At 44.4% G+C, this 288,358-nt stretch overlaps 1 protein-coding gene across 1 annotated transcript; it reads left to right on the plus strand.

Annotated features, from left to right (window-relative positions):
• Positions 1 to 118,193: 118,193 nt before the first annotated feature.
• On the plus strand, positions 118,194 to 222,961 carry GUCA1A (guanylate cyclase activator 1A). Its single transcript, XM_078641276.1, has 4 exons — positions 118,194 to 118,536; positions 157,108 to 157,257; positions 193,631 to 193,721; positions 219,785 to 222,961. Exons 1-4 carry the CDS (start codon positions 118,339 to 118,341, stop codon positions 219,958 to 219,960), a joined length of 615 nt encoding a protein of 204 aa, XP_078497402.1. The 5' UTR covers positions 118,194 to 118,338; the 3' UTR covers positions 219,961 to 222,961.
• Positions 222,962 to 288,358: the final 65,397 nt, after the last annotated feature.

The following is a 288,358-nucleotide window of genomic DNA, read 5'->3' on the forward strand; positions in this document are numbered from 1 at the left end:
CCCTGTTTCCAGGCAGGTCGCATCCCACCCCGCGCAGCTCCACCTGTCTGCGCCCGTGTCTCTGACCAGCTGCTGCTGAGTTCGAGTCAGGTCCGTTTCTCTCTGCCCGCGTCTCATTGAACTGTGCTTTGTAAATTATGCCTTGTAATTTGTGCCTCGTAATTGTGCCCTGTATTTTCTTTTTTTTCTTTTCTTGTTGCCTGTTTATTTTGCTGCCTGTTACTTGTCGCCTTTTGCCCCTTGCCTTTGCCCGTGCTTGTTTTCGCCTCCCTTTCCCGTCCCGCTTCCCGCCGCTGCATCCCCTGCAGCTCAGCCCCCTGCTCCCATTCGTCAGTTCCCCCTCCCAGCTGCTCTTCCCACCCACCTCCCCTTCTTATGGCGGCCCCGCGCGGCACTGGCGCGCCAAAGGCGCACCAAAGGCAAGCCTGTCTGCGCCCGTCCGTGCCTGGACTGCGCCCAGAGCCAGAACCCCTGGACCCCGGAGACGCCACGACATCCAACTGCACTACGACGCCAGCACCCTCCAGGCACTCAACCCCAGTCGAGAACACACCTGCTACCGGGCTACCCCGAAGCGCACCCAAAGACCCTTCACCTGCCGGAACTGCAACTTCACCAGCATCCGGCCAACCAGACCGCCCACCAAGGAACCCAACTACCTCAGATGCATCCTCCTCAACACCCGCTCTGCCTGCAAACACGCAGTCGAGCTCTGGGACCTCCTCGACTCTACCTCCCCTGACATCGCCTTCCTGACAGAGACCTAGCTGAACCCTGCCTCCACACCCGACATCGCCATTGTCATTCTGGATACAAGATCAAGCTCAGGGACCGCACCAATGGAACTGGAGGAGGAATCGCCATCGTCCACAGGAACACCCTCAGAGTATCGACCAACACCGACAACACCCTTAGCACCGCCGAACACATGCACTTCCAGATCCACACCAATCCTAACACCACCCTCAGAGGAACCCTCATCTACAGACCCCTGGGCCCCGACCACAGTTCAGCAACTCCATCACCGACTTCATCAGCACGCACGCCTTCGCCTCCACGGACTACATCCTCCTAGGAGACCTGAAATTTCCTCTCGAGAACAACAAGGACACCAACTCCACCACCCTGCTCGACAACCTCGCCAACCTCGGACTCAGGCAGCTCGTGACAACACCTACCCACACCGCCGGCCACACGCTCGACCCCATCTTCTCCGCAAGCCCCCACATCTCCTTCAGCCACACCACCGAACCCCACTGGACCACCCACCACGACATCCACTTCACCTTCAGGAAGCCCACCAAGCACCACTGCAGCCAACTGCTGCCCCGATGATGCTGGAGCAAAGTCACCGAGGACCAACACACCACCGCCCTCTCCCAGAACCCACCCGCTGACTCCACCGACCCCGACACCACCGCCTGCAACCTCAGATAATGGATCAACGACTGTGCCAACACCCTCGCCCCGCTCAAGACCCCCTCTAACAGCCACATCGGCAAGAAAGCCACCTGGTTCACCGAAGACCTCCAGGCCTCCAAAAGAACATGCCGAAAACTGCAGAAGAACTGGTTCCGCAAACAATCACCGGACAGCTACACCGCCCACAAGAATGCCACCCGCAGACATCCCCAACTCATCAGAGCCGCCAAGAGGGCCTCATTCAAGGACCGCCTAGACAACAATGCACATAATGAGAAGAGTGGAGGCAGCACCAAGTATGAAGTAAAACAGGACCACGTAGTATCAAAAAATGTATTTTCTATTTATTTTTTCATATTTAGGACAGCCATGCACATAATAACAAGGAGCTCTTCAACATCGTGAAGGAACTCTCCAACCCCAGCTCCAACGCCAACGACATCCTGCCTTCGCAAGACCAATGCGACTCACTAACTTCTTCCACCGCAAGATCACTGACATCCATGACAGCTTCAATGCCATGACCGCCCCGACGACCACAGCCCCCCCCACCACCACCACACGCACCAACCATCTCCTCTCCTGGACAAGCCTCAATGACAAGGACACCAGCGAGATCATGAAGACCATCCACTCCGGCTCACCACTAGACCGATGCCCCCACCATATCTTCAACAAAGATGTGGCACCCCATCTCAGCAAGGCCATCAACATCTCCTTCGAGACAGCAACCTTCCCGGAAAGCTGGAAACACACCGAGATCAACGCCTTACTCAAGAAACCAAAGGTAGACCCCAAGGACCTCAAGAACTTCCGGCCCATCTCCCTTCTCCCATTTGCGGCCAAGGTCACTGAGAAAATCGTCAACAAAAAGCTGACCCGCTACCTCAAAGACAACAACATCCTGGAACCTTCCCAGTCTGGTTTCCGCAGCAACCGCAGCACCGAAACCGCCCTCATTGCCGCCACAGATGACATCAGGACCCTGCTAGACAGCGGAGAAACAGCAGCCCTCAACCTCCTGGACCTATCAGCCGCCTTCGACACGGTCTTCCAGCCCTGGACTGGACCACATCCTTCCTCTATGGCAGAACTCAGAGCGTCTGCCTCCCCCCACCTCTCCAATGCCACCAAGATCATCTGTGGCGTACCCAGGGCTTGTCCCTCAGCTCGACACTGTTCAATATCTACATGGCACCCCTCAACACGACCTCAACATCATCTCCTACGCGGACGACATCCAGCTGATCATCTGCCTCACCAAAGACCCTCACACAGCAAAAACCAACCTCCACGAAGGAATGAGGGCTGTCACCGACTGAATGAGGAACAGCCGACTGAAACTGAACTCGGACAAAACGGAGGTCCTCATCCTTAGGTCCACCCCCTCTGCCTGGGACGACTCCTGGTGGCCGACCACACTGGGAACTGCTCCGACTCCCACAGACCACAAGCGCAACCTAGGGGTCATCCTCGACTCCACCCTCACCATGACTAAGCAGGTCAACACCATCTCCTCCTCCTGCTTCAACACCCTCCGAATGCTATGTAGGATCTTCAAGTGGATCCCCACTGAAACAAGAAGAACAGTCACCCAGACCCTCGTCACCAGCAGGCTGGACTTCGGTAACGCCCTCTACGCTGGAGCATCGACCAAGCTCCTAAGATGGCTGCAACGCATCCAGAATGCCTCGGCACGTCTGATCCTCGACATCCCCTGCTGCAGCCACATCACCACCCATCTGAGAGACCTACACTGGCACCCCGTCAACAAAAGTATAACCTTCAAGCTCCTCATCCACGTACACAAAGCCCTCCACGACGCCGGCCCAGCATACCTCAACATACGACTCAGCTTCTACACCGCCCTCGCCGCAATCTCCCGCATCCGAAGAACGACAGCCAGAGGCAGATCCTTCTCCCACCTCGCCACCAAGACCTGGAACACCCTCCCCAACAACCTCCGGCAGACCCAAGACCTAGTAGCCTTCAGAAGACTACTCAAGACCTGGCTCTTCGATCAGTAGCAGCTCCCTCGCCCCCGCCTCCCCAGCGCCTTGAGACCATCACGGGTATGTAGTGCGCTTTACAAGTGTCCTGATTGATTGATTGCTCTAATGCTAAGTAAAGGGTGTCTTCTTTAACCGTTGTTATTAACAACTTAGTCTATCTCAACATACAGTGTACAGTATATCCTTGCAGCGAGTATGTAACTATTGTCAACAAGCAAAGAATATAAGTATAACTTACCACCGTCCGCCACTGCAGCTGGCTCACCAACCCCTGTGGCAGCTGCCGCATCCACTGCTCCCTCCTGGCTGGCGTCGCCTGCCCCGCCGCTGGCCCTGGCACTGGTGGTCGGTACGCCTAGTAAAAACATTACACATTGTTTAGATGCAATGTACACCTCCCCCTATTTATTCTATTTCACTAGCAAGATTGAACATAAAGTTAAAATACATATATTTTTATATACCACATATATCACTAGTACAAATCGGGTAATAGAGTAGGGTAGACACTAGTAAGAGTATGTCCTGTCCTATCAAAAATAGTAAAATGTCTGGTTGGGCATTATTGGTGGGAATTGTCACAGCCTCTAAATATTAAGAAGACTAGAAGCGGATAACCCAAAGAACTGGACTCCATGGCTAGAGATATTGGTGAATCTGCGTTTTAAAAGCTTTTAAATTAAAAATAAAGAGAGGCCAACTGGGCAAGCTTAGCTACAGACAGACTAATATAGTAGTAGTACAGAGAGTCAGAGCAGAGGCAGTTACAGGCAGGGATAACACGAATTTAAAAACAGATAGTGTAGATCGAAGAAGATTTGGTAAAAAATAGAATTAGGAAGCAGAAATAATAGTTCGGAAAAAATAAGGTGCAGTAAAAGTTAGGGAAATATAATTAATAATAAAAACTGGAGGACTAACTGGGGCCAGCAGCAGAGCCCGCGATAGAGGATCGGTCCTGGCCCTAGGATTGGGAGGCATCCTGTTGTTGTTGTCCAGCTGCTCCCGCCGACTCTGACACCGTCTTCTTGCCCCTGGGTGCTGATCATGTAAGATATAATAAAGAAAGAGACAAACATTGATGATTTGTGTGAAACAAAATATTTTTTTAAACGCTCCCAAAAACATTTTGGGAAACAACAATTGCAATAAAATTGACCTATCTAATCTGATCGACTAGTAATATCGCGGGATTCGCGGACCGTCTATTTATTACTAATGAACACTAATACAGTGTTCCATTCTGATTCCAGAATCCTAAGCCTAGGTACCACCTGACCTAGCCCACTTATTCCAGACGGGCCAATTCAATTGTTCACTAAGTCTTGCATTTCCATTTATTTTAGCCCTCAAAATGCATAGATGGAGGATGGTTGCATAAAGTTTTGCATACACCAAATTGTTGGTTGGTTGCTGCTGAAGTTCTGCTAAGCCAATTACAATGCTCACTCCCTCACTAACAAATTACAAAAGGTTCTACTAAGGACTGGAGTAAGCAAGCAGCACTCAGCAGCACATGACATGACAGAGGATGTGTCACGCAGACCGCTAAAATATTACGAACACTAATGAACTAAGTAACTAAACTACCTATCAATCCACCACTATCTTAGTGACATGAGGACAAAGGAAGGACTAGAGTCTCTCTAGCATTACCTAACATATTTCTCTAAAGTAAACTCTCCTACATAAAAAGCCCAAGCGAGCGCAGCTGCAAAGTTGCAAACACGTAAGAGTAGTAGCGCCGGGCACCTGTGTCTAGAAGAATAACTATCACAGAATATATTTAAACGTAATTTACCTGCAATGTACACAGCAGCAGTCTTGCTATTCGGAAAACATTTATATTTGCAATAACAGTAACACAACCTAAAGAACACACAATACGTATTAGCTACTCACCAAGCCCCATGACCTAAAAACCTAGCAGGTCCAGTAGATCCTGCTCCCGGTCCAAGATGTCTGATCACCGATGGGTCAGCTGGTTAAGGGTGCGCCGGACCGCAGAGCAGCGAAGCACTGCCCACAAGCGGTGACGCTCCTGGGTAGCGTACCCGAAGCTAGGCCTGCCCCCTGCTGCCAAGGTCAGGGGAGGTGGCGCTGCACACAGTCTGCCACGGGGAAGGCGGCTCTTCTTGGGTGTAGGTACCTTACCCTTGGAGCCGGTACCCTTAGCCATGGTTCTGGGGTGGGAGGGGGCGGAAAAGATAATGTAGCAGTAAAAAATAATGTCAGGGGAAGAAGTAGGAGAGCAAAAAAGGAAGTAATATAAAGCAGTAGAAAAAAGTTTAAAAAACGCACAAAAAGTAGAAATAAAATGCATAATATACACTTAGGGACAGAGAGGGATAGAAAACAAATAAAAAAGATCAGAAAAATAGTGTAAAAAACACAGGATTGAAAAGATTGGAGAGGGATTGAAAAGCAGGCCCCAGAACCATGCAAAGAATAGGGAAACAAGATGGCTGCGCCTATTGGCAACCGTGTTGTGAAGTTTGAGCAATATTTCCCCCGAACACGTCATCCTCGTTGCCAAACTACAAAAACATCGTGCAAGCATACGCGGAGTTTTTTTGCCACTTCGCGTAGCCTCACGTAGCGCAGGTACACGAACTTCGCCCAGGATTACTTAAACGCTGAAGTGCAAATGCTTTATTGATTGCATTCAAGGTAATAACAGTATAAGTATTGGAGGGTTGAAAAGGAGAAAGTAACTCACTTTATACTGAGTTATCCCAATACAGAAGGCTTCATTACCATGCTAGTATACACTTATATATGTAGTATGAAAAGTACACATTGCTGTGCAATTTCCATATTGCATAGTTATGTAAAGCCACACTGTGGTGCAGCTTTTGCAATGTCCCTTGCATGTAATGTAATATTGCAAAGGTGCCTGCTGACCTGTACTAACCACACAAACACTGGGAGATGATGGACGGAGTGCTGAAACTTTTCAGACACTCACCCCCAGTCACAGATCTGGGTTGAATCCATCATAGTTTTTTAGCTCACTTTGCCACCTCACTTCAGACGCAGCCATATGCAAATCAGTCTTGACCCTGTGCCTCATGGGAACAGTCCAGCCCAAACTGCAAAGCCAGGTATATCCTGAACCGGAAACAAGCATCCTGGGACCGGTTTCGGGCTAACAGCCCTCACCAACCAGGCTAGTTTGAATCCAGTGGCAAAGTGAGCAAGGGACCCACATATGGGTAAACCCTGACCACTTAGGGTGAACGAAGCAAACACAAGGAGATGATGGACGGAGTGCTGAAACTTTTCAGACACTCACCCCCAGTCACAGATCTGGGTTGAATCCATCAACGTTCTTTAGCTCACTTTGCCTCCTCAGTTCCGACCTAAAGAATTCTTATCTGATCCTGGTGAACCTAAAGTACAATGGCTGGAATGGAAAGAATATTATTTTATTTATTTTATTTATTTATTTATTTAGTGTCATTTATAGAGCGCATAGCTGCCCCAACGGGGCGTCCCCGCGCTAGTGGATCTGGTAACAGGGATGCTAAAGGGAGGGAAGGTGGATTATAGGCAGAAAAGATGGGTCTTGAGGGATTTTCGAAATGCGGATTCTGTCTGACAAGCACAAAGGGCAATCGGGAGTTTGTTCCAGTGCTGAGTGGCACATACTTCAAAAGTCTTCCCTCCTGCACGTGTCCTTTTAAATCTAGGAGTTGCAAGGAGAATTTGGGAATTGGAGCGCAGAGTTCTGGCATTTTGGTATGGCCGTAAGCAGCTTTTCAAATGAGCTGGTCCTTTACTCTTAGAAACTGTATAAGCTAGAGTCATGGCCTTGTATACACATCTTTTAGCAATGGGTAGCAAGTGTAATCTACGGAGAAGATGAGAGATATGTTGTCTAGGAGGAATTCTCTCCACCAGACGTGCTGCAGCATTTTGAGCAGTCTGGAGTTTTTTACATAAGCTTGCCGTAATGCCTAGGTACAGCGCATTGGCGTAGTCGAGGTGGGAAGTAATCAATGCGTGAACCACAGTCTTACGGCAGTCAGAAGGAAGATAGTTGATGAGCCTGTTTACTGTTTTAATCTTAGCAAAGCAAGATGCTGCTACTAATTGGACCTGGGCGTTGAAAGTAAGATGGTTATCCCAACGGACCCCCAGGTTCTTTACAGAGTCTTTGGGTATGGGGGCTTGACTCAAATCTCCAGGCCACCAGAGGCTGGAATCAAGAGGAGACGGTGTATTAAAAAACAGGATCTCTGTTTTTTCTGCATTCAGTCTTAAAGAATTAGAGTCCATCCACTTAGAAATATCTCTGAGGCAGGATTTCAAAGGGTCAAATGCGGAAGCAGAAGGCTCATCAAAGGTAAAAAGTAGCTGAATGTCATCAGCGTAGGAAGTGGTTTTAATCCCAGTTCGTGCAATCATTTCAGCCAGGAGAGTGAAGTAGACATTAAACAGGAGCGGGCTCAAAGAGGAGCCCTGAGGAACTCCCAATTTAAGTGGTCTGGCGGGGGAAGTGAAGGGAGGGGTGTATACCTGCTATGTGCGGTCCGATAGATAGGAAGTGATCCATTTCAGCTCAGTGCCACCTATACCCAGATCCCCCAGCCTCGTCAGCAGAGTTTTATGAGAGACGGTGTCAAATGCTGCTGAAAGATCCAGCAGCACTAACACCGCCCTCGACCCACGGTCTAGCGTCCATCTCACCGAGTCAGCCAGTTCAATTAGGGCTGACTCCGTGCTGTGGCCAGACCGGAAGCCATGCTGAGAGTCATGCAAAAGCCCATGGGATTCAATATAATTGGCAAGCTGGGAATGAGCCAATTTTTCCAGGATTTTAGCTGGCGCAGGCAAAAGAGATATTGGCCTGTAGTTACTTGGATTGTCCGGATCCGAGTTGGGCTTTTTCAGGATGGGGGCCAAGGAAGCATGTTTCCATTTGGCAGGAAACCTCCCCGTTCTCAGGGGATCATTCCAAATATAGTTGAGAAAGGGGTTGAGAAACTCTGCCAATCTCTTGTATTGCTTCGCCGGCCAGGGATCATTCGGTGATCCGGATTTACAGTTAAGTAGTTCTGCAATGGGGTCAGCTTCAGAGATAACTGCAAATTTTAAGATAGGGGACCGAGTATTCTGAGGAATATGCTCTCTCTCCTGTTCTGTATCATTAGTAATGGGAAAGGAAGCATATATGTTCTCGATTTTTCCTAAAAAAATTCCGTTAATTTGTCACAGAAAGACTGGGTAGCAGGCTGGCTCCGGGTCAGCGCGTGAGGAGGGAGCTATGACTGGCTTTGTTAATTCTAGAGGCCAGATAGTCCATTTTATGCTCCACAATCAGTCTACGGTATTCCTTGAGGGCCATCTTATAGGTAACTGTGCTTTCAAAAGAATACTTCTGCCTCCAAGTTCGTTCGAGGATTTTGCACGAGGCTTTTTTCTGACGAAGCTCATCGGAAAACCAAGGAGCAGATGGTGCAGCCCTGAAAGTTTTAATAGGCTTCAGAGGAGCCAATTCCTCCATAGCCTGGCCTATCCAAACATCCAGGTTGTCAATGCGTCTGTTAAGATCTGAGGCAGGGATAGGCTGCGAGTTTTTTAGGTGTTTCTGGAGTGATTCTAGGGTGATGCGACTCCAGTTTCTTCCTGATGCTTTAGGAATCAGTGAGGGCCTAACTGGATAAGGTATGTCAATCTTGAAGGGAATGAGAAAATGATCTGACCAAATGACTGGTACGGGATTAGCTATCTGAATGTTTGTCAAGTTGGAACAGATCAAATCCAGTATGTGTCCAGCTTTATGCGTGGGTAGATCAACTTTTTGGGCTAAACTGCAAGCCGCCAGCATTGAGACAAAACTATTGCTATGGGGGCAAGACTCATCATTCACATGGAGATTAAAGTCCCCCAGAGCAGTGAAATTAGCGTAACGTGAACTAGTCTGGACGATATAGTCCGCCAGAACTGGTAGATATGTCGTACTGGAGTGAGGGGGGCGGTAAATCAATACTCCGGAGCAAGAGATAGAAGGGGATAATTTGATACTGAAAGGCAATCCCTCAATGCAATCTATTTGGTTGTTTAGAGGGATATTGACCGTCCATTTGGACTTGTGAATAAGAGCGACACCACCCCCCTGTTTGCCATTAGGTCTGTTGGAACAGATAATATTATAGCCTACTGGGAGGGTGAGGGAGACAGTAGGGTTAGTGGTATCATTCAACCACGTTTCAGTGAGAAAAAGAAGATCCCAATTATTGTCCAGAAGGGACTGCCAGATGTCAATGGTATGTTTAACCAACGATCTACAGTTCACCAGGGCCACTTTTAGGCTCATGGAGAAGCCTAAACTCCGAGAGACATTGGGGCTACAGGCATGGACCTGAGTATTGTTTGAATCACACTGAGAAAGATAAAAATCACAGTCCCTAGACGCATAGTCCCAGCTCCCAGCATGCGGGGTAAGCAAGGGGCTGTGCGGACACCGGGGGGTCTCAGCGCTAACAACTCTGAACGCTTATAAATCGCCCCAGTATGGCTTGATAAACAGGCAGAGGGACCGGCCCCGGCCGCGTCATGGTCGCTGACGGGCGCAGACGGGCTTGCCTTTGGCGCGCCTTCGGCGCGCCCGCAGCGCTCGTCCGCTGCGCGGCCGAGGAAGAGCGGTCATATCTAGGAGGGGAGGGTGGGAGGGGCCAGGCAACTGTACCGCCAACCCTTCAGTTCCCCCAAAATGGCGGCTCGGTGCAAGGAGACCTCCGCGGCAGCGCCTAATCGGCTGCGCGGTGTCTTGGAAAGGGGTGCAGCCTTATCGCAAGTAAGTGCAGAGTAAAATCAATGTGCGAGATGTCGCAGCACAGTAAAATCCGAAATAACAATTTTTAAAATAAGTACAAGGTAAAATCAATGTGCGAGATGCCACAGCACAGAAAGATCCAATATAACAATTTTTAAAGTAAAGCGCCGCAGCCTTCCCGGCTTCCGCCTCAGGAAGGTCTGCTACCAATAATTTCTTAAATTATATTGCTAATTTAGAAGATTGCTTCAGCGTATTTTCTCCTGAAAGAAGAGGATTTTAAGGTACTGCCTGGGTTCAGAAGGTTTAAGAGTTTACAATCAACTCCAAAAACGTGACAGACCTGGTGATTTTTATGTTTTTAAAAGTGCTCTATTAGATTTGGACAAACATTTTTCACCCACAGTGTGTGAGGCAGTTATGAGACATGCTATCTTCCAAGGTAAGCAAGAGAAACATGAATCCATCGATGATTATGTTTCCGCACTTAAGAAGTTAGCGATCACCTTCAATTTTGGCACTTTACATGATAACCTCATCCGAGAACAGGTCATAATATATACTAAAAACAAGTCGATCCAAGACAGACTATGGGTTGATGGAGATTCTAGTCTTAAAGATATTTTAAATATTGTTAAAAAAGCAGAACTTTTTGAACGTTGTGCAAAAGTGTCTCTAGAAAGTACTAAGGTTTATAGTAATGAATCTGTGAATAAGATTTCTGATTGTAAAAAGAATTTTTCTCCCAATACTTCCCACATTAGTAAAAAAAACTTTAATAAACCTGAACGCAGCACAAATTACAAAAATCCTAATTATGCATGTCACAGGTGCAGAAGCGCATCTCATTCTGCAAACTTTGATAAGTGCCCATCTAGATTTGTTAAGTGCCCATAATGTGATCTGGTTGGACACTTTGCTAAAGCCTGCATGCACAAAGGTAAAAAATGGGTAAAGTTAAGGTCTCATGTATAAATGAGAGTGATGAGGAACAATCTTCCTCTGTTGACAGTGATGATGATCGTTCCACTATGGTCAGAACAAAAACCAAGATGCTTAACGGTTCCAGTCAATCTAACAGTAAACCCATTTGCTGTGTTTCTTTTGGTGGGGTTTCCTTGCAAGTCGTTGCTGATTCAGGTTCTCCGTACACAATTGTTGCTGAAAATATTTGGATTACACATTTTGTTAAAGTAATTGGTGATTATTTAGCATTTCCTGACATATCCCTGGAAAGTTACACTGGTGAAAAAAATGTATATCATTGGTTTCAGAGAACTCATTTTTAGATTTAAAGGTAGACACGCCCTCTTTATATTGTACATAACTATGGATGGACCATCTGTTTTAGGGTGGAAGGATAAAAAAAAACCTTAAAATTATACTAGATCCGAATAGCCCTGAACAAGTACTTGTTGCATGTGAGGCTGAGGATACTAAAAAATGGGTTCTCTGTGAATTTCCAGAAGTGTTTAATGGTATTATAGGCAAGTTAAAAGGTTTTTTCCATATGATTAGATTGCACACAATGCTTCGCACAAAATCCACAAGACTTTCTTCATTGTCAGGGATGAAGTCAAGGCTGAATTACAAAATTTACTGAATGTGCGAATAATTAAACCTATGGAAGCATCTGAGTGGGTTTCGCCTTTAGTCGTAGCCAGACGTGCCAATGGCAAGGTTCGTTTAGGTGTAGATTTGAGAGGGTTAAAAAACAATATTGTGGTGGACCAATTCCCTTTGCCGTGCATAGATGAAATGTTAATGCTAACCAGAGATGCTAAGTGGTTTTCCACTTTAGACCTTTCTAGCGCATACCACCAGGTTGTTCTTAACAAATAATCCAAACACTTAAAAACCTTTTGTACACCTTTCGGTTGTTACCAATTTAGAGACATGCCTTTTTGACTTGCGGCAGCAGCAGCCGTTTTCCAAAGGCTAATGTTTGAACTTTTTGGCAACATAAAAGAAGTCACCTTCTTTCAAGATGGCATGTTAATCATGGGTAAATCACAACAACATCATGATGAGATGCTAAGAAAGGTTTTATCTATTTTATCCTTGAAGGGCCTTACTGCTGAAATGAGCAAATGCGAGTTTGCTGAAAAAAAGGTTACCTATCATGGACACAAAATTACTGATCAAGACAGTAAACCAAAACAAAAACTAGTTGAAGCAATCAGTCAAGCTCATTCACCTTCTAATAAAGATGAATTACGCTCATTTTTAAGCTAAGCATAATTTTATTCGAAGTTCGCTGTGAATTTTTCTGAACGCACTTATGAAATGCGTTCATCGTTCAAAAACAAAAACAAATTTGATTGGACATTAGATTGTCAATCTGCCTTTGATGATATCAAGCGTGCCATCAGTAAAGCTCCAAACTACAAGCCTTTAATACAACTGCTTCTACATTTGTCACCACAGATGCTAGTGGCAGGGGTTTAGGCAGTGTTCTTTCCCAAAAGAATGATAGAGGCTCAGACATTGTTTTTGCTTTTTCTTCCAGGGGACTGTCTCCCACTGAACAGAAATGTTCTGTTATAGAGAAGGAAACATTGCCTGTTTTTGGGCTTTGGAGCACTTCCGCAAATTTTTGTGGGGAAGGAGATTTACGGTACGCACCGATCATAAATATTTGACAAAACTACTTACCTCAGATGGATTATCCAGAGCATCAGCCAGAATAGCCAGGCTTTCCATGCGTCTTCAAGACTTTGTTTATGATATGCAATATGTCCCAGGAAAGAAAAATGTAACTGCAGATTTTCTTAGCAGGTTATCTTTACCAATCAGAGAAATTGATTCCAATCCGTGGAATGACTTCTATGTTGCTATCATTCTTTCCACTAATGAAAATAAAGGGTTACAAGAATGAGAATGGGAACAAGCTGAGGAGATTGATGATACACTTAAATCTGTCAGAATCAAAATACAACAGGGGTGGGATTCGGTCAAACCCAAGCTTCTTGGTGAAATGAAAGCCTTTTGGGAGGTTAGAAACAAATTGATGGTATTGGTATTGATGGAATGTTTATTGTTAGATGAGACAAAATTGTCCCACCTCTCTCTCTTAAAGAAACAAGATCACTTCCCTTTGCCATGAAAGCTGGTAAATCTTTATATTGGTGGCCTAAAATTTACTTAGAAACTGAAAGATTTGTAAGATCCTGTAGTGATTGGGAGTGTGCTGGTAAATCACAAAAAACTCTGAATCCCCTTTAAGCTCTTTGGGTTGTCCTTCTCTTCCGTGGGATGAATTGGCGTTAGATATTATGGGTCCCATTGTTTGGAGTGATGGTGCAACCAAATATATTCTTGTACTTGTTGATCTTTTTTCTAAATGGTTTGAACTCAAAGTAGTTGACAAAGCAAATACCACATGTGTCATTGACTTCTAAGGCAGTGTTTTTATATGTGAGGGTTTCCTGAAAATCATTCTCACTGACAATGGTGTGCAATTTAAGTCAGTTGAGCTGAAACAATTTCTGGATATTGCTGGCATTTTATACAACCTTTCAGCACTTTACCACCCTAGGGGCAATGGTGCTGTTGAGAGGTTCAACCAAGTCATCAAGGGTGTTCTGCAGTTGGCTATCCACGGTAAGAAAAATTTAGAGCATGAACCTATGAAAATGTTTTTGACTTACAGAGTCACTAGTCATGATTCTTTTGGCGAGACTCCCTTTGGAGTTATGAGAGGTCGCATTCCACATTCAAAAGTAAATCCTGGATGGATGGACAGAAGCAAACAAGTAATGTGGGATGTTGAGAAAATTACAAATTGTATTCTAGCTTCTCAACGCAAAAACAAGGAGTCTTTTTACAAAGTACTCCTTGTTTTGCATTGAGAAGCTATACATCGTTTATTAGAATTGTCTGACTCTTGAGAATTAAGAATCTGCACTATACAATTGGTTCTGTGTATTTATATCCATGTATTATAATGTTAGATATGTATTAAGAGAACGAAGTACACACCTTTTTTTAACCTAACTGAATAATCTGAAGTTGACTTCTTACACTTAACTAATGATGCTACGGAGCTGCACTTGCTGTCATGCCAAGTGCCTGTTCAAACGCAATAAAATATTAGCAAGAAAACTTACTAGCACCGTGCACTGTTCACTGGGTGTCAAACGAACCCTATTGGTTATCCAATACTCTTAATAAATCAACAAATACTCCGAATACATTCATTCATGAAATCCATTATTTTCTAACATCTATTTTGCATTCAAATCATAAAAGAAACCATAGATACCTATCCATCAAAATAGTCATGAATATCAACAATGTTCACATAGTTTACAACATGTATATCATAAACAACACATAGCAAAACATGATTCATTGTTCCATGTAATTCTTGTGAAAGCCCAATGCATTTCTGAGGAAGGGAGGATACAGTCCCGAATGCAAAACTGATGTTTGAAAATAATAGATTTCATGAATGAATTTATTCTGAGTACTTGTTGATTTATTTAGAGAATTGAATAACCAATAGGGTTCGTTTGAAACCCAGTGAACAGTGCACGATGCTAGTAAGTTTTCTTGCTAGTATTTTATTGCGTTAGAATGTTAGAGGCACTTCTACTTGTCACTCGGCTTACTTGGTTCATGCTGAGGGGATGTCAAAATAAAGAAGAAATCCACAGTTTCTTTGTTTACAGCACTCTAATATATCTTTCCCAGCCTACATGTGCACATTCGGGACCCATGAACCTCGTACGTTCAACGTCAAATGATTGACAAGCAACACAAGGCACTCTTCCGCTGTAAGATAAAAGGGATGACCTCGGATGTGACTCAGGTTAGGCAGTTCTCCTACAAAGCCTCAGTGTGCCAGTGGCAGGCCACTCCCTAGCCCAGCCTTCGACTCAGGTGAGCTGCCCGTGCAGGCAATTATTAACTCCATCAGTGCTGGGATTTCCGAGAGCTCCTCTGTGTCTCCTATCTCATTTTCCAGGCCGGAGTCTTTCCTCCTCCCTTTCTGAGGATGCAGATTGCTTTACAGATTGATTTAGAGAAGCAAAGCTATGCCTGATTTACAAAATTCACTAATAGTTACATTTGCGTTTTCTACAAAAGAAACTGAAACGCGTATATGTATTGTCCTTTACCAAGCACGCCTGCACCCTAAGGTGATACAGAGGCAAGTGTCCCCTGCGTGCATACCCTGTTTATATCGAAGGAGAATGCATACATTGAAGAACATAAATAACTTAGGATTTCAGAGTCCGCAGAAAAAATACCACAGACAAATACCTCAAATAAATTTATAACAACAACAAAAAACAGAAAACTATAACTTAAGCTATTAGTAAGGTACAACGTTGGAGAGTGGAGTAGGGAGAAGGTCTTCCCCTACCACGAAAACAAAGACAAAGAAAAAACGAGACCCTTTTTCTGACAAAAACGGGCATTTAAAGAGCAGAAGGCTATGGCATAGATTCATCAACCTAAATTGCGATCACAATAGCTGCGAAACAGCTATTGCGATCGCAATTACGGCTCCCGCAATTCATCAAGCAAAAAAACAGTAAATTGCGAATTCGCAAACATAAATTCGCAGAATCAATGTGGAACCCCCGTAGCGAATTGGTAACCGCAAATTTCCACATATTCTGCGAATTAATTTGCGAATTCGCAAATAAATCGCAAATTCAATTCATCAAACATCGCAAATTGCGAGAAAAAAACAAAATCGCTGAATGCGAGTCGCAATTTAAGGAGAAGTCAAACCAGGTGGTAACCATGAAGTTCAATTGAAAAAAAAAAATAAAAATTCCAACAAGAAAAATGGGCGGAGCAAAACAAACACACTTAAGGAGACACAGGAGGAGTATGAGGACATTCACAGTGCCAGGTCTATACTTCGTGGCAAGGCGGCTGAGGCTCTAGGCTGAAGCCCGGAACCAACTCAGGATCTAGGAGCGCATCTTCTGGCTGCGGATAACACTCCTGGGCCTGACTGAAGAGGAGATATACTCCACATACAGGCTGAATGGGGCAATGATAACCAAGCTCATCCGAGACCTTGACCCCCTCATGCAGCACCCAACAAGGAGGACCAATGCCGTGCCCACCCATGACCAGGTCCTGTGCTGCCTGCACCTCCTTGCCTCCGGAAGCTTCCAGGGGATAGTTGCATATGCAGGGGGGATCTCCCAGAGCACACTGTCACGCTGCCTATGGAGTTTCCTGGACGCCATGCTGACCCGGATATACCACTACATAACCTTCCCAACCACCCAACAGGACTTAAATCAAACAAAGCTTGACTTCTATAACACCGCGCAATTCCCCCATGTAATTGGATGCATTGACTGTACCCACATCCACATCTGCTCACCCGCTGAGACAGAATACATGTTACGGAACCGTAAGTCCTACCACTCACTCAACATCCAGATGGTCTGCAATGCAAAGACGATCATCACCGACATAGTGGCCCAATACCCGGGGAGAACGCATGATTCTTTCATATTCAGGCACAGCGGCATACACACCCGCTTGGCCTAGGGTGACTTTGGTGAAGGACATCTCCTAGGTAAGTACACATGCCCACATACAGTATGTCAAGACCATGTAGCTGCGCATAACAGGCACTGACCCTCTGCTCCTATCCTTCAGGTGACAGCGCCTACGGCCTCCGTGAGTACCTCCTTACCCCATACCTCAACCCTGCAACACCACAGGAACGGCGTTGCAATGCAGCGCACATTCACAAAAGAAATGTCATTGAACGGACATTTGGGATGTTAAAGAGCCAATTCCGCATCCTACATAAGACTGGTGGGGCCCTCAAATACCAGCCTGAGGTCTGCTGCCGCATTGTGGCCGTGTGTGCCATACTCCACAATATTGCTATCAAGCGGAGGATACCTGTGGAGATCTCTGGCAGTGAGTCGGAGGGGGACAACCGCCCACCTGCACATGTGCATCATGCACGCGGGGAGATTCCTGCTGAAGGACACAGGCGCCGCAACAACATCTCACAGAATTATTTCTAGTGCACCCATACCCCTCACACAACATTGCACTCATGCATGCAACATGAAATAATGACATGAGTAGGAATTGCGTTTGAAATAAATTCTTATAATTTTGTGAACAAGATCTATCAATAATTTTTTTGTTAAAAAAACATGACTACTGTATTGCGTCATACAGCCACATGATTGCAGAGCAGGCGTGCTTGGTACATCAGCATGGCACTGCTGCTAATGTTCAGTCAATCACTGGCGCCTCTGGCCGGACGCACCCTGGCGCCTCTCCACATCCACTTCGGCAGTATCCGGCCGTGATGCTGCACTGGGCCTGGTACTGCGGCGGCGTTCTGTTACCACCGGCACGGACAGACTGCTGAGGCTGGATGTGTCCTCACTGGCATCATCACACCCCCCCCTTGCATGGCCATGGCCACACACCTGCTGGTTTTGGAATGCGGTTGTGACCTATTCCAGGGCCCTTGCAACATCCTGGCAGCATTGCACCATTTGAATTTGCATTGCCAGGGACCGGCGTGACAGTTGGGATGTTGCATTCCCGATCAGGTGGTTCGACCTGGTATATGCTGATAGCCGGGTCAGCAGCTGGCGGTGGTGGCGGCGGTTGAGGTCCTGCTGCTACACCATGAGTTGGCTGTTCTCCCTCACTGCAGACATTAACTCCTGCACGCTTTCGGTGAGCTGGTTGACATTGCGCGCAGTCTTGTACAGCTGCAGCTGCATGGCTGACATATGCTGTGCCTGCTTGCGGTGCACAGCTAGCATCCGCCGTTCGATCCCAAGCCCTGGATCTTGGGCATGTTGCCCCCTGTCAGCTCGTGTTGCCACGTTGCGCTGCTGCCTCAACCGGCCACTTGACTGCGACCGCACATTGGCTGTGCGGCGTGTCTGCCTCCTGGGTGGTGGTGTGGCCTGTTCCTCTGCCATGCGTGACGCATGGGGTGGTTGCACTCCTCCTGTGGCTGCAGGGGAGGCCCTGTCTGCATGGGGAGGTAGGGGTACTGGTGCAGGTGTGTGTGACGGTCCAGGTCGTGGGGCAAGGTGGCTCTCTCCCTCCGTCTCCTCTGGGGTCTCCTCAATTTGGAGTGCCTCTCTGTCTGTGCTCTCTGGTTCTGCAGCACCTGTGATGTAAATGGGTGCTTGATTAATGATGCGAATCTTGCACATGGGAAGTTGCAACATGCATGCAGGCTTGCATTCCCTGACTGGTTTTAGGGATATGTTTCACTTGACAGTTTTGGCTGTGTGTGGCTATCAGGGAACTATTGTCACACTACAGGTCCCACAATGCAATAGGGCGTTTCTGATGTGCATGGACGGCATTACTGGGGTTATCAAATGGCTAGCTCTGGGGGCATGGGCATTGTTAGGGGACGGGGTCGCAGTTGCATGGCTCTTACCTTGGGATTGTTGTGTGGGTTGGGAGGTGTCCAGCTGAGTGACCCCACGCAGGCTGCTGGGTTGATGGTATCCTCAACAAGGTCCTCGAGTGGAGTGTTGTCCGCAACTGTGGGGTCTCCTCCTCCCGTGGCCCATTGCTTCCCCAGCCTCTCTGCTATGTGCTCTTTGACATGGTCCCTGAGGTCATACCACCTCCTCTTCAGGTCATCAATTGAGCGCTGGGTCACTCCTACGGTGTTTACCTTCGCCCTGATGCGCTGCCAAATGCGCCTTTTGTCTGCTTCAGGCACCTTCCTGGATTGCTTCCCAAAAGGCTTATCGTGGTCCCTGCTGACTCCCTGGATCAGGAACTCCAGCTCCTGTTCGGAAAATGTTATTTTTCTTTTCCTACCAGTTACACTGTTTCCTGCTGCATCCCGGGACATTCTGGAGTTGGATGTATGTTCTGTTGTGGGGCTGCAGGGTGTGTATGATAGAGCTCAGTGCTGTGCCTCCTCCTCTCTCCAGCTCTGTGTTCAGAATGAGTGAGGGAACTGCCTACTTCCTGGTTGTGATGTCATCATTGTGCTCAAAATGCGACTTCCTGTTTTTGCGATCTCGGATTTCGGTAATTGCGAAATCGCAATTGCAGCATGGTTAACAGGAGATTCTGCAAATTTTGTGCGATTTTTGGGACGCATTTTTTGATTCATCCCATTCTGCAAATTCTAATTTGCGATTCGGTATTTTTCGCAAATTAGAATTCGCAGAATCGGTGCTTGATGCATCTGGGGGTATATTCCTTGTTTCAATGTGTGCAATGCTTGTATTTGGAACATACATGTTTTATATTTTAAGGGATAGGTTAGCATATTCCAAGTTGCTCCAATTATTAGTTTGAAAGATCATACAAGTACACGGAGGAAGATGTTGTTAGCCCCACCTATCTTGTTCTCGTAAGCTGTTTTTGTCACAAAAGTGGCACCTTTAAAATGCTGAGTTCGCAATTTTTAGAAGGCAACTCCACTGTTGACTAATTCCTTGTCACTGGCCTGTAATTTAACTTCAAAGATAATTTAAGTCTACAGCGGGGACATCTGTGCAAGTTGCACAATACTTTCAGTGCCTCTGATCTTATGGTCAACCTAGGAAGGAAAACACTTTCTTCTAAAATGAGGTTTCAAAAGTGACGAAGAACTTTTTCTGCGCCATTTACGTGGTTGATTTGCAATATGATAAGTGACACTCTTTTTTTCTTCTTGTTTTCTGTTTATCCATTTTTCAATCTGGTACCCACGTGAAACTTTTTTAAGGAACATAGAGATACCTGAGTATGAACTTAGTTAAAAACAAGATTTGGGAACAAATTAAAGAACAAATTAGAAAGGGTTTCTTGCCGTTCATATAAACTTTGGGAAGAACTAAGCTAGTTCGGGACTTTAATATACATTGAAACCCGATATTGAAAGTGTTACACGTGTTGCCGGTTCAGCAGGAAAACATTTGTGGGCCTATTGGGTATATATTGTAGTAAACCCGCAAAATTAAATTGAAGGTCTAAAAAGTGATTTTAATCCTAATTTCTAGATTGATAGACAAGGTACTCCATTACAAATGCAACTGAGCACCCAACCTGTCCATCAAGCTCACAGTTAGCCTGCCTCATGCAGAGAAGGCTGATGGCAGAGCACCCTGTTTGCTCAGTCAATGTAAAGCTACGACGGATGAACCGAGTATGGTCTGTCAAAGTAAAGCCATCACACCACCCACTCTAATTAGAGCGGATAGTCCGTTTTTTTTTCCTGTCCTCACAGCAAGGAAAAAGCTGGTAGTGAGGGACAGGAAAAAAAGAGATTTACCTCAACTCCCTGGGAAGAAACTCCAAGGATGTGAAGGGGTCATTAGTTTTTGTTTTTTAAACAACAAACTTCCTCTTTGGGAGTTTATTTTTTAACCTTTTCAGCGTGACCGTGATTCCCCCTCCGGTGCTGGGCCGTAATAAAAACGGGTGTGGTCGTGACGGAACGGTTCCGTCATGAGCACAGCTCAACCGTAGCTCATGACGGAACCGTTCCGTCATGAGCATGTAAGGGGTTAAAAACAAAAATTGGTAAACATTGCTTTGCTGGCAGTCAAAACCGACAGCGGACATACGGCAAACGTTTTGTACCTTTAAGGGATCTGCCATGCCTTGACAGCAGTTTTTCTCATTGTACAGAGATGGCTGCTATCAGGGTGTCGAACGTCAAGTCCTCCACCATCCTAATGGACAGTACTCTGACCATCAGGGGCTAAATCAGGCAAGTATTGAAGATTGGTTGCTTGGCCTGACAACTTGCCTCAGAATACCAAAACATAATGTTTGCGATTATTGTGCTTATTTCACCTTTCCTCTTCCTTTCAATGCCTCACTCTTTGCCTATTTCAGTGTATCTACCTTGCCTATTTCTACTTTACCTCACCTTTGTCTGCCTCACCTCTCTTTCAATATATCTCACTCTCCACCACATCTCTATGCATTACTCACAACCTAACCTCTCTACCACTTTCTGTGCCTTCTTCACCTTTTTCTCTCTAGTCCCTTCCTTTATTTCAGTCCTCTCTCTCGACTTCACCCCTCTGTCTGCGAATCTCCTCAGTTTACAGCTCTCCTCCATTGACTACGCTGACCTTTCAGCCTTATTTCGCCTCACCTCATCTCTTTCTTATTTCTTTCTCCATCTTGCTATATCTCATCTCACTATGGCCTGTCTCTCATAACTCTATTTCACCAATCCCTACCTCACATCCCTCATGCTTCCTACTATCTCTCTAACCACATCACACTTTCTCTCTCATTCACGAACCACTCAATTCACCTTACCATTTGTTTGCTACCTCTCCTCTCCTCTCCACTTTCAATCTAGCTCTCTCTTTCTGACTCTCTTCACTCTACCGCAACACACTCACTGGCATTATACCGCAACCATGTAGGGTGGGACGTGGAGTCTACCCACCACGAAATCCCATTAAAATCTACTCCAAATGCACTGAGACAGTACCCTATTAAATACGATGCAAAAAGACAGGTTAAAGTAATCTTACACCAACTTGAATACCAAGGTGTAATTGAGTCTTGCACCACACCGAGGAATAATCCCTTGTTTCCGTAATCATACCTGACAACACACATCGTCTAGTTTAAGACCACCGACATCTAACCACACAAACATTTGCAGTTCAAAATGCACATAGTGCCGCATTAATGAATAACATTGTGCGTAACAAATACAAAACAACATTAGATATCGCGAATGGATTCTTCTGCCAAAATATAGCTCCAGAACACAGATATTTAACAGCAAATACTGACCTTGGCACTCAGCGTAATTTTTGTCATTTGCCCCAGGGGTATAAGAGCAGCCTGGGGCTATTCTCGACAAGAGTGTCAGAAATATTTCAAACATGCGATGAGGAGGTTGTGTCCTGTGTAGATGATATCTATCTGATGGACAATTAATTACTTGAACACTTGAGCAGAGTGAATAACATAATAGTGGGATTTGCCAATTTGGGCTGCAATTTTAATTCTGAGAAATCTAAAATTACTCATCTCAATGTCCTATTTTTGGGATGTTAGCTATCAAGTGAAGACAAGAGCTTGGCAGCCAACTTTTTTAGAAAAGTGTGCACTGCTCCAACCTCCAAAGAATCTAAAAGGTTTGCAATCCATTGTAGGATTTCAGAATTTTGGTGGAAAGAGTAAAACCTTTCTAAGACTTAATCAGACCTGATTTCACACCACATCAGTGGACACAGCAACACACAGATATTCTCCGTTCAGTTCAGGCTGACATGATAGCATCAAAACATGTGCACATATGCGTGAATTCTACCAACTTGGTGATCCATGTAGTCCCGGGTTTTATCAGGATATACATACATCACTTTCAATGAAGGTGAGACAGTCCCAATTGCATACAAATCACATTTATACACAAATGCTGAAATGTGATTTGCAGCCACAGAAAAAATACTGACAGTAGACAGACTGCTGTAGTGAGAGAAAGAGCACTAGCATAGGGGAAACGCATTATTGTTGTAACCCGGTACCGACTTTAGAAGCGGTTACAAAAGCGAGCATTCCAAATGCAAAAGCTCTGCATCCACGATGGATACAATGGGCTAAATCTCTCACTGAAACAGATGTAGATTACAAATAAGATTCTACATTGAAAACACAAGTGTTCCTGGAGTACAAACAAGGATACCATCTTCCGAATAAAAGCTTGCCTCTAGAGAAATATGAATACATCATTTATACTGATGGTTCTGCTCAACCTGCCATAGGATGTAAACAACAGTATTGTGCAGGATGTGTTCTAGTGTAGGGACATATGCAGGATGGTACATTTCATCCCAGCAATACGACCACACAATCTATAGGAGATTGTATAGCACAGCTGGCAGAGCTGAAAGCCCTGATACAGGAACCATAATAGATGGATCAGGAATTCCCAATACTGATAGTGTGCGATTCGTTCTACTGTGTGCAGTCTTACAATTAATATCTTCATTACTGGGGCCAGAATGGGTTTAGAGATTTCAAGGGTTGCACAATTAAGCATAAATTGTTATGGGAACAATTGGCAATGCTGAAAGCATGCCTGCCACGGGCTCAAGTGATCCACACCTTGAGTCATCAGCGTCTTGGCGAACACGTTGTAGGGAATTCACTGGCTGATGAAGCTATGATGAGGCGACAGTGCGAACTGCTGCTGTTGCTGCAATCACTCGTTCTACCACGAGGATAGACACAGACATACTGATAGCAGTCAACACCTCAACGAACGGCTCTGCCATTCAGAAAGGATTTCCACTCAAATATTCTTATAAATTAGATGAGCAAAACACACTGTATGCTCAAATTCCAGGAGTGGGGGACAGAGTTATACCAAACATGAATCGCAGTTTAGGTTTAATACTAGCTGTGCACCAGTGTCTGGGCTCAACACACGCAGTAGTCACTGCTACAATTTCATCACTGAATCATTGATTCTGATGGCCAAGTTTGTCTAAAGAAATGAAGGCTTATGTCTTGAAGTGCAACATATGCCAGCAGATGAAAGGTCCCACGGTAGCACAGCCACCACAAACACCATTACTCATTTCAGACAGACCTCTGGCATGTGTCTATTTGGATCACTGCGGCCCCTTAAATTCAGAGGAGGCTTGCAAGTACATCTTGGTGGCAGTGTATTCTTGCTCTAGATTTCCATGGGTTTGGTCTCAGTGCTATCGGCTGATGCTCGAAATGGTATAAAGGAGTTGCGAGTCTTCATCTAGACATGTCCAAGTTAACCCTGGGCGGCCAGCTACGCTCCGTGCACGGAGTGCACGGAGTGCCGTCTCCTACGCATTTTGCGTAGCGGGCGTAGCCAGGCGGCACTACGCGCGCTCCGCAGACGGTGCATAGCCGGCCGCCACCCGCCTCCCTCCCGCCCTCCCTAAATACATAAATAAAAGTATAAAAAGCTTTTAAAAACACTTACCTTGTCTGCCGTGTCCCCGGGGCTCCCTCTCGCCGTCCCGCGATTCGCGCCGCCATTTCGGATCCTAATGCGCATGCGCGGGCGGCCGCGCATGCGCATTTCTCGTGAGGAATGCGCATGCACGGCCGCCCGCGCATGCGCATTAGGATCCGAATCGGTGGCGGCGCGAATCGCGGGACGGCGAGAGGGAGCCCCGGGGACGCGGCAGACAAGGTAAGTGTTTTTAAAAGCTTTTTATACTTTTATATATGTATTTAGGGAGGGCGGGAGGGAGGCGGGCGGCGCGGAGTGGGGCTACGCGGAGTGCGCGGGTGGGCGTAGTTGTGTGCCCACTTCGCGTAGCTCCGCGGAGCCCCACTCCGCACACTACGCCCAGGGTTAGTGCAAGTGGTACGTTGCATTCTGACGTGGCCCTGCATTTAGCTCATGGGCTTACAAGGAAGCCATAGAATGTATGGGTGTGGCATTGCGGTTCTACTCCCCTTACCATCCCATGGGAAATTTGGTGGGGGAGAGGAAAAACCGGGACCTAAAGCAATCCTTAACAGCAAGGGTATTAGGTGCGGGCAGTAGTTGGATCAGTCACCTATATGGGGTCCAGAGGGTACTAAACAATATGCCAAGAAGTTACTTGAGAGGACGTATCCCCTATAAGATCCTGTTTGGGACAAGAATGTGGGTACCTGGTCTTGATTGTGCCAGCACAGTGGCGGATGTAAAACTATTTGAATTGAATGATCATTTGGCTGTTATACAGGAACTTAATGAATTCCAGGCATTACAAAGAAAAGTCCAAGTAAAATGCACCACCACTGGTGAAGTAAAACCGGTTCCGACAATACCTGTCTGGGTCCCAAAAGTTGGTGACCTAGTCAGAGAAAAAGATCATGGACAAGAAGGAGTTTGAGCCATCCTAAAGAATACCTGTACCTGTCCTGGCGTTTCAAGGAACAAGAACAGTACTTCTTCTGCCTTTTTCTGGCAAAAAAGAAAAAAGATTCATCTCCATTGATCTGATCAAACCACACTATGTGTCCATTTCTAAACAGCAGGACATGTGGAATTCTGAGTAGCCACAGATCTCCTCTCGCTACTATACAGGAAGTTCAGATGGAAAAACAAATAAGGTTTCAAGACTCCTCTGCGCAAGATGCCGGAGTAGCCAATAACGGAGTACGAAATACACCTGGTGAAACAGAAAAACATGAAAATGAAACACAAATTGCAATTCTACCCAATAATGAACTTTACATAAATTTGCCTTCAGAAGAAGCAACTGCCAGTTCTACAAACATTGCTGACTACCACCAGAAGATAGATCGAACTGTGTCTGGCTACTTCATCAACTTTGCTGACTTTTCTTCAGATCCAAGTGAACCTGAGCAATTGCCACCCATTTTCAAGAAAGAACAATTTCGACAGTTCTATCTCTGGCTGAAAAAGACTTACTTGGTGTCCCCTTGGTTGCATCTTTGGTTCGCATTAGGGATCCTGTTTCTGTTAATTTGGATTGGTAGAGTAACTGTCTTTTTCCTACTACTGAAAGGACATCACCTCCCACAAACACTCTGCAGTACAACCAGTGAACTTGTTCCTGAAACCTCATACGTCATCACACCATGAACAGAGAGACCTGTCCCTAAATGAACATTACAGCAGTTCCAGTACCAGATGGAATAGGTTATGATAGTGTTTCATATGATGTATTTGGTCCTGCTGAACATTTGAAAATTCTACATGTATTTAACATTTAATCGAATGATTTCATTACCCCGAATATACGCTCTGATGCTTGGGACATTGAGACTGTAAATACTATGCTGTCTAATTTAAAACAATCTGCTGTATTTCTTACAGGGAGTTGTATGAAGATGCACCTGATTTCGACAGTATGTATTGTTACCAGCATTATGGTCATCACTTTTTGCACAAAGCAAGCGTTCCATGCACTGTAAATACTTACCATTAATGGGAAAATTGCCCAACACCACCAAAAGGTAGTTCTGCTTTTAGGGTTCATTACATCAGACCCAATGTCATACTACTATAGGCTAGTATAGACGAACGCAACTGCAAAGAAAATTATGCTGACTAACACCAAGCTCATATATTTAACACCTTTTATCTCCCAACTGTCTCTACAAGGTTTTGACTATTGGAGGGACATGATAGACAGAAAATCCATCTGGGAGACAAAAGAATGGCAGGTTCAGGGAACCGAGGCATTATTTAGAGCTTTCCCATACCATTACAGATAATTATCCTGAATAGAACAGTGCAACAGACTACCTGCCATGGGTTTGCAAAGATAAAAGACCTGAAAACACCCACGCATCCCCTCACCAGTACCTAGTGAAGATATATCAAATGATACACTGATTAGTGAGGAGGTACTGGGTACAATGATACAGAATGGGGCATACAATTCATCAGCTCCCAATTGGAAGGGATGGTTGGTTTGGCCGATCGACACAAACTGTTGTCAATCAAGATTCAAGGGTACCACCAGAGGGTTTAGTATCCATAGGCCTGACCCACGCTATGTACACACAGATGACCCAGGGGTAGTGACTTCTTATAGGGTTGGGAAGTTATGCCTAGAATGGCAAGAAACCTCAACACTATTACAGGGGAAACAGCACTTGTCCCTTCTCTCTGACAATATGGATCTTAGGGATTTCTTGCTAGGTCCCAAGAAACCGCGTAAGAAACGCTTCTTATATGCCATCGACAATGAACTGTGGAAAGTCTCCCAACAGGATGCTGCTGAGAGATTACTTTAGCTTGATAGAATTAACCTAGAAAAGGCATTGGCTGTGGTAGATAATGTTATGCTTTCGCGATATCATCTAGGCCGTGTCTCCACGCGAGCTGACCTTTGAAAGTGTGGCACTCATCATTTAAGGACAATTTGGTCTGAATGTTTCTACCATCTAAGTAGAACAAAATAGTCTGCCTTTGCTGCATGACATAATTTCGGATTGGTTATTGCCGCTAGGACCCTCCGTTTATCCATCATTAAAATTGAAATATTGTATGTATTGCCTTGATTTTACCTGTTTATACATCACTTCTGGACTGCTAAGCCTAATACAACTAGCTTCAGAGGCCCAGCACTCCACTAATTAGCATTAGAAGCCTGTTCATCTGTGACAGTGTACATCTCTGTTCCAGACGATTCCAACCAGAACGTCAGGAAACGTGGCTTTTCTTCTCCTTTTTCCTTATGAAGGCGTGACACACGCCGAAACGCGCGTAGAAAAGTGAAAAGCAGAAATATAATCTCGATTTTGCCACAGTATTATAGTTTTGCACGTTTTTATAAACAATATATTGTGTTTTTTATATATGTATGTAAAATTAATTGTGTATGATGTATTTGCATTATGTATTTTTAATGGAATGAAAAAGTTCTGATGAATAAAACAACCCCGCTATATTTTTTTAACATTAATTGTTCAGTCTATTTTATACATATTATTAGCCTTACATTGACTATTTGGACACAAATGTGATATTGATTTTATGTAGTATTAATTGTCTAGGAATTTTCTTTACACATCGCAGACAATGTTATGACCACCCTTTCTTCACATATTTATTCACTGGGCAACCTTGTATCCTCAGCAATTGACATAATGGAACAAGATGTGTCTATTCTACAAAATGGGCAATCTCAGTTGCGATCCATTTTGCTTTTGAGCTGCAATCTACAGTCATTGCATTCTGGCCCTGTGCCATGGCGGTACATTAATGGCTCAAATATGTTATCGGCTTATAATATGACAGACAGACAGTTGACCATGGCATGCAGAGATGCAAAATACACTATTACACAAAATTAGAGAAGTTACCTTTTATGGTAGCAGAGTCACCATCTACAGAATGGTTCATTCATGGCTATATCACACTGCCAATCACGACATTCCAGTTCCAATTCTGCCTTGGATACATCCAAGCAGGCAGTTCTGAGCGCTGGGGGAAGGGTGCATAAAGGGAACCTGGGAGTTACCGCACAGATTTAGGTGTAGAAATAAGGACACTGAGGTTTTCTTAAGTGGTACATACTGTGAGAAAGCTTTAAGCGGATCTTTAGTGTGCAAGAAGGTCTCGCTTCATGGCAGTCGCAGCTGGCATGACTCGCTGATGGGTCGTGTAGGTTCGTGGGGGAGGATGCGGGACAGAGTTTAATTAAAAATTTTAAAAATGTACCTTCCCGGGTCCTGTGCCACCTCAGCTCCTGGCCGAGTCCCGCATTTCCTGCTGCTCTCCTGAACGGGAAGCAGCCACAGGCAGCGTCCCTCCCCTCCTCTGAGCAAATCAGGTGGGGCGGCGCCTAGCCTGGATATGGGAGGCCATTTTCTGTCTGTAGGCTGCATCTAGCCTACATAGAGAAAAGGCAAAGTGTGCATGACTGGTTTGGCCGGCTCTGGAGGCTCCGACTAAAGAGTCAGGGCCCACAGCACTGGGCAAACCACTCCTCCCTGAGCGCCCACCCACCCCCAACCAGGCATACCCTTCTGCTTTCTCGCAGTTCGAGAAGCAGAAACATAAAATGGAATTTAAAATGCCATTTTATGTTTCTGCTTCTCACACTGCAAGAGTGGCGCTCCTCCGTCCTAATGGAGGAGCCGTCCCTGCTTCACGGAGCATGTAATGCATCAGAAGCAAACTTATCTTGCTACTTGAAAGGCTCCACTGCTGTCGTGATGCATCTGGTTTTTGAGTTGCTCTCAAATGGGAGTTATTGAATGCTGAATTATCAAGGCTGGTGCCAAGCATCGCTTATCTAGTCACAGTAAACTTCAGGTTCGTTTGCTGTAAGCAAGTATTGTTTCCTCCTGCTCGCACAGTTAGGGAAGCACCACTGTGGCCTTCATTGAATGTTTCCAGTATAATGTTTGATTCGCTGAGCAGACTAAAAGCCATGTTGTTCCAACAAAGTGTGGCCTTAACTTCAGCCCGAGAGTCTTTTGATCTCTAGGTTGCAAGGTCTTCGGAAGAGATATAGGGCCTAGTCAGTACGAACTTCCCGATCCACTTTTGATAAATGGTTCATCATATCTTTAACATGTCTCATACGAGTGGGATCGTACACATATTTAAGCTTCTTGGATGAGGTCTCTTAACCACCTTTCTGACCCTATGTGGAGTAATTCCAGCTTTTATACACTCCGTACTTGGAAGCCTTTATTTGGAGGGCTTCCTTTGGTCCTGCTATCGGTAGTGGGCATCCTGATTTTAATGCTATTGATTCAAAATGGACATCTCAATCCCACAAGACATGGAGAGAACAGTGCTGGAATGACGTTGTTGTGATCTTATGGTATTCTACCTGACTACGCCTCAGCTTTGAGAGCTGAGTGAGCATTGGTTCCTGTCTTTCAGACCAGTCTGGCTAGACTGTGTCCTGCCAGTGTTCCTCTTCTGCGGATTTGGATGTGTGTTGGATCTCTGTCTGACACTTCCATTGGTTGCGCCGCCGGACATAGGATTGCTCCTGGAGCCCTTGCAGGCCCACATGTACAGTTGTCCAACGCGTATTCCCATGTTGATGGCGGCATTTCTAGAGCCTCCAAGGGCTGCTTCCACCCCTGTTGGAAGGGAAATCTGCTCTGTTCCAGAGGTACAGGCATCGGTTCCAGGCGTGCAGGCATCTAAATCTTTCCCGGCTGGTGTGGGAACAGGAGATGGCCATCTTTGGTCATTCGACATGATTGTGGAAGTTCTGGAGGGATTGCCACCTACGTATATGATTATCAGCGATGTTGAGTCTTCAGCACAGGATTGATAAACAATCTGGCCTGTCCTGTGCTGGGCACTATTCAGCATTTTTAAACATTTTCCAAATTGAAGGTCGAACACTGAGTTTGCTTTATTTTTTCTTCTCTACTCTAACTGAGAATAATGGCTTTCAATGTGATCAGTGTAATAGTAACCACATATACAAGTTTAGATAACCTTTTGAAAGCTTTTTAAGGAAAAATTACTTTTTTTAATGGATATTTTCTTCAGTTTGTAAAGTGCTTTGTAGTATTTTTATGGTAAACGATTTGCATGCTTTTAATGGCCTTAGCTTTATCATTATCTAGCTGACCCTATTGACCTTTTGATGAAGGGTGAGGGTCATGTCCTTTAGGCTAGTTCTGTCATGTATACCCCTTTTTGCGTACATTGTCCCATCCACACAACAATAATGGTTCGGAAACAGGTTACCATTTACCTAGTGACTTGCTCCTGTCTCTTCGACACCAGCTCTTAGTATTCTATCCTAATTACTGTACCTGACGTACATAAGCATGTCCTTAGGCACAGCATAATTTCTCTGTATAGGGGACACCGTCTTTTTTCATCCTTAGCTAAGAGTCCGCTGTGCCTGATCGCATTTGTTTGGAAACATACTTATGATTGATTTCAAAACACATCGATTCTAGAAGAAACCCTGAAGTGACCACTCTCGTATATAGGACCCTCATTTCCCCCTGAAAACTAGAGGAGAATCTCATCCGATCTGGCATGGGGTCCTGCATGCTGAATCTTCAAGACGCAGCGTGGTGCCATCCTCGAAGCAGAGACAGGGCCCTTCATTCTCAACCATCAGGTGAGGGGGATGGATCTTCCCTAAGGGATTCATTTCATGGCTACAGACCCACATATACATGCTACACATACACATATAGGTTAGTTACATTTAGGCAAATTACTTGGGGCACACATTTTAAGAATATGCCAGTGCTTCTGTTTTTATCTGAACTGCTTATGGTCATCATATTAGCACTAAGATAGAAATGTATCTACTATTTACTATATTTGTACTAGCAATCTCTTTCGTATGCTTCTGTCTCTTGATTGTCGCAGCAAATATGTTTTACACAAGACAGACGCTGGACCAATAAATACTTATTAAAACGTCCTAATCGCCATCCTGTGTATTTTATGAGAAGAAGCAAGCACGAGTCTCTGAGCAAAAAGTACTGTACTGTTTTCCATGATCCCTGAGGAATCAGGGTTGTCATGTCCAGTGGTTGCCAGAAACTACCTACACCACTGTGAGATACAGGGTGGGCGTGGTAGTGGCACTGTAGAGCTAGCTGGTCTAAAGGCTGACATATGCTGTGGGGATGTCCAGGAGCGGTTGGGACACCACACCCTCAGATTTGGTCATCCAAAACCCGCAGCTCCTGAGGACTCCTAGGAACTACACAACAGCCCCAAACATCCCTTAGGTCAAGAGTGTAGAGAAGCCCCCGCTTTAACAGCTTCATCGGTATTCAGAATAGGGCACAAGTTGAGGTGCATGTGGGTATCGCTTCATTATTTGCACAGGGTAGACACCGTTCACCCTGCCAAGAAGCTGGATACCACTGAAATTTGCTGACCTTGTCCCGGTGTAATTTTCAGACAACATGACATGTTCTGCATCACCTGTACCCTGTCTGCTTTTCATTCCTAGCAGAAACGTACAGGCAGGGAGGAGCAATTCTTTTTCACCACCAGCTAGGCCACAGATAAAGGCTGAAGCTAAGGGGGCATCAGGACTCCTTTTGTTCCAATATGATCCTGGCTGGGCACTATCCTGAAACTCATAATTAGATGCAAATGCAAGGGAAGGGAAACAAAGGCATACAGCTTCTTATCACTTCAGAGTTACTTAAGAGAGGCATGTTTTTTACTTTGTTCAATCCCTGTATATAAGAGCTATTCATGCACTGTAAGAATGTCAAATGTGTTGGTCTGTCCAAGTATTAATACAAATAACAATTTAAATACCACAATTGTATTTGTTTTATAGTGCTACTCATCCTACTGCAGGGCTTCAGAGTGCTTTAAGTAACACACATATTATTCATTGACAATAACTCATGTAAAGCAGATCTCTCAAGCAAAGGTGTTAACCTCCAGAGTTATCTTATCAAATAGAAGGAGGGAAAGAAAGAAGGAGAGGAGGAAACCAAAATTAATTATTCAAGAAGAATATCCTAAAAAGAGGAATGAGAGACATGAAAAAAGAAGGCAATGACAGGGAGCAAAGAAGAGAAAAAATAATTAAAGAAGGAAAGGCGTAATGAAATGAAGGAGTGAAGGAAGGGCAGGAAGATGGTACGTAAGGAATGAAAAGAATGAATGAGGAAAGAGTCAAAAAAGCAAAGAAGGGAAGAAGCAAAGGAAATCAAATAAAGAAGGACAACAAAGTTGCAAGAATGCGAAATGAAGGAAAAGAATAATGGACCGAAGGTAAACAAGATGAAAAGGATTTACAAGATAGTGGAAAGAAATAATACTATAAAGTAGAAAAGAAAGAGTGATACAAAGAAGGAAATAAAGGCAATCGGACAGAAGGAAAGATTAAAAGATACAATTAAAGGAAGAAGAATATTAATGAACAGTAAAAGGAAAAAAAGGACAATAGAACAAAGGATAGTGTAATTGTAAGGTGGCAAGGAAGAAAGAAGAAAAGACCAGTAAAAATGAAGCTGCTCTTTTAAAATTGAGCTATAAAAGCATCATTTTTCACTATTTTTTGCATGGGAGACTGCAGAATAAAGGCCTGCATTGAAATGGTCAGGGTCTTTCACTTTGCTCGCATGTTTACTATTATGTGGTTCAAAGTGGGGGGCATTATATTTTTATGGCTACTCCCTTGCTTCAGCTGGCACTGGAAAGTCTCAGCTGGGCCCCGGCATTGCTGGTTTCCCAGAACAGTAAAATGGTCTTTAAAATTCGGAATACTTGGGAAGCATTTCCAATGTTGGAGGATACTAACAAGTAGTGCACCACACAGTCCCCCTTCTCATTACACCATGGCCAGAAATGTGATCAATGTTCTAAATCCCCATATCTTTTGGCTATGCCTGCCTGCACAGACTGCTAACTAACTAACAAAACTGAAGATTTTCTTCTTTCACTTGTAGGCTGTAGTATGGTCCGAACTCTCAATTTGCTGCTAAGCTGAGCTGTTGTCTATAATAACCAAGAAAGCAACTCTATTGCAGCACATAGTGCTGCATGTCAGGGAGCTCTAAATCAGGCTGAACAAAGAACATATCCAGAAAGCGTGCCCTGACACCCGGATCCAACTGACCTATAGGGCAATCTGGCAATGTCAATGCCAGTTAATGTTTTTGGCCTGTTTTATAGTCAGGTGGACTGGTTTTTGCCTTTGTGTTTTCTGATATTACCACAAACAATGCCTGCAGCAAGCACAAATGCATACAGTCTCCCATGTTTTGCAAACACTTATACAGCTTGTATTTACAAGTTTAAAACTGCTCTGATTTGCAAACTTAGCAGTCTTTCTTAGCTATATGATTCACTAATGGGGTCACTTTTATTTTGGTGCCTGGACCTATTTTCTGTCCCAGTCTGCTCCTGCCTGACACACCAGTAAAAGGTGTAGGTCAGGGCAGAGGCGCAACTCACGAAGATTGGGATCACTTGCAGAATTAGATGAGGATCCCCTGTGGCTCGATAACTTACAGATATTCTCAGGCTTTAAGTTGAATGGGTGGGGGTTCTTGAACCACAGGGACTACCAGACCTTGAGTTACACCACTGGTGCGATGCTTAGACAGTCTGACAGCACCGGAACTGAATCAGCCCAGAGTTCAGATTAAGAGCCAGTTTACAATCTCGTTAGGAAGGCCTCCTGATGGGTACCTGAACGTGCGAATCCGATTTGGTGCCTATGTTTCCGACCAAGTCGTCACCCGCTCCGAATGAACAAGTACGATGCGAAGATCTTGTCCACATTGACCAAATCATTTACGGAACCCAGTCCTGTCGGGCCGACAGATTGGCAGATGAATCGTGCCGTGCAATGGAGCCGGATTCTGACAGAGCCAGTACGATGCACGATTTGGTCAGCTGTATCATCTTGGTTTCATTGAGAAGAAACGGCTGTCGGAATCGGACTTCAGGGGTCCGTAGCAGGCACCCCTTCACCCGGAGCCCTTCAAATCGGTCACGGCCAATGGGTCCCCCCGATCCATGCATTCACAGTGTGGCGGGCAGCATGGGGTGCCCACCATAGGGTGTACGCTTTTCCCCACCCACCTCATTTTGCTATGGGAGCCTGTGTACGCTTCGGTACACGGGTTCCCATAGAGTTCAATGGGAGTCTGAGTGAACTGAGTCGATCAGCATACAGCTGCATCGTACTCGGTCGGTCGAACTCGCACAGCGCAATTCACTTGGACAGCCTTCCGGATCAAAGTCGTACGGATTGCTTTCCTAGCGAGATCGTAATCTGGCCCTAAATATTTATGACTTTTCGGATCAAATACATCGCAGTGGTGCATGCCTCACGAAAGTGTGGCACGGGTAAATGATGTTCAAAGAAAGTGCAAGCTTCATTGACGAACAGAAAACTAACAGGTTTAACAAGCAGCAGTATTGACAGCTTTCCTCATACACAGGCAAATTATAGCATTATTGCATGGGCTGCAGCAGTGCTGGTCTCAGTGTGTGCCAAGATGCACATTCATTCTTTATGTCTCCGGGGTCATGCCTTATACACGTGCCGAAGAAGTGTGTTAATCGTAGTGCTGTTCAAGACAACGTCTTGTGGCCAGCAAGATGGATCAGTAGTTTTGCACTTGCCTCGTCGGTTTGCATAATGAGAAAGGCATACCTTTGAATTCTCTGAAGGGAGATCACACTCAGCCGCCCATTCTTTTTAGTAAATCAAGTACTGTCATTGGAGCAATAGTAGTAGTTGTTATTTCTAGCACTGTGAAATGGCATATGTGACGCATGAAGCAAGTCATAAAAAGCATGTTACAAAAACCAGTATATATGTGCCAGGATGTCTGGAGAGAAAGTAGTGAAATGGCTGTGCCAGTGGTGGAAGCAGTGGCCTCCTTAGAGAAATTTTGGACATCCGCACCTATTATTTTTTTCACAAAGTAATAACTTCATTTTTTTGATTATTTTGATTCATAAAGTGCTTTATGCAGGTGCTAGTGCTAAAAATCTTAAGAAATCATACAATCCATGGATGCATATTTACAAAATTAAGAGCGTGGTAGGATGTACAGTGCAATTCTACTGAGAAGATAGGAAGTAGTCTCTGATTAGAGAGTTAAATGAAGAAAAAGGTAAGTAAGGTTGAACATATTAGTTTGGTAATATCTATTCACTTGGCTTTGTCAACACTCAAGAATTGAAATGTAAGAAGAATATCAACTTCCACCTGCATGGTATACACAGTAGATTTCCTAGAAATGTGTGCAAATTTATTTGTACCACAAAGTTAAATGTAGGATTGAAATCATGCCTCAAAGAAAAGGAGGTTCCCCTGTTGTCTGTATCAGGGAGGGGGTATTAACGGTTTCAAAAATTAGGGAGTCCCTGTTATTATTGTAGCAGACTAGGATCGCTGGAATGAACTGGGGGGGGGGGATTATTTGGAAAAGAATGGATCTGTGGTAATAATAAACTAGTAGGAATTTTACAAAATAACCTATCGACCTAGATAAAGGCAGATCACTAAAGTACACAGAAGTAAATGGCACTACTACCAGAATTATAAAAATAATGTACAAAATTTATTTGTAGCCTCCCAAATGGGTTACAATCTAAAATATAATGCAGAATTGATTAAAATACCACCAAAAGTGGTAACACAATATAAAAAACAGTCAAAGTATAAAAAAGTCACATTGAAATCATGCACATCAGTGACTTGCCCTGCTTGAGAACTGAATTAACAGCCATGTCATAAATGTCTTCTCTCTGCCATGTACCTTCTGCTGTGGGATTCCTGCAGCGGGTCAAGACTTGTGTGTGGAAAGGCAATCTAAAGGAGTGTAGAAATCTAAGCTCATCCCTCGTCAAGTCCGTGCTCCTAGCTCTGCCTTTGCTGAGCTCCTGGTACGGCCCTCAGGGGTAATGTTTTGCCTGTTGATGATCTTTGTGTGGGTAAATAAGAGTGTACACACGCTATTTAGATTTCTTTATTATTACATTTTGTAACTCACATATACATTTTCCAGGTACCAAGAGTTAATTAATCTTAGAAATGGATCCAACTGAAAACATTTTTAAAGAAACAGGTCTTACTGGGTAGACATAATTCCCATTTTCATATGAGAATGTGTATTTTTTTGTTTTATCCATCTGGATTGAAAACATAAACACATACCCAATAGGGCCGGCGTGAAAAAAATGCTGCAGGAAAAGCCACCCATTCATCGAATCATATTTTTGGTTAACAAAAAGAAGGAAAGTGGGTACTTTCTACTGCCAGATGAAATAACACAATAGCAACAATTACCCGTGTATCCAAACCTCACATGCCATCCTCTCTGACTAAGCCTAAGGGCCTCCCCTAGAGTATGGATGGAAATGAAATTTCCCGAATTCTTGGAGTGAACTAAAAAAACATGGAGTACAATCCACTAGATGAATTTCCTCTACCACAGGGATATTACTGTGGAGGAAATTTAGCCAGAGGAATTACCTCAGATTTTTTTTTAAAGAGTTTGGCCAGCAGGCAGCCAAGTTATGCTCACCATTGTCAGTAAGCCAGTGAGCTCTATGCCTTCAACGTGGCCACTAGTGCTGTGGCGACGCTGACAGCACTAAAGCTTTGCAGAGCATGCAACATGTTTATAGTATTCCACAAACAGAGGTAGATGAATGATTTGTTACAGTTATGTATGATGGTATGTTCTCAATAAATCCAGAACTATCACGAAAATACCTGACACAAGACACCCAACCACTGTGTCCTATATATTCAGGAGACTGAGGTAGAAGGTGACCCAACTCTAAGGATCTTGCCGAAAAAGCACAAGGGCCCTCACTCTCAAATGCAACATACTTCTTCTTTGGGTTCCTTCCTTGCCACTGTAATAACCAGTTATACTTGTTGAACTCCCCCTGCAACTCTTTTTTTGAGGAAGAGAGATTTTTTATGTTTTTTCTTTAGTTTTTTGAGTTCAAATGTGTGGAAAGTAAAAATTGGATTACAAATGTGTATAGGAGCTGAAGATGTCTCAATCATTTTTTTATTATTATTTCCTCCCTATCACAGAGCTAAAATACCTATGCTAGAAGAGCTGTTTAATGCAGATCACTAGCATTTTTTGTTATCATGTTTGTGCCTTCTCTGAAAGGCTCATAAAGATTAACCAAATGAACCCTATCCAAACCCTACCAACTCCCTCCCCAGGAACCACTGCCCTTCAGCTTGAACCCCATGGGCTTCCACTAAGGCTCCCCTTCTTCGCTCGCTTCCCCAACACACCCTTTACCCCTTTCAGACTTGGTTGCGCACCTGGATGATATATCTCTCTAGCTACACCTTCTCACTACTGAACTACATGACCTGAAAGCCCTCTCAAACGATCTTTTCCACATGATCAACTCCTTCCTTACTTCTGCGAATCTACCCAGAGCCTCCCCTAGTGTTAGTGAACACATGGGCCAGTTTTTGCCCCCTCCGTCTCACAAACCATGCCCTTAGCTAACACGCCCTCCCGTCCCAGAAGATTTGAGATCTACCTGGCGTCCAATGATCTCATTGACCTTCACAAATCAGGTCCAACTCCAACATGATCCCGCTGAGACAAATACAAACCATCCATTCTAACCCACACAGAGAACCTCCTCACAATCTTAGAGGCATCAATAAAGACAACCTCATGAAAGTGAACGTCATCCAGACTCCTTCCCCCACTAATCCATCACGACTTAAATGTGTACTACTCAATTGCAGGTCAGCCAGTAAACATGCCTCCGACATCTTTGACTTCATCCTACACAATGATTTAGACATTATCATCCTCACTGAAACTTGGCTAAATCCTACCTCCACTCCTATCTTAGACCTCCTAGTACCTCCTACTCACCATCTAATTAGGCTAGACAGAGCTCGGAAGCTGGGAGGCGGCCTAGCCTGTATTCATAAGAACACACTCTTGATTTCTCACTTGGTGTCTTCTTCTCCCTCCTACTGTGAATACCTTTGTCTCAGCATCTCAAGTAATACTGCCGGTTTGCAAACTTCACACTTTTTATCACCCCCTGGGAGACAATCTCCCCTTCATCGAGCAACTAATGAAAGTCGTCTCGGGCAATGTTGACTCAGCCGTGTCCCAAATCTTCCTTGGTGATTTCAACCGTCATTGGTCTAACCCCAATGACCACGCAGTAACTTGCCTTAAAGCATTTTTTAATGATCAAGAACTGATTCAGCACTGTGACAAACCAACTCATAATAAAGGGGAAACTCTGGACCTCATTATCTAGAAAGGGCAGATCATCATATAGGATACCATTACCACTTGCGATTGGTCCGACCACCACTGCATCCTCTTTTATATTAACAGGGAGGTGTCGTTGAGGAAGGCTCAGCCAACGAAATCAAAGCTCTGGAAAAGGGAACTCAGATCAATAATTTCAGTCGAACTAGCAGCCAACTGTAAATCTGCCCTCTCCTCACAAGCTGACTTGGTTGAGTTTCAGTTACTCACTGCCTCCTACAACTCAACCATCTCCAACATCATGGATGACATTGCACCACTCCAACAAAAAAACGCATTATCAAAAATATCCAAACCATGGTACAACGACAATTTAAACATGGATCGCCGCAACCTTAGGACAGCTGCAAGTTCCTGGAGATCCAAACCCTCCTTGGAACAACTAAAAGTCCTTAAAGATATTAGAAGCTTCTACAACAAACAAATCAAGAGCACTAAGTCAGACTACTTCAGACACCAACTTGATCAAGCTGCAAACCGGCCCAAGAAACTTTTCGAATTGGTCAAACAGCAATCAGTGGTAGGTCCAAACCACTCTGACGCCAGAGGCAGCCCACCCACTTGCGATGAACTTGCTGCTTTGTTCACTGAGAAATCAAGACTCAGACCATTGAACTCACCTCTAAGAAGGCTCTACTGCCATCATTTGGGTTCGCACAACCCCTTGACCTCTTAGAAAAGCGCAAACCTATCAGCCTGGACGCTAAGAACAATGCGTCATGGGGCACCTTTACCCCATTCAGTGAAAAAGACATCAACAAGATTCTTCCGAACATCAACCCATCTAACCACTTCAGTGACCCGTTGCCCGCGGCCATCTTCAAAGAAATCAAGAATGTACTCATCCCTCTGGACAAGCATTGTAAACGCTTCTCTATCACACGGCATGACCCCAGACTGCCTAAAAGCAGCTCAGGTGTCACCTATACTAACGCAGATAAAACTGAGCTAAAAAAATCCGTTCTATCGCCAACATCCCCACCCTAGCCAAACTACTAGAAAAATGCGTACATTATAAAAATGCTTGACCAAAATAATTCCTGCCTCCTAATCCTCCTTTACCTTTCCTCTGCATTCAACACGGTTAATCAGGACAACCTCCTATCCATTCAGAAGAACAAGATGGGCTTCTTGGGTCGGGTGTTACAATGGTTCTCGTCTTTCCTCCACTAAAGATCACAAAGAGTCAAGGAAAACCGCTCCCTTTCCCAGCCCTCTCCAGTACTCATGGGTGTCCCCCAAGAGTCTGCCATATTTCCTATCCTCTTCAACCTTTTCTTGGAACCACTAGCTAATTCACTAAATTCCACGAACATTCTCTTCCATATGTATGCGGACGACACACAACTTTATTTGAAAATCGCATCCCGGATAACATCATCTTGCTCAACACTACCCTAACGTCTACTTAAAATTGGTTAACTGAGAGCCATCTCCTACTCAACACCTCCAAAACTGAATTCCTTGTCATCTCTCTTCCGAACCACATCCCCAAGCAAGACCTTTGGCTGAATCACCTCACTGCTTTCAACTGCACCCCTCTCATCATAGCCAAATCTCTCGTAATCACCTTGGACAAGTACCTGAATATGAGAAATCATATCAGCAATGTGTGTAAGGGAACTAAGCACTTAATGAGGACACTTACAAAATAACAAACCATTCCTTCCACAAAAGTATTTCAAGCAGGTGGTCCAAGCACTGGTCTTGCAGAGGCTAGACTACAGCAGCGCTACGCTCTGTGGCCTCCCCAAATATGTTATGTTATGTTAGTTATACTTATAGAGCGCATGGTTAACCTGGGGTGTCCTGGCGCTAAGTACTGGTTACCTGGAGGGGCTGATAACGTGCTACTGAGAAAAGAGCCATGTCTTCAAGCCCTTAATTAAGGAAAAAAGGTCCAGGGCATTTCTAAGCTGTAAAGGGAGCTCGTTCCAAGCTCTAGAAGCACAAAGAATAAAGGCTCTAGCTCCCCAATTGGTTTTTTTGAAGGCGGCAACTTGCACTTGTTTGGCACCTGTTGATCTTAACATCCTGCCTCGAACATACCATTGAAGTTTGCATCTGAGAAACTAGACATTAACATTAACAGCCTTAAAGACAATACACAAAGCCTTAAAGCGTGTTCTTAGCTTTACTGGGAGCCAGTGCAGTTTTTTCAGCTCACCCTTGACAGAAACTAACTTCGGCGTTCCAGACAGCATTCTAGCCGCTGCGTTCTGGACCAATTGAAGCCTATTCAAAGTTGTTTTTGAGCGTTAAGATATAGGCTATTACAATAGTCGAGATGTGACATTATGAGGGCCATCACCACTGTCTTAAGATTGCTCTCAGTAAGGAAGATCTTAATTTTCCTGATTATTCTAAGAAACATAAAACAGGCTGAGGTCACCATACTTACTTAGGCTCCCATAGTAAGTTTGTTATCCACCAGAATTCCCAGATTTGTAGCTTTTTTTGAAGGTACTGGACATGGACCAAGGTCCTCTGGCCAACACATGGGCCAGTTTTTGCCCCCTCCGTCTCACAAACCATGCCCTTAGCTAACACGCCCTCCCGTCCCAGAAGATTTGAGATCTACCTGGCGTCCAATGATCTCATTGACCTTCACAAATCTTACTCTACTAGGTCCAACTCCAACATGATCCCGCTGAGACAAATACAAACCATCCATTCTAACCCACACAGAGAACCTCCTCACAATCTTAGAGGCATCAATAAAGACAACCTCATGAAAGTGAACGTCATCCAGACTCCTTCCCCCACTAATCCATCACGACTTAAATGTGTACTACTCAATTGCAGGTCAGCCAGTAAACATGCCTCCGACATCTTTGACTTCATCCTACACAATGATTTAGACATTATCATCCTCACTGAAACTTGGCTAAATCCTACCTCCACTCCTATCTTAGACCTCCTAGTACCTCCTACTCACCATCTAATTAGGCTAGACAGAGCTCGGAAGCTGGGAGGCGGCCTAGCCTGTATTCATAAGAACACACTCTTGATTTCTCACTTGGTGTCTTCTTCTCCCTCCTACTGTGAATACCTTTGTCTCAGCATCTCAAGTAATACTGCCGGTTTGCAAACTTCACACTTTTTATCACCCCCTGGGAGACAATCTCCCCTTCATCGAGCAACTAATGAAAGTCGTCTCGGGCAATGTTGACTCAGCCGTGTCCCAAATCTTCCTTGGTGATTTCAACCGTCATTGTTCTAACCCCAATGACCACGCAGTAACTTGCCTTAAAGCATTTTTTAATGATCAAGAACTGATTCAGCACTGTGACAAACCAACTCATAATAAAGGGGAAACTCTGGACCTCATTATCTAGAAAGGGCAGATCATCATATTGGATACCATTACCACTTGCGATTGGTCCGACCACCACTGCATCCTCTTTTATATTAACAGGGAGGTGTCGTTGAGGAAGGCTCAGCCAACGAAATCAAAGCTCTGGAAAAGGGAACTCAGATCAATAATTTCAGTCGAACTAGCAGCCAACTGTAAATCTGCCCTCTCCTCACAAGCTGACTTGGTTGAGTTTCAGTTACTCACTGCCTCCTACAACTCAACCATCTCCAACATCATGGATGACATTGCACCACTCCAACAAAAAAACGCCTCATCAAAAATATCCAAACCATGGTACAACGACAATTTAAACATGGATCGCCGCAACCTTAGGACAGCTGCAAGTTCCTGGAGATCCAAACCCTCCTTGGAACAACTAAAAGTCCTTAAAGATATTAGGAGCTTCTACAACAAACAAATCAAGAGCACTAAGTCAAACTACTTCAGACACCAACTTGATCAAGCTGCAAACCGGCCCAAGAAACTTTTCGAATTGGTCAAACAGCAATCAGTGGTAGGTCCAAACCACTCTGACGCCAGAGGCAGCCCACCCACTTGCGATGAACTTGCTGCTTTGTTCACTGAGAAATCAAGACTCAGACCATTGAACTCACCTCTAAGAAGGCTCTACTGCCATCATTTGGGTTCGCACAACCCCTTGACCTCTTAGAAAAGCGCAAACCTATCAGCCTGGACGCTAAGAACAATGCGTCATGGGGCACCTTTACCCCATTCAGTGAAAAAGACATCAACAAGATTCTTCCGAACATCAACCCATCTAACCACTTCAGTGACCCGTTGCCCGCAGCCATCTTCAAAGAAATCAAGAATGTACTCATCCCTCTGGACAAGCATTGTAAACGCTTCTCTATCACACGGCATGACCCCAGACTGCCTAAAAGCAGCTCAGGTGTCACCTATACTAACGCAGATAAAACTGAGCTAAAAAAATCCGTTCTATCGCCAACATCCCCACCCTAGCCAAACTACTAGAAAAATGCGTACATTATAAAAATGCTTGACCAAAATAATTCCTGCCTCCTAATCCTCCTTTATCTTTCCTCTGCATTCAACACGGTTAATCAGGACAACCTCCTATCCATTCAGAAGAACAGGATGGGCTTCTTGGGTCGGGTGTTACAATGGTTCTCGTCTTTCCTCCACTAAAGATCACAAAGAGTCAAGGAAAACCGCTCCCTTTCCCAGCCCTCTCCAGTACTCATGGGTGTCCCCCAAGAGTCTGCCATATTTCCTATCCTCTTCAACCTTTTCTTGGAACCACTAGCTAATTCACTAAATTCCACGAACATTCTCTTCCATATGTATGCGGACGACACACAACTTTATTTGAAAATCGCATCCCGGATAACATCATCTTGCTCAACACTACCCTAACGTCTACTTAAAATTGGTTAACTGAGAGCCATCTCCTACTCAACACCTCCAAAACTGAATTCCTTGTCATCTCTCTTCCGAACCACATCCCCAAGCAAGACCTTTGGCTGAATCACCTCACTGCTTTCAACTGCACCCCTCTCATCATAGCCACATCTCTCGTAATCACCTTGGACAAGTACCTGAATATGAGAAATCATATCAGCAATGTGTGTAAGGGAACTAAGCACTTAATGAGGACACTTACAAAATAACAAACCATTCCTTCCACAAAAGTATTTCAAGCAGGTGGTCCAAGCACTGGTCTTGCAGAGGCTAGACTACAGCAGCGCTACGCTCTGTGGCCTCCCCAAATATGTTATGTTATGTTAGTTATACTTATAGAGCGCATGGTTAACCTGGGGTGTCCTGGCGCTAAGTACTGGTTACCTGGAGGGGCTGATAACGTGCTACTGAGAAAAGAGCCATGTCTTCAAGCCCTTAATTAAGGAAAAAAGGTCCAGGACATTTCTAAGCTGTAAAGGGAGCTCGTTCCAAGCTCTAGAAGCACAAAGAATAAAGGCTCTAGCTCCCCAATTGGTTTTTTTGAAGGCGGCAACTTGCACTTGTTTGGCACCTGTTGATCTTAACATCCTGCCTGGAACATACCATTGAAGTTTGCATCTGAGAAACTAGACATTAACATTAACAGCCTTAAAGACAATACACAAAGCCTTAAAGCGTGTTCTTAGCTTTACTGGGAGCCAGTGCAGTTTTTTCAGTTCACCCTTGACAGAAACTAACTTCGGCGTTCCAGACAGCATTCTAGCCGCTGCGTTCTGGACCAATTGAAGCCTATTCAAAGTTGTTTTTGAGCGTTAAGATATAGGCTATTACAATAGTCGAGATGTGACATTATGAGGGCCATCACCACTGTCTTAAGATTGCTCTCAGTAAGGAAGATCTTAATTTTCCTGATTATTCTAAGAAACATAAAACAGGCTGAGGTCACCATACTTACTTAGGCTCCCATAGTAAGTTTGTTATCCACCAGAATTCCCAGATTTGTAGCTTTTTTTGAAGGTACTGGACATGGACCAAGGTCCTCTGGCCACCACTCTGGTGTCCACAACCGAGGATTACTGCCAAATTTTAGGACCTCGGTCTTGGAGGAATTGAGTTTTAAACAATTGCAGGACATCCAGTCCAAAATGGCGCTCATACTGTCATGAAAGGGCTCCCCGGCCTCCTTTTCAGCTACCTCTGTCAGAGATAGCACAATTTGTGTGTCATCTGGGTAAGAGGTGAGCTGGAAGCCAAAGGACCTAATGAATCCAGCCAGTGGTGCCACATATATATTAAATAGCGTGGGGCTAAGAGACGAGCCCTGCGGCACCCTACAAGGGAGTGAAAAGGGTTCCGAGGTAATACCACCCAGGTCGACAGTTTGCGACCTATTTGATAGGAACGATTGTAGAAGATTCCCACGCGGACCCCCTTTACACCAATTTCCGACAACCTGGATCAATATTTTATGATGGACCGTGTCAAAGGCCGTCGATAGGTCCAATAGGATAAGTACAGCATTTCCTCCTCTATCCATGGCCTCTCTGATTTCCTCTGTGGATTTTAACAGAGCCAACTCAGTACTATGATAGGCTCTGAAACCATATTGCGATGCGTCCAGAGAATTATGAAGATGGAAAAAACACTGAAATGGTTGTTCATTACCTTTTCCAGTATCTTAGCAGGAAGAGGAAGCCTAGAGATCTGTCTGTAGCTGTTAGGATCTTTGGGGTCCAAAGTATTCTTCTTCAATAAAAGAAGAACAGATGCTTTTTTCCACAAATTAGGAAATATGCCAGAAGACAAAACGGCATTCAACAGAGGGGTCAGTGCTGTTCCAATAGTGTCAGGGATCTGTTTAATCATCCGTACTGGACAAGGGTCGCTAGGCGCTCCTGATTTCATTGCATTCAGTACTATGAGCGTATCTGACCTCTCCAAAGAAGTAAAATATTTAAATGACAATGAGGAGCCGAACTCGTCTGCTTCCTTCATATTGGGACTAATCTGATTCTTTATAGTCATATTGGTGAATGAAGAATATACGATTTCTATTTTTTGTCTAAAGAAATCCGCGATTTTATTGCAGAATTCAGGATGGCCTTGACTTTTAGGAGTATTCGGGGTAGATAGTTTAGTTATAGTTTTAATAAGTTCTTTTGAGTTAGATTTAGCTAATGCTATTTGTATTAAAAAACTCTTTTTTTGCTTCTAAGAGTGAATGCTTATAACTGGTGATACAAATTTTGTATCTTTCCTTATCTGCTTCATCGTAATGTTTATGCCATGTCCTCTCTGATTGCTTACAAGCCAACTTTTTGGCTTGAAGTTCGTCAGAGTACCAAGGAGCAGTAGGTGAAGCTCGTTTGGGAATCAATTTTTTCCTAGGAGCTAGCAGATTACAGGACTTGATTAGCCATTTGTTGTAAGCATCCTTGGCCTCTTCCACATCCATCGGAAGATGACACAATGAGCTTATTAGAGAATTTTCAAATTTCATGACATCTAATTTTCCCCAAGCTCTGGTAACAATCTCCTGGGCCTGTTAGTGCTGGTTGAATGAGCCAAATGACTATTCAGTTCAAACTGGATAGCACAGTGATCTGACCACAAAACCGGGAGAACTGAGATGCTCACTAGGTCACTGTTGTTCGAGTATATACCATCCAACGTTTGAGCTTTTTCATGGGTGGGGGTCTTCACCAGTTGTTTGAGGCCTCCTGCACCCATGATTTGTTCCAACTGATTAGTCCCCGAGTAGGACTCTAAGCATAGCCCTTCTTCACGTAGGGAGCCCACTGTATCTAGGAACCCATTTTTGGAACCTGGTGGGCGATATAATAATAGGCCTTTAAAGGTTTTGTGATTTACAGAGTAAATATTATTAGCTAGAGCCTCCCATGTCGGGTTAGAAGCAGGGACAAAATTGTATAAGAGTGACTCATGATAAATAACACCCTGGCTCCACTAATGGCATCACTGAACGCTGCGGCCAGACTTGTCACAGGTACAAAACACAATGAGCACATATCCGCAGTCTAAAAATCTCTCAAATGGTTGCACTACGAAGCTCGAATTTAGTTAAAGATTGCCGTTCTGACACACAAAGCCCTGCATTTCAAAACTCACGGGTACCTTGCGCAAAAGCTTGAATTATCCTGTGGTGGGAAAGCCTCAAGAAGCGCTAACACTTTCCTCCTGAAACCACTCATCCTTAGTAAAAAGAGAACTTGTCACCAAGCCTTCTCTGGCGCTGCCCCAAAGATATGGAACTCTCTTCCACCGGAAGTACGCAGAATCTTGTCAACGACTGCTTTCAAACTGGAAGCCAAAAGATTCCTAATGAACAAATTCTTACCTTAAATTGAGCTAGGCTCACCTTCTCGAAATCATTTATCCTGCAACCATTGTACCATCATTTGTTGCTGCTCTTCTGTACCGCACTGTGTGCCCTCCTTCGTAGCCCGTTATATACCTGTTTATTGTATTACTCTCCTTGATTCGTTTGTATGGGAATTATGTGATTATTCCTGTTGTGTATTCTTACTTGATGTCGATATTGGATTTATGTCTTTCCTTCCATTCTTTTGTTAAGCTCTCTGATATCCTTCGGGATCATGTTGGTGCTATAAAAAAACGTTATAAATAAATAAAATACCACTTGCCTACTCTTTATTTGGTCAGTCATTTGTGAGAGAGAAAAGAAAGTCTATACCTCGCCTATTGGTGTATCTCAAAGATAGTAATTTAGACCTGTAGAAGAAACGTCACAAATAGCCATGAAAATATTCTGTCAGTTTTATTAATATCCCAATGAGACATAATATTTCATTGTTCTTGTCACATCTAGTAGCTAAAAGCTGAATGAACCCTCTGTGATCATGGCACATGCTAAAGTAAAACACATTTGCACCCACAATGATCACACATAGCCCATGACCTTGTGTAAGGAAGTCAATTCAATTCAATCAAGCTGTATTTGATTAAAAAATAATCATAAAAGCACATTAAAAAACTGTAAAAACTCACGTTACTAATGTTAGGTAAAACAACACAAGATTATGAAATAAATTATACAATGCAAATTCTCACATGAGGATAGTCTTTCTACAGTTGAAAACAGACTTTAAAAACAGCGAAACAGATAGGGTTACAAGTTTTTCCTCCAGGGATTGCATGACTATAAAAGCAGGACTGCATTGTCTCAAACCTAGTGTTCTGAGCACCGGAAGTATCCACCTTTTACTCTGAACAGTATAGAATTTGCAAAAGAATAAAACATGCATGGTGGATTGCGCTGACAAGTCATCACATGGGCAATTAGACAACTCCCTGGACCAATCATTATTTACTGGAAAGCTAAATAACCTATGGACAATACCCATCCCAAAGCGTGTTAATAAAAAATGTTCAAAGTCAGGGGTTACATAAATTAAATATGGCTGCATCTTAAAAGTAGTCAGAATGTTTTGGTGGTCAAGAACACATATTTTTGGGATCTCTGTATTTATTCTGATATTTTCAAGATATTGCAAACAAGTAAGTATAAAACTTTCCTATCTACTTTAGTCAAAGTGATGGGGTTATCGAAATATTCTTGATGGCCTAATTTGCACAGAAATTCCTTAACATACTTGAGCCATCCTATGTGTGATACCCCATCTAACCCACAGCAGTCGATGATCATTTGGCGACTTAGGATGGTCTGCTCTGTAGTCCAAATGTGATGCCAGAGAAGGAGTGGTTGAATGCCAATGACATCCTCTAAGTGCGATAAACCCAATTCCGAGTGACAATTAAAGGTGGAGACGCTAACCGGGACGGCAAGCAGATGTCTAAGAAATCTGTTTTCGGCCCTCTGCAAAGATGTCGCATCAATCAATCAACCACGCAAATTTATATAGCGCGCTACTCACCCGGGAGGGTCTCAAGGCGCTGGGGGGGAGGGGTCAGTTACTGCTCGTAAAGCCAGGTCTTGAGTTGCTTCCTGAAGGAGAGATGGTCCTGGGTCAGTCGTAGGTGGATGGGGAGGGAGTTCCATGTCTTGGCCGCCAGGTAGGAGAAAGATCTTCCTCTGGCAGTGGCTCTGCAAATGCGTGGTACGGTGGCGAGGGCGAGGCTGGTCGATTGCAGTGGCGGGTGGGCGTGTAGAAGGTGAGGCGGTTGTAGAGGTACTTGGGGCCAAGGTCGTGGAGAGCCTTGTGTGCGTGGGTGAGGAGTCTGAACATGATCCTCTTGCTGACGGAGAGCCAGTGCAGGTCTCTCAGGCGGACCGAGATGTGGTTGCGGCGGGGGATGTCCAGGATGAGTCGTGCTGAGGCGTTCTGTATGCGCTGGAGTCTTTTCTGTAGTTTGGCAGTGGTTCCCGCGTAGAGGGTGTTCTCGTAGTCCAGTCGGCTGGTGACGAGTGCCTGGGTGACCGTCTTCCTGGTTTCGGTGGGGATCCATCGGAAGATCTTACGGAGCATGCGCAGGGTGTTGAAGCAGGATGACGAGACGGCGTTAACTTGTCTGGTCATCGAGAGGAAGGAGACCAGGATGAAGCCCAGGTTTCGTGCGTGGTGCGTTGGCTTGGGGGTGGTGCCCAGGGCGCGGGGGCCACCAGGAGTCCTCCCAGGCGGATGGGGATGATCCCAGTTTGAGGACTTCCGTCTTGTCTGAGTTCAGTTTCAGGCAACTGGTCTTCATCCATTCTGCGACGTCTTTCATTCCTTCTTGGAGGTTGGCTCTGGCGGTGGCGGGGTCGTTGGTGAGGGAGAGGATCAGCTGGGTGTCATCGGCGTAGGAGATGATGTTCAGGTTGTGTTGGCGTGCGATGGCTGCGAGGGGGCTCATGTAGACGTTGAAGAGGGTGGGGCTGAGTGAGGATCCTTGTGGTATGCCGCAGATGACTTCGGTGGCCGCGGATCTGAACGGGGGAAGGCAGACTCTCTGGGTTCTTCCGGCAAGGAACGAGATGATCCATTCCAGTGCCTTCTCTTGGATTCCGATGTTGCTGAGGTGTTGCATTAGGGTGCGGTGGCAGACAGTGTCGAACGCTGCAGAGAGGTCCAGGAGGATGAGGGCAGCAGTTTCCCCATTGTCGAGCAGGGATCTGATGTCGTCGGTGGCTGCGATGAGGGCAGTCTCGGTGCTGTGGTTGGCTCGGAAGCCGGACTGTGAGGGGTTGAGGGATCCGTTCGTCTCGAGGAAGGCGGCGAGCTGTTTGTTGACGGTCTTCTTGATGACTTTGGCAGGAAAAGGGAGGAGCGAGATGGGGCGGACGTTCTTGAGGTCGGTGGGGCCCGCTGTCAGTTTCTTCAGGAGGGCGCTGAGCTCGGCATGCTTCCAGCTCTCCAGGCAGGTGGCGATGTTGAAGGAGATGTTGATGATGTCCCGGAGTTGGGGTGCGATGATGGAGTCGGCCTTGTTGAAGACGTGGTGGGGGCAGGGGTCGGTTGAAGATCCTGAGTGAATGGTGTTCATCGTGCGGGTGGTGTCTTCGGTGCTGACCGGGATCCAGGCGCAGAGGGTGGTGGTGGGAGACGATGGTTTGGTGGTTGGGTGCGTGGTTGGTGCGCCGAAGCTGTTGTGTATGTCGGCGATCTTGCAGTGGAAGAAGGAGGCGAGTGAGTCGCAGAGGTCTTGCGAGGGAGTGAAGTCGTTGTTTCTGGCGCTGGGGTTGGAGAGCTCTTTGACGATGCTGAAAAGTTCCTTGCTGTTGTGGGTGTTGTTGTCCAGTCGTTCTTTGAATGTTGTCCTTTTGGTGGTGCAGATCAGCTGGTGGTGTGTGCGGGTGGCGTTCTTGAGGGCAGTCATGTTTTCTGTAGTCTGGTCATGGCGCCAGGCTTTTTCAAGGGAGCGGCAGTTTTTCTTGGATGTTTTGAGTTCGTCGGTGAACCACGAGGCTTTCTTGCTGCCGTGTCTCCAGATGCCCGCTCCATAGGTCGCTATCGGGACGCATTTAGCTTTATAAATTTGAAATAATTCTAAGGGGGGCTGTCTACCCAATTTCCTGCCAAAATTAGTAAAGGCTGCCAGTGCCTTTGAAAATAACAATCTCCTTAGATTAACAGCCCATGTCCATGTGCCAGTGCGATCAAAAAAGACCCCAAGTATAAAAAAGTATTTGCACAGACTAGACGATTCTTCTCTAAGAAGAACGGACAACACTTTTTGGTCCTCAGGCCACATTTTAATATGAATGTTTTGGATGTATTGACTGTGAGACCCAAACTGGAAATGAAATTTGCAAAACTGAATAAAACCTTCTGAAGACTATTTGGAGTGCAGGCCATGAGCACCGCGTCATCAGCATTCATAAGCACAGGGAGTGAACGCTTCCCGACCCCCAGGAGGTCCTGGCACTCCTCGCTCAAAACTAAATCTAAGTTGTTGATATACATTGTAAATAGAAAGGGTGCCAGGACACAACCCTGCCTTACTCCTCTTCCGACGGTAAAGGAATCGGTGCACCCACCTCCTATGCCAAATCGCGTCCTAGCGTAAAATTGTTGTGAGATTAAGGATGGTTCCATTCCCATCTTGTCCAGAATCGGCCAGAGTTTATTGTGGATGACGCAGTCGAAGGCTGCGGACAAATCCACAAAGGCCAGGTAGAGAGGGCCCCTTTTGGCCTTAGTATATTTGGCAATAGTTAATTCTAAATTTAGGCACTGCTCTATCATACCCAGGCCCTTGCAAAACACATATTGTATGTTACTAATGATAGAATGGTCGTCTGCCCAGTCCTGTAATCTAGGAATGCCATCTGGCCCTGGGGCCTTACCACTCTTGCTCAGTGCAATTGCCTCCTCAATTTCATTAAGATCCAGTTGGAGATGCGAATGGTGATTTGCAGTCTGGAGTTCTACCCTGTCCCCCCACCAAGTCGCTATTACATGGTTAAGGGCTGGGTATAGAATATAGTTTAGAAAAGTGGTCAATCCATTTGTCCCTAGGGACCGCTATCTCTATGCTTGCCCTCCCTGCATCAACTAGAAAGGGAGCATTAACCGCTTTCCAGAACGATGAAGAGTCTTTAATTTCTGATGCCGCTCGCAGGGCCTTCCTTGCCTCATCGTTTAAACAGTTTTTTCCTCGCTTTTAAAGCATATCTATATGCCTTTCTGGCTTCTTTTATTTCTTCATTATTTTTTACCTTTCTATGAGGCACGAGTTTAAGTTTGGAATGGGCTTTAGAGCAACTGGAATCAAACCCTCCTTTCTTTTGAGGGATTTTCTTATTGAGTTTACATGAAGGGTATTACCAATAAATTCTGATAAGACAGAAAACCCCTCCACTATTTCCAAATCGAAATGGTCATCTCCTAAACATTTTTTATAGCTTCACTACAATTGGATTTCACCTTACTCATAAATGAGTCTGGATCTATTATTTTCCAGCTCAGCGCATAGCTATTTTGTCTGGCCAATGTGACATCCTTAACACAGTAAGTAGAAGGGACCTTCCCTTTAACTAGTCTACGATCAACCTTGACTCCAATGCTCTGCAGGAAATGATCACTAAGAGAGATGTCATGGGTTTGAAAGCTTATGACTCTAGAAACATTTGTAGACGAAATTAATATAAAATCAATAGTAGAGGACAGTCCCCGTCCATTAAACGCTGGACTGAATGGAACCAATGTACTCCATAAATGATTTGCAAAACCCATATCACCTGTAAGCATTATATCATTTATGATCTCACCAGAACCAGAATGATTAAAGTGAGGAAAACTAATATCTTTGTTGTATCCGAAGCCAAAGACCTCAGTATCCCAATATTGACATAGATTAATGTTAAAATCTCCACCCCAAATTATAAAAAGGTCTTTAGAGGAGGCTGCCTGGATCTTGGTAATATGGAGGGATATAGCCCCCAACACTCCTGCCTGCTCTTTGCATGGAGCATCATTGTAAAAATTCACTATCACTATGCCAGTTGTTCTTTCTAAATCCACCCCTATTATTTGAAAATAACGATCAGCAATCAATGTTAAAATATTCCCCAGATTTGAGTGGTATGCTACATAGGTGCACAGACCCCCCCACCCCCCCCCCCCCATTGCTCTTCCCATGCAGTGATGCAACTGCAGGCAAGTGAAAGGTCTTGAAACCATTAATATGGATTGTGTCTTCCACCCATTTTTCCTGTATACATAATACATAAAACCCAAGTGCAAACTCTGTCCACTGTGGGTTCACAATCTTTGACTTTAGGCCCGCAATATTCCAAAACAAGCCTTTACAAATGCTGTCTTCAATGTTTCCCTTTGTGTCCCTAGGGCTTGTTCCAGATGCAGTTAACAGTGCCAACTTCAGAAGATGGTATTGGACTATTATCTAAACTATGAGCAAGAGGGGCAGCTGAAATTGGAATATTACCTATGGGCTCATCGGCCGTACTCATTAGGAAAGGATGGATGTAGTTTCTGTGGTCGTCAGCTGGGACACGCTCTGAGGCTAAAGATACACTTGCCATGATATTTGTAGTTCAGTTACTCCTTGGGCTAATGATCTCATATTTATAGTAGCCACCCTGCTCGGCAGGTTAGATCCGTGGGTGGCCATTGTTAGTCAATCCACCTGCTCTAAGTGGGAGAGGAGGTCATAACGATTTTGGACTGGAACGTTATATAATGGGAACCGATTCGTTAAGCGTTCCTTACCACATGAGCACAAGCGATTGTAATAGGAAGGTTGATAAAAGAAACCCAGGGGAAACACATTAGTGTCATGTGAGGAGATAGAAAAAAGTCCAACCCTGTACCAAATATGCTGTACCAACTCTATTGACTTAAAGTCAAGATCACACAGTCCCCTGGCATAGATGTCCGTCCCTTCCCTAACCAGCTGACTCTTCTGGCCATTTTAAAGTTAATAAAAAGACTATTGTTAAAGCCAGTTTTAGATCCTAGCCAGAATAATGATGTATTCCTTAATGTGTCCCTGTGCTCTACAGCCCCCACAGGTAGTCACGGTACATTGGCCAAAATTACTGTATATGGAGTCACAGCTGGAGGAAGGTCCAGGACTGTCATAGATGGATCAAATACTTGGTTATGGTTAGGGGCTGGGACATTTTGTACAGGGCGATTAGGAATTCCTGGGTGATTTATCTGTTGATGGCCTGACTTGAGGCCGACGTCAGGGCAATGGGAAGAACCCATGTTAAGCCTGGACAGGCATAGAAATTCCCTGCAGGGTATCTATGGATGAGCTCATTGGATTGGTGCCTAAATTTATGCTACTAGTTGGCTGATTATGGCTTATTAAGGTCACACATTTACTAGGAATAATGACACCCTTAGAGGACAGGTTATTGGCATGCCCGTCCAAGGCAGGGTCCCTATGGTGGATTATGTTGTGACCTTCAGAAATAAAAGGCTTGCAGGTTTCTAGGCGAGTCGACAGTAGGTCTTCCAGACTGTCCACTATGCTGGTAAGATTAGATAGAGTTTCTTGCTGGTAAGAGTCCAAAGTATCAAACTTACTATTTAATATCGCCAGTTCTTTTGGAGTGTTGTATGTCGGGCCTTTGTTAGTGTTGCCCTTACGGCCTTGAGTCTTCGTCGCTGATTTAACCTTTTTTGCGGTTTTGTCCTGTGCAGTACGGGTAGCAGAGCTATTAGTGGTGACTCTATCCTCGAGCTGGCTATGGGAGATGTTAGTTGGACTAGTGATAGGATTGATAGTGTTTGGTTGAGGTTGGGAGTCGCTATCTAGATCTAACTCGCAAATAGAACTGTGGTCCCAGAGGTTCAATACACATTCATTAGTATTTGCGTTAGGCTCCAGGGGTTCTAAAGTGACTGGTGAGTGGGTGAAAGTCTCTTTCCCAGTATCATGCCCTTCTTCCAAACCAGATCTTTCAGTTTTCATGGCCTCCTCCATCCATAGAAGGGATCTGTGGCTCTATCGCCCACATGGCTCCGGTCAAGTATTTTAGGAGAGATTGGTGACTCCCCCCGCTCTCCTTATGGGGATTTTTTTTGGCACAAAGTTTTCCTTTTCCCCATGGGTAGGTATTTGCCAGCAGATAGGCTCAGATATTAATGTAGAGGAGAAGGCCAAAGTCACCAGATTATGAAACAAGATAACGCCCAGTGGCACAGACTCACCCGCTATTTCAGCTGGCGTTATGGAGCATCAGTCACTGTGGAGTTGGCGTGCTCTTCAACCGCACAACCAAGAGCCATGGCCCAGCCCACCCTACTTCAGCCTATGACGGGCTAAGACGGGCCCGTCTTGGCCCAGTCTTTGCCCGGGCCAAGCCCGGGCACGCCCAGCACATTTCCGCGCTGCGGGACCTGCTCTGTGGCTTTGTAGTTCCCGCCCGCCTCCAGGGGCAATCAGCAAAGTGCGGTGTGCCTTACCCAGCAAGGGCTCGGTGCAAAGTCGTGCTCTTCTTTATTGATAGACTGATTCAATTTTTTTCAATATACATTATCAAACAATCAATAAAAAGATAAAATGCTTATAAGAGGTGTTGGATCCTGGGATCCAACCAGTTCTACTATTACCTAGTCGCCAGTATGTTACATGAATGCCCCAGTCTGAAAACAATGGGTTGTCAATTCACCTTATACGTATATGGTCTAAAAACAGTCCATCAGGAAGCCAATCGAGTTGAGGAGACTTTTCATCCTTGATGGAGTGTAAATGCCAGGATTTGGGGGAGTCAGTCCAAAAGAATAAAGTGCTTGGTGCTTTGTGCAATGATTTAGTAGTGTCATCTCAAGACATGTTGATGGTAGATCAAAGTGTTGGGCTGATACTGCTAGGCAATGTTGAAGTTATGATGTGGAAGGCCCTCTAACAGTAGATCAAGGTGGTGGAGGCCCTCGGATGAAGAGCTATGGCATTCTAGCTTCTTTGAGGCGATGTTAAGGAACCTCATGGCTTTGCATGATAGTTGCACCGGATCCCCTCTTAATTCTATTATGGCCGAGCAGCATGACCTGACTTGCAAGGATCTTAGAGATGGACGTAGGAGTTTTTGCCCAAGATTTTATATTGTTGGGTGCATGCATAGAATGTGGAGCAGTGTTTCGTTGACATATCCACAGAGCTGGCACTGATTAGTGAGACAGGACTGCTTCCGCAAGAGCACAAAGTCCTTAGATGGAAAGACACCAAGACGGATCAGCATCAGGCCATGCTTTCTGGCCTCAGCGAAGTGGGAAGACAGATGTGATGCCCATGCATGCTGTTTGCTCGCAAATGCAGCCTTGTCTGTGATGTGGGATGCAAACTTGGCTGCTCTGTTGGTGATGAGTTTAAATGCAGTGTATTCCATTGGGATGCGCCAGGCTTCCTCTAGTTGCAGTGGTTTAATTGATTGCTGTATTGCCGGAAAAAGTGTTTTCTTTTCAGGCACCTGGGTTTTCTATTTCCAGACAGCATTAATGCAAGAGCGAGTTTGCTTCTGCTGATCTCAGCCTCCTACACAGCTAGACTAACCTTTCTGGGCCCTGACGGTGCAAGCCAAACTTGAGCATAATTTGTACCTGCGAGACATGCTGTGAAATCACAACGAATTTTTCAAAGCGACTCAATGGTAAGGTGCTTAATGTCACTACATCTTTCCCTTTGAGAAATTCTGAGTAAGATAATGAAGGCATGAATTTGGCACCCACGACCTGAAGAAGAGGGTGGGTTGAGGTGTTTCATGTCTTCTGTCTAAGACTTTCAAATGAAAACAACAGATTAGTGGCAAGGGCTCTTACTGATTGGTGATGCATTTTAAAGGTTAAATTCGAGTCTAGATGGACTCCGAGATACTTGTAGGACTTCACCAGTCCTACGGGATTGCCTTTGGCCTCCATGATGAATTTGGGCTGCATTTTGTTGTATGAGATTGAGAAGCAAAGTACATTGTTTTTTTCTGAAATTGAGATTCAGCCGCAGTTTGGTGGTGCATCCCCGTAGTTGGTTTATCGAATGCTGCAAGACGATTGGTATTTTCCTGAGTAGGACGATGTCGTCTGTATATTGCAGACTGCTTAATTGTTCCTGCCTAACATGGGGGCGGGGGTCACTTAACACTTGGGCCAGGTGGCTATCGTGATCGGCATTGTAGATGTTGAACAGACAGGGGGCCAGCACGCACCCCTGTTTTAGGCCTATTTTGGTTGGAATTTTCTGGGTGACTCTTCTCTCATCACTGATCTTATTTTGTACCCATGTGTAGGTGTACAGATTGATAATGGTCTCAAGCAATTTCGCCGTCACCCCAGAGTGACATTGTTCCCACAGCTTAGCCCTTGGGACTTTGTCAAAAGCTGCCCCTAGATCGATGAAGCAGGTATAGAACTTTCTGGATTTGGCAATGTCTTGAACAGCAAGTAGAGTTACAGTCAACAGACTGGTTAAAGTGCTTATTCCGGCTCAAAAGCCAGTTTGTGTTTTTGGAACGATGTTTGATTGGTTGACCCAATTCTCTAGGTCGATGAGCAGGTTGGACGCATACACCTTGGCTTCCACATTGATTAGGGCAATTAATCTGTAGTTGGTTGGGTTTGCGTGTCTGCCTAATTTGTATATTGTTTGTAATATGCTACCTTGCCAAGAATCTGGGATGGTCTTTGCTAACAAGGCGTAGTTGAATAGCGGTGTTTGTTGGGTAGCCTGTTTGAAAGGCATTAAGACTAGGAGCCACCTCGGACCTAAGCCTTTTCAGGACCTGTGCGACCTGTTTGTGGTTAACAGTGAGATAGAATGCCTATTTGAATGAATGCTCTGGTCGGGCTGCTGGAGGGTCTCGTCTTTTGTTATCAGAGGATTGTAAGCTGCAACTATATGTGATGTCCAGGCACATTCTGTAATACCAGAGTTTTTGTACTTGTTGCAGCCGTTTGCCAGTATGTTGATTTCTGCCCAGAAAGCTTTAGAATTTTTTTGTTTGTCATGTGAAGCAATTTAATCCACAAGCCCATCATAACATTGAGTTTTGGCGTCCCGATGGCTTTTCTATAATCTTGTTATATATTAACAATTTAGTAATTAGTTTCCTTTTGAGTTTCTTTTTCATGATCTGTAATTGCGGTGTGAACCATTCCAACTGCTTCAGACTACAGCCTTGTTTGCTAGGAAGTTTGTTTGGAAATTTTGTAATGAGGGCCTTCAGAAAGGCATCCCAATTCTGCACATGTGAGGTGCTAGATGATGCACCTAGTGGCTCCGATTTAATATGGTGGGTGATGAAGTCCATGATGCTTGCTATCTTTGTATCCTTCCATATGAGTCGCCTCATATTAAACATCTGTGGGCGTGAAGACTGACTGTTTGCTTCTAGGGCCCGAGGTGGAGCTATCTTTAACATGAGTATTTCGTAAGAATAATCACTCTCTAATCTGGCCTGTTTTGAAGAATCCACTAACACGTAATCTAAGATGGAGTTTTCCCGGTCTGTTGGCCTAGTGAAAGCTGCTGGTTGGTGTAGTGGGCTCCACCCGTTTGCATTGTAGAAGCCCAGGGCTTCAAGGCGTATTATACACATCCTAACTAGTTGGTCCGGTCTGGTTTGGTTGTGAATTATTTCCAGGAACTGAGTTTGGAGGTTGGCAACTGAATCTTACCATAAATTCATGTTGAAATTGCCCGACAACATTATGTGGGCTTTTTGATAGATAGCTTGAAGAGTTTTAAGTTGACATGCCAGCGTTTTGATATCCGCGATTTTGTTCTTCTTATATGGGATAGGCATATAAATTCTAAATTATTAATGTGAAAAACTTCTCTGAATGCGGTACTACTGAATTTATTGCATTGTATCCATGGTAAACTCAGGTCCACCACCTCGTCGGCCCTTAGAATGTCAGTGGAGATTAGAGCGAGATCCCCCCTTACGCCGTACCCAACTTGGAATTTTTTATTGCTGCAGTGTGGTATTCTTTGTAGCCTATGATTTGTGTTTGTGACTGCTGACTGATTTGCATATGGCCACGTCTAAAGTGGGGTGGCATGAGAAGCAAAAGAATGATGGATTTAACCCAGATCTCTTGACTGGGGGTGAATGTTTTGATTTGTTCTCCATTCCGTCCATCAATTGTGTGTCTTTTGCTTTCTCGCCCTAAGTGCGCCAGGTATGCCCAATCGGGGGTCCTGGGCTCACTCTGCCACTGGAATCAAACTATCCTGGCTGAAGAGGGGGAAACCTGTCCTAGGATGCTTGTTTCTGTTCCAGGGAGGACCTGGCTTGGCAGTTCGGGCTGAACTGTTCCCATGAGGCACAGGGTCAAGACTGATTTGCCTATGGCCAGGTCTAAACTGGGGTTGCATGGTAAGCAAAACAATGATGGATTTAACCCAAATCCCTTGACTGGGGGTGAAGTTTTGATTTGTTCTGCATTCCGTCCATCAATTGCGTGTCTTTTAGATGTCTTGCAGCAACAGGAGGTCGAATTCACACAGGAAACCGAGAACGTCACCCCCTCAACTTGCTACCAAGGCCCTTCACAATCCAGGGGAAAATCCTTAGTGGGGGTGCTTTATTGCCTCACTCACGCACCTCTAATTGATTGGCTACTGGGGAGCCACTCTTGCTGATGGACACCTGTATCTACTGACTAGTGTGGTGCTCTGGCTGATGACAGAAGTCTCCCCTGTAGGCCTCCCCTGACTGCTGTTGGCTTCCCTAGGCTATCGCCCCCTTCAGCAGATCTAGTTCTGGCTGGATTGAGGATGGTGGGAGAAGGGGGCTTGGGTGAATAGGACACGTTACAATGGACACTTTTACAATGCATGCCTTTACAACGCGGATTTTGCATCGCAACATCGATTACAACGCATGATTTTACAATGCATGCCATCACAGCACATTTTTAGAAAGTACACTTACAACACATTCCATTACAGTGCATACCATTACAATGCATAATACGTTTAGGGCAACTGTAGTGTAAGTGTTGGATAGTTTACGGTTAAAAATTATTATTACCACTCCAGTGAGGGCAACAGTAGGGTAAGTGCTGGATAGTGTAGGGGTAAAAATTACTATTCCCACTCCAGTGAGTGCAACAGTAGGGTAAGTGTTGGATAGTGTAGGGGTAAAGATTACTATTTCCCATTACTTACCTTGTAATGCGTTGTAATGGCATGCGTTGTAGTGGCATGCGTTGTTGTGGCATGCGTTGTAGTGGCATGCGTTGTCATGGCAGGCGATGTACAGGATGTTGCATTGTAATGATTGCGTTGTAAAGGTAGTGCGTTGTGATGACTGCATTGTGAAGGTTGTTTCCCGGCTTGGGTATCAGACTGGATTAGGTTTCCTCATATCGATTCCCCATGCTGCAAATTTTTCCATTTGCTACCAGACTTGAGATGCATTGCTTTCATCTGACCAGATGATTATAGTAATGTCGTTCCTTGGTTGAATTGAATTGGGTCTGAATTCTACCACTTCAATGTTGGTTGACCTGATGTGGTGTAGGCTTTGTGATGCTTCGAGCAGGCTTAGGACTGCACCCCTATTTAAAAGGCCATTATGCCCCCTGGATTTGTAGAATGGAATCAGCTCAAGGCTAGCGTTTTTCTGATTTGCCCCTCTGGCCCCTTGAATCTGTTCACTCATTATGGTTGTTGCGGGCGGCAAAGTAAACAGGTATTGGTGCTTAAATGACAGGGGACTTTCTTTGATTTGAATGGTGAGAGTCACCAAGTTGACAGATCTTTTGGCATTGTTACCGCATGAAATAAGTATATTGATGGGTTGAGGCTCAGTCCAGCCAGTGGGGTACGATCGTGGGTCATTTGTAGTGGCACCGATACTAGGGCCGCTGACTGGTTGTTATGTTTCTGGTGTGATTTCTATGTCCCAATGCGATGTAAAATTTACATTACAAATCAGTTTCAAGAATTTTATTTAAAAAAAGTAAAGAATGGAAACGTTATATATTGTTGGATAAAGCAGATAATTTTGAGAATGTGAAAGACGGGGTATAAAGGGGCATCTCAGGCAAGAAATTAGTCTAGGAAAATTGGAAGTTTCTCCCAAAAAAAGGCAAATGCTCTCTAGTTACGAGAGATAACAACATAAGAAATAGTACACTGAAATATTGTCAAATGATGCAAAACTACATCAACCAATGATAATTTTCAATTAAAAGTCAATCATTTTGGAAACATTAAATGTTTCTGAAAGAGACATGTACAGCATCTGTCATAACCTCAGAACTATTCACTAATGAAATACAGGGAACTGTGTCTGTAAAAATGCTTGAACATAATTTGGTAAGTGATAAATCAGTTTTTGAAGTACATTTACCAGAGGTCTCCAAAAAACTTCTGATTGATATGCCACTCTATTCCATGTTATTAGGGAAACTTGAATCCTCTGGAAAAAGGCAAGCAAAATACCCTTACAGTAAAAAAAGAAAGACTCCCTTCCTCTTATGACAAACCCTTTCTTTGATGATTTTTGTAACACTATGGAAAAACCTATTTCATCTATTCTAAATACTAGGAGTGGCAGAGAAAAAGTTTGAGTCTCAGCACCTTATGACTGATCGAATACTAGGGTACACAAAATTGTTGTCAATTCAACCTATGTTTGAGTCAATGCTCATGTTTCTGGGAAAAATGGACAAAAATGTAGCTTATATTCTCAATCAATCAATTAAGTCGTATTTGTATAGAGCGGCTAATAAACCTAGGGCGTATCCAGGCACTGTGCTGCAGGTATCAGTTGAACAGCAAGATCTTGAGTCCCTTCCTGAAGTTGGTAAGTGAGGGTGCGGTGAGGAGTTGAAGGGCAAGGGTGTTCCAGGTTTTGGCAGTGAGGTGGGAGAAGGAGCATCCTCCTGAGTGGCGGCGGTAGATACATGGTGTCTGAGCGAGGGCGAGGTGTGCGGACTGGAGATTTCTGGTTGGTTGATGGGAGAGCAGGCGATGGTTCATGTAGGATGGTCCTTGGCCATTGAGGGCTCTGTAGGCATGGGCCAGAAACTTGATATGGCATATCTTCTGGACTGGGAGCCAGTGGAGGCCTTTGAGGTGTTGCGTGATGTGTGTCCTCTTGGGCAGGTTGAGTATCAGTCTTTGCATGAGTTTGGTGGTGATGTCTACATAGAGTGCATTGCCGTAGTCAGTCAGCCAGTGATGAGGGCTTGTGTCAGTTTTCCTTGTGCTGATGGGCAGCCATTAGAAGATTTTGAGGAGCATGCTGATCCTGTGGAAACAGGCTGAGGAACGGCATTGACCTGATGTTTTGGAGAGTTCGCTATCCAGGATGATGCAGAGGTTATGGGCATGGTCTGTTGGTGTGGGGGTAGGTCTGAGCTCCGCCGGCCACCAGGCGTGATTCCAGAGGGCAGTGTGTCTGCTGAACAGCAGACCTTCTGTGTTGAGTTTCAGGCAGTTGTCTGTCATCCAGGCCACAACGTTCTTCATACAGTTATAGAAGGTGGTCTTTGTTTAGGTGGGGTCCACTAGGAATGAGAGAACGAGCTGTGTCTCGTAAGCATAGGAGATGATGTTGATGTCCTGTGACCTGATGATGCCTGTGAGAGGTGTCATGTAATGGGTTGGACTTAGGGAGGAGCCTTTGGTTTCACTGCAAATGGTGTGCTTGGGTTGCAAGGTGAAGGGAGGGAGGCGGACTCTCTGGGTGCATCCCGTGAGGAAGAATGCCATACTTCCGAGCGCATCACCTGTGATTCCCATCTGGCGTAGCCGATCGATGAGTGTGTGGAGGGAAACAGGGTCGAAAGCTGTAGAGAGGTCCTAGAGGATAAAGGTGGCTGATATGTTATGTGTTATGTTATGCTATATACTCTTTTATAGCGCTCGAATCACCCTGGGGCATCTCTGCGCTGCCTAGAGAAACAACACTGGTGACGGGGGCTGAGCTACGTTAGACTAATACAGGAAAGCTTTTAGATGTTTCCGGAAGGTTCCATATGACGGGATATCCCTCAGGGCCTTAGGCAGGCTGTTCCAGTAATTGGGCGCCAGATAGGAGAAGGCATTGCCTCCAGTACGTTTACGGCGGATGCGCGGGATATGGAGCAACTGCAGAGAGACCGACCTTAAATGGCGGCCTGGAGTATATTTTTTCAATTTCTTTTGTAAGTAAAGCGAACCTCGTCCTTTTAAGGCGTTAAAAACCAGACAGCAAATTTTTAAAATCGGTCTTTTTTTTACCGGTAGCCAGTGCAAATCTTTTAACAGAGGTAAAGAAGAGGAGCCCGCGGACATATTTAAAATCATTCTGGCGGCGGTATTTTGGATGACCTGTAACTTATTTAATAAAGTCACACCCACTTCGGCCAATAAAGCATTTCCGTAGTCCAAGCGACTGATCACCATCACTTGAACCTACGTTCTACGATAGGCCGTCGGTATATACTGAAGGATTTTGCGAAGTAATCTGAGACTGTAATAGCAAGAACTTGTGATGGCTGCTACCTGGTCCTGCATAGTTAATGCCTGGTCTAACTTTATACCCACATTTTTTACACTCTGCTTGGGGACCGGGGCGACACCCAGCTGTGACGGCCACCACTCAAGGGACCAAACTGCCGAGGCGTTTCCCAATAAGAAGACTTCCGTTTTTCCAGGGTTCAACTGGAGGCAGTTGTTAGTCATCCAGTTGGATATCGCCAATATACCCTTGGAAAAACGGAGCCTGTCAGATTCTGGATGGGGCCGATGGAAAACAACAGCTGGGTATCACCTGTGTATGAAATTATTTCAAAACCTAGGGTTTCTACTGCCTTAACCAAAGGAGCCATATAAATGTTAAAAAGGGTTGGGCTAATTTATTTATTTATTTATTTTTAAAATTTCTAAAGCGCGCAAATACCTTACGGTGTCTCGCCGCTAGTGTAAGCAGATTACGAGGGTTGTGAAAAGATGTTACTGGTTAAAGAGCCATGTTTTAAGATGTTTTCGAAAGGAAAACAGCGAAGTGTGTTCCTTGATCTGGAGAGGAATCTGGTTCCATAGTTTTGATGCAGCCACTACAAAACGTCTGTCTCCCCATGTTGCCTTTTTTGTTGGAGGAATTTGGAGCTGTTGGGCCGTGGATGACCGCAGTGTTCGACTGGGTTTATAGATTTTGAAAGCGCTTTTGAAGAAGTCGGGACCATTATTGTTCAAGGCCTTGTGAGTAATGCACATGGCCTTGAACTTTATCCTACTTCTTATGGGTAGCCAGTGAAGCTCTCGAATTGTAGGAGAGATAGAGGCGTGTTTTGGTATCCCCATGAGGATCCTTGCAGCAGCATTTTGAACAAGCTGTAGCTTGCTCACCACTTGTTCCTGTGCATTGAGCAGTAGGCCATTGCAATAGTCCACCTTGGATAGTACCAAGGAGGACATTAAAGTTTTACCAGCAGTGGGAGGAAGAAAAGGGAGCAGTTTCTTCACCATTCTCAAAGTGAAAAAGGAGGCCGAGACCACGGCATTGGCGTGACTAAGGAACGTAAGCTTACTGTCAAAAAGCACGCCCAAGTTTTTCACCTTGGCTACTGGCAATGGAGGCATACCCAGTTCCGAAGGCCACCAGACCGGAGACCAAGACGGAGTCAGTTCACCAAAAACCAATACCTCCGTCTTGTCGGAATTTAGCTTTAAGCAATTCCGGTTCATCCATGTACTGATTGCCTTCATGCCTGCCTGAAAATTCGCTGCCACAGCTTCTCCATTTTTGTGTATCTCCAGGACCAGCTGTGTGTCGTCGGCGTACGATGTAAGCCCTATGCCGAATGACTTGATTACCCTCGCCAAGTCCGACACGTAGATGTTGAAAAGTGTCGGACTTAGCGAGGAGCCCTGGGGGACACCACAAGGGAGAGAGAAATCAGGGGAGCTGAAATTTCCCATCTTCACGGACTGTATCCTGTTGGCCAGAAAGGATGCTAGCGTTGCTCTGGCCCTGCCCTGGATGCCGAGGGCGGCGACACGGTCGATCAGAATAGAATGATCGACCGTGTCGAAGGCCGCGGATAAATCCAGGAGTATTAAGATAGCAGCGCCACCCCTATCCATGATGGTCCTGACCTCCTCTGCCGCTTTTATCAGAGCTGTCTCCGTCCCATGGCCCTTCCTAAACCCGAACTGCGTGTTGTCCAGCAGGTTGTTCTGGTCAATAAAGGTCGACAGCTGTTGGTTCATTACCTTTTCAATTATTTTTGAAGGATAGGGGAGAGAGGCAATTGGACGGTAGTTTTTGGGCTCTGAGGGATTTAATGCGGGTTTTTTCAGAAGGGGTGTTACAGTTGCCTTTTTCCAGATTACGGGAAATACACCTGTCTGAAATATAGCTTGACAGATGTTGGTAAGTACTGGGGCTAAGGCAGGAGCCCTGCGGAACACCCTTGTCCAGTAAAATTTTATCAGAGTGAAAGGGGCCCAGAATGACAGTTTGAGATCTATCCGCCAGAAAATTCCGAAGCCATTTAAGAGGCACTCCCTGAATGCCATAGGAGGTTGACCTCTCCGCGAGCCTTGTATGGGAGATGGTATCAAAGGCCGCGGAGAGGTCAAGTAGAATCAGAATGGCTGATCCCCCTGCATATATGGTCATACTCAGGGAGTCCGTCACGGCTAATAGAGCAGTCTCCGTGCTAAAACCTAGGCGGAACCCTGATTGTGAGGGGTCCAGGATGGTATTGGTTTCAAAGTAGCTGCTCAATTGCCTATTTATAATACTTTCTAGTGTTTCAGCCAATAGTGGGAGCAAGGAAATGGGACGGTAGTTGCCAAGATCTTGTGGGTTTTCCAGAGGTTTTTTAAGAATAGGACGGATGAACGCTTCCTTCCAGACTATGGGAATAGTAGCAGATTGAATAGATTGATTAAAAAATTTGAATGGCCGGGGCACAGCTGTGGGTCAGGAGAGCCATTATTTTAGGAGGGCAAAGGTCTGTAGGGGTACCCGATTTAGCTGTGCATAATGCTTTTGTTACCTCTTCGAGTGAGACTGGTGCAAAACAATCAAGAGAACAGTCTGCCCTGTCACTAGGTCTTTCAGGACAGGCCAGAGGTTGCAGATGTGTCATAGTTGGTGATGGAAAATTAGAGTAGATGGTTGTAATATTCTCCTGAAAGAAGACCGCTAGGGAATTACAGAATTCTTGGGATTCCACAGGACTTTGTTTACATACTTGGGGTGATACAAAGTCTCTGACAATGTCATAGAGAGCTTTAGAAGAGTTACTGGAAGACTCAATTTGACTTAGTCCAATATGAACACTTTATCGAAGGCTTCTAATGAGAAATTTCGCCAGGGTCTGCGGGCTAATTGTTGCCTGCCCACCGTCTGATGGGTGGCTTTTGGGCAAGAACTAGGGAAGGAAAACGTTATCATAGAGTGGTCAGTCCAAGTAAGGGGCAGCGGAGTGTCACATGTCAGATGGTCGGCATTGGAAAAGATTAAGTCCAAAGTGTGACCAGCCAAGTGAGTTGGGCCGTTAACTCTTTGGGTAAGGCACATCTGCTCCAGACCCAAAAGAAGTTTCTTTACCTCCTGTGTAGTAGGTGATTCCCATTGAAAGTTAAAATCGCCCAGCAACAAAAATTTGTTTGACGCAAGGGCATGGATGGCAATATAGTCTAAAAGTTTATCCGTGAATTCAGCTCTAGGGCCAGGGGGCCGGTAAACTAGGGCCCCGTTCCAACTTTCGGTGGGTGATAATGTGACTTTAAAAATGCCTATTTCTAGGCTCTCATCTATTTGAGTGGATAGCCAGGATATATTGAGATGGTTTTTAAAGGCAATGGCCATTCCACCTCCTGTTTTTCCCACCCGATCTAGTTGAAGAAACTTATAGTTCTCTGGAATGGCTATATAGACACTGGGATGATTTGAGGAATTCAGCCATGTTTACGTAAGGAAACAGATCTCCGGAGCATGTGAGGTAATCATATCCCAGAGTTCAAATGGATGTTTAGCTAAGGAGCTCACATTACAGAAAATGTAAGATGGTCCATCCGTTGGGAAAACTGGTTGAGGCCGCACTGCCGGCACATGAGATATATGCAGGTCGCTCTGAAAGGAGCAGTGCCTGCAAGCTATCGGGCCTTCCAGAGTACTGGGGAACTTCGTTAGGCAACTGGCAGTTGAGCATTGTTTATTAAGGTTCGTGGCTCTCATACTGTATAGACTAACCCAAGGATAAGATAAATGGGTAGAGTGAGTAGAATCTACCTGAATTCAGGCAGAGTCCGAGGCCTCTGGACTCGTAAGGGCTCAGACGGGCGCAGACAGGCTTTCCTTTGGCATGCCTTCGGCACGCTGTCGGCGCGCCCCCTGCTCGCGTCCACTGCGCGGAGGCATGTCCATCTACTTTTATATGAGCGTAGAGTGCGGCAAAAAGACTAGCCCGCCACCCTGCGTAATTCCCAAGATGGCCGCTCGATTTCCCCGGCAGCCTCCGTGGTCATACAACAACTCAGCACCTAATAGGCTGAGTGATAAAGGGTAGTTGCGGCCAGGATAAACTGGAGTATTTTTAAAAGGTGAGCAAATTGCAAATATGCCTCTGTCGAGTGGGGCCCTGATGTCATCTGTTGTGGTGATCAGGGCTGTATTCATGCTGTGGTTGGCTCCAACACCTGATTGGGAGTGGTCCAGCAGTTTGTTTCTCTCCAGGTGATTCGTGAGTTGGAGGTTGATGGCTTTCTCCAGGACTTTGGCAGGAAATGGGAGAAGGAAGATTGCTGGGGTGTGCTGAAAGTTTTTTAAGGGAGGGGTCTAACCTCTGCATGTTTCTATGTGTCGGGAAAGGTGGCTGTAGTTATGGGGGCATTGAGGATGGTGGTAAGCTGGTGACTGATCTTGTCTGTTCTGCGGTTGAAGAGTCAATGGAGGCATGGGTCGGTGGGTGCTCATGAGTGGATGGAGTCCATCAGGGTGGTTGTGGTTGGTGTTCTTAATTATTCCCAGGCAGTGAGCAGGTGGTCAGTGGTTGTTGTTGATGGGTTGCTGAAGAGGTCGGAGGGTTTGGAATCGAAGTTTCTATGGTTGCTATATTGTTGTGAAGGTGGTTGGCGAGGGTGTTGCAGAGTTTCTGTGAGGGTGGGATCGAGTTTTCTGTGGCTGACGGGCAGGTGAAATCTAGATCAGCTATCCTAGATTTGCTCGTGAACCAATTGTCTTGCAAAGAGAAAATGGATAAAGGAAATCTAATTGGAGAAGGGTACTCCTATTGAATCATGAATGGATAATTTGAGGAATGCAAAACACATTTTTGGATAATGAAAGATGTACCAGAATTATCAATGGATTTAAAGATCAGTCAGGAAGGATATATTGAGGGAGGTAGAAGGTACAAGTGAGGGTGAAGAAAAAGCTAATAAAATGACTCTAGACTTAGGAACAATTGAGATGTTTCAAATTTTTGAGAAAAAGAAAATAAAAAAGTGTTTTCAAAATAAACCCAACAAAAAGAAAAATAACAAATAATGCGACCCAGACAATGGCGTTTTAAAAGCCCAGATTAATAAGAAAGCAAAAGCAGCACAATTCAAGCTATCCACAGAAAACTTTATGCCAGTTATTAAATTGGAAGAAAGGAAGTATACAGAACAAATATTGCTACTTAATGATATGGGCAGGAGCACAGAGTCCTTAAATGGAGCCTTTCAAAAACATTCAAAAGAATTGGGTGAATAAGACACACACACGAGTAGAGAAATGGTCGAGGAAGATACTGCCAAGGATCACATACAACTATTTTAATAAAACAAGAGAGAATAGAAAAATCCATCCATTAAATAGAGAAGAAATTAAAAATTATTCAGAACGTACCATTGAATCTTCAAAATTGATAATCAATTAAAAATCCTGCAAATATTTACAGAAATACATAGCCCTTAAGGAAAATAAGATTTCAGGTTATTGAATTAGTATTATTCCTGAAAGATAAAGGACTTATTGAAAGAAGGACTAACATAGGGTTCAATTTCCAAATTCTTGGACGCATTGGAAGAAATATTGAAGGTGGTCGCTGACAGAAGGGGCCTGATTCACAAAGGTAATTTAAACTTGTGAGTCACTTTACTCTTTTTAGTCAGTTTACTACTTTTAGGTATTTCACAAACTGCAGTTTTGTAAGAACCTCCACTATTGTAGTAACTTATACCTTTGCAGTAAGTTCAGCACTACATATGGCCAACCGCAGGTATTGCAACATCCTCCCACAGAAAATAATGGAGGAAGGGACTTTAAATAAACCCCATAGGAAATAATGTTAAATTCAATTCAACTGATCTTTATTAGGTTACAAGAACCATAAAAGCAAACAGGTGAGACACACATTTCAACACAATTTATATAAAAAGACATTTCCGTATTCCGATAGTGGCAGCTAGGTAACAACTATCTGCATTGCATACTAACGAGGATGTAAGCATCTGTTGACACAAAAGTACCGGTTGCCATTGTGCAAGATTGACATAAAAAACGTACAAAAACACATCGAAAGTATAGTGCATTGTAATGATGGGTTATCACAAGGACAGAAGCCAATGCTAATGTGTGTTCTTCTGTCCAAACAAAATATAAATAATTTTGTAAACGACCGTGCCTAAAATGTATTAACAAGTGGCAATTACAAGTATCATAAAAATAACAAAGATAAGACTCCATTTTGTGGATCGTCTTCATCATAATATGCGACTTGAAAGATGATTCAGGCAACTCAGAAAGTTCTCTATCATATGATTTGTGTTGATGGAAAATTGTCTTAAGCATAACTTAACCTTCTTAGTAATGTTCTCAGGGGAGTCATAGATATAGCTCACTAGCTGTTTACAGAGTCTCAGTCAAATGTACTTAATGTGGCCCTCCATAGATAAAAAATCTTTAATAATCAATCTATTTAAGGTAGCACTCAGATTACACCAAATAGAAATCCATAACAAAAGTGGTGAGAGTTGAATTCTATAAATTAGATGAGGGATCCCAAGCTCCTCATTGCAGGAATAGTGTTGGAAGGATTGCCGGACAAATAAACTTGCAAACAGAATTAATTTTCTTCCATCTGTGAAGGTGCAAGGTTAATGTACCCCTAAATACTGCACCATAACAAGCCACAAAAATAAATTTTGACTGATATAAGGTCAACAATATAAAAGCAGGGCCACTGGAATTATGTGGCAGCGGAGAGTCAAATTATGTGGCAGGGTTACATAAATTATGCACCAAGAAAAGCCTAATTATGTGGCGTAATTTGGCAAATTTTGCGATACTTCATTATTTTGTCATGTTTACACATTTTAACACTGTATGTGCATTTGTTGCACCTCATATGTATACCCAAATATTGCAATAAACAACAGAAATATGGCCAGTCAGCCTTTGCAAAGGGCCTTTCACTGTCCGGCAAGACATATTATTGCATATATAGTACGTTTTAAACTGATTGAGCTAGAAAAAAATGTTGGTGTTAAAATCTACAGATTATTTAGCAGATGATGGATTGTGTGGCAAATGTGTCAAGTCTATAATTATGCAAAATATGCCACAGCTGCACAATCAATCATTCAATCAAAATAATTCTATTTGGTCAGTTAGACCATAAAAGTACTTAATAACATCATTACATTCATCAATCTGTCATTAAAAAAAAGACTCCAGTATTTTTTAAATAAATCAGTAAAAAGAGCAGAATACAAGTTAGTGCAATCAGATAAAAGATAAATTGATCAACAATTTATTCCTTAACTATACACAGTTATAAACTGTATGAACATATTGTGCAAATTAGCCAAAAATAAGCACATCCAGGCAATTAATTTTCAAGACAGTACATACTTAAGTAGAACCCCTTAAAACAATATGATAGAACCAGCAGTTAACATTAAAGTGCATTCATTTGGCTCCATCTAGCCTAACAGGGCACAAAACAAATATAAGAAATCTCATAATAGCAGTAAAGCGCATACTATATAACAGATCAAGCCAACCCAAGTTCTGTATCAAATGTCTACCGCAGCCTCAACAATGAGTCCAGGAAGAAAGCAACAACATAGGTTATATGAGCATCCAAAAGTAATTGAAGATAAATAAGAGCAGCCTTAGCCTGGACAAAATTCAAACTTTCAACAAAGGTATTAAAATGGTCTTTCGAGGAACATCATAAAAACCACATAAAACATAAAACACACAAAATCCTGGGCAGAAAAAGTATCATATGTACAGGGCCTCAACTGTAAGTTCCAAGTACTAGGCTTAGGAAGGTCGAGTAACAGGTGAAATGTATTAACCCGGAATATAGTGAGAATAAACCGATGGTGACCATTGGACACATTGAGCAAATAGGGTTCAAACTGTCCCAGTTAAGACCTGTGCATGTCCTCACACCAAAGGCTTCTCAGGTTCTGCATTCTCTCTCACTTCTTTCCACCATTCTGTGTGCAAGGGATGTCTGCCTTCAAAATATTACGTGACAAGCCAACCTAAGATGGTCAGCCTAGCTTAACAAAGGTGTCCCATATGCATGCTAACAAAAAGAATCCACATCAAGATGTTTATTGGAGTGGTCCCTACAATGGTGGGGAGCACACAGTGTTCTTTAAATACCCCTCACACACCAAAAGGACCCTTGGTGTCATGCTTCATCATTGAGGTCTTCGCACCCCTCTACGGGATGCGGCGTGCTGCTAACCGACGATTGTGTGGGAGCATTTTTATTTAGGCTATGTGTGGTGCGTGTGGGTTATTTGTGTATAAGTGAGTGGTGAGTTCCGAAGAGTGAAAAAGTGAAGTTAAAAAGGTATCTGGCACATGAGGTCTATAAAAATTTAATGGCCCTCTGTGCTGGTACTGTTAAAAGAGTGATTATGAGGTATTATGTATGTTAATGTACAACACCTCATGTGTGCGTGACGTGCCCATAACCATAAATGCGGAGTCTATAAGGGCCTAGAATAGCTTGGTAGATCTCTAGAGCCCTTTTTGTGTGCAGGTATAACGATGGACTGAGACCAGGAATCTGGGAGTCCTGTATGATCAGCCAAATTAAACATTCTGGTTAAGTTCGGGGCCAAACTTTAGGTGACATCTTGAACAAATAGGCAAGAATCCCATCGGGGCCAGGGGCCTTATGATCTCCCATATATCATTTAGCTAACATGACCTCATCAGCATTTAATGTTAAGTTACACTCATGGGTAGTTAGCAACGAGAGCTCAAGCTGGATACCACTATCCAAGTGATTATGAATGCCCTTTAAATGCTCAAATCAATTTCACAGAAGGGTATGTGAAGAAATGGTATGGGCCCCATTGTCATTAAATAAAGGGTGATTAACAACCTCCCAGACTTTGCTACTATCAGCCATGAGTGAGACCTCCTTAGGATTAGCCCAGGGTTCCTCTTTAAGTGCAATCTTCCTTAAATCTAGTGACTTCTTATAAGTAATGTGTCTGCTAGCAATTAAACATCAATCTATGGGCTGGGATTTAAGTGCAGACAATAGTGATGTTTGTGCTTTTGAGAAATCTTTATTAAACCCACGTGGATTACTAATTGCTGCTGGTTTAGAGGAGAGTGACAACTTAGATTTAACTTCATTCCACATCCCTGAATAATCATTCAGAAAAGCACTATTAACACAAGTGCCCCAGACATGAATCAAATTCTCCCCACTTTGTTTCTACAAGGCATTTCAAAAAGTCCTCAGGGACAATCTTTAACGACCTTAGTCTTTTTCCCTGATCAGTCACTTCACCATTCAGATGGATAGACACACCCTGTGCTGGGGTTCGTACAATTAGATCGATGATACTAACATAAATACAGTAATGATCACTAAAACCAGAAACTCTTGTACCAAAATGATATTAAAAAATCCTGAAAGAATACAGACATAAAGATAAAATCTAGTGTGGGGTGTAAACATCGTCCCCAAAAATTTGGGACAAACCTGCCATATGTACTTGGAAACGTTTTGGTCCTGTCACACTTCAAATTAAATTCTGAAAGAATATTATTCCTAAAGGCACCTGCATGACTATGTTCCAGGTGCAAAGAATCTTCATTTTGCACTTGGTTGCATGAGGCAAAGTTGTGTGCACAAGGGTGGATATTAAAATCTCCCACTAGGATCAATCCAGCTTTTACTTAGCTACAATGTCAATATTCAACATTTGTTCCCTGAAAGTGGAAAGTGTGTGGCAAACAGTGGGAATAAAGGCACCAACCACAATGGAGGTAAACAAAATTGTTTGCATATTGGCTAAGCATGTTGCCATATACTTTATCATACAATTTAAGGAAAGAGAAACCAAGGTTAGCTGACCTCCCTTTGGGTATCCCCTTGGTGAAGGCACGACTGGATTGAAATATGATGTGTAGCCTTCCAGTGAAAAGGAACCCTTTTTTACATCTTCTTTCGGCATTATTATGGGAATTGATCTAAGAAATTCCAGCATATCAGGATCATTTATTTCGCTATTTACCCTTGCCACATTCCAGTATGCTAACCAGAGGGGACTAAACATGGTATCTCCATTGGTTATATAACTTTCTTGAATATCAGTGATGCTGAAGAGATCATTCCCTGTTGTGGTGAGATTTACACCATTCTGTGTGCCACTCCTAATGGCTAGCAACTCCACATCTTTAGAAGTGGGTACCTCAATACATATCTCCCTGCTGGAGCCATTACAGACTGGCCATCAAGACTGTCCCTGTTATTAACAGTAAAAATAAGATGTCCCCTTGGAAGATACAGTACCACAGATGCATACACCGTTCAATCCAACACCCAGCCAGGCCTTGTTAAGTATGTGTTATACATATATCTAACCCACTTACCATTGCAGTATAGAAAAGATACAAGGTCACAAACAAACATGTTTCTATTAAAACTCTTCCATGATTTTATTAGTGAACATGCACTAGCAAATGCATATCAATTCATAAAATAAAACAACCTAAAACACTTTACAATGTTAAAAATAACTCCCGCTTGTAGGGTATTTCATTAAAAAACACACATACATTCTTTTCACATTACGACGTAACATGAATAAACATAATCCATAAATCATGAAAGCAAGTGTGTAATGCTGGGAGAAACACAAGACAACACTAAATGGTCTATTTTCTATTACTTCTTTATATTAACTTCATACATGATACTCAAACTTAAAATGCATCTATCATCATATCAGATACATTACAGATCCAGCTTTTTGTTTTACCTTGTCGATGCATTTTGGTGGGTTTTATTATTTTACGACCTTCTCAAGACAACAAATAAGTTCTCACACGAAAAATACACAACTTTTTTGTAGTAGTGTAAGAAGAAGAGATAAAAAACTGATTTGGTCTCATTATAACGATATGTTTTATTTGAGGTCAATATAGCAGCCCAATTTTAAAGAATCCCAGTCCGGCCGAATGCTCAGGGTACTCTCTGGGGGAATTTCAGTTGATGGTGACAGGCCCTTATCCCAAGCATCCTAGAAGTGACACGTAACTCGGGGCAAAAAAAAGGGAAAAACAACACGAAACAGATTATTAATACGATTTGTCTTCTCAATGATCACCCGACCACAGTGCCACCGCCACCAATCAGGGTGTATTTATGCACAGAGAGAAATGAGGGTAGAGTCACCCTTGTGCTACTGCATGCTTTTTACTCCCCTTTCCCAAACAGGTTTTCAGACTCGTGAGGTGCCCCACCAACCGAACCAAAAGGATACCGTCTCTGACACTTGCCTTTGGCCATGACTCATATCCTGGTCCGTGGCGTTGGGACCCAGGGTGTCCCTGTCACTGTCCTGGCACCGGGCTGAATGACTGTACACAGCAGTGCTGGATATTCCAGAGTTTCCCCTCTGACCTTACTCTGGAAGCCACCAACTTCCATCCTTACATCTACTTCACCCACTCATGTATCCAGCATACTATGCTTCCCACAATCTACTAAAGCTCTTCATCAAATTTTCGTACAACAACTCCATCCACTCATCCATCGTGCATTCACTATCCAGTGGTGAGAATGAGGGTTCCTCAATGGGACCTGTATATTAATACTAGTATATGGCTGTTCCACAAGATACAACCGAGTCCTGAACATAAACATGTTATATGAAAAGGGTGCATAGAAACATCTAGAATCCCTATCATACTTTATGGGTAGATTCAATATTGAGTGTTAAATAAAACTCCTCCTAAATATGGTTACTCAATGTGAATCCATTAACACTTTAATTCCACTTTTACTGGACTTTAGGGATAGAACATGGGACTTGGTCCTCCTCACTATCATGGATTACTATTGCCTTTCTTTGCTTCATATATCGAGAGCTTGCAGGCGACAACGTTCATTAAGACAGTCGCCAAAAGTATTAGCCAAAATATGGAGGCATCTTTCCTCTAAGTCAAAATATACTTCGATCTGTAGGATCTATTGTTCCTCTGTTGGATTTAACATCCTGCTAGCCCCAATCTGAGAACTCTCCACAATAGACTTCTTCTTATAATTGGAACTATGGAGTCAGACAAGTGCATCTGCCTCCAAAATGTCAAATCTTTTAGAGGTAGGTATAAAAAAGTCACTAACCTGGGGTGGTCTCATAACTCTATTGCAGGTGCTTTTGGTGCTTTCACTGGTCCACAATTGAGTTTGAACTGCCGGCAGTCAAAAAAATATCCAAGAGGGAAAGCCTAGATAATAGAAATATTGGAGAGATGTCTGGCAAGATTCAAAACCATTGAAACAGCTGTAGGACAGTCAAAATGCATGAGAACACAATCCCTGTTAAATGTTTTGGGAGTTGGTCCAACACAATCCGAGCCTTTTGGCCAAAATTCACCCTTCATCACCAAGTTGGAACTGCCAAAAGCTAACTCTATTTCTTAGGCTAATATAATTTTCTCTGACCCAGTGTTTTAACGTGGGGGCCCCAGTGAGTACCACAAGATAGGAGGCCAGGACAGGAGGAATACTGAGAACAACTCGAGAGGGTGCAGGACCATCTTTCCTACTTGGAACACCTGGCTCCCCCTGCAATACCAATTTACTGGGTTACACCTATGACTTCCCGGATGAGCCAAAGACTTTGAGTGCCCTGAAAAACAAGGCCCCACAGACTGAGTAGGCAAATTCTCCTGACAGTCAGATACAATGGGAAACAACCTTTACTACGCGGTCAAAACACCGCATTACATTCACAACGCAGCTTTTACAGCGCAAGTCGTTACCACGACTTGCACTTGAGGGCGCTCTAGACTAAGGAATAGTGTGATTTACTATTCCAACACCTTCCCTACTGTACGTAGGCTGAAGTTGGAATAGTAACTCATACTATTCCTAAGTACAGCACCCTACAGGGCAAGTCGTGGTAACGACTTACGTTGTAAAAGCTGCGTTGTGATGTACCGCGATCATTTTGATCACGTGGTAATGTCATACATCCGATACAATTAGCCTAGAAGTTGGAAAAATGGGAAGCAGTGAAATTCCATCTTTGGATACACCAGGTAAATCCTGTTGTTCTCCCCCTCCCCCTAGATGCCTGGTTCACAGAACCAGACACTGAATCTGCCATTGACATGTTGGCATTCCAAAACAAAATAGAAATGATTTAAGCGGCCTTCAACGGATGACAATTTCTCTAGACAATAACCAACTGCAGCGTCTATCATTTGCTCGACAAAGTCATCAGATTTGATATTGAAAGTATGATTTTTGGGCAGTTTATGACCATTATCCTTTATGGATGATGAAGAAGCCAATCTTACCATAACATTTGACCCCGGTTGCGCCGCAACTGCAACAGACCTTCTGCTTTTTTGTTGTTGTTTGGATACCGTGGGGGCCACAGTCAACCCGGGAAGTTCCTGATCATGGTCATGGAATACCCAGCTTCTCTTCCACTGTGCTAATTTCATCATTGATTGCCTCACTGCTGTTGGTAGATATAAGAGAATTTAAGACTTGGAAAGACAATTAGAGACTAAGGGCCAGATGTAGGAGGCCAAATACCGGTCGGTAACGGCCGATTTCGGCCGTTACTGACCGGTATTTGGAGTTACAGATGTAGGGGGCCTTAAATTTACCGATTCGGTATATTTACAGATTCTGTAAATTTACTGATTCTGTAAATTACCGAATCGGTAAATTTACCGAATCGCAAATTTGTGATGTAGGTGGCCCTGAAAACAGTGCCACCGGCCCTTAAGAATTCGGTATTTACCATGACATACTATGTCATGGTAAATAACGAATTCCTGTGTACATGCACATCTGTGCATGTACATCTGTGCCATGTGGCACACATACATGCCCTTAATAAAATTACCGAATTTGCAAGGGGGACAGGGTGTCACTTTGACACCCTGTTGCACCCCTGATTCTGACTTGTGTGCCATGTGGCACACATACATGCCCTTAGGCATGTCAGAATCAGGGGTGCAACAGGGTGTCAAAGTGACACCCTGTCCCCCTTGCAAATTCGGTAATTTTACCGAATCAGTATTTACCGATTCGGTAATTGACATTGATTCCTATCGGCCTCAAGGCCCATAGAAATCAATGGCAATTACCGAATCGGTAAATACAAATTGGGTAATTACCGAATGTTACAGATTCGGTAAACAAATCGGTAAAAATACCTACATAGCATTTACCGATTTGTAAATACCGAATCGGTAAAATTCGGTATTTACGAATCGGTGAATACTAATTACCTACATCGGGCCCTAAGGGCCCGATGTAAGTAATCCTAATTTACTGATTTTAAAATACCGAATTTTACCGATTTGGTATTTTAGAATTGGTAAATGCTGTGTAGGAAAAAATTGGGTAAGTATTACCGAATCGGTACGATTCGGTATTTACTGAATCGGTATTTACCGATTCGGTAATTCCCATTCATTCCAATGGGCCTCCAGGCACATAGGAATGAATGGGAATTACCGAATCGGTAAATACCGATTCAGTAATGGAGAACACATTCAAGGGTCGCAGGGTGTCATATTGACACCCTGTTGCACCCCTGAATCGTGCATGTGTGCACATGCGGCACACATACCCACATGGCACTTTTGTAAATGCACAAAAATGCTTTTCCAAAGGTTTTAGATATTTACCACCAACTTTGGTAAATACCGAATCCTTAACTGTGCAATTCAATCATTTGAGTTCTCCCTACATTGCAGATTCAGTAATTTGCCGATTCGGTATTTTAAGGGACCGGTAATTTACAGATTCCTTAAAATACCGATTCGGTAAATTACCGAATCTGTACATTGGCCACCTACATCTCAAAAGCCTAATACAGGTCGGTAACGGACAAAATTAGGTAATTTCGGCCGTTACAGACCGGTATTAGGCTACCTACATCTGGACCTAAATGCTTTGGCACTGTGCCACTCTCTAATACTCCTGTGTCTGTTGAGGTATTTTTAAGTTTTCCCCTTCTGATGCAGAGGAATATTTGCAAATCCCAAAAAAAGGTAATAGGGAAGTGGCCCAGCCCAACCGCAGTTGAGCAATGACATGCACAGCGGGCAGCTGCCAAACACTTTGTACACTAATGTCCTCCTCCTCCCCCGGCAAGCCGGTAAGGTCTTATGGGACATGTAGTCCTTCTGCAGGAAAAAACGCAGATGAGCAGAATGTCCGCTAAAAGAGTCAAATATTTGTCTGTTATGCGGAGCAGGAGATCAATATCACACCGATCCCCTGCAGCCAACAGGCAGCAGACAACAGAAAATGTGCAGGATTCCCAGATCAGGTCCTGATGTTAATATGAAAATATACAATGTATGTCATGTGTAAATTCTGGCTTGTCAGGCATCAGAGGGATGGCCCAGCCCAGTTTCCTTTGAGTGATGATGGGCGCAAGGTGGGCCCACCCTTGGCCCAGGCGAGGCCAGCGCAGCAGGATAGCACACTACTCATTGTAGCACTGTGGGGTTGTAGAACCCAAAAGATCTGGTGAGTGCTGCCTCTGTAACATAAATGATAAACAATGACGGGCTCAATGATGAGCACCAGGGAACCCCACATGATAAAACATAGGATTCAGAGGCGTATTCGTCAAGGTGAACTAATTGAACTCTAGAGCTGAGGAAGGATTAAAGTAAGGCAATTGCTTTGCCCTTAAACGGATGACCACACGAACGTGGTCGACCGTATCAAACACAGCGGAGAGGTCAAGTAAGACCAGGGCTGCTCTTCCACCACTATCCAGAGTTGCACAAATCTCCCCAGTAGCAACTCTCAGGGCAGTCTCTGTTCCATGTCCCCTACGGAATCCAAATTGAGAGGAATCTAATAGGTTGTTCAATGAAAGATGTCAACTGTTAATTCATGGCTTTTTCCCAAGTTTGGCTGGAAAGGCAACCTAGCTATGGAGCGATAATTGTTAGTGTCTAGGGGATCAAGATAAGTTTTTTTAACACGTTAACTGCTTCGAACGTTCCGCGCCAGTGCGGAACGTTCAAAGAAACGGGTGGGGCCGCAACGGCCAACGGTCGTTCGTAGCACCAGGTAGGTAGTGCTCCCGTCGGCCAACGGCCGACCGGAGCACAGAACGGGTTAAGAGTGGCAAAACCAAAGCTTTCTTCCAGTCTTCAGGAAAAGTCCCTGATTGAGACATGATGTTAAAAATAGTAACAAGCTGTTTTGCCACAGTATCCAGGACCATCTGAATTATGGCAGAGGCACAAGGATCAAAAGAGTAAACGGAATAAGTAGTCAAGATCAACTGCCTATTTTTTTCTTCAGATAGCTCGGAGAATTCTCTCATAGACCTAGGTTCCTCATCTACATAGGGGTAGGAAGGGGCAGGCACCAGAGCACACTGATTACTAGAGAGAAAGCGATTGAATACGTCCTGAACCTTCTTCTGAAAGAAGAGTGCCAGGTCATTGCAAAAAGTACAACTGATTATAGTGGAATTGGGAGTAGGAATAGTAGTTAGAGTGGTGATCATGTGAAAAAGCTCCTCAGAGGAGTTTTTTTCCTGTTCTATTTTTTCTGTAAAGAATTTTAATTTGGTGGCTATAATAAGAGCTTTGTATTTGGCAACGCAATGTTTGCAATTTTCTTTTTTGTTTGAACTGTAGTCCTTCCTCCATATTATCTCCTGTTTATGAAAGAATTGTTTCAAGATTTTAAGTTCAGAGTTATACTAGGGACTGGAGGGGCTACTTCTCTTCAAAATGTTACTTTTCATTGGCGCAAGATTATCAGTAGCTGCCTGAATCCAGAATTTGTAGTTCCTAGCAGCAACATCTGGATCGGCTGAAGTTGCTGGCTCAGTTAAGAGTACATTCCTAAGCTCTGGAAACTACTGGCACTGGTTGGCCTGGGACTCGAGGTCCCTTCTCCAAAGTCCCACGCAGAAGAAGAGCACGCACAATTTGCAGCGCTGTGGGGAGTCACCTCCTTGCCTCTGAAAAGCATTGCCGCCTCCTGTCGCTAGTCAGTCTGGGACTCGAAATCTCATCTCCAAAGCACAATCATATAATTCCAGTGGTCCTGCATATAAGTGATTAGATTTTTACCGACCTCATGTTCAAAATTAGCACCCTGAAGCAGCTACGTAAACAATAACACCAATGCAGCTTAGTGGTTATGAGGGGTAACTTTTTCAGTGTGTAACTTTGCATCAGTGCTGCACCCACATGTTGACTCCAATGCTAGGACTAGCTGAGAGCTTTGTTCTCATTATTTGATAATAGAATGCCTGCACCAAGGTCAACGATCGGCTAGCCAGTTTACCTGGTGAGTAATACCTCCATCCATTAGCTACTGAAATGCATTTAACTGTGTCCACTAGCGTCTGGCCCATCACCTTCCTCTATGCTATGGTGGTTATCCTAGAGTCATCATCTTCAGTGAAATACAAGAGTTCTCACTTTGATTCTCTACATCCATCATTGCATCTGTGAGAATGCAACAAGGTCACAGAATTGCGCTTGTACCCATATCTTCCAGCAGCGGCTCCTCTGCTATGGCGGAGGAGCATTGCCCCACCTAAAATAGCAGGAAAGGACAAATAAAATGATAATAAACAAGCTGGCCAAAACCATCAAGCTCAATGAAAGCTCTCTTCAACCCAGCAACGCAGCTGTGTTGGAGAGAGCAGGCACAGACTCCCAGTCTGTATTGTATAGGGAGCAGTGCACTTGAATAAAATAACTTATTCAGTCTTTTTATATTTCTTTCAATCCTTTATTTTCAAATACAAATGAAGTCACACAAAAGAAAAAGGGCATCCAACGCGTTTCATTCTATTCTGCAACAAGCCAAGAGAACTTCTTCAGGGCTGCGAACAAGATAACATAAAACATGTATAGACAAACAGATCATAACACTTGACTAATGGACAAAACTGTAAATTCATAACATAATACAAACAATATATAAAACAACACATCATATAACTTAACAAACAAACAATACGACATCCGGAAATATTACAAACTTAATTAATTACAACATAAATAAACATTGAGTCTTAAAAACCATATATATTTTAAAATGTATCTCAAAAAGATTTTGAATACCTTATGTTGCTTCTTTGAGTACTTGTACCGTGGACACTTCCTATATTATGAGAATTATATTCCCTTTCCAAGAAGCAAGCGATTACTAAAAAGCTATAAGTGCAAAGAATAAACCAAAAACGGGAAGGAGATGCTAATTATGCTGGAGACAAAACAAAAAAAGGACAGGAAATAATCAACCTCACCTCTTTAGATCACACAAAGAGACTCAATAGTCTTTAGTATTAGTCTAATTGCAAGCTGGCCAAGTTACAATCATGTGCCCAAAGTCTACTTTCAAAACAGCATCTATAATAAATTAGTATATAATGCTTTTAACAAAATTTTGTAAATGTCATCATGTGCCTCAAAGGCAGATGCAAGAGTCTAAAAAACTTTACAAAATATTATATTGCCATAGGGGTCACTACCCTTAAAAAAAACCGAGATGTCTTAACCATAAGGTTTTCTTTCACAGTCTTAGACTTACCGAGTCTGCTCTATAAATGAAATGATGATGATCAGAGGGATAAGTGCCCTCAATCCCCAGTGGGATAACCACGGCCTACAATATAAAGGGAAAGAAATTGTAACAAATACTAAAAAGGGGAATTGTATTCCCAACAGCAAAAATTCAAATTGTATACTAAATATCATTGATGTAAACATATCTTCATAAGATAAGCTTTAATGTTTCTATTATTTGAAAAGCCAGGACATAAACATATAGCGTGTTTTAAATTCAACAGCAACCTGCCAAGTTTTATAATCTATCCATCAAATTCCGAAAAGGATAGTTTTTTAAGAAAAGGTAATTTTTAAAAGGATATTAAACAATCATCCACATCTGTTTATTTGTCTCGTATCTATCACATTTCTCAATGATATCATGCATTTAAGCACATTCCCCTAATGTTAATTTTTCGGGAAAAAATAGGGGAATTATATAAAGTCCTGGCTGGCAAAAACACCTGCCTGAAAGTGTGATTGATTAGACCCAGTATGCCGGCTGTACAATAAAACAAGTTACACCGAAAAGTGAACTAGCTGCACCTGTGTGTTGTAGCAGCTCGCATGCTCGACAGGCTCGACAGGTATTCCAAAGGAAATCAGTGATCGCCATCTTGAGAGACGCTTGGAACGAGCTCCTCAGATAACAAAAATGGACTTTATCATTCATGATGCCATATTAGAATGGTAAAAGAAAAACAAAGAGGAAAGGATGTTCCACAACGCGATTTCACCGAAAACAATATCTTTGGCAAGTCCTTTTATCAATTTAAAAAAGGGGGGAATAAAGTCGGCTAAATATTCCATATCTGGTGTTCGCAATACTCTACTTTAATGGCTGAAAGTTAATGCACTTAGTATTTATCAGCCACCTCAATATTTAAAGGAGGCTACAGTTATGACAAAACCACCACTGAACCCGTTTCCATAATAAGTGCCATCTTGGAATGGTTCAATAGAACCTAAGAAAATATACGATGAATAAATAAATAGCATTAGGTATTAACTAACGGTATATGTATACTTAAACAGTGACAAAATCACTTATCATGGAATAGTTAGTAAAGTCACAAAGCACTATTAACAAAGAATGCCGCGTCCCAAAATAAAAACGACATTAGTTACTAAATCATATCGCAATGCTGAGCCATAAAAATCATTATTGCGGGGCGACAAACAAAATACTAAATCAGTAAATATCTCACATAAATAATGGGTAACAACCCCTAACAACCAGAAACAACAATAATATCCCAAAGGTCTAAAGTTGAGCAATAACGTATATTACATAAATAAACAAGCATTAGAAATGCAATCGGGCTCGGATTTATTTGAGTTTGAGCTAATGGCATTGTATATGGCAATGTCTTTTCGCCATGTGTTATGGAGTGTGTGCATGTGGTGTGTAGTGGAATTATGTGTGTTGGATTGTAATTTTACCAATGGTGGCATGCTGTGCTTTAGATGAATATGTTTAAAATTAAAGTGTACCATACTGCGATTGCTACAATAGTTAATTGTGGATGCGTTAACAATTGATGCGTGCACTGATGGCTGGTGGTGTGTGAATCACTGTCACTCACTGTCACTCACTGTCACTCTACACTCACTGTCACTCTGCACTCACTGTCACTCTGAACTCACTGTCACTCTGCACTCACTCTACACTCACTGTCACTCAGCACTCACTGTCACTATGCACTCACTGTCACTCTGCACTCACTGTCACTCTGCACTCACTGTCACTCTGCACTCACTGTCACTCTGCACACACTGTCACTCTGCACACACTGTCACGCTGCACTCACTGTCATGCTGCACTCACTGTCACGCTGCACTCACTGTCACTGCACTCACTGTCACTCTGCACTCACTATGCACTCTGCACTCCCTATGCACTCTAAAGTCTGCACTCCCTATGCACTCTGCACTCCCTATGCACTCTGCACTCTGCACTCCCTATGCACTCTGCACTTCCTATGCACTCTGCACTCCCTATGCACTCTGCACTCCCTATGCACTCTGCACTCCCTATGCACTCCGCACTCTGCACTCCCTATGCACTCTGCACTCCCTATGCACTCTGCACTCCCTATGCACTCTGCACTCCCTATGCACTCTGCACTCTGCACTCCCTATGCACTCTGCACTCCCTATGCACTCTGTACTCTTCACTCTCTATGCATTCTGCACTCCCTATGCACTCTGCAATATGCACTCCCTATGCACTCTGCACTATGCACTCCCTATGCACTCTGCACTCCCTATGCACTATGCACTCCCTATGCACTCTGCACTCCCTATGCACTCTGCACTCCCTATGCACTCTGCACTCCCTATGCACTCTGCACTCTGCACTCCCTATGCACTCTTCACTCTGCACTCCCTATGCACTCTGCACTCCCTATGAACTCTGCACTCCCTATGCACTCTGCACTATGCACTCCCTATGCACTCTGCACTCCCTATGCACTCTGCACTCCCTATGCACTCTGCACTATGCACTACCTATGCACTCTGCACTCCCTATGCACTCTGCACTCCCTATGCGCTCTGCACTCCCTATGCGCTCTGCACTCTGCACTCCCTATGCAAGCAGCCGCTGCCTGGCACTGAAGCCTGATCTGTGCTGATGTAATCTGCAGGGCTGCTCTGTGTCTTCATCCTTCTTGTTTCTGCAAGCAGCCGCTGCCTGGCACTGAAGCCTGATCTGTGCTGATGTAATCTGCAGGGCTGCTCGTCTCATCATCTTCTTGGGTATGCAAGCAGCCGCTGCCTGGCACTGAAGCCTGATCTGTGCTGATCTAATCTGCAGGGCTGCTCTGTGTCTTCATCCTTCTTGCGTCTGCAAGCAGCCGCTGCCTGGCACTGAAGCCTGATCTGTGCTGATGTAATATGCAGGGCTGCTCTGTGTCTTCATCCTTCTTGGGTCTGCAAGCTTACTACCCCTGACAAGGCGACAGAAATGTTTTTCGGCAATGAACACAATTTATAGATTAGGTCCCTGTGTTTACATTTCTCAGCTGCAGCCGCACAAACGTACTTCTTTGGCATTGTAATGCGAACTACAAAAGGGCCCGTAGTTTAAAGAAAAGTGTAGGCTCAGTGCTGAATGTGAACCTGAAATGTGAAGTGGTACGATTTCGTAATTATGTTTATGGACCTGCAGAAGGGGGATGGGTGTAATTACTGCAGACTGGTGTGGCGTGTAAGTATGCGGAAATGAATGGAAGTGAGTCAATCAATCAATCAATCAATCATGGCATTTATAGAGCGCACTACTCACCCGGAGGGTCTCAAGGCGCTTGGGGGAGGGGGGGGCGCTACTGCTCGAACAGCCAGGTCTTGAGCTTCTTCCTGAAGGAGAGGTGGTCTTGGGTCAGGCGGAGGTCGGTAGGGAGGGTGTTCCAGGTCTTGGCGGCCAGGTAGGAGAAGGACCTTCCTCCTGTTGTCGCTCTTCGGATGCGGGGGACGGCGGCGAGGGCGTGGTTGGTCGATCGGAGGTGGCGTTTGGGAGCGTAGAAGTTGAGGCGGTTGTTGAGGTAGCTCGGGCCTTGGTTGTGTATGGCTTTGTGTGCGTGGGTGAGGAGACGGAAGGTGATTCTCTTGTTGACGGGGAGCCAGTGCAGGTCTCTCAGGTGTCCAGAGATGTGGCTGCGTCGGGGGATGTCGAGGATGAGTCTGGCTGAGGCGTTCTGGATCCGCTGGAGTCTCTTCTGGAGCTTGGCGGTGGTTCCGGCGTAGAGGGCGTTGCCGTAGTCTAGTCGGCTGGTGACGAGGGCCTGGGTGACCGTCTTCCTGGTCTCGGTGGGGATCCACCTGAAGATCTTCCGTAGCATGCGCAGGATGTTGAAACAGGACGCGGAGACGGCGTTGACTTGTCTGGTCATGGAGAGGGAGGAGTCCAGGATGAAGCCCAGGTTGCGTGCATGGTCTGTCGGTTTGGATGGGGTGCCCAGGGCGGGGGGCCACCAGGAGTCGTCCCAGGCGGAGGGCGAGGAGCCCAGGATGAGGACTTCCGTCTTGTCTGAGTTCAGTTTCAGGCGGCTGGTCGTCATCCACTCGGCTACGTCTTTCATCCCTTCGTGGAGGTTGGTTCTGGCGGCTGCGGGGTCGTTGGTCAGGGAGAGGATCAGCTGGGTGTCGTCGGCGTAGGAGAGTGAATGTGTGCGGGCTGCTGGCAACGTACAGAAGGAGATAGGGTTGTCGTTGCAAGATAGAAATAGCATTACGATGATAGATACGAAAGAAATGTAAATGTTAATGTGGCAATTCCTACATTAACATCGATATTCCTTTAAGGGCAGAGATGTATTGTAATTGCATTTATATAGCGCTTACTACCCCTGACAAGGCGACAGAATTTTTTTTTGGTAATCAACACAATTTATGGATTAGGTCCCTGTGTTTACATTTCTCAGCTGCAGCCGCACAACCATACTTCTTTGCATAAGATGGAACTTGAAGGGCGCATTCTCATTGCTGTAGATACCATAGAAATGTAAATCTTAATGTGACAATTCCTACATTAACATCTACATTCCTTTTAGGGCCGAGATGTATTGTAATTGCATTTATCTAGCGCTTACTACCCCTGACAATGCGACAAAAAACTTTTTTGGCAATGAACACAATTTATGGATTAGGTCCCTGTGTTTAGTTTCTCAGCTGCAGGTGCACAACCGTACTTCTTTGCATAATATGGAAGCAGAAGGGCGCATTCTCATTGCTAGACCCTACAATGGTCTGCAGTTGTAAGATGGAAGAAGGGGTGACAGGGAGAGGGCAAAACGCCTTTGCTTAGCTGTGATAGAACTGTGTGTAAGACTCAAGGAGGCATCAATAAACTATCACGCATTGGAGAGACACAGTAAAGTAAAGTATGATCAGCACAGGCAGACGAACATTACACACTGCAGACGAACGCGCGCCTGATACATGCAATGCAATGCTGAATGGTAAACGCGCTCCCACCATCTGGATTGCATTTGGAGGAGCACCCTGACAGCTCCTAATTAAAATGAATGGACTGCCGTGCGCGTAACCACACAGAAAATGCCAACAATGGCGGACGACAATTATATATAGCCTATCGCGTCAAGGCTACTAAAAAGACAGCACAGCGAAGACGAATCACTATGCAGATGCCATAAAAAAACTCGCGCACTAAGGAATGTTTCTGGCCCGAGCCCTAAAGAAACCTTTTTTTTTTTTTTTTTCTTTAACAATAGGAGCTCGGAGCTCCGCCCCACTTCGTGGTGACGTAGGCCGAGCCCTAAAAAGTGCTCCCCAAATGTTGAAAAAAAAATGAAAACGATCATACACAAATGTTTCACTCCATCACATCTCAAATTCCCGTATTCGGTCTAGTACAGCAACCAAAGGACAATAGGTGTAAATTAAATAAGGATTAGTACAAGATACAAGGAGGGAAAATGGAATTAAATATGATAAGCAACATAAAAACATATATACATTTTCTGAAAACTTTCAAAAACTTACTTTATATATAACATATCTTACAAATTTAGACCATCATTCAGAGAAGAAGCACAATAAGATGTTCTTGAGAATTAAATTGTCAGTACCTCAATGAAAGGTCAAAGATGACATCATATACAATGGAAAAAGGAGTATGATAACTAGTAAGACATCAAACAAATTTTTCAGAAGATGACATCAGATACCATTGAATATATCAAAGCAGGAGAGCTCATGAAGCAAACAAGATCAAGAAGATAAAATAAATACAGAAAAAATAGTGCAATTCATTGTGTGTATATGGCCGTACTTGATCGCACGTAGTCTGCAAATCCATTTTACCTCTTAATATTAACTCTCTACTCCCACCTCTATTATTAATTGGCACATGTTCGATGCCATGGAACCAGAAAGTGGAATCATATGTATGATGTTGCTTGTAACGCTCCGCCATAGGATACCTTGTGTCTCCTTTCAAAATGGCTCGACGGTGCTCTTGAATTCTAAGTTTGAGGCTCAGTACAGTACTTCTTACATATACCAAGTTGCAGCTGCAGCTTAAAACATAAATCCCATAACTGGTATTGTAATTTATAAAGTCTCTAATTTCATATTGTTTTACACTATAGTATGAAAAATGATTAATCTTATTTGTCCCAAATTTGCAAAACTTGCATGAAGTACATGTATGAAAACCACATGGTCTCTTAGGTAACCACGTTCCAGTAGCTTTAGATGTAGTGACACAACTCGGACATAACATGTCCTTTAGGGTTGGACCTCTTTTGTAAGTTATTGATGGATTCGTCGTAAGATCTCTACTTAGATTAGGTATTTCTAATAGTAAATGAAAGTTCTTTTTAAAATACTGAAAATCTTATCACTATGTGAGGTATATTTGCTTACAAATCGTAATTTGTTGGTAAATTCTGGAACGTTCTTTTTCTTAGTAGCCAACGTACTTTCTCTCTTTAGTTGGTATACTCTTTCTTCTGCCCTTCCCACATTCTGTGCATCATAACCTCTTTTAAGAGTTTCTCCGCACTCTGACCATTTCTCTGTAAGGGATGTTTTTAATTACTGAACGTGCATGCGCACTTGTAGCATGCAATATTCCGTTGCATTATGTTTCCTTGCGATACAATGTACTTTGTACAACCCCATCTTTTACGTAAAAGTGGAGATCCCAAAAATCTATCTTATCCCTATCACAGGACCTTGGTAGCTGCACATTAAAGGGATTATTATTAAGGTACAGAAGATATTCATCAAGCCTTTCCCTTGATCCACACCATAGGCATATAATATCATTGATGTACCTCCCCCGGGACATGATATATTGTGTACAGGAGAAGGCACCTCTATCCCCGACATGCCCCCTCTCATACCATCCTATAAAGAGGCATACATAAGAGGGGGCAAACCTGGTGCCCATGGCTGTACCCCGGACTTGATGGTACCATTGCCCGTCGTTAAGAAAGTAATTTTTTGTCAAAATCAGCTTGATCATTTCAGGTACCATATGGTTATGTTCATACATGTCAGCCCTTTCCCTATCTAGGTAGGACTCTACCGCCAACATTCCAAATTTGTTTTTGATACAAGTGTAGAGGCTAACTACATCCATTGTCACAAAAAAGAGGTCATACGACCAAGCAAAGTCCTTCAATTTAAGCAACACGTCTGTGCAGACTCCCAGTCTGTCCAGGAGTGCAAATTGAGGATGCTCAGGCCAATCCTCAAGCTGCTCTCATGCGTGAGAGCAGATTCTGGATTGGCCACAGGGTATTCTGGGTGCCTGTGCAGCCTGGAGAAGAGGAGCAGAAGAGCGCAACGCAGCCAGCTGAAGGAAAGGTTTTTTTTTTTCTCACCCACAACCAAGATAAAGAAAGATAAACAGAGAAAGATTTATAGAGAAAGTGAACGATACATAGAGACAGAGATTAGATAGAGCATAAATGCCCCCCCACCCCCCAATCCCGCCGCTCATCCAGCCCACCGGCCACACCTGTTTTCTTTCTTTCTCTTTCCCTCTTCCTCTCTCCCTTTAGCTCCATCTCTCATCCTTGTTTTTCTCTCTTTCTCCATCTTGCTTTCGCTCTGCCCTTCTGCCTCTATACTCTGTCTCTCCATGTCTTCTCCAGCTACATCTCTAGCTCTTTTTCCATCTCTATCAATTTCTCTAGCTCTCTCTTTCTATATCTCGGGCTGTAGCTCTAGTCCTGTCTTTATCTCAATGGCTTCTTTCTCTATATCTATCTCTTTCTCTTTTTTTATCATTATGTCTATCTTTTTTATGTCTCTTGCACGTTCTCCATCTTTTTATCTATCTTTCTTTATCTCTTTCTCCAGCTCTCTCTTTCTTTTTCTCCTTATTTCCCTAAATATCTTAATCTAGCTCTATCTCAATGTATCTTTATCTTTTTCTATAAATCGTTCTCTGTTTATCTTTCTTTATCTCGTTCTCTATCTTTCTCTATTTCTCTCTCGCTGTTTAGTGTGACAAAGTGAAACCAACAGGCAATTCACTTGAAAGTGCGCCATCAACAGCTGCATAGATGTAAGAGTACCATACTTTTGGAATATAAGGTTTCAACGTCCTCTGTAATTGTAACTTAATGAAGGGAATCACCCTCTTTGCCAATTAATGCAAGAATGTTAGTTAATGTTACATAAATGGATTGCTAATGTTACAACTGGTTACAGCCTCAATGCACAACACAAACTGGGCAAAAATAATTCAATAACCAGTGCACATAAAGTTAACGTTTATGATACATTTGCATAAAATATAAGATGCCATTCTTCATGGTAGTGGCTCAATCTATAACTATCCCCTTTGCATTTCTGATAGCCTCATTAATGACATCCTTGACATTATTGATTATAAAATCACATATACCTCCATTTATAAAATATCCTGTTATAACAGTTCTGTTTCATTTTTGATATCTTTTCTATATGCTTTAATAGTACTGCTAAAGTTATCCACACTCTAAAATTCTCCAACTCCAGAGACTATAGAATTGGTAGATTTTATCGCAGAAATGCATCAAATCGATGTAAGAATTGGTGAAGGGGGTGAAAATCTACCCATGTGTAGAGTTAGATTATTTTTAACACAGCTGTACAGTGTTGTGTGCTTCTACTTTGGGTTATAAAGCTTGCTCCAAGTGATCTGCCATAAAGCTGCATGTCTCTTAACTACACAAGTTCACAAAAATACTCTCTAAATTTTTTTGTGTTTCATATGTGGAACAAACGCCATGCACTAGAAGACACTGCTGTGTAGAGGGGATTAAGGAACCACAGAACCTGACAGACGCGCGTAAGGACCACTTTGTTGATTATCAATCTATTTGACTCAGACTTTCACCCTTGAAAGGTTATTTAAAAGAATACCATTTATTTGCACATCTACGTTATTAACATATTACATTTCTTAGAAACAAAATATATTTGTTACATTATATTTACAGGCTATTTCTATTAGTAGAAACAATGAAACATGTAATGAAAAAATGTGGATATTGAGAAGATCCAGCATCCTTTGCCAATTAATGCAAGAATGTTAGTTAATGTTACAAAAATACATTGCTAATGTTACAACTGTTTTACAGCCTCAATGCACAAAACAAACTGGGAAAAAATAATTCAATAACCAGTGCACATAAAGTTAGCATTTATGATACATTTGCATAAAATATAAGATGCCATTCTTCATGGTAGTGGCTCAATCTATAACTATCCCTTTTGCATTTCTGATAGCCTCATTAATGACATCCTTGACATTATTGATTATGAAATCACATATAACTCCATTTATAAAATATCCTGTAATGACAATTCAGTTTCATTTTTGATATCTTAAAAATAATATTTTTTAAATATGCTTTAATAGTACTGCTAAAGTTATCCACACTCTAATATTCTCCAACGCCAGAGGCTATAGAATTGGTAGATTTTATCCCAGAAATGCATCAAATCAATCTAAGAGTTGGTGAAGTGGGTGATAGTCTACCCATGTGTAGAGTTAGATTATTTTTAACACAGATGTACAGTGTTTGTGTGCTTCTACTTTGGGTGATAAAGCTTGCTCCAAGTGATCTGCCATAAAGCTGCATGGCTCTGAATGACACAAATTCATAAAAATATTCTCTTAATTTGTATTGTGTTTCATACGTGGAACGAACGCCATGCACTGGTAGACACTGCTGTGTAGAGGGGATTAATGAACCACAGAACCTGACAAATCACCGTAAGGACCACTTTGTTGATTGTCAATCTTTTTTAACTCAGACTTTCACCCTTGAAAGGTTATTTAAAAGAATACAATTTATTTGCACATCTACGTTAATAACATATTACATTTCTTAGAAACAAAATATATTTGTTACATTATATTTACAGGCTATTTCTATTAGTAGAATCAATGAAACATGTAATGAAAAAATGTGGATATTGAGAAGATCTAGCATCCTTTGCCAATTAATGCAAGAATGTTAGTTAATGTTACATAAATGCATTGCTACTGTTACAACTGTTTTACAGCCTCAATGCACAACACAAACTGGGCAAAAATAATTCAATAATCAGTGCACATAAAGTTAGCATTTATGATACATTTGCATAAAATATAAGATGCCATTCTTCATGGTAGTGGCTCAATCTATAACTATCCCTTTTGCATTTCTGATAGCCTCATTAATTACATCCTTGACATTATTGATTATGAAATCTACCCATGTGTAGAGTTAGATTATTTTTAACACAGCTGTACAGTGTTTGTGTGCTTCTACTTTGGGTGATAAAGCTTGCTCCAAGTGATTTGTCATAAAGCTGCATGGCTCTGAACTACACAAATTCATAAAAATATTCTCTTAATTTGTTTTGTGTTTTTTATATGTGGAACGAACGCCATGCACTAGAAGACACTGCTGCGTAGAGGGAATTAATGAACCACAGAACCTGACAAATCACCGTAAGGACCACTTTGTTGATTGTCAATCTTTTTGACTCAGACTTTCACCCTTCAAAGGTTATTTAAAAGAATACAATTTATTTGCACATCTACGTTAATAACATATTACATTTCTTAGAAACAAAATGTATTTGTTACATTATATTTACAGGCTATTTCTATTCGTAGGAACAATGAAACGTGTAATGAAAAAATGTGGATATTGAGAAGATCTAGCATCCTTTTTGTCTAAAATCTTTCGATCCATGGAGCTACAGTGGGAGGACTTGGTCAAATTTCTGCTGCTGTTTCTATGCAAGCGTTTCCTCATATTTGCCAGATGCAATTAGGTCAATGCTGTGCTGGCCTCTGTGCTGGTGCACATGGATTATATTTTGTGGTTGTATTGTGGAATAATGCTTTATCTAATCTTGCATCTGTAGCCACTTCAGAATGTAGGAGGTCATCTCCTAGCTGGGGTAAAGCATAGCTAGCAAGTTAGATCTGTTCTGGAGCTCCATCCTGGATTCCAATGGTATGGCGTAAATGTTACTAGGTGTTGAAAGCAGGAAAGGTGTAGTATTTGCTTTTGTGAACTGTATCACACTTTTATGGTGATCTAACATGTCATGAGTGAAATGTCCCGATGTCAGAGCTGATGTCATATGGAATGCTGGGGGGAACAAGGGGCAGCTGTACTGGGCAGCTGGTGATTTCTTATGGTGGTTAATTGATCCCAAATCAATTGAGAAGCGAAACCTTCAAATTCACAATCCTTTGCTTGTACTTTAAGTGCTGTTTCAAAAGATTCAACAGGTTCATTTTGGCCATGAGTTCATGTGAAAAACTTGTATCAGATCATCACAGTGTACTTTAACTAACAATGGTGTGTAATTTGCTTTCACCATTATGTATGAATTCCAGAAGAAAAGTGGGGTCAGGCATTTAAGGGTGACGCTTTACCATCCCCAAAGTAATGGGGCGGTAGAACGCTTTAACTGGGTTCTAGTTGAGTGTGTCAAAAGTGCTGTAAGAATGAAACGTAATGTGGTAGAAGCTGTGCAAGAACTTTTATGGTCTTGGAGAACAACGGTGCATGCTTGCACTGCCCACTCTCCTATTTAAAATTATGCGTGGTAGAAAAGCAGGTCAGGTTTAACTCTAAACTGGCTATTTAAGTTTAAACCCTGCATTGTACCCTTGAAGGAAGTTTGGCGGGAGTCCAAAACCAGGGTTGCCCCTTTGTGCAGAAGGAGGGTGCCACAAATGGTTACTGCAGAACTTTTAAGATTTTAAAAAACATGCTTTTCAAAAGAAAGGCTTGTCCCAGTTCAGAGATCTTGTGAAATTTGTTGAAGTACATCAGAGCAGTGTTTTAGTTGAAGTGGGCATGGGTGTAATCCAGCGCCCCTATAGAAAATATGTCATAACAACACTACCCAACTCCACAATACTCACCATTAATCATAAAACTCTCACAAGGCCCATAAACTAACAAGACACATTTTTGAGCAACTGAATCATGTGGCCTAATTAATAAACCCTATTCACATAAAATATATACAGTTATATACAACTGCAGTATAATGAATTCACCATGGTTTTTATAAAACTTAGCATTTAATTAAGTCACTTAGGCAAATGGATCTACTGATGGTAACAAGACTGTGAAATAACAAGGCCAGCTTGTCTTTTCAAAAATCTTATTTATTAGCTATTTATTCAAAGAAAGTGCATTTTATTAGAAACTCTTTATTCAAGCAGCATTGTTTGAGGAATTGCAAATTAGTCTGACAGTTTCAAGCAAAATCAAACAACATGTTAAATGAAGAATAAACAGTTTTCCATCTCCTAAGCCCTATCTTCCCTGTCTAAAACTCACTTCGCCTAAAGGAATAAAGGTAAAAAGTCATTTAACCCTATTGATCCTTACGTGCTCCAAAGAGTCCGTTAGCACGTCACGCCAGACTGGAATCGGAAAGCGAGAAGAGCGAAGAGCCCCCTCCCTCCCATGGGGTCAGTTTTTATACCTTTTCTGACTAACTAAAGTATCTATATCGCACATTTTTTTTTCTGTCAAACCAAACTCATGATTGGCTGAGCCATGTCAGTCCATAGTTAGATCATTGCTCTCCTGACCAAGTCCGCGGCCTCATCATAGCCCTTATTGTTCTTAGTTTCACCAATTTTTGCTTCCTCAAAAAGATACTTTTCCCAGAGGAGAATCTTTCACTTCCTAATCTTGGCAAGCCTTACAGCATCCTGTCCTTGGCTTAGACTCCAAGAACACACCACAATTGTTTCTGCATTAAACGTTGTTTGTTCAGCAAAAAAGACTCTTTCGTCTGCGCGTGAGTAAAGACTTTACTCTGGTCAAGTCTCCATGGACTGCGGCACTGCCAGCCATTTTCTTTAGGCCCATTCGTAAAACTAATGCATAAACAAACACAAGACATCGATTAATGAAAGAAATAAAGTTCGTTCTGTTACCCACCCACCTTTGCTAATTATTAACCCATTAATAAATGTTACCTAGCCAAAGCATTTTAGCAACAAACAGAATAAGCCACACAAAAACGAAAAGACAAAACATGAGCACACGAAAATAAGCACATGCCATTAATTAAAACAGCCGCAATTAATTCTGACATACCAATAGACAAGATTAGTTTATTATTTTCCACGAACAAGCATTTGCAACATAAAGCACATATATGAGCACACATGTTGGTCCCCATATGTCATGATTTGCAATTTAATCTAGGTTGGTTAGTAAAATTCACTTCATTCACGTTAACACAATTATTTTATTATGGAAGTTTAACTTTGCGAGCTAAAACAAATTTTAATTTAATATCTCGCTCCATCAACTCCCTCATCTGGTGATGTCAAAATCACCAAACTATACCCAAAAATTTAGCAACATTTTTATCCCAAAGATGAACATATTTTGATTTTCACTGTGTTAGTATTTCTAAAGTCTTGTCTCAGCAGTTTGTCTGCAACTCTCATATTGAGTTCTACAAAACTCTTCCAGTTCTATCTCTCTCTCCTGTTCCTTTCTGAGCTTGTATATTCTCTTCTTTTCCCTCAAGTATTTCTTTCTCTTGTGTAGCATGCAACTGATCTTCAACAACATTACCACAAGGACTATAACTAATAAAGGTGTCAGTATTTTGCCAAGAATTGAACCACCAATCTCTTGAAACCAGGTTTTGATTGCTGCAAATCTTTTGCTCAAACGTTCTGAAAAATCATTCTCTTCTAAGGGTACAATTTCTGATTGCAATTCAGTAATGTTTTTTATATACATCTCGATACTCTCTCTCTGGTCAGGAATATAGGTACAGCAGTGTTGGACATGTAAAATGCCACAAAACTCCTCCCTCTTTTGCTAGCAGAATATCTAAAACAAGACGATTCTGCATTACCAATGACCGTATAGCAATGAGCTCAGTATCCACTAATTGAAAGCCATTGCTGTATCAGTTGACAACCTGTCAACAATTGTGGACAATTTTCTGATTCTTCCCGCATTCAGGGTTATACCCACTAAAGGTATTACTGCTTGAAAGATGTCTCCCAAAACTTCTGAGAAACTTTCTCTTTTATATCTGTTCAAATGATTACTGATTTCAAATGAACCTTCTGCATTTCTGTCAACATGGAATATTTTTGGAAAAATAATCCAATAAAGCACGTCCCATACCCGTGATCTGGGAGGTTGTAGTAAGCTTTGTCTCCACATACAAAATAAATTCCAGGGAAAATTGGATCCTTGCCACCTTTGAATCCCCAACCCCTATGATTTGATAAGTATCCTCACAATGACTTGCACCCACAAAATAATTATCAAACAAAGTGTTATCTCTCCTGATACAAAATTTACCACTAATTAGTTTGTCAATGTGCATTGCAAAATTTTCAAAAGTTTTAGCATTAAGTTTTTCGTCCTCTGACTGCCAAAATTTCGATTTGGTCTGTTTGAGCATCTAATTTCTTTTATAAATTGCTCTTCTCTCCTCAACTAAATTCAGGAAAGACTTTTCCTCAGTTCTCAACTTACAAGTCAAATTGTTCTTAAAAGCATACTCATAGGTAAGTTCATTAGTTGCAATGAAAAATTCCCTCATCAGTTTAGCTTGTTTGTGCTTATTTAGGCTTTTCTCAATTTTCAGGTTTGCAAAAATCTCGTCGTAATTTGAATAGTAATATTCTAAACGACCAGTCTGATAAAATAAGCTAGCTATCACACTACAGGTTATGCCATAAGTAAGAGGAAGCATATTGTAGGTAACTCCCTCCGAAACAGAAGCAGGCAATTTCACGCAAATATAACAATCCTTTACTTCCATGACCTTTACATACTCAGCCAGAAGCCTTGAAAAAGTATTGCTAGAAAAATCACCAACAGATCTATCTTGGTGAATCTCTGGATTGTGATCAATAACTCAGTTAGTTTTGCCTCTAACACCATGTTTATCTTGTTTAACTGAAGCTTTGCTCGTCATATTAGCCCTATACATCTCCTTGTCAAATCCAAATGGGAAAATGACAGCTAAAACTAACCAAAGCGAGATTATCAGGATCACACAAATCAAAGACATTTTGCAGCATCTCCTAAAAATGGAACATCTTAAATTGGTATTAGTAAAAGTGTAAGGTATTTTCACTCTGTTAACAAAGCCTTGCAAAGAAAACAAAAATTCAAAAATTTAAAATTTCTAAAATTTCTAACACCCCCCTTTTACATTTTTATTTTTTATTTTTATTAAATCCCCACCTACTAACAGCTTTTCTTCGACCTTGCGTCTTACATCAAAGTGTTTTTCCAGCTAGCACAATTTCCTCGACCTTATGTCTCCTAACACAATTTCTTCAGCCTTATGCCAAAAATGAAATCCTAAAATTTTACAGAAGACACTTCAATCATTGTCACTATTGTCATCTATCTCTTCCTGGCTACTACTACTAACCTCAACTACAGGTGGAATAATGATGTAGGTCCATTCAGGGGACTTGTATTTCTGGTTGGGTTTCACAACTCTCTTTGCCCTACTACTAATGACTTCTATTTTCTTTCCTGTTTCACTTTTCTTTTCAGGATCACCTTTTTGACTTGTTATTCCATTTATTTGCTCCTTTGATCTGTTTACCAATTTGAATTTCAGGCCTTCATTTTCTCTTGGCCAGTTATCACCTTTTCTCAGTAATTTCTTCTTTGGTTCAGGCACATTACACTCTGCTCTCCAAGCTCTTTTTCTGAATTTTCTTATATCAGATTATTCATCACTCTCTTCAGATTCTGTATCTGAAACCTGAAATTTGTACTTTGGACTTTCTTTACTCGGCAGCTTCACTCCGTTAGGAACATCATCTTTATAGCTGGTACTTGGTAATTCGTCTTCCTCTTCTTCTTCGATTACCTTCCCAGTTTCAGATTTCTTGTTCCTGCTTCCAGAGCTTCTTTTCTGCTTTTCAATACTCTCCTGGTCTTGAATCACAACTTGATCAGACTCTTTTTCTGCTTCTTTTTCTAGCACTTCTTCATCATTTTCAGAGTCTAGTATCACAATTTCCAAGTCTTTTTCATTCAATGCTTGATTCACATTTGAACTCTCCAGATGTCGACTTTCTTGTCGAGCTTCAGGATCTGGATTTTTCTCAGGTTCTTCTTCAGAATCTGAATCAGTAGTGGTGTCACTTTCTTTGTCAGGATTTTCAGGTGGAGGTACACGAATGGTATGACTTGTGTGGATCCACCTCTTCAAACCCTTGCACTTCACTGCATTTGTTGTGACAAGAATGACTTGCCTTGCTTTTATCCACCAGGGTTCCAGACAGTTACTTCTTCGATGAACTTTTGTTCTCACCCAGTCTTCTGGTAACAGATCATGTGCTTGCCCTTTTTCTCTTGTTTGCACTTCAGTTCCCACCTGATGGAACACAGAAGTCACGACTTCAGAAAGGTTCTTGCAATAGTCCAAAATGACGCTATCATTTATAGTCATCAGCTTTCCTACTGGTATAAATGCTTGTCTCATGACTCTGCCCATGATAATGTCATGTGGGCTTAGACCTGTATTTTTATCAGGTGTACTTCTTAGAGACATCAAAACAAGTGGAAGTGCATCAGTCCACTTCATACCTGTAGCTAGACACATTTTGCCAATCCTATTTTCAATGGTTCAGTTCACTTGCTCAACAACACCTGATGCTTCTGGTCTGTATGCGCAATGCAGTTTCTGTTCTATATTCAAAGCTTCACAAACCATTTGTAATAATCTGTTTTCCAAATGTGTTCCACGATCAGTTTCCACAGTTACTGGGAAACCGTACATAGGTATAATTTCTCTTAGAAGTAATTTTGCAACAGTAACTGAGTCATTGTGACGGGTAGGAAACGCTTCAACCCACCTTGAAAACAAACAGATTATCACTAGTACATAGCGTAGCTTATTGTGTGGTGGCATTTCAATGAAATCCATTTGTAACCTGGTGAAAGGACCACCCTCCCGTCCTATGGTTCCCATGCTTACAACTGTTTTTCTGTTGGGGTTCATTTGTTGGCAAATCAAGCACCTTTGGCAAAGGGACTCTGCAATTATCCTGAACTTTGGGTTATACCAAGTTTGTCTGAATAGCCTAATCATAGAATCTCTTCCAATATGCCCCTGACCAGGGTACATCCTAGCCATGTCAGCAATCATGCTCTTTGGTAAAACTGGTCTGTCATCTTTGTATAGCCAAATTCTATCCTCCTCTCGCTGTCTGCAACCTGCTTTTAACCAAGTGTCTTTTGCCTCATCACTTGCTTCATCTTGTAAGTCTTTTACTCCCTGACATGTTTCAACTACAGATGTTAGCATAAGTGAGCTCAAGATATGTTCATCATCCTTTTCCCGATTAATTGAGCAATTATTTTTTGCGCAATACCTAGCTATCTCATCTGCATAGGCATTTCCTTTAGTGACAAAATCTTCACCTTTTTTGTGTGCCGCACATTTCACGACAGCAATCTTTTCTGGTAACTGAATGCCATCAATCAATCTTTTGATCAATTTTGAATTTCAGATGGGTGTTCCTGCAGAGGTTAAATAACCCCTTTGAGACCAGAGCTGACCATAATCATGAACAACTTCGTATCCGTATTGGCTGTCAGTCACTATGGTAATTTTTAACTCTTTCGCTCTTTCACATGCACGAATGAAAGCAATCAATTCTGCTACTTGAGCTGAACGAATTCCTTCGAGACATGGTGCTTCGATCACAGTAGCAACTGTGCACACAGAATATGCTGCTCTCAGAAAACCCTCCTCTGTTCTTAAACAAGAACCATCAACAAAGTAAACAAAATCTGACACAGGCAAAGGAACATCTTTAATGTCCTGCCTAGGTTTGGTGCAATATTCCAAAACATCCAAGCACTCATGATCAATGTCATTTTCATTTCTGTTACAGTACCATCAGGCAACAATGTGGAAGGATTTAAATTCACACACCTTGCTATCGAGACATTATCTGATCCCAGAATAACTTTCTCATATTTTGTAAGCCTGTTACTGGTTAAATGCTGTGTTTTGCTCCTGGTAAGGAGAATTTCAACAGAGTGTGGTACATAGACTTTTACAGGAAACCCCATTATAATTCCCTCACTTTGCTCAAGACTCACATTAGTTGCAGCTACTGCTTTTAAACAGCCTGGTAATGCTTTTGCAACAGGATCAAGTACTGCTGAGAAATATGCTATAGGCTTTCTCAGTTTTCCGTGTCTCTGAATTAGAACTGACAATGCACATCCTTCTCTTTCACTGCAGCACAGCTGAAAATCTTTTTCGTAATCTGGCATACCCAAAGCTGGAGCTTCACCTAAGCTTCTTTTTAGCTTTTCGAAAGCTTCCATCTCAATTTCTGTTAGAACAATTGGGTCTTTTATATCTGATTTTGTTAGACTCTGCAGTGTTTTTGCAATTACTGAAAATCCACTAATCCATTGACGACAATAGCCAACCATTCCTAGAAACATTCTGACCTGTCTCTGTGTTTTTGGAGGTTGCATTCCCTGAATCATTTTTATTCTCTCAATTGTCACTTGTCTGATTCCTTTTGCAATTCTGTGACCAAGGTATTTTACTTCTTGTTTGCAAAACTGTAATTTTGCAGGTGACACTTTATGTCCCTCATCTGCCAGATGATTTAAAAGAGTAATTGTATCTGTGACACAGTTATCTCGAGTTTTTGCTGCCACAGGAGGTCATATATGTATTAAACCAATGTCGATTTTCCAGGTAATTCTAGATTCTCCAAAGATTTCTTTAGCAACTGATTAAAGATAGATGGACTCTCTGTATACCCCTGAGGAATGCGACACCATGCTAATATGCGGTCTTGGAACCTGAACGCAAAAATTTGCTGGCTGTCTGCATGCAATGGAACAGTAAAGAACGCATTGCAAAGGTCGATGACAGTATACCATTCTGCATCATGCGGAATTTGGTAAAGAATCACTGCTGGGTTTGGAACAACTGGGCAACATGAAACAACTATTTGATGAACCTTTCTCAGGTCTTGAACTATTCTGTACGTTCCGTTTGGCTTTTTGATCCCCATAATCGGTGAATTACAAGGACTGCTTTCAATTTCTTTGAGAACACCCTGTTTTATGAATTTGTCAATTACAGGAATGACACCTTCAATTGTTTCTGCTTTCATTTTGTATTGAGGAATGTTTGGAAAGTCTATTCCCTGTTTCACTGTGATTTTAACTGGATCTACATTTTTCATCAAACCCATCTCACTTCCTGTCAAATCCCAAATTTCAGCTTTGACTGTCTTTTTCAGTTCTTCGGGTAGATTGTCTTTATCAAATGCAGGAAATAATTTACTTTCCTCTGCTTCAACCATCAACATTGTCAATTTGTACAGCCCATCTTCTTCTAGTGTCTGAAGCTCAATACCCTCCGGTGAGCAGTATATTTTGCAGTTCATCTTGCATAGGATGTCTCTTCCAAGTAAGTTTACAGGACTGCTGTTGCAGACTACAAATCTGTGTTTGTCTTTAAATTTGCCAATTTCTACCTTCACAGTCTCTGTCAAATCTGTTTTAATTTGTTGATTAGCTACACCAATTACTTGGATGCTTTCACCAGAGAGAGGCAGGTTTTCTATTTCCACTGATCTAACAGTAGAACGGGTAGCACCAGTGTCCACAAGAAAAGTGATTTCTACATCATTCACCTTACCATTTACATAAGGACCAGACTGGTCAACCTCAAGAGTGGCTCCAAGCACACACTCTTCCCCCTCTCGCAGGCGCCATCATAAGTAATCCTCTGAATCACTTCCACCATTTTCTGTCATCAAAAATTGTTGAGAAACATTTGGCACATTCACTCTTTGCGGTCTGATTACCTGTTCACCTCCGCAGAATCCTGTTTCCGAATTGTACCTCTGACCATTCATACAGTTTGGAAGGGGTGGTTGTGGAATCTGACTCTGCTGATTCACTAACTGTCGCTGTAGCTGTTGCTGTAGATTTAGCTCATTTAACTGTCGCTGTAGCTGTTGCTGCAGATTTGCATCATTCTGCATCTGTGGATTTAATGATGCGTTTTTTAAATTTCTGGGTGGATTTTTACACTCATTCTTCTTGTGTCCAATTTCGCCGCAATTAAAACAAGGTAACTTTTGTTTCAGCTCTTCAATATTAACATAAAATTTTGGTTTATTGAAATTACCCTTAAATTTTCCTTGACCCTGATTCTGATTAACATTGACATTTTTATTCTCTAAATTTGCAATCTGCTGTTCAGCTACTTTCACCTGTGCCCACATTGCTTTTTCCTTAAGCTTTTTCTGTTTCGCGTCTATCTCGTCACTGCAGTATTTTGCTTTTCTCAGTATATCATCAATTGAAAGTGATTGCAATCCGACTATACCATTTCTAATCATCTCACCAATTTCAGGTCTCAGGCCATAAACGAATCTGTAAATAAAGTGGCTCATGTCCTTTTTACTTAATTTTTCATAGCCACTATACTGTTTAAAAACCAACAGTAATCTCTCATAGAATGAATTAACTGATTCTTTTGGCTCCTGATTTGTTCTGTCTATTTTGACCCAATCAACATCTTTTGGGGGAATCTTATTTTTTAACCTGTAAATCACTTTATCATACAGTCCCATGACTTCTGATGATGGAGCACCTGTTGAAGCATCTCGAGCAGGTTCTACTTTTGGCCAATTTACAGCAATTTTACATTCTGTTCAAAGATCTGATGGGAAAACACTGTCAAAGAATCCATCAAGATCAATCCACAGAACTTTCGAAACTTTTATAAATCTGTCCACCTGTCGATACCATTCTACGGGCTTTTCTCTCAGCCGAGGAAAATCATTTGTGAACAACAAGATGTCTTGTCTAGACCAGGGAACATGCACATAACCACCTCCTGCTATTTCTCTCATTGGGTATTGATTAGCCACCATGCCTCTTTCTCTCCTTTCTTCCTCTCTTTTCTTTGTCCATTTCACTCTCATTTGCTTAAATCACCCAATTTTTTAATGTACACAATCAAATCTTTTATATGCACATTCCTTCCCATTGTATTAAAATTCTCAATGTCTTTTTCAGTAAAGTCTAATCTGTAATGTTTTCCCAAATTTTCCTGTCTGCTCAAATCAATCTCTAATTCTGCAGCCAATTCTTCTAACTGTTCATATTTAGTTTTAATTTTCCACTGTACACTTTTGCAAATGAATAACAATTCATCATCTTGATAATGCTTCAAATTGTCAGAACTAATTGTGCCAATAATTAATTCCTCTAAATCTGCTTTTAGTCTTGCAACATCAAGCTTTGGGATTGAATCTGATTTCTCAACACTCTTTTCTGGAGATTCAGTATCTGACTCGGCACCTGCTGGAGTTCTGCATGGTGAATTTTGATTAAAAGTTAAATCAGGCATCATCGTTTTCTCTCGGTGAATTTCAGCTAAATCTGAGTACATTTTTTTTGCCACTTTCTGAATTTCTGCATTTAATGGAATAGTCAAACCTGGATTTCTAATCTCTCCCTGATCGAATACTGGTTGAACAGGACCAATCGTTACTGGTACTGTCACTGCTTCCATGCCTTTAGTTAACTGTCAAATTAATTCTTCTTTTGATCGTAAATATTCTGATGTACTTGGAATTCCCTCAACTCTCCCTGCTCCCATTGGATTTTTAGAAGCCTCATTTCCTAAATTTGGGGTTTCAGGAAAATTTCCATATGCACTAGAATTAGTTCTCGTTTCTACTCTTTCAGGAGATTCAGGATTATTCGGGTAAAATCTAGGTGATTCCTCATTAAGCGGTGGTGCACTTGGAGTGGTTCCTGGAGAAACCATTGGGGTAGACCATGAACAAGCTGGTTTAAAAGGAGTCTGTTTCTGATTCGTAATATAAATTTCTTCTAAAACTGGGTCTTCTAATTCACTTTCTTCAATATTATTTTTCTTTTGGGTATTCTTTTGACCTGGTATTTCAGTAACCATCACTCTTACTGGGTATAAACCATCACACATGTCTGCCTGTCTCCATCGACGCATTCTATCCTCATGCGTTTCCCTATGAGCGTTTGATTTTGGACCTCTTGTTATACCTCTCGTTGCTTCTCGTTGGAGTTCAAACATCTCATCCTCCCATTCAACTAAAGCCTCAAATTGTGTAGGTCTAGGCTTCGGCACAAGAGCCATCATTTTTTCTCTTAAATTCTTCAAAACCCTCATATTAAATGAACCATCTTCTGGCCATGCTAACACACCATCATTCTTGGTATAATCAATCCAATTGTCAAACCAAAGGCAAGTATGATAACCATATTCACCTTCCATATAGGCTGCAGGTGTTTGGTACTTATGAAGTAATTTTCCACCTCGCGTTTCAATTTTCTTATCAGGTGAAAATATATTTTTCAATTTCTGAAGCCAAGTAAGCTTCTTTTCTTCTTTTCTGTAATAATAACTCATGTTTTAATCAAATTTGTTTAATTCAAAATGATTGTAAATGTTTCCTGGTTGTTCCGTAAAATCAGCCAATCCGTGCGCGAAACACACCAACAAGCAAATCAGGTTAAGCTACGTCACCACCTTGCTCAACCAATAGAATTGCTGCTTTCTAGAAGGGCCAATCAGCCTACAGCTTGACTCAGTCACGTGAACCAATCAGTGCGCTAGCTCTGACGTATGTTAGCCAATCACAGCGCGGACCCTGTGACGTACACAGCCGCTGCAGCTTCTCGTCTCTCACTCCTAGAGCTCACCCCTCCTTCACAAAATCTTTTCACAGCGCCATTTTAAGAACACTTTTACAATGAATTTCAATTAATAACAACAGAAAAACAAACCATTTGTCTGTTTTGCTAAAATAAAGTGACAGCCTTTACAGTCATTCAAATATTCTTTTGCGTGGAATAGACAACGCTATTCTCACAGAATATTCAATCGTTGATAAAGTAAACTTTTACTCTACCCTTCTAACAGGTAATAACAAACTTGTTTCCCTCTGTATGCATATAAAATAGCAATTCAAAGTTTGACTCGAACGGAATTACAAAATCATTTACGCACTTTCAAACGGAAGGTTTCCCTAACTATACATACATGAAATCTTGGCAGGACTTTAACCAACCATAGAAATCCACATTCGTCAGTAAAATAAACGACGTTACCTTACCCTTCACTCAAGTTTGAATAGATACTACTACTCTTTTCACAGTGAGTTTTAAAACAGGCTCTAAGTCCCTATACTCAAAAGCTACAATTTCATAGACAATCCTCACTATACATTCTACCTAGCACACCTAAAATTTCCTAAACTTGTGCTGTACGTCCACAACACTAGTGATATATGACAATACCACTATTTTGAAACAGAACAAATGCACTGTGCAACTTCACGTGTCACACCACTCATATGCCGGCATAACTAGGAATTTTCACACTGCTGGAAAAAATCCTTTCGACAACATATAACAACTTTAACAAACATAACATGTTTTAGTCATGGATCCTATGTAATTACCATGTAACATGTCCGTTACCATAGTAACCATCCTCTGCTACCAAAGATTTGATCCAGTGCCCCTATAGAAAATATGTCATAACAACACAACCCAACTCCACAATACTCACCATTAATCATAAAACTCTCACAAGGCCCATAAACTAACAAGACATATTTTATAGCAACTGAATCATGTGACCTAATTAATAAACCCTATTCACATAAAATATCTACATTTATATACAACTGCAGTATAATGAATTCACCATGGTTTTTATAAAACTTAGCATTTAATTAAGTCACTTAGGCAAATGGATCTACTGATGGTAAAATGACTGTGAAATAACAAGGCCAGCTGGTCTTTTCAAAAATCTTATTTATTAGCTATTTATTCAAAGAAAGTGCATTTTATTAGAAACTCTTTATTCAAGCAGCATTGTTTGAGGAATTGCAAAAAAGTCTGACAGTTTCAAGTAAAATCAAACAACATGTTAAATGAAGAATAAACAGTTTTCCATCTCCTAAGCCCTATCTTCCCTGTCTAAAACTCACTTTGCCTAAAGGAATAAAGGTAAAAAGTCATTTAACCCTATTGATCCTTACGTGCTCCAAAGAGTCCGTTAGCACATCACGCCAGACTGGAATCGGAAAGCGAGAAAAGCGAAGAGCCCCCTCCCTCCCTCCCATGGGGTCAGTTTTTATACCTTTTCTGACAAACTAAAGTATCTATATCGCACATTTTTTTTCTGTCAAACCAAACTCATGATTGGCTGAACCATGTCAGTCCATAGTTAGATCATTGCTCTCCTGACCAAGTCCGGGGCCTCATCATAGCCCTTATTGTTCTTAGTTTCACCATCCTTTTTGCTTCCTCAAAAAGATACTTTTCCCCGAGGAGAATCTTTCACTTCCTAATCTTGGCAAGCCTTACAGCATCCTGTCCTTGGCTTAGACTCCAAGACCACAAATGTTTCTGCATTAAACGTTGTTCGTTCAGCAAAAAAGACTCCTCGTCTGCGCATGAGTAAAGACTTTACTCTGGTCAAGTCTCCATGGACTGCGGCACTGCCAGCCATTTTCTTTAGGCCCATTCGTAAAACTAATGGTTAAACAAACACAAGACATTTATTAATGAAAGAAATAAAGTTTGTTCTGTTACCCACCCACCTTTGCTAATTATTAACCCATTAATAAATGTTACCTAGCCAAAGCATTTTAGCAACAAACAGAATAAGCCACACAAAAACGAAAAGACAAAACATGAGCACACGAAAATAAGCACATGCATTAATTAAAACAGCCGCAATTAATTCTGACATACCAATAGACAAGATTAGTTTATTATTTTCCACGAACAAGCATTTGCAACATAAAGCACATATATGAGCACACATGTTAGTCCCCATATGTCATGATTTGCAATTTAATCTAGGTTGGTTAGTAAAATTCACTTCAGTCACGTTAATACAATTATTTTATTATGGAAGTTTAACTTTGCGAGCTAAAACGAATTTTAATTTAATATCTCGCTCCATCAGGTGGCATCTTTGTCGTGTTGCCAAGGTATAAAGAACTAGACATTCTATAGCCCCAAAATATTGCTATAACAGGCACAGTGATAATAATACCCCAGATTGTGGGCCAAGTAATTTCGAATATGCTTAAAATTCTGATATTGTTATACGTCGCAGCCTCCGACAAAGCAAAGTACCGTTCAAATTGATGATATAAAAAAAGTGGTACTGTTGAAGAATGGACTGTCTATGAAATTATATCTTACATGTTGACTCTGTTTAAGTTATCAGAAATGTTTATTCAGATTACTTTCTCATTTTTTAATTTAGATTGCTTTTCATTTCACTAAATATTTTGTTCTATGTGTTGCCTTTGTGACATATTTAGCCATTTTCTGTTGTTATTCGTTCCTTCTTGTTATTCTATCTGTCAGACCTTGCATTTTTGGCGTGGTTTCCCCTGACTTTTTGCCTCTACCTCCTGTATTTTTTACGCTGTGCTGGATTTCGTTTTTGCTGGTTTAGATGCTTTGGGTACTTTGCCACTGCTGATCAGTGTCAAATGGCAAGTGCTCCCCGAGTAAATTGTTATTGTAATTGGTTATCCATGATTGGCATATTGATATTACCAATAAGTCCCTAGAAAAGTGCACTGAGTGTGCCAGGACTGGTGATTCAAATGCTACTAGTGGGCCTGCAGCACTGATTGTGCCACCCACATAAGTAGCCCTAAAATGGAGTTTCAGGCCTGCCGCCACGGTGCCTGGGTGCAGTTGCTAACTGCCATGCTGCCCTGGCCAGTGTCCACACTGGCCAGGCCTAACCCTTCTCTTTCTGTACACATTGAACACCCCTATAGAAGGCCCTAGGTACCCCCCTGGGCAGGGTGCAGTGTATATGAAAAGTAGAGCATGTACTAGTGTGTGTGACATGCTTTTGTAGTGAATTACAGCCATTTTCGTGTTTTACTATTGAAAGGGCTATCTTGCCCATGGGCAATAATGGGGAATGCTGTGTATAATGTTTACCTGCATATCTTCCCATAGGAACAAGATAGAAAATTAAAGCCTGGTATCCCTGAACTCAGAATTTAATAACACATCTTTTAGGACAGATGGTTTTTAAATCCTGTGTTTGAGAACAGCACTTTTAGAAAGTGGCTGTTCTCTTGTCTGACCTTTCTGTGTGCCTTGGCCTGTTTGTGAATTAACTTTCTGGTTTGTGAGTGACAGGAGCTGTGAGCCCCCAGGAGGTTGGATGAGTCAGCCCTAGGCTGAATGACTGCATCTGCAACTTGAGTGGTGGGAGGGGATAGCACGTGGGCCTTAATAGGGCTGTGCCTGCCTTCCACAATGCTGGCTCCACCTCTTGCTGGGCGGCTGACGACCCAGCCCCTCCCTCTTAAAGGAAAGGAGAAGACAGAAAAACAAAGTGCTCAGGAACTGACCTGAACTGATTTTGACCAAGCCAAGGCCTCTCTGTCTCTAGAGAACAAAGGAAAGACTGGTATAAAAAGAGCTACCCATACTACAGAAAATTAGATAATCAAGAAGGAACCTCTGCCAAGGAGAAAGCTGGAAGATTGAAGAGGAAGCACTGTCCTGCTGTGTGCTTGTGGACTGACCTGCAGTTGCTTTGCTGCCAAGGAGAGGGGAAGGACTTTGCTGTGTGATGTGTCCCCTTGCTTGAAGAGATCACCAAGGGCCTGAGGAGAGCTGGCCTCCTGTTAAGAAGTCCCAGGAACAAAAGGACTTCACCCCCAGCTTCCCCCTGAACTCGCTGAGAGAGTTCTGCCCTTCCTAGAGTGCTTGATCCAATTGTGCGGCCTCTGGAAGTTGTGCCTGCTGTTTGGGGAGCTGGACAAGGAGAAAAGAAGACAATCTGCAATTTTCACGCATCGCTCGCTAGTGGAGTGCATCCCCGTCAGTGTGAGGAAATTCTTGCCGCCGCGAAGATCGAGATCGGGGCAGCGCCTGTCGCTGCTGGGCGAGATAGCCACACTGCCTGCTTGTGGACCGCTTCACGCCGCTGCGAACATCGCCGCAGAGCCATCGCATTGAGGGGCCGCAAGAGGAGAAGATCGCCGCTGCGCCGCGCATCGCCGCCGCACCTGAGATCGTCGCCGTCCCGAAGATCGACGCATCGTGCCAGTGCGAGACACTTCCTACCGGACCTGCACACCGGAATCCATACAAGGTATCGCCTTCCTGCCCATACAAACCGGATTCGTAGCAACACGCCTGCTGCATCCAGCGGGGCTGTCGCAACACCTCCCCAGGGTCTCAGTAGTGATGCATCGCTTGTTTTTCAACGCTGCAGCTTCCATTTGGAACTTTTGCCGCATCTACAGGTACTTTGGGCTAAACGAGACGCATCTGTGGATTATTTTGACGCAAACCCTAGAACTCTGTGAAAATCATATTCTTGAACTGTGTATGTTGGATTTTTGTCGTTTTGGTCTTGTGTAGTTTAGATAAAGATTCTTTATTTTTCTAAACTGGTGGAGTCCATTTGTGGTGTTTTTACTGTGTTACTGTGAGTGTTGGTACAAATACTTTACACATTGCCTTTGATAAGCCTGACTGCTTGTGCCAAGCTACCAAGGGGGTGAGCAGGGGTTATCTGAAGTATCCCCCTTACCCTGACTAGAAGCAAGGGTCCCTATTTGTACATTGGTACCTACCTCTACCAACTAGAGACCCCCAGATCTAACATTGGAGGTCAGTGGTGAGGATATAAACTTGTATTTGTACTTGACCCACAGTAATTGGTGTACATCACTAGTTTAGTGCAGACCACTACGCAACCACATACCGTGTTTGGATTTTTGGTTTTATTTTTAATTAACTCTTCAAAGCATCATTTCTCAGAAGGCAGCAAGTGCGCCAGCAGAATTGGAGTTTTGCATTGAGGATCTGTATTCATACAAAGTTGAACAGCTCAAACAATTCTGAAAGATCGTAGTTGCCCTGTGAAAAGCAGCGCTGGAAAGGAGGAACTACACAGAATCTTGAAGGCCTGGTGGGAGGCCCAAGAAGGAAATGATGCAAGTGGTAGGGATGGTTTTCAACCCCAAGATTTGCCTGTAAGCAACCCAGGCTCAAGGCCTGGCAGCAGCCATTGTAGCAGAGGTTTCACTCCAGAAGAGTTAGAGGAGAATCAGAGAGTGAGAAACTATGACTTGGAAGTCATGAGGTTAAAGATGAAGCAATTGGAAGTGGAGAGAGACAGAGAAAGGGTGAAGGAGGAGAGCAAGAATGCCCATGCCCTGGAGGAAAAGAAATTGCTTTTGGCTCATGAGTTGAGCATGAGAGAACTGGATATCAAGGCCAAGGAGCTGGAGTCCGGTTCAAATGGTGGCAGCGCACAGCCAGTGCAGGGGGGGGGGGGTAAAGTATATATTCCCAAGCATTTGGTACAGAATTACAAAAGGAGTGAGGATATCTATGCCTGGTTTATCTCGTATGAGATTGCTTTGAGAATGAATGGAGTACCTGAACAACATTGGGGGTGGGCCTATAGAAACATTTTGAGGCTTCTGGGAGGAGTGCTCTAGAGCCCTTAGAATAAGCAGATGCCATGACCTACCCCAATATGAAGGAGGCCCTATGTTTCATGTATGGACTTACTCCAGAGCAGTATAGACTGCAGTTTAGGAACTCCAAGAAGAAAGAGTCTTAAACTTGAATGCAGTGTGTGAATCTGTATTCGCATGCACTGGAAAGTTGGATGAAGGGCAGCAAAGTAACTGATTATAAGGGGTTATTGCATTTAATTAGTTGGGAGCACTTGAGGAGTCTATGTGTTCCAGAGCTGCGCCAGCATCTTTTAGACAGCAAGCTGACGGACCCCATTGAGCTTGCTAAGGAGGCGAACTGCTGGACCAGTAACAGGGTCCACAGTTGAATTGTGGGTGCCAAAGGTGGGCAGGGTCCCCAGCAGAAGTGTGGGGGGGGGACAAGGGTAACCAAAAGGAGTTCTCTAAAGGGCCCCAAAACAGTTTCCAGGGAAAGGAGTCCCAACCCCCCAGACCTAGACAACCTTGGCCCCCTAGGGGCAGGTGGTACAACAGGTACAGAAGGGGTCCCCCTACCTGCTATCACTGCAAAGAGGTGGGACACATTGCCCCTAGTTGCCCCAAGATACCTCCAGCAGCCACTGGTGCTCCAACAGCGGGTTTAGTGAGTGTAGCTTTGGGAGATGATTTTATTTCTAGTGAAGGGATGGGACCAGCAGCAATGACCCTTGTCTCCTTAGGGAGGCCCAAGAAGGAAATGATGCAAGTGGTAGGGATGGTTTTCAACCCCAAGATTTGCCTGGAAGCAACCCAGGCTCAAGGCCTGGCAGCAGTCATTGACTTGTCAGACAAGTGGCATGAGTGGAGGGAAGTGCAAGGCACCCCTCTACCCCTTTCCTGTGGTGAGCACCCCTTTCGAGCAGGTGGGCATCGACATTGTGGGGCCACTGGACCCCAAGACAGCCTTAGGCAACAAGTTCATCCTGGTCTTGGCGGACCATGCCACTCGGGTACCCGGAAGCTGTCCCTCTCAGGACAATCACAGCACCCATGGTGGGCCGCGATTTCCCATGTGGGGTTCCCCAGAGAGGTGGTCTCCGACAGGGGTACCAACTCTCAGAGACATGAAGTCTCAGTGGGAGGAGTGTGGGGTAACTTATAAGTTCACCACTCCTTACCACCCTCAAGGAAACGGGTTGGTTGAAAGGTTCAACCAAACTCTGAAAGGTATGATTATGGGCCTTACGGAGCCCATGAGACGGAAGTGGGATGTCTTTTTACCATGCCTGTTGTTTGCCTACAGAGAGGTGCCTCAGAAGTCCTTAGGGTTCAGTCCCTTTGAACTCCTGTATGGCCACCCTGTTAGAGGACATCTCACTCTGGTGAGGGAGGGGTGGGAGAAATCCCCCGGTAAAACCCCCCAGGATGAGTTCAACTATAAGCTGGCCTTCCGCAACCAGACACAACGCTTCAGGAAACTCACTCAGGAGAACCTAGAAGCTAGCCAGGAAGAATGAAAAGATGGTACGACCAGAATACCACTCTAGTCGAATTTCAACCTGGGCAGAAAGTGTGGGTGATGGTGCCAGTGGACCCTTGCACGCTCCAAGACGAGTGGACGGGCCATATGAGGTGGCGGAGTTCAAGAGCAAGGTAATCTACCTGGTTAACTCTCAGACTCCCAGGCAATCCCTGAGGGTCTTACATGTGAACCGCCTCAAACCCCACTTTGAGAGGTCCGATGTGACAATGCTCCTGGCTACAGATGCTGGAAAGGAAGAGGAAAGTGACCCTCTTTCTGAACTCCTGGCAGCCAAGGAGCAAGACGGGTCAGTGGATGGTGTGGTCCTCTAGCCCACCCTGATCCCAGAGCAGCAGAAGGACTGTCGCCAGGTGTTGGATCAGTTTGCCTCCCTGTTCTCCCTGACCCCAGGTGTCACCAACTGGTGCGTCCATAATTTGGACACTGGAGATAGTCTACCCGTGAAACAGAAATTTTACAGGGTAGCTGACAAGGTCAAGGCCGGCATCAAGGAAGAGATTTCCAAGATGTTGGCGCTAGGGGTAATTGAGCCCTCCAGCAGCCCCTGGGCTAGCCCAGTGGTCTTAGTACCAAAAGCTGCTGCGCCAGGTGCCACTCCAGAACTCCGGTTTTGTGTGGACTACCTTGGGCTCAATGCGGTCACCGAGACTGACAAACACAACCATCCCCAGAGCTGATGAGCTTGTGGATCGGTTGGGCGCTGTCCAGAACCTCAGTATGTTTGACTTAACATCTGGGTACTGGCAGATTGCCTTAACTTAGGGGGCCAAAGAGAGGTCTGCATTCTCAACGCCAGAGGGGCACTTCCAGTTCCTTGCCATGCCCTTTGGGTTGAAGAACGCCCCTGCCATGTTCCAGAGACTGGTCAACCAGGTACTGTCCGGGCTGGATGAATTCAGCGCCGCATATATGGATGATATTGCTGTGTTCAGCTCCATGTGGGAAGAACACCTGCAACACCTCTGTGAAGTGTTGAAGGCTCTGCAAAGGGCAGGCCTCACTATCAAGGCCAGTAAGTGCCAGATAGGGCAGGGATCTGTGGTGTATTTGGTACACCAAGTGGGGAGCGGCCAGGTGGTACCCCGACAGGCGAAGATTGATACCATTCTGGCTTGGGAGCCCCCCCAAGACCCAGACAGAGGTGAGAGCCTTTTTAGGTCTCACCGGTTATTACCGAAGGTTTGTCAAGGGATATGGCACCATTGTTGCCCCCTTGACAGAGCTGACTTCAAGAAAGCAGCCCAGGAGAGTGAATTGAACCGATGCCTGCCAAACTGCTTTTGATGCCCTGAAGACTACCATGTGCACAGCACCTGTGCTCAAGGTGCCTGATTTCTCCAGTGAGTTTGTAGTGCAGACAGATGCTTCAGAGCATGGTGTGCGACCAGTACTCTCACAGATCAACAACGAGGACTTGGACCAACCTGTAGCCTTCATTAGTAGGAGGCTACTTCCTAGGGAACAGAGGTGGAGTGCGATTGAAAGGGAAGCTTTCGCTGTGGTCTGGGCTCTGAAGAAGCTGAGGCCCTACCTTTTGGGGACTCACTTCCGGGTTCAGACAGACCACAGGCCCCTTAGATGGTTAATGCAGATGAGAGGAGAGAACCCACAACTGTAGAGGTGGTCCATCTCCCTATAGGGAATGGACTTTACAGTGAAACACCGCTCTGGCACAGAACACGCCAACGCTGATGGTCTGTCCAGGTTTTTCTGCCTTAGCGATGAGAACTCCCAAGAGGGTGAGTAGTTCTCCCCACTTTCAGCTGGAGGGGACACGTGTTAGACCTGGCATCTTTGGTGTGGTTTCCCCTGACTTTTTGCCTCTACCTCCTGTATTTTTGAGGGAAACATCCGTTACAAGGCGGATGTTTCCCCGCGGTGCTGTTACGACGCGTCCGTAACAACGCAAGTCGTTACCACGACTTGCACTGGAGGGCGCTAGAAGATTAAAAATAGTAAATTTACTATTCCAACACCTTCCCTAGTGTCCACGGGGACTGGTGTTAGAATAGTAAATTATACTATTCGACATCCGCGCCCCCAACGCAAGTCGTGGTAACGACTTGCGTTGTAAGGGACGCGTTGTAACAGCACGCGTTGTGACGGTACGCGTTGTACCGTCATACATCCATTTTTTACGCTGTGCTTGATTTTGTTTTTTCTGGTTTAGATGCTTTTGGTACTTTGCCACTGCTGATCAGTGTCAAAGTGCAAGTGCTCCCTGAGTAAATTGTTATTGTAATTGGTTATCCATGATTGTCATATTGGTATTACCAAGAAGTCCCTAGTAAAGTGCCCCGAGTGTGCCAGGGCTGGTGATTCAAATGCTACTAGTGGGCCTGCAGCACTGATTTTGCCACCCACATGAGTAGCCCTAAAATGGTGTTTCAGGCCTGCCACCGTGGTGCCTGGGTGCAGTTACTAACTGCCATGCTGCCCTGGCCAGTGTCCACACTGGCCAGGCCTAACCCTTCCCTTTCTGTACACATTGGACATCCCTATAGGAGACCCTAGGTACACCCCTGGGCAGGGTGCAGTGTATATAAAAGGTAGAGCTTGTACTAGTGAGTGTGTCATGCTCTTGTAGTGAATTACAGCCATTTTCGTTTTTCACTATTGAGAGGGCTATCTTGCCCATAGGCTATAATGGGGAATGCTTTGTATAATGTTTACCTCCAGATCTACCCATAGGAGCAAGATAGAAAATTAAAGTCTGGTATCCCTGACCTCAGAATTTAATAACACATCTTTTAGGACAGATGGTTTTTAAATCCTGTGTTTGAGAACAGCACTTTTAGAAAGTGGCTGTTTTCATGTCTGACCTTTCTGTGTGCCTTGGCTTGTTTGTGAATTGACTGTCTGGTTTGTGAGTGACAGGGGCTGTGAGCCCACAGGAGGTTGGATGAGTCAGCCCTAGGCTGAATGACTGCATCTGCATCTTGAGTGGTGGGAGGGGATAGCACCTGGGGCTGAATAGGGCTGTGCCTGCCTTCCACAATGCTGACTCCACCTCCTGCTGGGTGGCTGACGACCCTGTCCCTCTCTCTGAAAGGAAAGGAGAAGACAGAAAAACAAAGTACTCAGGAACTGACCTGAACTGGTTCTGATCAAGCAAGGTCTCTCTGCCTCTAGAGAACAAAGGAAAGACTGGTATAAAAAGGGCTACCCAGACTACAGAAAATTAGATAATCCTTGAATCAAGAATGAACCTCTGCCAAGGAGAAAGCTGGAAGACTGAAGAGGAAGGACTGTCCTGCTGTGTGCTTGTGGACTGACCTGCAGATGCTTTGCTGCCAAGGAGAGGGGAAGGACTTTGCTGTGTGCTGTGTCACCTTGCTTGAAGAGATCTCCAAGGTCCTGAGGAGAGCAGGCCTCCTGTTAAGAAGTCCCAGGAACAAAAGGACTTCACCCCCAGCTTCCTCCTGAACTCTGCTGAGAGAGGTCTGCCCTTCCTAGAGTGCTTGCTCCAATTGTGCGGCCTCTGGAAGTTGTGCCTGCTGTTTGGGGAGCTGGACAAGGAGAAAAGAAGACAATCTGCAATTTTCACGCATCGCTCGCTTGTGAAGCGCATCCCCGACAGTGCGAGGAAATTCCCACCACCGCAAAGATCGAGATCGTCGCAGAGCCTGTCGCCGCTGGGTGAGATCACCGCACTACCTGCTTGCGGACCGCATCATGTCGCTGCGAACATCGTCGCAGAGCCATCGCATCGAGGGGCCGCGAGAGGATAAGATCGACGCTGCACCATGCATCGCTGCCGCACCTGAGATTGTCGCCTCCCGAAGATCGACGCATCGTGCCATTGTGAGACGCTTCTTACTGAACCTGCGCACCGTAACCCATACAAGGTATCGCCTTCCTCCCCATACAGACCGGATTCATCCCAACACGCCCACTGCATCCAGCGGGGCTGGCGCATCGCCTCCCCAGGGTCACAGCAGTGATGCATCGCTTGGTTTTCAATGCCACAGCTTCAATTTGGAACTTTTGATGCATCTACAGGTACTTTGGGCTAAACGTGACACAACTGTGGATTATTTTTACGCAAACCTTAGAACTCTGTGAAAATCATATTCTTGAACTGTGTATGTTGGATTTTTGTCGTTTTGGTCTTGTGTGGTTTAGATAAAGATACTTTCTTTTTCGAAACTGGTGTGGAGTCCATTTGTGGTGTTTTAACTGTGTTACTGTGAGTGTTGGTACAAATACTTTACACATTGCCTTTGATAAGCCTGTCTGTCCGTGCCAAGCTACCATGGGGATGAGCAGGGGTTATCTAAAGAGTGTATACCCCTTACCCTGACTAGAGGCAAGGGTCCCTATTTGGACATTGTTACCTACCTCTGCCAACTAGAGACCCCCAGATCTAACACTATCCTTTTCTATGTTCTTGTTTTTTAAATCTTTTCATCCATCTTAATTGTTCTACAAGTTCATCAATATGTAAAAAAAAACACCTCTTTAAAGGAGTGAGGGGGTGTAGTATCCGCTTTTGTTAACTATGGCCCTGTCATGGTGATCTAACGTGTCATGAGTGGAATGCACCGATGTCAGAGCCGATGTCATATGGAATGTGGGGGGGACAAGCGCCAGTTGGACTGAGCAGTTAGTGATTCGTTCTGGGACTGTTGTCCTCTTAATAAAGGACCTTATTATTCATTACATTAAGTGAGCTACTTCGAAAGTTCTTCTTCACCAAAAGAGTATACTCCTTGTTCCTCTGATGATTCTTGAATTATCAAACACTGAGAGCACTTCATATTAGTTGAAAATTGTTTTCACCTGAGGCACCAGTGTTTTGACACTTTGAGCCAATTCATCTTCACATTATCCAAAAGAAAGAAGCGAGCTGAAGACATTGCTTTTCCCAACAAAGTAATCTTGGCAATGTCCTCCTATGGAACTACTCGTTGAATGTCATATTCTGCCACCAAACTATGCAGCGTGACATCTTAAGTTACCACGCAAAGAGGTCCTACCTACAAATCTGTGCATAGCGAAACATCTAACTGTAGGAAATTGGTATATTATGTGGTATTGTTGGGTGGCCTTACCATGTAATACTATCACAATACCATAGATGGTCCTTAGATTCATTCTAATAACTCCTTAGCTCAGTCCTGTAGAATGTCAAAGAGCAGTCAAGTTTTACTAGCGGAATATGTGTTAAGCATTTCAGAGTACCAGCATGGACATTAAATAATTGACACGACACCAGAGAATTCCGACACCAATTTATAAAAAGAATGTGTATTTTTTTCTTATTTTAGACACCAAAATGAATGGGAGAGCAAATATAATCGGATTTATAGACTTTGTAAGCAACATTAAATCAGTGCAGTAAAATACAAAGGCAAAATAACATTTCGGTCAATAGAAAAATCCACCAGTGGCAATCAGTCACTCGCAGGCTGAGTTATTTGGAACCCTTATAGGGATAAGGTTATGTGGTCCCCAGGACCAGGCCACATTAGTCAGATCAATTTTATCTAGCCAGTGGAGTCTGGGTGCAGAGTTATTCTGGCTGAACTTGGTGATGAATGAGAGCTGCGGGTGGTGCTCTTTACCGCTCACACAGTGCTGCAAGAAACAAAATACAAAAACACAACAGGTACATTGCTGTTGACATCGGATAATGTTTGCACAATATTTTCTGTAGCTGCAGCGGCGAGTGGGGGGTTGGTAACAAGACTGGTGGCCAACAAGCCTTGGCAGCCATAAGCACAACAAAAAGCTTTGGGAACTTCACTGGGTTCAGAGGAGTACCGTGGTGACCAGAGACTTCAGGTAGGCAGAACTAAAACTACCACAATGCACTGGAACACCTGGAATTTTGAGTGGTTTTACCTGTAGTTTGCAGGGGAGAAAGGCCACTAGTCCAGGGGAGACTGGTGGTGCTTTTATTTCTCACAAGGGTCCCTCTCTTCAGGAGTGTCTGAGCAAAACTTTGGGTCCGGTACTTACTCTTTCACAAAATAAGCAGTGCTTATAGGTTTACTGATTTGAGGGGAAATCATAAAGCGGGCTGCACAGACCACCCTTCAGGAGGCAGACAGGAGAGTCTCTGCCCCACAATTAGTAGAGCCTCCAGAAACGCGCCGTGCTGCAGCAGGGGAGAATGGCCCCCAATGCAAACAACGAATTATATGATTGTACTCATATATGATACCTGTATCTCTCAGTCTTCCACTCACTGGGGCTTTCCTGAACTGCATTAATACACAGCCAGTAAACAAAAATGTGAGACCCAAAATGTCTCTTCTCTAAGTGGAAAAGCGGGACTTGTAGTACGCCGTTTTTCTGTTTCCATAGATATTACGATAAAACTGCACCAAAATGTTTAGAATTATTTCTTGGACCTGTGTGGCACCAAAAACATGTTGGTGTTTTTTTCCAAATAAACAGCGACCTGCCAGCGATCACTTACAAGAATTTGAATAGGATTATTAATGACGACAGTGATTACCTGCCCTCTCGGTGTCCCTCCGTTGACCACAGCTAATCCCTGCCCTGACTCCTTCGCTCCCAGGAGCAGAGGTCGCCGCGCGCACAATACAGGTCGCGCTCCCGTTGACCTTGCTAATCCGTGCCCTGTTCTGTGCAGGTGGAGGGAGGTTTGATTTCCACACTGCTTATTCTCGGATGTGCTTTTGCCGCTGATGTCAGAGTCAAAGCCAAACCTGAAGTGGATTACCAGATTAGGTCCCTCCTGGGAATTATCTCCCCATTCAATCTGAATCGCCCGTTAATCTTAAAGGCTGTTTCCTATTCTATCTTCACGCTGATGCTGGGTTTTCTTTCTTTTTTTTTCTTTCTTGGAACTCCAGCCAAATCTAACAGCAGGGAGACATTATCTCGCCGCGTGTCATTGGCCGAAAAGTTATTTATACAGGCCGGTGTAAGAGGCGCCTTTCTTCTAGAAGAGATTACTTCGATGAAGCTCCCAGGTCAACAGTCGACAGCGGAGCTCAGGAGGCAAGGAGTACAGTAAAAGAAACGGAAAGGAATCATGAACCGTGACTGCTTTGTCATCCGTTGAACTGACATTTGTTTCATAAAACCATAGAGTTGTGATTGGCTTAACAAACTGTACAGCTGACTTTTTTGACCCGAAAATGGGCAACATAGACGGGAAGTCGATGGAGGAGCTGAGTGCCACAGAGATCCACCAGTGGTACAAGAAATTCATGACGGAATGCCCCTCCGGGCAGCTCACCCAACACGAATTCAAGCAGTTCTTCGGTTTGAAGAACCTAAGTCCGGATGCCAACGAATACATTGAGCAAATGTTCAACACATTCGATTTCAATCAGGTAACTATGCACCTCTTTCATCCCCCCCCCATATTTACCGGCGTTGTCTCGTACATTTGCCTGGGTGTGCAAGAATAGAAGGTGCCTTACTCTGTAGGAAGTGTACAAATCCTCTATAGCACAACGGACAATATAATAGATCAGTGTTTCCCAAACTGTGGTCCGCGGACCCCCAGGGGTCCGTGACACATTCCCAGGGGGTCCGTAGGCAGCAGTTTTAAAAGCACAGAAAAGTTTCTTGTGTAATTAGCAGCTTTCCAGCAACAATAAAAGTGTCAAGATAATGCCAATGATTAATGTACCTGCTGGAGCGTGAGGAGAGTTTTGTTCAGTGGCAGCTTTGACTTAACTAATGTAGCACAGAGGGTTAATGTGCCTACTGCAAAGAACGTGTAACATGCATTTTAGAAAAGCAGTATTTTATGTGCATAGGTTCGTGGTTACTGCTTTTGTCACAGAGAATTTTTTGTTACTGTGGACTTCATAAGTGGCAATCGTAATCTAGCAGAGGGACCTATAAACTGTCATCAAAGAGCTGCTTGCAAACTGCATGGTACCAGGTAGTAACTTATGTTTTTCCCCAGTTATTCATTATCCTGATGCTACTAAAAAGATTTATTTGGGCGGAAATATACTTTTAATGTTACTAGCCACTGTGTTATGTTCTGAATCCTGAGTTTGTGCTTTTCCAGACCAAACACTCTTTAAAAATGCCTACCAGAATGAATGACATGTAATCTTGTAGTCCCCTTTACCTTATGTAACATTTTATATACACACTGATTTACATGTATGATTCAATGTCTCTATATGTGTGTGATGTAAAGTGCTCTGACATCCTACAATGGTATGAGAGATGCTATAAAACAAATGAAATACATGTGACAGAGGGGCTGTTCCTTCAATATAAAATACAAAGGGCCAGATGTACGATCCGTTTTTATATGCGCAAATGGGTTTGTGAACCCATTTGCGAATGCAAAAACCTATTGGGCCATGTACATAGCCTATTTCGCGAGTTGCAATTTGTTTGTGACTCGCCAAATAGGTTTTGCAACTTGCTATTTGGAAGGGGCATTCCCCGCCAAATAGCGAGTGTCAAAACCATGTACAAATGTTTTTCGGTCGCAAAACACTTGCAATTACCACCTACTTCAAATAGATGATAATGCATTTGCCAATGGGAAGGGGTCCACAGGGGACCCCTTCCCCTTTGCAAATACATGCGAAATAATTTTTTAAGGGCAGGCAGAGGTCCCAGGGACCTCTGCCTGCCCTTAAAAAATGAAACTAATACGTAGCGTTTTTTCTTTTTTTTTTTTTAAATGCATGGTAAAGGGGCTGCATTTTAAAAAAAACTGCTTTATTTAGAAAGCAGCCCCAGACATGGTGGCCTGCTGAGCCCAGCAGGCCACCATCCCTGGGAGGGCGGGCATTTCCAATGGGCTCGCAAATTGCGAGGGGCTCATTAATATTAATGAGCCCTGCAATTTGCGACCCCGTTGGGATTCCCAAACCGTGTTAAATACACTGTTGTACATTTAATTTAGCGACTTGCAATTTGCCACTTGGATTGTGTCGCCAATTGCGAGGCGCTAAATGAAATGGTCGTAGATCTGGCCCCAAAATCCTTAGTACTTTGAGTATTTGTTTTGTGTGAACACGTGTGTGTTTTTTTTTTAATTACTGTTTGAATATTTGAAATGTAACTCATACAAATTGCTTGGGGGTCCCCGGCTTCCAGTGGTGACTCAATGGGGGTCCTCAGGAGTCAAAAGTTTGGGAACCACTGTAATAGATGATTCAAAAAGTCAACTTTCAAACCTGCTCATAAAAAGCACACTTGTGAATTGACTATCCTGGGGCTTGAAATACTCCTATATTTTAGCCAGTGCTGCTTCTGTAGTAGTAGTACTAAAGCAAGAAAGTATTAGCATGCAATAGTTGGATTTCAAATGTTCGAATTCTTTTTTTTATGCGCCAAGGCTGTAATTGGGGGTGCATGTGGGAGGGTGCTATATTTATTGCACTAAATAAACGAGACTGCGTGGATCAGAATTTATCGGGTTTGATAAATGATAGCTTTTGACATGTTTTGTTCTGCCAATAGGAGATAATATGTATTTTGGTGATTCTGGCACCAAAATCAGCATCTTCTAGAATTACCGGATCCATTTCCCATATTAAAGTCTGTCAGGTTTGCCCTGTCTTGGTTTAATGCACCCCGTAAATACCAGGCTAGGTGCTTTAAAGTCCAGGCCACTTACTATTCCAACCCCTTCGCAACAGGGATTTGTGCAGGAATAAGAATTATAACGAGAGCCTAAAATGAGTTTTGTCACCTGCCCAAGATTGACAATATTATAACTGTTTGAGGCACCCACTTGTAGTCATCTCAAGATGTCCCATGTCAATCGTGATGTGTTGAGTATGTCCTGGTACTTGCAGCTTTACTGTTCTCATTGTAAAGACGGAAGACCAAGAACCAAAGTGCAAAATTGTAAAAACGAGTCAAAATTAATTATGTGTGTCAAGAATTGAACTTGTCTGGTATAGCTAGTGGATGTGCACCTCATTGTGTGAACCGGTCATGCACTCAGGTATGTTACGTGGTAGGACACAAGTTTAAAATACTAAATGCATTGGTTGCTAATTTTCAAGAAGACATCTCTGAGTGTGTCGGTTTTTAACTGGAAATTGTTCTCTCTGCGTTATTATTTAAGTGTGGGGTCTCTAACAAGGCACAGCGGGTGTGCCTTGTTAGAGCTTTGAGTTATGAGGTAAGACTTGGGGTATCCGCCACGAAACAATAATGACATGTTGAATGATGTTGTGCAAAGTGCACCTTACACCCCGGCACTCATTTGTCCTATCTGTAAATTCAGACTGCAATGTGTGTGGGCTACCTCTTGGACCATTGATTTCTTCGGGGCAGGAAAACCTGGTGTTTCTAGTATGTAGAACTTCCACCAGAGGATCAATTGCAGAAATACAAAGTAGCTTTTTTCCTCTCTTTGCTTTGACAGACTTGGTGGCGGTAGACCTACTTAAATTAATCTCTTTGCACCATCATGAGAGAGTCAAGTCTTCAATATAGTGCATAATCCATATAATTAAAAATGTGCATCCTTGGATACCAATGTGTCCTGTTCTGTGCAGCAAAGCTAAGGATACTGTTTGGCAAGTAGGGCTAGAATATATAACCACAGCTCCACTACATCCAATGCACCTTAAATCCTTTTCGTCGGCCCACAACATATGATGGAAGTTTTATTTACTAGCTTTGCCCTAGACAATAGTCATTGCATGGTGGTAAAACATCACCGCTGTATATGGCACAATTTACTTCGACCACCTACTTACCTTAAATTCTCCAAAACACATGATTTTCAGAATTTTTATCCTAGGTATCTTTCCCACAGCAATAGATATTTAGGTAGGTGTATTAGCTGGAAAATATCTCAACAAGACAGACACAATGCACAAAGTTCCTGTTTGTAGTAAGAAAACTGTTGCTTGCTCTATTTTCTCTGTCCATGACGATACACTATAGAATTCCCTACCTGCAAAACGTACAGCAACTGAGAATTACTTTCAAGTCACAAGAATGTATAGAACCTGGGGGCATTTTATCAAGAAACAGCCTTAACATTATCGCCGCTTTAGCGGCAAAAAACGGCCGCTAAAGCAGCGATAATGAGCTTGATAATACGCCCTTGTGAATTCCCATAGATGCCGATGTTCTGGTGTGAACATGGGCTTCTATGGGAATTCTCTACGGCGTATTATCAAGCCCATTATCGCTGCTTTAGCAGCAGTTTTCTGCTGCTAAAGCAGCGATAATGTTAACGCCGTGCTTGATAATATGCCCCCTGGTTATTCACAATGTGAGCAGTGAGTGAATATCTAGTTCACAAAAGAAGTGCCATCTAAAATTTTGACCTCTCTGCCTATAGGAAGATGAGAACCAACTCAGCACAATCCTATTACAAACAAGCACCTTGCTGATATCATAAAGAACCAGATCCACCAACAAAATACCACCCATGCATCACTTTCAAACAAATACATAACAGAATGATAGATGCAAATCACAGAGATGGGCCTCTCCTCCAAATCTTACCTGACAAACCTAAAGAACCAGCTATTAGGATATAACACTTAACACAGTACCTCACATTAAAAAGAGACAACTACAAAGTTGCAAAGAATGGAAAGAATATTCACTATTAAACTGTTCAACACCATCGCCACCAAATGGAACCGCGAATGATGTGTTAGCATATAGCACCTGCCCACAGCCGACAACCATCTTTCTTCCTACAGTTTTTGCAACCTCAGATTGCATGATATCTAAAAACTACTTCTTCAACCATATTTCTAAAACAGCATGGCAGTTAACCATGAATTAAATGTATTTAGTGATGTGTCTCCTTCCTGTTGAATGACCCTGCCCTTGCTCTTGATTCTCTGTAGGCCTTATTGTCCCTCAATGCAGCTTGCTGTCACAAGCATGTCTGCCTTACTCTCTACTATATTTCTGTAAATTAGCCATATCCCTCCTCATAGATCACTGTGAGAAGTTTGCCTGGCATATGCTGTCCACTAGTTATAGAGAGCACCTTGCACCAGTCCAAACAACCTATTAGAGGTGATAGGTTAAATACAATCTAATTTGAAAGCTATCCTAGTAGTAGCTATGGAGAGCAGCCTTCAGGCTAAGTCTTGAAGGAATGTAAAGCAGATTTTTTTACCAGTCTATAATCTCGTGAATGACCAAATGAAAGGAGAACACACCAGGTATATATATAAAATATATGTATTTATGCTAAATACACCCTACTAGTCTCTTTATGAGGCTAGAGGTAAAAGCACATACGTTTCACTTAATATCACACAGTAAATCAGCACAATATAAGTTGAGCTTTAGGGGCGTACCAAACCATATATTAAGAAAGTGGTATAAGAACCGCGACTTGACTAGGCACAAGGCCTAGAGCCTGTAGAATCGCTAGGCCCACAAGGAACCACTCAAGGTAGTGACACAGGGACGTGTGCAGTGTGAGAACACAATGACGAGACGCTGTTAGCTTCTATGGGGAAAGTCGTGGTTGGAAATTTAAAGATTAAGGACACTTAGGAGAGGACTTTGAGCAAACCCCTTTAGACTTAAGGGGTTCTAGGGCCAACACCTGCGGGAGCATCAGAGTACACAAGTTACCTCACACAGGGAAGCTGGGTGCATAGGTGTCTTTTGGTGTCGGGAATCGTTGATTTCAGTGGCGATCTGCTGCAAAGTGCTGCTGCCTTTGAAGTGGAAAGTGTCCGGGGTGATCCAAGCCTGGATCAAAGATGAGAAGAACCTGGAAGCAGAGGGGACAGAGTCTGGGTCACTTGTCAGTGACCAGGGGCATGACAGTCGAATGCCCATCGATGTTGGGTGAATTCAGGTTGAAGAGGTGAAGCTTGACTCTGCAGCCACGATGACAAGAAGGCGTTCACGATAACCAGGAGCTGGATTCAAGCTGTCCCACAAAGGATGTCGAGTGCTGCGGCATCGGTGACCGGATTGGACTCAACAAGCCTTGGCAACAGCAACCCACACAGAAAGTAAAAAAATGCTTTGGTGAGGGTCAGCAAGGTCCGAGGGACTCACCAAGTGGTGGAGAGTCAGGGCACATCTAGAGCAATCAGGGAACCCCAAGGAAAGTTAAAGTTGCCTTCTCAGGGACCCACCAGTTGATGGACCAGGGATCGCAAAGGTACCTTGAGTGAAAACATAAAGGGCTAGCTCACGGAACATTCGCAGAGTGTAGGCCAGCAATCTTCAGTGGAAACGGTGCTTAGGGTCTGGGCTACAAGTAACCCAAAGTACAGCTTCAAGGAACGTCGAGAAGCTGATGCACTTGCACATGTGCACCATGTCCCGGAGTTCCGGTTCCATGTTACTCACGGGGGCTGCAGGTCTCAGCTTTGTTGGGGACTCGGGTTGGCCTCTGAGAAGTCTGGAAATCCCCCTCCTGGGCTGCAAATACTTCGGAGTTCGGTGGGAGCTTCAGAGATGCAGACCGGCAAATACTTTGTTGGTGCCTACCAAGCAGGGGAGTAACTCCTTTACTCCAAGGGATTCTTCAGTCATTTAGTCGTGTATATCGTCAAAGTTCCAGGATTCTGTAACATAGTTTCATCCAGGTGTAAACTAAAGTCCTGTAGTCAGGGGTTCCTTTCTTATACCCAAGGAAGGGGTTGGACATACTCTGGGGCCCCACCTATGGGAGGTTTTGTAAAAAGGGGTGGCTACACCCATTTTCTTTGTCCAGTTTCGCACCAGAGCAGGGGCGGGTAACCCCTGCAACTGGTTTGAACTGGGCTATGCACAGGGACCCCAAAGGTGCCCCCAGTGCAGACTTCAAAGCACTCTGAGAGCGCACCCACCCAGCCCCAATACACTAAGCCTGTCTGGGAGGTGGTTACACCTCCCTGTGACAGGAAACCTATTGTCCAGGCCTCCCCTGCCAGAGGTTCGTCCAGCAGCAGGAGGCCAGACTCGTGTCTGTGGCTGCAGCATCCATTTTGCGATGCCAGGGGTCTTTAAAACTGGTACCGGGTATACCGATGTGTACATGTCTCTGCCTCTAGAAGGTTGGAATTCTACCCCCGCCGCCAGGACTGGTGGGGAGGGGAGGATTCCAAAGTGTTTGACACCAAACAAAACATGTTTCTGTGCAGCAATTCCAAAGTTAGCATTTACCGCAAGGTTATGATGCACTTAAGAGTATATGGTCGGGCTGCATCACAGAACAGTCCCAGAGAATAGGTTCCGAAGGCTGCAGAGGGGCCCTGCTCATGCATGGGCACCCTCTCACACAAAACCAGGCACTCTGCCTTCAGGATTGTCAAGGCCTGCCATAGGGGTGACTGATAGGTTTATATGTGTCATGATTTAAGGTAGATATAGGTAACCTGTATCTAAGTAAGGGGTGCATGCACCACCTTACCCAGGCTGCAGTAGAAGTCCTGGGGTGTCATTTTGGAAGGTTTCCCAGGGGTGGCTTAATACAGGCTGCAGCCCCTGTTAGGCCTCTGGGATACCCATGCCCTTGGTACCTGAGGTACCATATACTTGGGACTCCTAAGGATACCCCAGTAACCACACTGGAGTGAACCTAAAGTACATGGGATCAATTTAGAGAGGAAGCAGTTAAGCTGGGGTCCTGGATAGCAGGGTACCAGCCAGACTAAAGTCTAAAAACATCAAAACACCAGGAAAAAAGTAGGGGCAACCATGTGGTCAGGTTCCACCTTCCTACAATCACAGACTCTCCTGTGTAATCATTCATTGCAATCAAACAATACCTAACAACCTCTAGCCCATCTGCTCCTCACGCCTTCCATTTGCACAAGTTCACACTAATGATCGTGCCCAGCTTCTATTACCGTAATGCATCACAAAGAAAACTGAATAAATGCATGGAATTGTTACTAGGAGCACAGAACTTATATCAGTACTGAACAGTAGCTAATAACCACTGGATTAACTTGTATCCTCGGTTTCCTGAGTAGCGTGTTACTTCCCATAAAGCATCACCAGCATTAGTAAACACTATATAAAGGCAATTACAATTTATGGATACAGCTTTATGGTATTTATTTCTTCAACATTTCCCTCTGTATTTATCCATTTCATTTTGTCACCATCTTATTAGTATTTATCCACATGTATTTTATACTTTGAGAATAAATTAAGTCATAAAAGGGTATATTTTCACATTTATTTAACTGACATACATGCACTCATACTTTGATGTCTGTCATGTTTTTGCGAATTTGCAGCCAAATATAGCAAAACACTACACCCACAAATATTAGCATCCTACTACAAATATATGTCAACATATGTCCATGTTTAAGGCAATCTCATCCTGTGTTTTTAACTCTCCAGGCCATCTACCCGCTAAGCGTTTGGCCTGGAATTTATGAAAGATAGAAAGGAGAGGAGTCGCTCTCAAGGAGCCCAGTTTTCTGTATTTTTCCACTTTTAAAATCAAAAACAGACAATAAACACATTGTTTTTCTGTCTATATTTATCTGCAAAAATCATTAAAATTGAAAACAGGGAGCTTTAATTACAATACAAAGAGATTCTAACACTAGAACTCCTGTGCCTCTTAGGTTGCAGGACACTCGCTATTCCTAGGCTTCTTATCTGCACTGTTTCTGAAAGCAATAAAATAGTGCCCTTTGTAATAATATTCATAATAATAACTATTATTAGTAGTAGTAATAGTTGTTTGTATATAATGCTTCATACCACCCTTCTGCAGGTTTAAAGCTCTGGAAATAAGAGCTTTCACAATGGCCTAAGTTAGGGTAATCAGAATTTAATTTTACCCATGTCAATAGCATAAGTAAATATAGCAATGAAGTATCCTTGTGGTCACGCCTTCAGCCAGACGAGGTTTATAGCCAACAGCTCTATGTCTGCTTGGATTTTCCATTTATTTAATGTTGAAAACCCCGAAATTCCAGAGTGTAAAATTCTATTGATAAAAAATGTAGGACTGGCTGAAGTTTCACAAGTGATTTGAGGGCATTTGGTATTTATAAAAACCTTCTTACAATTGATAATAAGTGCATCCCCCAAAAAATTTTATAAAGCACTTAGGGCCTGATTTAGATCTTGGCGGATGGGTTACTATCCCGTCCTCCGTAATATAAATCCCATAGGATAAAATAGGATTTATATTTTGGCAGACGAGATATCCTTCACCGTTGTGGCAGAGCAACCCATCCACCAAGATCTAAATAAGACCCTTAGTTTTCAAAACATGCTCACCTCTTTTCCTTTTTGATGCTCAGGTGACTACAGCAATGCAAACCACATGCATGTGCCACGGTCAGGGTGAATAGGCGCAAGGTCACACTGCTGATGAGGCCAGATTATGGGGGATGCCGTCCGACCTCACATGGCCTGCGGCTAAAGGGGATATGTCCATATTCTATAAATAGTTGTGGGACTTTCTTCCCTCAGGTTCAGCCGCGACCTCTGCCTTGCCTTTTTAGTCTTTAGTCGATAAAAATATAGAAATAAGGTAGAAGCGCAAGACTTAAATAATCAAAGAGGCCACAAGCAAAACAGTCACACTTTTTAAAACAACCATATGGTTGTTCAATCCTTACGAACAAAAACAATTGATACACAAAATTGATATCTGTATATCGTCAGCCACAACATTCCTGAAACGCATTTCTGAAAGCTTCATACACACATGTACCTGAATAGTACCTCTAGGGTCACTAAAATATTCACTCTCAAACCAAGGATACAGTAAAGACCCCTGTTAACAGAGATCATACGTTTTCAGGTCCATGTGTGAGTGGCTCATCCAGACCAGGTTATTATTTGCATTCTGGGAGTTGAAGTCTTGTTTATGCCATTATGCAATCAGGACTACAAGTCCCAGAATGCAAAGCAAAAAACTGAACTGGATGAGCAACTCACACATGAACCTGGGATCCTTGAGAACTTTACCTTGACAAGGGCCAAGTCTCAAACGTTGTGAAAAAAAACACTCAGACACTGATCTTTCCAATAAATACCCAATATCTAACCACCCTTTCACCAGGAAGATGTCTGAAAACAGAAATTAGCTCAGAAGTTTAAAGCCAAAGTAATAATCTGTCTTTAGACAGAGATAATGAACATAGTCAACATTGATTGGCTACATCTGCACAGCCTATAGCTCATCTCTTGCCAAGGCAGCTATTTTTAGAAGGGATGTACATTGAAACAATTCTTCTATATCTCTGCTCCATGTTAGCAAAAATGTTTCTAGCTAAAGCTGACCAAAAGTCACCAAATAATCACACCACACTTGTGGTGGTACAGTAACAGGCACTATGTTAAGCATATCTTTAAACCTTTCAGTCACTGATTGCCTATGCAGGTGTTAGACTAGTACTAATAGAGAGAAAACTTTGTCCAGACAATAATAATATCCACAATTGATTTGCCTGCAGCATGAAAAGCACCTGCATACATGTAATTCCGACTGGAAACAATGATTTGTATATTTGTTATTGCCACCAAATTCCTGTAAAACCACCAATATTGTTCTCAGAACAGCTGTTGTTTCAAGAGGGCACTTGGAGAACAGAAAACCCCCAAACCTTTTCCTTCTCTATTTAGGTTCTGATGTTCTTGAATTTAACAGTATTTCCCAGCAAGCCACTTTGGTTACACCTATGTAATATAAAACAACGGTCTGCACCGTCTATTTTTTAATGGAAAGAGATGCTTCTTCAGGCCTACAATATGAACACAGTAAATCCGAAACTGAAGACCAGCTCTAAAACATAGCTTGTTTAGACATTACTTGAAGAGGGCAATTGAGGTTTGTTGTGTAAAAACTGTTTCCCTCTGTAAGCTAGACGGGAAACTGAGCCTCAAATGTGTTTTGCAGTTCCAAAGCCTGCAATTCTCAAAAACTAAAGATTTGCAACCACCAAACACCTTTTTAAAATATATCAAGGCGTTTTTACTGGTTGAAAAAGTATTTCTAACTCAGAAAAGGGTTTTTGCCTTCCATTGTGAATCTCAAATAGTACAGAGTGATGAAAGAGGCATTCTCCTCTGGTTTGCAACCATTGACCAGTGACCACCCCCTGAGCAGGGGTGGCGACTGATTCACAATTGGTAAGCTGTCCCGGTAGGACAGGTTTCCGTTTGGGATTTCTCTCGGTGCTTCAGTGGAAGTGGGCAGGTGTCCAGGGGAGCACTGCCTACCCCTTGCAGTGTGTTGCTCTCTCGGGGCAATTACTTGAGTGGAGAAGCGTGGCTCAGTGGTTAGAGGCGGCAGACCCGGAAGCTGAGATCGGCCGTGGACCAGGGTTCGATTCCCCGCCTCGGCGGGTCTCGGGCTCAAAAATTCCACGGACTCGACAATTCTCGCTCCGGTGCCTACTCGACTCACGGGGTCACACTCTGCGACTCTGGGCAATAGCTTGCTTAATCTCCACTACGGTCCCTCGCGGCGGGATGCCTGGCTTTCACCTTGTGGATACCCTGCCGGGGTATCTCACAGGGGAATACCAGGACGGGTTCCCTAAGCAAGCGCCTTGATACCTTCGGGTGATACGTGCGCTATATAAGTCGCAATACATTTACATTTACATTGAGTACTCAGATTCTTGTAGGGACAACTCTTCACATTTATTGTTTTACCTAAATTGCCAGTAGAGTCAAATAGTAACCTAAACCGAAAGCATTCTTCCTCCCAGTTTAAGGTCCTTTTCGCAGCTTTTATACATCTTTAATCTCCAGCCTAAGAGTTGTTGTCCTGCTAAGTCCTGGGGCTCTTTCACTCCTTTCTCCTCTTGTCAGTCTGTTGGTTCCCTTTTCCTCCCTGTGTCTGTGAGCTTGGATCCAAGGGATACCCATGGGAGAGAAAGAAGATGTGGACAGAAGAGAGGCGACAGTGATCAGTTTTGTAAGGCCCAATCTCAATGTCATCTAAAGAGTCTTTATGATTTCTGCTCCATCAAGCCCCTTCAGTCTGTTTTCAGTGTCTTCCAGCATTTCTAGGGCCATTATCTTGACAGTGCTCTGGGTTTCCCATCACTGTTTCCAAAGGAAACATTTTTTAAAGTAGCATCTTTCCTGTTTGTAGACACACGGTACTTTAAAAACAATGTTTCCCATTTTGGAATGCAAATGTAGGGATGGAGACCTGCTTTCTTTTGCCAGATTCGATCCCTGCAGTCACAGATTCCCACAGTGGGCCGCAAATTGCGAAATGCTTATTTGTTTTCATTAGGCTGGTCATTGTGTAACCTCATACGAAAGGAGAATTTTCAGTGTGCCCGATTAGTAGATGGGTGACATTGCAAATTGCATTCTCAATCACAACTCAGTTTTGTTCATTCTGCACATCCCTGTGTGGCGCCAATGTTAATAAAATAATGTTCCTGCCTTCCGTGAAAAGTTACTTGTTGGTGATTGAAACTTTCAATGCGATTTGCTGAATATGTCTTTTGCATTGTGCTGGGACCCCTTTTGATTCAATGCGTGTGAAACTGACCGTGTAGTGACACAACACAATTATTGGAGACGCAGCCTAATGCTGAATAATTTGCATTTTCTTGCCCCAAATTTAGTCAACTCAGTTGCGCCATTTGGTCCACCAGTGTGTAGTGTAGGTCCTATATTCCCAATAGGCTCTGCACATTGGAATAGTGTATCCTGTAGTTTAGACGTAGAACTGAAGTCAACTAGGTCTTGGGTGTAAGAAATCATGGCTATCCACGCTATACAACAAATGCACTTACCTATCTCTCTTGAATGAGGTGCCCTTGAGCAGCAAACTTTCACCCTTCCTGGAATACTGATGAAAGAATGAAACACCTATCTTTTCACAACACTATGACACCCATTGGCTGAGACACCCTGCCCATCAGAAGCAACCGGCCAATGCTTGGCTACCAGACACTGCGGCCTTTCTCCCCCCTGTCTCCAAGACAGATATTGGAGGTGTGCTACCTACACTATGCTGTAATGGCTCTTGCCTTTAGTGTACCACCCATCTATTAACTAGAGTCCTCAGTTGTCAGTTCTCCCCTATAGGAGTAGCACTAATAAGTCTTCAGAGACCACCAGGTTAACCATTCTGGAAAACAATAAATATCCTACCCCAGCACTTGGAAACCTATGGCATTGCAGGTCATTCAATTTTCTGATGAATCTTATTAATACCTCATCAGATCTACTGTACAAATACAACTTGTTAGCCTTTAGTTACATTTTAATGTAAGCCATTGCTCTGAAGTGGCTCTCCAATCATACTCAGCAGATCCCAACTAAAAAAGACTTAACATTGGAGAAGGTTGAAATCAAGTGATGGGCTGGCTAACCTCGGTGTTATCTTACCCTCAATTATAGAAACTTACAATCTCTGAGAAATCCAAACGGTTTCAATGTGGAATGTTCCCTTCCTGCTGCAATTCAAAAATGCATTCCAAGCCTCTTTATGCACAATCTACCACAAGAGAAGTGACAACTTAAGTCATTTGCCCAGTCAAAGTATGTATTGAGCGAATCTCATCCCCAGAACATTGCTGCCTTGTTGCCCACTCTCAGTCCCATTTCTTATATTTCTATTATAAACCTATGCCTTTGCAGGACCTATGCATACTGAATAGGCACCGGCAAGCACGTTTTGCTGTTCTCCTATTCACCTGAATGTTGAAGGTTTTCAGAGTTTGGCAAACTTGAAAAAACGCTCATAATGTAGGCCCTGGAGTTTCGGGAGCAGAAGGTAAAGAAGTGCTGACATTATATTATTATATGAAACTGTCAGTAGTTTATTTGCTACACACAGAAGTGATTCTTCTGAAGTTACTTGGTGAGATTGTTATTTGACTATATTTAAGATTCTATGTCTGTGGAAATTGCAGTAATATGATTTATTTGGAATCTCTGATGTAGGAGTATTGAGGTGTGTATTAGAGTGAATATGGATGAGGGAATGCTCTGAAATATCAGATGTGTTTGTATGTGTTGAGGTTTATCAGGAACAAGTGTATCAAGTAAGATGTAATGGGGTGGTGAAGAGAGCAATCCCTGGGTTGGACTACTTTTGAAAGACAGAGAGATTTAGAGTGAGGTTTGCAGAGTTTGTTTCAACTCCTGCAGGTGATCCTGCTTCGGTCTGATGTCAAACACTTTATTTTAGGGATTGGATACACGTGTGAGAGAGCGCAAACTGATCTAAATGTATGAGTGCATCACACTTACCTGTAGTAAGCACAAATCATGAGGAGAAATGCCATGAGTGCTAATAGTATCTGAAATTATATTCTAAATGTATAGCTAATATAGAGATTTAAGTAGAAATGGAACTAATACAGAAATGTGTGACATTATATGATTTTATTAGATGTGATTATTTTTGAATCTATGTCGTGTAGCTGTCAAAATGTAAGATGGTAGGTGGTTAAACGCAGAATGTGGTAGGCCTCAGGGCCAGAGCTGGAGGGAAAGGGAAGGTGTTTCTTTTCACGACACAGATTGTATTAATGTTTTGGTCATTGCATTAATGGGCCAGGATTTATAAAAATGTTTACTGAATAATAGAATAAGAGTATTAACATGCTTTAATTAATGAAGAAGTTGAATGCTATAATCATTATGAGAAATATTGTAGGCCTGAAACGTTTTAACATTGATTTACACGTACATGTCTGGGCTGAGAAATGTTGCAAGCCTTTTTGGAAGTCTATGAGAGTTGGGTTCTTGGCTGCAGATATTTGTCTGCAAAGGAATAGGGGGGATCCAATTATAAATGAATGAATAGAGGTCTGTTCAGTAGACGGCCCAGACATGGAGGAGGGTTCCGGAATGTTTGAGGGGTATCAGCGGGCCGGAGAAGAGTCTGAGAAGCAAGGTCAACTCTAACGTACGAGGCCCAATACAAAGCATCATGGAAAAAGCCAGAAGCTACACCACGTGAGGGGCGTCTCGAGAGGGGCGTCTCAAATGTTGTTGACTATTTTGTATTAGGGACAGCACCCCTGGGTGGAGTTAGAGCAGATACCTGAGGACCCTTAGGAGAGCGGATGGGTAGGCAGAGAGGGGTCATGACTGGAGAACTATAGGTTTTCACCAAGAGACTTAGAGTGAGTGACTTCCCTTGGGGGTCATTCACTGCTGACACCTTTGTTAGGTTGGGGCTTGGTTAAGTAGGGATACCATCTAGAGCAGGGTAGGGACAGCCTAACCTGTGCGTTTTCCTCCAACTTAAATGAAGGAGCGATATGCGTCGATGCTAATAGCTTTATTATTCTTAGAACTTGTGTTAGTGATTTCCGTTGCTCGTCTGAGGGCTTTCCGAGAGCACATGTATGTAATTGGACCTGTGTATCTCGTGAATCTCATTCTGAGATGCTTGTATTTGCAGCTTATCATTTCCTTACAATAAACTTTTAAAAGCTAGAAGTTGTCTGTGATCTTTGGGAGTAGAGTCCTTTATTGGGTGAACTAACTTGGAAATAGGTGTACCTTGTACCTTAAAGACAGGCAACAAAGGTTCAGTCGACCAGATCGAGGTTTGGATCAATAGTGCTAAGGTATCGATCAAAATCTCGCCCTTCCAGTTGGTAGCAGAGGATGGTTGCCTTCTTGAGGACGGTAACCTAGGCCAGGTTAGCTTACCCCAAGGCCCATAGAAATCGATGATCGGAAGAACAGCCCGCCGAAGAAGATCCGGATGACGTGAGACAGAAAAAGCAGCAGTATCGGTCGAGAGTGAGTATAAAGGGTTATGCGTGTTAGATTGCGGTGTTTTGTATTGTATCTATGTTGTAATGTCTGGCGGAGTTGAATGTCTGTAGAGTGACTGTGGAACAGGTTGTGAGCGCGCGCAACCGGTGGAAATCTTAAGTTCAAGGAGAGCTTAAGTGGTTCGGGTGTATCGGACACCCAGAGTAATTGTCAACTAGTGTGAAGGGGGTCATGAGGTACCATTGATCACCCGAAAGACCGAGATAGGGGGAACGTAAGAGTGAGTGCGTGAGTAACGGACGCTGGTCGGAAGTTACTGTGTGTGTAAGCAACCTATCAGAGAGACGATAGACATTTCGTCAGTTGTGTTGACAATTACAGATAGACTGTGGACGTACAGTCGAGAGAAGTGACCGCTTGGTCGGAAGTAGTCATTTTTCGGTGTATGAATGGGACGCATGCATAACCGGGAGACGAGTTGAGAAAGGAGGGGTGCTGCTGCGAAGCGGAGAAAAGTGACGTCAGAAAGTGTCGCGACGTGATTGGCCGACCGGAGAAAGACCGCGCTGTGATAGGCCAGCTAGCAAAGACGTCAGACAGGGTCGCGACGTGATTGGCCGACCGGAGAAAGACCGCGCTGCGATAGGCCAAGTTAGCAAAGCCGCGACAGGATTGGTGGATTGTCATCAGGAAGTAAACAGAGTAGCGAGGCTGGATATTGTGCGCATAATCATGAAGTGTTTTAAATGGTTGAAAGCGGTGTTTAAAAAAGAGAAGCGAGGATCGTATGAAGGGGAAGAAGCCCCGCCGGAGGGTACGCCAGCTCGTTACATGGCAGTGAATGTTGGGTTGCATACGATCCTCTGGATATCAGAGTGGAGTAAGATTACGGAAGGAAATGAGGAACTGACGTTCCCGAAGTACGGGACGTTCAGATTAGAGGTGTTACATCGATTAAAATCAGTCATGACCTCAATAAGACCCTTGCCTAGACCGACCCAGTTTGAAGCCCTTGAAGCATGGATTAGGGCAGCGCATGAAAAGAATATGAACAGACGACAAGAAAGGGTGAAACGCTCGGTAAGGGCAGTACAGGATGCCAGGTGGGATGCAGATGCTAAAAGATGGAGAGTGCATAACCTGGAAGTAAATAAACTGTACCCAGTGTTAGAGGTGCCCGTAAATAAAAGCCCCCTAGAAGAAGATGATGAGAGCGAAACAGAGGACAGCCTGATAAACAGATTATTGACAGACAGGCCACCCCCGTATAATAGAGCAGGGGGAGAGGTCGAGCATACCGAAGGAGAAAAGGGGGGCAATGCAGGAGAGCATAGACCGCTTCCCAGTTCAGAGTGGGATCCTGAGCCAAAGAAAGAGCTGTCCCAGCCTAGTCAGGTGCAGCAGGTAGTCGGTAGGTTTGTGGTGCAAAGAGCGCCGGAAACGGAGAGAGCCACATCCTACACATTACCAGATGCACTACAGGTACCTGTTACCATAGGTCCTATAATATCGATATATGACCAAGAGAGAGCAAAAGGGGAAGAACGGGTACGGAAGGACAGAGAAAGAGCAGAGATGGCAAGGAGGAGCGATACGATTAATTCCCCAAGTCAGATGCCGATACCAAGAGAGTGGAGCACCCCGATGCACACAGCAGGGGACCCAGGAGGAGATCCTGGGGGCCCTAGATGGCCAGCGGATCTGAGGGGATCTGGACGAAAATCCTTTCAAGAGCTAAATGAGTACATGAAGCAGTGGGATGAGGCAGTGAAGGCCCAAAAGAACATCATAGCTGCGGAAGCTGAAAGGGAAAGTCAGGACAGCCGAGCTCGGACTCACTGCGGGGCTGGGGAGAGCAGCCCGGAGTGGGACTGTAGAGAGAGAGAGAGTAGGGGAGTCACCCATTGGGCCCGGAGTGGAGATAGAACAGATCTGGAAAACGGGGGCCCCGAGAGAGGAGGGGTGGCGCGCCCAATACTCAGTGAAGGGGAGAGGAGAGCACAAGAGTACAGAAACAGCTTTAAGTGTCCACACTGTGTGCCTGGCACCAGAGAACTGAATGGGAGTTGTGAGAGGTCGCACCATAGACCCTGTGATGACGGAAATGAGCGCAGCCCAGGGAATATGGGGAACCAGGAAGGATCGTATCGGATACTGAGCGACACGAGGCAAAGGGAGAGTAGCGAACAGAGGGAAAATAACAGAGAGGTGTACGGTGAGAGGAGAGAAGAAGAAGAGAGTGGGCAGAGCAAGAGTAGGGGTAACAGGCCCGTGTTCCATCACCTTCCAAGACAGGATGGCCGAGCATGGGACCTGGAGAGATGGGAGCAAGGGAGGCCACCCATTAACTCTCCCGAGCCCAAACGCAGAGCTCGAAGTTGGGATGGTAGGGAGACCAGTGAGCCCCCTTCAAAAGACATATTGCGAGCTGAGATAAAAGCCAAGAGACTTGATGTCACCAGCTTAAGGTCAGACCTGGATGACATGGTAGATGGTACCCTGCCTTTAGAAAGAATGGAAATGTATGAGCAGGATGAAATACTGTATATGGCAAAGGACATCACTCGAAAGGCGAGAGCAGTCCATGAGAAGTTAGTCGAACTAGCAGGCAAATATATGGTGGATCTGTCAAGAACCAAAGCATTACAGGGTAACCACAGGCTACATTACACAGATCGAGACCTAGATGAGAGGAGAACGATTGGGCTGAAAACGCACATAAGGGAACTGATCGCTGGAATAAGGACATGGAGGGCACTAGATAAGTGGGAAGAGAGGTGGTCCAAGAAAGGGACCGGCAGGAGAAGCACGCTTGGTATGACACCAGGACTGCAGGGAATAGAAGCATACCCTTTGCGGGAAGTCGCAAATGGGAACTATGTGCATGTCCCTTGGAGTAGGGGAGATTTAGCTGCTTTTACCACCTCCTTCCCCAAATTGCGGGAAAACCCTGTGGAGTGGTACAAGCAAGTCGAGAGGTTTGTAAAAATCTCAAAGGTCCTATGGATAGATCTGAACACGCTGTTTGACATTGTAGTACCAGGAGATCTGTGGACAGCATGCAAGGTTAGCGCTGAGTGGCCCACAACGGAGCCAGAGAGAGATGCTAAGACTAATGGGCCGTCCGAGATTGTGATGGCAAAATTCGAGAGAGTGATGACTTGGCTGAAAGAGAAAGTGCCAATGCAAGACATAGATTGGGTCAGAATAGACCGAACCAGACAGGAACCCAAAGAGACAGTCCACGAATATTACGAGAGATTGCTGAAGGCGTTTAAACAGTATAGCGGCTTGGATGTAATGGATCCAAAGGACATAGGGCAATTTGTGTCCAAGTTCGTCCTGGGACTGAGACCGGATATTAGTTTAATGATTCAGCAACACTCGATTTGTTGGCAAAGTAAACCCCTAGACGAAATACTGAGATATGCCAGGTACTGCTGTGATGAGATAGACTCCAAGGCTAAGAAACTAAAAGAAAAGTTGATGGTGGTACAGATGCAGGCAGCAGGAAAGGGGGGACCGCAGCAACAGCAGCAAGGAACAGGTACAGGAGGAAAGAAGCAGTACAGTCAGAACAAGGGCAATGAGGAGAGTTCTACCTTTAGACCCAGAATAGACATAGCTGCCTTGAAGAAAACGACTAGGTGCCACCAGTGTAACGAGGTGGGGCATTGGAAACGCGAGTGTCCCTACAATGTAGAGATAGGAGAACAAGAGATAGAGGAGGAAGAGGTCCAGAGCGCACCTACAAGAGGGGTGACGCCATACCAAGGAAAGGTGCTCAAAGGGGGGGGGGCTCCTCCCCGAGCCCAGTTCCCGCAACCTCCTCGAGTAGGGACTGTGGGTAAGACTTATAGACAAATGCCCCTGTTTGTGGAAGGTGAAGAGTGCTATTATGTGGACCCATTAACCGGACAGAGAGTGGAAAGAGAAGACTGCACCCTTGGGGCAGCCTTAGAGGTGGATCAGAGGGGACCCTATGTCGAAGCAGAAGTAGCAGGGTGCCCTACGACATTTCTGGTGGACACAGGAGCCACTAGGTCCACGATCAGATCAGCTGCAGTTCCAGACCTGCCCATGTCTGGAGAGACCATACAAGTGGTAGGGGTCGCAAATAGGAGAATAACCAGCCAATTGACAGAACCGGTACAGGTGAAAATAGGGAAGTACAGCGATGAGCACCAATTTGTGGTTTGCGATTCAAGCCCTGTGTGTCTGCTAGGAAGAGACCTGTTGTGTAAATTGAATTGTACTATATATTGTACACCTCAGGGAGTGGAGGTATTGACCAATGATGATGATGCAGATTTCAAAGTTGCAAACTCAAGAATATGTGTGGAGCTGTATCCTACTTTGACTGTAGATGAGCTCCCCTGGGACTTGAGAGAGACAGTGGCATCAGAAGTATGGGATTTCACTGGGGAAGAGATAGGTTTGGTCAAAGGGGTGGACCCAGTGAAAATTGTAGTGAAACCGCATGCTGAGTTCCCAAGAACACCCCAATATAAATTGACTCCAGAAACGATTGCAGGCATAAAACCCGTGATCGAGTCCATGATTAAACAGGGAATACTGAAAGAAATCGTGGGTAGTCCATGCAACTCCCCGATTATGGGTCTGCAGAAGCCAAATGGGAAATTTCGGATAGTGCAGGACCTTCGAAAGATTAATAACATAGTCGTTTCGTGTTGTCCAGTGGTACCGAATCCATCAGTGATACTGTTTCAGATTCCATTTCAAGCAGAGTGGTTCACAGTGATCGATCTTTGTCAGGCTTTCTTTTCGATCCCTCTGGACGAAGAAAGCCATTTTCTTTTCGCATTTAAGCTGGAAAATCGCGTCCTAACATGGTGTCGTATCCCTCAGGGGTATACAGAGAGTCCATCGATCTTTAACCAGCTTTTGAAGAAAAATCTTGAAAGTCTAGTGCTGCCCCAGAAGTCAGTTCTGGTCCAGTACATAGACGACCTTCTTGTGGCGTCAGAAACAGAAGAAGCTTGCAGGGAGGACTCCATTGCTTTGTTAAATCACCTAGCTGCCAATGGGCACAAGGTGTCCCCGGGAAAATTGCAGTACTGCCTGACAGAAGTGCAGTACTTAGGACACAGAATAGAGAAAGGCAAACGAAAGGTGTCACCAGACAGGATAGAGGCTATCATGAAAATGAATGCGCCTAAGACACAGAGAGAGGTCAGGATGTTTCTAGGGATGGTGGGTTATTGCCGACAGTGGATCGCAAACTTTTCACTGAAAGCAAAACCCTTGCAAAAACTGACGCACAAGGAGGTGAGCGATCCGGTACCATGGGACAAAGACTGTTTGATGGCATTCTTACAGCTGCGAGAGGACCTGTGTCGTGCTCCGGCATTGGGAATGCCTGATTACAATAAACAATTTTTCCTTTACTGTTGTGAGAGAGAAGGTTGTGCGTTGTCTGTGTTGGTCCAAATCCATGGGAATGCCCGTAGACCAGTTGCTTATTTCTCGGCTACTTTAGACCCAGTAGCCGCAGCGTTGCCCGGATGTCTCAAATCCGTTGCTGCAACGGGTGTCAGCATTGAAAGATGTGAAAATATCGTCATGGGGCACCCGTTAGAGGTGTGCGTGCCCCATTCTGTTGAACTGTTGATGACCAGGACCAAAACACAGCATCTGACCAATAGCAGGCTCACGCGATATGAGCAAGTTATTCTTGCTGCAGAGAATGTGACCCTCAAAAGATGCTCTGTTTTGAACCCTGCCACCTTGATGCCACTTCCAAATGATATCGATGATGATGATGAATGTACAGACCATGACTGTCTCGATGTGACTGAACTATGCACCAAACCCAGACCCGACATCGTAGATGAGCCACTGACTGACCCAGACGAAATTTTCTTTGTCGATGGCTCATGTGTAAGAGACGAAGTTGGGCAGTTGAGAGCGGCTTACGCTGTTTGTACAATTGCTGGAGTTGTGGAAGCTGGGTGCCTGGAAGGAGTACACTCCGCTCAGGTAGCCGAGATTATTGCCCTGACACGTGCTTGCTTGGCAAGCAATGGAATTCGAGTCACCATATACACCGACAGCCAATATGGTTATGGGGTAGTTCATGATTACGGGCAGTTATGGTCTCAAAGAGGGTTCATGACCTCTTCAGGCTCTCCCATTCGCAATGGAGAGTTTGTGCGCCTGTTGTTAGAGGCGTTGCAATGCCCAGCAGGTATCGCAGTTGTAAAGTGCACCGCACATACCAAAAATGAGGACTTTGTTTCAAAAGGCAATAGATATGCAGATGAAGTTGCGCGGTATTGCGCGGAACAAGGTTACTCTTTCACAGAGGTGGAAGTGGGCGGAATAAATGTAAGAACTGAATTAGCCATGATATTGGAAACTGTTGATACTTGGGATGAACTGTCAAACATGCAAGAAAATGCTCCTGATATTGAAAAAGAAACATGGGAAAAGGCAGGATGTGTAATGGGTGAGTCCCATTTTTGGGTCTCAGCAGACGGCAGAGCAGTGTTGCCAAATGAGATGGTGAGTCCAATGGCCAGACTCATACATGGTCCCGTACACTTAGGGAGAGATGCTATGCTAAGAGTGTTTAGACAGACTTGGTACAATCCTAAGTTTAGAATAGCAGCAGAAGCAGTGTGCCAGCGTTGTGTGACCTGCCAGCAGCTGAACGTAGGAAAAAGAACACCAGTTACACTGAGTCACATAGGAAGGTCTGGAGGTCCATTCAACAGAATGCAGATAGATTTCATTGAAATGCCAAGATGCAACCGCCTTCGCTATGTCCTGGTGGTTGTTTGTGTGTTCTCCAGATGGGTTGAGGCATACCCTACACGTAGGTGCGACACCCTCACAGTGGCCAAGTTACTGCTTAGGGAAATCATTCCGCGCTTCGGGGTGCCGGCCTTTTTGGAATCAGATAGGGGAACACATTTTAACAGCGAGCTTGTGAAGATGGTTTGTGTAGCGCTAAATATTGACCAGAAGTTGCATTGCAGTTACCGACCAGAAGCTTCAGGGATTGTGGAACAGATCAATGGCACAATCAAGGCCAGGATAGCGAAAGTGTGCTCCTCAACGACCCTGAGTTGGCCTGACGCCCTGCCATTGGTCCTCATGAGCCTTCGTAGTACCCCAGACAGAAGAACAGGGTTGTCACCACATGAGGTGTTAATGGGGAGAGCAATGAGGCTGCCATCTATCCCAACTGCTGCACTGTTAAATATCACAGATGATATGATCCTGGACTATTGTAAGGGGCTGTCTGACGCCATTCGTTCTGTGTCCCTTCAGGTGCAGGCTGCCGAGGTTCCAGCGTGCCAGGGCCCGTGTCATGACCTGTATCCTGGGGACTGGGTCCTGGTGAAGAAACACGTGAGAAGAAGCTGTCTGGATATTCGTTGGCGTGGGCCCTTCCAGATCATCCTGATCACGAACACAGCTGTGAAGGTGGGAGGCCTGCCCAATTGGATCCACGCGTCACATACGCGAAGGGTTCCAGCACCTCTGGAAGAAACAGCTCCTCTCTCGGATAGACGTCCAGCAGAGGACCGAGAAGCCATAGAGGGGGCTAGCCAAGCTGTAGAGGTGCCAGCGGAAGCAGGGGAAGAGTCTGACCAAGCAGAGGACGGTCAGAACAACAGTGAAACAGACGACGCTACAGAAGGAGAAAGTAGCTGGGAGTACGACTCAGACCCCGACAGGTCTGAGAGAGAGCGAGAACAGACAAGAAGGAGAAGGAGTAGAAGGGCACGTGGAGAAGCAAATTGGCCGCAAAGAAGGAGCTCTAGCCTGAGGTCAACTCCAGAAGCAACCCTTCCTCCGATATCAGAAGACTCAGATCCGGAAGAAGGTGCTCAGGGCGCTGAAGCACCAGACCGAAGAAGGTCAAGAAGAGTGCGTGTACCTAACAGAAGATACTCCACACCTGAGTGGACATATCTGGCGACAAATGTCTGTGAAACCGGAGACAGGGAGGATCCGAGCGGTGGTGGTGTCCAGTTCTGAGCCCATTATCACCGTGGAAATACGACTGTTGGTACCCGGTGTCGAACAAGAAGGGTCACTAACATTCATGCTCCCCAGACCTCCCCGCCTCAGCAAGTTAAAACACATGTTTCTTTCAGAATTGCAATTCCCCGACTTTGGTACAACGATAACAGCACATGAAGAGCACAATCTTCGCTTGGAAATATTGAACTATGCTATTGAAGCTGCAACAACAAATCTGATAGTAGACTGTTAAGGACTTTGTAAATAAAGCAAGCAGAAAAAGAAGATTACCTAGCGCCCAGGAAGCAGAGAATTTTAGGGAACTTCCCTTGAGTTGATGGAGAAGGGCTAGGGTTGTCTTTTTTTGAACTGTTAAAGGACTTTTGCGAAGAAGGTTGTCAGCCTCCAGTTGTGTGGATTCTAAAGACAAAAGGATTAAAAAGAGACTGTAAAGGAACGAGAGGAAAATAACTTTTTGCTAAGATAAGAGAGAGCCATATTGTCTGACGAAATGGAGGCCGGCACCCCGAACCGCAGAGCCAAATGTATAATAGGTACACTAATAGTAGGAGTGATAATATTAATAGCTTTAGTGGTAACAATTTCTTATGTAAAGGGACATGAGGAAGAGGCAAAGGTAACTGATGTGAAATCTGTAGAAACGCTTACACCCACTGTTGCAGGTGAAAAAGGGGAAAACACTCAAGAGAAAGCGTTATTAGCTGCAGAAGCCCGCAGGCTACACGTAGACGAGTCCCAAGGAGACTTTAGGTCAAATGCTTATGCTAAACTTTTATATGAATACGTGGATGCCATGGAGGTTAAGGATTGTTATGTCTGCATGCAGTTGCCTGCGTCTGTAGATGAAGGAATCCGATATCATCACCTCCCGCTGACATATGGCATTACATGTAGCTTATTGCTTAGTATATTTTATGAAAGAGATAGTTTTGAATATTATTTCTCCAATTATGATTCAGTGTTGCCAGAAGTCCCAAATTATAAGCAGATGAACAAATGGGATTACTGGAAGAGTGAAGACAGATTGGCCAAGTTCTTCATTCCTTGGATTACCTTAGATACTTCACATGCCCGTAGAAATAACCTGACATGCAAGGTGTCAGAAGTCGAGAAGAAGTTCATAGGGCAAGTGGATGATCATTACAGGAGACAAAAGATTTTGAAAAAATCAGGACAATGGAAAACAGATTGGACCGAGGAAGAGAAGGCACACAAGAGAAAGGGTAGTAGTGGTCCAATAGCTTTAGATAAAACGCAGAGAGGAAAGCTATGTCTTCACCGAGCCAAAACGTATTATGAAAATGTATACGTTGGAGAAGTCGACTGTGAACATGCTTTCAACATAGAGTACTATACTAAAGATTTCCTGAAGGGAATGCAAGTGATTCCAAATGTGTATTTTGTATGTGGAAGAAATGCTTACGTGAGACTACCTGACAACTGGTATGGATCATGTTACTTAGCAATTGTCTTCCCCAAAATATATCATGCACAAGACTTAGTGATCATTGAGGGCAAGACAACATCGAGGGGAAGGAGAGATGTAGGAGATGCCGAAATGGTTGGAGATGTCTTTGGAGCTATGTTCCCTCTTTTGGGAGTAATCCTTAATGATGTTAAAATTAGACGACTGGCAACAGTTGTCGACAGGTTGTCTGCCAGCACTGCTCAGTCCTTAATGCTGGTAGAAGGAGAGATGCAATCGATAAGGGCTATGGTTCTTCAGAACCGTCTTGCATTAGATGTCCTACTAGCAAAAGAGGGCGGAGTCTGTAAGGCTTTGAAGGTCCAGGAATGTTGCACTTACATTCCAGACAATTCAAAACCCCTTGAGAAGGTTATTAGGAACATAACTGATATTCACAAGGAGATCGAAGACTTGAGTAGAGAAAATGTCTGGGAAAAGGTGGGCCACGGAATGAGTGCAGTTGGTGGGTGGTTTTCCACCTTAGGCAAAAGCTTTGTGTGGTATATTCTAAAACCTGTCATCATAATATTGATCTGTGGGATCATATTGTGGGGACTGGTGAGGGTATTCAAATGGTACAGAGCAAGAAGGTCAGAAAGAGCCCAAAGAGAGCAGCTGCAGAGATTGGCTGCCATACAAGATAATCAGTACAGGAGTCTGAGGGCTCTGGAAGCGCAGAGAATGCCAGCAATAACTGCAGTTTAAATGTTAGTGATGACCCCGAGAGGTCATCAAAGGGGGGAACTGAGAGAGCGCAAACTGATCTAAATGTATGAGTGCATCACACTTACCTGTAGTAAGCACAAATCATGAGGAGAAATGCCATGAGTGCTAATAGTATCTGAAATTATATTCTAAATGTATAGCTAATATAGAGATTTAAGTAGAAATGGAACTAATACAGAAATGTGTGACATTATATGATTTTATTAGATGTGATTATTTTTGAATCTATGTCGTGTAGCTGTCAAAATGTAAGATGGTAGGTGGTTAAACGCAGAATGTGGTAGGCCTCAGGGCCAGAGCTGGAGGGAAAGGGAAGGTGTTTCTTTTCACGACACAGATTGTATTAATGTTTTGGTCATTGCATTAATGGGCCAGGATTTATAAAAATGTTTACTGAATAATAGAATAAGAGTATTAACATGCTTTAATTAATGAAGAAGTTGAATGCTATAATCATTATGAGAAATATTGTAGGCCTGAAACGTTTTAACATTGATTTACACGTACATGTCTGGGCTGAGAAATGTTGCAAGCCTTTTTGGAAGTCTATGAGAGTTGGGTTCTTGGCTGCAGATATTTGTCTGCAAAGGAATAGGGGGGATCCAATTATAAATGAATGAATAGAGGTCTGTTCAGTAGACGGCCCAGACATGGAGGAGGGTTCCGGAATGTTTGAGGGGTATCAGCGGGCCGGAGAAGAGTCTGAGAAGCAAGGTCAACTCTAACGTACGAGGCCCAATACAAAGCATCATGGAAAAAGCCAGAAGCTACACCACGTGAGGGGCGTCTCGAGAGGGGCGTCTCAAATGTTGTTGACTATTTTGTATTAGGGACAGCACCCCTGGGTGGAGTTAGAGCAGATACCTGAGGACCCTTAGGAGAGCGGATGGGTAGGCAGAGAGGGGTCATGACTGGAGAACTATAGGTTTTCACCAAGAGACTTAGAGTGAGTGACTTCCCTTGGGGGTCATTCACTGCTGACACCTTTGTTAGGTTGGGGCTTGGTTAAGTAGGGATACCATCTAGAGCAGGGTAGGGACAGCCTAACCTGTGCGTTTTCCTCCAACTTAAATGAAGGAGCGATATGCGTCGATGCTAATAGCTTTATTATTCTTAGAACTTGTGTTAGTGATTTCCGTTGCTCGTCTGAGGGCTTTCCGAGAGCACATGTATGTAATTGGACCTGTGTATCTCGTGAATCTCATTCTGAGATGCTTGTATTTGCAGCTTATCATTTCCTTACAATAAACTTTTAAAAGCTAGAAGTTGTCTGTGATCTTTGGGAGTAGAGTCCTTTATTGGGTGAACTAACTTGGAAATAGGTGTACCTTGTACCTTAAAGACAGGCAACAAAGGTTCAGTCGACCAGATCGAGGTTTGGATCAATAGTGCTAAGGTATCGATCAAAATCTCGCCCTTCCACGTGTTATGCTCTGGCCAATAGAGAGTTGCTGTAATAAAGTATCAGGTGAGTAATCATACCCTTCATGCAAATCCTGCTTCTGGTTGGCTGCGATTTTCTGCGGAGAGTCTGCGTGGGTACTCTTGTTTTCATGGTGTTTCACTGGACCTTGAAGTCGAATAACAGAGGGAGGAAGTATTGAGGTTTGGTGGTAGCCACCGACAGGCTGTGTCCTGACTGCCTTGATTTATGTTGACATTATGTGCCTGGTATCGTTCCTCAAGGGATTTATGAGTGATAAGGGAGAGATGAGTGGAGAGGAGATAGTGTTTCCCTGTAAGGGATGTTTATGTTCTTCGAGACGTAAAAGAAAAAGCTTAGTGCATCGGTCAAGAAAGTTATGTCTTTAAACAAATAATAAGTGTAGATCAATATTAATGAAGCCCATTTAAGAAGGTATTTGCCACTGTTTAAGGTTTCTGTATTAGCTTACAGGGCTTGAGTTTAGCTGAATGTGAGGGTAGATTTCGAAAGGACGGGGGAACTCTTTGGTGTTATTGAATGCATCCTGGAGTTGGATCTGTACTGAAAACTTTTTTGTTTTAGAGGCTAGAGCTGAGGCCCATATTAAAATCAGGCAAAAACATGACATGTAGGTTGACCGTGAAAAGCAGATTAGTAATGAGTCCGCCACTGTTGGACAGGGAGAAAAGGCCAGAGAGAGAAAATGTGCACCAGTATGACCTTGGTTGTCAACATAATGAGAAGAAAGAGAGAAATTCCCCCTTTTTTGCAACATCAGTATGAGTGAGGAAAACCACTACGCCCAAAGCCATGTTTATGGCTAGAACCACTATTATATGCAAAATCACACTGAGCTATAAATCACCCTCGGTGCAAAGTAAGCAGGAATGTAGTATCATGGTAGGAGTAATGTCAGCGTTAGTTGCAAAATAACTCTTGATACAACATCAGCAGGCTTATAGAAACACTTTTAAGAGCACAAATCATATTGAACTGTAATACAGTTAAGTGCAAATATTGTTTTAGATACAAAATCACATTAGGTGCATAATGGCCCTTGTGGCAATATCCAGTATTTTTAGTAGCACAAAACATATTTTGGAGAAAAATATATCTATGTCCGAAATCACCTTTGGTTCAACAATAGCAGGAATGCAGAGACATTTTCAGGTGCAAAAAACATCTAGCAGCAAAAATTGCATGTATGTGTGTGTATATCTATATATATACATATATATATATATATATATATATATATATATATATATATATATATATATATATATATATATATATATATATAGATATATATAGATAGATATATATAGATATAGATATATTTAGGTACAAAATCAGTAATGTGGCATCACATTCAAATAAAAAAGCAGTACATTTGATGGACATCAAACTGAACTGTAAAATCACTGTTGGTCCTACGTCACTGTGATTGATGAAAACCTTTAACGGCACAAATAATATGTAGGTGTAACGACACGTTTAGGTGCAACAACATCCTTGTAGCAACATCAGCGGGGTCATAGAAACACTTAAAGGAGCACAAATAATATTTAGAAGTAAAAACAATGAGGTCAAAATAAACAGCACTGTGGTATTTCATTGCGTACTAAAATCATATTAAAGTGCAAATCATCCTTTTTGCAACATCAGTACGAGGGTGCAAACACTTTTCGGAGCACTTTATGCCCATTAAAAGTACTACACCAAAACCCCTGTATATGTAGGCCTCCACCACTACCTCCCTGCTCCCTCAGCAGCTCTAGCTTTGCCTCCATTTTTCCCCTCGCTCTGGGTATTTGTTGTTGCCTTCAGTGCAGATTCCCCGTTGAGACCTGCTGGGACCTGTTGGGTGGTGGGAGACACAAGCTCAGTGTTTAGTGCTAACTCTATTTTTGCTCCTAAGTACACACATCACTTCCTGCATTTGTCCCTTTCTGCCCCCGTCCTCTGTCCTTGTGTAGCATGCCCCCCACGCCCCCTTATCTATGACCTAGAAAACACGACCCCCTTCACTGCGCCAATGTTCTGGTGCTTTGTGCTGATTTAGGAAAGCGAAGAGCATCAAACACACAGATGAGGGGAGGAAGATTAGCCAGTGCCTAGCCCTGCTCTGCCTACCCTAAAGGTGTCATTGGTGCTCTGCAGAAATGTAGCCCCCACCTTCTGCTTGCATGTGTGATAATAAATAAGTAAGCAAGCACCTCAGTGGGTCCATGCATTTCTTGCAGAGCTCTGATTGCAATTTGTAGTTTCCATTTGGCGTGGCGCTATCAAGGCAGTTTTAAAACAAGTTGGTGTTCACCATTATGAGAAACTGCACACGTTTTCAAACAAAATATGTTTCCTGTACGTTTTAGTTTTCATTGATTGCGGTTATTGATGGTGTAATATTAATACAAATAATATGTTTACCACCGTGGTAGCACTTGCTACCGCGGTGTTACCATTTCATAGTATTGTTAATAACAGGTGCCCCTTTTGCCTAGCTCCACGGGGTCATTAAGATAAGTTTCAGCTCCCATGTGAAATTTCCCAGTATCCAAGAAAGGTAAATACTTTCGTTTTCAGAGCTCTTCCTCTGGGGCCCTTCTCGCCGGGTCGGTCTACACACGCCTGCGGTACTGCTCTGTGCTGCCACATCAGAGTTATCCTGACCGATGCCGTCCTAACACTGGCGTCCAAGCAGTGGCCTGGAGTTTAATCCGCAGATAATACGTGATAGCCTAGTATAGGTAAATCAGCCTTTAGTTATTCCAAGGTCGATACAACGAGGGTCGTCAGTTGTGCAATGCCTTCACGCGGTTTTACACCTCTGTGTAAGAGTATAACTACGTCATCAGGCTAAAAAAGCAAATATTTTATAAGTGACAATAGGGCTCAGTGGCCTGACCTCCAGCTGCTCACAAAATGTGGTTGCTCTGGACGTCATTAATTCTAATTATTGCAAAGCCAACTCAGCATTCTTTCCTTCGGAGATTGGTAAACTGCGTACCACGCACTCAATAATAGCAGCATTTGTTATGTGCAGTGCTTAGAGACTGCACACGTGTGGTAAGTAGCTATATGTAGTCAACACGTTGTTCTGTTCAAAAGATCCCCCTGATTGTGACAATTTTAGGGGCAGCATGAATTCCTGTACACGCTTATTTTTTATCATTTCATAAATGCGGAATATTAAGTAAAGAAATTAGCGAATTGATCATCTTTCACGTGTAGTCTGTTTGGGAGGCACCGCCCTGAGATGTGGCCTCCTCCAGCCTGTATCTGACCAAAGCGCCATCCTGCCGTGACTGCCTCTCCACGCAGTTCGCAAATTTAACGCAGGAGACAAAACTGTTCGCAAAGAGCACTCGAGATCACGCGGCGCAGAACCCCGGGGTGACAGGGCCTCTACCGCCCCCAAATGTGTTTCAGTATTTTGGGCATAGGGCTGCTGAGGTGTATTGGAATGTCTACGTTGGAACTTCAGGAAAAAAATGAGTCCGTCCCTGAAGGTTTCGTAATTGTGTGACCCAGTGCTTTAAATGGGCCGGTACTCACCGGTACAGAGTACCGGCACTTCTAAATTTTCTGCGCTTGAGTACCTGAACTTTTTCTTGTCTCAAAGACAGTACCGGTCCGGTACTCACGGAGCAGAAGCCCAACTTAATTTGGCTTCTAAAAAAAAAAAGCACGACACAGCTAAGGAGTCTGTCCGCTTTTCTCCTAATTGAGCAATGCCCCTCCTCCTGTTGTGCTCTCTAGCCGGGCTGCTGCAGCCTCCTGGACACAGGAGATTCTTCCAGCAGACCTGCACGCTGGGCTATTGTGCTCTCTTGGCCATCCAAACACCTTCGAAAAGTGGCGAAAGCTTTGTTTTTTTAAATTTCTTCATGTGCTCCCTGCTGTCCAGTTCCCTTCAACCCATTTGCAAGGTGTAAACGACAGATGAAAGGCCAAATTTGCATCTCACCCCTCTCCCTACTGATAAACACACTGCAGCCATAGCTTGTCAGAGCTTAACTTATAAAGAGGAGAAATAATATACATGCTTTTCCTTTAACCCCTTCACAGCGGCGGCTATTCCGCCGCAGTGCTAAGGGGGTGGGGCGGGCGTGCGGCGGCCGCATGTTGGTGATGGAACCGCTCCGTCACCAGCCGCGGTTGAGCTGTGCTGATGACGGAGCAGTTCCGTCTGGCCCCGCCCGCTCAGTAGAATGCCCAGCTCAGGCGCGGAATCCGCGCAGGCGCGGTGGCAGGGCCATGACGGAACCGCTCCGTCATCAGCACAGGCCACCGCAGATGATGACGGAGCGGTTCCGTCATCAGCGTGCAACGGGTTAAAATGTAATTGATCAAGAAAGTTTGTGATATTGTGTTATGTATGTTTGATTTCTATAGCACTTTTCCAATGCTTGTGAGATCCAAGGCGCTATTACACTGGAAACAATTTAAGAAGGGTTTTACACTCAATTAAAAGTAAAATATTTATGACATTAGAAAATAATTTTAGTGAACTTTTTTCTTCGTGCCTTTGAAACAATTTCTAACATAAAACGCCAACGAAACGAAATCTTAAATGAAAAGTTGCATTTGGTCATGAGGTTTTATTAATGGCCCCTTGGCACTACCCGTAGCCCCGCTCCCATGGCCCCACCCCCATAGCCCTGCCCGCCCCTAACCCCGCCCACATCTCAATTTGGTGAGTACCTGCACTTATTTTTTTCCATTTAAAGCACTGGTGTGACCCCAACCGAATCATCTTACCTATAGATCATATCCAATAGCTGTCGAACAGGTGACTGCTTTAAAGCTCGCTTTCAGCCCTTGATCTTGTTACATTAAAAATACTTTCTGGTCTCACTGAAACCAGTTGTGTGATGCTTGCACTTCTGATGCCCCTGTGGCGGTGCCTGTCCTGTGTATGTGTAGAGAAACATTCACTGTGCTGTACCTAGCCTCTGTGTTCAAAGTCAGCGTGCACACGACCCTTGCTCCTCAGCACAGTGCATGTTACTGCCTTTGCTCCAATAGTTCTATCACAGGGAAGCTGGTACGGATTGAGGCACCGCGGTATCTCGTGTGTGTGTGCACGTGTGCATGTGTGTGCGTGCCTGAGTGTGTGTGAGTGTGTGTAGCGAGAGCAAGCTCTGCTGCTTCCTGTGCTGCACGCTGCACGTTGAGCCCTGTGGGGCTCCCCTTTGTGCTCGGCGCGGTTCCACTCTCAGGACCCTGGACAGCTCCCCCGCTGCCCCCGGCCCTCTTCCATTGTTCCCGCTTCACCAGCTGGATCCAATAGTTTGGGATTGGGTACAGTAATAAGGTGGGCGCCAAGGATCGCTCACAGCACGGGTACAGCACAGGCAGAAATCGAGCAAGCTTCCCCGACGATTGGCAGCTAGGTCAGGGTTGGATTGGGATCAAAAATCGGTCGGGGCTCACCAAAAAAAGTGGGCAACATTTGCGAAGTTTTATGAAAAGAAAGGAGGTGGGAGAGTTTTATTAACTTCACTTAGATTTAAAAAAATGCACAGACTAGTTCACACATGAATGCAAGCGAGACCACTTCTGCTCAGGTCCCCTGCGCCCGCTCAAACAGCATTCATCAATGGCCCGGCCCAGTGAGAGAAAGAGAGTGATACCTTCGCCCATCTGTCTCAAGAAATGCTACTAAGGCACCCACTGGGCCGCTGGCAGCATCCTAACAGCACAGACAGCCCCCAGGCTGCAAAAAGAAGCAGCCCACAGCTGGAACTAGGCTATTGGCCCTTTGGGCATTTCCCGAGTGCCCGCCTTACAAATCCGACCCTGAGCTAGGTGGAGGGGCAGCAGTGGATGCTTCTCACACTAAGAACAAGCACAGCATTCTTGTAGGAGGGAAATAAGCTTCATTTATTGCTACGCAAGTGGTACCTCTGGTATATGACTCAATCCTTTCAGTACTGCAAAGCCTAAACTACTGGCATTGCCAGCGCTTGTAATACTGAGCTCTGAGGAGGGTGAACTATGCCCAAGATTACCTGCTTTCATCACACGAATGTCAGGGAGTTAATGGGCGCACTATAAAGATCTCGTGTAACCTGCAAACTAAACCATTTAGAGCAAAGGCCCTACAATTGAAAAAGAATTGAGTGACGCACTCTGACTTTGAAGATATTTCAAGATCAATGTTTTTATTTGTTAATTTGTTGTGAATTATCTTTCTCACATGCATACGTGGCCTTCTGGGTGTAAGGCTCTGCCTTAGGACATCCATTGTATCCATGTACCTGTGCCTACAGCCCTGCTTGGCCATCAGCGGATCCCTGCATTCGTTGGGTAGAGGACGCTTCAGACATTCCTTCTGACTCGCTGATCTCGGGCCCGCGTGGGTTTCAGTCGTGTCCAGTAGGTTCCATGCCAGGGATGGTCTTTAACAGCTTCATGCCATTGATCGGCTCACATAGTCTTTAAGGCATCGACTTTGACAATGTCCCATAGAATCTGTGCTGCAGGTTTGACCATAGCAAAAAGAACAATTGATGGACAGAACCCCAGTACAGAGATCTGGGCCTAAATCCATCGTTTTTTTGCTCACCTTGCCATTCCAGTTTGGACCCAGCCATATGCAAATCAGTCTTGACCCTGCACTCAATGGGAACAGTCCAACCCAAACTGCCAGGCCAGGTCCTCCCTGGACTGGAAACAAGCATCCTAGGGCCGGTGTCGGGCTTTCACACCTCATCAGCCAGGATAGCTTGAGTCCAGTGGCATGGAGAGCACGGGACCCACATCTAGGCATACCCGTCCCACTCGGGGTGACAAATGCAAAAAGACAATGGTGTTTTGCTTTGTCGCCATAAGTGCGCCAGGTATGCCCAGACGTGGGTCCTGAGCTCACTGTGCCACTGGAATCAAGCTATCCTGGCTGAAGAGGGGTGAAACCCCGAAACGGGTCCTAGGATGCGTGTTTCTGGTCTAGGGAGGACCTGGCTTGGAGGTTCGGGTTGGACTGTTCCAATGAGGCCCAGGGTCAAGACTGATTTGCATATGGCCAGGTCTAAACTGGGGTGACATGGTGACCAAAAGAATGATGGATTTAACCCAGATCTCTTGACTGGGGGTGAATGTTTAGAGTTGTTCTGCATTCTGTACATTAATTGTGTGTCTTTTGTGGGTCTGACCATAGGCTGCGCCCTCACCACCCCCACAGTTCAGCAGGATTTTGGGTGCATGGTGTGTCCTTCATATCATGCTCTTCACTCAGTTGCCTCCTCCAAGGAACCAAAGTTCACTTTCTTTGACTATGTTTCTCAGGCTGAGGGCAACAAGAGAGTCCTTTTGCTACTGCCTGACCCCTGGAGCCTGCTTGATCCATCCTTTGTCCAAGCCCTGTGACTGGTCCTTCTTATTCCAGGGCATGTCTGTGAGGCCAATCCTCCTTCCCTTTGCGCCTGCAGGACACTAATATTTTCCCTAGAGCTGGGGTCTGTCAGCAGAGGGGAAGGCATCTGGCCTCACCCTGGGCCCTGTCCACAAACAGCACCTGCTGTGCAGGACCATCCTTTCTGCCCAACAGTTGTAGGGTGCACAATATGGCAGTCACTGCAGCCTTGCATTCAGTAATCTGATCTCAGCACTGATTAACGGCCTGTGCTAAGAAAGCCTTGTACAAAAGACTACATTTTTAAAAACATTTGTTTTGACGTAAAAATATATCTGCGTAATAGAATTGATGATCTATACGTCATTAAGCACATCATATATTTTTATATTTTTCCACATTATTACAACTATTATTGAACAATACAGCACATACCAACATGTAATGCTCCCAGCAGTGCCTTCAGGATATTCCTTTATATATCTTTCTAATTTTCTCTTTAGGAATTATGAATTTCAATGAGCATTCCTCAAAGTAGTGTTTATTCTAATTTGTGTAATTGAAACACAAAATATAAAGGATGCAGTACGACTGCTAGATTTACAGAAACAACTAGTGCGGTCTGCAGCACTTTTGATTCTGACACTACAGGGGCATAGAGAGCCAGATTTACTCATATTTAACGCAGCCCAGCGACAAAAGTAACGCCGCGCACCATGCACCACGCACACATCCATGCACTGTTGTGTCAGAGAGGATGTTTGTGTGTGTGTGTGTGTGATGGGAAGCATAGGGTTTGTACTAGAAGGATAACAATCCATTACAAAATACTATTCCTAGACATAGTTTAAAACTTTTTCAAATTTGTGTATGTTACGTTGTACAGCACACATGCAACATTGGGAAAGTCTGGAGAAAAGAAAACATTTGGCTCCAGACCAGGTTTATTTTCTTTGGTAGACAGGGCTTTGCCTCAAAATCTGTAGCTGGTTGCATGGGAATGCCCTTGTGCCACCGTGACTCAGTTTACCCCAAAGTAGTGCCTAGAGCTATTTTATGTTCCTTTGGGCCTATTTCTCAGCACAAAATAAGTTTTGTGCTGGAAAATAATTCCTAGGGCAGATTTACTAACATTTCACACAAAGCAGCACAGCAGCCAAAGTTACTGCACTGCACTTTGTGAAAGGGAGAGAGAAGAACTAAGATATAGTGCTGTTTTTCCCTCTCCATGCGCTGGCGCACTTTGGGCTGCCATTCTCTAATGCACACACACTTGTACCATAGTGCACGGATGTGTGCGTTTTATCAAGCATAGTTTTTATACTTGAAAGGGACGCATCCTATACAAAAACAATACTTTTTTTCCCCACATTGTATGTGTGCTGTACAGTACAGCACACATACAAAGTTGGAAAAATGTGGAGACTTAAAACTTGCTCCCCAGTTACACCTGCCTCGAGGAGGATTGAGTTTTGGCGCAAATCCCTGTCTACCCACGTTAGCAGATAGGGATTTGAGTCAAAACCCATGGGTGGTTGCATGGGAACACCCATGTAGCACAGAGGGAACATTCCCTGATGCAAAAGTGCATAAAGTGGTGTATATAACTAGTTTGTGTTGCTTTTGCCAACTTTTCAATGCAAATCCTGCTGTTCCGTGGAAAGTAAATATCACGAAAATAATTTACGCTGGGTGTGCATTACAGAAGTAACACAAACATGGCGGAAAGTGAAATCTGGGCTCTCATTTCTACACTTTGCACCAGTTGATATCACTTTTGTGGCACAACCCGGAGCAAAGTGTCATCAAATCTGGGCCAGCGTATTACCACAAATCATTACTCTAGATGTCCCTATGGGTGCAGTTACACCGTTCATTTTTAGATTTCCCTTTGACGTTACCAGCCTTGTGTTAACTCCTCAGTGATACAAATTAACTTCTTGTCGTACTTTTTCAATTGTAAGGTGAAGACATTGTTCTGCAGAGCTGCGGACTGGGGACCACAACCGGCCCTGGGAAAGTGCTCGACCACACCCCATCCCCACTCGGGGGGGGGGTGTTGGAGGTGTCACCAAGCTCTTTGCCGGGGCCGGTTTTTGTTGGCCGATATTGGTACAGGGCCGATTTTGCAGCTATGCTGCAAAAACAGCCCTGTAACAAAAACGGCCCCAGGGGCCCCCCATAAAAACGGCACCCACCCGTGCGGCACACCGGGGGATTGCCCAGAGCCCACTATGGCCAGTCCGGCCCGGGCTGAGCAGTTAATTTTTTCACCATGCAGGGGAAGATTATGGGTCCCCTCGACTATGTGTGTGAATGGCAGGCATCTCTTTCTCTTGGGTGACCACATGGATCTATTTTTCCCACATTCCGTGGGGGCAGTGCATGTAGCACCTTGCAGTGTGGAAGATTGTTCACTAAACAGTTTCCTCATGGCAGGAATCACTTTGAGACATTCTTGAGAGATCAACAGATTCATTCTTGAGAGGCGAATACTTGATAGGGGGCCACAGGAGTCTTAATAATAATAATAAGTCAATTTGTAAAGAGCGAACATATCACTCCCATAAGGGTTTTTAGATGCTGGGGATCATCGGGGAGATTAACAGCCTGATTCATGTACATGCCGTTTTGCGTGTCCCTAATAGCGAATCATAGCGATTCGCTATTGAGGACACGCAAAACGGCATTCATGTAGGAATAGCTACTTAAATAGCGATTCCTACATGTTCTTTATTTGCGAGTAGCAATTTGCTTCTCGCAAATACTCCCCATTCATTCCTATGGGCCAAGAGGCCCATAAGAATGAATGGGGATTTGCGAGTAGCAATTTGCTACTCGCAACTAAGATAGCGATTTTAAGGGTGCCAGGGGTGTCCAAAGGACGCCCTGTAGCACCCCTAAAATGCACTTTTGGACAGGTGTTGCGCACACACATGTCCAAAGGACATGTGTGTGTGCTACATGCAACTTTGAAAAATGCTTTTAAAAGCATTTTTCTGAGTTTTTGCTATTTACCGACAGGTCTGACCTGTCGGTAAATAGCGGCCCCAAAAGTTCAAAATCGCTATTTCTTGATGTTTCATGAATAGCATTTGAGGAATCTCTATTAGAGATTCCTTAAATGCTATTCCTCGCATATTTGCGACTTCTTAAATAGCGATTTTTGCATTTGGTATCATGAATACCAAATGCAAAAATCGCACTCGCAAAGGGCCAGATTCTCAGAATCTGGCCCTTTGCGAGTGCAATTTACCTACATGAATCAGGCTGTAAGTGAGCTATTGCACAGAGTCACATGATGCTGAGCTGGACTGCTGCTGGCGGCAGGGATCTAACCTTGAAATCAATGCTCAGGAGTTAGCCGCTCTGGCCGCGGAACCACAGCTCTCCCTTGCAGCAGCAGGACGCTGCACACATTTTGATCCTCAACAATTGGACAAGGATTGAGAGAATGGAAGATGAGCGTATATATGAAGAGAGGTGACAGCCACTGAGCTTGCACGGTGGTGGATGCTAGGGGATGAGAATGCTCTGCTCCCTGGGCTTTGCGCCACTGCTCGCAGGCAACGCTTGTGATGTAAGAAGGGGTGGGCGAGGGTGGATTTCTTTGTATCAATTTCAATCTTCGTTCACAGCCCTGAGGAAACAGAAGAGAAAAACTCCTCGAAACACATGTTGGCTGTTGTATGGTGGCCATTTTAGGAAAATGATTCTTGTGTCATGTTTAAAAATTAAAACAAATATTAATTAAAAGAAAAAAATATATATATATATATATATATAACACGTATTCTTGATTGAATATTGTACATCAAACAGAATTACATTTTAAAATAAAAGGGTGTTCTAAAAAATTATAACATTTTATGAAATGATTGTATGACTCACATCAAAAAGTAATACCCCTTCGAGGTGTTACAGTGTAAATAACATAATCAATACATGTTCATGTTAAGCCTGCGGTAGCACACATGCATATTAAGTGTTTGGCATCTCAAGAAGGCAGGGTTGACTTTTGAGCTTTTTACATTTTAAACAAGCTCACAAATGGAGCATGTTACATCTGAAGAATACTTGAATACTCAACATGGGGTACCAGGAAGGTATTAGTTAAATTTTCATGAAAAGTAGTGAATGCATGGAACAGGCTTCCAGCAGAAATTGATGGATTTTTAAAAAGCCTGGGTAGGGCACACACGATGTGCTGGTGAGCATTATCTGTGATCATGCACACATGTGTTGTCTTTTATCCAGAAGTGGCACCAGTAAGTGTTTATCTCTCTTTCGTCGCGCAGGATGGATACATGGACTTCATGGAGTACGTGGCAGCTCTGAGTCTGGTCCTCAAGGGCAAGGTTGAGCAGAAACTGCGGTGGTACTTTAAACTGTATGACGTGGACGGCAACGGCTGCATTGATAGGGGAGAGCTGTTGAACATCATCAAGGTGAGTGAACAGAAGCTTTCTTGCTATTGCGTTGAGCATAGTCAGGGATAACAACGACTACACCCGGCTTGCCCTTTGATGCCTCTGGCCATGCCCTTCCAATGCCTCAGCACAGCGACCTTGAAGGAAGCGGCAGCTATCCTTCTGCTCGACGCTCAGTATCAATTGTCGGGCCAAGTTTCGGAGCCAGGCTTAGCTCTGTTAACTTTTTAGAATTACATTTTATTTTACACCACTTTTATTATCCCTCTCACTTTTTTGATTGACACGATGCTGTAAAGCATGATCTATTGTGGCTGCTTCTACTGGTCATAACACTCATAAACATAGTTGCTAAAGACATTAGTTGAAGGCATTCTAGCACAGTCACTGAGTCTATCATCACAGTTGGCCAAAGGATTTAAGGGCATGGGTTTCTCTTGCACTACCTGCCATCCCCTTCCCCTAGAGGTTGGTGTGTCGTGTTGCTAATGTCAGGCATCTATGCATTCACAAATAAGCACGTCTTGGGGTGTAAGCAGCTCAAGGGAAGGATTGCCCAAACGCTGTGGCATCTCTAGCCACAAATTTCATGTTTGACAAAGAACATTAGTGTCATCAGGTTTGACAGATTTGTAATCGTTTCTCACATCTTTGAGTGTTTTTTTCATGCCTATATGTTAGTAGGTGGATTTAATTTTCAGCTCACATTTAGCCACCATTCTTTTCCAAATGTGTTCGATGTGTGGCAGTCCCACTGCTTAGACTTTTTGAGCATTCTACTCTTGCCAAGACTAAACAATATTTAGTAATAACCACAGACGACAGGCTTCATAGGAGAGCTCGAGGTACAATGTACTTCGTACTGTAAGCAAATGGGCACAGACAGATGATTTTTAAAAAACAAGCATTGGCAAGTTCAATACGTCTTGCCTTTGGGAACGACTGGCTTTGCTAGTGTCTTTCAGACTTGCCGTATAACATTGGTAAGATGCTATGAAGCGTGGCGAAAAGTTAAAAACAAAAAAGGCGTGACTTCATCATTGTATAGGTGCATGCATGGTCTATTAGGAATGTGCACCTACACAATGATGCAGAAAGGAAAACAAATAGAAGTAGCTGAAAGGTTACTTTAAGTCAGAAAGGTCAACAACACATTGCTGCCTGGTTCTTGGCAAAAAAAAAAATTTATAAAAAAATTGTTGGTTGGGTAGGAGGCAGCAACCGGGTGTAGCTGCGGGGAGCAGCACCCCTAAGAGCTGCACACAAGTGTAGTAATCGACTCCAGACTGGTTGAGGTATTTCAAGAAGACTTATTGTAAGTTGTTAAGTAGCCTGGAACAAGCACCACCAGGAGCAGCCAGCAGGCATCTCAGCCCCATCATAACTGTGGCTTATCTTCAACTACAACAACAAGCAAGAAAGCAGGGGGAAAAGAAGCACACAAGGGTGAGCACTTCATGGATGGCCAGGGTAGAAGGGACAGCAACATGGAGCGAGGTGGAAGGGGGGAGAGAAAAGCACATGAGGGAGACTGCTGGAAAACACATGCACTCTCATGGGTGCTTAACCAAAAAATAGGAGGGCTTGAAAAGTAAGCAATAGAAGAACATAAGTAATGAGGCCAATGAATAAAAATCAAGCAAAAGAGAGTGACAATAAAGCAGCCAATGATAAGCAATGGGTGGGCTCTAAACCCAAGGTAAGTCACACAAGTGACTTGTTCTGCCTAGTAGGCGAAACCTAAAAAAGATTCAATACAATTTTAATTAGTAAGACACACACAGAGACACAATAGTGATCAAAGCTGCAAAGGTATGCTGCAATACACAAAAAGATATCAAAGCTCAATACAGGTCCTTGTGAAAAACGTCTGTATAATGTAAAGTCCCATACGCTACCTCAATACTGACCGACAGGAACTCTTTCAGCGAGATAGCTATCAGTAGCTTCTAATCCACTCTGGTCCTTTGTTTAAGATGATCAGACAGTCACCTTTACATCACAAGCATTGGCAAAACAAATAGGTCCAACAATTTCTAAGTGAAACTGCTTCTTTATTGATTGGACGTGTATATATTTGTTTCAGTGGATAAATGATTGAAAGTGAGAATGTGTAAACATGTGGATGAGGGAATACATGGAAAGGCGATTGAGTTCATGGATACCTAATGCATGAATGCACTGATGTATGGTCAAATGGGTGAGCGCATAGATTGATGGATGGATGGATGGATGGATGGATGGATGGATGGATGGAAAGATGACTGAGTGCATGGAACAATTGTTTTGTATTGTATTGTGGTGTTTATATAGCAGTTCGTACAAAAATACAAGACGCCAAAGTCAATTATCGGATGAGTAGCATGCTACACCTTGGTGCTTGCGTGGCTGGAAGAATATAGTATTTGTTGTGAACACAGGTGAAGAAAATGTTTCGCTGTTGTATGCGAGTGACCAGAGACATGCTTTTATCTTGTTGTGTGATACAGCATCTACCAGTGTGATAAAGGATGGCATGTGAGATAGAGAGGAGAAAAGTGGTTTTATAGTTAGCCGAGATCTAAACCAGGCCCTTAGTACCTAGATATCCATATGGAAGAGAGAATTGCATACAGTCTCCAAAGTGTTTAGATTTTTTCGCTTTCTCCATCAATCCTATTCGGTAAAATGGTGTCCATAAGTCAAAGTCCCATCCAAATATCCTTAGTCAGAGTTTACAAATCCTGAGCAGTTCTGGCACAGTTACAGCCCTAGAAGTTATCAGCAAATTAATTACTCAATGTATATAGTTCACGTATACAGTGAACACCGTTAACGGTGACGCGGTACATTGAAATCAATTTGAGAAGAATATGAAGAAGCTCACACTGACACTGTAGCATGATACCCATTTTGATGTCTAATGGTGGACTCCTAAAAGGCTTGATGTTAATTGCCCACCTTTATAGCAACACTAATTGAACTTGCAGCACAGGTTTTGTAGGGACACTTTGCCTGGAGGCTTGATTCTGGTTTTTCCAGAACACGCAATGTGTACTTTGCACTCTTGGGGAGAACACCTGGCTCTTTTTCTTTCCGGGAGCAATTCAAAACATACGTTATGTGAGTGATATTTCCTCATACAGCACATTTTTGGATGAATAATTACACACTCCTTGTCTTGAAAAGATGCATTGAATTCTCTTTGTCTCCTCAAGTATTTGTTTGATTTTCTTGTAATTATTGGCACAGAATCTTCAAAGTTCTAAATACCTCTTGAAATCAAGTGATGAGAAATAGGAATTATTAGGGAGTAAATTTGAACGTATTTAAAAGCTTGCTCAAAAAGCTATGTTATCAAACACTATCTTAGAGCTACAATATCTGAAGCAGAGCAAGTATTTGCATTAAGTGTTCATGGTGCTCCTATAGTCCAACTTGCAGATGATTACGGCGTGAGTGCTTGCATGGGATCCGTTTCAAGTTCTTCGTCAGCATCTTCAGGGTTTGGAAGCAGGATGCAGTGTCAGCATTGATTTGTGTGGCTATGTTAAGTTTCCTATAAATGATTATTCTGAAGTTCCTGCCATGGGTGCTGGGGCAGGTGTGGGTCTGAGCTCAGACGGCCACCAGTTGGAGTGCCACGGTGAACCTTCTTACTGAAAATCATGACTTCTGTCTTGTTGGTGCTAAGCTTCAGACATCTGGCTTTCATTCACCTTGCGAGTTCTGTCATGGAGGCAATGAACTTGTTTCTTGTGTTGGGGATCTTGTCTAAGAGGGAGAGTATGGGCCTAATTAATGGAATTTTGGGGTAGGGCAGTGCAGCAAGGCACCTTGCTGTGCTGCCCTACGCCAAAATGAAAGGGCAGGAATGCACCTTATTTAAGCAATACCATGCATTCCTGTCTTAATGCCTGCGCTGCTACTGTTTGACAGCCTAGCGCCAACATAGGCTCCCTTGCACCAAGCTGCAAGTTTGTCTCCGTTGCAGGCAGGTATGTTTTTAACAATCCTACGAGGCATTTTCCTCTTCCCATGAGTGCTGCATAATGCACCTGATTAGGATGGGGTTCAAGACTGTGTCAAGTGCTGCAGAGAGGTCCGGAACAATGAGGACAGCCGCGGCCTGGGGAGGTAAGAGCGGTGGGGCTGAGTGGGGGGATTTTGACAGATGATGACGAAAGAAAATGATTTATTTATTTATTTCTCCCTCATCATTGTCCACCGAATTCCTCCCCCCCCCCCCCCACCTGGCCCCACCGCTCTTACCTGCACGGGCCACGGCTGAAAGAGGATGCCATGTCTCCTCTGTCCAGGATCAAATGAATGTCATCTGTGGCAGCGATGAGTGCGGTTTCTGCACTGTGGTTGGTCCTGAATCCAGACTGCATGGCGTAAAGGAGCTGGTGGTTGCTGAGGTGGGTGTTAGATGTTGGCTGATTAGTTTCTCTAAGACCTTTGCTGGGTATTATAGGAGGGAGTTGGGTCTGTAGATGGAAGGCATTCAGGATGGGTGTTAGTGCTTCATTGATCGGTAGGAGTCCTTTGGTGAAGGCATGGTGGGGGCAGGGGTCTTCATGATGGTCTTCATGATAGCAGCAATTTCAATCATGGTGACGGTGGGCCACAAGGTCAAGGTTCATTCTTCAGCCATGATAGGAAGCTGACTTACAATGGTAGTGAGGCCCAGTTGAGGGTCAAAGTTGCTGTACATGGAAGTGATTTTGTTACAGAAGAATTTCAAGAACTTGTTGCAAATTTCTTGTGAGGGTGGTATGTTGCTAGTGGCAGCAGGAATCGTTGTGAAATCTTTGATGATGGCAAAGATGTCCTTGCTGCTATTAGTGCAGGTGTCAATGAGATCTGTGAAAGCTGTGCCCTTGGTGTTCCGTATGTGTGGGTGGGAGCGTCTTAGGACTGATTTGAAGAGGTCTTTATCTGTGGTGTTTTGGCCTGTTCTCCATTTGTGCCCCAGTTGCTTGCATTGATTTTGTCAGTCGTAGTTACTCTGTGTACTAACTGGCATGTGGTCAGGCGCTTGAGTTGTGTTGTACTTGAGGGGAGCCAGTGTGTTGGTACTTGCAATGATCCAGCTGTTGAGGTTCTTGATGGCTTTTGGCAAGTTGATGGAGTGCTGTGGCCGGTGCACAAAGACGGTGGAAACCCACTCCTCTTCTGTGAATCAATAGGAAATCATGGGAGCTGACCTGGCCTGTGATTTTCACCTGGACTGCGTGGGAAACACACCTTCTCTGACAGATTGAGAAGATTGATGCACATACATCTGAAATAAACACTATCCTGATCCTGTTGAAGAAACAATTACAAGTCATGGGTTGGCCAGTCACAGGCAACATGACAGCATATTAGTCCTTAAATAACCTTAAATTGTTATGTGTCTCTTCCTAGTCACTATACTCTTCTGTTAATTGATTAAGTACAGGGCTAATATCTAATACATTTGTGTGAATGGAACTATCGATGCAAAAGACACGAGCAGGTTTGTGGGTGCTAAATAACCAATAAAGATCCACATTAGGAGTGGGCTGATAAATTCTCAAACATGCAGTTACTCCTGTTTCTGCACATACTGAAGTCATGAGATGGGCGTTAAATATCAGCAGGTAAAGCCTACCGATTATTTTCTGCATAAATGCCCAGTAAGTATCAGAACATGTGGGTTTTAGTGCAGTAAGTACCTAAACCTGGATGTTAGTTGCCCCAAACTCACAATAGATAATAAATATCGCACTCAAGAAGTACTGAACACCTTTCTTTTTTCAGATGCAACAATTATCACATGCAATTCATAATGAGGGATTTTATTTGTGAGTGGAGCCAACATTTGTATCCGTGGTGTTTACTTATAATGTATAATATGGATTCACAATGATGCGCAGTAGGTGCCTTTTTTGGGAAATATTTTGCATTCCAACAATCATCCATTAAACATGTAATGTTTATATGTTCTTATTATGGTCTAGCAGCCTTGTCTACATTTGCTTTTGACTTGGCTGATACAACACACCTTTCTCTGCTGAGTCCTTATTGATACCCACATTTCCCAAAACCTTTGGACAACCTGATACCTCCCAGTCAATTAGGACCTTACCACCTCAGCCAACTGCTTAGAATATTAAATACCTCGACAGGGTGTCCTTACACATAGGTACTCAGATTAAGGTGAGAAAAAGACAAGGAAATCAACCTTTTGATCCTGTTAGGGTCAGGATTGTTATAGTCCAGACCTCCTACCTCTAGGTTAAGTCTTTTATACGTGCCTCATTCAACAAGCCTATTCCCACATCAATACCCAGATGGTGAAATCACTGATACCAAACCCGCACATCAACCACAGGAACCATCCCTTACACCAGAGCATACATGCGACCACCTGAGTAAATACTTCAACTCATTCTTGTAAACAAGTACTGTACAGTCCTCCATGCACCTGACATTGCAAACATGGTCACACAAAGCAACCTGGATTTACTGTTTATGACAGAGACCTGGATTACATCCACATTCACACACATCGAAGACATCATCATCTCCACACACTACAGCATCCAATCTGGAGACTGCAGCAACAAGATATGTTGAGGGCGAGATGTCACCCACAAGTCCAACTGGCCCTGCACCCTAAGTGATCCAGAATGACTCACCAGCCACTTCCCATGCTCCCCATCAAAGACAACTACTTACAGCCTGATCTACAGACCTCCCAGACCTAACGGTGTTTCAACTCCTACATCACAAAACACCACTTATACATCCCCAGTGGAGCTTCACGATCCCACAAATGACCTATCTCTTACAGCGTACCCTGGGGTTCCATCTGGTTCCCATTCATCTTTGAACTCTACATGGAACCTTTTGGAACCCTATTCATTTACCCCTGCATCAGCATCCATCAAAACTGTGATGACACTAGCCCTACTTGAAAATCACTGCTTCACATGACATTCAGTGACTCAGAACTTGCCTTGAGCTCATTCAGAACTGGATATTCAACACCTACCTGAAACGTAATCTTTCCAAGCCAGAATTCCTTCTATTGACCAATAGCAACAGGCAATCACAAATTCACGCTTGGCTCTCCGCAGTATACCTGGAATCCTTCACCCTCAGCTGACAGCCAACACAAGGTCACTTGGATTCCCCCTTGACACTAAGTTTTGCTTTAAAGAACACATTTCTAGTAAAACCAAGAAAGCATAAGAACAGCTTTCTATTCTGAATAAAGTGGAATTTTTCTTCCGTGAATCCAGCTTCTGAACAACAGTCCAAGCATTAGAACGCTTGTACCTGGATGAAGGCAACGCTTTGCTCCAAAACTTCCCTGACCTAATCATTGTCCATTTTGAAACCATCCTTCTCCCTGCAGCATGTCTCCTAATAAGGCTGATAGAAGTTTGACCACATCTCCGCACCCCTGACGCAACTAAACAGCACACCTGCATGCATTGTTCAGAATTTAACCAAGTTAGGTGAACAGCAGTGCATAAGAAACATGGCCAAAATGAAGCTGGAAAAAACAGTAACTGCAAGAAAGCGGAAACAAGAGGCCTTGCATTTTTCATACTCCTGGAATATGGAACAACTTCCCTGTCAATATCAGACGTGCTCCAACTCTCCTTAATTGTAGTAAGCAGCTGCACTCTCATCTATTCTCAGAACTCCATGCCACTACTTGATATGAATCACCACCCACAAATATTGTGGTTCTTTCTTAACAGTCCTGAATGGTATCACAGGGCTCTATTGTTTTTCTACCTAGGTTTGTGGTCTAGCTAGAAGTCCCCCGCCCCACACCAACCCCTCCCCCCATCTCCCACCGTTCACAGAGTCCTAAATCCTGCTGGTGCCTTTCCACCAAAAATATTCATCTTACACTTATCAGAAACATCATTACAATCTTCTCAGGCTTACTGCACCCTACCCCAAATATTTGTGACATTTTAAACACTGTTAGTTTGTCCTTTATAGACATTTTTTTCCAGATTCAAATGTAATCTCAATTCCATTATTCCGCTTTGCAGTTTTGGAATTGGTTCCCGTGCAGACACTTCCTTTTAAGGTCTGGCGTTAACTAAGACTTTTTCATTTCAGTAAAATTACATATATAATACACTTACTTACAGGAGCTTTCAGGCAGCCCTCTTCATCCATTGGTGTTGGTGTGTGATTCACATTTTTCTATCGCCAACGACAGCATACAACATGGTCAATGAGTCAGCCCAAATCAGCCACTTACTAATTTCACTGTGAGAGCATTCTGCCCTCTTAAAAGGAGCACATCCCCACACTAAGGCCCTCATTACAATGTTGCGTTGACTCATGTCCCCTCGACACTGTTGCGGAATCGGGACTGATCGACCTCCAGTTGGCGGTCCTGAACGCAGCATTACAATGTGACTGCACATGGTGCGGTTGCATACTCTCATTTGTCTATGGGAGCTTGTGCTGCAGCCGTAAACCAGCCGTAGCACAAGCTCCCATGGAGAAATGGGAGGATGTGTTTATCCCTGCACTGCGTGGCCTCAGGGTGCCTTCCATACAGTGCAGAGATTAACAGGGGAGCACCATAGGTGCCCCTTCAACCCCCAACGGAGACCACAAGGTGAGGGGGGCCCTGCTAAGGGACCCCAATGTCACTTTCCGACAGGCTCTCCATGTCGAAAACCCCGACATGGAAAGTCTGTCTGAAACCGACATCGTAATGCCGACGGCAGAAATGCCATCCATAGGGATTAGGGGCAGGCCTCCGACTGGCTACGGGCTCCTTGAGTCCATCAGAATCCAGCCAGAATAACTGTCCGGTTTCACTTTTGACCTGCTACATCGGAAGTGAAACCCGCAATGAGACCCGAAAAGCCTCTGACCTGCTGTCGGAGGCTTTCCGGGTCTCATTGTAATGAGGACCAACATAGTTCCCTTCAGTGGCAGAGACTAGTATTACCATAAGTGCTTTATAAGACCAAAAACATATTTTTAAAGCAGCAGATCCCTTAACAATAACTTTTTTTTATTAAAACTATAGCAAACATAAGCAGTGTCAAAGCCAAAAGGTTGGCAAACAGTGCAGACCGATTGACCTTGCCAGTGCTTGTTTTTTTAGAGAAGTGAGGACTTAGAAAGGCATTTTAGGTTAGATGGCAAGAGCACCCAGTCACTCCCGTGGTATAGGCTCCACCTCCACCATCCAGGTTCCACCTTGCCCACCAAATCGAGAGTTGATCTAGCATTTTTGTTGAAAATACTCCGCCACACAGGAGCACTTTTGTGAAAAAGATTTGCCTAAACGGTTGCCGCTGGTGGTGGCCAGCTAGGCCATTTATCTGTTTCTCAGAAATAACTCCAACTAGGGGGCTTCTCTCTGAGGAACAAAAAAGAAATGTCCCTGACATACAGAGATTTTAGCCTCTGTGTAGCAGGCACAATTCTACTTTTCTCCCCTGGGACCTCTGCGTATTTCTGTCTTGTATGACTGACAGGTGAATTTCAGAAGTTCGAGCACGCCTTTTAAAATTCATCAATCCCCTGTGGTACTTGGGATACCACAGGGAACTGAATTATGCAATTCTCCTCATCTGAAAAACGAAAAATTATCCCCTTTATCTTGACTTTGCACTGCCTAACAGGTGTACCACCATACTTGGGGGCCGATTAGGATGGCGGACGGACTTGCGTCCGTCCGCCATCCCAGAGGTGGAGGGACCGTCCGCATGGACTGCGGAGGTCCCTCCATGCAAATCAGGATGTGACCGCCACCCTGGCGGTCACATCCTGGATATTTAACATTGCGGCGGGTGCTGCTTCAAGCAGCACCCGCCGCAATGTTAAAAGTGCATGTGTAACATTTACATGCACAAAGCGGCAGGCACCGCGCGGTGCCTGCCGCTTTGTGCATGTAAATGCTGGGGGGTACCACAGGTACCCCCCATGTGCACCCCCCACCCGCCTACGCCCTGGGGGCCCGCAACGGGCCCCCAAAAGCAAAAGTACACATGCTTTTCCACGGCGGAAAAACCGCCGCGGAAAAGCATGTTTACTAATGCTTCCTAATTTGGCTGGTGGTGTCTGATAGACACTGCCAGCCAAAGGAGAGCTTTTCCGCCGCGGTTGTAATCCGACCGCGGCGGAAAAGCAGCGGACAGAATCCAAGACCCACCAGCCATCGTAATGCGGCGGTGGGTCTTTGGTGACTCCGCAGAGGATTTTCCGCCTCCTCCGGGCCGGCGGTGGCTTCCGCCGGCCCGGAGGAGGCGGAAAATCCTCTATCATAATCGGCCCCTTGGTGTCTGTTTTTTGTTCTCTGTGCTGTGACTTGTTTGTGTTTAGGGCAGTAGCGCCTGCTACTGAGCGTGGTCAGTCAGGGGGAAGGTGGGGGAGCGAAGGGAGGAATATATATATGTTTTTTTAAATGAACTTACCTGGGTGCCGCCCGATACCGCCGCCTCTGTCATCTTCTGGCACAAACAGGAAGCACACTGCCTCCAGAATCCCTGTCTACTCACAACACTGCCTTACAGCAGCATTGTGATTGGCCTGAGCGCCATGGTTCGGCGCTCAGACAGGGGCTTGGAGGCCAGGCATATTCCCCACCAGGCTGTGTAAAACAGCCTTGAGAGGAAGATGTAACGTGCGCAGGATTGTTTGGCCAGCCCAAGAGAGCAGACCAAGCAGACATGCGCAATTGGAGTGTGCTTAACACTCCTTCCCCTGCCCCCTACACTGGCCAGCCCAGCCCCATCTGCCCCTCAACCAAGCAGGAAGGAAAACGAAAATGTTAATAACAATAGTTATTATCATTTTTGTTGCCTTTTTGCTCTGCTCGCAGAGCAGTGAGGCGACGCTCCTCCGCCTTAGCGGAGGAGCCGCCGCTGGCTAGGGAATTTTTCAATGTTTTATAAACGTACAGAAACAGAATTTCTTTGAAGTTTGGAGTCAAGGTCCCACTTCGCAGCCCCTTGTACAAGACGCACAGGAAGGTATTTTCAGAAACGCTTGCTGTGATCTAAACATGTATATGAAAACAAAACACCATGGTATGTGTATGATAGCCATAAGTATATATTAAGAGATGGCGTGGTAAATGACTATCGGTACTTTACTGCCGGTCATAGGCTCAAACCCCTGCCGGCCAGTCTAAGTAGGTTCAGATTCAAAATCTTTATTCAGCATAAGCCATAAAAGCAATTAAAACATTTTCATGTACATTGATTTTAGGGGAAATGCACATATACAATTACAGTAGCCTTAATAAAAAGAAGTGTAACTCATTACAAGCAAAAGAATATCAACACATAAAATACAAGTGAAGAAAATCATAAAAGCATAAATGTATGCACGTCCTCACAAAACATAACATCTTGCGAGGTCCCTAGGATTGTAAGCCAAGCTTAGCAAATATCTGGATATCATCATATCTATAACATTTAATAGCGTTTTCTGACAGCTAATGCGCTCTTGATAAAATGTACCACTGCATGGCAGATATCTAGAGAAGGCAGTGTTTGTAAGTATTCCAGGCCTATCCGGAAATGTCTAATGTTTGCCTTATGCAGCACAGGGATTAAAAGGGACGATCTTGGGGCTGAGTATGGAGGACAAAACAATGTATGGTGCCCTGTGCTTCGTTTCGCAGTATTATTACAAAGGCAAGGACAGAAGTCGTACTGCCAGACACGTTGAAAAGGGAAAGCAGCTTTAAAATTAATAAAATGTTGTCTAAAAAACGCAACGTTCGACCTGTAAATGGGATTATCAACCCACTCTGAATAGGTAATCGTCAACAGTCCGGATTGTTTGCATTATTCTCAATAATCTTTCATTCAGAAGGGACTCGGAGACATGTTGCTCTACCATCTCCTCACTGTTTGCACCAAGATTTTGAGGATTTAAAAACATTTCCCTTAGGCCCAATTTTAGAAAGGTGCTGGTTAAGTATGCAGGGTATCCTAATAGCCTTATCTAGAAATAGTCGGTGATGCATGACCTTACTAATGCCACCTCTAGGTTTTGCTAGCATTTAATCCACAAGAGAAGTGGGGTTATGCCGATCGTGTCCTCTACGTAAATTAAACCCAATTCCTCGTGGCAAGCACACTTTGCATACTTTTTGGGGATAGTTGACAATCTGCACATGAAATCATTTTCCATATGTTAGAGTGCCTCTACTTTATAAAGCCCCCAAAGCTTCTGCACCGTACATGGCTGCCAGGGTACATTTTGTTTTATAAAGAGTTACCATCTCGGCTATCGGTTTATGTCTTAGTTTCTGTGCAAATCGAAAGATGGCCTCAATGTTCCTGCCCAGATGTTGTGTTTTCACCAGGAGGAGGAATTTCCACAAGAGGGCTGAGCTAAAGGTTAGCCCTAGATGATGAACATGTATTGTCTTCTCCAGGCGTGTTCCCCCTCCCCCCATTTTAAAGTGCTTTGTTTTAGTATTCATGTTGCAACAGGTCATTACATAGGACTCAGAGTAATTTACTTTTAAGTTTAACTCATTCATAAAACTCATAAAATGATCCAATAAACCTTGCAGGCCATTAGCCATGCGGGCAATCAATACTGCATCATCTGCGTATAGGAGGATCAGTATTGATTGGTCTTCGATTTATGGGCGGTCCCTTCCTAACCTTTTTAATTTGTCATTTATTCAATTTATGTAAAGTAACAACAGGAAAGGGGCTGAAATGCAGCCCTGTCTCACTCCTCTTGACGAGCTTATTTGGGAAGTGATTTCAACTTGGGGCCCAAATCGCACCAAAACTTTTAGATCATGACACAATTGTTGTAATAGATTAACAAGTTTTCCATCAACACCCATGTCCTCTATTATTTTACATAAGTTTCCCAATTGTCCAAGTCACATGACACATTAGGTCAATAAAAGCCATATTCAGGGCCCTCTTTTGCCATCACTTATTAACTCGCAATGAGCTGGAGATATAATGCTTGTTCCACAGTTCCTATCACTGGTCTAAAACCAAAGTGGACTTTGTACAAAATATTATTTTCTTCTACCCAAGCCTCTAAGTGAGTCAGAAGTACATGCCCTAGAATTTTCACAGTTGAATCTATAAGGAAGATTGGTCTATAGCATGTGGGTGAATGTTTGTCTCCTTATTTGAATATGGGGACTATGATGGCCAACTTTTAGAACTCTGGGATGGGACCGGCTGCAACACTCCAAAGTACATTTGTTAACGCATGAGCCCATAATTGAACATTAGCTTTAAAAAAGTCGACTGCCACCCCATCTAGTCCTGGCGCTTTCCCAGGGGCAGACTGGTAATGGCCAAAACTACTTTGCTCAATTCTATGGGGATGAAAGAGCTCTGCTTGCCTGGGTCTGGGATGTAATTCCTGCTTGAGATGTCATTAGCCTGTGAGCCACTTTCACTTGACTGAAAGATTCCAATGAAGTGTTTCACCCACTCATCTTGCGGGTTTAGGGATTCAACCTTTGGGCTGTCATGATCGGCAAAAAAAGGATGGTTTACTACCTCCCAGAACTTAGTATTATCCTTTGATATTGCTGCGGCTAAAATATCCTCCCATGATTTCGTTCTTATCTCCATTTTCCTTTCTTCTAATATACTCTTATAATGGTGCCTGGCATTTTGAACGACAGATAAAGATTGTGGGTTTGTTTTCTCAATAGTAGGAGGGCAACATAATTTCCTTGTTCACATTGAACTTTCCAATTCAAAGTGCTTGTTTCTGTAATCACTCTTTTGTTTTTCAAATATTTTCCGTATCACATTTCTCAATTAATTTCCAGATGGTGTCTTTTTGCATATAAAGTTCTTTTTATTTAGTATCCAATTCCATAATACTTAAATATGTTTCATTCCCTATAGGGACTTCATCAGGGTCTAATTAAAGATTTTATGAAAAACATATAATCAATATTTTTCACTTATTGGAATCCACACCTCTGGTTCTTATTTTTACTTTACATTTTCTAATTTTTTTAATTTGTAATACTTTTTAATATACCACAAAAGCGCTTCAATTTCTAGGCATGTATCAATCAAAATGTCAATACCAACCTCTGTCAGATACACAGACTGATAAATACACTCCATCCCCTTCCAAATTTGTGAATTTTTGTAATTGGTCTGTGTGTTTCTTAAAACCAAAGACGCCAACTTGTTCAAGAGTGATTGCAGTTACCAAGTGCGTACTGCAGAGCTTATACCTCTAGTATACCTCAAAAGCGCAAAAAAGAAGATTACTAATTTACTTACAATTTGATTTATCCTGCTTCTCAAAGTTCTTTCGTTTTGTTCATTCTCTTTTTAAATGTCTGGTCTCCTGTTGCCAAGGTAACAATTCCATGTATCAGTAAGTCCTTTGCCTTTCCATCTCTTCCTCTTATTTATTAAGTTAAGCTTCCCTTTGTTTCCTTCTAACCCAATTTCTGCAGTATTGGTGAGCCATCCCTTGATTATCTACCTACCCCTACAACAGAGTAAACCCTTATTCCAGGTAGAAATGGAATTCCCCTTCTTTATCATTTGACCCCCAAACGCTGTGGCATCTCTAGCCACAAATTTCATGTTTGACAAAGAACATTAGTGTCATCAGGTTTGACAGATTTGTAATCGTTTCTCACATCTTTGAGTGTTTTTTTCATGCCTATATGTTAGTAGGTGGATTTAATTTTCAGCTCACATTTAGCCACCATTCTTTTCCAAATGTGTTCGATGTGTGGCAGTCCCACTGCTTAGACTTTTTGAGCATTCTACTCTTGCCAAGACTAAACAATATTTAGTAATAACCACAGACGACAGGCTTCATAGGAGAGCTCGAGGTACAATGTACTTCGTACTGTAAGCAAATGGGCACAGACAGATGATTTTTAAAAAACAAGCATTGGCAAGTTCAATACGTCTTGCCTTTGGGAACGACTGGCTTTGCTAGTGTCTTTCAGACTTGCCGTATAACATTGGTAAGATGCTATGAAGCGTGGCGAAAAGTTAAAAACAAAAAAGGCGTGACTTCATCATTGTATAGGTGCATGCATGGTCTATTAGGAATGTGCACCTACACAATGATGCAGAAAGGAAAACAAATAGAAGTAGCTGAAAGGTTACTTTAAGTCAGAAAGGTCAACAACACATTGCTGCCTGGTTCTTGGCAAAAAAAAAAATTTATAAAAAAATTGTTGGTTGGGTAGGAGGCAGCAACCGGGTGTAGCTGCGGGGAGCAGCACCCCTAAGAGCTGCACACAAGTGTAGTAATCGACTCCAGACTGGTTGAGGTATTTCAAGAAGACTTATTGTAAGTTGTTAAGTAGCCTGGAACAAGCACCACCAGGAGCAGCCAGCAGGCATCTCAGCCCCATCATAACTGTGGCTTATCTTCAACTACAACAACAAGCAAGAAAGCAGGGGGAAAAGAAGCACACAAGGGTGAGCACTTCATGGATGGCCAGGGTAGAAGGGACAGCAACATGGAGCGAGGTGGAAGGGGGGAGAGAAAAGCACATGAGGGAGACTGCTGGAAAACACATGCACTCTCATGGGTGCTTAACCAAAAAATAGGAGGGCTTGAAAAGTAAGCAATAGAAGAACATAAGTAATGAGGCCAATGAATAAAAATCAAGCATAAGAGAGTGACAATAAAGCAGCCAATGATAAGCAATGGGTGGGCTCTAAACCCAAGGTAAGTCACACAAGTGACTTGTTCTGCCTAGTAGGCGAAACCTAAAAAAGATTCAATACAATTTTAATTAGTAAGACACACACAGAGACACAATAGTGATCAAAGCTGCAAAGGTATGCTGCAATACACAAAAAGATATCAAAGCTCAATACAGGTCCTTGTGAAAAACGTCTGTATAATGTAAAGTCCCATACGCTACCTCAATACTGACCGACAGGAACTCTTTCAGCGAGATAGCTATCAGTAGCTTCTAATCCACTCTGGTCCTTTGTTTAAGATGATCAGACAGTCACCTTTACATCACAAGCATTGGCAAAACAAATAGGTCCAACAATTTCTAAGTGAAACTGCTTCTTTATTGATTGGACGTGTATATATTTGTTTCAGTGGATAAATGATTGAAAGTGAGAATGTGTAAACATGTGGATGAGGGAATACATGGAAAGGCGATTGAGTTCATGGATACCTAATGCATGAATGCACTGATGTATGGTCAAATGGGTGAGCGCATAGATTGATGGATGGATGGATGGATGGATGGATGGATGGATGGATGGAAAGATGACTGAGTGCATGGAACAATTGTTTTGTATTGTATTGTGGTGTTTATATAGCAGTTCGTACAAAAATACAAGACGCCAAAGTCAATTATCGGATGAGTAGCATGCTACACCTTGGTGCTTGCGTGGCTGGAAGAATATAGTATTTGTTGTGAACACAGGTGAAGAAAATGTTTCGCTGTTGTATGCGAGTGACCAGAGACATGCTTTTATCTTGTTGTGTGATACAGCATCTACCAGTGTGATAAAGGATGGCATGTGAGATAGAGAGGAGAAAAGTGGTTTTATAGTTAGCCGAGATCTAAACCAGGCCCTTAGTACCTAGATATCCATATAGAAGAGAGAATTGCATACAGTCTCCAAAGTGTTTAGATTTTTTCGCTTTCTCCATCAATCCTATTCGGTAAAATGGTGTCCATAAGTCAAAGTCCCATCCAAATATCCTTAGTCAGAGTTTACAAATCCTGAGCAGTTCTGGCACAGTTACAGCCCTAGAAGTTATCAGCAAATTAATTACTCAATGTATATAGTTCACGTATACAGTGAACACCGTTAACGGTGACGCGGTACATTGAAATCAATTTGAGAAGAATATGAAGAAGCTCACACTGACACTGTAGCATGATACCCATTTTGATGTCTAATGGTGGACTCCTAAAAGGCTTGATGTTAATTGCCCACCTTTATAGCAACACTAATTGAACTTGCAGCACAGGTTTTGTAGGGACACTTTGCCTGGAGGCTTGATTCTGGTTTTTCCAGAACACGCAATGTGTACTTTGCACTCTTGGGGAGAACACCTGGCTCTTTTTCTTTCCGGGAGCAATTCAAAACATACGTTATGTGAGTGATATTTCCTCATACAGCACATTTTTGGATGAATAATTACACACTCCTTGTCTTGAAAAGATGCATTGAATTCTCTTTGTCTCCTCAAGTATTTGTTTGATTTTCTTGTAATTATTGGCACAGAATCTTCAAAGTTCTAAATACCTCTTGAAATCAAGTGATGAGAAATAGGAATTATTAGGGAGTAAATTTGAACGTATTTAAAAGCTTGCTCAAAAAGCTATGTTATCAAACACTATCTTAGAGCTACAATATCTGAAGCAGAGCAAGTATTTGCATTAAGTGTTCATGGTGCTCCTATAGTCCAACTTGCAGATGATTACGGCGTGAGTGCTTGCATGGGATCCGTTTCAAGTTCTTCGTCAGCATCTTCAGGGTTTGGAAGCAGGATGCAGTGTCAGCATTGATTTGTGTGGCTATGTTAAGTTTCCTATAAATGATTATTCTGAAGTTCCTGCCATGGGTGCTGGGGCAGGTGTGGGTCTGAGCTCAGACGGCCACCAGTTGGAGTGCCACGGTGAACCTTCTTACTGAAAATCATGACTTCTGTCTTGTTGGTGCTAAGCTTCAGACATCTGGCTTTCATTCACCTTGCGAGTTCTGTCATGGAGGCAATGAACTTGTTTCTTGTGTTGGGGATCTTGTCTAAGAGGGAGAGTATGGGCCTAATTAATGGAATTTTGGGGTAGGGCAGTGCAGCAAGGCACCTTGCTGTGCTGCCCTACGCCAAAATGAAAGGGCAGGAATGCACCTTATTTAAGCAATACCATGCATTCCTGTCTTAATGCCTGCGCTGCTACTGTTTGACAGCCTAGCGCCAACATAGGCTCCCTTGCACCAAGCTGCAAGTTTGTCTCCGTTGCAGGCAGGTATGTTTTTAACAATCCTACGAGGCATTTTCCTCTTCCCATGAGTGCTGCATAATGCACCTGATTAGGATGGGGTTCAAGACTGTGTCAAGTGCTGCAGAGAGGTCCGGAACAATGAGGACAGCCGCGGCCTGGGGAGGTAAGAGCGGTGGGGCTGAGTGGGGGGATTTTGACAGATGATGACGAAAGAAAATGATTTATTTATTTATTTCTCCCTCATCATTGTCCACCGAATTCCTCCCCCCCCCCCCCCACCTGGCCCCACCGCTCTTACCTGCACGGGCCACGGCTGAAAGAGGATGCCATGTCTCCTCTGTCCAGGATCAAATGAATGTCATCTGTGGCAGCGATGAGTGCGGTTTCTGCACTGTGGTTGGTCCTGAATCCAGACTGCATGGCGTAAAGGAGCTGGTGGTTGCTGAGGTGGGTGTTAGATGTTGGCTGATTAGTTTCTCTAAGACCTTTGCTGGGTATTATAGGAGGGAGTTGGGTCTGTAGATGGAAGGCATTCAGGATGGGTGTTAGTGCTTCATTGATCGGTAGGAGTCCTTTGGTGAAGGCATGGTGGGGGCAGGGGTCTTCATGATGGTCTTCATGATAGCAGCAATTTCAATCATGGTGACGGTGGGCCACAAGGTCAAGGTTCATTCTTCAGCCATGATAGGAAGCTGACTTACAATGGTAGTGAGGCCCAGTTGAGGGTCAAAGTTGCTGTACATGGAAGTGATTTTGTTACAGAAGAATTTCAAGAACTTGTTGCAAATTTCTTGTGAGGGTGGTATGTTGCTAGTGGCAGCAGGAATCGTTGTGAAATCTTTGATGATGGCAAAGATGTCCTTGCTGCTATTAGTGCAGGTGTCAATGAGATCTGTGAAAGCTGTGCCCTTGGTGTTCCGTATGTGTGGGTGGGAGCGTCTTAGGACTGATTTGAAGAGGTCTTTATCTGTGGTGTTTTGGCCTGTTCTCCATTTGTGCCCCAGTTGCTTGCATTGATTTTGTCAGTCGTAGTTACTCTGTGTACTAACTGGCATGTGGTCAGGCGCTTGAGTTGTGTTGTACTTGAGGGGAGCCAGTGTGTTGGTACTTGCAATGATCCAGCTGTTGAGGTTCTTGATGGCTTTTGGCAAGTTGATGGAGTGCTGTGGCCGGTGCACAAAGACGGTGGAAACCCACTCCTCTTCTGTGAATCAATAGGAAATCATGGGAGCTGACCTGGCCTGTGATTTTCACCTGGACTGCGTGGGAAACACACCTTCTCTGACAGATTGAGAAGATTGATGCACATACATCTGAAATAAACACTATCCTGATCCTGTTGAAGAAACAATTACAAGTCATGGGTTGGCCAGTCACAGGCAACATGACAGCATATTAGTCCTTAAATAACCTTAAATTGTTATGTGTCTCTTCCTAGTCACTATACTCTTCTGTTAATTGATTAAGTACAGGGCTAATATCTAATACATTTGTGTGAATGGAACTATCGATGCAAAAGACACGAGCAGGTTTGTGGGTGCTAAATAACCAATAAAGATCCACATTAGGAGTGGGCTGATAAATTCTCAAACATGCAGTTACTCCTGTTTCTGCACATACTGAAGTCATGAGATGGGCGTTAAATATCAGCAGGTAAAGCCTACCGATTATTTTCTGCATAAATGCCCAGTAAGTATCAGAACATGTGGGTTTTAGTGCAGTAAGTACCTAAACCTGGATGTTAGTTGCCCCAAACTCACAATAGATAATAAATATCGCACTCAAGAAGTACTGAACACCTTTCTTTTTTCAGATGCAACAATTATCACATGCAATTCATAATGAGGGATTTTATTTGTGAGTGGAGCCAACATTTGTATCCGTGGTGTTTACTTATAATGTATAATATGGATTCACAATGATGCGCAGTAGGTGCCTTTTTTTGGGAAATATTTTGCATTCCAACAATCATCCATTAAACATGTAATGTTTATATGTTCTTATTATGGTCTAGCAGCCTTGTCTACATTTGCTTTTGACTTGGCTGATACAACACACCTTTCTCTGCTGAGTCCTTATTGATACCCACATTTCCCAAAACCTTTGGACAACCTGATACCTCCCAGTCAATTAGGACCTTACCACCTCAGCCAACTGCTTAGAATATTAAATACCTCGACAGGGTGTCCTTACACATAGGTACTCAGATTAAGGTGAGAAAAAGACAAGGAAATCAACCTTTTGATCCTGTTAGGGTCAGGATTGTTATAGTCCAGACCTCCTACCTCTAGGTTAAGTCTTTTATACGTGCCTCATTCAACAAGCCTATTCCCACATCAATACCCAGATGGTGAAATCACTGATACCAAACCCGCACATCAACCACAGGAACCATCCCTTACACCAGAGCATACATGCGACCACCTGAGTAAATACTTCAACTCATTCTTGTAAACAAGTACTGTACAGTCCTCCATGCACCTGACATTGCAAACATGGTCACACAAAGCAACCTGGATTTACTGTTTATGACAGAGACCTGGATTACATCCACATTCACACACATCGAAGACATCATCATCTCCACACACTACAGCATCCAATCTGGAGACTGCAGCAACAAGATATGTTGAGGGCGAGATGTCACCCACAAGTCCAACTGGCCCTGCACCCTAAGTGATCCAGAATGACTCACCAGCCACTTCCCATGCTCCCCATCAAAGACAACTACTTACAGCCTGATCTACAGACCTCCCAGACCTAACGGTGTTTCAACTCCTACATCACAAAACACCACTTATACATCCCCAGTGGAGCTTCACGATCCCACAAATGACCTATCTCTTACAGCGTACCCTGGGGTTCCATCTGGTTCCCATTCATCTTTGAACTCTACATGGAACCTTTTGGAACCCTATTCATTTACCCCTGCATCAGCATCCATCAAAACTGTGATGACACTAGCCCTACTTGAAAATCACTGCTTCACATGACATTCAGTGACTCAGAACTTGCCTTGAGCTCATTCAGAACTGGATATTCAACACCTACCTGAAACGTAATCTTTCCAAGCCAGAATTCCTTCTATTGACCAATAGCAACAGGCAATCACAAATTCACGCTTGGCTCTCCGCAGTATACCTGGAATCCTTCACCCTCAGCTGACAGCCAACACAAGGTCCCTTGGATTCCCCCTTGACACTAAGTTTTGCTTTAAAGAACACATTTCTAGTAAAACCAAGAAAGCATAAGAACAGCTTTCTATTCTGAATAAAGTGGAATTTTTCTTCCGTGAATCCAGCTTCTGAACAACAGTCCAAGCATTAGAACGCTTGTACCTGGATGAAGGCAACGCTTTGCTCCAAAACTTCCCTGACCTAATCATTGTCCATTTTGAAACCATCCTTCTCCCTGCAGCATGTCTCCTAATAAGGCTGATAGAAGTTTGACCACATCTCCGCACCCCTGACGCAACTAAACAGCACACCTGCATGCATTGTTCAGAATTTAACCAAGTTAGGTGAACAGCAGTGCATAAGAAACATGGCCAAAATGAAGCTGGAAAAAACAGTAACTGCAAGAAAGCGGAAACAAGAGGCCTTGCATTTTTCATACTCCTGGAATATGGAACAACTTCCCTGTCAATATCAGACGTGCTCCAACTCTCCTTAATTGTAGTAAGCAGCTGCACTCTCATCTATTCTCAGAACTCCATGCCACTACTTGATATGAATCACCACCCACAAATATTGTGGTTCTTTCTTAACAGTCCTGAATGGTATCACAGGGCTCTATTGTTTTTCTACCTAGGTTTGTGGTCTAGCTAGAAGTCCCCCGCCCCACACCAACCCCTCCCCCCATCTCCCACCGTTCACAGAGTCCTAAATCCTGCTGGTGCCTTTCCACCAAAAATATTCATCTTACACTTATCAGAAACATCATTACAATCTTCTCAGGCTTACTGCACCCTACCCCAAATATTTGTGACATTTTAAACACTGTTAGTTTGTCCTTTATAGACATTTTTTTCCAGATTCAAATGTAATCTCAATTCCATTATTCCGCTTTGCAGTTTTGGAATTGGTTCCCGTGCAGACACTTCCTTTTAAGGTCTGGCGTTAACTAAGACTTTTTCATTTCAGTAAAATTACATATATAATACACTTACTTACAGGAGCTTTCAGGCAGCCCTCTTCATCCATTGGTGTTGGTGTGTGATTCACATTTTTCTATCGCCAACGACAGCATACAACATGGTCAATGAGTCAGCCCAAATCAGCCACTTACTAATTTCACTGTGAGAGCATTCTGCCCTCTTAAAAGGAGCACATCCCCACACTAAGGCCCTCATTACAATGTTGGGTTGACTCATGTCCCCTCGACACTGTTGCGGAATCGGGACTGATCGACCTCCAGTTGGCGGTCCTGAACGCAGCATTACAATGTGACTGCACATGGTGCGGTTGCATACTCTCATTTGTCTATGGGAGCTTGTGCTGCAGCCGTAAACCAGCCGTAGCACAAGCTCCCATGGAGAAATGGGAGGATGTGTTTATCCCTGCACTGCGTGGCCTCAGGGTGCCTTCCATACAGTGCAGAGATTAACAGGGGAGCACCATAGGTGCCCCTTCAACCCCCAACGGAGACCACAAGGTGAGGGGGGCCCTGCTAAGGGACCCCAATGTCACTTTCCGACAGGCTCTCCATGTCGAAAACCCCGACATGGAAAGTCTGTCTGAAACCGACATCGTAATGCCGACGGCAGAAATGCCATCCATAGGGATTAGGGGCAGGCCTCCGACTGGCTACGGGCTCCTTGAGTCCATCAGAATCCAGCCAGAATAACTGTCCGGTTTCACTTTTGACCTGCTACATCGGAAGTGAAACCCGCAATGAGACCCGAAAAGCCTCTGACCTGCTGTCGGAGGCTTTCCGGGTCTCATTGTAATGAGGACCAACGTAGTTCCCTTCAGTGGCAGAGACTAGTATTACCATAAGTGCTTTATAAGACCAAAAACATATTTTTAAAGCAGCAGATCCCTTAACAATAACTTTTTTTTATTAAAACTATAGCAAACATAAGCAGTGTCAAAGCCAAAAGGTTGGCAAACAGTGCAGACCGATTGACCTTGCCAGTGCTTGTTTTTTTAGAGAAGTGAGGACTTAGAAAGGCATTTTAGGTTAGATGGCAAGAGCACCCAGTCACTCCCGTGGTATAGGCTCCACCTCCACCATCCAGGTTCCACCTTGCCCACCAAATCGAGAGTTGATCTAGCATTTTTGTTGAAAATACTCCGCCACACAGGAGCACTTTTGTGAAAAAGATTTGCCTAAACGGTTGCCGCTGGTGGTGGCCAGCTAGGCCATTTATCTGTTTCTCAGAAATAACTCCAACTAGGGGGCTTCTCTCTGAGGAACAAAAAAGAAATGTCCCTGACATACAGAGATTTTAGCCTCTGTGTAGCAGGCACAATTCTACTTTTCTCCCCTGGGACCTCTGCGTATTTCTGTCTTGTATGACTGACAGGTGAATTTCAGAAGTTCGAGCACGCCTTTTAAAATTCATCAATCCCCTGTGGTACTTGGGATACCACAGGGAACTGAATTATGCAATTCTCCTCATCTGAAAAACGAAAAATTATCCCCTTTATCTTGACTTTGCACTGCCTAACAGGTGTACCACCATACTTGGGGGCCGATTAGGATGGCGGACGGACTTGCGTCCGTCCGCCATCCCAGAGGTGGAGGGACCGTCCGCATGGACTGCGGAGGTCCCTCCATGCAAATCAGGATGTGACCGCCACCCTGGCGGTCACATCCTGGATATTTAACATTGCGGCGGGTGCTGCTTCAAGCAGCACCCGCCGCAATGTTAAAAGTGCATGTGTAACATTTACATGCACAAAGCGGCAGGCACCGCGCGGTGCCTGCCGCTTTGTGCATGTAAATGCTGGGGGGTACCACAGGTACCCCCCATGTGCACCCCCCACCCGCCTACGCCCTGGGGGCCCGCAACGGGCCCCCAAAAGCAAAAGTACACATGCTTTTCCACGGCGGAAAAACCGCCGCGGAAAAGCATGTTTACTAATGCTTCCTAATTTGGCTGGTGGTGTCTGATAGACACTGCCAGCCAAAGGAGAGCTTTTCCGCCGCGGTTGTAATCCGACCGCGGCGGAAAAGCAGCGGACAGAATCCAAGACCCACCAGCCATCGTAATGCGGCGGTGGGTCTTTGGTGACTCCGCAGAGGATTTTCCGCCTCCTCCGGGCCGGCGGTGGCTTCCGCCGGCCCGGAGGAGGCGGAAAATCCTCTATCATAATCGGCCCCTTGGTGTCTGTTTTTTGTTCTCTGTGCTGTGACTTGTTTGTGTTTAGGGCAGTAGCGCCTGCTACTGAGCGTGGTCAGTCAGGGGGAAGGTGGGGGAGCGAAGGGAGGAATATATATATGTTTTTTTAAATGAACTTACCTGGGTGCCGCCCGATACCGCCGCCTCTGTCATCTTCTGGCACAAACAGGAAGCACACTGCCTCCAGAATCCCTGTCTACTCACAACACTGCCTTACAGCAGCATTGTGATTGGCCTGAGCGCCATGGTTCGGCGCTCAGACAGGGGCTTGGAGGCCAGGCATATTCCCCACCAGGCTGTGTAAAACAGCCTTGAGAGGAAGATGTAACGTGCGCAGGATTGTTTGGCCAGCCCAAGAGAGCAGACCAAGCAGACATGCGCAATTGGAGTGTGCTTAACACTCCTTCCCCTGCCCCCTACACTGGCCAGCCCAGCCCCATCTGCCCCTCAACCAAGCAGGAAGGAAAACGAAAATGTTAATAACAATAGTTATTATCATTTTTGTTGCCTTTTTGCTCTGCTCGCAGAGCAGTGAGGCGACGCTCCTCCGCCTTAGCGGAGGAGCCGCCGCTGGCTAGGGAATTTTTCAATGTTTTATAAACGTACAGAAACAGAATTTCTTTGAAGTTTGGAGTCAAGGTCCCACTTCGCAGCCCCTTGTACAAGACGCACAGGAAGGTATTTTCAGAAACGCTTGCTGTGATCTAAACATGTATATGAAAACAAAACACCATGGTATGTGTATGATAGCCATAAGTATATATTAAGAGATGGCGTGGTAAATGACTATCGGTACTTTACTGCCGGTCATAGGCTCAAACCCCTGCCGGCCAGTCTAAGTAGGTTCAGATTCAAAATCTTTATTCAGCATAAGCCATAAAAGCAATTAAAACATTTTCATGTACATTGATTTTAGGGGAAATGCACATATAAAATTACAGTAGCCTTAATAAAAAGAAGTGTAACTCATTACAAGCAAAAGAATATCAACACATAAAATACAAGTGAAGAAAATCATAAAAGCATAAATGTATGCACGTCCTCACAAAACATAACATCTTGCGAGGTCCCTAGGATTGTAAGCCAAGCTTAGCAAATATCTGGATATCATCATATCTATAACATTTAATAGCGTTTTCTGACAGCTAATGCGCTCTTGATAAAATGTACCACTGCATGGCAGATATCTAGAGAAGGCAGTGTTTGTAAGTATTCCAGGCCTATCCGGAAATGTCTAATGTTTGCCTTATGCAGCACAGGGATTAAAAGGGACGATCTTGGGGCTGAGTATGGAGGACAAAACAATGTATGGTGCCCTGTGCTTCGTTTCGCAGTATTATTACAAAGGCAAGGACAGAAGTCGTACTGCCAGACACGTTGAAAAGGGAAAGCAGCTTTAAAATTAATAAAATGTTGTCTAAAAAACGCAACGTTCGACCTGTAAATGGGATTATCAACCCACTCTGAATAGGTAATCGTCAACAGTCCGGATTGTTTGCATTATTCTCAATAATCTTTCATTCAGAAGGGACTCGGAGACATGTTGCTCTACCATCTCCTCACTGTTTGCACCAAGATTTTGAGGATTTAAAAACATTTCCCTTAGGCCCAATTTTAGAAAGGTGCTGGTTAAGTATGCAGGGTATCCTAATAGCCTTATCTAGAAATAGTCGGTGATGCATGACCTTACTAATGCCACCTCTAGGTTTTGCTAGCATTTAATCCACAAGAGAAGTGGGGTTATGCCGATCGTGTCCTCTACGTAAATTAAACCCAATTCCTCGTGGCAAGCACACTTTGCATACTTTTTGGGGATAGTTGACAATCTGCACATGAAATCATTTTCCATATGTTAGAGTGCCTCTACTTTATAAAGCCCCCAAAGCTTCTGCACCGTACATGGCTGCCAGGGTACATTTTGTTTTATAAAGAGTTACCATCTCGGCTATCGGTTTATGTCTTAGTTTCTGTGCAAATCGAAAGATGGCCTCAATGTTCCTGCCCAGATGTTGTGTTTTCACCAGGAGGAGGAATTTCCACAAGAGGGCTGAGCTAAAGGTTAGCCCTAGATGATGAACATGTATTGTCTTCTCCAGGCGTGTTCCCCCTCCCCCCATTTTAAAGTGCTTTGTTTTAGTATTCATGTTGCAACAGGTCATTACATAGGACTCAGAGTAATTTACTTTTAAGTTTAACTCATTCATAAAACTCATAAAATGATCCAATAAACCTTGCAGGCCATTAGCCATGCGGGCAATCAATACTGCATCATCTGCGTATAGGAGGATCAGTATTGATTGGTCTTCGATTTATGGGCGGTCCCTTCCTAACCTTTTTAATTTGTCATTTATTCAATTTATGTAAAGTAACAACAGGAAAGGGGCTGAAATGCAGCCCTGTCTCACTCCTCTTGACGAGCTTATTTGGGAAGTGATTTCAACTTGGGGCCCAAATCGCACCAAAACTTTTAGATCATGACACAATTGTTGTAATAGATTAACAAGTTTTCCATCAACACCCATGTCCTCTATTATTTTACATAAGTTTCCCAATTGTCCAAGTCACATGACACATTAGGTCAATAAAAGCCATATTCAGGGCCCTCTTTTGCCATCACTTATTAACTCGCAATGAGCTGGAGATATAATGCTTGTTCCACAGTTCCTATCACTGGTCTAAAACCAAAGTGGACTTTGTACAAAATATTATTTTCTTCTACCCAAGCCTCTAAGTGAGTCAGAAGTACATGCCCTAGAATTTTCACAGTTGAATCTATAAGGAAGATTGGTCTATAGCATGTGGGTGAATGTTTGTCTCCTTATTTGAATATGGGGACTATGATGGCCAACTTTTAGAACTCTGGGATGGGACCGGCTGCAACACTCCAAAGTACATTTGTTAACGCATGAGCCCATAATTGAACATTAGCTTTAAAAAAGTCGACTGCCACCCCATCTAGTCCTGGCGCTTTCCCAGGGGCAGACTGGTAATGGCCAAAACTACTTTGCTCAATTCTATGGGGATGAAAGAGCTCTGCTTGCCTGGGTCTGGGATGTAATTCCTGCTTGAGATGTCATTAGCCTGTGAGCCACTTTCACTTGACTGAAAGATTCCAATGAAGTGTTTCACCCACTCATCTTGCGGGTTTAGGGATTCAACCTTTGGGCTGTCATGATCGGCAAAAAAAGGATGGTTTACTACCTCCCAGAACTTAGTATTATCCTTTGATATTGCTGCGGCTAAAATATCCTCCCATGATTTCGTTCTTATCTCCATTTTCCTTTCTTCTAATATACTCTTATAATGGTGCCTGGCATTTTGAACGACAGATAAAGATTGTGGGTTTGTTTTCTCAATAGTAGGAGGGCAACATAATTTCCTTGTTCACATTGAACTTTCCAATTCAAAGTGCTTGTTTCTGTAATCACTCTTTTGTTTTTCAAATATTTTCCGTATCACATTTCTCAATTAATTTCCAGATGGTGTCTTTTTGCATATAAAGTTCTTTTTATTTAGTATCCAATTCCATAATACTTAAATATGTTTCATTCCCTATAGGGACTTCATCAGGGTCTAATTAAAGATTTTATGAAAAACATATAATCAATATTTTTCACTTATTGGAATCCACACCTCTGGTTCTTATTTTTACTTTACATTTTCTAATTTTTTTAATTTGTAATACTTTTTAATATACCACAAAAGCGCTTCAATTTCTAGGCATGTATCAATCAAAATGTCAATACCAACCTCTGTCAGATACACAGACTGATAAATACACTCCATCCCCTTCCAAATTTGTGAATTTTTGTAATTGGTCTGTGTGTTTCTTAAAACCAAAGACGCCAACTTGTTCAAGAGTGATTGCAGTTACCAAGTGCGTACTGCAGAGCTTATACCTCTAGTATACCTCAAAAGCGCAAAAAAGAAGATTACTAATTTACTTACAATTTGATTTATCCTGCTTCTCAAAGTTCTTTCGTTTTGTTCATTCTCTTTTTAAATGTCTGGTCTCCTGTTGCCAAGGTAACAATTCCATGTATCAGTAAGTCCTTTGCCTTTCCATCTCTTCCTCTTATTTATTAAGTTAAGCTTCCCTTTGTTTCCTTCTAACCCAATTTCTGCAGTATTGGTGAGCCATCCCTTGATTATCTACCTACCCCTACAACAGAGTAAACCCTTATTCCAGGTAGAAATGGAATTCCCCTTCTTTATCATTTGACCCCCACACTAGTGCCTCTTATTCTGGATCATTTTCCCAACATATCATCAATCTTTACCGGCATCATCACATAGAGTTCCTTCCGACCCCATATTCCTCTTTCCGGTATCTTTCCCTCCCCATGTGGTTATCTCACTTTTCACCCAGGTGTCTTAATGTCCTAGAAGCCGAATGTGTTTATCCGATTGATCTTTTCTAGGCACACTTGTCCCACCTCTTAAATACTATTCAAATACAGTAATCTGTTCCAGCTCCCCCACATCAGACTGCTAGACACTAGACTGCTGTTCCATTATTCAATTGCAGGCCTCCTATTATTGAGAAAACATTTACCAATTAATGAGTTTTGTGGGCAGTCAGAACTCCAGGAGTGGGCATAAGAGAACTATAAGATTGGGATTCTTGGTCTGTGCCATCCAGAAACTCCACTGCTGGCTGTCTTTTGGAAATTAATAAAGATTGTGAGTTTGTTTTAAGCGCAGCCCTCAAACTTTTATTTTCAGCTGTGCAGGCAGCACTAAAAGATCGGTTTAGTGGTGTCGCTCGATTTGACCTCTTAATAGCTAATTTGTCTGAGATTGATCTACATAAATGATCAAATTCTGCCAATATAGTTTAAGAATTGGCTTTATCTGTTAGGCAGGCCAAAACAGATTTCATTTTTTCTTTAATTATGTTTTGGGTCAACACTACGGGACCAATTTTTTCCCATTTAACTCTCAGCCCTTTATTTTTTGAGTATGATACCTCCCATCCTTTTTCCACAGAGGTCATTTTGAGTTACATTTTAGTGTGATAGTCAGCGGGTTATGATCACTGAAGCATTTTGAAACCATTTTCAAATCCAAAACAAGTGTGAAAACCTCAGCAGATAGCAATATATAATCAATAGTACTTCACTGGGCTCTTCCTATAAAAGTGGGGGAACATTGGGGGCCCCAGTCGGATTGTCATAGGTGAAAATGATATCATATTGTAGTGTTAAGGAGTTCAAGACATCACCAAATATTTTGTGTCTATAATATGGCCTATTGCCGACATAGTCAGCAAAAGAACCACACAATTGAGTATCATTCAAATGACATAATGAGATGTTAAAATCCCCTGCCCATATCAATACAACTTTCTGGTCCTGGTGCAAATGAAAGTACTTCGGAAACTTAGCCAGTTCCTCGATTATATTGCACACTTATTATTATAAAATAATTATTATACAGTTATATAAATATTATTATAAACATTATTACCATTATTATAAAAATAATTAATAAAATGTCGGGATCCTTGAGAAAGGATATCAGAGAGACTGAAAAATGAGATGAGGACCATTCTAGCGAAATGTGGGAGTCCGGTATTTGAATAGAGACAAAGATAACAACACCACCCCACACCCGCCAGGCCTTGGGTGAGAGAGCTGTTTGAAAAACAGGGCATAATAACTGTCAATGTGAAAAGGCTCTATCAACCAAGTTTCCTGAATACAAATAATATCAAAGGAGGAAAAGGATATGGCCTAACGGCTAGGGCGGTTGACCTCGGTGCTGGGTAGCCCGGAGCGAGTCTCAACAAGGACACTTGGCATCCTGTGATTCTGGGCAAATCACTGAATCTCCCCGTGCCTAACAAAATAGAATGTTTCCATCTGTAACGCAACTGGTGCTCATGTAAGCGCTCTGATACTTTCAGGTCAAGTTTGCACTATATAAAACTCCACAAAAAATAAAATGAAACTTAGCCAATCAGGACTTTTTTACTTTTTGAGGGCTCCTGCAGTGTTCCAAGAAACCAGAGTCAGATCTTTTAGGGAATCGCCAGGAACTAAGTCAATGATCGGGGGTTGCGGACAAAGCCAGGCTGTGTTTCTTGTTGCTGACTCGCCAGGCTTGTGTCATGCAGGGGCCCCAAGTCTCCTAAAATATTTGGCTCCATGACGGTAAGAAGTCAATTGATCGCTCCCAAATCGCTCAACGGGTCAAAGTAGTTAAACACATGTACATTTGATTGGCGTCGAGCATATGTAGGTATGACTTACACATTTTGAGCTCTTTGGTGGGTAAGTTGACTAAGGGGTAAAGGTTTGTCGAAAAAAAACAGTGACGGAGCTCTAATTTCCTCATGTTTTTCTACTAGGTAATGCAAATGTTGTAGCAGAAATTGTACCAATCATGGATCTTCAAACTTAGTCACTATGTAATCTCCCCTTGAAGTCTTTTTGGAAGAACCAACCCAGCTCAATCTTCTGGAAAACAGAATTTTGTTGTTCAAGTCCCCCTGAAAACCAGACTTTGCACATAGCCAATGCGCAGTTTTATGCAGTAGTGTCTCAGTATCCTATTTGTCCCGGGGGTAGGGGTGGAATGTTTTCAATATCAGCACATAGGGAGTACTCTCAGGTGGTAGTCACAAAGGCCCTACTTCTGGTACCTTCTCTCAAGATTACGTAATCAGGCCCTTTTACCCTAAAAGTATCTGTTTGGTTAGCTCCTTGTTTATGGGCTCATGTTGGGTGACGGTGCACTTTATGTATAGAGTGGGAGGTAACTTAGTGGCATCCCAATCTAATTCAAGAGTTTCCGTCCCCCTGCTGCTCACTGTTTTCTCGTGTGTCAACTGGGTGAATTTAGTCATTGCTTTGTTCAGCTCAGTTTTAATTAATGATGTGGTCTTGGCCTCCAAATTTATATGGAAATTCTTCAATAAGGAATCTATACTAAATAGAAATTCATTCAAAACATCTCTCCCAAGGCCATGGCAGTTTTGTGATATATCACCATTTTCTTTATTTTGTTTAGGAGCTTTGGGCTAAGATGGTTTATTGCTTTTTTGACCTGTTTTTATTTTAGGTCTATCCTTTGCCTCAGTCCTGTTTTGGGTGTGTGGGATTTGTCACAAATAAGGATTCTATGCTTAAAGGGTGGTGGATGTCGCTCCTGGTGCGGGGTTCTGCTCTCGGGACCTGAGTGTCCTAGTCCAATTGTGTGTTGCCCCGGGGGTGTGGGGTTTGGATTAACTTTCCTTCTAGCATTATCAACAATTACATTTGGCTCTAAAGTTTTTTTTGGGATAACGTCGGTGCTGCGTCGGTTCGCTTTGCCATGCTTGGTTTCTTGTGTGACGGTGCTATTTTGTCTGTAGGACTGAATATACCTGTTTCTGTTCGGCGCACGTATAGTTTGAAGTGCACGGATACCCAAGCAGGGACAGTGCAGGCTGCTGTAAGACCGGCCTCGCCACCCCCGCTCTGGGGGGAGGGTGGGTGCCCGCACCCCTTGACCGGCCCTGAAGCTGGGAGGGCCCGCGTGATGCCGCACCCGTGACCCGCTGACATCAACGGCGAGCGTTCACGCTGTTACATAAAATGGACAGGTGGCAGGATGAAAGGTCCCGGTTACACAGACTCAGTCCGTTGCAAAACAATGTAATAATAGTTTTCAAATTCTTTCCCCTCACGTGTTGCATTGCAGATCTCTCCGCCGTAGGGTGCTTGGTTTGTGTTAATTAATTGTGACTTTAATTCCCGGTGCAGCCACCTTGGACTGACGGGAGCATTGACCTGTGACGTGGGCAGGTTCACTCACAAACTGCTTGGGTTTGGGATGCAGCCCTTCCTAGGTGGACACTCATAATCTAGGGATGAGGGACATTTAGTCTCTGCCATGCTAATGGAAGCCTGTGCCCTCCGTCCAGCTTAATTAATAAATACTAAATACACATTCAAAGCGGTGCTAATGGCTGAGCAAACTATGTGCGTCACATGTGAAAGAGGCACAGCGTGTTTGGAATTCTGCAGGCACTTCCTGGACATTAGCCCTTTCCTTGTAGTCATGTCGTGCACACGGGGCTGTTGGTGTTTTTGCAGTGTCAGGTGGCCGCACGCTTTCTCTGCCATCCTGCGCCTATAATCGTCCACAGTTTAGGGTTTCAGTGTTAGGTGCCCATCAGTTTGACGGTATCCCAAGCGCTACATCCAGGAAGCACTACAAGAGTCCCGGCGAACCGACAAAGGCAGCACCGTAGGAGTACGACGCCGACTCATAGATGAAAAGTTACCTCAGAGTTCAGCAGGGGGAGGAATGTTTAGCTCGGGTTAATTTGGGTCTCTCGTTTTATTGGCCTTTAGAAAAGGTTCCGGAAGTAACCGTCTTAAGGCTTGAGAAGCTTACAGTGACAGCCACTAAGCCCTCTAAGTGGATTTAGAAATCACGAAGAACATCTCAGGGGATTTGTTGTCGGTAACTCAAGGGCGCAGCTCCTCGGGGCAGGGTACGTGCCAGGGAGCACTGCTCGGGGTTCTGGGGGTCGTGGCTTTAGAGTAGCGACAGGTGATCAAGCATGACTGTCCCTCTCTAGATAAAAAGACACTTTGCCTCTGGGCACGAACATTGATTTGTTAGGGAGGGGTACTTCCTCTGACACTGATGACTTCACATGTTTGACCCATTGCCCCACCCTTACTTAGCCTTCGACGTGCTACCGAGGAGCCAGGAGTCAACGCTGAAGAATGCAAACACGCATTTTTAGAACCCTGGCTACATTCTGTTCATGCCACTGCCTTCTTAAAGCAGGAGACAGGGAATGTGAAAGGTACCGCCAGGGCTAACAAAGGACTGACAAGCAAGCAGTATAAGGTGCTACAGATAAAATGGCAGGAAATGCTCTCGAATGTCAGTGAATCTCTGGAGGTGTCACATTAGGTAGTAGGGCTGAAAGTAGTACATCGCGCACATGATCGGGGGAAAAGAGGCACTGGTACGAAAACTCAAGAGCTATTTAGGCAACCAGTTTAAACAAAAGTTTTTTGACAGCTCAGAAATATCCTTCATTTTAGCAATAGGAACATCTGCGGATGGACCTGGTGTATGTGGTCGATTATCTGGGAGCTAAACTCAGCACAAACACTACTAATAACTGCCAAGTGTCGCTGTGACAGAGTCAGGCTGTCCTGAGTTAAAACAAATGGTATTTGATCTGATGGGATTTTTGAGAACATGATTACAACGCATTAAGCTGCCAAGTCCCAGAATGCAGTGTTATGTTACCTAAAAGCCACCTCAGGTTATCACAGGCGATTTCGGACCGTTTGGCAGCTATGCAACTTTATTTCAAACAAAGGCACAGGGCAGCAGTCCATTCCTAGCAGGGTGTCACTGCTGCCCCCTCCTTGTGAGAAGTGGAACTGGAGCAGTTTGGCTTTAGAGGGGATGATGGCCCTCGACATAACCTGTCTTAAATGCCTTGAGTGTACTTTCCACACTGCTGATATATGTTTAGGTATTGGTACTTGCTTTAAGCAAGTGTATGTGTGCGCACCTGCTGTGTTAAAAAATGTGGGATATGTGGCCTTCTCCTTTCTACCCCAGCAAGATTGTCCAGAGTTACCACAGACCCAAAACATGAGGTATGAGAAAGGAAGAGAATACAGAGCTCTTCGTGGTCAAATAATTACTAGCAATTTGTCACGCGAAATTTCCCGTCACGAGACAGTTTGTAGAGGAATGCACATTAAATGCGTTAAGACTAATGCTTAAAACCGCTTGTCAATTCTCCATCAAGGATACACAGGGGTGCTGCATCACCCCGGCACCTTTACTTCCCACGACCCTGCATGTGAGCTCTTAAGGTACCGATGTGTGCTGCGGTGTAACTTCAGAGGAGCGCTGTATGCCTGCGTATAAAGAAGCGTCACCTGGGGGCCAGGGAGAGCTTTAAGTGGGCCGGGTCCCTCCTCGTCCCAGCAATTAAAAACTGAGATTGAAACGGGTCCCTGTCGTGTCCTTAACTGTACTGGCAAAAACACCGATTCAATTTCTTAAAAATGAAGGCAAAACATGTTACAGTAATCCATGTCAGCGATTTATTTCCTGTTTATATTTCACATGGTTTACTTACAAATAGATAAGATTGACAGCTATTTCCATGATGTTTTCTGTATGTTTTAAGTGTAGCATATTGCTCTTGTATAGGCAAGTGCGAGTTTAAGAAAATGCATTGCTTACCATGTGAGTGGGTGCTTTGTGTGTGTGGGAGGGTTGGCGAAGTGACGGAGATGAGAGGAAGTGCATTCAGAAGGGGTGAGAAGAGGGTGATGGGGAGGAGGGAGGTGGTAAGATATTGCGATGAACAAAATGTGGAGAGGAAAGTGTGTACATGTCTAACAGAGTGAACGTAACTAGAGTGACTGAAACACTGAAGACCACTACTTCTTCCACAGGCCTCAGGAGCGTTTCATTCACAGTCTCGTAATTTCAGAATTGAAATATTTTCAATATTAAATATTTACAACAAAATCATTGTTGTTACTCGTGTATCTTAAGCAGCTAACAAACATTGACAAAGCCAATAGTCCTGGATGGTTTTAGGTGCATGTCAGCTGCTGTGTTACTATATCTGGATGCAATAACAGAAAGCTCCCAGAGGAATCAAAATACCAGTTGTAATCACAGAACTTTAGTTTACATGTATAAGCCACATCCTTAGTTCCACAGGACACTCCCCTTTAAAGCCCCCCTCCCGTATTATCACGGGCCCTAGGACCGGCTGACATCTTGGTTAATAAAAGGCAGGTATTTTTCTTGCACTAATGGCAACTATGCCTAAATGGACTTTTGACTTCAACCTTTTTAGAAGTGGATAAGCCAGGTGGTTTTCAAAGGGCAGGTGCCGCATTTTAGCAGTGAAAAGCTCACTATCACGTGTGTAAATGAACAATGAATGGCAGAAAAAGGAAATTTTTCTTACAGTGTTGGGAAAGGTTACATAAAGCCAGGTGCTTTACAATATGCTGCGCAGACAAGAATGCTACAGTTTAAAAATGTCAAGTCAATTATTCACCTGAGCCGCTTTCAATGAAAAACAGAGGGGTTGGGATTCCCCCCATAACCTGACTTTGTGCCATACCATTTTTCTTTTAAGCACAGTGTGGCTTAAGGGGTAGAGCTAAAAAAAAGTGTGACACACGCTGTGCTAATCACCTAGAGTTGCACAACCTTATGCATATTTGTGATCCACATTATACACGTACTCAGAAGTATACAGAACAGTTCAATCTGTTTATTTCTACTAATTGACGGACAAACGTTGAAAAATGAATAGAAATAAACAGATTGAACTGTTCTGAATATTTCTGAGTACGTGTATAATGTGGATCACAAATGTGCATAAGGCTGTGCAACTCTACGTGACTCGCACAGCGCGCGTCACACGTTTTTTGAATACATATATTTGTGCACTCGGGACGGAGCACACAAGACGAGTATTCACGCCAAATTTGAGGAACATTGGAGAGCATTAACGAATTGTTATAAATATGGGTGTGCTTCGAGATATTTTCAGTGGCTTTCAAAACCTAAGGGGTAGAGCTGCCGACTTTGGAACTGGGGAACCAGGTATGAGTCTCAGTGTCAGCTAACATATTGTGATTCTGGGCAAATCACTTAATCTCCCCGTGCCTACCAAAAATGAATGTCACCCGGTGTAATGTAACTGCTGCTTATGTAAAGCGCCCAAATACCTTAGAGTCAAGTTCTCGTTATATAAAACTGCAAAAAAACAAAAAACAGTGCCAACATGTCAGAAAATCACCGAGCTTGTGAATGGGCAATCCTGCTCTGCTGCAGCATCAAGCTTGTCCACGGACAGTGTAGTTTCCAACTCGACTCTGATGCTGTGGCTTACAATTTAAATGTTCATGTTACAAGCAATGGCCTACAAGTCCCAGCAAGCAAAGATCTCAAGGCTTAAAAGGTGGGACTGGATCAAGGTGCTTGCGCGCGGAGGAGGGGATGGATGGCCTATGTCACGCGAAGTCAATGGCTTCTCACGTGTTATGTCTTTGTCGCGTATGTAGATCCCTCTGCTGACTCCATGCCCATAGTAACCAGTTAACTGTTTTATATCGTTGCAGGCTATAAGAGCAATTAACAGATGTAATGATGAAATGACGGCTGAAGAATTCACGGACATGGTGTTTGATAAAATCGACGCCAACGGAGATGGTAAGCAATATCTGCCTGCAGTTGGTCCAGTGCACAAAGGTTTGAGACACAACTGTTGCAATAACAGGCATACTGCTTACTCTATTGCCATAGAGTAAGCAGTATACCTGGCTTTAGTAGAATAATGTGTGGAACCACAGGCATACATCTGCACATGTGTACATGCCTGTTTTTGTCTGCCTAGCTAGCATGTTAAACCAGGTTTATTGCTGTTACCAAGTGGCTCATGTTTATTGGCTTATCATACTTTAGGCCTAGTTCTGTATGATAGAAATGTGTATACATACATTATTGCACGTGTTAAACAGCAAAAAATATGATAATTACATGGCCACTTTGGCCCTTGAACCCAGGGACCCTCTACTCTAGAAATTGATACGATAGTATATCTTTTGAGTGAACCTGCCATATTTGTAAACCTCGAAAATAGACTTAGAGCCCAATGTTGGTATGCAAGGAACAAAGGCGAAAAAGAGAAACAAGTCATGTGAACGTACCTATAAAGAAAAAGACCAGAGGCGGCTCCTCTGCTAAGGCGGAGGAGCATTGCGCCGCCCCCTGCAAGCAGCCTAAAAAAAAAAAAGAAAAATGAAACGATAATAGTGTGCATGTGGGTTTGGCCGGCCATCTCAGGACAGCCAAACTGACATGTGCACCAAAGCTGTCTCCACCCGAGCTGCATTGCCGGGCTGGAGACAGCAGGCACAGGCTCCCAGTCTCACTGGGAGCACAAATTGAGGATGCTCAGGCCAATCCTGATGCTGCTATCATACTGCCAGGAACATGAGAGCAGCGTCAGGGTTGGCCGCTGGGGAGTCCGGGAGCGTCTTACTACAGTGGACTGGAACCAGAGAGGAGCGGACGACCGATGATGTGGTAGGTACATTTTTTATGTTTGACCGTCGTACCAGGTCCTTTACCTGGACACCGGCAGCTACAGAAAAAGACACTCAAGCAGAAAAGTGAAAACAGTATTTATGCAGAAAGAAATACAGGCCTAGTTAAGTAAAGTTAAGCATCGTATTTAACGGTGCACATTAATACGTGTTTTTTGTGCCCATACAACTATAAATGAATGACATATGTAACTACATAAATTCAGCATTAGATTCATGTTGCACTTTAATTAACTGTAAAGTAACTTCGAATGCACAAATAAAAGTTTAACTAAGAACTGCACTCTGAATAGCAGTGCGAAAACAATAGTGTATAGGTTTACATAAATCTCTTTTGCTTCTAATGTAAATTCGTTTTAATAGTGTGAGGATGGTTTATCAAATCTGTGAAGACTGCATTTCATTTTGATAAAGTTAAGGCACACAGTGTATAGAATCCAGTGAATGCACTTCATTATTGAATTTAAGTGCAACACTTTACATTAATAATGTTAGGACACACACGTATGTAGTGCTAGGCACACATATATATTGCATATTTGTGAAGTGTGAGGGTAAAGCCAAAAGAGAGAGAGAGAGAGAGGGAGAGAGAGAGAGAGAGAGAGAGAGAGAGAGAGAGAGAGAGAGAGAGAGAGAGAGAGAGAGAGAGAGAGAGAGAGAGAGAGAGAGAGAAATAAGGAACTGGAAACAGACAGGGTGAAAGCAGAGGGAGACAGGTACTTAGTTACAGGAAGAAAGGATGTGTTAAAGACCGGAACCAGAGACAGGGAGGCATATTAATGTGTGCCGGTTGATTTCCTTAGTCTATAGTTTTGCCATAGATTTTTTCACAATGATTCTGTGCACTTGTACACTCCAAGGCATTATCTTATTTGGTCTGAATGTAATGGATGCATTTCAATCAGTGTTTAAGGCAGAGGTCGTAAGGGCGGAATCTGTGGGGTATGATGTGCGCATTCTTTTTTATCTTAACCAAAACAGTTCCTCTACTTCTTGCAAAAAGACAACTGTCGAGGGACGGTTAGGGAGGGACTCTCCTGACCTCTGACGCCGAGGGAGGGACAGAGAGCTAAACAAGAAACAAGCCTTGTTGTCAGAGTGCCTCAGTGGTGGCTCCTCTGCTAAGGCGGAGGAGCGTTGGCCCACTGCTTTTCGCAGTGAAAAAAAAGGAAAAATAAAATACGAACTTGACCCGATTATCAATTTATTTGTTTCTGCTGCGTCGTCTTGTAGGGGCGGGGCATATCTGCTATCAGAGCAGGGGGGGGGAGTACTGGGCAATCTGTGAGTGCGAAATGACTGATTGGCTGGCCCAAGGTTAACTTGCATTTATTTTTTATTTAAGGATTGTGCTTTATATGCAGTTACCTGAAGGGGAAGGACTAACAAAATAGTTACAGCATATTTTGTTCTTTTTAACCACGCCTTTGACCCTGCCCCACACTCACTGACTCTGTCCCAATTTAACTCAAGATCACAGTTCCCACACTTTTTTTCATGCACTTTGACTGCTGGTTTAAGGAAAGGTTCTGTCTAAGATAACTATCATTTACACACAGTGCCACCATACCCGACTACAAAAGAAGCCACTCAACAGCAGAACATCCATCAATTAAGAAAAACACCACTCACAAAAACAGCTTGCACATGCAAGCTGCTCCTGAAAATTGCAGCATACACCTTAAATAAGAGGTCCAAAACATACAACTGGCACTTTGTGCTTTATTTTGGAAATCCTTAACATGTTACAACTTTAGCTAAGCAATAAAATGCCCAAAGAATAACAGTGCATTGGTGCCATCTGTTGGTAAAATAGCTGTAATACAGATGCAGTCAGGCAGGTAACTGTCAGGAAGCAACCCAGTTAGGGCCAGATGTACAACAGTGTTTGCTTACGCAAATGGGTTTGCGAACCCATTTGCGCATGCAATCAGGCATAAAGAGAAGGTCTACACCGGAGTTAGTGTGGTGCGCAGCTGAAGTGTGTGTGTACTGCAATGTCTGAGGGTGCCAATTGCGCCAGACGTTGCAGAAGCCCAGTGTGGAGGCCCAGTCATTGAGGCGTTTGCTTCCCCTGTTCCTATGGGATGTGGAGGCGCCTGTGGCATCAATACTGGGATCAGGAACGGCATTAACCCCCCCCCCCAATTATGGTCAAGCCTTGAGGAAGGGCAGATAGTGTCCCAAGCGCATCTCGGAGGGTGGGCTCTAAAATCGCCGGGGGCGCATGTAGTGACATAAGATTGATAATGGATTCCCCAAGAGTACCGGTGAGGGTAGTGAACTGGCCTTGGGAATCCTTGAGCACTTGGGTCGGTGAGAAGGGGAAGGAGTGTTGCAGGAGGACTGCCGTCCCGGTGAACCCCTAGAGACTCCTGAGTGCCAAACTCTATTGAATCCCTGACGCGCCAAAAAGTGGCAGTAATTTCCCATCAAATGCATTTCTTGTAGCAGTATGACATCAGGATTAACCCTTTGGGTATATCTTAAGACCTCAGTGCGTTTAATTTTATAGGAGGCCATTGATGTTCCAAGAAAGGACCATCAGGAGTTCACCCCCAGTGTATGGATTGGACATCGTGGCCATGTGGTGAAGTATGGACCCAGCGGGTGGAGCAGCTAGGGTGGATTAAATCAATGGACTCTGGCAAAGATCGGACGCAATTGGGGCGATCGCAGGGATCAGCCCAGGAAAGGTCCCAGGTGCAGTGGAAGGTGCCGTCATAACATAGAAGAACACAACTTAGTGCTAAGAAAACAGTCCCAGCCGAAACCCTCAACCAACGCCCCACCCCATACTTCCCAAAATGAAGCATCTGTCATCCTGTAAACAAGCCTGAAATAGAAATGATTGATCCGTCAATCAATGGTGGGGCGTGTTGCAAGGCTATCTGGTAAGTCCCTCAATATGCAAGGATAACAGTTCCTGTAACTGAACTTTACATATAGGCGGCGCTAAGGTTCAGATGGGGGGGCTGCGTGATAGGTCTGTATCCACAGTCGCATGGATTTCCTGTGGTCGTTAGATCTGAAAAGGAAAGAGACTAACCCTGTTAGATTGTCTTTCTTTGTTAGAGACAGAAACAATCCAAGTTTGCTGTTACTAAACAGTTCCAAGAAAAATCGCTAGTTGTCATAGGTCTTAAGTTTGGGGGGGACACACACTGTTGCAGTCTAGAAAGCACATTAACATTGCAAAAATTGATCAAAAGAATTAATAATAATAATATGTAGATAAGGATATTAAATTAAAACAATTTTATTCTTTACATGAAAAGAGCAAAAATGCACCTCCCTGAGGGTTACAATCTAATTCCTATTCAGCTCATGTCCCTTTTGGGAGACAAATGTTAAAAACAATCATTAAGAAACAATTAAAAACAGTCGACACGGCGTTTCAGTGTACAGTTGATAATTGCACCTTCTTCAGGACAAAATGTTTCTTTATCACAATATCTACATTTAAAAGACAAAAAACATTACTTTTATAAATCTCGCAACGCTGTGTACCCCCAATCTTCATATGTCTACCCAAAACTTATGTTAAAGGGCTTCATATAACGCACTTTTAGTTCTTCATTTATTTATTACCGGCTATTTTATAGACACCTAATTATATACGTATTACCACAAAGGATTGGATAATTTTTGTGTAATTTTTTACCTTAAAAATACAGATGAAGACTCGGTATGATGGATTCTTCCATTCATGGGATGGTCACAATGTCTCTAAATTGCCTTTAAAAGAGAGATCCGAATAAGAACTATCAGGCAAAGATTTAGTAACAACTACCTATTTGAGTATAGTAGTTTTATCTGCTTTTACCTTGTTGTTATCCAAATTTCCTTATACTTCTTTATTAATCATATCAATGTAATAATAACTTCCGGTGCCTTCAGAATGAGTCATCGAGAGGGGGCTGTAATTTATTAAGTTTTGAACTTGTGTTTATTAAGGATTTTACCAAAAATAGAGATATGATTATTTGGCTTACCGTTAAATTGTGATAAACGCTATTCTTTTGTTGATTAAGAACTGGTCCCACGTTTTCATGAGCGGGATCTACCCAGCACGCCAGCGGTCAGTCCAGAGTACCTTTGTGGCCCTTGCCGGAGGGGGGAGGGGAGACAGGAGAAAGGAAGGGGAGGAGGAGATAAGTATGAACGAGGTGTGGGGCCCTTGTCAGTTTATACCAAAGTGCTACAACCCTTCTCTATGGACATTCCCGCCCATTTTCTGCTTAATCGGGGGGCCTCCACTCTCAGGGAAAGTCTTAAGGATCTTCCCGAGGTGTCCCGCTGGCCGCTGGACGATCCCAGCAGCGCCTATATTCTGCCCCCCCCCGGCAAGGTTCCCACTGCTCAACAGCCAGCTCCTGTGGGGCACCCCGGGGACTGCTATCATCGCCGGGGATGGGGGCAAGTCCAGCGCCCTTTCACAATTCCCTCAGAAGAAAGATGGAGCAGGAGGAGGAGGATCCCACCAATCGCAGGTCAAAAGCCCAGGGCAGCCGCGGTGGTAGACCCAGGGGGGGCCCGAACCAGCCCAGGAAGCAGCGCTGTGGCCACAGCCGGCATCTCTCCCCACCCCCTTGCCCTCACTGGAATGTTCACAGTGGTGCCATTTTAAATCATTCTCCTGGCCTCAGGGTCGTCTTCATGGCCCTTGGGGCAACGGGGCAGGCCCACCCCGCGTCCCTGCCGACCGCGGGTCAAATTCAGCGCAGTGCCCCAATGCAGGCCCTCCAGGGCAGCCCCTTTACCACAGCCCGTGCTCCTTCAGCTTAGTTAGGTACCATTTTGCTGGGCCTCCACCGCTCCGCAGGAGACATTCGACAACCCTTTACACTTGGCCAGGTGCGGCGCCCTCCCAGGTTTGGGTCTGCCCAGGTTGCAGCACACCGGGTCGACTTCCAACTAAGGCCCCCTCTGATTTTCTCAGTATTTGCGGCAGGAGCCGTGTCTGCTCCGTATTGCTTAGCAGCTCTCCCCCTGGGGCTCCACAGCAGCAGGTCATCTCGGGGGCCACAAGGAGTGGGCCCAGGATTTCCCCCCTGGCTCGTTGCTGCCACCAGGACCTTACAGGGCATCCCGCCGATCGCGGGCTGAGGACCTCCCCAAATCACCACGGGAACCAGTGTGGTGCCTCCCCCGCCGCGACAAGCACCCCCGCTCACCTTGTGCATCTGTGGTGGCTGTCTTGATTCCTTCAGGTCAGCAGACCGCCGCTGGAGACCCATATCAGTGTTTCTTCGCCCAGGTCTCAATGCCAGGCACCGGACTGCCGCTGGAGCCTCAGGTCAGTCTTTCTTTGCCCAGGTCCCAACACCAGGCACCAGGTCAGGGCTCTGGTCTCACGGGGCAGCTGCGTGGGCCTAGGAACCGTCCTGGTCAGCAGCGGTTAAGCGGGCGCCATGTTGCCGGGCCTCGCCGCCTCACCATCGATCTCTGGTGGCCCCCCACCATCAATTTGGGCAGTTTTCATAAATAAGGAATGCCACATATGTGGGCTTCTCAGCACCCACGGCTTCTCGGCAGATTGTTGAGTTCTGGAGGAGGAGGATGGCTTCGGATCTTAGTGGGGTCTGGAGCGCTCTCAGAGTGTGACTGCCATTTTGGTTTGTCAAACCACGCCTCATGTGCTTCTTATTTGATGCCTTTTCTTCCTTTTGGAATATTATTTTAGGTTGGATGATTTGTTTTCTTCAATGACACACAACAGGGAGCTACTTTTTTTAAAGCTCGCCTATACAGCGCATACACTCTTTCTTCGAGACCTTTTGTTTTCTGTCAGTGGGCTTACAAACCGCCCAACACCTACCATTTATTGGGTTATTTGTCACTCTAATTTGCTTGTTTCTTATTGATCTGCTGTTCTAGGCTTCCTCCCTCTTTGTGTGTTTGTCCCATCCCTGGAACATGGGTGCATTACTTGTGTCTTTTCATTGCTCATATTTTTAGGTGCTACTTTTTTCATTGGGTTTACACACTATACCAGAGTGTGTCTTTTTCAGCTGTCTCCCTCTTGTACGTCTCCCCATTTCATGTTCCTCCCCTTTCCTTGTGCTTGCCCCCACTAGCTCTCATTCCTTCTGTTGTCCCTGATGCTTGCCTTCACCCATCCTCCCTACCTCTGTTGTCTGCCTCACCTATCCTCCCTTCTTTTTTGTCAATGCTAGATTGCCCCCACCATCTATCATTCTGTTGTCTGTGTTGGTTTTCACCCAGCAACCCACCCTTTTCCCTTCCCTCCTTATATTTGTTGTCTGTATTGGTTTGCCTCGACCCTCCTTCCCTCCACCCCTTCATTCATTGTCCTTCTTAGCTTGCCCACACCTGCCCTCCTTCCTTCCCTCCCTCTTTCCTTCCTTGCTTGTATTATTCATTTTTATCTTGCCCCTACTTGCTCCTTCGCTCTCTCTCTTCTCCTGCTATCCGCGTTGCCCTACCTCTCTTCCACACTGCCCCCCTTCCACCATTGTCCATGTTGCCCTGCTAATACCCACCCATTCACCCTCCTTCCCTCATTCTCTATTCATCTTTTCCTCCGCCCAATGTTCGTGTTGCCCAGCCCTGCCCATACTCGCCCTCTCTACTTTGTCTATATTAATCACCCAACCACCGTTAAAAAATGCTATGACACAGACACTGCTGGCTGGGTCACATTGCTTTCTTTTCCCCATGCACTCCGTTGTGCCTGTTGACCCCAGACGGCATCTATTTTGCCTCTCCCTCACAACACGTTGCCTCCCGCCCCAAACACCATCCCTCCTGCCACCAATAAATAAGGGTGCTATTACGCGGCCAAGGATCGCCGTGTAAGTTTTTCCAAGTGCTTTTGCATACTTAATAGCGATAACATTTGCATCAGAATCTGTAGATAATTTTTTAACCAAACTCAGCAATATTTAGAGCTCTTATTATGTATAACGAATAAAATACCTATTGTTTTTAAAATATTTGTATTGATTGTTTAATACACACAGACCATAAAAACTCAATCTCCAATGAGCAAATAATGAAGAGACAAAAAAACAAGAAAATGTATGTGACCATACTGAGAAGCTCATGAATTAAGGGGAGACATCAGGTATAATACCTGGCCAGTCACACTACTAGAGTACATTAACCAAATAGAAGAGCTGGTTCTAGTCACCCCTCATTTTCTTGTGTTCGTAGTGGGTTTGCTACAGCCCCCAGATCTTCACAGATATTTAGAAGCACGCTCTTCACTCATATAGCATGATCTCGCAGGCCAAATACTAATCTGTTCTCACATGACACATTTCAAATACTTATTGTTAGCATTAAATATTTATTTACATTTGATAAACAATTCACCAATTATGGTAAAGGAAGGATGGCCCAGGGGCCCTATCATTCAGACTGCGCATTTTCCTTCTTTGTTATGGGTGCACCTTTTAAAAGGTACGCCCAGCACAAACACGGAAAATGTGCTGTATTAGGATGAATACCCTGCCCCCAGGGCAGCCACGAACTCGTGCCACCCTGGTGGTAACGTATTCATGTGAAAAACGGCACGGCTGCTTTGAAGCCGCTCCATGTTTCACAGTGCAGGAGGCACCCACCTCCACTTTTAAGCGGGAATAAAGATCCCCTTGCAGGCGGGGGCACTGAGTGACTGAACCTGCCTGCATGGGGATGTCTGGGGGGTCCATGGGACCCACTTTTCCCCCTCCTGAGGGCTGCTATCAAGGGGCGTACTGTCAGTGCATCTCCTTTTAGGTGGTGCACTGTCAGTGCACCTCATCGCGGCTTCTTTACCTCTGCGCCTGAATCTGTAATATGGCACGGATGCAAAGGCCAAGAGATTCCCTCATGTGCATGGGTCCCGAGAAAACCTGGCTTGGAAGTTTCGGCTGGACTGTTCCCATGAGAAACAGAGTCAAGGTTGATTTGCCGATGACTGGGTCTGAACTGGGGTGGTGAAGAGAGCTAAAGAACGATGATGGATTCAACCCAGATGTGTGACTGGGGGTGAGTGTCTGAAAAATTTCAGGGCTCCATCATCATTTCTTTGTGTTTGACAAGTCGATGCACTTACCAGGTCGACATGGCAGTTTAAAACTGCACTCACAGACACTGCAATGGCAGACTTGGGACACAGTTACAGGGCTACTCATGTGGGTGGCACAACCAGGCCCACTAGTAATTTTTACTGTAACAAAGGTCCCTCTCAAAAGAGGTTCTATCAAGCAATAACACACAAAAATATAATTATATCTATGTTTTAAATTCCAAATGGAGATTTGTAATTTATTATTTCATCAAACAATATATGAAAATCATAAAAGGGGGACAGTATGTAGCAGAAAAACGAAGTCATGAAACTTCCAGAACTCAGGCATTACACAACATGTGGCTGAAGTACAAAAATGAATGAGCCACGATGTACAAGGTACCCTTGTTCACTTAAATAAGTAGTGTATAAATAAAGTCAAGGTACTCAAGTCGACGATGTTTCGATCTCTAAGAGGGTAGGGGGATCATCTTCAGGATACAAGTTAAACCTGAAAGAATGCCTGTTGATAAAAGAGAAAAGAAGATGGAGAAGGGCAGGGAAGGGAAAAAAAGGGAGATACACAGGTGTCAGGAAGAAGGATTGTCATAGGTAAAACGTAGTGAATCATAAACAAACACTGAAGGTTTAAGTGAGAAAAAATTCAATCAGACCATGCATAATAGTGCCATGGTGCAATAGTCACGAGTAAAGTCAAGTAGTTAGGTTTTTGACAACTAGGAATCTGAGAGAAGCAAAAAGTGTAATTACTGACATTGTTAAGGCATGTTAAGGATTGCCTAAAAAGGATATCTGGAGAAAACCAGATCTAAAATAAACAGTATGTACAGTCAGCCAAAAACTAAACAAACAATTGTAGAGATAGTGCACTTATTCTAAGTCCCAAAGACAGACACTAACCTGAATAAAAAAACGTATTTGTGAAAAGATACTGGCGTATGAAGTGACAGGAAAATTGCCTGCAATTACAATATGGCTTTATATTAAACCCAAGGAATAGTTACTGAGTCAGTGGGAGGTGAAATTAAGTGAACCATGGCCAATAGTTACCTGATGCCCAAATGGGAATAACACCCAAAAAACATTAGAATGGCAAATTTCCAAATAGTAATCGTAAATTCATGATATGTGTCTCCTAACAAATATGGCAAGATCAATAACTAGACAACTTACCGGGATCAATGCAGAGCAAGGCAACCTCCCGCCAAACACAAGAGTATTCCTTCACGAAGCTGGAATCGGCCCGTGACCAGTTCTAGGATCATCGATTTCAAGACCGGCAATGCACGCAGATGGAGTTGTTCACATCGCTTCTGGTAGTTACATGTAATTGAATAGTTGCCATCTGGTTCCCACGTCACCATCCGGTTCCCACGGATCAAGGACTCAGGATATGTTAAACGTTATTCAGAGTGATTGATGCTATCCCTAAACAGACTTAAGGAATGGTAGTAATATTGGACCTACCCCTCGGAAGTATATTCCCTGGAAAGATCGAGTTAAGTTATTTAGATGAGTCCCCAGACATGACAATATCCTGACCAGTGGATGGATAGCTCCTGGTAATAAGTCAAACGACTATTGTCCTGAGGAGACCCCGAGATTCGATGGGGGCCGAAATGTTGACAAAAGCTTTCACCTGGTTATCTTGAGCAATAATTGCCTTACATGTTGTAATAGGATACACACATGTAGTATTTTTGCAAAGACATAAACCAGTGACCCTTTATATATTGCTTCTTATGTGTACAGTTTTTGACAAATGTTTGTCACACTTGAGCACTGCGTCGCCTGCACTTATGTTAGTCATTTGATATTACCTGCATATAAAACCGTTCTTGGAAGGAAAAAAAATGAAAAAAATTACCACAGAAACCCTTTGTCAATCTATATATAGATTTTTCTATTTCTGTGTTTGTACTCATGTTTTTATAAGACAACACCAGAGTGTGTAGGTACCACCTGGTATTTTGACATAATAACATTGATTGGTGGGCTTCCCCGCACTAATGAAAGAGGGTTGCCAACATATATTTTTCTGAAAAGAGTCCCACGGCGGACACTGATCCGTTTATAAACAGTCTTAGGATCAGACAATACGAGTGCTCACCACAGGAGCGGTACATTGTGGAGCTGGTATCGGCCTGTGACCAGTCATCAATGTAGAGAGTGAAAGCGCAGAGAGCGTATGCGTGTATATGTGAATGGGTGAGCGATGGTGGCAGAAGACATGTGTCTCACCGGAAAAATAGAATAAGAAACAGAGATATATTTGAACGCCATATTGAGAGGAGATGTGTTCGGTAGGTTACCACGCTCTGTATTGATCCTGATAAGTTGTCTCATTGTTAGTCTTACCGCATTGTTTGTACTTCAGCCACTTGATGTGTAATGCCTGAGTTCTGCAAGTCTGATGAAATAATACATTTCAAATCTCCCTTTGGAATTCTAAACATAGATATCATTGTCTTTCTATGTGTTATTTCTTGATATAACCTCTTTTGAGAGGGACGTTCGTTTCGGTAAAAATTACTTGTACTTTAGGTCCCTTTGACTTCCAGGGTTCCTGTGTTTCTTTAAAAAGCAGGCCCACTAGTAGCATTTGATTTACATGCCCTGGGCACACACAGTGCACTTTACTAGGGGCTTACCAGTAAATCAAATATGCCAATCATGGATAATCATTCAGAATCACAATTTACATAGAGAGCATATGCACATTAGCACAGATTAGCAGTGGTAAAGTGTTCAGAGTCCTAAAGCCAACAGAAACAAGGTCAGGAAATAGGAGGCAAAAGGCAAAATGTTTGGGGGTAAACCTGCAGAAAGAGCCAGGTCCAAACCCTCCCCCCACACCAGCCTAAACCCTGGCCTGATTTGGGTGATATAACATGAATTCTGGCCCGCAATAGCAGTGGCCCATTCCCATTCCACGCTTTCCTGAACCTAGTTGGATCCCTCTGTCCGTACTCTCAAGGCCCACTAAGCTAACCCATGGAGAAAACTTCTCCTCATCTCTTGATACCGTACATGCAGCCCCTTACCTTACGTTGCTCACATATGTATCCCAGTAAGCAGACAATACCACCATGGCCAACACAGTGGTGTGGCCCAGTCCACCACCTCGATGTCACTCCTGCCCCCTGAAAGAAGTGACCCGATTAGGGCCACCCAGGTCACTCGCGACCACCTCTCAGCCTTCCATACAACTGAAGAGTCGGTCAGACAGTAGAGAAAACAAACCAAGTTATTTTATTAGTATTCGCTTGAGCGGAGTCCCGTCTGACCAGCCTACTTAGATAGCTGCTGAGGGACTGACCCCATCCACACCGTAACACAAAATATACATTTCCAACAACTGTAAAACCCTGCCCAGACTGGAATTTTCCATCCTAGGCACTAACAAACAAAGGGAGTACAGAAAGGCCAGCTACCATCTTGAGAACGGGTACATGATATCTTAGTTTCAAGGTTACTTTGCCCATGCTCATCTCTCTAGGGTGGGAGCAGGGCTTACTCAAGAGGAAAGGTATGCAGAGACAGAATGATCTATTCACGAAGGCAGTGGAACTCAACCTTGGATAATACTAAAGAGAAACAATCAAAGCTGCTTTTTCTGCTGAGGAAAACATTATGAGACAGGAGCTTATTTTCGATCATGGTACAAAATGGCGGCTGAATACTACAAGGTGCCGCAAATGCTAACTTAACTTGCATAATGCTAGAAGGAGTCAGCTAGATGCATTCTCAGTCCAACACCCCCGAGGGGCAACTCTGTCCACCAAGACAGAAAGCCACAGCGGTCACTGACAGCCGTCAGTGATGAGGGCCTCTCAGGGCTCTCTAACCTCTGTGGCTTCTGAGAATGGGGGTCGGTAGCCCCAGGTACCCGACCCCCTATGTCCACTCTCCCTCCCACCAGTTTAGGGGTGCTATCCTGCAACTGGTCTCACAGTGCAGGGTCTGTACCCTTGGGCTGGAAAGAGTCAGGGATAGGGCTTCCCTCCCCCTACCCCCCCCTACCTGGAGCAGTACACCCAGAAGACAAAATCGTAGGGACACTGCTAGCAGTCATCTCTCCCTTCAGGTCAGCATCCATTGCAAGCTCCATGGGGTCAGAGAGCTCACACTACACTGGGTGTTTACATAGCTCTGGAAAACAGGGACTGATCAGATCATCCAGCCTCACACATGTGTTAACCATGCTATCTTTCACCTCACAATCCAGTGCCTTGCAAAAGTGCCACACTTCACCCTCCTGAGACTGGTGAGATAGTATCAAACTGCCCCTGCAACTCAACCCAGAGTCTTCTGGAGCGCCTCCATACTACCCTTCCAGGCTTTCTACTATGTGGGAACACCTCTCCTTACCACTCTTTTCTAGAGCCAGTAGAGTATCCCTCCCAACACTAAGAATATGACTGCCCGTGTCAGTTCCCCAATCCACCTTGGGGACCCGGCACACCACTGGAGCTATCTCATACACCTGATACCCCTGGTGTATGTCAACCCCCTCCTTAAAGACAGGCACCAAGTCTGTGGGCACAGGGCCACTTTTGCTGCCACCATCTGAGCTGGACTCTGCCCTCATGGCTCCCAGCTTCAGCTCTCTAATGCTCACTTCATCCCTCCCAACACTAAGAATATGGCTGCCTGTGTCAGTTCCCCAATCCACCTTGGGGACCCTGCATGCCACTGGAGCTATCTCATACACCTGATACCCCTGGTGTATGTCAACCCCCTCCTTAAAGACAGGCACCAAGTCTGTGGGCACTGAGCCACTTTTGCTGCCACCATCTGAGCTGGACTCTGCCCTCATGGCTCCCAGCTTCAGCTCTCTAATGCTCACTTCATGCGCTCCACACATTTCCTTTTCTTTGGTTAATGCTCTATCGGCCTCAGCCCTCTTGAGCTTCCAGTCTAGCACCCTCAGCCTCCGCTCACAAGCTGGAAGTCATCCCTCTTCCTCTGTGTCCCTCTCAGGGCCACTGCCCTCACTTTCAGATAGGTCCTCCGCCTCAGAGTCAGCTGATAGCTTTGCTTCCCAGCGTGTTACCTCCTGACAAAAAAGTGCTGCCTCCACATCCTGCTTTGGGGATCACCTTTTCACAGCCAGCCCCCTCTCCTTGCAGAAATCTTTTAGTTCCCTCATAGTATAGAGTTACAGGTGCCAGAAGTTGATTTCCATTCTGTCAAGGCCTCACAGGTGCAGCAATCCACCATATTTCCAAGTATCAACAAAAGATCCAGGAGGCAAAAAAGAAAAACAGTATGTGGTCAAGTAATGGTCTGCACTCAGTAGTAGTGTACACCAATTACAGTATGTCAGTCACACATACAGAATCTATCCTCACCTCTGGCCACCAGTGTTAGAATTGGGTGTCTCTAGTTGGCTTTGGTATGCACCATGTACAAGTAGAGACCCTTCCTTCTAGTCAGGATGAGTAAAGTGCACACCAAAGTTTGTCTCTGCTCACTCTCTGGTAGCTTGACACAGAGCAGTCAGGCTAAACTACAGAGGCAATGTGTTAAGCATTTATGTACACATACAGTAACACAGTGAAAACACCACAAAAAGACATATGTTTAGAAAAATAGCAAATATTTATCTAATCAGAACAAGACCAAAATGACAAAAATCCAACATAAATATATCAAATATAATTTTAGCAAGGTTGTTGCAAAAATAGAATTCCCAGAAAGCAATAGCTCCAACTAGGGATATCTCGACATTGTGACAGGTTCAACTCTAAAGTACAGCACCGACTGTCAGGTGCACGAGCAGGCCACGGAGTCACAAGAACCCCCAGACAAACAGTACATTTTGTGATGATACAAACAATGGCGTCACTAGGCGTGGGGGAGGTGACGGGTGGAGTCAGTTTCTTACTGCCACAGGGGAGGTGAGGCATTGGTTCCTTATTGCTACAGAGGAACTGAGGAGTGGTTCCTTACTACTACTCAGGGGAGGTGAGGCTTCAGTTCCTTACTGTTGCAGGGAAGGTAGGCATTTGTTCCTTACTATGCAGGGGAGGTGACGCGGAGTTGGCTGCTATGCATCAGTTTCTTACGACGGAGCATTGTCATGCAGTCACCCACATCGGTTATCAACTCTGTGATGGTGCAAGGGTGGCACTGGCGTCACTCTGTGTTAGGGCTGTGCTTTGTGCATTTCATGAGTAGTGCCCTCAGCCCGGGTGCAGGCAGCGGCCTCGATAGTGAAGTCGGAGTTGTTGTTGAGAGGGCATCGGGCTGCGGTGTCATCGTGGTCGGTGCTGCACTCACCCAGCGGGCGGTGACCACAGCTTTGGTGCAGGTAGCAGCATCAAAGTCGGCATTGGGAATCCTTTTCTTGAGGCTTTCAGCCCAGCAAACACCTCCAGTTGTCCAGAACTGGAATTGGCACAACTTGGCATGTCAGAACTCCCAGCAGAGGAGTTCGAGGAAGCTGCAAGTGAAGTCTTTATGTCCCTAAGACTTCTTAACAAGAGGCAAGCTCTACTTCAAGCCCTTAGAGGATCTTCTTAAGCAGGATACAGCAAACTAAAAGTCCAGTCCTATATACTGCCTATAGACAGAAGTAACAACTGCTGGCCAACCCAGCAAAGCAACACCCAGCGAAGCAGCAGTACTCCTTCTGGTAGCTCTTCTTCTTGGCAGAAGTGTTCTACTTATACTACTTTCATCCTTTGAAGTGCGCAGGTTTCAAAGAGACTTTTTTTGCTTACTAGAACCAATTCTGGCCTCCCTGGTCCACTCACACTACAGGAGTTGAAGCCAGCATTGTGAAAGGCAAACATAGCCCTATTCAGGTGTCAATGACAACTTTTCCCACCACTCTAACTCAGGAAGGCCCATCAGAATATGCAGGGCACACCTCAGCTCCCTTTATGTCAGTGTCTAGAGTGAATTCACAAACAGCCTTTTCAGTCAGATTTAGAAGTTGATTACATAAGCAGGCAGAGGCACATTGAATGGTAATGCAAGAAACTGCGCACTTTCTAAAAGTGGTATTTTGAAACACACAATTTAAAAATAGGCCTGGACGGTGAACTTCGCTCCATTTGTGGAGTTGCAGCGGAGATTTTTCCCTGCTCGCGATCGGAAACGGTAAGTTTGTGAGCGCGAGCTGGCGCTCGGGTAGAATTTCTACCCGAGCGGCAGGAATACCAGCACAAACTGCTGTTCACACTGCACTTCACCACTCGCGGAACTGAGCAGGGTATTTTTGTAACTTTCCGAAGTTCTGCGTACTATGCCCAGGCTTGTTTAAAAACCATCTTTACTAAAAGATGTATTTTTAAATTCTGAGCCCAATTGAAAATTACACTTGTAAAATGTTATAAGGCAGCACCAATGATAACCTATGGGACAGACAGGTCTTGCAATAGTGAAAAACGAAATTGGTTGTATTTCACTATCAGGACACGTAAAACACACCAGCACATGTCCTGCGCGCTGCCCATGGTAGTACCTTGGGCCTGCCATAGGGGTGCCTTACATGTATAAAAAGGGAAGGTTAGAGCCTAGCAAATGGGTGCCCTTGTCAGGTCGTCATAGCAGTTTTAAACTGCACTCCTAGACACTGCAATGGCAGGCATGAAACATGTTTGCAGGGCTACTCATGTGGGTGGCAAAACCAGTGCTGAAGGCCCATTAGTAGCATTTGATTTACAGGCCCTTGGCACACAGCTTGGTGAGGAACATGAACAGGCTCCCTGTTCCAGTCTGAGCGCCAATTCACGGCAATTCACGGCATTGCAGCGTTGTGATTGCCTCTGGGGAGCCTGTGTGCCTGATGCTTCCAGCTGCCGGCCAGACTGCAGAAAGGAAGGAGGAAGAGGACACAGGGGATACGTTCCAAGGTAAGTGTTTTTTGTTGTTGTTAATTAACACCCGCTGCCCCACCAACCCTGTCCAGAAGCAGCCGCTACTGGCAGTTCTGTCCCGGTACAAAGAAGCCCTACTGAGAGGGAAGTTGTCTCACGTCCGAGCCAGAATGAGGTCCAGGGAATGTAATGTTATTGAAGCATCCTGACAGCATCAGGCCGGGGACCTGTGAGCAGAGATGGGGCAGAAGTGGAACAACCTTCCCAGGAAGAAATGGAACAACCTTCCCGGGAAGAAAGTAGCACCCCCAGGAGTACTGGCCATGTGAGGCGAGACTGCTGGACCCATGTATGTGCGGCACGTGTGCCCAGTAGAGGTGAGCGAGAAAGCAAATTTAACAGGGCGATCCGAGCTAAGGGTCTGGTTTGGCTGTTAGAACCCACACACAAGTTGAGCCCTGAACATGTTTGCCACGTAAATCACACAACAAACATCATGTAAAATATGATGATGTCTCTTAAAAATTCAAAAAAGTGCGTTTATCAACATTAATACATCACATTTTACTGCACTGAGAAGTAATTATTAAAAGTGATGGTTTTTAAACATGAACATAGAACAAAGAACCATTCTATCCTTGCCCCTATCCTGAAGACAGTGCCATTAGTGAACTACAAGTCAAGACAGTTGTCACATGAACTCTTTGTGTGGCCCAGATTCTTAAACATAGAGTAACATTACAGACTATTAAATTAAACTCAATAGGTTTTTGTACAGCATAAATTCGGAACATGCAAGTATATGAAGGTGCCGTCATAGGTAGTGAAGAAAAAAGAGGTTCGTAAAATAAAATATTTGCCGAAGATCACACTATTTGGTTAAGGAGAGAAGCCGCATTTAATTCACGTTTTCTGGTTTTACTTAGTACAAATCAGCCATTAATGTGTCTCTATTGGTCTCTCCTTTTGCCTCAAAGATGAATTGTTTATTTTTACCCCTGTGCATGAGGGTAGAGCGAAGGTGGCAGGCAGAAGCCACGTGAAAGCTCGGCTCATTATGAGCTTGAGGTTCCAAATGGACCTCGACCCGAGAAAGAGACAGGTTTCAGGCTCCCATCTGGTTTGAGCTTTCAGCAGCTCGCCCACCTCCAGTGACCAGCTTACCGTTAGCCTAGCTTGTCTTTCAGAGGCACCAACTAATGAATTCGTCATGAAATATCCCATTTTTAGGCCTGGCCTGGCCCTGTTATCTGTTAAGGTGTTGTTGTCAATTACTTAAAATATACATAGAATGGGCTTTGTCTCCTAGATAATTAATGTTTTTTCACCTCATGGAATTGTCTGGTTGGGGTATCATTCTGTCTCCCATAAATTACTTGTATTGGAAAGTACGTTATATAACTCGGTCCTCACACAATAATGTCTTTATCTCATTCATATATCATATACAGGAAGCAACCCTTGTGTTTGTTTTTACTGAAATAGATTTCTAAAAAAATGTTTTTGTCAGGACGCAAGTGCAAGCCTGACCTTAGGATGGCCACCAAATTGTTTTTTCATTTTGACTCATCGGGCGTCCTGACTCGCAAGATGCCAGTTGTAGCTCAACTCCGACCTCCTTGTTACCATGGCTTTTCTGCTCATGGGCGCTCCACACACTTTCAACATGCCGGGCAGCTCCCAGGATGCTCTTCCATTATGCTCCAGCAATGAGCACTCTTGTGCATATCACAGCACCTGGCCCGGCAACTTATCTCCTGCTTGTGGCCACCAGCTCTCCTGATGTTTGTTTTCCATCTCTACCTTCTCACTCTGCTTCTCTACCATTACCACCAGTGCCAGTATCTTTACTACCATCATTACCACTACTACTACCTCTGTATTACCGCTCCTACCATAATTCCAACCATTACCATCACCACCATTAGCCATACCAGTTACTACCACCACAGCTTGCTCTTCATAACTTAAGCTCTTGTGGGGTAAGCCATGCAAGATACATGCATGCATGCCCAGTGCTGGCACCAGAGTTGTGATGACAGACAGAAGCTCTGTCCTGCCTCGCCACTATGTGGCACGGTACTCACATGATGATATTGAGAGAGCTTACAAAGTAACGTTATCACCTCAAAAGTAGCCTTTCAGAGTACAAATCCATTCACAGCTACTGTGTAAGTAAAAAGAAACCTGAATTATGACAGACAAAAATCGAGAGAGAGTTGACTAGAGAGGATGTTCTTAGGACCAGAAACGCTTACTAGTTTTGCTTTAACTTAACATCTCTCATTAGGAATTGCGTCTGGAGGCATTTTGGCGGGCACATAGTTAGACAGATTGCATCTCCCCGATGACATGAAGACTGACACACAGTAGAGTCGAGTGAGATAACAGAGTGGCTGGGATAGGGGAAGGTGGGGAATGGGGACGGGGGAGACAAATAAAAAGAAAAACACTTACCTGCTTGCCGCATCGTGCGGCTCGCTTCTCCAGGCACAGGCGCCAAGTGTGCACTGCGGCCAATCCTGACGCTACATTCATGCTGAAAGCAGCATCAGGATTGGCCTGAGCACCATAGATTTGCACTCCCTCACAGACTGGGAGCCTGTGCCTGCTCTCTAAAAAACCAGCCGTGCAGCTGCGATTGGAGAGAGCTTAACTGCGCATGTGGGTTTGGCCAGACTGAGATGGCCGGCCAAACCCCCATGCGCAGTGAAGGCAGTGCTTATCACTACCCCTCTAGCTTGTCACCACCCTGGCTGCGCACCAAGCCTTGGCTCCAAGATAAAAAGAAAACGATAATAAACAAAAGTTTATTATTGTTTTATTTTTCATTTTGTGGCTGCTGGCAGGTGGGACGGCGTTCCGCCACCATAGCGGAGGAGTCGATGCTGCTGCCAAATAGAATCCAAAGTCTAACAAGTCCAGCATGCACTGTGTCCCAGTATACATTTAAGACTGGTTAAATATATCAACGATCACACACAACCTAGGGGCATATTTACAATGCCCCTGCAGCACTTTGCGCTGCCAAAGCATCACTTTTGTGTTACTCTCAAGGCACAGCGTGCCAGCCCATATTTACACGGCCATGTAAAGTCACCCTTCGTGGCTTTTCATGCTCTTGAAAATATGGCCCTCTTTAACACATTATTCTGCATGAAAGGGGGTTCTATGGGTATTGCTGTCGGTGTTCCCATGTAACAGCAATGGAATCTGAAGCATTCCCAGATTTACAAGGTTTCGTAAACCTGGGAATGTGTCAGATTCTAACGCCTTAAAGTTATTAAGGCATTAAAGTTACGCAACGAGGAAAAATACCTTTCTTTCTCCTCATTTTGTTTTGCTCTTTCTATGTGTGCTTTATTTTGCAGTGCTCATAGAGGGGGAAAACTCCATCAATTATTGTTTTCGTGCAAGAAGGTGTCCTTTCCTGCACAAAAACAATCATCCCTGCAATGCAGGCACACTTCAACCAAGGTGCAAGGGTGCCTGCATTGGCGCTAGGCAGCCCATTGTGCATAGCAGAGAGGAAAGCAAAGGGATGTGTTGTATCGCCATAAATAGATGCATCCCTGCACTTTCCTAATGACTCAGCTCGTGCAGCAAGAGGGATTGGTGCACCGCACTGTGTCATTTTCTAGTAAATATGCCCCCCAGTGGATCTAAGCAGCTGTTCTGCAATAGATCCTATACCTTTCTGATTACCTGCCCTTCTTGCCTTAGCACTCATTAGGTGTGCCATAACTGGTTAAATTCATAGTTTGGCGTTCATGATAGATGCTAGCATGCAGTGGTAAACTAGCGTACTGTGTGGAAGTGTTAATGTACAATGTGCCGTGTCACTGCAGCGCAGCTTTTGTGCCCTAATAGTACATAAAATCAAATTCTTGTGTCACCCTCCCATGCTTTCCAGAAGCATCCGTAATGGAAATAGGGGCTAATTACATTTGTTATACTAAATGTACTATGTGTGTGTAGAATGAACATTTAGCAGGTGCATTCCTGCGCTGCATCGCATTGAATGTATAGTAAATAAGTTCCATGTAAAGCGTCCCATACATTGCAGTTGTTTTTGCCTCTTTTAATTGTTTCTGCAAGTGCATTTAAGTACTTAAAGCGGTGCACGAGCTGTACCTGGGCTTGAGTAGATAAACGCACCCTTCATATAGAATCATATAGGTGTTGGGCAGTATATCTAATGGTGCCCAGCCACAAGAGCAACACATTCATGCAGCATCCTTTGGCTCACTGTGATTTTGTATTATACTTATATGTAATAAATACAGGACCTGAACACTGTTACATGTTGCTAGTGCTAATTTGGAAGTTAATTAACTGATTAGGCAACTACTATTAGTTCTTCCTTTCATAAATAATGGCAGTTTTTTGAATGGCTAAAATTGTTGTCCTCAGGCTTTCATAGTTTAACTGTGTATTTTCAACAGAATAATCCAGGATGAGTGCCTAAAAATATATGCAGGAGTTATGGAGGAAGAAGCAGTCAAACGTCATTCGATCCTCATGAGTGTCCGTTGCTGACAGTATTGCCAGTTGTCTGCTCTCCATTGGGCACCTCGTCCCACCCACTCAGCCAGATCTTTAGTTTAGTTTATTTATTTAGTTTATTTTTGTTTTTTTAATTTATTTTTATTTGCATTTTTAACACATATAAAACATCAAGCATGGGGGTTTATGTCTGTAATTCCTGCGATTGCACTGTGTATGTTCACTCGGGGGGGGGGAGATTTTTCGACTGCAATGATTATGTGCCTTAAAACCCAATAAAACACTTAAAAAAAAACATATCAAGCATGTCACATAAGGCCTTCCACCATACCCTATCCCCCCACCACCCTCCGCCCACCTTCTCCCGGATGTGTCATAGCAAAACAAAACTCGTGGAAACAGCACCGTGCCAACTAAGTCTGCATAGCACTTAGATGCCCATAAATTCCCCCCCGTGCAACTGGACAGCATGTAGATCCACCCTTTCTCTTTCATAGTCCCCCGTCTAGGCCATGGTATCTTCTCCATTTCCCCCACACTCTATTGAACTTCTTGGGGCAGCCTCTGGCTTTCTATGTGACCCTCTCAGCTGCCATGTATATGTCCATACCTCTTCTCCACTCCTCTAATCGTGCGGGTGCAGGCACGCCCCATGCTCGAGCCACATCCCTCTTGGCCACCACTAAAGCCAGCGAGAGGAAAATCAAAAGTGGGCGATTCAGGTCTACCTCGTTAGCTATGTCCAATAGAACTAATCTAGGCTCCATCAGAAGGGTTGTTTCCAATATGTCGCTTAGTTCCCTTAGTATGTCTGTCCAGTCGCCCTGGATAACACGACAGTCCCAGATGGTATGGTGAAAGTTTCCCTCCCCCTCCCCCATCTCAGGCAGGTAGAGTCAGTGGCCCGCCCCATCTGGTTATTTTATTTTTTTAATTCTTGGAGATTGCTTATTATTTATTTTTCATTAGGTTGAGCCAGGGCATCCAGTTCTGTGTAACATACCTGGATGTTTATAGTAAAACAGAATACCAAACAATTCCACACCACACAACTCAGTGCCACAATTCAACACCCCCCAACATAATTATACTCCACATAAAACCTCTCAATGGAACATAAATCAACTCGACATATTATACTCTACTCACTACCATATAAATACATGCCACATAAACCACTCTGTCACATAGCAACAATCCACATAAATACACTTCACACCATACCACATAATTCCAATCAGCATAATTTCACTTAACACCACAGTTCCACGCTACACATTTCAACTCCACTCATTTCCATTCCACACCACGTAATTTGACACCAAACAACATATATCAACTCAACAACACAATTACACAACACATCACATACATCCAAGCTATGACCGCATGACCGTGGAGATTTATGAAACAGCTTTTACTGGTTTCTTGACAGACTGTTTGACATTTCATGGAACTATGTATGCTCATTTTATATATATCTTGATACATTAGTATTCTACACTATTAAGCCCTGATGAAAATTCAAATTAGTTTGGAACGAAATGCATTGGTGGATCCAGTTATATATTTGGATTTAACAAGAAACAATAAACACTTGGGGTTTGACTTTACAAATTGGACTCTTTATTGGACTTGTGCTGGTGCACCTCTCCATTTTCTATCACATGGGTAAAAGACGTTGTCATTTACAACGCCAATAGCTCTAACTCTCAAAAAAGCGAGGCCCCTTGGCTTTGCTAAGGCTTGTTTAGTAAGAAGGCAATGTATCCGTGGTTTGTGAAATCGAGTGTGGTCGCAAACCATTGATTAGCTACTGATACTCAAATTGGATCGTATCTTATTTGCAAAGGAGATTACTTCATGCCTCACCAACCCCACCAAACCGATGTTTTCCCTGAAGGTCAACACTGTTTTGAAAGTAACCCTTGTCCATTTAAGGAACACAGGCTAATTTAAACAAATGTTGGTGTCCAGGGATTGGAAACGCAGAAACAGAGGTTTGCCTTCCCATGCAAGTCCCCTTCCCGCATTCAGAACCAGTCCCAAAATACCCCTCTCCTCATTAATATTAATGAGTAGGACATTTTTCAGCTTACTGGGAACATTCAATTTGAGATTTGCAACTTTATTGTCAGATCGCAAAATGAAGCCCTGTTTGCCCATCAGTCTGTCCATTTTGCAAATTCTGTTTTTTTAACATGGCTTGGTACCTTTAACCCTGTGTTTTTAAAGGAAGATATACCACAAGAAGTGACTAGAATCCGAGCAGGTTGCTTAAAACCTTTGCCCTCTTATAGATTAGAATGAAGATTGCTTCGCCCATTGGCTGAGGAATACGGTTTATTGACTGCAGTCTTCCTCAGTTCTTGCATTGCCAAGATTTTTAAGACATCCGTGCCCCGAATTTGATGTGCAATCAGTAAACCATAATTATACAAATAAAGACCGTAATCATGAGATAAGAGATAAATTCCAAGTTTGTAGTAGCTCTGTAGGGTGTTTGGGGTGTTACACCCCCTAATAAATATATTCTCTAGTAAATAGACAGGTGTAAGTGGTTTCAGTCAGGTATGGTGAGGTGTCTGTTGGATTTCACCCTTAAATTTTACATGCACAGATAGAAAAAAAACATACATACACTCCCCCACACACATACACTCTCCTCTCTATTTTGAAGTTCTTAAAAAATATTGGTTATTTTACAAAGTATTGTTTTGAAGTACCTTTAACAATCCCCACTGCTTTCTCTTTCCAATGCCCCTGTAGCTTTCACATGCCCTGCTTCTTAACGTGTATGTAATTTGCCTTGATATGCAAGTGTGATTGTTCAGAAAATCTGAAACTCCCCCCTCTCCGATGACCAGCCCCCTCCCAGTCTTACTGACCAAGCTACGCCACTGGCAGTGATTGTTGTGGTACTGTTGCTTTCTGTTGAATGATTTTGCCAGGAGAAACTTGGCAACATTTATAAGTGGAAAAGGCTTAATAAAAAGGCATATTATGATGAGGTTAAATACCCAATCAATCAGTATTTGTAGAGCACGCTAATCACCCCGAGGGGTATCCAGGCGCTGCAATTTATATCTCATTCTCAGGGCCACAACTTGGATTTGGGGTATTTCATAGCACCCAGTAATTACCTCACTCCAGGGTATCGGCATTTACCAGGTGTGAGAAATACCTCCCTCAATCCAAACTGCTCAGAGTCGTGGCCAAATCCTGTGGTCCAATAACATCTTCGTAAACAAGTGTAGCAAAATGTTAAAATAAATGGACCAAAGTTGTTTTCTTGGCATCTGTACCGAGCCTTCATCCGGAGATTAAACCCAAAGACCTTAAGAAGCTTTGGTGCCACATTAAGTTAATTGATCTCTTTTGAGATGTTTTGTTCTGGTAAGAGATCATTCTGTGTCCCTGACCCAAATGTTGGAGAAGTTAAAGCCGATCAAGCGCTGCTCTCTGATGGTCACTGTCTCAGGAGAGAGGATGTGACCAGATCCGGAAGTGTTCTGGTTCCGTTACTTTTTAATTGTGCCTTAATTACAGGGTAAGACGGGGACAGAAAATAGGCCCGGGAACCAAAATAAAAGTGACTCTTAATACCTAATCTGATAGCTAGAAAAGTGTCCCACATTTGCAAATAGGGCAGTTTTTAACTTGTAAAGACACATATAGGTGTTTTTCATGGTTTTGGATACTGCATGGATTTGTGTTTGCTACAGACAATTTTTGTGATAATTTCAGGGAAATCAACAGTGAAAATAGGCCCACATACCATAGAGCAGCACACAAACCTCTTGAAAAAAATTCCCCCCACACTGACCTTTCAGACCAGCCCTTAGGGCACTGCCTGACTGCCCTGTAAACCAGTCCGGCCCTGCCTACTTATGGGTGTTTGACTTTTAATGTATATTCTTAGAAAGCTCAATATATCTATAGCTTTACATCCCACTTGGGTATGTGTTCTAGCTTTTTGATTACTGTAGTAGTTGGGATATGAAAAGAACATATAAACAAGTCTAGCCATAGTATAAATATATCAACTAAGGCCTACCCAAAATGTTACAGGGTTACATAGCTTTGTTCTCAAGTCTGCATCCAACACACTTAGACATCCCTAAGTGGGGCAGTGATGAAACACAACCATTTCTTCTGTTAATATGGCATTTCATGATACCCCTTCTGATGTTAACCCCTTCCACGTGGGGCTAATTCCCCCGCGGTGCGGGGGGAGGGGCTGTGTGCGGCGCCGCGGTACTCATGACGAGTCCAGCTAGTCATCTGCACAGTGGAGCTGTGCTCATGACGAGCTGGACTCGTCATGACTCGGCCTACTCCAATAGAACGCCCGCACAGGCGGAGAAATAGCCACACGTGGGTGGGCCGCGGCACTTATGACGAGCTCAGCTCGTCATGAGCACAGCTCCACTGTGCCTCATGACGAGCTGAGCATGTCATAAGCATTGAAGGGGTTTTAATGGATTTCTGATTACCACTTGCTCTTTTTTCTTGGACACTTTAAACCTTTGATTTCGTGATAAGATGGGGATGTGAGGATGGGGGCATGTGGTCCAAGTTTCCAAAATTCAAAGGTCATTTGCAAGGCTACAACACAGAAGATAGTATGCAGAGTAGAGGTCTTGGGGCACTCTGAGGGTCATACATTCTACATCACTGATTTTGTAACTTATTTAGAATATTGCTGTATGTTCCCAAAAGATGCAAGGCGTTGTGATGTGATGTGGCTAACCAAGGCATATTTTCAACTCTCGCTCTGGTGTATTTTAGGTGAGCTATCTCTGGAGGAGTTCATGGGGGGTGTGCAGAAGGATGAGATGCTTCTTGAGATTCTGACCCGCAGCCTGGATCTCAAGCACATTGTTCTGATGATTCAAAATGATGGAAAACGGCTCGACGAGATACAAAATCCACCCAACCCGGAGCAGCCAGCAGAGGAAAGCTAACAACAAATAGAGCGAAAAAGCAGCCATTTTGTATGCTTGAAGAACAATGGGGATGGAAAATGGCGGGCCAGCCAAATGCAAATGTTGTTACTGCACTCTAATAGAATACCCTTTTAGCAGGCAAACTGTAGGCTTCTAAAGTTTGAAGTGCAAAAGTAATCTGTCGCCCTTTGACTCATGCTATCAGCAAGAATGAACTTCTGAGAAGAAACAGAGCGACTTAAATGGAAACAACATCAATCTTGAAACCCAAATAAATCAAAGACAAATGAGGGACTGGGTATTACTAGATCTGCATTCTTAATATCATAAATGTGGACAGAGACGACTTTGTGCCTGTGAACCTTGTCGACTGTCAGTTGTGAAAAATGATGGTTGGAATCTATATGATACAGATGTATACATATTAGTGAGTTCAAATCAACATGCATTGATCAAGGTTGTTATAACCTGAAAATGTGGGCAGCTGAGTTAGCATTCATATTCCTTCAAGATACAGTTTCGCTTAGAAAGCTTTCATCCAAGGTCTTTCGCTTAAATCAACTACATTAATTCAGTTACATCCTAGTTTCATTATCTAAGTAAAGAGTTTTCTTTATCATCACTGACAGATATTAATAATGGCAATAAAGAGAAGTGATATATTATATATAATCGGGGGAGCACTACTTAAGAGAAAATATTTTTTGTCGTGTAAGTACAAAATGAAATCTCTATGGCATCTTCTTCTGCTTCTAACACTATGGAAGGATGGACAAGTCATTGCTGGCTCTCCCGTACATAGCCTTGCGTAGTAATAACTGTGCTAAGCGCATGTGGGTGAGTTTTTAACATTGGATATCTGGCAGGTCAGTTCTAGGGTTGTGTAACCTTTATTTATCCCAGCAATGTTTTCTGCACTTCCAAATCTCTGAAATTCCAAACTGCACGAGGTTTGCAAAAAAATCCTGGTTTATGTTTTCTTTTGTCCGTGAACAGATTTTATTATGTAACAAGATAAATTTACAAGTTCTCAGCCCTAGTCTAGATGGAAAATGTATGTAGATTTTACCTTTTGCACACTTTTTATATGAACAATGGGAAATCTATGCAGAACTTTTCTCTTCTTGCGTTCCTTTTGCCACATAAATTGTCAAAAAGGTCATGATTTTCGTGCAAAAGTGGGAATTCAGTAAAACTTCACAACTTTATAACACAAGAGAGGTTAGCAACAGAACTTTGCGAAATGTGTGTGGAAAAAACTCTGAAACCTTCCACACATCTGCATAACTTCAGATATAATGGCACATGTATGTATGATAACGTATTGATTCATAAAAGCAGATATATCTGTCCATGGAATGCCACAATTACAGAACAGTCCTTAAGTAAGGATCTATTGTCCCTGGCCAGGCCTGGTGGGGCTGTGATCAGCATTCATGAACCATCATGTCATAAAGAGAAGAACTGTTTCGAGGCCCACAGTGTGCTGACCAGTAAACAATTTGTGCTTTGCCACGAGGGTGGGAGAGCTGGAAATGCGGTGTGTTCCTTATGGACGGGCGTCCTTGTTTGTATTTTGTTCACTGACGTTTGACAGGTGTATTTTATTTGATAAATTGTGGTGTAACATTAATAATTCAATCCTATTTAAAAATAAGAACATTTGCCGAGTGAAAACAAATTCTCTGGTTGTGGATTAGAATCACTTGTTAGGAGCAGTAAGGGGCAGGTATTTAAACATTTCCCTGGGCTGTCTTCTCTTTCAGTTCAGCCTGGTATGCCAGACTTCTGCTAAAAGCACTCAACAGCATGAATACATGTCTTGCACTCTGTTGAACGACCACATCTTACTCATTTACCAAGAGTAGGAGCTCCACGTTCCTTCAGCTCTATCCACACCGACCATAATCTTCTCTCTCACCTTGGTATCCATGTGCTTCGACGTTTCATCGTCGCCAATTGCGCAATGGCATAGTGACTGGCCAATGGTCCATGACTAGACCCTCCTGTTGCCTATGTTTTATCAGAGACCCTGAGTGAACTATCAAAGATTAAATGCTATAAAAAAAATTTATCTAGGTATTTACAGATTTCTACAAAGAGCTACAATGCCACCTTAGACTTTGGAATGCTTGAACAAAATAAGTACTGTGTACAAGAACAGCATACACATATTATGGGAAGGGTTGTTTTCTGAAATGCAAGTGGTGGGCTCCTGGCTTCAAGAAAGGGATTCAACGTCTTCCAGTGTTTGAGTCCCTCCACTCTGGTAGACATACTTCCATGTTGCAGCCATCCTGTACAGTTAACAATATTCATCTCGTACATTACACAATCTTTTACGTTAACAACACATTAGAACAGCAGAACTCGACAAGAAAGAGAAACAGTGAAATCGCCCCCTAGGATTGTAGCCTTCTTGCACACACAATGCAGTTTCTTATTTATCCTATTTGCTAGACCATATGTGAGTGAATTCAGTTCATGTATTTTTCTTTGCTTCATAGTATCCACCACAAACTTGGGTCATGATCTCAGTCTTTTTTCTCTCTAATTCTCTGACCAAAAATAAGTGTAATCAATCAATCAATCAAGGTTTGTATAGCACGACTACTAACCTGTGAGGACTCAAGGCACTGAGGGGGAATTGGGGCTGCTGATCCAGCTGGGTGCTGAGGTTCAGACTTGAGAGCCTTCCTGAATTGGGTCAGTGACAAGGCTTGCCAGAGGTAGAGAGGCAGGGTGTTTTAGGTCTTGGCGGCGAGGTAGGTGAAGGATCCTCCTCCGGTCCTGGTCTTGCAGATCCGTGCGACAATGCCCAGTGCCAGTTGGGCAGAGCTGAAGTGTCTGGTGGGTTTGTGGAATGAGAGGCAGTGGTTCAGATATGCTGGTCTTGCGTTATGGAGTGCTTTGTAGACATGTGTGAGGGGCTTGAAAGTGACTCTTTTGTTGACTGGGAGCCATGGAGATCTCGCAGGTGTTTGGTGATATGGCTGCTGCGGGGGATGCTGAGGACCAGCCTGACTGTCGCGTTTTGAATGTTCTGTAGTTTCCTGAAGAGTGTCTGGGTGACACTGGTGTAGAGTGCATTCCCGTAGTCAAGTCTGCTTCTGATGAGTGAGTGGGTGACGATCTTTCTGGATTTGGTGGGAATCCATCTGAAGTTTTTTTTTAAGCAGATGAAGCATGTGGAAGCATGATGAGGAGACAACATTGATCTGGTGGGAGGTCAGTATAATGCCTAGGTTTCGTGGGTGATCTGTGGGTGTGGGAGGACAATGTAGACATTGAAGAGGGTGGAGCTCAGGGGGGAGCCCTCTGGCACTCCGCTAATGATCTCTATAGGTTCTGAGAGGAACGGTGGTAGTTTGACTCACTATGTTTAACCAGTGATGAAGGAGTGGATCCAGTCCAGGGCTTTGTCGTGGATGCCAGCATTGTGTAGTCTCATGCTTAGGGTGCATTGGAAGATGCTGTCGAAGGTGGCTGAGAGGTCCAGGAGGATGAGGGCTGCTGTTGCATCACAGATAAGGAGGGAGCGGATGTGGTCGGTGGTGGAGAAGTGGGCGGTCTTGGTGCTGTGGTTGCTTTGGATGCCATATTGGGAAATGCCCAGGTCATGGTTGGCTGCGATGAACTTGGAAATGTAGGCGATGATGGCCTTCTCAATGATCCTGGCTGAGAAGGGGAGCAAGGAGATGAGTCTGAAGTTCTTGATGTCAGTTCGGTCGGGGATGGCATCTTCAGCAATTGGTTGATCACTGTATGTTTCCAGTCATCAAGGAAGGCAGCAGTCTCAATGGAGCAGTTGATGGTGCGGCCAGCTCAGTGGCGATGGAGGTGGCGGCTCTGTGGAAGATGTGGTGCGGGCAGAGTTATGAGGGGTGTCCGGAGTAGATGCTCTTCATGGTCGCTGGCAGAGAAGATGGGGTCGAGCGTGTGTTCTGCTGAGTGGGTTGGAGAGGTGACTAGCTGCTTGAGTCCTATGCAGGCGAGATTCTCCAGAAGGGATATGGTGTTCTGGTTGTTGGGGTTGTCCAGGTGAAAATTGAGGTTGCTGATTAGAATGTATTTGGCGGATGCGAAAGTCTGGGATGCAATGCAGTCGATGATGGCGTAACTGAAGGGTAGGGAGAGGCCAGGAGGTCTGTGTACGAGGATGCCACGGAGGTTGGTGTTGGGGTTGGTCTGGACCTGGAAGTGGAGGTGTTCCCTGCTTGTCGTTGGGGTCATCTGAGTGGGTGATCAGGAAGAGGTGTTTTTTTGACGGACATGGTTGGTTGGTGCAGTCCTTGCGGGTGATCTTGTATGCATTGGGGATGGCGGTGGCAATGTTTGGGGCTGAGCTGGCTTTCATCCAGGTGTCCGTGAGGAAGGCAATGTTGGGAGAAACAGAGTAGTGGAGCGCCCAGAACTCTGCTGCGTATTTGTGGAGGGAGCAAGTGTTGAGGAGGATGCAGCTGAGATTGGCGGGTACGCTGTGGGTCGATCCAGCAGTGGATGGAGATGGAGTTCGAAGGTGGGTGAGGATGTGGCAGCAGTGGCGGCAAGAGGAGGGGCCATGGGTGTCACAAGGCAGCAGGCGGTGTTGGTTCCAGTTTTGAGGGTGTGGAGAGTGCGGGCATTGTATTGGTGGCAGGTCGGAGGACCAGGGTCCGTGGCGCTACAATCGTCCAGGCACTGACAGGCGGGTGCAGACGGGCTTGCCTTTGGTGTGCCTTCAGTGTGCCAGTTGCATGCCCGCTGCACGCAGATGTGCAGTGGCTGCCACAAAGTAGTCTGCAGGGCCTGGACAGCTGGGAGGTGCGAAATGTGGGAGCAGGAAAGTGGCACTGGAGGGGGACGTGCCGTGAGGGATTGCAGCAGCCGGGACAAAACAGCAAAGTGACAAAAGGTGCAAAAAGGAAAAATGGTAAAAACTGCAAAAAAAGACAAGAGGGTATAGATAGGACAGAACAGATTCAGAGAAAAGCAGAAGGGAGAGACAGATGGCAGCCCAGAAGCAGAGCAGAGACGCTCTATCACTGGCCCATGAGGGACGACACACAGGCGGGAGCCTGCGGGTGGAGGAGGGCCTCGAACCACTGACCGGAGGGTCAGATGGTCAGCAGCAGGAAGCTAGAGGGCAGCAGCCACCAGGCAGAGCTGTGCAGGGAATGGAGAAGTCCACTGATTAAATCAGTGGATAGTACTTTCACTGCACAGCTGGAGCCATTAACAAGTGTGCGTGGGGGCTGGACAGCTGGGAGACAGGAAACGGGGGGATTGGGAAAGTGGCACTGGAGGGAGACGGTGCTGTGGGGGATCACAGGAGCAGGGGCAAAGCAGCTAAGTGGTAAAAGGTGCAAAAAGGAAAAAAGTGCAAAAAAAAGTGAAAAGGTGAAAGGACAGAGAAGATTCACAGAAACGCAGAAGGGAGAGGCAGAGGGCAGCCCAGCAGCAGAGCAGAGACACTCTACCAATAGACCAACAGGATGAGGCACAGGCAGGAGCCTGCGGATTGAGGAGGGCCTCAAACCCCTGACCAAAGGGTCAAGTGGTCAGCAGCAGCAGCTACCAGGCGGACCTGTGCAGGGAAGGGAGCAGTCCACCGATAAGATCAGTGTACATGCCAGTTTTATTTGATAGCTTCTGTCATTGTACAGCTTGTGATTTTTGTATTCAGTAGCATGTACCACATGGCAGTGTTTTGGAGGTGTTATATATATCAAGTTGCAAACTTTATATGAAATAAAAAAAATATCACAACAAAATAGACAAGTGTTTACATTTATTGATAGTTCTATGAATGAATGCTATATGCCCTCGTTATGCACATGTTGACATTTTTTATTTCTGCAGAGCAATCGTTTTTGTACACAGCTATTCCTTCAAGAGGTTTTAAAGTTGAAGTTTAGTTTCTATTGGTTTGCTATTCAGGTGGTAGCCTAGTTTCTGCACACATACCAGGTGCCTGCATGTATTAAGGAGATGGCAACTTATGCAAAGGAGTTGGTGGTGGTCTCGTTGGGCGTTATGGTACTCATTACAATGCAGTCTCATGTCTTCTCATAGTCATTGATAGCACCTGTCACTATTGGAACACTGAACCCCCAACCATCAACCCTCATTCAGTAAAAAGAAGGTCAGATTTTCTTTGACAATGCAGCTGCCTGCAAAACCTGAAGTCAACAATTCTTTAAAATATGAGTAAAGCGGGCTTTTGCACCTCCCAGACTAATATTTTCTCTCACCTTATGCTACAGATCTTTAAGTGTATCATTCCACCTTCTATGGAGTGCATACATTGCAATGCATGAGTGAATATTTGTATTTCAAAAGTATACTGAATTATTATACATCATATATTTTCACTGCAGCAGGCATCTTTTAATATTTTGGTCTGTCCTCATAATTCAAGCCAGATAATTTGGCTTTGACAATGCTTTTTAAATCTGTCTGCCCTGTATTAGTCCAACCACACTGTGAAGTCTATGCCAAGGACATATGCTGAGAAGCATAAGTGCTCGTAAGCCTTTTGAAGTACATGTCTTTTCAGGTGATAATCACTTTGCTCATAAATTTAAGTTTATCACCAAATTTCCTTTTCTCTGTCATAAATGGATTTCGGTCAGACAAAAGCTCATTTACAGGGTTGAAATCTCAGCCACCCATATAGAAGTATTTGTAGTTGTAAATCCACTAAAGGGTTGGGAAAATGGGGGCTTCAAGGTGCGTCTTGCCTTGAAATAACATTCAACCTGATTCCAACCCTGAAAATGGAAGAAGATTTACTCCCTCTCATCGATGGCATAACTCCGCTTCCAGGGTGGGGACACATCACCACTACCACAGGCAGTGCTGTAAGGAAAGGGTTTTCTCCAGGAGGAAAAAAGAATTTCAGTGGACAAAAATAAAGTACATATGTACTCCGTTCCCCTTGCACAGAGTTCTCTGTCAGGGAGAACTCCCTACTGAAAGACTGGAAACAAAAGTTTAGAACTACATGGTTTCTAATGGAAGCCACATGGAAACCTGTGCCAGACACAACTTTCCCTGCTAATTCGAAGAGGAGCTGGTGAATTTCAAAAAGTAGTGAATCTGTCCCAACATAGAAGTAAAGCTTTCATAAATATTTTCATGAATAGGACTCTTGAATTGCGTGATCATACTTGAAGTGAATGAATGAATAAGACTTTGTGTAGGATGCAACTAACCACGCATAGGGTGCCCTAGTGTTAGAGGAAGGAAGACAGAAGTTACTAATCAAAATAAGTAAAGACACATGTTTTGACTCTATTGCAAAAGGTAATGTAACATTTAATTGATTGTTCAATCAAGGCAAGGGATTTCCAGGTTTTGGCCACCAAACAGACACATCATGCCCTCCTATGTGTGCAGTGGTAGCTGGTGAAATCTGAAAGTAGTGGGCATAAACTCTTGCCTTGAATTGCAAGGAGCAGCTACCTAAAGGGACGTTAATAGGAAAATGCCATGACCTCTCCATTTTCCTGCATTTCAAGTCTGTACATACTTGTACTCTGCAGGCTGTCATTTGCTTTATATATTGGTATATATTCAGTGATGTCAAGACTGATGTCACTGACCATGTCATGAGGGATGTAATATGTGATGTCATAAGCAGTGCATGGCGGGGCGTAAGTTACAGTTACCTCATCTTTCTATAAATCCTGAACTTCTCTGTTTTTTATGACTCAAATGTCAGCCTAACTATAATGTCCCTGTAACCTTTAGTTTTTTCAATGCATTCCTAGGATTTTTTTAATTGTATTTCCTAATTGTGACGTCCCTGTAACCTCTGTTTTTTTAAGTGAATTTCTATGGTTTTTTAAACTAGTACTCACGTTTATAGGGTGGTGGAGAAAGGCAACGGGGCCTCCAGCAAGCTCTCATGAATCCTGCTGTGTCACACTTACTAGATGTAGCAGGATGGCTTTTTGGCCCCTAAGGGCCCTCAGCTTCCAAGAGGACTTCATCCCCCAACCAGCCAGGAGGTGTGTTTGCAGAGTGGTGGAAAAAGAGACCGTGGCCTCTGAAGACCGCTCAGCAAACCCACTATGTGGGATTTACTGGAGGGAACAGGAGGGATTGTTGGCCCCCACTGACGCTCAACAGCCAAGGAGACTTCATTCCCCAACAAGTAGTACGCCAAGAGGCGTGGTGGAGAAAGGGGGCATGGCCTCTGATGACCTCTCAGCAATCCCGCTGTTTGGGACTTACTGGAGGTGACAGGAGGGCTTGTTGGCCCTCAAAGACCCTCAGCATCCAAGGGGATTCCCCAACTAGTAGTGTGCCAGAAAACACGTTTGCAGAGTGGTGGAAAAGGGGCATAGCCTCCGACCACTTCCCACGGTGTGGGACTTACTGGAGGTAACAGAAGGGGTTTCTGGCCCCCAAGGACAAAAGAGGACTTAATCGGCCAACCAGTAGTGTGCCAGGAGGTGCATTTGCAGAGTGCAGATTTTGGCCTTGGGGATCCCATCCCCATCCCCATAGTAGTTGTATCTATACATGTAATATTATATTACATGTATAGATACAACTACTTGTACAGGGAGAATACCCTTTTAATTTGTAGATATCACAATACTTAGCAGTATGGCTGTCTTTTCACAAGTTTACTTTGGGCACAAGATCGAAGGAAATACTCCTGAGACCTGACCACGTGCACCATTGGGGTGGTTATAACATCAATCAGGAGCGAAGTTTATTTGTACTTCTATACAGTGTTACCATCTACAGTAACACAAACATTGTCTTAAGACAGTATGTACTAGTAGAAATAGTGTATAGCACACGTCCCACGCATACCCAGTGGGTTAAAGTACACAATGCTGCTGGTGTAGCCCTTAACTATGGGCCATACCATTCTCGAACAGCGGGCACTTGCCTGTACTCAATGTATGTTTCACGGTAGAGTATTTGAGCTGGGAAGAACCGAGCATTGTTTACATTGTTTACATTGTTTATTCAGTGTCTTATACACACTTGTGGTAAAAAGTACACTCTCATGCAATACTGAATGGTTTACACTGTTTACCTTAAACGGCTTACAACTGCACAATGGCCGACACATTTACTTGCATTTGTGACCTACTTTGCATGGTTACCTCATCGCTGTTTATGTTTGTTTCACGTAACTTTATTTAAAAGTGCCAATTTGTCGTGATGGTTAACGTGTGATCAAGGCACAACTGGTGTCGAAACGCGTAACGTTTCCTAAGGAATAAAATTTAGCATCCATACTCCTGAGTGCGCGCATTGCTTATGGGCAACTGGTTTTTGGACATTGAAAAAGTTCGGCTTTGGGTCTGCTGAAAAACGCGCCAACTGACGACGGGAGAACGATCCCGGAAGGACCCTCTTTGGATTTGAAATATATATATATATATATATACATTTATTTATAAGGTTTTGTATAGCGCGAACAAGACCCGGGAGGGTATCACAGTGCTTCACACCATAGGGTATGAGGGATACAATTAGGAACAAAAATCCTCCAAAATGTGGTAGTAGCATGCTAAGGCTGGAGTCCATATTTGAACATAGGAGTATTGTATAGTCATAGCATCAGAGTAACAGGCAGATAGATAAACAATAAATCATACTGTGTCTTAGGGCAAAAACATATTCATTAGCATAGATTTCACTTCATGTTTGAATGAGGAGGTTCACACAAGGGAAATAAAAAATGATTAGCCCGGCACTGAATCTTAGTTTCCTGTTTCCCTCATAAGGAATAATTCATGAATTCATGGGTTGAGAAAGACACATATCCCAGCTCTGAAGTTAGAGAAACTTTTTGGATTAAATAAACTCAATATTGTCAATATGGGTTTAAACCTGGACAGAGAGCTATATGCACTGATATAGTGTTTGAAAAAACTTTTTATAATTTCTTTTTGAAAATATCATTGTACAATGACATAATAGTAAACCTCGATGCCACACACCCCTGCATTCATTTGAACGTATGCCCCAGGGAGGTGGCAGTCCACAGGGCTGTGGGGAGTCCGCGCAGCCTCCCGCATTATTTTATGATTAAGCCCCAGGGAGGGGAAGGGAGGTGGAACTCCCTGGGGATGTGGGTCCAAAAGGCACATCCATATAAATACTTAAACAAGCTCCGGGGAAGGGTTGGTCCCCAGGGCATCAATAAGCCCCATGAGGGGGAGCCGTGCGACTCACTCCTTTTTTTACATTCCCTTGGGACCTGGCTCAAATATGTATGATCCGTGATGGAGGTCTTTGCATCCTTGCTTTTTTTTAATGCAATATGTCATGTAATGTCTGTGTTGAGGGGGATCTTTCTTGTCATCTACTGCTGAGGACAGAGTGAAATGTGAGCCTACCTATAATGTATCTAACTTTTGGCTTTTTCAGTGAATTTCTAAGGTTTTTAAAAATCAATTTCCTAACTATAACGTCCCTATCACCTTTGTTTTTTCTGTGAATTTTTAAGGTTTTTAAAAATATGTTCCCTAACTATAAAGTCCCTGTAACTTTTGGTTTTGTCAGTGAATATATGTGTGTGTGGTTATATAAGTATGTATAGTATTAAATATGTATTTAAATGTATTTAATTTACACTATAATAATCTTATGTATTTATATATTTAAGATTTACTTTATTAAACTATATATATTTATATTAAAAAAAATATATATTTTTGTATACTTCCTAATGATGTTAGTGTGAAACAATATTTTTGTACTAACCATTAAAAGTATAGGGACAGTATAATTTTGGATCACAATATTGTTGTTTACAATATTGTGGCAGTGATCTCCTTCTCAGAACTCGAGACTGGCACATTCCAGAAACTGGTAAAACGTACTATCTTTAAGTACAAGCCTCTTAAAGTTAATGAGTTTTACAAATGCTGGAATGTCTTAAGCTCTGTGAAGGAAAGCTGAGGAGGGCTGCAGAAAGTTTCCAAGAATGGCAGAGCCTTCATTAGATTAATTCGAAAATTACCTCACCTGAAAGCAGTACTACGAGCCAGCGCACTGTGGTCTTGTCTGGCTGACAAGATGCTGCTGCACAGAGCCAAATGGTAAAGGTGTTGTACATTTTCAGACATTGTAAGCCTGTAGATTGGTAAAATGAAAGGACGTGCTGGAGACTTCTTGGGGGTAGGCAGTTAGCTTTTAGAAGAAAGCAGCATGCTTTGTTGAAACACGCGCCCTGTGATGACGCAGCCAAAACAACTGGAACTGGACCCTCTTCTGATGTCTGCCTCTTTTTCATTTCATCACAGGGAGATGTGGGATTAGTCATTCTTGCTGATCCCACACTCCCCTATGACGAGATGGGAACTGGGGTGTGCATCCTCACTTACTGACACACAGCCTTTGAAAGCACCGGGAGAAAGCCTAATGCACCCGGCCTGTGCTCACTTAGGGAGGCTGTATTATTTTACAAGGGGTGTGGTCCTAAAGTCTGGCAGGCCACTGAGGGCCAGGGCTGATGAAAGGTAAACCCAACAAATAATGTGAATGAAGGCAGACCCATGCGCACTAGTGCATGTGTCTGCAAAAACAGTGTCTGACTGCCTCTCCGGGGGAATATGAATAATACAATTAAAAGGGGTCTGGAAATAAGGATGGCGGGGCCCCGTAGCCCATCGCAAGGAACTGCAGCTGTGTGTATAGACTTTTATATGTATATAAGATATGGAAGAGTTGGAGTAAAAACAACTCGTTGGTTTGTACCAATTAAAGAGAGATGCCAAGTAGGAAAAGAGTGTGCAGAGCCTTATAACAGAGATAGAGTGTTTTATAAGTACAAAACATACTAACTGGGAGCCAGCAAAGTGACTTTAAATGTTGAGATTTTAGAGCGACAGCTTATGCTTCAAAGGAGCCTAAGAGCAGTGTTTGAATACTTGCATTCTAGACAGGGAAGCTGAGATATTGAGAATTGCAATAGTCCAGGAGGGAAAGAATGAGTGCCTTGACTAGAGATTCTCACAGGGGCAGCTCCTGTGAGAATCTCTAGTCTAGTCTCTCCCTCCCCCCCCCTCCTCCCTTCCCCCGCTGAAAGCCAGCAGAGGCAAAGGACAAAAATACAATGATAATAAACAATTATTAATGTAATTTTATTTGTCAACTTGCAGGCTGGATCTGTGAGCCAAGGGAGGGGGTGGTCACCTACACTGACACTCCAGTTGCAGCTCTAGGTAGGAGGGATGGGCACTGCCAAGTGCTCATGACAGTTTGGTCGGCCCTGCCGGCCAAACCGTCATGCACCCTTAGCGTTTCTCCATCTAGCTGCATTGTACAGCTGGGAGGAGAAACCAACACAGGCTCCCAGCCTATGTGTGAGCGTCGAACCGAGGCGCTCAGACCATTCCCCACTATTCCCAGCATGTGAGCAGCGTTGGGATTGGGTGCTCAGAGCCTGCGCAGTGTGCAACAGTTCTTGGACGTCCGAGCGGCGAGGATCGAGAGGAAGGCGGCGACCAGCAGGGAAGGTAGGTGCATTTTTCTTTTTCTTTTTTTTTGTTTGTGTTCTTCTCTCTACCCGCAGCACCACTTCACAAAAGGAGCGGCCGCCACTGGATTCTCATGAGGATTGAGGCAACATTGGAATAATTCTGTCAAGAATTGCAGCATGAAGTTACAGTTTGAAAGTTGATTAATTTGGGCAAAGAATGGCGGTGCATTTTAAAAATAATGACCAAATTGAGAGTCAAAAAAGAAGAGATAGGTGGTGGCACAAGATCTTCTGGCCACCATCCTAACGACTGAAAAAAAGGATTTCCATTTTGCCTCTATTCTTACCAAGAGAGATGAAATACATCCAGTTCTTGCCTCACACGTGTACGAGTTGAACCCCAATAATCTCTAGAAACCCAATTTTTATTGAAGTCCAAACTTATCTTCAGCAGTTCGGCCCTGTCATTCATCTCATTGATCTAGCAGTAAGAGACTGCCCTTCCTATCAATAACACAAACTTAACAGAGTAAACTCATGATTAGAAACTAGGACCACTCAAGAACTGAGTTCTAGATTGAAATAAAGTTTTAAAAGTTTAATAATGGATAATTAATGAAATCAGTACAGAGAAAATGTATAGTTTGACATGAAGACTCAGATATAAAATCACAACATAAACACTAGTTAGTCAATAATAATTTGCCTACATTTTAAGTGTCCGATTCACAAAGAGTACTGACAGCATTCTAAATGAGGAAAAATCTCAAAATGAACAGACAGAGTTTCAGGAGGAAAATAGAAAGCCACCCCCAATCTTTCAAGGCTCTGCGTTTCTATACACAATTTATTCATATTAATCAATAAATCCGCAAATTCAGCATTGCACAATCATGTTTAGTACGCATTGGCAAATCAAAAACATTTTCATAAATCTGAAATGTTATTAGCACTGACCCATTTCTTAAGTTAAGAGAAATCTTCCTCTTCCTTACTCAGCACCTGCACTACGGAGATGTACAACAAAATATGAAAGATTTTAACAAATCATAGAATTATGTTCTTCTGCATGCCTGCAACAAGTAACGAAAATGATACATCAGGTACATGATGGAAAGTTCATTCACAACGCATGCTTTCTAAGCTGATTGGGAGGGGGAATGAGCAAGAGAAAGACGAGTAGAATATCAGAAACAGCATCCATGTTAAAATAATGGTGTCTCACATGAAAATGTGGCATAACTATACTATATTATTAATCACAGTACTAAATGATATACCATTATTGTTTTAAGTGAAACATTATTAGTTACGGTCATATGCATCATTAAAATTAATACTTCACAGAAATAATTTGTCACTGAAAAAAACACAACAGAAAAAGCTTCCACACCTGCACTCTTTGAATTGGGATTGTAAAAAGAATGGTCATCATCAAGTCATGGAATTAATTGAGTGTCATCAGCGCAAGCACCGAAATGAACCTAGAAAGAACGAATAAGATCTGCAGAGTCAAGTAAACACTGAATCATGAGTAAACACAAAGAACTGGACAGTGGATCGATTTCTCACGAGGCACCAAACAACAGAAATATTTGCCAAATCTTAGCATGAACCAAACAATTCTGTGTGCAAACCTTTAACAGTGCTCTCTGTCTAAGAGCACCACCCTTACCACAGGGTCAAACAAATACTTTGAAAAATGTATTAAAGTTGCACCACCTCACAATATAGTATATGTATCAAGCACAATTTTGTACAGTCCATCCAATAAATGCAATTCCTCCTCTTGGGATTTTTTGTATATTTTTCTTTTTATTTGATCAATCACAGCCAAAGCGTTTCGTTCTGAAACCAGAACTTCTTCAGAGCATATAGTGTTGTTTACTGCAAATACGGTCATACAGTTACATTTATTTCCTCTTCAAACGCGCAAAAGATGGATCCCATGTTTCATATTGTCCCTGTCATAATATTCTGACAGGTTCAATCCAAGGCTGCGGATTTGGCGGTTCTTTCCAATAGTTTTTAATTTTTTTTTGTCCTCATACATGCCACCAGAAACAATAAGCTCTAGATGGGATCCCTCTGCGCCTTCCACACGAGCATGTTCGAGAACCACCCTGGTAACTTGTGCCGGGCCGACAGAGTTCACCCAGAGGTAAGGCTGTCTCCTGGTCCCACTCCCGTTCACCGTACTTTACAGGCCACCTGTTACTAGGGAGGACCGGACAACAATCCTCTGGCATAATCATCGGACTCATCTTACTTCTCCCTCCAGGACTCTAGAGCTGCCCAGATTTTATTGGCGCTTGATTTATCGCCGGCCATATCCGGCTGACTAATCATGATGATACTTTTAAGACATTCTGCAAATAGGGGTGGAGCCTCCGATTTCCATAAGCTACAGATTTCCCTTCTGGCAATAACTGTTACATAGAAAACAAATTTCGAGGCAGGAGTCCTCATACAGTAGTCCGGCATTAAACCAAAAAAGATTGACCTTGGGCTTACTTCAATCGGCCTCAGTAACACATCCTTCATGAAGCCACATACCTCAGTCCAGTATGAACCGATCTTCGGGCAGTCCACAAACATGTGTTGATCATCTGCGGCTGGATACTTACATCTGGGACAGTGATATATCCTTGTTGTCACCTTAGATAGTTTACCCGGAGGCCAGTAGGCTCTATACATGGTGTATAGGTGGTTCCTTCTGAGCGTCGCTGGTTTAATCACAGTCTGTAACATAATAAAGGAGTCACACCACATTTTCCGTAACCCCTCCCTGTTATCTGAAAAAACATTGCCCCAAAGTTTCCCCAAGTCTGCGTCCAAGCAATCTCCTGCTCCGATGATGGCCCTATACCAGAAAGAGACCTCACCTTTCCATAGACTCCCCCTGGAGATAGAGTCAGTGAACATACTGGTTTCCTCATTGCCCCACGACTGTGTTGCCCACCATGCGGAAAGCTGGTAGAACTTAAATCTTGTTAAAGTCCAATTGTTCAAGTTGGAAAGGGACTCCCTGCTCATAAGTTGTGAGACATTACAAAGATCAGCCCAGATGGCAATACCAGCTAGTTTAAGCGGCTGACACAGTTGATCCTGAAGACAGTCGGGGTGCCAGGGGAGTCCCAAATCGGGGCCTGTGGAGTGTAATATGATATTCTCAAAGCTCTCCTAATGTACCCCCAATTCTTAAGAGCAGCTAACAGGATCTTGAGTTGGGCCTTTTTGTAAAATTTGGGGTCACCAAATTTATAAAGAAAAAAGTCCTGTCCCTGCGGTATGTCGTGCAACAATGCCTGAAATAATAAGCCCTGCGAGGAAGAATCTAATTTATTGGTTAATATTCTAAAATTCTTAAAGTGAAAGGCATGACAGTAAGACAGTAAATCAGTTAGTGCCAAACCCCCTAGCTTCAACCCTCTCCTTAATTTTTTCCATGCAATTCTTGGGGTTTTGGTAGCCCATATGAAGGAACCAATTTTACCTTGGAGGGTAGCGAGATCCTTAAAACAAAATGATAGAGGGATTGTATTAAACAGAAAAGTAATTTTGGGCAAGATTATCATTTTTACGAGATTGACTCGCCCGTTTATGTATGTATGTATGTATAACCCACTTATAAAGCACTACTGTCACCCGACGGGCATCCTGGCGCTGTGATCAAGCAGATCCCCAAACACAGTCAAAGCCTTATCAGCAAAAGGAGAATCTATACTAACCTAGGGAACAGGTGTGTTTTTAATTCTTTTTTAAAAGACAGAAAGTTTTCTGAGCCCCTGAGCGACAGTGGCAAGTCATTCCACAGTTTGGATGCCGTGAAGCCAAAGGAGCGGCCACCCATTCGCTTTCTCCGAACTTTGGGAACAACAGCCAAATAAGCAGAGGCCGATCGAAGGGCTCTGGTGGGGGTATACCAGGAGAACAACTCCTGTAGAGGTAGAGGTCCCAATCCATGCAAAGCCCGGAAGACCAGGCATAAAGCTTTGAACTTAATCCGCTTAGGGATGGGAAGCTAGTGCAAGTCTCTGAGTGCCATGGAAGACGAGTCAGAACGTCGACGGGAAAGTGCTAACTTGGCCGCGAAGTTCTGCACTCGTTGTAGCTTGCCTATTGCTGTAGAAGGTGCCCCCAGAAGCAGTGCGTTGCAGTAATCAAGTCTGCTCAAGATGACTCTGCGCACTACTTCTGGTCTCGCATGGGCAGGAAGCAAAGGGAGAATCTTCCACAAGGTACGCAGCAAACCCATACAGGTGGATACCGTTTTATCAATGAAACCATCTAGTTGAAGGTTCGGTTCCATTGTTACGCCCAAGTTCCGAACTGATGTGGCTGCAGCTGGCGTGCCCTGAAAGGAGGGGGGCCAAAAGTCCTGAGGTAAAGGTCGAGGGGCCCGGTCCACTGAGCAGTGCAGCACCTCCGTCTTGGAGCTGTTAAATTGCAGCGAGTTGTTGCTCAGCCAAGTAGCCGTAGTGACCATGCAATGGTGAAAGGTCTCCCGAGACACCGCATTCTCCCCCTCAAAGGAGAAGATGAGCTGGGTGTCATCAGCGTAATTGGTGACTGAGATGCCAAAAGATTTAATTAGCTTGACCAGGGGGTGGAGGTAAAGATTGAAAAGAATGGGGCTGATGGCCGAGCCCTGGGGAACTCCCTGCCCAACCCTTTTGATGGCGGATTTAAAGGGGGGCAAGGCAACCACCTGATGTCTGTTGGTCAAGTATGATACCAACCAGTCCCGAGCCAGGCCCGACACACCAGCCTCCTCCAACCTCCTGGTCAAGATGGCATGGCTGACCGTATCGAACGCTGCTGACATGTCGAGCAGCACTAAAAAGGCTGCTCGTCCATAGTCTGCACGCGAACGAAGGTCACTCAAGACAGTCACCAAGGCTGTTTCAGTCCCATGTGCTGGTCTGAAACCAAACTGCGCCGCATCCAGACAACCATTAGCTTCCAAAAAACAGGACAGATGTTTCGTGACCAGTTTTTCCAGGATCTTAATTGGAAAGGGAAGTAATGAAATGGGTCTGTAGTTAGCGGGGCAAGAGGGGTCCAGTGATTCTTTTTTCAGCAATGGGGAAACGACCGCTAGCTTCCAGCTGTCTGGGACCTGCGCGGAGTCAAGAGATTGGCAGCAAACTGCATGGAGAGGAGGGAACAACTCTTCCCTGAAAACCTTCCAAAGTTTGTGCGGGAGTACATCGAGTGGAGAACCTGATGAAACACTATCCGCTAAAGCACCAAACTCTGCAAAGGACGGAAGAGGAAAGCTATCCAGCCTGGCTTTCCCAGTCTCCATCTCAGATGTGAGTGAGTGGTCGGACTCTGTTGTCATGGGGCCCAAGTTTATATTCAGTGGTAGATTACCCCATCTCAGTAGTAATTTACTGACCTCCTTAGACACCTTCTCCCAACTGATCTTGGGTATATCCGTCAGTTTCTGGGCTAGATGGACCCCCAAATACCTCATCTGTCCCTTTGCCCCCTGTATAGTATCCGAGCAGTTCCACCCCATTATTTCGGTTTTCTCTCGGTTGATCTTATAACCGGAGATTTTACCGAACTCCTCCGCTAGTTCGAACAACCGAGATATTACATCGACATGATTAGAGGTATATAAAAGAAGGTCATCTGCATATAAAGCGGTCTTGAGTTCCAAATCTGCCAATCTGAAAGGCCTAATACTGTGATCCGCTCTGAGTGCACAAACAAAGGGTTCAATATATATGTTAAATAATAAAGGTGACAGGGGACAACCCTGCCTAGTCCCTCTAAAAATGCTGAACCATTCCATTAATGCAGCATTGGCTAAAACTTTTACTCTGGGGTTCAAATAAAGGGATTTAACAGCTTCAACAAAATTAATTGGAAAACCAAACTTAATCATAGTCTCCCAAAGGTACCCCCAATTCACCCGATCAAAGGCCTTAGCGGCGTCTATTGCGGCGATTGTAAGTGGCAACTTTTTCTCGTCTGCAAAGTCTATAGCCGCAATAGCTTGAAAGGTGAGCTCATTGAGCTGCCTACCAGGTATGAACCCCCTCTGATCAGGGTGTATGATGGTTTTAATAATTGTAGCCAACCTCGTAGCCATTACCCCCGAAAAAAATTTAAGATCGGATTTCAACATCGAAATCGGTCTATAAGATTCGATTTTTTGGGGGTCTTTATTCTGTTTAAGAATTAATGAAACGGTTGCTTCAGACCATGATGGGGGGATGCCTTCCCCTTGTAAATATATTTTATTAAAAAGAACTTGTAATACCGGCACAACCGTATCCATGAGACCTAAGTAAATTTCAATTGGTAGGCCATCAGGGCCTGCAGCTTTGCCCCGGCTCATTTTCCTGATTTGTTCTCTAATTTCCCCCTCGGAGATACTGGTGGCTAAATATTCTCTATCCGACTCGGACAATTGAGGAAGATCCCTTAAGTCTAACCATGCCCTAACTTCCTCTGGTCTATAAATGATGTCCTCTTGATATAAACCCTGCATAAATGACCTGGACTCCTCTCTGATGTTATCATCTTCTTGTAACAGGGCACCTGAATCCCTTTGTAGTAAACTCTTAATACTATTCCTAACCCTTTCTGTTCTTGATTTCCACGACAATAGGGAGCCACATTTTTCACCATAAGCAAAATGCTGCAATTTACTGACATCCCACTTATCCTTCATAATCTTGTCAATTCTGGCCTGAAAGCCAGCTTGTAGGGTCACCAATTCCTTCTCTAACCGAGGGATTAATTCCCGGGAATTCAGGGCCGCTTGTTGTAATTCTAGTTCTTTTTCTTTAATATGCTTAAGGTCCTCTATTTCTCTCTCTTTACTATTTTTTCTCTTGTGGCTCATAAGGGAGCTCAAAAGGCCCCTCAGATACGCTTTCAGGGTCTCCCAAACTATTTGTTCGTTCGAGGAACCTATATTAACACTAAAAAAAACACCTATTCTATCATCTAGCTCCCCTACACCCTCTCATCCAGTAACAAAGTCCTATCCAAGGTCCACCTTTTCTCCATCATCTTAGACCTAAGATTAAGGACCAACTCAACCGCAGAGTGGTCAGATATAATTGCTGGAATATAGTTAATAGATCCAAGGTCTGAGAGCAAACACTGGCCGACTAAAAAATAATCAATCCTTGAATATTGTTTATATTTTTTACTATAAAAAGAGAATTCTCTGGCGTTACCGTGTTTTGAGCTCCAAATATCCAACAGATTGAACACTCTAATAAGGTTCTTAAGTATAGAAAATGTTCTGGTTGGAGCACAATATTTTGCTTTAGAGGTCCGATCAACTTGTTTATCAAACACTAAATTAAAATCCCCGCCAAGTATGACTGGAACAGATGTATGTAATAGACTGGTCTCAAGATTTAAAAGGCGACCAGAATAATCCTCATTAGGACCATATTAAACAGCACAGGCAATTAAAGACCCACATATAGACACGGTTGCCACCAGCCATCTTCCGAACTGATCTGGATTCCCTTTTTCCACCTTAATCCCCATGTTTGCTCTTACAATTATTGCTACCCCTCTTGTGCAGCCTCTTTGTTTAGAGCATAACACCTCCGGCACCCAACCTAGTTGACTAAAGACTTGTTTACAGTCTAAAGCTTCTAAATGTGTTTCCTGCAACAATTAAATGTGGGCCCCACTATTTTTTAAAAACTCACATACCCGAAATAACTTCCTACTGCCCCCTAGACCATTCACGTTCCAGGATAGGAACTTAATCTTAAATGATCTGCTCACGGCCTACCCGTAAACATATCTGCCCCACCAGAACTGACAAGACATTTTTTTTTTAAACTTGTATGATGACAACTTTTTCATTTTCACCCCCCCCACCACCCCACCCCAACCCACCCCTGAGGAACTCACCTTTAATGCCAGGCGTTGAAACCACCTGTTGGGAGACCTCCCTGGGGCAGCGCAGCTCAAAAAAAAAAATACAACTGGCAACTATTTTATGTATATTTATTTTCTCTCTTTTTTTTATTTTTTATTTCCTTTCCCCGTCTTTATTTTCTTTTCCTTTCCCTACCCAAAATTTTAATGTCTAAATAAAATTTTCATTCAAACCCCTAAGTACAACCCTAAATACAAAAACCCAAAACAACCACTAGACTTCTGACTAACCTCTCATCTGAGACAAAAGGGTATCAACATCTTCGGGTAAACTGAAGTTGTGCATTTTGTTTTCCCATATTACTTTCAGTAGTGTGGGGAACTTCATCTGGACCTGCGCACCCAAGCTTCTTAATTCTGGCATTCTGGAGCCTAACTCCCACTGCCTCTGCGCAGTCCTCCCGCCTATTTCCGAACAGATTTGATAGGGCCCGGCCTGATGGTGAAGTGCCGATCCTGTCAGAGACCTTCCCAGGATTAACTCTTTTACACTATAAGTCTGAAAGTTAACTAGGATTTTCCGGGGGGCTTTCCTACCAGGGTGCAACTTAAAGGGGTCCCTATGCACTCTTTGAATCTCAACTTCTAGGTTGATGTCTGGTCGATCTTTCAGCACCCCCTCCCGCAGCAGCTTACATACAAAACCCTTAATATCCTCCTTCTCTGCCCCTTCCGGTATCTTAAGAACCCTGAGGTTATTCCTACGGGCTTGCCTTTCTAGCCTCTCCATATCCATCTGTAGGGACCGATTCTGGGCGTTTAGGGTGTCTATATCTATGGAGTTGCCCTTAACTGATTCCAATAGTGATTTGACTTCAAGTTCAAGTGTCCCGGTACGTGTACAGATGTCGTCTAGTTTTGATTTCCTTTCCCCCGTCTTTATTTTATTTTCCTTTCCCTACCCAAAATTTAATGTCTAAATAAAATTTTCATTCGAACCCCTCAGTACAACCCTAAATACAAAAACCCAAAACAACCACTAGACTTCTGACTAACCTCTCATCTGAGACAAAAGGGTATCAACATCTTCGGGTAAACTGAAGTTGTGCATTTTGTTTTTCCACATTACTTTCAGTAGTGCGGGGAACTTCATCTGGACCTGTGCACCCAAGCTTCTTAATTCTGGCATTCTGCACCCTAACTCCCACTGCCTCTGCGCAGTCCTCCCCCCTATATCCGAACAGATTTGATAGGGCCCGGCCTGATGGTGAAGTGCCGATCCTGTCAGAGACCTTCCCAAGATTAACTCTTTTACACTATAAGTCTGAAAGTTAACTAGGATTTTCTGGGGGGCTTTCCTACCAGGGTGCAACTTAAAGGGGTCCCTAAGCACTCTTTGAATCTCAACTTCTAGGTTGATGTCTGGTCGATCTTTCAGCACCCCCTCCCACAGCAGCTTACATACAAAACACTTAATATCCTCCTTCTCTGCCCCTTCCGGTATCTTAAGAATCCTGAGGTTATTCCTACGGGTTTGCCTTTCTAGCCTCTCCATATCCATCTGTTGGGACCGATTCTGGGCTTTTAGGGTGTCTATATCTATGGAGTTGCCCTTAACTGATTCCGATAGTGATTTGACCTCAAGTTCAAGTGTCCCGGTACGTGTTCAGATGTCGTCTGGTTTTGATTCAAGGGCCTCGCACTTATCATGGATCCCTTTCTGATTGGCCTTTGATATCTCAAATTTAGTCAGCAGGTCCCCCCTTAATGCCTGCAATATGGAACCTATCCCATCCATATCTGCGTTTGCTCCACCCGATGCTTGTAAAGCGACACTCAAAAGAGGTTTTTTTTTAGCTATCATGCCTAAGGGACTGTTTTCCATACTGCCCTCAATGATTGCTGGTGTTTGCAAAACCTGTGGGGCTTGTAGGGATGGTATGACAACAGATGAGGAAGGGGCCATAGTGGTGATATCAGTACTAAAGGTGGCATTGCTAAGGGAGTCCCTAATGCCGCCCCCATCAACCGCCCCTATACTCTTCTCAACTCTAACCCTGCCATATTCTCAAGGGAAGAAAATCGATTCTCGAGTGTGATGGGAGGGGCACTACAATGCAAGTCTGAGGCTGAGGCTGAGGGTAAGGCTGGGGCTGGGGGTGAGGCTGAAACTGAGGCTGAGGCTGAGGCTGAGGTTGAGGCTGACGCTGGGGCTGGGGCTAGGGCTGACTCCGTAAGCTCTACTGCCCCCACTGCCTGCTCCATAATTTTAAAAAAGGGCATTAAGGGACGGGGTGCTTTTTTTTTAGAAGGGTGAATCACTTTGAGGCCTTTTAGTTTTTTAATCTCCCCAGTCTTTGCAGTTTTCTTTTTGCGTGGAGTTGTTGGGGCCGCACCACCTAGCCCCTCCGTAAGATCCAGAACACCACGGGTTTTCAATTCTTGCCGTGACCGCAATTGATATCTATTCCTGTGGGGGCCAGATACCCCCTTCTGAGGATCCTGCGTTGGCACCCCTTCTCTACCTCCACTCCCTCTGAGGCCAGACTGAAGGCCAGGGCCCCCTGCTTCTTCTAAAGATGCTTTAAGATTCACTGCACCCCCTCCCTCCTTTCTCGAGGGAATAGTTGGATCAATAAAAGCAGTAGAAGCTGTAGAGACGATGGAAACGGTAGAAACGGAAGAGACGGAGTCTAAATCCATGCAATCTCCCAACCGCCCTGCTTGTAACCACCTTACCGGAGCTGTGCAGACTGTACAGGCGGTATAAGCTAGGGGGGGACGCTGGAAGGAAAGGAATGCCAACCGCTGGGAGGGATCTCCACACACCAACAACCGGAAATTGACTTTCGCCACCACCGTCCTAACTCCCATCCAAAAGCCGAGTCCGACGCTCACTGCATTTGTCATGCGCCGTAGATCCGGGCGCCAATTCTGCCTCCTGACCCATCCGCAGGCTTCTTGGTCCTAGAGCCCTCCTCTGCCGCTGCTGCAATCTCAGTCGGCGTTAACGTCTGATCGGAGGAAAGAAGAGAGAAAAAGAAAAACAGCTCAACTCCCCGCCATCAACCACAACCGAAGCGAAGTCCCCCCACTCTTACCGGGTAGGGGTTTCCGATACTCCATCCATTATAATCATACCGCAATATGTCCGCTGGTGCTGCACCGCGCTGCCCGCTGAGCACCCACGACCGGCGTTAACCCGCCGCCATGTTCCTACGGCTCCGCCGATACTTGTACCTGCTTCTTTTCAATAGTACGGGAGTTTTTGCTGGACAGATGGACCTATATTTAAGGCTGTATATGGATGCCGGGTCTGGGAAGTGAATATAGACTACTTTTTTGATTGTGCCTTTGGAATTTACATTTGGGATGAAGATTTTTGCTCTTTGTGAAAACCGGATTAATTGAAAAAAAGAAAAATAGAATTGGATTGATCCTGCCAGAATATTATGACAGGGACCATATGAAACATGGGATCCATCTTTTGCGCGTTTGAAAAGGAAATAAATGTAACTGTATGACCGTATTTGCGGTAAAGAACACTATATGCCCTGAAGAAGTTCTGGTTTCAGAACGAAACGCATTGGCTGTGATTGATCAAATAAAAAGAAGAATATACAAAAAATCCCAAGAGGAGGAATTGCATTTATTGGATGGACTGTACACAATTGTGCTTAATACATATACTATATTGTGAGGTGGTGCAACTTTAATACAGTTTTCACTGAATCATGTGATACACTGCTGTGTACGTTTTTTTAAACTACAAACAGGAAGGGGGAGGGAGGGAAGCAGCTTGAAAGTGGCTCCAAAAAAGTGAAGAACCTGGAGTCTCATTGTAACTTTGGCTAAATGATCATTGAAAATGGAGTGTGAGATCGTATCAAATGCTACTAAGAAGCAACTGAGAGGTCCAAAAGGATCAATGCTGCAAACCAATGAATCAAGGAACATGCTTTATGTTGTTAGTGGCCGAGACAAGAAAAGTCTCATTGCGATGTCAGATGGCATTCTGCTTGATGGGAGTCCAAAATATAGTTTGCTTCAATGAAAGCAGACGGTTTTTGATCATCAATACCTATGATATTTCATGGGGGAGGGGTGAGGGGAGGGTAACAGAAATATCGGCATGTATGTGGACAGAATATTGGGATCTGCTGTGTGCTTCTTCAGGCAACGCCCCAATAGCATTTTTCCATTCAGAAGTCATCCTACTAGCTTCAAGGATGATTTCAAAGAACAGTGAGACTAGGTGGGATAGTAGAGACAAGGGCATATAGCTGTCCGTGCAAGCAGGGATCTAGGGGAGAAAAAGAGGAGATATTGTTAAGCATAGAGAGAGAATTGTAGCCAAAGGCTGTAGTGTCCATACTGGACATCAGGCATTTTCCAGGGAGGTTGGAAGGGTAAGGAGCTGATTTGGTTACTGGGGCCGGTTTTGTAGCCGTGCAGCAGTTTAAAAAGAACCCGCTGGGGAGTTCCTTTTATATGCAGCAGTTTTTAGGCAACAATAAAAGTGTCATGATAGCTCTGGTGAATAATGTACCTGCTGGAGAGAGATCAGACAGATTTTTGCTTATTGGCAGTCTTGACTTATATGAGGTAGTGCAAAGGGTTAATGTGCCTGCTGCAAAGAACATGCACCATGCAGATCACAGAGCAGTATTTTATATGCATAGCTCGGCAGGAGAACTGCTTCTGTCACAAAGATCCTTATGTTACTGTGCAGTTCATAAATTTAAATTAAAATCTATCACACGGAGCTATGAACTGCATGCAAACTGCATGGTACAGGTTAGAGAGACACCAAGTAGTCCCTTTTGTTTCATGTAACATTACCTATACACCTACTTACACATATGTGATTCATTCTCTCTGTTTGTGTGTGTGATGTAAAGTGCTCTGGCACGGTACACGAGTATAAGAGGTACCATACAATAAATGAAATACATGTGACAGAGGGGTATGGAGAGATGAGAGGCACTGTGGAGGCTGATAGAGAATCATTGAAGGGCCACAACATAGATTGTTGTATCCTAGTGACTATAAGGTCATCATTTATTATCATTTACAATGCTTTAGAAGTTAATACAATTAAATATATAATGACAAATGTGTTGTGGAATGCACCATTTTTACCATTTTCCCAAATGTTCTTGGGTGCAAATCCCACAAACCCCTCTTGTATTGGTTAGGCTCGCTCTAACAAAATTCACCAGTGCTGGTTTGGGTTCCCAGTCCGACCCTGATTGTAGCCTTTGTACCAAAGTAAAGCAAGCTAAGAACGAGTAAGCAGTAAATACTCCCTGTTTGATGTTAGAGATAGAAGTAGGAAAATCACCTGTAGCAGTTTTATGAATATTCTAGATTTTGATGTAACAGAAATTAGGAAGGTCATCGCACACAGCCTTTATTAAGCTCATCGCGTAGCTCTAGTGCAGTCCTTTTTAAGTGGTATTTCTAACTAATGGAATACAGTTTGTTAAAAGTGTTCTTTTTAAAGCAAATGTAATATATACAATATTAAAGTTACTAAATCAAGTAATACAAGTAACTGCTCTAACAGCAGCAATATTTGCTGGCAGTTATTAGAAAGTCGTGAGTGAATTTCTGTAGGAAGCCACTAGATGGCAATGCAGTAGCAGATTCTTATTTTTTCCTAGGTGCTTTCTCGGGATTCAAGGAACCGATGTGCACAATAAAATCGAGCTTCATAGTATTATGGAAAATGCACATTAAGAGTCTAAAATGTCTTTCCAATTTGCAAAATGAACTTTACTGTCCATAGCAAATCACAAAGAAAAGGGCATTTTATAGAAGCCTCCCTCGCCTATGCAATTTGCTATGCAATGTATCAATGCTTTGTGATTACAACTTCCAGGGACTTACTGAATGTCAACTTTTATTTTTGAACGCAGTTCCTGTCACTTTAAGGACCTTCTCGAAAAATGGTGGCATTTATGTAAATGGTCTGCTGTCCCTCCTAGTCCTCCGCCCCTGCATATGCTGCCATATGCAGTCAGTTGCATGACTCATTCTCATAAATATTAATGAGGCAAGAGTTTTTTTTTACTTCCCCTGTGTATGGGCATACGTTACTGAGAGTGATTAGTAAACCAGTCGCAGCACAAAAAAAGGTGGGGTTGCAAAGTTTCAGTGTGCAAAAACGCAGACTGCTTTGAAACCCCATTGCAAATCCTTGGCCCGAACTCCTTAATCTCCTGCTTGGCAGTGTAGGGGTTAAAATGGGCAGAAGTAAAATGGTGACACATCCAACTGACTTTCTATATTCAACATAGGCCCTGATCACAATTTGTATGGAGCAGAATTCCAGGGTGGGGATTCACTCCGCGCCATTATCAGTGGATCCGTGTCCCTGCACCCAGATTTGGCTGGGTTCAGGTATACTGAGTCTGATTTCACCGGGTGGGAAACACTGTCTGTAACATCAGTTTGGGAAAGGCCGGCATGGCAGCTCACACTCATTTTTCAACTCTTCTACCCGGCCCTCTGCTGAGGCATCTTCTCTACCCTAAACCTCCCTCCAAACCTGACTCTGTTCCCTTTGCAGATATTTACCACCGTTTCAGAGCAGGTGTTAAATGTTTAACTCGGATTTTCTAGTATGATTCTGGCGTCCTAGACTCTCTTCAATAAATCCTGCAGTACTCTTTATCTGGGCCATAGCTGTTTTAGGCCTATGGTTATAGCAAGGTAAGCAATAGCCTGATGAATATAATCATTAAATGTTCGGAGTTAAATAGTCCAAAGGCATATCAGCTGTTCATTCATAGGAAGGAAACACCAACAGCCCCACTTTAATCTCAAATGCCTGCCTGTTATATTATGCTATAATATTTGTAAAGCGCATGGCTGCCCCAGCAACGGGGTGTTGCAGTGCTGATTGTCAAATATAGTGAAGAGTCAAGGAGAAATTTAGTGATTGGCCAGGTCTTCATCATCCTTCTAAAAGTCCAGTGATCAGGGGTGCTGAGGATAGAAAAAGGTAAAGCGTTCCAGAGGGTGGGTGCCAGTGCCTTGAACAAACTGCCACCCACTCTAGCCCTCCATATCCGTGGTACTCTGGCCAAATACAGATCTGCTGAGCGCAAATGCGGATGGGTACATAAGGGGAGCACATATCGCTCAAGATCCCCGGGTGTATGCCTGAAACGATCTTGAAGATGATATGCAGGGCTTTGATGTGTATTCTCTGTTCATTGGGTAGCCAGTGAAGCTGACAGAGGAGATTGGAAACATGGCAGTGTTAGGAAGGGCAAACAGAGCGTGGGCAGAAGCGTTCTGGACGCGTTGAAACCTTTTGATCACAGATTTGTTGGATCCCAAAAGTAGCACATTACAATAATCCAATCTAGCCATGCTGGTAGACTGAGAAATGTGCCTGGCACGGATCTGCCTCCCTCTAATAAAGGTGATTCAGGCAAAACGTATTCCATCTTATTTGCATTTGTGTTTGAAGCAATTTTTAAAACTTGTAATCTCACCCTGAGCTCCTCTCTGTGTGAAGCGCCAAGCAGGCACCCCACAATCAGCTGACCTAGCGCTGTTTTCGTGGGACGCTTTACTCGGCCGCCATCGCTGCTACACGCGAGGCCACGCCCCCTGACAGGCCACGCCCACCCCCCACCTATTAAAGCGCTGACTGATAGCGCATTCGCTGGAAACTGAGTCCTCTGAGGCGGAAGCCGGAGGTGGTGTTCACTCGGTCTTTTTTAAACTTATTTGCATTTGTGTTTGAAGCAATTTTTAAAACTTGTAATCTCACCCTGAGCTCCTCTCTGTGTGAAGCGCCAAGCAGGCACCCCACAATCAGCTGACCTAGCGCTGTTTTCGTGGGACGCTTTACTCAGTCGCCATCGCTGCTACACGTGAGGCCATGCCCCCTGACAGGCCACGCCCACCCCCTCTCTCCCTAAATGTGCTTCCCACACAAGCGCAGCGGACGAGCGCAGCGGGAGCGCCGTTTGCGCGCCGAAGGCGCGCCTAAGGCAAGCCCGTCTGCGCCCGTCCGCGGCCGGACAGGGCGCGGGGCCATAAACCCTGGCTCTTCTATGCCCGACAATATACGGTATGGTAGGTAAGAACTGCTGGATATGCGGCCTAACATTCCCTTATCTTGCAAACACTCTATGGATGCGTTATCGCTCCAGAACTGTCCCACATGTACTTTTAGTCCTGAGAATACGATAACTAAAATAAGCACTGTAGGGAAACTAAAAGCAGCACTGCTTAATTGCAGATCCCTTCGAAAACACTGCACTCAAATTTTCCATCTACTTGAGGATGAGAATATTAACATCTTGTTTCTCACTGAGACGTGGTTGGACGAGTACTCTGATCCCGACATTATACAGGCTCTACCACCCGGTTATTCCCTCTCCAGACTTGATAGAAAGGATGGTAGAGGTGGGGGAATTGCTATTATTACCAAAGCCCCTTTAGAATTCTCACTCTCTCCCATTACGATTGATCACAGTGAAGCCGGCTCTTTTACCATCATCACAGGGCCGAAACACTCTCTTTCAGGCATCCTTTTGTACCGTCCCCCGGGTAGGCTCTATGACTTTACTCCCAGCCTTATGGAGGCTATAGCCCATCTAGCACTTAGGAAAACCAGAGTGTTAGTATTGGGGGATTTAAATGTCCACTTTGACGATCCCCTTGATAAAGAGGCGGCAGACATTAAATCTGAACTACTCTCTCTACAACTAGAGCTAAAGAACTACGACCCGTCACACCAACTGGGACATTTATTGGACCCTATATTTGGGAATTGGACGGGAGTTCAGACCTCATCTCCCCAACCAGTACCCTGGTCCGATCACTTTGTTATCCCCATGCAAATTCAATTAGATGAAACTGAACACCACAAAGATAGTGCACAACGATATCAACGTAGGAAATGGAAAAATTTCTCTCTAGACACCTTTATAAAAATCCTTGAAAATGCGGGACCTCCTAGAGGATCTGACAGTGAGACAGCATATAAACATCTACAGAATTGCATCACTAATGCTCTAGATATCACTGCCCCTTTTCGCACTTTAACCAACTCTAAGAGGACTAAAAAAACTGCCCCGTGGTTTACACAGGAGCTTCAGCTAGCTAAAACTGCTTGTAAAAAGCTCGAAAGGGAATGGCGCAATAACTTCTGCCCTAAAATCAAAACCCTATATAAAACGGCGCAAAAAGAATATACCAAAAAGATTCGAGTGTCTAAAGCATCCCATTATAGTAACCGTATCCTGGAAGCTGAAAACTCCTCGAAAGAGCTCTTTCAGATCTTCAAAGAGATTTCTATAATATCCACGAATCCTACATCCCACAATGATTCATAGACACTTGCAATAAAATTGCGAAGTATTTTTCCGGCAAGATCACGGACATCTATGCCAATTTCTCCAGTAATATAAAATCTGGCATTGACTTTGTTGAGAGGGAAGATACCACCCTTACAAAATCTTGCCTTTGTGCTTTTACTGTTCCTCCCTCCGAAATTCTCATGAAGACGTGTAAAAGTATTAAATCTGGCTCTCCCCGAGATCCCGCTCCCCCTAAAGTTTTAGCAGCTAGCCTCTCGGTCTTAGAGCCCTACTTTAGACATATGCTCCAAGTCTCTTTTAACACTGCCTGTCTGCCTGTAGAATGGAAGAAAGCAATCGTACTCCCCATCAAGAAAAAAACGAATGTGAGCCAGGACATCCTGGAGAACCTTCGCCCCATCTCCTTGCTACCCTATCTAGCAAAACTTGCCGAGAAAGTAGCCAACATCCAACTCATGGCCCACCTTGAATCTCAAAATGCCTTTCATAGCTCGCAGTCGGGCTTTAGATCGAGCTACTCCACAGAGACAGCGCTCCTGAGAGCGACCGAAACTCTGCGGGAAGGAGCCGATGAGGGTAAGATCATGGTACTCATCATGCTGGACCTCAGTGCCGCGTTTGCCACTGTAGCACACTCCATCTTGCTACAGTGTCTAAACAAAGCGGGGGTCACCAAAGAGGCTCTGGGGTGGCTGAAAGCCTTTCTCACCAACAGGAGCTTTCAGGTCCAGAGAGGAAACTTTCTCTCGGACAGCATGGTATTAGAACAGGGGGTACCTCAGGGCTCTGCCCTGAGTCCCACCCTGTTCAACCTTTATATGGCGCCGTTGGCAGAGGTGGTTCAATCGTACGGCATAGAGCTTGTCTCTTACGCCGACGATACTCAACTGTTGATCTCCCTGTCCCAAGCCCCCACCTCTGATGCTAACAACTTCAAATCCTGCATGAGTAATCTCGCAGATTGGATGACTAATCACTGCCTCAAACTGAATGGCACAAAAACTGAGGTACTCATAATAGGAGGTAAGGACACCAACTGGACCAAAGACTGGTGGCCTCCCTGTCTAGGGCCTCTACCCACTCCCAGTCGAGAAGCGAAGAACTTAGGCGTCTGGATTGACAACAAACTTTCGTACGACAGCCATGTCAAAAAAACTGTAGGAAAGTGCTTTGGAGTCATGAGAACTCTCAATCGTACCCTGGATCTTCTCCCTCTAGATTCCAGGCGTACCATGACTCAGGCACTTATAACCTCCCGTATAGACTACGGCAATGTGCTTCTGCTGGGTACCTCCGAAAAGAACATCAGAAGATTGCAGGTCTTACAAAATTCAGCTGCACGTTTAGTGCTAAGACTTCCCAGAAGAGCACCTTCTAAATCCACCTTGGCTACCCTCCATTGGTTGCCAATCAGGAAGAGAATCCTATTCAAGGCACTTCTCTGGTGCTATAGTGGTGCTATAGCATTATCTCTCAGAAAGCTCCATCCTATCTGTCCGATCTAGCCATGTCCTACGAGCCCAACAGATCCCTTTGTTCCAAGGGAATGGGTTTGCTCAAGACTCCGCGCACAAAAAAAGCTAGAATGGGAGGTCGCTCTTTCCGTTCTTTAGCAGCTAACAGATGGAACACCCTTCCCGTCAACATTAGACTAGCTACTAATGAGTCCTCTTTCAGAAAACTGCTGAAAACACATCTGTTCGCCCTTTAGTTTCCCCCTCCCCTTTCTCCTCCCTTGACTCGATCTCCACAGCGCGGGGACACGCCGGGAGGCGTCACCAGGCGCTTTACAAACCCCTTTAATAATAATCTACCACCTACGGAAGCGAAGCGATGAGAGGAAGTTACGCTGAAACAGTAGATGGTATGGTAGCAAGAGCACTGCGCGTGATCTTTGGCTTGCCGAGGTACACATCACCTGCACAGATTAGGCACGAATTTGGGCTTGCAAAAGAAGAACTGGCACATAAAGGAGTATATTAAAAAAGCTGGCACAAAATAAGCAGGGGAGAAGCAAAAACACTCAAAGCTCTCCTGTGAAAGGAACTGCAAACTAAAGAAAACTGCCCTGCAAGGCTGCACCTGGAGGACGCAATATAACACCTGGGGTTGCGTCAAATATGTGATCTCCGAGGGCCCTTGGCGGGCTTCAAAGAAGCGGTAAATAACATTGTTAAAAAAGAATCTCTCTTGCAGGACAAAACCTCACTGGCGGAGCGAGCACATGGCTGGCTAACCATACAATCTTACACCAAACTCAGGCCCCAAAAATATGTTCAGACCAGCTTCACCAAAAAGACAAAAGAGAAGTTTTTGAAATTTCGCCAAGGACTGTTGCCCTCTGTAAACCACTTGGCCCCCTGGCTGCGACCCTCAATGCCAGCAAAATGCCGCCTTTGTGGCAACGGTGAAGAAAACATTATACACCTCATCACCATCTGCAAGGATCTGCTACAAGACCGCAGGAACCTCTTGAGAACACTAATCAACAAAACTACTGCCAACCCTATCATATGGCAGCGAGGTGCTCAACGGGAAAGACGCGGAGATCAACGCGGTTGCCAAAACGTATAGAATTATTTTCTCAACCAAGGAACCCCTCACAAGCCCAAGTGAGACTGGAATTTGAGCTAAACAACCAATGGTATGCAAGGAAAGGACACTCAATAAAAGTGTGGAACAGAATAAAAAACGATCAGGACAACGAAATGTCGTGGCTACTATGGCAAGAAATAAAAAATAATAGGAACATAAGTGCCAGCTCCTACTTAAATAGAGCAATCGACGAATTTGGTATAACACCTATTTGGAACACCACCGTTGTGCAAGAGAGCTTTAAAAAAACAGTAAATAAACTTACTGATCATCTCTCCTTGATAAAGGACAAATATAATTTCGTTAAAAGAAAGCATGCATGGTCGATCGTGAATAGATTCAAGAAAAAAAAGGTTCAAACCTACCTGGAAACTTCATGGTCGGAAAAAAAAGAAAAACATTTTTGCGAACGCAAGATTTGGCTATTTTCCAGGCTTATGTCACTTGGTACCATGGAAACTAATAAATGATAACTGCCTATGCAGACTATGTTAATCAGGACAACAAGCCATCTTACACCTATTGTGTCTTTGTCTGGATTTGGAAGTTGAAAGAAAAATTACACTTAAGAAACTATTTAATAAACGCGGTGTAAGGACCTGTAGGCAGGCATCAATGGCAAGTTTAAATCCAGAAGACCTACCACTTAATTCAGCATTCGTCAAATTTCTTTGTATGGTACAAAACAAGTTGGAAGCTTGTGCTTGATTAAATTATGGATTGTGTGAAAACGAAGTTACAGAACCAACCTTAAAAATAATCTTAAATGATTGACTATAATATCATGTAATGTGTATGGTAAATGCCTAAGTTTTATGGAAATTAACAGAATATATGAATTGTTTTAGTATTTTATATTTGTAAATGTTTTAGCTGCTTTTTGTAAGATTTTAATTAATCAAACCAATAAAATGAAAATTTGAAAAAATTTGAAATTAGAAATATTCAACAAAAAACAGAAAAGGTCATGCAGGCAAGCAGTCCTGGCATGCTTCTCCGGTGATGAAGTCCAACTGAGCTGCTGACTGGTAAAATGCCTTGAAGTCGTAGATGCCCATCTTAACAAAGTGAAAAAATAAACAGAAAAAGCCAACCCGGTTTGGCTGCAGAGCAGAAGCCAGCGCCACAATCAGCATGAAGAAGGCACGGCATTCACATCTATGAAAAAGCAGGAAGGACAGTGATGGAACCCAGCACAACATTTGGACTCTTAGAACCAAAATAATCGGATGACTTCAAGGGCCCAGCTGGCATCTTGGTGTCCTTTGAGTTTTACTGCCACTAAGCACAAACCTACGTTGAGGATAACTTTTTGTGGCCCAGACAGATTATGGACTGCTATAACTAACTGAATTTGAAGGGGAATGTAAGTTGCCCAACCATGCACAGTTTTCAATGGTATGACAGAAGTGAGCCAGCTTTTGGGCCAATCTTACATTCTGCCTGTATCTTAATAGTTATAGCTTCAGCACCTTTTAATCACACTTTTTACTTACACCCTACCACAGTATTATCGTAATTTGTTATGGCTGTTTTAGATACATGAAACTGTTTTTATTGATGATGGTTTGTAATAGTTTTAATTAACTGTACAATAAAGTATTACCGATTGATCTGGCATGAGTCTCAAATGAGAAATATTTGTCCACCTGTTCTCCCAAGTTCTTAACCACAGGTTTGGGCAGGTGGGATACACCAAGAGCAGGAGGCCACCACTGGTTACCCCAAAGATAAGAATCCCTCTTTCCAGGAGGATTTCAGATTTGGTAGAGTGGAATTGAAAATAGTTGTCTGCCCACCACTCAGAGATGGCAGTTAGATCTTCTTTAAATTTTGCTAGATCCTGGCTGGGGTTGCTAGAAAAGGTGATCACCAGCTGGGTGTCATCAGCAAATGACGCCAAAGAAATTCCCCGGGCTTTAGCCATAAGAGCCAGTGGTCTGATGTAGATGTTGAATAAAGTAGGGCTCATTGCTGACCCCTGGGGGACGTGTCAACATAATGGGTGTGTGCCGGATAAGAAAAGAGGGGCGTTGACTTTAAAAGTACAATCGGCCAAAAAGGAAGAGAACCAGGAGAGGGCCTTATCATCAACGCCGATCTCCACCAGGCACTTGAGCAAAATCTTGTAGAAGACCATGTCAAAGGCCACGCTCAAGTACAGCAAAATTAATGCTGTGGTTCTGCCTTCATCTAAAGAGGTCTGTAGCTGTTCTATAACTGCCAGAAGAGCAAACTCTATACTGTGCCGTGGCCGGTAACCATTTTGAGATGTATCGAGTTCACTTTCAGGTATTGAGTTAGAATCGTGTTAACATATGATTCTATGTTTTTGTATAGAAACGGGAGCAAAGAAATTAGTTGAAAGTTTTCAGGCTTGGACACGTCCAATGTTGGCTTTTTCACCAGAGGGACAAACAACGTACCACCATATTTGAAAAGATAATTAGAATCCTTCCTATTTCGTGTTATTTGCTGGAAAGCAATTGCTAATAACAAATCTAATATTTTCACATTTAAAGTAACAATTGCACAATAACCAGATATACTTCCTAAGAATACATTAGAAATAGAGTCATCTTTTGAATAAAAGATTAAAATAATCTGATTCCAAGATTGGGTTCAAAAAGTAGAAAAGGAAGGGCATGTGAAAAGGAGATGCTTTAAATCAGCTTGAGGTGCTGAACATGTCCAGCAAGTGTCAGGAATGTCCGGGTTGATTTTGTGCAAAGATACCGTGGATAAGAGGAGTATGTTGTATATGTAGAAAAGCGTTTGCATCATGTTTGCTGCTGGAGAGGATTTTTTAGATTTATATCCAGATCTGTTTCCACATTGAAAGGGACAAAATCATATCTAATTCACGTTTCCATGATAATTCTGTATCTGATTTATTTCTATCAAGTGAGACACATTGAAAATGTGAGTAAATAAAGGAGGCCTTTGGATTTGTGTATAGATCAACACAAGTATTTTTGATGTCAAAGTAGACTGAGTATTGGCATTGAAGTAAGTGACTGTAGTAGGAATGATATCCTGAAAATAAGGGTAGAATTCGAAAGAGTGCTTGGAATTGTGCAAAAGAAATAAGGGATTCTTGATTGAACAATTGGTTAACCCATATTAGCCCTTTATTCCTCCAAGTTTTCCAGTAAATTGGTCTATTCTTTAATTGTATAGTGATTGTGTCAAATAGTGAAGAAAAGTATGTAAATCTTCGGGAGCGTATGATAATCTTCGGGAGTGTATGATAATATTAGTTGCACCAATTTGCAGGTGTTTTTAAAAATTCGAGTTGAAAGTTTTTGAGGTTTGCGAGTGAACGTCAACTATTCCGGAAATTAGAAGGGCGAAAGGAAGACACATTATGAATCAACCCTTAATAGGTAATATGTTAAAGAGGATGTGATCCAATGTAGAGATTGCTTCAATAAAAATGATTTGGGATAGTTGGAGAAGTCAGCAAAATACACTCCACCCTCAGCTTAGGGACATTTTAGTTTTAGTAATGATGTAAGAGGTCCTTTATTATTCCAAAGAAAAGAGGAAAATATGGAGTAGATTTTTGTAAAAGACTTAAGAGGAATATTTAACGGAATGTTAGAGATGACGCAAAGAATAATGGGCATCAACATCACCTTAATAGTGTCAAGATAATCCCACCAAGAGGTTTAAAGGATGCCATTGACCAGTTTGTGAAGATGTACACAGTTGTCCATATTTATGGATATGAAAGTTTTGAGAGATTGGGTGAATTAGATGCCAAGATATTACATTTTTGAGATTGCCACTAAAAGTTGGAGAATAAGAAATCATGTTTAAAAGTGAATTTGTTTAGGAGTAATATTTCACATTTCTTATTTACATTTATAGCCAGTCACTGGGGCATAAGATGTGATTTCAGAAGTAAAAGCTGGGAGTGAAGATTGAGGTTTTGATATAAAAAATAAAATATCATCAGCATACGCTGCCAGTTTAACCCGCTGAGCAATATGGGTAAAGTCATTTATATCTGAGGTTTGCTTGAGCCAATTTAGGAATGGTTTCAAGGCCAGATTAAAGAGAAAAGGGGAGAGGGGCATCACTGACGAACTCCTCTGACTAGTGTAAAATCTGAGGAGGTCAGCCCACTTACATGAATGGCCGCTTGAGGGGGAAGTATAGAGAAGAGAAGTTAAAGCCGTCATTTTAGTACCAAAGCCAAACCAAGAGAGGGTATGTGTTGGACCCGGCCTCGTGGCGTGGTCCCCCTCCTCCCGCATGGCGGACCCTGGACAACATCGACCCCTGTCCTCCCCCCTGAAGCTACCCTCTCCAGCCTTCAACGAGAGCCGCTACTCCTGGCGACCCCCGGCTCTCCCCCTCAGGAACACGGCGACTCCTACTCGCCCCACTCTGCTGGTCCGGCCCTACCCCGGGCCGCCATCTCAGGCCCCGAATCCATCTTGGGCCCTCCACGTCCGGATCACGTGGCCTCGGCCCGACCTCGACCGCAGCCCCAGCGAAGCCCCGACATCGAGGCACCAAGATCCAACCAGGTGGTAAAGCGGCCACTTGACGGATGAAGGAGGAGGGGAGTTTCGATGGCCCTCCAGCCGTCCCCGGACGCCTGGTTTCGATCGCCCTCCGGCCTCCCTGGGCGCTGGCTCCACCCCCCTGCTGGGTGTCGGGACACTCTCATCCCGGCCCCTCCGACCCCCAGGCGCGAGGGTCCGGACATCAAAGGACTCCAGACCTATATCTGGGGCAGCTCTGGAATGGGTCAGTAGTTGTATCCTGGAGCCGAGAGCCCTGCTGATCGAATCGTGGCTGACCCTGAGAAGACCTCGTTACTCTGAACCCTGAAACCATCTTCGGAGCCCTGCTGGCGCTGCCGCTGCCCGACCTCGCTGAAACCATCTTCGGAGCCCTGCTGGCGCTGCCGCGGCCCGACCTCGCTGAAACCATCTTCGGAGCCCTGCTGGCGCTCCCGCGGCCCGACCTCGCTGAAACCATCTTCGAAGCCCTGCTGACGACGTCGCGGCTCGACCTTGTGGAACCCCCCCAGCTCGAGGATTGAGAGCTGCGCGTGGGGTATTCCGGTGCCAGGCTGGTACTAAGACTGTCCCGCTACCCTATTCCCCCAATTACCGAGACATTAAGGATCCCTCGATCCGTTTGTATATATATTGCTGAGGGAACCTGCCTTGATTGCTGATAAAGTCTTTAAGTGTCCATCCTCTGGTGTGGTGTCCATTTGTAGTGGTGGGATTGCTCGGCTGTACGATTCTAGGAGAGGAGCCTCACCTAGGAGGCCTCTCGACGGCGCTCGGTCAACTCCCGAAGGAGAGGTGGGTCTCGGGGTGGTCAGTCAGACATCTTCTGCCTCCCCTGGGATCACCTTTCTAACATTGGTGGCAGGCGGTGGGATCCGAGCCGACGCAAATCGTACAGAGAGTAACTCACCCACTACTGACAGAAACACACCACAACCATGAGTATCGAAGAACCCAGACCGAAAGCAGAGTTCCAGAAGGAACGGTTGGAAGAATATACCCACAAAGAATTGAAACAATTCTGCAAGGACCTGGGCATCGCTACCACTGGACTAAGCACCAAGGACGATTTCAAGCAGGCCCTACAAACCTGGGTGGAGGCAGGAGCGACACCACCCCAGACCGGAGATGATACAGTCTCAGACATACACCCGGAAAACCTCGCAACCTCAGCGGAGGAAAGACATACCAACGTAAATACGGGCCTCTCCCATGAAGACGCCTGAGAGCGAGAAAGGAGCCGACTCCACGAATTGGAGCTTGCCCGACTCCGTCTAGACGGAGAACTACAGCTGTCCGAGAAAAAAATAGCCCTTGAGAAACTACGGCTACAAGGAGACCTGGAAGAGAAACGGAGACAGAGGGATTTAGAGGAGAAGAAGCTCACGTTCGAGCACGAGCGGGGCTTAAAAGGGCTTGAGATCAAGGCCAAAAATGGTGAGACCAGCACCTCCGAGAACCGGAGCCCCCCTCCTCCTGCGGACACGAAGGTCCACATCCCCAAGGATGTCGTCAAAGAATACTATAAAAACGACGACATCCAACAATGGTGTAAGGCCTACGAAGTAGCTATGGCCTCTCATCGAGTACCCCAAAAAGACTGGAGTGCCGGCTTATGGGGGAAGTACATCATCGAAGGGAGAGACTCCCTGCTAGAGCTCCCAGATGCCGAGATGACCTCTTACGAACATATGAAAGCCGCCCTCCTTAACCACTATGGGCTCACCCCCGAGATGTACCGGCAGCGATTCCGAGACTGTAAAAAAATCTCCGGTACTACATGGGTGGAGTACGTGAACTTCTATAGTAGAGCCCTAGAGGGGTGGATCAAAGGCAGCCAGGTCACCACCTACGAGCATATGTTCAACCTCATCGTATGGGAGCACCTCGCCAAGAACTGCTTTGTCGAACTCAGACAGCTTCTCCTCGACAGCAAGTTGACCGAGCCCCGTAAGCTCGCCGTCGAGGCCGATCGATGGGTGAGCACCCGGGTCTCCCGGAACTCGATGGGCGACTACGGCCGAGCTCCCCAGGGGTCCCACCGCCCACGAGGCGGCGGAGGGGGCCAGAACAAGAACCAAGACTTCCCCAGGGTACCGCCCCGGAGTCCGTCCCGGGGGCCGCCCCCGACCCACACTTCGCCATCCCTGGCCAGAAGAGGGGCCCCCCCAGCACGGCCAGGGCCCCGCGCGAACGTTACCTGCCACAGATGCCAGCGGCCCGGTCACTATGCCAGTGACCCCCACTGCCCGATGAACCAATGACCCGGCACTACCGGTCCTCCAAACCGCCAGATCGCGGCCGCCGCCCTTGGGGAAGAGAGGGGCGAAGAAGAGAACTATGACGAAGACCAGGCCGAGTGGGAGCCTGCCGCCATGTCCCTGGTATGTCTAGGCGAAAGAGACATGGTCCCCCGGGCCCCGATTCCCGGCAACACTCAGAAATACCGCCAGTGGGTCACCATTAATGGGCGCCGGGCCGAAGCCCTCCGCGACACCGGAGCCAGCGTGACGGCCATCCGTTGCCACTTGGTGACCCCGGCCCAGATCCTGCCCAATGTGCTGTGCCCAGTACGGTTGGCGGACAATTCAGAGAGCCTGTGCCAGATGGCCCGAATCCCCTTCGAATGGGGGGGAGTGTCGGGCATGCTGAAAGTGACCGTCCGGGACGATGCCCCCGTGGACTGCCTCCTCGGGAACGACCTAGAAAGTTCCCCCTGGGCCGACATCGAGCGGAGAGAGCATCTGGGGATGCTAGGCCTCCCCGAGTGGGTGTGTGCGACCACCCGATCCATAACCGCCCGGGCCACCATCCCGACTAAATCCACCCCGACCGAAGAACCCGTGTGGCCCTCCCCACCACCGCACTCCGACCCCGAAGACGCCGACCCCGAGCCCGGTCCACTGAGGCCCGATGGTGAAGCAATTGCCGAGCTCGGCGACCTCCAGGAACTAGCCCAATGGCGCCAAGAAGGTGGCCCCACACGAGAACAGTTCCGTCAAGAACAGAAAATGTGTCCCTCCCTCGAGGGGGCCCGACAGCAAGCCGCCGCTCACGCCGCCGGAGACCCATCGGGGTCCCACTGGGTCTATTGGGACAACGATCTCCTCTACAGCGAACAGAAGATTGCCGAACTGGGGGCCAGCCGGGTGCTGGTAGTCCCCCTCCGGTTCAGAGACTTCCTCCTGAACCTGGCACACTATGTGCCCCTTGCCGGGCACCTGGGGCAGGACAAAACCTACAGCCGCCTGGTGACCCATTTCTACTGGCCGAAAATGAAGAATGATGTGAACAATCACTGCCGGACTTGCCCAACCTGCCAAGCCAGCGGGAAGAGCGGAGGGAAGCACAAGGCCCCCATTCAACCCTTTCCAGTCGTCAACACCCCATTCGAGCGGGTGGGGATCGACATTGTGGGACCTCTGGAGCCCCGAACATCTCAAGGGCACCATTTTATTCTCGTCCTGGTGGACCATGCCACCCGCTATCCCGAAGCCATCCCTCTCCGGACCGTGACGGCCCCTGTGGTGGGTCGGGCGCTGATGGGGATCTTCTCCCAGGTTGGCTTCCCCCGAGAGGTCGTCAGTGACCGGGGTACGAACTTCATTTCCAGATACATGAAGTCCCTGTGGCAACAGTGCGGGGTCACGTACAAGTTTACGACCCCCTACCACCCCCAAGGGAATGGACTGGTGGAACGTTTCAACCGAACCCTCAAGGGGATGATCATGGGCCTGGAAGAGCCATTGCGACGCCAGTGGGACGTGTTGCTGCCCTGCCTTCTCTTCGCCTATCGGGAGGTCCCTCAGAAGTCTCTGGGGTTCAGCCCCTTCGAACTATTGTACGGGCACCCCGTCCGGGGTCCCCTCAGCCTGGTCAAAGAAGGCTGGGAGGCCGCAGTCAAAGATGCTCCCCCCGACGTCTACCGGTACCTCCTGACCCTCCGAAACCAGACCCGGCGGTTCCGGGAACTTGCCAAAGACAACCTCGAGGCCAGCCAAGAGGAGATGAAATGCTGGTATGACCAAAACGCCTCGTCCCTTGAATTCGAGCCGGGCCAACAGGTCTGGGTCATGTCCCCGGTCGAACCATGTGCCCTCCAGGACAAGTGGACTGGGCCCTTCAAAGTGGTGGAGTGCAAGAGCCCTGTCACCTACCTGGTGGACATGGAGTCCCCCAGAAACCCCCTCCGGGTCCTCCACACCAACAGGCTCAAGCCTCACTTTGTCCGAACAGAACTTAGCCTGCTGATGGCTACTGATGGCGGGCTGAAGACGACTCCGAGCCCCTCCCGGACCTCCTGAGCACCTCCGAGAAAGACGGCTCCGTAGAGGGGGTCACCCTCTCCTCCGCCCTGACCCCAGAACAGCGCCAGGACTGCCAAAAGCTGTTTGGACAATTCACAGACTTGTTCTCGCTCACCCCCAGAGTCACCCAGTGGTGCGTCCACGATGTCGACACCGGGGACAGCCCGCCTGTGCGACACCGGGCCTACCGAGTTCCCGACCGAGTTCGGACCTGCATTCAATCGGAGGTCTCCAAGATGCTGGCCCTGGGGGTAATTGAACACTCTGACAGTCCCTGGGCCAGTCCCGTCGTCCTGGTCCCAAAAGCCGCCGCCCCTGGCGCCACTCCCAAACTGCGATTTTGTGTAGACTACCGGGGGTTGAACGCCGTCACCCGGACCGATGCCCACCCCATTCCCCGGGCCGATGAACTGATCGACCGCCTGGGGGCGGCCCACTACCTGAGTACATTCGACCTAACCTCCGGCTACTGGCAGATCGGACTCACCCCGGGCACCCAGGAGCGCTCCGCCTTCTCAACCCCCGATGGCCATTACCACTTCAGAGTGATGCCCTTCGGGATGAAAAACGCCCCCGCAACCTTCCAGAGGCTGGTGAATAAGGTGCCTGCAGGGCTAGAAGAGTTCAGCGCCGCATATCTGGACGATATTGCGGTGTACAGCCTCCACTGGGCCGAGCACCTCAAGCACCTCTGGGAGGTCCTGACGGCCCTCCGACGGGCCGGCCTGACCATCAAAGCAAGCAAATGCCAGATAAGCCAAGGTTCCGTGATCTATCTGGGACACCAAGTGGGGAGCGGCCGTGTGGCTCCCCTTCAACCCAAGATCGACGCCATCATGGCATGGGAGCCCCCGGTCACCCAGACAGCCGTCAGAGCCTTCCTGGGGCTCACTGGGTATTACCGGCGCTTTGCAAAGAATTATGGGAGCATTGTGGGCCCCCTCACCGAACTCTCTTCCAAGAAGCAACCACAGAAGGTGCTCTGGACCCCCGAGTGTCGGCCGCCTTCGAGACTCTGAAGACAGCGATGTGTACCGCCCCCGTGCTCCAAGCCCCCGACTACAGCCGGGAATTCGTAGTCCAAACAGACGCCTCAGAGCACGGGGTCGGGGCGGTCCTTTCCCAAATCAACCCCGAAGGAGTTGATCAACCGGTGGCCTTCATCAGCCGACGTCTGCTGGCCCGAGAGCAACGCTGGAGCACCATTGAACGAGAGGCCTTCGCCGTGGTGTGGGCCCTCAAGAAACTCCAACCCTATCTCTTCGGCACCCACTTCAGGGTGCAAACTGACCACTGGCCCTTGCGGTGGCTGATGCAGATGCGGGGAGAGAATCCAAAATTGCTGAGATGGTCCATCTCTCTACAAGGGATGGATTTCACTGTGGAACATCGCCCCGGCAACGACCACGCAAACGCAGACAGCCTGTCCCGCTTCTTCCGCCTCGGCGAGGAGAACCCCCAAGAAGATGGGTGACTCTCCCTGCCTTCAGCTGGGGGGGGACGTGTGTTGGACCCGGCCTCGTGGCGTGGTCCCCCTCCTCCTGCATGGTGGACCCTGGACGACATCGACCCCTGTCCTCCCCCCTGAAGCTACCCTCTCCAGCCTTCAACGAGAGCCGCTACTCCTGGGGACCCCCGGCTCTCCCCCTCAGGAACACGGCGACTCCTACTCGCCCCACTCTGCTGGTCCGGCCCTACCCCGGGCCGCCACCTCAGGCCCCGAATCCATCTTGGGCCCTCCACGTCCGGACCACGTGGCCTCGGCCCGACCTCAGCCGCGGCCCCAGCAAAGCCCCGACATCGAGGCACCAAGATCCGACCAGGTGGTAAAGCGGCCACTTGACGGATCAAGGAGGAGGGGAGTTTCGATGGCCCTCCAGCCGTCCCCGGACGCCTGGTTTCGATCGCCCTCCGGCCTCCCTGGGCGCTGGCTCCACCCCCCTGCTGGGTGTCAGGACACTCTCATCCCAGCCCCTCCGACCCCCAGGCGCGAGGGTCCGGACATCAAAGGACTCCAGACCTATATCTGGGGCAGCTCTGGAATGGGTCAGTAGTTGTATCCTGGAGTCGAGAGCTCTGCTGATCGAATCGCGGCTGCCCCATAGAAGTCCTCGTTACTCTGAACCCTGAAACCATCTTCATAGCCCTGCTGGCGCTGCCGCGGCCCGACCTCGCTGGAACCATCTTCGGAGCCCTGCTGGCGCTGCCGCGGCCCGACCTCGCTGAAACCATCTTCGGAGCCCTGCTGGCGCTGCCGCGGCCGACCTCGCTGAAACCATCTTCGGAGCCCTGCTGGCGCTGCCGCGGCCCGACCTCGCTGCAACCATCTTCGGAGCCCTGCTGGCGCTGCCGCGGCCCGACCTCGCTGAAACCATCTTCGAAGCCCTGCTGACGACGTCGCGGCTCGACCTTGCGGAACCCCCCCAGCTCGAGGATTGAGAGCTGCGCGTAGGGTATTCCGGTGCCAGGCTGGTACTAAGACTGTCCCGCTACCCTATTCCCCCAATTACCGAGACATTAAGGATCCCTCGATCCGTTTGTATATATATTGCTGAGAGAACCTGCCTTGATTGCTGATAAAGTCTTTAAGTGTCCATCCTCTGGTGTGGTGTCCATTTGTAGTGGTGGGATTGCTCGGCTGTACGATTCTAGGAGAGGAGCCTCACCCAGGAGGCCTCTCGACGGCGCTCGGTCAACTCCCGAAGGAGAGGTGGGTCTCGGGGTGGTCAGTCAGACATCTTCTTCCTCCCCTGAGATCGCCTTTCTAACAGCATGAAATAAAAATGACTAATTCATGTGGTCAAAAGCCTTTTCGGTATCAAAAGTAATGATCACTAGAAATTCGGCACCCCTGTGGATTTTAAGAGAATATCGAAAAGCAAGGGAGTATTATCTGAAATATACCTTCCCTTAGCAAAACCTGATTGCTCCTTACCCAAAAGATCACGAAGGGAGGATTCTAGCCATGAGGCCAATGCCTTTGAAGAAAGTTTGTAATCTAAATTAACAAAAGAAATAGATCTTCCATCTGGAATGAGACAAATAAGTGTGTTTAGAAAAGATCTATATGTATTGCGAGTACTAGTAAAGAATTGAATAAAGGTACATAGTTTGAGCAGAAGTAAGTTGGTAAAAATGTGTATAAAATTCAGCTGCAAAGAATTCTGGTCCCGCTGCCTTATCGTTTTTGAGTACGTGCAAGGTGAAATTCTGTGCATGTTATGTCTACTTCTAAGCATGAGAAATCAATCTGTGAATTAGAAGGTGTTTGAACAGAAGACAGATACTGGAGAATTTCAGGATCAGAAGGAATGTTTAAAAGCAATTTGCAATAATTTTAAAAAGCGAATTGGGATGTCAGATGACTCCGGGTAATATTGCCAGCTCTGAGTCCGTTTTTTTCTGGCTAATCTTGAATAGCCAGGTCACGCTGACTGGGCTCCTAATCTATCACCCTCCTGGACCAGCAGCGACGTTTGTTAACAGCTTAGTTGATGCTATGCCAAGTTGTACAGTGAGACAAGCTAACTTCACTGTATTGGGGGACCTTAATATTCCCATAAGTAAAAAGGACTGCACAACCGCAAAAGAGCTAATGGAAGATCTGAGTATTTTCAAGCTTACTCAAATGGTGAACGCTCCTACACATGTCTTGGGCCATACATTGGAACCCATTTTTACAAACTCTCCATCCTTAATCATGGCCGAACCCATCCTGGTGGCATGTTTGGGTCACTATCTGATCCTTTTTGGGATTATAGAGACCTGGCAGCCAATGGCACAGTCCCAAAAACACAGCTTGTGTAAATGGGCTTGCATTACCCCCACTTCTTTTACACAGGTCTTTAATGTCAACCGACCAATTCTTGAAGACTGTCCATCATCAGCTAATACACAGATTAAGGAGTGGATCCACCATGCATTAGATACTTTAGCACCACTCAAACCTTTCAGTATCAGGCGGTCAAAACCCTCTGCACCTTGTTTGTCAGAGTTCCTCCAAGAGACTAAGACAACGTGCAAAAAGCTAGAACGTGAGTGGCGTAAATAGTACAGAGTACATCATAAATATGTTTATCGTACTTCTATATAAAAGTATCACAAAGATCTCAAACAGGCCCGTGCTAACCACTATGCCCTACATAGTCCTTATATTCTTTAGAGCAAACAACTGCGAAAATTCCCCCATCTATTGATCGCTGTGACAAAATAGCTTTATCTTTTTTGGAGAAAGTGAGCAATATTTATATCTCTTTCCATGAGAGTGCACGTACGTTTTAGATGCCTTGTGCCCCGTGCATTTTGCCAGACGTTCCGGGTAAGCTCTATAATGTAAAACCTATTGTTGAAACGGTCACAGCCAGCTTTATGCTCAAAGTTAAATCGGGTTCTCAATTGGATCCAGCATCTCCGGCAATTTTGGAACAAGGCATGGCTAATATTGCACCTGTGCTAACAGAGCTTCTGAATCTGTCATTTCGGTCGGGAGTAGTCCTGAAAGAATGGAGACACGCTATGATCATCCCCCTACTCAAAAAAACCTAATCTCGACCCTCTTTTACCTGCAAACCTAAGTCCTATCTCGCTGTTACCCTATTTTGCTAAAGTAGCAGAGAAGTGTGTTAATCAGCAATGAATGCAAATTGAACAGGAATGTGATCTCCTCTACGAGACATAATCTGGATTCAGACCTCTCTTTAGAACTGAATCTGCGCTACTCCATGTATTAGATCACTACGTAAAATCACTGATGAAGGTCATACGGTGGTTCTAGTCATGCTTGACTTGAGCGCCGCTTTTGACACGTTCTCTCCTGGTTTCCTACTGGACAGGCTGCATCAGCCAGAAACAGGAGGTATAGTACTTAATTGGCTGGTGAGCTATTTGTAGGACCGTATCTTTCAAACTTTCCTTCAACCATATGCCTCGTCCATCCAACACTTGAAACAGAAAGTTCCGCAGGGCTCAGCATTAAGCCAACCCTTTTCAACTTGTATATGCGACCACTGGCAAACTTTCTGGACAATCATGGGGTGCGGACGTATGATATGCAGATGATTCACAGTTGATCCTCACCCTAGCCCAGGACAACGGCAAAGCGGCAGACAACTTTAGGCTCTGCCTGGAGGACAAGGCAAACTGGATGAAACACAGTTGCCTTAGGCTTAGTGACAATAAAACAGATATCCTAGTGGTAGGGAAACAACCTTCCATCTGCTCAAGTTGGTGACCTAGCATGTTAGGGTCTCCACCCCTTCCGAGCCACAAAGTGAAAAATCTGGGAGTCTGGCTTGATTCCACACTCTCATTCTTAGACCAGGTTTCCACCCTCTGAGGTATTTGCTAAGGGGTTTTAAAAATGTTGAAAACAAATTCTGGGGATGATCCCAGTTGCTGCAAAAAAGACAGTGGTCCAGGTTTTGGTGACCTCCAGACTGGACTATTGTAATGTTCTATATCTGGGGGCTCCGAAGAAGAGCATACATATGCTTCAACAGGTACAAAAAACAGCAGCTCGGATGCTGTTAAATATCCCCAGGTTTTCTCCAACTGGTAATGCCTTGGAGACTCTCCACTGGCTGCCCATTGAGAAGAGGATTTCCTTCAAAGCCTTGTGTTATGTCCACAGAATATTGCAGGGCAAGGGCCCGACATATCTGTGCCCAATGATACAATACTACCAACCTACACAATGTCTGAGATCGGCCGGAACTGGTTTGGTCTGCATCCCAAAATGTAACAGGAAACGCTTTGTGGGTATCTACTTTAGATATCTGGCATCCATGCAATGGAATTCCTTACCTCTGTACCTAAAATTGGAGTCGTCAGAATCCATTTTGAGGAAACAGCTCAAAACTTGGCTGTTTGGAAAAAATCTTCTTCCTTAACTTGCAATGCTCTGCCTACAGATTAGTGTGTATTTTGCTGGGACTGGAATTCAGCGCGGGGACACTCTGGAATGGAGTAACTATTGCACTTTATAAGCTGCTAAATATTAATAATAATAATTTGTTCTGGTGTGTAAAAACGTTTGTAAAAATTCTTAAACTGGTTTAAAATTCCTAAATATTTATAATGTGAAGTGTTGGGGTAATCTATGATTGATGTTATTTGTAATTTGTTATGTTTAGTTTTGAAATAATTTGATAGTAATTTCCCAAATTGGTTTGGGCCACCATAAAATTTGACACTAGATTTAAGAAGCTATGATGATAAGCTTTCAGTAAAGACTTAGTTAAACTTAAGTTTTGCATTAGTAAGTTGTTGTAAACTTTGTTGTGATCGACATGTATAATAGTAGGGTTCTAGTCGTTTAATTTCATAAAAACTTTGCTTACACTGAGTCTGAGATAGTTTTCTTTTTTGGATACACAATTGATTATAAAATCTCGAGCTGATGCCTTGAATGCATCCTATATAATATGAAAGATATTATGGTAAGTGTGAAAATATTCATGAAAGAATGAAGTGAATGAGGAGGTAAAGGCGGTGTCCAGTAGGAGTGAATTATTAAACCTCCACCTTTTTGGTGATCTGGACTTAGGCAAAATGCCTTGTATATAGACAGAAGCATGATCAGATATCAAGCTGGAAACTATATCTGCTGAGTGCAAGGTCTGGGACAAATGAGAGGTCGAGGAGGATGAGGGATGCTGTTTCTCCTTTGCCAAGTAGGGTGTGGATGTCGTCTGTTGCAGCGAGGAGGGCGGTTTCCGTACTGTGGTTTTTCTGAAGCCGAATTGGGAGGAGTCGAGGATGTTGTGCTCTTCGATGAATGTGGCGAGATGAATGTTGATGGCTTTCCCGATTACTTTTGCTGGGAACGGGAGCAGGGAGATAGGTCTGTAGTTTTTGAGGTTGTTGGGGTCCGCTGACGGTTTCTTCAGGAGGGGGTTGACCTAGGCGTATTTCCAGTCTTCGAGGAACGTGGAGGTTGCCAGGGAGCGGTTGATGGTGTGGCAGAGCAGGGGTGCGATGGTGTAGGTGGCTCTGTTAAAAATGTGGTGGAGGCAGGGGTCCTTGGGAGCCCGGAGTGGATTGACTTCATTGTCTTCAGTGTGTCTTCGCTGGTGAGGGCTGTCCAGTTGTCGATCGCTGGCTTCAGGGTGTCAGGGGTAGTTGGTGAGGGTTCAGTGTGTTGGTTGTCTTCGTCAAAGTTGTTGTAGATGCTTTTGATTTTTGTGGTGGAAAGAGGTGCTGAGTTTGTCGCAGAGGTCTTGTGAGGGAGGGATGTCGGTGGACTCGTTGGTGGGTTGGGCGAACTCCTTGATGATGATGATGATGTTAAAGAGTTCTTTGCTGTTGTGTGCGTGAGTGGAGATTCTGTTTTCAATCGCTTTTTTCCTCGTTTGTCTGATGAGTTGGTGGTGGGCGTTGGTGGAGGCTCTGAAGTTGTTGTAGCCTTCTGTGGATTTAGTGTTCCTCTAGACCTTTTCGATGCGGCGGCAAGTGAGTCTTGACTCTCGAAGTTCAGTGGTAAACCATCTGGTTTTCTTGGCGTGGGTGTTGTTATTTTTCTTGTGGGGGGCTATGGTGTTGGCGCTGTCGGAGATCCATCTGTGCAGGGTTCGGGCTGCAGTGTTGGGGTCGTCGTTTTCCGCAAAGGTTGGGGTGGAGTCGATGTCCTCGATAAAATTGGATTTGGCCCTAATATACAAAAATGGATACATCTCTTGTATACCAACCCGATGGCACACATTAGTGTCAATGGCAATATTTCTAGATCCTTTACACTTTATCGGGGCACCCGACAGGGATGTCCGCTATCGTCGATGCTTTTTGCACTGGCACTGGAGCCACTGGCTGTTTGGATACAGGGGGACCCAATAGTGAGAGGTTTAGACCTAGGGGGCAGCTGGAAAGAACTTATATCTTTATACGCAGATGTTATTCTGTTGTATGCGCACAACCCAAGACAAACGTTTCATCGCCTCATTCACGTAATACAGTCCTTTGGATATTCGTCAACTGGGATAAATCCCTGGTGTTCTCATTGGCGGGAGTGCTATCGCCCCTGACGTCGTCATGTTCAGAGAAATTCATGTGGCTTAATGTACAGACACAGTTGGTTCGATTGAGGGATGATATCGTATACTGGAGACAACTCACCGTCTCCTTGATGAGTAGAACGGTTATTTTTAAAATGATGGCCCTCCCACGTCTACGTCTGCCTGTAGTGCAGAATACCCCGTACCAGATTCTGGAGACTTTTTTTGATCAATTGAGTCTGAGCAGTGCCTATTGCTATGGGGGGAGGTAACCCCAGAATTGCACTAAAAAAACTCCTGAGATGTGTGTATGAAGGGGGGGCCTTGCTGTTCCTGACATTAGGAAATACTATTGGGCATCTCAGTTAGTCAATATTAATGGGTGGTGTCGTGGTCCCTCGGAGGCCTCTCAGGATCGGCTCGTTGCTCAATGGGGTCCACCCATTGACAACCTCAATACCGAATTGCCGTGATGGCACGGAAGATTAAGGGTGTCAATCGGGGGAAGGAAAGGATGGGAACAGCGGGGAGGGAGACCTGTGAATAGAAAAGGTAATTTAGACACACTGTGCTAACGGCTTCAATGGTCACTTTAAAGCTATATTGTTTTGCCACCACAAGTCTACCTGTAAAGAAAAAGAACTCAGTTCTGGTAACTATAAGAAGAAGGACGATTTAGCAGTCATCGAGACCTTCTCTTGGCTACCATGTAGTGGTTTAGTCCTATGGCAAACACATGTGGTTGCAGGCGGAGCACTGGAAAATAAAGGAACAAGGAAACATAAACAGTGCACACTGGAACATAACCAATGCACCTCGGTAACCGGTACAAACTTCATACAGTACCCACCAGTCACTGTATGGGTGCAGGCCTCACAAGGGAGGAAGGTTTTGCATAGTGGCAGCTACCTCTCTTCGTCCCCTGCTAGAAGGTAAGCACAAACACACATGCGCTCTTATTTCACATGAAACATCTTTGCCAGTACAAATAAACAGCCTTTTACCAATTTGACACGTGGTACCCAACGCAACCAACCCAAGTGCTCTACCACGTAGTAGAGAAACAGAATATACCACCTGATATCATTATCAGTAGAAGTATCCTGGTTTGTCCAGTAAATGTTTTAACGCTGAAATGTTTGAACTCCAAACGTTATTGAGATGGCTTAAATAAGTTTTATTTTCCACAAAAGCAAAATTCAGGAAATGCTAGCACTCGCTAGCGCAATCAAAGTATCACAGGAGATTGACTCTTGGTGGTGTCACCGACACCCAGGACAAGCTAGCAATCGCTAGCGCAATCAAAGTATCACGGAAGATTGACTCTTGGCGGTGTCACCGATACCCTTACCCCACCGGGAAATGGTAGTAGCCCCAAAATCCGTCTGTAAGCGTCTCGCAGCAATGCCAGAATAACCTGCGAGCTTCCTTTGTTCGGCTTCGGCTTACGTAGCCATCCGGAAGCTCAGTGACGCGTCACTTCCTGTGCACGTTCCTCTTCTCCCACACAGGTGGCTGAGTAAAGTGGTCCGGGAGCTCCGGCCCTCCAATGCTCCCGCATCTCACGGAAAATGACGGCGGCCCTTACCCAAAGGTCCCTTCTTTCAGTTTGGCCGGGAAGACGTGCAGCGGTCGAGGCTGTGCACGCAACAGCACATCCCCCTCCCACGAACCAGGTTTGCTGGGGTAGCGAGTATGAAATGTTTTAATACACCTAGGAGCATTCATCCCTGCCGCAGGTTGCCATGAGTTTTCCTCTGGACCGTACCCTTTCCGTGATACCAGATACCATAACTCGGATCCCCTCATCTTGGAATCCAAGATTGCTCTTAATTCATACTCCGGCTCATTGTTAATCCAGATGGGAGATTGTCTCTTCTTGACGGGGATGTAGGAGGGTTTCAATAGGGACACATGAAAAACAAGATGTATTTTCAATGTTTTTGGAAGCTTTAACATTATGGCCAATGGTGAGATCACCCTTTGAATCTTGTAAGGACCTATGAATTTGGAGTTAAAAGCGCTATATTTACCGAATGTTCTTGGTTGATAACCATACTGCATCTCCTACTTTGTACAAGGGGTTAGGTCTGCGATGTTTATCAGCCATGGTTTTGTAGGTTCCTTTGGCTTTCTCTAGATTCCTACTGGTGGCTATTAGTGTGTGCTGGATATGCTTAGAATGGGCTTGTACCTCGGGTACTTCTTGTGCGACCGCAGGGTGGATCAAAGATATAAAACGAGGATGGAATCCGTAGTTGCTGCAATATGGTGTGAACCGAGTTGATTGATGCTTAGCTCTGTTGTAAGCCACCTCTGCCACACATAACAAGTCTACCCAAGCATCTGAATTCTTTTCTACGTAAAACCTTAGGTATTGCTTAAGGGTCTGGTTCAGCCTCTCAGTCTGTCAATCTGACTGAGGGTGCAAACTGGTGGATTTGGAGGTTTTTATGTGTAAGGCTTTACACCAAGCCTTCCAAAATCTAGCGGTGAACTGGGGGCCCCTGTCTGAAACAATATTGGCTGGAAGACCGTGTAATCTAACCACATGTAACATGAGGAGTTTTGTCAGTTTTCCTGATGTGGGTTCTTTAGCACAGGCGATAAAGTGGCCCATTTTGGTAAGACTGTCCACAATCACAATAATGGCGGTACATCCCTGATCCTTTGGTAAACCCACTACAAAGTCAATAGAAAAGGTTTCCCAAGGTATCACTCGTGTGGGAAGGGGTTGCAACAGTCCTTGGGGTTTTCCATGTTCTGTTTTGGCTGTTACCCATATTTCGCAATGTCGTATCATGGCTGTGGTGTCTTCTACTACCGCAGGCCACCAGAACTGGTGATATATCCTGTCGAGGGTTTTATGAATTCCATTATGTCTGGCGCTGTGGGTGTGGTGACACCACTGTAGCACCTCCTTTGGTAAGGCCTGATTTGGTATCAACAGTTGTTCACCCTTCATCGGAAGACCGTCGATCACTCTCCACTGTGGGTGACTTTTTAACCAGTTTCTCCAGTATCTGTTTTTGACCCCTTACGTTACTTTCTGAAGGAAGGTGTCAGTTTGGAGCACTCCTATGACCTTGGGGGACTCCGATATGGAATGTTGTTGTTCAATTAGATTCTCAGAAGGTGTTTCTTGTCAAGACAAGGCTTCCGCCTTCTTGTTTTCTGCCCCGGGTCTGTAGGTAACGAGATAATGAAATTCTGAGAAAAAAAGCATCCAGCGTAACTGTCTAGGAGACAACATTCTAGTGGACCGCATAAACTGCAGGTTGCGGTGATCTGTGTATACCGTTACCACATGTTTGGCTCCTAACATCAGATGCCGCCAATCACTAAAGGCATCTTTTATGCCCAGTAGCTCCTTCTCAGCCACGTGTAACGTATTTTTGCTTGATTCCGTTTTCGCAATATATAGGCTACAGGATGAAGTTGGCCTGTTGTTGCATGTCTTTGTGACAGTATAGCTCCTATCGCTACATCGGAGGCGTCCGCCTCTACGATGTAGATATGTTAGGGTCAGGGTGAGCCAAAATGGGTGCTGAAACAAAAGCATTCTTTAAACACTGAAAGGACGTTTCTGCTTCCTTGGTCCAACAGAAAGGTTCATTCTTTTGCAACAGTTTAGTTATGGGTGCAACAGTTTAGTTATGGGAGCCACCACATTCGAGAAATGGTTGATAAACCTGCGATAAAAATTTGCAAAACCAAGGAAACATTGGATGTCTCTAAGGTTGGTAGGTTGTGGCCATTCTTTCACAGCTAGGATCTTTCGCTCTGACATTACTTGACCGGTGGGTGTCAACATAACTTCTAGAAATTCTACATCATGCACATGGAACTCACATTTGCTGAGTTTACAATATAGTCTGTTTTGCCTCAACGCATCAAACACTTGACTCACATGAGAACGATGCTCCTCATCCGAGGAAGAATATATCAAAATCTCATCGAAATATGCCACTATGAACCTGTCCAAGAACTCCTGCAGCACCTCGTTAACAAAATATTAAAATGCTGCGTAGGCGTTGCACAGGCCAAAGGGCATTACAGTGTACTCATTTAGCCCATACCTGGTGCAGAAGGCCGTCTTCCACTCGTCGCCCTCTCGTACTGGCACCAAATGGTACGCTCCTTTTAGGTCTAGATGTGTGTAAATGGTGGCGGATTTGACTTGTTCTAGAAGAACAAGGGAAGTGGATACCTATTTTTGATTGTTATGTTATTCAAGGCCCTAAAGTCTATGCATGCTCTTTTCTATCCATTAGCCTTAGGAATAAAAAATAATGGAGAGGCTGCTGGAGACCTTGAGAGGCGAATAAAGCCATTTTCCAAGTATTTATAAAGGTATTCCCGTAAATGGGTATTTTCTGTTTCTGTTAACCATATAGCCTCCCACAAGGAATCACCACTCCCGGCATTAAATCTATCCGGCAGTCATAATGCCTATGAGGGGGCAAGGTAGCGGCTGCTTTCTCACAAAACACATCTTGGTATTCCTGATACCATAAAGGAAGCTGAGCATCTGTTTCTGCTGCCGTTGCTACAGTATGAGACATGGTTACCTTAAGGAAGGAATCTGGGTGCTCATTAAAGCAATGGTCCTTACACCATGAGCCACTGAACTCCACTCTTTTCTCTCACCAATTAATGAAAGGGTTGTGAAGTTTCAACCATGGAAGCCCCAGGATTACCCCATATAGTGGCGCCTGGATGACATTGAAATTCAACCATTGAACATGTCCTCCCCCACAGCCTTCTTTTAAGTTGCCCGTATGGAACATGATAGGACCTGTACTTAGTTTCTTCCCATCAACTGCCAGAACTTCTTCTGGGCTATCTTTAGTTATTAACCCAAGCCATAGATTCCCAACTGTACCCAAGTCCATAAACATCCCTGAAGCTCCAGAATCTATCATGGCTTCAATACTCTGCCATCCTTTGTGTGTCTTTATTTGAATGGGCAGAAAGAAGTGTTGAGAAGACAACTTAGAGACATTACTTGTAGAAGGGAGGTTTATACCACCCAAGGACTTCCCTTCTGAGTACCATAAGTCTGCTAGTTTTCCGACGGGCTTTCGGGGTTGATAGTTGATAGTCTTTTCACCCCTATGTTCGATCTAGGTTTGGCCAGACAATCCTTTATGAAATGCCCCTTTTTTCCGCAGTACATGCAGAGGCCTGTCTTTCTTCTTGTTTCTCTCTCAGCTTGCATCAGTGGAGCTCGTACCGTACCTATGTCCATGGGTTCAACAGGAGGCAACGAACCCCCCGTACTCTTGCTTTTATCAAAACGCATCTGCTGACGCTCTACTCTCTTCTGGTCCCCTCTACGTTCGCCCATATGATAATCCAATCGCAGCACGAGGTTGATTAGCTCAGGGCGGACCGTTTCTCTTCTGGCCACTGTGTTTCTGCCACTAGCCGTTGGAAGGTGTTACTATTCACCACCAAATCCTTATTGCCCTGCTTGGGTTCCAATAGTTCTCGGTCTGCCGAAAAGGAGGCAGCTCGACGATCGAACACAAGTTTGAACTCCCTCCGAAATTTGTCCCAATCATAGAGAAGTGGGTTGTCACGGCGTACATAGGTTAGAGCCCACTGAGCCGCATCTTCTGTTAAATAGGATATCAGGAAAGCTACTCTAGCCCAATTAGTGGGAAAGGCCTTTGGTTTGCATGTAAAATGCAGTAACACCTGTGTCATAAAGACCTGGACCTTGGATGCCTCTCCATAAAATCGATCCGTGGATGCTAAAGGAACGGGAGTGTGCATTTTGACTGAAAATGGTGTAGAAACTGAGGGTGAACTAAACCAAAAACCTCGCCCTGACTGTGCGTCAAAGGGGTTTCTCTGCATCCTATTAACAGTATCCTGCAATGCTGCTGTCTCCGCCCTAGAGCAAACTTTTACAAAATGATGCCTATTGTAACAATTCTAAGAACTTTTATTAAGACAGGTACCGCAAATTAACTGTCTTCGGTTTAGTAAACCTACTTCATGAATTAATCAAAATATCACCCTATCTTGCTTCATCCATCTGCCCTAGAGGCAGCTATTTCTGTCTAGAATCAGTCATTTCTAGTTGAAGCGTCACTAATGTAGCTAGCACATCATCGAGGGTGGCCATAGCAACAACAAACTGACCAGGAGAGGTATATTATAGATTAGGCAGATTATTCTGTTGTGCACGCAACAGGTGGGCCTTCTCTCCATTAGAGGAACCGGTGTACAGGGTAGACTGTTTGGCATTCGGCAACAACAGTTACTGAACGAAACTCTATCGGAAAGGGAGAGGTCATTCACTCCTCCCGGTACATACCCGAACGGTTTCTGAAGTCTGGCATAGGGCAACCAAAATGACTGGGTAGGCAAACAAACTTACAGAACAAACTCCTCTCTGGGAGGGTGGGCAATTGGGAGAGCTGGTATGACTAACGGGCTTTCGGAAATGGAGCCTTATAGGGATTGACCATTTGGGAGATTTCCGGAAGGACGGGAAAATGTTGGACTTTGACACATTGCAGGGACAGTTCCAAATGGGGAGAGGGGAGTATCTACGACCCCGACAGATACACCATGCGCTTCATTCTCATCTGCAAGAGGGAACCCAGTTAGCAGAATAGTCGCCACTTGAGGACCATCTACTCCTAGATCCCATGATTGATAAGGCCATCTCTCTGACTTATAGGAAACTGATTAACAACACTCCAGACTGTTTGGGCCTACTGAGGGAGGCCTGGGAGTCCGATGTGGGCCTATTAGAGGATGACGATTGGGCTGAGGCGTACTGACCCCCCCCTGGAAATAGCTATAAGAGCAAGGTTCCGAATGATTCAGCCATATTCTGCACAGATCCTATGCTTCTCGAATAGCTTACGTCCAAATGGGCACCTGTGAGACTAACAAATGTGTACGTGGTTGTGGCGAGACAGGATCTTTATTTCATATACTGTGTTCAAGCCCTAGGATTCAAACATACTGTGAAGTTATAACCCTAATGATGAAGAAAGTAGTGGGTGAGATTGTCCCGCATTAACCAAGGTGGCTCATCTTGGGAGTGATTGGTGAAACGACGTGGCCGTAATGGGCCAAGACTTGGCTGGCCCTGGTGGGAGGAGTGGCTAAGAGAAACATCACCTGAGCATGTGGAGCAGGGGCAGCCCCCACATTCACAGCCTGGAAGAAAGACATGGACTGGTGCTATGGGGCAGAACGGTTGATATATCATATAAAGGTGAAAAGATATGGGGTGCCTGAGCCAAGTATAGAGGCATTTGATTAAGGCCGTCAGGAAGGTTGTGTATTGACTTGGGAGAAATGATGCTATAGTTTACGACAAGAGAATGAGGTTATCTAATATTAGGTGCTTATGACGGATGCATATTGAGCATTGCGAAACCTGTATCATCTGTCTTTCCTAATATGTCATTTGTTAATTGATATTGAGCTGAAGCTTGTTTTATGTTCAATAAAAAGATTTAAAAAAAGAAAATAGGATTTGTTCCGTTTGTCACCTCAGGAAGACCACATATCTTGAAGGTTGTTCCTTCTATTAGGATTTTCAAGTTATTTGACCTGTTTCTGCAACTCGGAGACCTGTTTTTGAAGAGAATTCACAGTGAGGAAGGTTTCTTGAAGATTGTAATTTTCTGTTCCTCTGTGGATAATCTTTCTTCCATATGGGACTATCTGTTACTCAGAGTTTGTAATTTGACGTTGGTGTCCTCCATTTAGTGGTGCAAGGCCCTAATCTCTTCCAGCAGGAGATCTTGTGATACAGTGAGTAGAGAATTTGTAGGAGATGGTGGATCGTTTTTAAATCATTTAATTGACGTCTTGCCTGTGTTAGGCTGCGGATGAATTGTGGTAGAAGAAGAGGAAGAAGCAGAAGTATTACCTTCCTGTGAACAAGAGTCCTCCATTGTGATATTTGGTGATGGCACAGAGGAATATTTGAGAAATATGACTGACGAACTCTTAAAGGCTTGTTTAGGATATTTTTATTCTGCTCATACACAGGAGCAATTGGTGAGAGTGGGCAGAAAAGCAGAATATTGGGAGGAAAAAGTGAGCTCTTATGGGTACCGCTGCAGGATGGGCTTAAGGCCAGGGAAAAAAACAATTAACTGAGGTGAAAAGTCATGCCGCAGAAGAACATTTTGAGAAATTCTCACAGGATTGGCAGAAAAATAACATGCAAACAGGAAGAAATCCCAGTTGGGAACAAGAAAGTTACTTATTCCAGGAACAGCGAGGAAAAAACAGGACAAGCCAGCCTGAAAGTCATTAAATGGTTGGAAGAAGGCCAGAAGTCAGTTAGAATATGACCGTCTGCATCCACACCATGCTATTCTTTTCCAAATGACAGTCACTTCTGAGAGAATGAAGCTCTCCGTGGATATCTAAGAGAGCACGCCCTCCATAGTGCCAAAAAGGATGCTTATTGCTGCTGCCTTATTCAGTAGCGACTATGCCGCCATAGTAGATGTGTGCTGATGGCAGAGGGCCGCGTCCGCATCTCCTCTTTGTGCGCCGTCCCTCAGAGTATCAATAGAGCGCCCCCCACTTCCTCGGGTGCAAGCTGTGCCCCCTTAAATTGGGCTTTAAATGTTGGGTAATTTGGTTTCTGGCAGTGGTAGTGTACATACATGGGTAATTTGGATTCTGGAATGACATGTTGCTTGCAGTGCAATGGTGTTTGGAATACCACAGAAATGTGGATTCTGATACCACAACTGGTGATTAAAATATACAAATTGTTGATTAATAATGATGCATCATACAAGGGTAATATGGATTCTTGCATAGCAATTGTCTTTTACATATGGGGGAAATAAAGAGTAGGACATGGCATCACTACTCTCAATACCTGTATGATGTGGTTTGTGGCTTGTCAATTTTTAGTTCCCAGTCAACCCTGGCGTTATTGATCAACGAGTGACTGTCCTGACTGCTAGGGTATTACAATAATTGTTTCAAATTATAGTTGTTTATCCAGACACTTCCCATGTAGACCACACTAGAATTCAACATCCTTCCAACCAAACCCAGTCACCAGTGTAGTGTTCTACCCATCGGATAAAGTGCTTCAGTCACTCATGAAGGTTCTGAAGCTCTTTACAAATGTATCAATCCAGTACATTCACCCCCCCCCCTCTCATGGAGAGGTAAAGTGCAAAGTGGCCGAAGTTTCATGCGGGTAAAGTGAACTTAGTATCAAAGTAGTTAAAGTGCCTAAGTACAAGAAAAAAGTATACAAATGAGAAAAAGAACAGGCCTGCATTTCTAACAATAAAGCAGTTGATATAGACAGAAGTCTCTACTTGAGTCCCTGGACTTCCATTATTTTACATTTGTTGAGCAATCTTTTGTAGTAAGTCTTGGGCCTCTTCGAGAGTGGGACACAGATGGAACCTTCCTTTCCATAAAACTCCCAATATAGACTGCTGGGTAATAGAGGCCTGCGCTCCAGCACTTTTAAATTGGCTCAGCATCCCCACAAAGTCTTTCCCTCTTTGTGCTGCCGCTGCCGATATATTGAAAACACTTGCTCTCGACCCTCATTGGATAGAACAATCTCCCTTTTTTGGATCGCCTTGGTTAATACTGCCTCTCTAACACGATAGTCAGACAAATTTACAATCATTGTCCTGGGATACTTAGCCCCTGGAGTTTTCTGGAAGGGGACTTTGAGGGCGCACATTACAGTAAATTCTTCAGGGGCCTTCTCAAGCACATGGTCTCTGATTATCGATACGATGAAAGCCACCAAATTAGCCTGTTCATCAATGCGTTCACTATCTTCTGGAATCCCTGTAAAAAGTAAATTCAACCATCTGGCATAATTTTCCATCTCATCCATCTTTATCTGGGAGGCCTGAAGCTTCTTCTGAAGACCGGCAATATCTGTGTCACATAGTACAGAGTGGTCCTCAATATCAGACACCCGTTGCTCCAATTCTTTAAATGGCTCAGGTACCATGGTTTCAATTTTATCTAATCGTTGATGCAATAAGGAGAGCTCCTGGGATTGTGAGGTCTTACAGTCCCGAATTTCACCCAAAATTGTCTCAAAAACTGTTCCATTTGTTCCATCGGAACGAATAAAGACTGGGCCTTAGTAGTAGTAGCCTCTTCAGCGCTGACATTTCAATTGCCAGCTCCCTGCTGAAGAGGCACAGTCATAACTTCCGGTCTCATTTTCAACAAAAGACTTTGTTGTGATGAAGGGGGTAATGACCCCAAGTCCTCTAGAGTCTTAGACTTATGCCTCTCTATATCTAGAGTTACCTTTTGAGCAGACCACACCGGTTGCATAGATTCAAAATGACCCGCTAGACCTTTCTCTCCCGGAGGAACCACAGTAACAACAGTAACAGCAGTACCTTTTTCCTGATCAACAAGGACGGTTTCTTCAAGAAATAACTTTTCTGCTGTGGGCATCTTGTTGGTCATCTGGTTAGGTTTGCGATTTTTAGAGAATACAAAGTTGTCTTTGTGTGGAGTATCTAAATCTAGGCTCCTGTTATCTGACACAACAAATTGTGGCGCTCCCATCTCCTTAGTGTCTGTGCTCACAGCTTGCGTAGTACTCGGATGTTGTGGTGTTGACTCCTCTAGCACTTTATCCAATCCTCCCCTGCTTCCATGTATGTCCTAGCAGCGTCTGTCACCTCTGCTCTGCAGGAGCCTGTACCCCCCACCTTATTTCTGGAGAAAACCCTAGTGAACCTGAAAACATTCCAGGGGAATCAGGCATCGAATGAGGAGACTTCTGGCATGGCAGAAGCACTGGTGAGCTCATAATGCCTAACTCCCCCCTTACTTTCTGGTTAGTTCTTCCTCTCCTGGCTGCCAAAATGCAGGACTGTTCTGCTTGTCGCCTAGCCTTCTGAGTTAGCAATGGGGAAGAGGGGACCACAGCTGGAGCTCCTGCTCGTGTTGTTGACACTCTCAGGACCATCTGCCACATAGCTTGCAGTCCTAGCCCTTACTTATCTTCCCTAAACCTGGGCTGTACCTCACTATTCTATGTGGGACACCTCATCGTTGGGACAGGTAGCTGGTTTTATTCTACCCGGAGCCTAATGAGCATTCATTCACCACAAAGTCACAAAGGAGCTTATAGCCAGCGCAGAAGAGAGACAACTGAAAGGCAGCTATAGGGCAACTGGCCAGGCAATAGCAGCGGGCAAGGAAGCAAGGAAGCACAAAGTATAGTTAGTCAATATGTAATCCTGCGGTGGTACTCCTGAGGAATTTATTAATGTGAACAGCTCAGCATCCCAGTTGATGAGCCCAGCGCCACTCCGTATCTATTTACAGCTTTGCCGCATTCAGACTCGTGATTCCTGAGAGAGCGCCATGTTACTTAAAAAAATGTGTAGGAGTGCATCATAATCGCTTGTAGACAGCACCCGCATGTTTAGAGGACACACTAATGTACGCTTTTAGAAATATAACAGTAGGCCGGGGATCAGTGCAATATGTAAAGGTGTATTCATAATGTTTGTAGATTAATGTAGAGCCTTAACAGGAGTGTGATGCTTTATATAAGGTAGAAATGCTATTAAACATGTGTATTGCTAAATTAGTAAACGTGCCATATTAAGAGTTGCACGTGTAGGAGATAAAATGTGACACTTTAACATGGAAAAGAGTGTACTTTTAGAGTTGAAATGTAATGATGTTTTGTAATGAAATAGAGTGCATTGCTTATGATGTAGAATCATTTAAAAATGCATTTAAACGTGTAAAGGCCTGGGACATAGATAAGCCAGTAGAGGCCTAATCGTGATTTATTTACTTAGTTTTGATTATCCTTGTGAAATAATTTCTTGCTGGGAAAGGTGCTGTTCTCAGAGAATATTGAATCGTAACTTTGAATGTGCACAAGATTGCTTCTCACGTATTTCAGTTGCAAATGCAAGGCCACGGACCTCATTAGGTAGAAAGATCCATTGTGTGGAAGTTAGGCCGGTAGGAGTGAGGACGAGTAACTGCCAGAGGAATGTCTATCTGCAACGTTTTGCGGGGAAGGTGCCTGAGATCCAAGGACACCTCAACGGACGCTGGATGGAAGAGTGCCATGCTGGAAAAATCCTAAACCCGACACCTGCCCAGAGGGGGGTGCCTTGGGGCGTACCTACGATTTTGGGGGTTTTGTATTAGGGACAGTACCAGAGGGTGGAGAGCAGATGTTGTCAGGAGGTTGTCAGAGCAGGATGTAGGCAATTTTAGAAAGCGTTGAGGGAACTTTGGGCAGAGTGGGGTGTAGGAAGGAGCATCTTAGAACGAGCTCAGTAGCTTAGGCTACTTACCCAAGAAACGTGAATGTACATCTTAGGGAGTCTTCACGGCTGACACCTTTACTCTTGCCTGAAGGCAATTGTTAAGTAGGGATTTCACCTTAGAGTTAGTGTAGGGACAGATGAACCTTTTCCTTTCCTTTTTGTAAATGCAGTCCAGACTTCAAGTAGGAATGGTAATTGGATGCCTGATGTTTCTTGAACTAACGTTACTTTTTATTCTGAGTCGTCTGAGACTCCTTCGACGGATTATATTTGTATTAGTGCCAGTTTACCTTTTGAACCTCTTGCTGAGGTGTCTGTATGTCCAATTATTTTTGGCTTTGTAATAAATCCTCTAACTTCAGTTCGTGGTCAGTGGTTCTTTAATTTGGATTTGTTTGCTGATTACAAAGCTGTTTAATTATGAATTTGGAAACCTCCCCTCTACACGTCTTAGCAGACAAAAAGGTCCAGTCGACCTGTTCCGGGATTCTGGAGGATTGAAAGGTAAAAATCTAGAATCCCGGCTCCTTCATTCCCCTTGTGTCTCTCCAAATCTCTCAGTCTCCACTAGCCCTGAGCTCTTCACACTCAGCTCAATATAGCAGTGCCGCAGCCCCCACAAGTCCACTGCTCACTGCTGGCTGTTCACTGTTCCCTGCGCTCGTGTCTCACCGCCTCATTGCCATTGCAGTCCGTCTCTGCTTCCACATTCGCGTCTCTGGTTTAGCTGGCTCTGCATGCAAGCTCGTATCTCACTATCGCATCTCCGCGGCCGGCGGGTCCGCCCGGGGACTTGCGTCTCCACATCCCTAAACCAGGGCCGTTTCTGCCATTAGGCAAGACTAGGCGGTCGCCTAGGGCGGCAAAAGGGGGAGGGCGGCAAAAAACATGCATGCCTGCACTTTTGTTAAATAAATAGACCCCTTTTATTTGTGCTGTACTCGTTAGAGACACTGTGATTAGAGTGAAATGTGGCGGATACCATCGGCAAAACGCATTTAGCGCATCTCTGTTTTTTTTCATAATTGTTATGCTTTCACACCATCTGTAAACAGCATTTGAAACAGTCCAACAATTATTCCATGTAGAGCTCTAGACAGTGACATCTTTGCATAGACAGCACTAGAGAGATTATTGCATCTAATCTGTATGCAGCTCCAGAAACACTCACAAATATTTTACTAAGAGCTCTAGTCAATCTTACTTCTTTTCTGTATACATCTCTAAAGGCAGTCGCGCAATATTGCCTCGACAGCTCTAAACAATCTACCATCTCATCCGCATACAGCTCTAGAAACAGTCTTACTCCACACAGAGCTCTAGACAGCCTGGCATCTCATCTAGAGACAGTTCATGACAGTCACGCCACATCTGTATGCATTGCTAGAGGCAGTCACGGAATGTTGTATGTACAGCTCTAATGAATTCTACATCTCATCTGCATACAGCTTTAGAAACAGTCTTAGAAGTATTCCATACAGAGCTCAAGCCTAGACAGTCTGGCGCATCTCATCTGTAGACAGCTCCTGACAGTTGCATCTCCTCTGCACACAGCACAGCTCTAAAGTCACAGACCTCCAGTTCGTGTGCCTCATATCGGGTGTCGTTCTGTCTCGAGCTTGGCCCTGTACATTGCAGAACCAAGAGCCATACAAAGAGGCCCGTGTAAAACTATACAGAGCAGGTGGCGGGGTGTGCGGTCCGTCATCTTCCAGGGGATCCTGGCTTTGCATCCTGGGACTTGTAGTTTGCTCCCGCACATGCCCCTCACACTTGACATGGAGAATGTGTTATCTCTGGAACGAAAGCGATGAGAGATGGGGAGACAGACAAGGAAGAATGGGGATAGTAACAAGGGAAAACGGGGAGGAGGGCGAAGGCGGCGAGAATTGATGGACAGGGGAGAGGAAGGTGCGAGGCGCAGAGCTGAACAGAAAAGGAGGAGGGGGCGGGGAAATCGGCGTATTATATTGAATTGAGGGGAGGGCGGTGGAGGGCGGAGATGAATGGGAGAGAGGAGCAGCTCGCTGAGAGACAGGGAGAGAGAGAGAAGGGTGTTGGAGGGAGGCGGGATGCAGACCTGACTGGGGAAAGGAAGGGGACACGGAGACGAGGGGCCGAGTGCCAAAGATGATCTCCCCATGTAATATTACATTTTAATGGCATTGAGATTTTGGACTCCTGCATGTCAGGGATCTTCAGATTAAATCACGGGTGTGGGTGGAGGGGGGAGGGGGGGTTTCTGTCCTACTGCCAGTGTCTGAGGCACTCAGCTTTAAGAATAGTGTGGTCCTGGCATGCTAGCGGTGTCTGAAACCCTTAGAATTAATGGCAGTGGGAGCTCGGATGAATTTATTCTTTGACTTCATGGAGCCTTAATCCTGCGCTCGGAGCCCTCAGTGGCAGTCTCTGATTCCGCCTGCTTCTGGTGTCTGTGGCCCACAGCTTTAAGAATAGCGTGGTTCTGACGTGCTGTGGATATCTGAGAACCTTAGTAATGGCATTGGGGGTTCAGACACTCGCCTGATGCTTGTTTTCAGAACCCTCCATTTTTATTATAACAACTTTTTATTAGATTTTGCATTTAACAAAGCAAAACAAAAGTCAAGCCTAGGGTAAAGCTTACAAGAGATTAAAAAAATTGACAATGCCACCCACACATCCACCTGTAGCGGCTTACACATGTCCCATGGGTCAGAAAATGTATTTCCATTAAACACAGCAAACCAAGGGGCCACTGTGAAATGAAGATATAGGGCATCCCTCTCCGAAAACTCAACCTGAGACAAGCACATAGGAACGCAACTCTGTCAATGAGCCGCATCCTGGGTGTGCAGGGTTCTATTAGAATCCCTCTATGGTCATCCCAGTCCTTCTCGCCCCATAAAGCAGCATTCTATGGATTGGTTTGATTCTGTGTGGGTCTGTGTATCTGCCTATGTGGGGTGTGATTGGAGGTGGTAGAGGCCAGTAGCCCTACTGTTCTCCCAACTCAAACCCTTGATAGCTTAACTGAGTTAATACTCTCAGAAAAGGGCTATAACACTTACATAGCTGCAACGATTGATATAGATGTCTTACTTTAATATGGATTTGAGGGTCCAAACGAGATTTAGAGGCACCAAAGCAGGCTTTTATTCCCCAACATTGGATGACAGGGGGAGAGAGTGATGGTAGTAAAAGGGAGGGGGCGGCATTTTTCAATTCTCGCCTAGGGTGGCAAAACACCTAGAAACGGCCCTGCCTAAACACAAAACAGCGAGAAGCAACAAGCAGCTTGCACCCTCCACTGCTTCAGAGCCACACCACATTGCTTCTTCCTACAACTCCGATGCTGCAGCGCATCACACCCTCACCACGTCCAAGCGCGAACTCAGAACATGCCCCAGAAGCGAAAGGAGAAAGGAAGGGGGAGGGGAGGCGTGCCTTAGCAACAGCAGGACATCGGACTTTCCTACCGACGCTTTGCCAAAACATTGCTGCTAGATGTATTACTCTTTTTATGGCTTTCTTTAGTTTTATGAAAATTGAAATGCACTTTTTAAGTCGCACCTTTTGCAATGTGTTTAACGGTGGAAAATTTGAATTCTGCACGTTGCATCTTTTTCAATATGTTTACTGCTAAAAAGTTTCATTATTGCACTACCACACTTTACCCTTCCCCCTTCTATGTGAGGGGGTGGATTCTTTTTCTGTCAATTATTCACAAAACTTTGTGGCAATTTGTTCCTTTTTGTGAATGTTCAAAGTATGGGAGCGAAGATGTATCGGTTTCCATTACTGTTCTTTCCTTGGAGGGCAAAACAAAAAGAGGGGAGGAGGAAGAAGAAGGAGGTAGGGAAAAAAACGGTTTTGCACTATTGCACAGATTGCCCTTTTGTTGTTTTTTTCGACCCTGTATGGGGGCACTTTTTAAGTACTGAAATATTGGAGTAAATTTTGTACTTTTGTAATGTGTTTATAACCAAAAAGTTGCACTATTGCACCTTACATTATCTCTCCTTTTAGGTGGGGGGAATGATACTATTTCTATCAATTGGGGTAAAGCTCTGGAGCAGTTCCCCTCATTCTTTCGTGTTCAGGTTAGGCTGGTTATGTATAGCAACCGAATGTAAAGCTCGGTCCTTATTGCATCTTAAGATCTTCCAGAAATTCTAGAAATCCTAGAGATTCTAGACATTAAGCTTACTCTGTCTCTACCTTGCTCTTCTTCAGGGGAGACGATGCACCAGGCTCAATCGCTACCATCAGATTATACTAGATATACTGTGCATGTTTATAGAAGTTTGTAGTAGTGGCAGAATAGACTGCATAAAGGCCTTCCCTAAGTCGCACTAGTTATTGCACACGCACTTTCTTGTTTTCTATTATAAATACCTAAGGCTTTATTACCTAAGCGGTCAAAATCACAGGGCTGAAGGGGGGTTGTGGGGGAAGGACGTACACCGGTGCCAAGTCAAGGCACCTTGCTGTAGGGAGGGAGGGAGGCTGAGGAGTTGAGGAAAGGGCTACCTCACTCCTCAGACAGTCCTGGGTGGGCAGGGGTGGGGGGAAAGGAGGTGTAGCATTAATAAAAAATGAGCGTATGGGGAGAGGACAAACTTGGGATCATTGGCTGATTGGCGATAAGGTAGAAATTCAGAGGCCAAGGTGAATTTGGCAGCGTTTATGTCATCAAGGGATTATATGTAACTTTATTAATAGAGTTGGTATAACTGGAAGATAGATATATGAGAGAATATCGCAGACTTGTTTTAAAGTGGTATAATTTGATTGAAGAATGGTACAACTGCTGAAGGAAATTTCGTGTAATGTGAATGCTTTTTTGAATGTACAAAAAGAGGAGCAATGTTAAAATGGCAAGACTCCTTCTCCCAACAGGTGTTTCTTTGCAGGAGACACATTTTGAATCTAACTCCCATAACTTTGCACTCCCCAAGAAGTATGCCCATGCATACTTTGCTTCGGCCCATGCGGCAGTACGTGGAGTGGGTATTCTTTTATCTACAGAGTTAAATTGGGAGGTGGGTAAGGTGATTCGGGGTGAGGGAGCAAGGTGGATTTGGATAGAAGTCTTAGGTAATGTCCTGCTTAACTATTATGGACCAATTGGGGATGACTGTACGATCTCCTGGTCAATGCGCATAGGTTTATAATTAATGGGAGGTGATTTCAACCTAATTCAACATCTAGGCCTGGATACCTCAAACAAGGGAAAAAAGCAACTAAAACCTAAAACAGATAGACTTTTAAAAATTCTTGAGGATGCCGAATGTGCGCTCTACAACATTCCTTGTGCTGATGTGTGCTCTGTTGTAGCGCTGCTCTTGTGTTGCTGGATTGAGGTAGGGAGTGAGTAGATACTCACGCAAGTCGTAAGCGCTGTCACCTGCAGGATGGGGAGAGAATGGTTAGCGGCATGAATGCAATGGTACATGTGAGGATGGATTAAATGGTGTTGCATCAATACGTGCCTAGTAGGTGTCCAACTCCAAAATCACCGTTGATCAGGCGCCTGTGGATGCCACTGTGACGGAAGATGTATGCGTCGTGTGTGCTCCCTGGGAATTGGGCTACGAGGTCCGTAATGATGTGCTTGGCATTGCACACAACCTGCACATTAATGGAATGGTATGACTTCCAGTTGCGGAAGATGTATTCGGTGGCTGAGGGAGGACAGATGTGGACATGTGTGCAGTCAACACACCCTATCACATGGGGGAATTGTGCCACCTGGTAGAACTCACGCTTGGTGCGGTTCAACTGTTGGGGGGTCGTGGGGAAGGTGATGTGGCGATATATCGATGCTAGCATGGCATCCAGGAACCTGTGGAAGAAGCGTGATAGTGCGCTTTGCGACACGCCTCTGGCTTCTGCTATTACCCCCTAGAAGCTTCCAGACGCCAGCAGGTGCAGGCTGCATAGGACCTGGACATGGGCTGGTATTGCGTGGGTCCTAAGGGTCTGGTGCTGGAGTTGTGGTTCCAGATCTGCTATTAGACGCATTATCATGTCAGGGCTGAGTCTGTACTTATCGTACACCTGCTCCTCTGTTTGCCCCAGCAATGTGATGCCCACCTTGAAGACCCTTTCCTGGATCATCCTCCTTCGCTGGGCAAGGGCATTGATTCTCCTCCTCCGAGGAAGCACGTAGTGGTCAGCCATTTTGGTTGACTAACATGGTTTCCAGGGTCATTTTTAAAGGGTTACTGATTGTCAGCACCTGTCAGAATTTTTTTTTTCTTCATTCGAATAACTTTACCTCCAGTTTGAGATTCCCCTTATTTTGCTCATGCTAAATAGCGATTTTTGAGGTTTCCGGTATTTGCGAATTTTGATGCATTCCGTTGCGATTCTTTATTAGCGATGCGGTATTTCCGGGGCCTGCTTTGGTTTTCGTTATTTCCGATTGGCTGGATAGCGATTCGGTAATTTACCGAGGGGATTTTTTTAGCGATTCTTTAATATTTACCGATTTGTGTTGATGCATTGCATCTAGGGGTTTTGCGGTCGGTATCGGCCTGTTTTACCGAATCGCTATTTTACTGGGAGGTATTTTGCTTGATGCATCTGCCTGTTAGCGACTTATTACCAAGCTTGGCTACTCAGCTTAACAACTTAGCTACTGGCCCCTATTTCCCATTTTGGTAATTTCCTACTTGATTTTATGTTAACGGAGAGTGCAACTAAGCTACCAGCATTCCTGCGCACTGCAAAGCTACCAGCAAAGACTAGATATAAGGTCATCAATACACCCTTAAGATGCATGCAGTAATTTAATACAAATTTTAATATCCCACCATGCCATGCATATTCTTCTCTTTATGACTGTGAGTTATGAGGCCTTTAGCTCACACAAGAGGGGATACAGCCATACAATATGCTAGGTGTTTGTAAGTTAGATGACTTTTACAATGGCACTAATCTTATGACGTGGGATGTCTTCGCAAAACAATTTGAACCTCAGAGTCGCGTTCTCTGGTTAAGATTTAGGCAGATTACATGCTTTCTCCTGACCAATTATAGTGGAATCA

This window comes from Lissotriton helveticus, chromosome 5_1 (assembly GCF_964261635.1).
Source record: "Lissotriton helveticus chromosome 5_1, aLisHel1.1, whole genome shotgun sequence".
NCBI classification, from domain to species: Eukaryota; Metazoa; Chordata; class Amphibia; order Caudata; family Salamandridae; genus Lissotriton; species Lissotriton helveticus.

Bases quoted from the DNA above. Each gene is read 5' to 3' on its own strand.
- GUCA1A (XM_078641276.1), top strand. From the start codon at position 118,339: ATGGGCAACATAGACGGGAAGTCGATGGAGGAGCTGAGTGCCACAGAG. The intron at 157,258-193,630 runs GTGAGTGAACAG...ATATCGTTGCAG, and splicing joins AGCTGTTGAACATCATCAAG to GCTATAAGAGCAATTAACAG. The intron at 193,722-219,784 runs GTAAGCAATATC...GGTGTATTTTAG, and splicing joins AATCGACGCCAACGGAGATG to GTGAGCTATCTCTGGAGGAG.